The sequence below is a fragment of the Lissotriton helveticus genome, chromosome 6 (assembly GCF_964261635.1).
Source record: "Lissotriton helveticus chromosome 6, aLisHel1.1, whole genome shotgun sequence".
Classification (NCBI taxonomy): domain Eukaryota; kingdom Metazoa; phylum Chordata; class Amphibia; order Caudata; family Salamandridae; genus Lissotriton; species Lissotriton helveticus.
The window spans coordinates 786,172,021-786,460,378 of NC_136067.1; positions in this window are offsets into that span (position 1 = coordinate 786,172,021).

Sequence of the window (288,358 nt, forward strand, 5' to 3'; positions counted from 1 at the left end):
TTAGGGCTCACATTAGCAAAGCGTGACATTGCACAGGCGTGGAAAGCGACGAGGGCCCCATCAGTAGCAGTCTGGAAAAATGGTCTTGATTTCTGCATGGGCATGGAGCAGCCTATTTTTGTGGCAAGGGGGTGTCCACGCAAACACTATAAGATCAGGAACAGGTGGGCAGGATATCAGGGCCTGTGGCTGGACCCTCCTGTGGTGGATGAGCAGTTACTGCCGGGTTAGGGGGAGACTGCATGCAAATACAATGAAATGTGCCGATGGTGGGGTGGGGTGGACCGTGGATGCCTTACGGTATATGATTATGCAGCATAACTGTGGTGATGGAGTGGTGGACCTGTGTGACCTGGAGGGATGGGTTGGGGGGGGAGTTGGGAGTGGGGGGAGTTGGGAATATGGGAGGTTTTTTTTTTCTATGCTATTGTTTTTGGGGCAGAAACTCCTGAGGGGGTGAGGGACTTCGAACTGAACAGTCGAGGGCAAATGTGAATTGGTTGTAATGATTGTGCAGTTGCCTCTGGGTTACAGGGTGCTGCTTGATATGTGCTACTTGACTAATAAAACCTGTTTAAAAAAAAAATAAAAAAGGAATACATTGTCGAAATCTTGCATCTTCTGCATATAATCTTGATGCCCGATATTCAGATGCAGGAATGTGCACAGGTTGATCATCATATCGTCCTCCTTTTCCTGTTGGAAACAACTGAGGGAAGCAACAAGCCTCCAAGCGTTTTTCCCATGCACTAATGGGACTTACCTTTGCTTCTTTCATTTGAAATAACTCTATAGTATTCCCCATCACTTCTTTGGAATGAAGTGGATGAACACTGTAATGTTCATAGATTTCTTCAGTTCTGGACACATCAACACTCTCAATTTGTCCAGATGGCGAATCACTATCTTCTTCTACAGTTATTTAATCTTCTCCCACATACACATTTTTATAGTATTGATTATTTTTTACCAGATACAATGTTGCCTTTTTCACTTTCCTAACATCCACTAATTCTTGCCAGATTTTCTTACTCTTAGTAGGAACGCCATTAACAAGAATAACTAAAGGTTCATCTTCTACATTTTCTACCCTAATTGTTTCAATTTTTTTATTTAAATCTAGAGGCAAATATATAACTCTTCCCTTTATTCCTCTCTGGAAATCTGAAGGAGGCAATTATCCTGTCTTAGGCTCCATACGAACAATAGCCTGAAATGGATGCACACATTGAATAAGAATAGACTCATACGTATTTAAATCCATCAGTTCAGAAGGAATATTTACCAACTCAAGATTATTATGCACAGCTCTAGAAGGCATTCTGTTCTCGTCTAATTTGTTATAACAATATTTACAAATACGCTGATCAGAACCCAAATCAAAACAATTCTCTACCAACAAATAAGTTGCAAATTCCATCCACTCATTATTATTTTCCTTTTCACTTTTTAAATACAGATCAACAGTCCTGGTCTGATTTTTATAATGAGTTCATCGACAACAAATAAAAGAATAATTTAGCCTTTCACCTGAAATCACCTTAAACTTTATAATTTCTTGCTCAAAATGTTCTGTACTACAATGTTGTACATTCTCTTCCACATTTCCCTCTATTAATGTATCAATTTCTGCACTCCCTTCCTCAGGACCAAAGTAACTTACCTGAATTTCATCACAAATGTTCATTACATCTGATACAGATCCACGCAAAAGAGCACTGTTCAACTTTTTGAACATTAGTGCTGGACTTTTTGCGTATAACAATGTTCTGACTAATTTCCTCATTTGAGTATGATGTACTGCTAACATCATGAAATGGTGAAAAACACTTCGACATACTTTTTTAGAGAGACAATCCAGAGAATGACCTTGTAAACCAGTATTTTCTCCCACTCAGCAAGGGTCTAGTCCTTGCAAAATCTTAATCTTTTGTTTAACACTTTTCTTAGTATAGTTACATGAGAAATTGCATAAAAAAACAATAGATTCTTGCCGTAAACTACAAATACTACTGCAGTTCCAAGTGTGCACTGGAGCTTTAGGCCGTCTCCCTAAAACTTCATCAGCTAACACCTCTTCTGCATTTCTAGGAACAATTTTCTCTTTCTCAATCAGACAGCCATTTCTAATCTCATAAGCACGACCACTAGTGTCAACTGCATGCAACGAATCATTACTCTGAAGTTAAGTCTCTTCATTAAAAAAAGGCTCAGAACTTGAACTATGTTTCCATTCGCCCAAAAAACCTCAGAAAAATTACTCCTGTTAATTACTCTTCTCCACTTACTTTTGGCCTTCATTAAATGGATTGGCTTATCTAGTGATCAAATTCTATTGATTACTAAAATAAACAATTTTTTTTTTCAATTTGAAAGCTTTCTCAACTATATTTTCGATAAGTTTCTTCTTCTTATAAAATGCTGTTTTTTTTTTACATTTCTTCACTTCTTTGATCAAATTCAGCAAAACTCTATTATAAAACATTCTTTTTCTAATTTCCTGAAATTTATTCTTCCTCCGTTTACTATACACTGTTTTCTTACAAGATGAATTCCTATGGTTGTTCTCTTTTGTCTTGCTTTTCTTTTTATTGGCAGATACACAATTTATATTTTCACATTGTGCACACTACTCTTAGGGGGTCGATTCCAATTTGGTAAAAACCGCTCCGAATAGCCGTTCGGAGCGGTTTTCCCATATGAATTGTACCCTGCAACGTCCCGCATACGTACGTCGAAGTACGATTCGCACCAGGAGCCGAACTCCGTACGAATCGTACAGAGACCGTACGACCCGTATACCCAGCGTACATGGGGTATAGTGCGTACCCCCCATGATCGCAGGGGTACGCCCCGTACACCCAGCGTACATGGGGTACGGTGCATACCGCCCATGATCGCAGGGGTACGTACCGTACCCCATGTACGCTGGGTGTACGGGGCGTACCCCTGCGATCATGGGGGGTACGCACTGTACGGTGTGTATGTGATTGTGCGCTTTTCCGTACGAATCGCCCTTACCTGACGTGGACCGTGCGGATCGCGTCCTGATGCCCCGGTCCGGGTCGTACTCGTCGGGTCGTACTGTGTGTGTACGAGTCGTACGGAGAGGTCTACGGTTACGATTTGTACAGACTTTTTTTTTACCGGATCGGAATCGACCCCTTAGTGTTTGATAAGTTCCTCAAAAAAATCTTCTTTCTCTTACCAGGACTTTTTTTCTTTTTGTTCACAGATTGTTCTTCAGGTAAATCTTGTGGATGACTTCTCTTTAAATAATAAAATTTCTTTTGTTGTTTCCTCTTTTCACTTTTTGAAGGCATGATGAATTTTTTTCAGTGTTGATACATAGAATCTATTATCAAAAATATATATAACATTATAAAAATAAATATATGAAATATACTGTTCTATTACTTATAAGACGAAACAAAGGTGGGAGTATGAGAATAGAAGGAGTTACAACAAAAGAAGGAGAAGTATGAGAGAAGGGAAAAAATGAGTAGAGGGGGAGTATAAGCTGACACTGCAGTTTAAGGGGATAAAGGGAGTATGAAGAGAGTGGAAAGTATGAAGAGAGAAGTGAGAGTATGAGGAGAGAGGTGGGAGTAGGAGGAGAGAAGAGAGAGAGAGTGTGAGGAGAGAGGGGGCAGTATAAGAAGAGAGAGAAGGAGTATGAAGAGAAAAGAAGGAATATGTGGCAAGAGGCGCAAGTATGAGGACAAAAAAGGAGTATAAGGAAAGAGGGGTGTGTATAAGGAGAGTGAGGAGAGTACCTGAAGAGAGGAGGGAAAAGGGGAGCATAATGAGAAAATAGGTGTACAAGAACAGAGAGTACAGTATGAGGAGAAAGGGAGGAGTATAAACAGATAGGGAATTATGAAGAGTGAAAGGGGTATGAGGAAAGAGGGAGGAGTATGACGAGAGGAGCAAATATAAAGAGAGAGGTCAGTATGAAAAGACAGGGAGTATGAGGAAAGTGCTGCAGAGTGTATGCAGGGAGTCAGGGAGGAGTAAGAGAAGAGAGCAGGGAGTATGAAGAGAAAGGGGAAGTATAAAGAGAGATGAGAGAAAATGAGAAGAGAAGAGGAATATGAAGAGAGACAGGAGAAAATGAACACAGAGAGAGGGAGTATGAGGACAAAAGGGAATATAAGAAAAAGGGGGTAGTATGAGGAGACAGGGAGAAGTAAGAGGAGAGGGGGGAGAATATGAAGACAGGGGGAATATAAGGACAGGGGGCAGAATGAGGAGAGAAAGGTGAGAATGAGAAAAGAGGGGAAATATCAGAAGAGAGAGGGGAGTATAAGAAAATAGAGGAGAAGTGTGAGGAGAGAGGGGGGAGTATGAGAAGAGAGAGAGAAGTATGAGAAAAGATTAGGGAGTATGTGCAAAAAGAGCGAGTACAAGAAGAAAGGGAGAATATAAGGAGAGAAGAGTATGTATGAGGAGAGAGGAAGGAATATAAAGAGAGACACAAAAATGTGGAGAAAAGACAAATATAAGGGAAGACTGAGCGTATAAGGAGAAAGGGGGTACTATGAGGAGACAGTCAGAACTATGAGGACAGGGGTGAATTTGAAGACAGGCGGGAATATGAAGAGTAGAGGAAGTATGGAAAAAAAGAGGCAAGTTTGAGGAGAAAAGAGAAGTATAAGGAGGGAGGAATTTGTATGAGGAGAGAAGGGAGAGTATGAGAAGAGAGGGGAAAGAGAGGGGAAAGAATGTGGAGAAAACGGGAGTATAAGAAAAGAGAGGGTGTATTAGGAGACAAAGGGTACTATGAAGACATAGAAAAAATGATGAACAGATGGAAGAGTATGAGGAGTAAAGGAGGTATGAGGAGAGAGGTGGGAGTATGAGGAGAGAAAAAAGAGTATAAGGGAGAGAGATGGAGTGTGAGGAGAGAGGGGGAAATATGAAGACAGGGGAAGTATAAGAACAGGGGTAGTATGATAAGACAAAGGTGAGAATGAGGAAAGAGGGGGAATATCAGGAGAGAGTAGGGACTCTGAGGAAAGAGAGAGGGAGTGTGAGGAGAGAGGGGGGAATATGAGAAGAGAGAGAAGAGTATGAGAAGAGAACAGAGAGTATGTGCAAAGAGGGGGGAGTATAAGAATAAAGGGGGAGTATAAGGAGAGAAGAGTATGTATAAGGAGAGAGTAGGGAATATGAAGAGAGACAGAGAGAAGAATGTGGAGAAAAGAGAAATATAAGGGAAGACTGAGTGTATAAGGAGAGAGGGGGTACTAGGAGAAGACAGTAAGAAGTATGAAGACAGGGGTTAATATGAAGACAGGAGGGAGTATGAAGAGTAGGGGAAGTATGCAAAAATATGGGCATGTATGAGGAAAAAGAGAAGAATAAGGAGAGAGGAGTGTGTATGAGGAGAGAAGGGAAACTATGAGAACAGAGGGGGAAGAATGTGACGAAAGGGCAGTATAAGAAAAGAGCGGGTGTATTAGGAGACAAAAGGTACAATTAGGAGACTGCAAGAAGTATGAGGAGATGGAGGAGTATGAGGAGTGAAGACGGTATGAGGAGAGAGGTGCAAGTATGAGGAGAGAAGAAAGAGTATGAGGAGAGAGGGGAAGTATAAAGAGAAAGGGGTCTGTATGAGGAGAGAGGGGGAGTATGACAAGAGAGAGTGGAAAATATGGAAAAAGGAGCGAATATAATTCCTTAATGTACACAGACGCACAGTGTGATATTAGACAAAAAAATATGAGACCATGCATTTTACCAAAACACATTTACTACTGTAAAACGGTTAAGTGACTGGACACATCCCATATATATAACTACAACATTTCAGTGGACAACCCTGACTCATTTTGCAAATACATATGCAATTTACTATATTATTTTTGCCAACATTACATCAAAAAAAGTGACACAATACAACAACAAAGACGTGCAAGGTGCTTGTAAATCTGCCCCAGTGTGTATGAAGGGAGAGAGGGAGGAGTAAGAGGAGAGAACAGGGAGTATGAAGAGAAAAAGGAAGTATGAAGAGAGAGGGGGGAAAATGAGGAGACAGGTGGAATGTGAGGAGAGACAGGAAAATATGAACACAAAGAAGGGGAGTGCGAGGACAGAGGAGAATATAAGAAAAAGGGGGTAGTATGAGAAGACCGGAAGGAGCAAGAGGAGAGAGGGGGAGTAAGGCAAGAGAGGGTGAAAAATATGGAAAAAGGGGTGAATATAATTCCTTAATGTACACAGACACACAGTGTGATATTAGACAAAACAATATGAGACCCTGCATTTAACCAAAACACATTTACTACTGTAAAAGGGTTAAGTGACTGCACACATTCCATGTATATAACTACTACATTTCAGTGGACAACCCTGACTAATTTTGCAAATACATATGCAATTTACAACATGATTTTTGCCAACATTACATCAAAAAAAGTGACACAATAGAACAACAAAGACACACAAGGGGCTTGTAAATCTGCCCCAGAGTGTATGAAGGGAGAGAGGGAGGAGTAAGTGGATAGAACAGGACGTATGAAGAGAAATATGAAGTATGAAGAGAGAGGGGGGAAATAAGGAGAGAGGAGGAATATGAGGGGAGACAGGGGAATATGAACACAAAGAAGGGGAGTATGAGGACAGAGGAGAATATAAGAACTAAGGGGTAGTATGAGGAGAGAGGAAGGAGTAAGAGGACAGAGGAGGGAGTATAAAAAGAAGGGGGAGTATTAGAAGACAGAGGAGACAATGAGGACAGAGAGGAAATATGAGGACAGGGAGGACTATAAGGACAAAGAGCACTATGAGAAGAGAACAGTGAGAATAAGGAATAAGAGGGAATATCAGAAGAGAGGGGACACTATAAGTAGAGAGAGAGAGAGACTGTAAGGAGAGAGGGGGAAGATTATAGAAAAAAGGGAAAGTATTATTCCTTAATGTACACAGACGCTCAGTGTGATTCTAGGCAAAAAACATGAGACCATATATTTATCCAAAACACATTTACAACACCAAAACGTTTAAGTGACTACACACATTCTATGTATATAACTACTACATTTCAGTGGACAACCCTAACTCATTTTGCAAATACATTTCCAATCTGCTGCATTATTTTTTCCAACATTTCATCCAAAAAGTGACACAATAGAACAACAAAGAGGCATAAAAAGCTTGTAAATCTGCCCAAGAGTGTATGCAGCAGTGTATGTATACTGACTGGGAATTGTTAAGAGGGAAGTATGGTGAGAGAGGGAGGAGTAAGAGGACAGAAGAGGGAGTATAAAAAGAAGGGGGAGTATTAGGAGACAGAGGAGACAATGAGAACAGAGGGGGATTATGAGGACAGGGGGACTATGAGGACAAGAAGCACTATGAGGAGAGAGAAGTGAGAATAAGGAAAGAGGGGGAATATCAGAAGACAGGGTACAGTATAAGCAGAGAGAGGTAGAATGTGAGGAAAGAGGGGGGACATTATGGAAAAAGGAACAAGTATAATTCCTTAATGTACACAGACGTTCAGGGTGATACTAGGCATAAAATATGAGACCATACATTTTACCAAAACACATATACTACACTAAAACGTTTAAGTGACTGCACACATTCTATGTATATAAATATTACATTTCATTGGACAACCTTGACTCATTTTGCAAATACATTTCCAATCTGCTGCATTATTTTTGCCAACATTACATCCAAAAAGTGACACAAGAGAACAACAAAGAGGCGCAAGTGGCTTGCAAATCTGCCCAAGAGTGTATGCAGGGAGAGAAGGAGGAGGAAAAGGGGAGAGCATGGAGTATGAAGAGAAAGGGGAAGTATGAACAGAGAGGGGGGAAAATGAGGAGACAGGAGGAATATGAGGAGAGACAGAGGAATATGAACACAAAGAGGGGGATTATGAGGACAGATATGAATATAAGAAAAAGGGGGTAGTATGAGGAGACAGGGAGGGGTAAGAGGAGAGAGGAGAGGTTATGAAGACAGGGAGGAGTATAAAGACAGGGGGAGTATGAGGAGAGAAGGGTGAGAGTGAGAAAAGAGGGGAAATATCAAGAGAGAGTGGGGAGTATAAGGAAAGGCAACGGGAGTGTGAGGAGAGAGTGGGGAATATGGGAAGAGAGAGAGAATATAGAAAAAGGAGCAAATATAATTCCTTAATGTACACAGACGCACAGTGTAATATTAGACAACAAAATATGAGACCATGCGTTTTACCAAAAAACATTTCCTTCTGTAAAACGGTTAAGTGACTGCACACATCCCATGTATATAACTACTACATTTCAGTGAACAACACTGACTAATTTTGCAAATACATATGCAATTTACTACATTATTTTTGCCAACATTACATCAAAAAAAGTGACACAATAGAACTACAAAGACACACAAGGGGCTTGTAAATCTCCCCAGAGTGTAAGCAGAGAGAGAGGGGAGAGTAAGAGGAGAGAACAGGAAGTATAAAGAGAAAGATGTAGTATGAAGAGAGAAGGGGAAAATTAGGAGACAGGACGAACACGAGGAAAGACAGGGAAATATGAACACAAAGAAGGGGAGTATGAGGAAAGAGAAGAATATAAGAAAAAGGGGGTTCTATGAAGAGAGAGGGAGGAGTAAGAGGAGAGAGGGGGAGTATGACAAGAGAGGGTGGAAAATATGGAAAAAGGGGCAAATATAATTCCTTAATGTACACAGACGCACAGTGTGATATTAGACAAAAAAATATGAGACCATGCATTGCACCAAAACACATTTACTACTGTAAAAGGGTTAAGTGACTGCACACATTCCATGTATATAACTACTACATTTCAGTGGACAACCCTGACTAATTTTGCAAATACATATGCAATTTACTACATGATTTTTGCCAACATTACATAAAAAAAGTGACACAATAGAACAACAAAGAAGCACAATGGGCTTGTAAATCTGCCCCAGAGTGTACAAAGGGAGAGAGAGAGGAGTAGGAGGAGAGAACAGTAAGTATGAAGAGAAAGATGAAGTATGAAGAGAGAGGGGGAAAATAAGGAGAGAGAAGGAATATGAGGAGAGACAGGGGAATATGAACACAAAGAAGGGGAGTATGAGGATAGAGGAGAATATAAGAAAAAAGGGGTAGTGTGAGGAGAGAGGAAGGAGTATGAGGACAGAGGAGGGAGTATAAAAAGAAGGGGGAGTATTAGGAGACAGAGGAGAGAATGAGCACAGAGAGGAAATATGAGGAGAGGGTGGACTATAAGGACAAAGAGCACTATGAAAAGAGAAAAGTGAGAATAAGGAATAAGAGGGAATATCAGAAGATAGGGGACACTATAAGTAGAGAGAGATAGACTGTAAGGAGAGAGGGGGAGATTATAGAAAAAGGGGCAAGTATAATTCCTTAATGTACACAGACGCTCAGTGTAATATTAGACAACAAAATATGAGACCATGCGTTTTACCAAAAAACATTTCCTTCTGTAAAACGGTTAAGTGACTGCACACATCCCATGTATATAACTACTACATTTCAGTGAACAACACTGACTAATTTTGCAAATACATATGCAATTTACTACATTATTTTTGCCAACATTACATCAAAAAAAGTGACACAATAGAACTACAAAGACCCACAAGGGGCTTGTAAATCTCCCCAGAGTGTAAGCAGAGAGAGAGGGGGGAGTAAGAGGAGAGAACAGGAAGTATAAAGAGAAAGATGTAGTATGAAGAGAGAAGGGGAAAATTAGGAGACAGGAGGAACACGAGGAAAGACAGGGAAATATGAACACAAAGAAGGGGAGTATGAGGAAAGAGAAGAATATAAGAAAAAGGGGGTTCTATGAAGAGAGAGGGAGGAGTAAGAGGAGAGAGGGGGAGTATGACAAGAGAGGGTGGAAAATATGGAAAAAGGGGCAAATATATATCCTTAATGTACACAGACGCACAGTGTGATATTAGACAAAAAAATATGAGACCATGCATTGTACCAAAACACATTTACTACTGTAAAAGGGTTAAGTGACTGCACACATTCCATGTATATAACTACTACATTTCAGTGGACAACCCTGACTAATTTTGCAAATACATATGCAATTTACTACATGATTTTTGCCAACATTACATAAAAAAGTGACACAATAGAACAACAAAGAAGCACAATGGGCTTGTAAATCTGCCCCAGAGTGTACAAAGGGAGAGAGAGAGGAGTAGGAGGAGAGAACAGTAAGTATGAAGAGAAAGATGAAGTATGAAGAGAGAGGGGGAAAATAAGGAGAGAGAAGGAATATGAGGAGAGACAGGGGAATATGAACACAAAGAAGGGGAGTATGAGGATAGAGGAGAATATAAGAAAAAAGGGGTAGTGTGAGGAGAGAGGAAGGAGTATGAGGACAGAGGAGGGAGTATAAAAAGAAGGGGGAGTATTAGGAGACAGAGGAGAGAATGAGCACAGAGAGGAAATATGAGGAGAGGGTGGACTATAAGGACAAAGAGCACTATGAAAAGAGAAAAGTGAGAATAAGGAATAAGAGGGAATATCAGAAGATAGGGGACACTATAAGTAGAGAGAGATAGACTGTAAGGAGAGAGGGGGAGATTATAGAAAAAGGGGCAAGTATAATTCCTTAATGTACACAGACGCTCAGTGTAATATTAGACAACAAAATATGAGACCATGCGTTTTACCAAAAAACATTTCCTTCTGTAAAACGGTTAAGTGACTGCACACATCCCATGTATATAACTACTACATTTCAGTGAACAACACTGACTAATTTTGCAAATACATATGCAATTTACTACATTATTTTTGCCAACATTACATCAAAAAAAGTGACACAATAGAACTACAAAGACCCACAAGGGGCTTGTAAATCTCCCCAGAGTGTAAGCAGAGAGAGAGGGGGGAGTAAGAGGAGAGAACAGGAAGTATAAAGAGAAAGATGTAGTATGAAGAGAGAAGGGGAAAATTAGGAGACAGGAGGAACACGAGGAAAGACAGGGAAATATGAACACAAAGAAGGGGAGTATGAGGAAAGAGAAGAATATAAGAAAAAGGGGGTTCTATGAAGAGAGAGGGAGGAGTAAGAGGAGAGAGGGGGAGTATGACAAGAGAGGGTGGAAAATATGGAAAAAGGGGCAAATATATATCCTTAATGTACACAGACGCACAGTGTGATATTAGACAAAAAAATATGAGACCATGCATTGTACCAAAACACATTTACTACTGTAAAAGGGTTAAGTGACTGCACACATTCCATGTATATAACTACTACATTTCAGTGGACAACCCTGACTAATTTTGCAAATACATATGCAATTTACTACATGATTTTTGCCAACATTACATAAAAAAGTGACACAATAGAACAACAAAGAAGCACAATGGGCTTGTAAATCTGCCCCAGAGTGTACAAAGGGAGAGAGAGAGGAGTAGGAGGAGAGAACAGTAAGTATGAAGAGAAAGATGAAGTATGAAGAGAGAGGGGGAAAATAAGGAGAGAGAAGGAATATGAGGAGAGACAGGGGAATATGAACACAAAGAAGGGGAGTATGAGGATAGAGGAGAATATAAGAAAAAAGGGGTAGTGTGAGGAGAGAGGAAGGAGTATGAGGACAGAGGAGGGAGTATAAAAAGAAGGGGGAGTATTAGGAGACAGAGGAGAGAATGAGCACAGAGAGGAAATATGAGGAGAGGGTGGACTATAAGGACAAAGAGCACTATGAAAAGAGAAAAGTGAGAATAAGGAATAAGAGGGAATATCAGAAGATAGGGGACACTATAAGTAGAGAGAGATAGACTGTAAGGAGAGAGGGGGAGATTATAGAAAAAGGGGCAAGTATAATTCCTTAATGTACACAGACGCTCAGTGTAATATTAGACAACAAAATATGAGACCATGCGTTTTACCAAAAAACATTTCCTTCTGTAAAACGGTTAAGTGACTGCACACATCCCATGTATATAACTACTACATTTCAGTGAACAACACTGACTAATTTTGCAAATACATATGCAATTTACTACATTATTTTTGCCAACATTACATCAAAAAAAGTGACACAATAGAACTACAAAGACACACAAGGGGCTTGTAAATCTCCCCAGAGTGTAAGCAGAGAGAGAGGGGGGAGTAAGAGGAGAGAACAGGAAATATAAAGAGAAAGATGTAGTATGAAGAGAGAAGGGGAAAATTAGGAGACAGGAGGAACACGAGGAAAGACAGGGAAATATGAACACAAAGAAGTGGAGTATGAGGAAAGGGAAGAATATAAGAAAAAGGGGGTTCTATGAAGAGAGAGGGAGGAGTAAGAGGAGAGAGGGGGAGTATGACAAGAGAGGGTGGAAAATATGGAAAAAGGGGCAAATATAATTCCTTAATGTACACAGACGCACAGTGTGATATTAGACAAAAAAATATGAGACCATGCATTGTACCAAAACACATTTACTACTGTAAAAGGGTTAAGTGACTGCACACATTCCATGTATATAACTACTACATTTCAGTGGACAACCCTGACTAATTTTGCAAATACATATGCAATTTACTACATGATTTTTGCCAACATTACATAAAAAAAGTGACACAATAGAACAACAAAGAAGCACAATGGGCTTGTAAATCTGCCCCAGAGTGTACAAAGGGAGAGAGAGAGGAGTAGGAGGAGAGAACAGTAAGTATGAAGAGAAAGATGAAGTATGAAGAGAGAGGGGGAAAATAAGGAGAGAGAAGGAATATGAGGAGAGACAGGGGAATATGAACACAAAGAAGGGGAGTATGAGGATAAAGGAGAATATAAGAAAAAAGGGGTAGTGTGAGGAGAGAGGAAGGAGTATGAGGACAGAGGAGGGAGTATAAAAAGAAGGGGGAGTATTAGGAGACAGAGGAGAGAATGAGCACAGAGAGGAAATATGAGGAGAGGGTGGACTATAAGGACATAGAGCACTATAAAAAGAGAAAAGTGAGAATAAGGAATAAGAGGGAATATCAGAAGATAGGGGACACTATAAGTAGAGAGAGATAGACTGTAAGGAGAGAGGGGGAGATTATAGAAAAAGGGGCAAGTATAATTCCTTAATGTACACAGACGCTCAGTGTGATTCTAGGCAAAAAATATGAGACCATACATTTTACCAAAACACATTTACTACACTAAAACTTTTAAGTGACAGCACACATTCCATATATATAACTACTACTTTTCAGTGGGCAACCCTGACTCATTTTGCAAATACATTTCAAATATACTGCTTTGTTTTTGCCAACATTACATCCAAAAAGTGACACAATTGAACAACAAAGAGGCACAAGGGACTTGTAAATCTGCCCCAGAGTGTATGCAGCAGTGTAAGTATACTGACTGGGGAATTGTAAAGAGGCAGGTATGATGAGAGAGGGAGGAGTAAGAGGACAGAGGAGGGAGAATAAAAAGAAGGGGGAGTATTAGGAGACAGAGGAGACAATGAGGACAGAGGGGAAATATGAGGACAGGGAGGACTATGAGGACAAGGAGCACTATGAGGAGAGAGAAGTGAGAATAAGGAAAGAGGGGTAATAGCAGAAGACAGGGGACAGTATAAGCAGAGAGAGGTGGACTGTGAGGAGAGAGGGGGGAGATTCTGGAAAAAGGAGCAAGTATAATTCCCTAATGTACACAGACACTCAGTGTTTTACTAGGCATAATATATGAGACCATACATTTTACTAAAGCACATTTACTACACGAAAACGTTTAAGTGACTGCACACATTCTATGTAATAACTACTACATTGCAGTGGACAACCCTGACTCATTTTGCAAATACATTTCCAATCTGCTGCATTATTTACGCCAACATCGCATCTAAAAAGTGACAGAATAGAACAATAAAGAGGCACAAGTGGCTTGTAAATTTGACCAAGACTGTATACTGACAGGGACATTGTCAAGAGGGAGGTATGAAGACAAAGGGAGGAGTAAGAGGACAGAGGAGGGAGTATGAAAAGAAGGGAGAGTATTAGGAGACAGAGGAGACAATGAGGATGGAGGGGGAATATGAGGACAGGAGGGACTATGAGGACAAGGAGCACTATGAGGAGAGAGAAGTGACTAAGATTTAGAACGCAAGTCTAATTGTAAGCAAGCAACACTATTAACTACTCTACAACTAAAAAAGTGACTGCACACATTCTACATTTTTTAGTACTGCGCTTTATTGCACAAAGATGACTCACTAAACAAATTAACTTACCAAATTATTTTAGTTATCCAAATGCAGACAAACTCAGAATATGATTATACGAACTTTAGAAGGATAAACACATTACTCTTACTAAAAATAAAATGCACCACATACATTCCCTTACAAGTTATCAACTCACCTCTTAAACTGATTGGTAGATTAAGAAGAATGCGACTCACACAGCAGATAATCTTATACAGAATCTCTCTAATTCAGTGCTTGCAGCAGAACCAAAAAATGGCACATTTTCCCTCTCAATTTACACATACATACACATTAATAACAAATCAAATTCCTTCACACATTAATTCAAAACCAAACACACATTTCTATTGGTTCAACATTTCAAACCTTTCCAATTGACATAACTTTCCACCCTACCCTCAACAGATCATGCAAAAGTCAACTGTCAACAGAGGTCAAAAGTTCAGCACTCTATAAAACACTGGTCCTCAACAAGTTTAGAATATGCATAAGTACTTACTTATAAGTATCAATAAAGAGAAAAGTTCTCATTAGAACCAACCAACATATAAACACATAAACTTGATAGATATCTGTAAAATATACTTATTTAATTGATTTTTTTCTTGCTTAGGTACGCTTACGGGACGACTTACAGACTTCCACCGTAGGTCGCACGTACGTGCATGGTACGCGCACGGTAAATCTACTGTAAATAAAAAATAGCCTTTATCACTAATTTTTTACAATCCCCGGGGACCCCATTCCCTGGGGCTTCCCTGGGGCCGGGGGGTCGGTCACTGACCCTCCTATTTTCTATATTAGAGCCCCGGGAGCTGGCGGTCCCCGGGGCATGTGGGGGGGCTTGAGCCCCTCACACAGGTTTTTTTTAATAAAAAGAGTCCCCGTGGCGGCGGTCCCCGGGACTGCGGGGGGGATAGTTAAAGCCCCGGAAGTGGCGATCCCCGGGGCAGGGGTGCCCCTCTGGGCCCCCCATTATCAAAAAAAAATTATCCCCAGGATTTGGCCCCCCCGGGGGCTAATTAACAATGATGCGGGCTTCGTTTTTTTTTTTTTTCACCGCATAAGCGTACCATACGCGTACCCCACGATTTAAAAAAAACAAAACATTTGGGGGTCTAAGGCTCCATGTGGGACCCCCTGAGCAGGCCTAGTGGGTCAGGATGTTTCTACCCTGCCCCCTTCACGTGTTTTTTGCGGTTCTTTCACTGCTTTCTTATGCCTCGGTTCTACCGAGGCACAAGATGTCTGCCAACACTTCCTGGTTTCGAGTGTTGACAGACAGTTGACAGCCTCGTGCTCGTAATTTTACTATTACGGTACGCTTACGGTACGCGTACGGTACTTCGTCTATAGATATATCCATGATTTTACTTTTGATTTTCTCAGGAACTACTGAACGGATTTACACCATTGCAAAAAGCGTAATCTGCTAACCGAACTCTACCTTTTTGCCAAATTTGGTGTAATTCCGTTCAGCAGTTCGGGCTGTAGCCGTGTCTAAAGGTCTCTATGGAAAATTGCATGGGGAAAACACGTTTTGGGACCCCCTTTTTTCTCGGCCCCCACTTCACAAATCACCCCCAAACTTTCAGGGAAGGAGCGGAGCGGAGCAGACCATTTTCTTGAAGAATTTCGCAAAGATTCGTCAACCGGCGCCAAAGTTATTCCTAATAGAATGTTGTGGATTTCCCATGGAAACTAGGTCCTAACTATAACTAATATATATATATATATATATGCACACACAATTGGATCCCTCTCTTCTTTGTGACTATAAACAATACCATGTTTGCTTTAATTACATTTGTATATTTGTATTAGCAATTGTACTAATGCAGCTTGTTAAAGTGTATGGTGATAAGACATCTTGGTTCCAGTGAATTCCAGGAACAAAATATGATGATCATCTTGTTAAAATTGATGATAGCAGGATTTGAAACACGAGTTGGGTCTCAATTTGCCATAGAAAAGGCTAGGGTAAGAAGATGGAGTACCGTTTTATGCTACATTACGGTATGGAAAAAATGACAATATTGGCAGTGCCTCAGGAACAATAATTTTCAATAAATCTGTGTATCTAAATATTATGTAACTTAGTAAATGTTATTTAGCAGTGGTTACTTTGCTGTGTTTTGTTGAAGCCTTATTGTTATATTTCCCCATTTATCCTTGTGTTCTCTGTGCTGTTTGTTCTTTTTAATTTTAATATTTAAAAAGGAAGCTGTCTGACATCTTACTACGAAGTCAAGGAGTTCTATGGTGGAATGCTGGTTTTGTACTGGAAGTTCTCTGAGAGTCATTTGGATTCAAGTTCGCATGTGGAAGAAGAGTGTGCATTAATTCCTAAACATTACACATACCTCACATTAGGTGTTAATACCATTTTGCAGTAGCAAAATGAAAGGCCTTACACCACAGGTAGGAAGCAAGAAACGTGGGTACTGTAAACAATTCACAAAACTGAATATCAGGTGCTACAACAGGGGGCTTCACCAGAAATGTCTTTACCCCACGGCCATTACAATGCGTTGACCTTCATCAAACCAACATTACAGGTAAGAATTACAGAACTTAAAATTACCAGTCAATTTAGATAAAAAGAATTATCCATTAGTTAAAATGGTATCAAAATTAAATCCATTATATATAGGAATCAAATGTAAAAACTACAAAAATTCCTAAGAAAACATTGGGAAGTCAAAATCATGGTTAGTCTATGTGGATGACTCATAACAGTTTGCGGTAAAGTAAAAATTGATGCCTAATGCAACCCATAAGGTTTAGTTTGGACATCAAATACTTAAAGCATCACAAATCCTACAGTGGGCCAGGGCTGGAAGTAGTAGCCAGATAGGGCTCCATAAGGCTATAAACTCTTTTCCCACTGTTTCATTGTATGCTCAAACTTCGCCGTCAAACCTCTATGAAAGATACTCTAACTTTGTTACTGGTGCTCCACAATCTCCAAGATTTCAATGAGACAAGTACAAATCTTTCAGAGCTACTTAGATGGAAGTTTTAAAATCTTCATCTGTTGATAAGGAGCTCCTCTCCTCACAGTGGTTCATGCAAATGATTTACAAGACAAAAACAGTCTGTCATTGGGGATACCCCTGGGCAAATCAAAACTTTTTTAGCAAAAAGTAAGCTCAGGCAATATTTTAACAAAGTGACCAACTTCCCTTTTCCGAGCTAAGCGATACAGTAAACTATATCTATGAGTCTCTTGCAATACAAAACAAGCACTGGCAAAATCAACAGGACTTGCCTGTGAGATCTATTTTAAAAAAAGTCACAGTTGTGTTCATTTTGTAGGTGTGCAAATGCTTTGTCTGTTGTATCGCATCCGCCTATCGTGGCACCATTTGTTTATTTACTGATCCAAGATGGATCAGTAAATTTAAAAAGATGAAAATTAAGTAGCGCATAAGCGCTTTCGTGTTTAAAGTGGAAGGGCCAGCAGTAACTTGCTGCTTGTCTCACAAACAAATCTACAGTTAAAAAAATAGGTCTGGTGAAGAGATCAACGGAGGAGTGGGTTGAGATAGTGGGTAGTAGGGCGTAGGGAAAAGAAGCACAAGAGGGGCCTCATTTACAAACTTTTGATGCACAGCAGTGCTGACATGCATCAAAGAAAAGAGCAGGAATGTGCCGTATCTACAAGATACTGAACATTCCTGTCCTTATCCCCTGCGCTGGCACACAAATTGCAGCCATGCACCAGCCAGGGCACCCTTGTGTCATGTGCCAAGGGTGTCTGTGTTGCGGGGATGATTGTTTTTCACAAAAACAGTAATTGTTGGCATTTTCCTCTTTCTATGCATGCTGAAGAATGCAGCAAGCTTTGAAAGATGAAAAAATGACAAGAAATAAAAGTATTTCTCCTCGTTGCACCACTCATACTCCCCTCCTGTGGAGGCATATGAATCTGAAGCAGCCCCAGGTTTATGAATCCTTGCAACTTGTGGAATGCTTCAGAGTCCATGGGTGTTGCGTGGGAACACCCACAGCAACACCCATGGAACACCTCTTTCACACAGTGTTCTGCATGAAAGGGCACATCTTTACAAGCCCATGAAAAGCACCATAAAGTTGCTTTGCATGGTCCTGTAAATATGCTGCAGTGCATTGCGCCACCGGAGCATCAAAAAAGAGATGCTCCGATGGCGCAAAAGTACCACTAGGGCCGTGTAAATGAGGCCCAGCTAAGGGGCAGCAAGGAAGGAGGGTGAGTTGCACATGATGGAGAGACCAACATAGTGCAATGGAAGAAGCACACAGGTGAGAGCAGCACTGAGCTTGGGGGAAGAAGCACACCAGTGAGAGAGAGCAATAAGAAGCACATGGATCAAAAGAAGCAAATCGACAAGTGAGATCAACACAGACCATGGGGATGAGAAGCAAACAAGGGAGACAGCTGGAAAATGAATGCACTCTCATAGAGTGCAAAAGCAAAACAATATTAGTTGTTTCCTAAAAGTAAGCAATGAAAGGACAAAGTAAAGAGGCTGAAAGGTCCTGGCCCATACATTTTGGACCTATAATAGAGACACAACTCAATGGTTCTTTTACACAGCATGAAAGCATAAAGGGGAGAAAAGCCATTAGGAGGCCAATCAATTAGTCAATAGTTCTCTTCGACACATAGTAACCAGGGACAACTACTTAAGGTTAGTTTGATTTATTACAAAGCCAAAAATAACTGAACACAGTGATACCTCAACACAAGAGTATAAAAATACAGTGGAATCAGTATGAAGCCAAATCTGGGTATACAGTTTAGGTGATGTAGCATAAGCAATACAATTAGTTCAAGAAGTAAAATCCAAAATATCAGAAAATATGAGTTCATGTTTCCCTGCATCGAGGGTTGGTGAGTGAAAAGCATTACATCTATCACCAATATAATGCTAAGATGACATCCCTACTTAAGCATTCTCAAAGGAAAAAATAAAATGTGTCAGCATGTGGTGTCTTCCTAGGAAGTCTCTCCACAATCAATGGGTCATAGAATATTAAGCAACCAAGACAGAACTTATTCTAAGATGCTCTCTCTCTGAAGGCACGGAAGAAGTGGGCACTGTCCCTACTCCTAACAACACATTATTCGTAGATATAATTCCCAGAATCTGGTCCAGGTCATGCCATCTGCTCTGGGTACGATCCTGAAGGTGTTTTTCCACTGGACAATGTTCTTTCCTTGATACATTTTGTCCTTGGTTCCCAGGCCTTCTCCTGAGTGTAGCACAATTAACTTCTTTTATCGATTCAAGCCACACGATTGTAACTTCCTCTCCCCTTGTCTTTCTTGCAAAATAAAGAGTTTGCTGTACCTAATGAGAGCACGTCTTTCACCTGCAACACAAAACGTGAAAAGAAGAAATTCTACAGCATACATGAAATTCAAACTGTTAATTTGAAAACAAGAGTTTCCTGGAAACTGCATTGAGGCGTACAAAATTCAGCTAACATAAGAAAGCATCATATGAGTTTTCGTAATTTAATCAATGATAAGGCACTTTCAGTTAATGCATGTACCTACATGTGAAATGTTACAATTATTAAACACATTGAGTGCATAAACAGTAGTCGGTTGCACAACACGAGTTCTTCATGTTATTGTTTTCTGCTAGTTACATTCACTTCCTTCGTTAATTCTCCATTCTACTTGTCAATAGCCTGAAATACATCATGTTTTCATGATATTACACTGCACAATTCTAACTCTTTGCATTAATACAACAAAAGATGATACGTGGGTGATTATAATGCATCTGTACTGATAAAAGTTGATTTCCACTCTATCACTTCCCCCCTCTGATTACGTTGAGTCATCATAAAACACTCCAAAATCCCTGTAGGGTAGACCGACCTAAACAGATGTTGTAGCTAATCTCCTTTGTCTGAAATCCTCCAATCTTTTCAGACTTTCATAATGACTGTCCTGCAGTCTTTCCACCCTTCTCTTTCTTTCCCTTAAGGAGTTCTCTACCTGTCTTGCCTTGTGCCATTTGTAAGCCCTTATTATTCCTACCAAGATGATAACACAGATTACAACTATTTTTTTGGGCTTCAAGATGTATCCAAAGATTCCAATTCCTAAGTTTGCAAACCAACTTCCAACTGCACCAAATTCCTTCCCAATCTTTTCCCAAACACCTTCAGCTGCCAGATGATGTATCTCATGATGTATCTCAGTGATATTGCTTATAAATCCCCTCAGGTCTTTACTTTTATCAGGAATATAAGTATAATACTGTTGGAACTTCAGCATTCAACAGATTCCTCTTTTTCCAGTAACTCGTCAAATGCAAGATGGTTTTACATCAGCATCACCCTTATCGAAACCATTTTCTCATCTATGAGTAGCAAATACTGAGCTGTGTTGACTGATAACTTATCCACTCCACAACAAGGCATCATCGCTCCAAATATATCTTCTACAACTTCACCCGCACTCAGTCCGCATTTTTCCCTATGTTTTGATTTTCCTTACAGACCCTCCAAATCCTCCAGATGGTATATTTTTGGAAACACAATTGCCATACCAATTGCTCGGAAGTCAAATATATGCATTCTTCCCACACACACAAAATACACTCCTGGCACCACTCATACTGATTCTTGCAGAAACGTCTTCCACGGACCATTAACTAGAAAGATGTGGTCACACACTTTCTGCCCCACAAATTCTGTATCATAGCGACTCGGAATTTGATGTATGCAAAGCTTGCCCCAATGTTCCCATTCTAAAGCTATAGGACCATAACTCCCCTTAGTCTTGTGAACTAATTTCTCCTTAGACCACACAAGGATGTTGTCCTTGTTATTAGATTTAACAACTAACCCCCTACGTCTATCTTCTACTTGAGCTACAAATGTCTTTTCTATGTCTGTTAGTATGCAGGTTAGGTTATATCTATGCGCATAAGCATTGTCTAGTGTTACTGTGGGTGCGAAATACTTCCCCATTCTTTCTTCTTGCTTATAATAATCGTATTTTTTCAGGTGTTTATAGACTGTTATTTGTGAGAGTACCACATCATAGTTTGACAATTAGTGCTCATAGTGATCTTTTCCACAGAAAATACTAAGGAGTAAACTACAACTAATGCCATACATCAAGAGTAAGTGATGATATCTAATCCCCTCCTTAACCGAAGCAGTAATTGCATACACACATAGCAATCTCTCACTTCCATAGTATCGACATACAAAGCAGTTTAGCATAAGCATTCAGCATGTAATCACCTTTTGACTAATCTGCATGAAGAAAGCGACTAATTTGCTCTATTAAGCCTTTTTCAAATCCTATTGTACCCTCTTTTGAGCCAGCAGTGGTTGGTGTGGATGTCCCATTCACCCCCACTCCCTGTTCCTCAGACCTGTGTGCACTTAAAATGGAATCGGTAATCACTACAGCTATAACTATGATTACTCCTACAAAGAATGTCCCTATAAAACATTTGTTCCTACAATTCAAATTTCTAGACTCCATTTTCAAAGTAGCTCAGATAGCCTGTAAGAGGATCAACACACAGAGTCTCTTTCTCTGCCTCTAATTCACATATAACAGTTCTCAAGCAACTTTCCTTGAATCTAAGGAAATTCTTTCACAAATCTATTGCACAATATTTACACAGCTTGAAAGACTTCCTTAGCCCTCCTTCTTCTTCTGGGAATAAAGTCCCTATTTTCATTCTTCTTCCATTCAGGCCTAGTTCATCTTCTTTCAAGCAACTTATTTACAGTTGAAAAGGTTCAATTTACATCCCTTATGAGTTCAGAGCCAATCTCCTCAATGACCCGCTGTAAGAGTTAGCTCTCAGTGCAGCAATCTCTTGAGGAAACTATGGAACTCCAAAACTTGGGAATTCGATATCTTCCACAATTAGAGTTTGCAAGGTGCTCAACCTTGGTGGAAAAGGCACAGTCAATGATAGAAGTGCATTAGCCTCGATTCCAGGAATCTAAATGTCAAACCTTGCTCTCTGGGGCATTTGTAACCAGATAAGTCCACTCAGGAGAGGATATCTCCAACACAGCATTTGAGCCCTCCTGGACCTCCTAGCAGTACCTATGACTTGTTCTAATTCACTCAGATCAGACTCTGAATATTCACTAATTGGTCCAAGTTCTCTTTCAGAGGCAAGTCTCAAGTTTCTCTTCTCTGTCTCACAGGCCACGTTTCACCTGCTTTATCCTTCTCCCTTGGCTGCACACTACAATTGTCAACACCAATCTCTTATTCTGAGGCAGACTCTATACCACTCACAATGTTACTGTCTCCTTCAGAGTTTATACTAGGGTCTTGGGTAGCATGACCCCCTCAGCTTAATCTGGTGTGTATCCAGTACCTTCAGGAGCCTCAACAGCTTGCCCTCTCCAGTGACTACTCGGTCATGGCTGGAAATACTTCTGTGAGAGAAGCTGTTTTATCAGAAGGGCCTGTGACTCTTCAGGTACGGGAAGCGTGAACCCATTTCGGTACTCCTCCACACTTCACAGCAGTGTTTGTCACCAATGTCACTTGATTTGGTCCATGCCATGAAGAGTCAAGCCAGTTTTTCCTTATTTGCTTTCTGATGAGCACCCAGTTCCCTGGGCTCAGGTCAGTCCTTTAAATTCTATGCAGTTGCTGCTTCAACCTGATGAGATACAGAACGAACCACATCAGCCAATCCTTTATAGTAGTCAAGGATCAAGTCATCTGTGATATTTATTAATGCAGTGGCAGGCTCAACTGGCAACTGCATCCCCTTCCCATCAATATCTCATGGGGCGATAACACAGTCCTCCTGTCAGAAAGGTTGCTCAAACTCATTAGAACCAAAGGCAACACATCAGGCCACTTCAAAGATGTCGGACTACACACTGTAGCCTGTCTCGCCTTCAAGGTAACATTGATCCCCTTCACCTTCCCAGATGCCTCTGGCCTCTAACTACAATGCAGTCTTTGATCCACACTCAAGGTGGTACACAACAGTTGTATGACTTTGTTATAAAAGTGTATTCTCTATCCGATTCTAATGTATTTGGAAATCCAAATCTAGGAAAGAGTTCCCTTAACCATAACTTCACTACGATGAGATTGTCACACCTTCGAGTTGGATAAGCTTCAACCAATCAGAAAAAGATGCATACAACAACTAAGATGTATCTCACACCATTACACATAAGCATCTCAACAAAATCTATTTGGATCCAATTGAAGGGACACCCTGACCTGCCAATGTGACTCAAGGCAACAAAAGTCTTCCTTCCAGCATTTATTTGTTGGCATGTGATACATTAATGAAATACTGTTTCTGCAACCACTCGGAACCTCTAATTGAACCAAGTCTGCCGAAACAAGCTCACCATTGCAACCCTCCCTATGTGAGATGCTCCATGAATTTGCTCTGCCACTGGGTGCAACAGACAATCTGGCAACACTGCCATGCCATCAACGGACTCCCATATGTCATTTTCTCCTTTTTCACAAACTGCTCTGATCCAACCCACTTATTCCTTGTCTGTAGCTTCCATTTGCAAACGTCTGACTTAATCCCATGTGTCTGCAACAGCAATCATCATGCTGAGCTCGGTCTTCTCTGTACTCTCGCCACTGTATTCCCCATTAAAAACCAGGCATGTGTTGCACAAATACGAGCAACTTCATCTGCATATCTTTCCCCTTCCATGGGCTGCACACTTAATGACAGCAAGTTCTCCTGACAATTTTCAAAGCTTCCAACAGTAGTCTCACATACTCCTTTACTCCCTATTCCTAATTGGAGAACTTGATGACTTTAGGAACCCTCTCTGCGACCATAGCTGTCCGAAGTCATGAACCACACTGAAACCGTACTGGCTATCGGTATAAATGGTGACTCAGATCTGCTCAGAAACTCGATATGCATTGGTCGAGGCAATGATTTCAGCCACTTGTGCGGAGTGTACTCCCTGTAAGCAAGCAGCTTCCACCACCCCAGAGACAGTACAGACAACAAACTCTGCTCTCAAATTACCTTCATTGTCTCTTAAGCATGAACCATCAATAAAAAGGACTTGCACAGGATAAGGCAATGGCTCACCGACAATGTCAGGTCTTGGCTTCATGCAAAGCACAGTGGCATCCAAACAGTCATGGTCTTCATGTTCTTCCCCATCATTACTTGGAACAGGTAACAAGGTAGCTGGATTTAATACAGAACAGTACTTCAGAGTTACCCTCTCTGCAGCGAGCAACACCTGCTTGTATCTTGTCAGCCTGTTATTTGTCAAATTATGTCTTTTGGTTCTCATCATCAGGAGCTCAACTAAATGTGGCACATACACTGTAAGAGGATAACCCATCACAATGCTCTCACACCGTTCAATACTGACACCTGTTGCAGCAACAGATTTGAGCCATCCGGGCAACGCTGAAGCTACAGGACGTAATGTAGCTGAGAAATAGGACACTGGTCTACGGACAGTCCCATCAGGGAAATCTTAAGGATTCTGGGGGCCCTGGGCCAAACATATTTTGGGGGCCCCTGTTCAGAACAGCTTTAAAATTATGATCCAATTTGAGCCCCTGTTTCCCACTCAGGTTCCGCTTACTCAGTTGTGTTAGCGATCCCGTTTGCATCATAGGCATTAGCCTATATATTCCCAATGTAAATGAATGCACACAGCTGACAGCGGTAGGATTTAGTGTTTCCTGCCCTTCTACTAGGTTTTTAATTATTTTTAAATTGTATATGTGTGGCTGAATTACTCTGTGCTTTTTAATAATTTCTCCTACCTACGCGCACTTGCATATACTTGATTCTGCTTGCCTACATCTCCTTAGCTGCTCCGATTTGCATCTCGCTTTTCCTCCAGTCCTGGTCTGCCACTGCTGATACGCCGATTGTGGGGAGGGCTTGGGCTACTATCGGACTCCTCACTTCCGCCCACGCAGTTTCCGCTACCTAAGCTGCGTTAGTGATCCAGTTTGCATCATAGGCATTAGCCTATATATTCCCGATGCAAACGGACATGCACTGCTGGCGTGCCAAAGGCAAGCCTATCTGCGCCCGTCAGCGTCCCGGTGGCGTCCAGTGCCAGCCATGCTTCCCAGTTCCCCTCTGGTGAGTTTCTTCCACTATATTACAATAGGGAAAAACTGCTTACCCTTAGGCAGCTACCATTATGTCAGTGTACAGCGGCTGATACAAGCTTGGAGGTAGACTTTCAATGCAATAAGTGCAACTGGTCTCTGCTCCAGCCCAGGAAACTCGCACCCAAGATCCTCCCACCGAACAATAAGTGTAAAAACAATAGAAAACAGAGGACTTAAAGGCCATCCTTTGAAATTCTCACTAGATGTCAAAGCATGAACCACACATTTATGACCTACTTTTAGATGAACAACCTGATCTTTTATTTCTCACTGAGACCTGGCTGTCTGAAACCTCCAACCCTACTCTTACCTCGACCATCCCTATGGGTTATAAAACCCTTAGGAGGGACCGACTGAGTGGTAAGGGGCAGTGTCACCATAATTTACAATCAAAAACTAGACTACTCTCTCATCCCTATGGAAAACATCGAGGGCGCAGAGTCCTTAGGCTTCCGCTGTACATTATTCCCCCATCATAGCATAGCTGTTTTTCTGATTTACAGACCTCCTGGTGGAATTGGAAATTGTATTACTACGCTTAATACTGCCACCAACTCCCTGGCCTTAAAATACAACAACTACCTTATTCTGGGAGATTTCAATATACATATGGACAATGGAAAATATCCTCAAACAATTTCCTTGTTGAAGACGCTGCAGGCCTGCAACATGTTTCCATCTATTTCTTCGGTCACCCATGAGAAGGGATATACCCTAGACCAAATCTTTCACAACTTTGACATATCAGTAAGCCTACCTCTTTCCATTACCTGGTCTGACCACCTCCTATTAAAAGTTGTCATTCCCAACTCTGCCATAGCCCCTCAGGCTAAAGCAAGGCAGAGGGTCCCTAATTACAGGACGTTCCATAAAATATCCATCCTAATGTTAGCAGATGCCCTCAGTTATTCCTCACCGGAGATCTCTGGCTGCCGCGACTCTGACACCCTCTCAATAGATTCATGGCTCGGAACCAACTTTGGTGCAGCGGTACTGGTTGTTTCCCACTCCTCAATGTGGTCGGCCCCACCAGCTCCATGGATAAACGATTCCCTCAGATCTAGCAAAATAAATTGTAGAAAAATTGAATGAAATGTCATAAATCCTATCTACCTGAGGACAGGAAGGTGTATAAAGACTCCTTAAAAGCTCATTACATTCTCTTGAAGGCAGCCAAGAAAAACGTATTTCAAACCAAGATAGAAATGCCCGAAATAAGAGTAAGGACATCTTTAGCATAGTTAAATCCTTTACCCCCCGAAAGCCAGCACAAAGGAAGGGCCATGCACGGAACAATGGTCTAAGCAAATTGCTCAATTCTTCCACAAAAAGGTATCCGTGATCCAACAAGCTTTACTAACATCCCAGAGGAAGAACTGATCTTCTACCTTAGTTCTAACAGGAAATTTCAACTCTTGGCTCCTCCATCTTTACTAGCTTTCCCTGAGTTTCAGCTTGATCCTTCTCCAAAGCATTAAGTCTGGCTCTCCTACAGACCCATGTCCGGCGAATATCCTGACCCTATTAGCTCTCACAATAAACCCCATGGTAAACAAGCTCTTTAATGCTTCCCACTCCTCAGGCAACATGCCGAAATTATGGAAGAATGCTAAGATTCTTCCACCTATAACAAAGGCTGTTCCGGGCATGCATGTAGGTATCCCTCAGGGCTCCATTCTCAGTCCTACCCTTTTTTATATATATCTATCCCCCCTTGCATTTCTGGTAGAGGAAGAGGGTGCCAAAATTGCTTCCTATGCTGATGACACAGTGCTGATTTTTACATATGAAAAAGGAACTGACTTTGACGGGCAATGATTAGGTCTTGCCTCACAAAGGTTTTTAACTGGCGGAAGATCAATCAGCTGAAGTGCAATCCTGACAAAACTGAAGTAGTTTTCTTTGGTAATCCAGAAACGCCTGACGGGAGTTCTTGGTGGCAATAAGATCTGCCGACCCCGGCCGCGAAAAAAGAAAAAGTCAAAAACGTAAGAATTGTCATAGACAAGACACTTTCCATGCGCTTTCAAATCCAAAATCTAACTGGTGCTTGCTTTGGCATACTCCGGATGCTAAAAAATTCCTCCCACTGTTACCACTTGATATTAGAAAGATCGTGGTGCAGGCTCTGGTGACATCAAAGCTTGACTATGTCAACAGCTTGTACCTCATTCTTCCCAAATCCCTTATCCAGCGCCTACAAGTGGTACAAAACACGGTGGCCAGAGCCATCCTGAGACCTAAACTCAGATCTAGTATGACCCCTATTCTTAAGTCTCTACACTGGCTCCACATTAAAGAACGGATCGACTTCAAAGCGATGACCATATTCTTTAAAGCTTTCTACCGTTTAGGAGCCTGCTACCTAAATAACCGCGATATTCGCTCACAACATCTAGACCCCTAAGATCTTCCAATGCCAACCTGGCCATCGTGCCTAAAATATGCCGTGCCCGCACTGGAGGCAGAGCCCTTATCTTTCCAGGCGCAAAATTGTGGAATAGACTCCTTGAGTCTCTCAGAGTAACCACAGACCTACTCTCTTTCAGGAAGCATTTAACCACCTGGCCTTTTAATAACTGATGGGTCTTTTACGCATGTTTTCCTCCCGTTGTCACGCGACAGGACACTCTAGTCTGAGTAGCTTTGCACTTTAATAAATACCCTAATTCATTTCATTTGGTCCCTGACAGTGCAAAGGAACACTCGTCCAAATTCTAAGGGCCTTATTTATGAGGTCGTGCTTCACATTTATGCCGCCAGTGCGTGACTTTTTGTGACGCACAGCAGTGTAAAAAATGTGCCATGTTGTGCCCTATTTACAAAAGTGACGCATCTAGACAGATGCGTCACTTTGTAAACCCCTGCACCACATTATACTTGCTCCAGGTATAATGTTTGCAAGGTGGGTGTTCCCCCCCGCAAAAAGCCTCATATAAATGGCGCATTGAAATCTATGAGAACTCAGTGCACCACTTCTAGGACACCATTGCGTCGTCAATTTCTCATCATAATGATGACTCTTTTTTATGTTTCTCACCTGCTTCTCTTGATGACGTCATCACTCTCATCTCATCTACTAAATCTGGTTCCCCTCTGGACCCTTGCCCCCCTTCTGTGATGCAAAAACTCACTGAGGTGATCTCACGCCCCCTTATGCAAATTTGCAACACTGCATTTCAGACAGGCCAATTTCCAAGCATATGGAAGAAGGCTGTTATAAAACCCCTTCTGAAGAAACCCTCCCTAGACCCCACAGCCGCCGTCAGTTATAGACCCATTGCCTGTCTACCCTTCGCCGCCAAAGTATGCGAATCCGTTATGAACAGACAGCTTTCAGAGTTCGTTGAGACCCACCAACTTCTCGACGAAACGCAGTTTGGCTTCAGGAAAGGGCATGGGACAGAGACCGCCCTGATTAAGGCCTCTGACGAGATCAGGGCAATCATGGATCAGGGGGGGGCGGCTGTCCTCATCCTTTTGGATTTGTCAGCGGCCTTTGACACGGTCGACCATGCCACCTTAGTCGACCGTGTCAGAGCTCTGGGCATAAACGGTCCGGCCAAGGATCTCATTTCATCTTTCCTGGCAGACCGTACCCAGACTGTAAGGCTGGGAGATTTCTATTCATCCATCTCTGCACTTCCTTGTGGAGTCCCACAAGGTTCCTCGCTAAGTCCCATGTTATTTAACATCTATGTAGCGGACTTAGCGAGGGTAATAAAGGAATATGGAATACGGTTAACATCTTATGCAGATGATACCCAGCTGGTCCTGGGCATTCACAAGGACGGCTGCACAGTGGCAGCCAACTTTCAGAAAGCTATGCTTGAGGTCAGTACCTGGATGGCCTCTAATTGTCTTAGACTCAACTCGGACAAGACCGAGGTTATGACCTTTGGAAAACTCTCTCCAGAATGGTCGACTAACTGGTGGCCGGAAAAGCTCGGCCACCCACCTGTCCCAGTGGAAAAAGCCAGAAACCTGGGAGTCATTTTTGACAGCAAGATGGTCTTCGACCTGCATACAAACAAGGTTGTGTCGTCTTCATTCTTTATCCTGAAAAAGATAAAGAAGCTGCTGCCTTATCTCCCTCCCTCAGCTGGGAAGACTTTGGTTTCTACCTTAGTCTTCTCCAAAATGGATTACGGAAACGCTCTCCTTCTCCACACCCAGAAGCGAGTCATAACAAAGCTGCAATCCATTCAGAATGCGGCAGCCAGGATTCTCCTGAGCATTCCTCGCCGCAATTCTACCACTCTTGGCATTCGTCAACTCCACTGGCTGAGAGTTGAGAGCCGCATCAAATTCAAGGCCCTCTGTATTGCATATAAGGCAGTACACAACATAGGACCCAGGTTCCTGACGGAAGCCTTTCAGCCATATATTCCTAGACGGCAATTAAGATCGGCCAATACCAACCTCCTCACTGTGCCACGTACAAGAACCGCCACCTGGGGAGATAGACGTTTCTTGGTGGCCACCCCAAAACTCTGGAATCTTTTGCCACAGTCCATCAAATCTGCCCCTAACCTGATGAGCTTCCGCAGGCTCCTAAAAACGTGGTTATTTAACCAGTAAAAGGATCACTGACCCCAGTAGCTCCACAGCGCCAAGACACCCCAGGGTATTTGTTGCGCTATAAAAATTACGAAAATAAATAAAATAAATAATATCTTACACCTGCCTCACAGCAGGCGTAAAACTGATGCAGGTCCTTTTACATGGGGCTTGCCCCATGTGAAAGGACACATTGCTGGAGTTGCGTCTATTTTCAGACACACCCCATCAAAGCATCACTTTTGCGCCTACAGGTACGTCAGAAATACTGACATATCTGTAACTCCTTGCGACATGATGCTTCATACAGTAAACATCACGCATCCATCTATCCGCAAGGAGGGTGCACTAAGAAGTGACACAGACAGCGATGCATCACTTCTCAGAAATAAGGCCCTAAATGTATTTAGATATAATATTCAGGGATAGTTATGTGTGTTTTCAATATTGTAACACAGCAGCAGCTCACCAATATTACTACAAATAATCTCTGTGAAACCCTCCCATTTCTTATATGTTAGGCCTTGTTTTGATCTAAAAGAAACTTTTTTATGTATATTGCCTGAAACATAAACACACATTTCTCTGCAATATGGCTGTACTAGACTCTCACACAAAAGGTACATAAAAAATAAATGAAAGGAAAACAGTATTTAAAACAATCTGTTTAAGAAATTTTCAAGGCCATTGGGGCAAAACTCCAAAGAACGGAGCTGACTCTGTCAGGGAGCCCCATGAAAGGCTGAGGCCCTGAGCCAGAGCCTACTTTGCCCTTGCATTAAAATGTCTCTGACCCCCATGTGTCTGGGTCAGTACAGTAAGAGCACTACCTGTCCTCTTGTGATAGAACAGTGAGAATGCTTTGCTGTAATCAGGCACTCCTAAAGCTGGAGTTCGCACAGGCACTCCCTCAGCTCTGGGAAAGCAAGCAGACAGTCAATATCCCAAGTTACCAGATCTCACACAGCTTTGTGGTCAGCATCTGCAAAGACTTGTCCATCAAGGCAAAATTAGGAATCCACTGTCGGCAATAGCCAACCATTCCCAAAAACATCCTGACCTCTTTGTGGGTACTGGGTGGATTCTTTTTCATGATCGACTCCATCCTCTCTGGTGACACCTTCCTCTTGCCTTTTTCAATTGGATGACCCAAATCATGCATCTCATTTAGACAGTACTGAAGCTCACGCGGAGACACATTATGCCCATTGCCGCCCAGATGGTTCAGTAAGGCAACAGTATCGGCCTTACAAGCCTCCTGTGACACAATGAGGAGGTCATCAATATACTGGACTAGCACTGAGTTTCAGGGCATAGTCAAGCCCTCGAGTTTCTTTTTCAAGACATGATTGAATATAGACAGACTTTCGGTGTAAATGGAATGGAAAAAAGTGCCTGAGAGAGGTCAATAATTGTGAACCATTCCGCCTCACAAGGAATCTGAAATAGGATCAAAGAGGGATTTGTTACCATGGGAGAACATGGAATCACTACGTTATTAGCCTTTCTAAGGTCCTGCACAATGCAATACTTCCCACTTGGTTTCTGCAATCCACAGATAGACGAATTGCACAGACTTCCCATGATCACCTATAGGATGCCCAGTGCAACCATGGACTCAATTACACGTGTAATTCATGCCACAGTTTCTGGAGTCAGGTTGTACTGAGCCGTTCTCGGAAATTCTGCATTAGGTTTGACCTGTATGCGGACTGGCTCGACTTCTCAAATTAGTCCAATTTTCTCTCCAGGAAAATCCCATACCACTGGAGAGATGGTGTCTCTCAAATCCAGCGGCATGTTTCCACTTTCAGTAAAGGAAACATGGCTGTATAATGATTCTGATTAGCCAATTTGAAAGCAATGTCCTCATCATTTGTCTGCAACTCATTTCCCTTAGGTGTGCAATAGATGGTACAATTGAATTTGCACAAAAGGAAACGCCCTAGTAAACACACTGGACTGGAATCATATACCGCAAACTGTTGGTGATCCTGGAAGGTTCAGATTTTTACCGATACCTCTTCTGTGGAAGTATTAATCATTCTTTGGTTAGAGAGTCCTACAACTTGGATCGATTCTGAGGAAAGGGGCAGGTTTGAGGCTACTGCAGAACGGGTAGGACCTGTATCAATCAAGAATAAAAGGGGATGACCATCTACATCTGCTTCTACGTATGGTTCACTCAGGTCTACCTCCAAGACTGCCCCAAGCACACAGCCTTCTTTCCCCCTTAGGCAATATCATAAGGATGGGTCTTGATGAAATGCATTCATTGCTTGCATTAAGTGCATCTGGTGATAAGTTTGTTTGCCCAATGAGATTCTATCAGGTTGGGACACTTGCACTACGGAATTGAGCAATCTTGACGTCGTCACTGTCTCTAACTGGTTTATTCCATGTTTCACATGCACGAGTTCTCCTTCCTGCTCCTGATTTGCAGGATTTAAACAACACTCGCATTTCCAATGCCCTATCTTGTGACAAAAATGACGGGCAGCGGTCTTTTTCAGAGTGGCCACATATATCCCTGTCTCAGGATCTTCCCTGTTTCACCGATCCTGCAACAGTTGTGACTTGGACATCTCGTGGGGAATTCCCTTGGATACAAGTCACAGTTCCCACTACTGCCTGCACATGCTCTCCCTTTGGTGTGTTTCGCATCTGAACCAGCATCAATTTCTCCTTTGTTCTGCTATGCTTAGAATCCACTTCATCACTGCAGTACCTGGCACACTGTAGGATTTCGTGCACAGACTTGTTTAGCCAGCAGATTAAGTGCTGCTGGTTCATGAGGCTGATCTCCGGCCTCAGTCTAGTCTCATATTTTGAAAGAAATTATCGTATATCCTTAGGGTCGATTGTGTCTAACCTGTTGTACTGCTTAAAGGCTTAATAGCCCTTAGTAATAAGCATGCACTGCCTCTTTAGGTTCCTGGCTCATTCGATCTATCTTAACCCAACCATGTCTTGAGCGGCTATCTTGGACTGCAACCATGTGATCAGCTGATCTTACTTTTTCATAAACAAAGGTGAAGGACCGTGAGTTACTGAGTCCCGCTCTGGCTCAGCACTAGGGGCCAGATGTAGGTAGGCATTTACCGGTCGGTAACGGCCGAATTCGGCCGTTACCGACCGGTAAATGCAATTTGAGATGTAGGGCCCTGTATTTTACAGACTCGGTAAATTTACCGATAGGTAAATTTACCGATTATGTAAAATACCGAGTCGGTATTTTTACGGAATCGGGAAAATTGATATGTAGGTGGGACTCTTCTGAGTCCCACAAGCATCAAAAAATCGGTATTTTACCATCAAATACTATTTGATGGTAAAATACCGATTCTGGTGTGCTTGCACATGTGTGCATGCACACCTATACCATATGACAGGCAGACCTGCCCTTAGGGCAGGTATGCCTGCCACATGGCACCCGAGCCTCTTTTGGGGGTGCCAGAGGGTGTCAAAGTGACACCCCCTGCACCCTTGTGTCAATCGGTATTTACTGATGCGGTAAATACCGACCGGAAAATGCCCAATCATTCCTATGGGCTTCAAAGCCCATAGGAATGAATGGGCATTTACCGGTCGGTATTTACCGCATCGGTAAATACCGATTGTTTCCGAATCGGTAAATGCACATCTGTATTTACCTACATCTCGGTACTTTTATTTTACCACTTCTTAAATACCGAGTCGGTATGATGCGGTATTTAAGAGGTGGTAAAATAAAATTTACCTACATCTGGCCCTTGGCCACTGAATAGCATTCTTACTAGCCGAACACAGATCACAAAGTAAGTAAGTAAGTACATCATTACTGCTTGATTAATTAAAATCTTAGCAGTCCATACAGCTATAAAAACACATATGAACGCAATTTCATATTTCCTTAAAAACAGAGTTACTATGTTCTAAAATCAAGAATTTAGCTGGTTTAAAATACATACGAAAAAATTATGGTAAAACTGCATAGTTCAGGCGAAGACTATGTGTGAGTCCCAGGCTTAGGGCATCGCCTGTGACCATAGATCTAATGGTCAATTGTTAGATCATGACCCACTGGTCTTAGTGTCGATGCGCAATGGGGGTCATGAGCAGTCGCCAGACAGAAGGGCTTGGTCGCGGGAGATTATACTCAGGTTGCTGCGCATATTTTTGTTTGTGCTTCTTTCATAAAACGGACAAAACTGCAAATAAGTCTAACGTTGGCCCCATCAAAGCACGCCTTCACTGCCTGTCTGCAAGACCGGATCTGCATTTCATTTATGTGCGGTTTAACAACTCTATCCTCTCCCGGTATAGAAACTTGCATATACATAGAAGATTCAAAATGTCTTCTTTGGTTTCGCCACATAATCTGCAGAGGGTGGTTGGGGATGTGCGTTTCCAGGGCGGCATGTGGGATTTAACAGGTTGAATCCCCATCCTCAATGCCAGGAAGCTTTCCTTTAGAGATCCGGAAAAGCTGGTGCCGAGGTACGATTGCAGGGAGCATTTTGAGTAACTTTGAATCACGAACCAGCGGTGGGCCCTCCTATTTAAGCATGCTTGATCTTTTTCACTAGAGACAAGCTTTATCGACTTGTTGGCCAGGTCTTTGACGTTGTTAAACGGAAGTCCTGACTCCCAGGTGTTCCCCAGGGCTAACACGCTGATCCCTGGTTGAAGATATGCCTTAGCTGGGGAGTTGTTTTTCCTTGATATTTCCTTCCATAGTAAAGAGTTCAGCGATCCGGCCACGGCGCTCTTTATTTTGTACCAGCTTTTTACATACGTGCCCTTCCGGCTTATTTCCTGGTTTGGTAATCCGAATTCTTGCCTTAGTTGCGCTGGAGGAGTATATTTTGGAAGCTTTATTATTATTCTTAGCGCTTTGGCGACCGTTTTGTCCAGGGTTGTTTCGTCCATCCCTCGCATGGCCTCACTGTTGTAGGTTATCGTTGGTAGTAGCTTTGCTCGAAGCACTTCGAACAGCAGAAACAGGTTTGGTCCGGTTATTTCATTTTTAAGGTTTTTTAAAGTGATTGCTGGGAGGGTCCCTCGCCTTTGAATTGCCTCTTTTTAGTGGTCGTCCAACCCCATGTTGTCACAGATTATTCCTAGGTATTTATACTCTTTGACTACTTCGAGTTCACTCTCGCACAGCTGCCATTTCAATCGTTTTTTTGCACTGCGCTGGTTTAGCACCATTATTTTTTACTTTTCTAGGTTTATTTCTAACCCGTTGTTTGTAGCAAAGTTATTTGCTGTATGGAGTAATTGTTATAAGCCGACTGGACTTTGGCTGATTAATATCAGGTCATCAGCATACAGTAAATTTGAAAGAGGGAAGTCGCCCAGATTTGTTGCGTGATGGTTGCAGTTGTCTAGGTCGGTTGAGAGGTCAGCCACGAAGAGGTTAAAAAGGGTTGGAGCAACGACACAACCCTGCTTTAAACCTCTGGTCGTTGGAATCCGCCTGGACACGATCGTACCACTCCCCAGTTTTATTTGAACCCATGTCTCAGTGTGTAATAGGATAAGTTGATTCAGGAGAGCAGAAGGGATTTCCCATTGAGCTAGCTTTGACCATAATTTTCCTCTATCTATGCTGTCAAAAGAGGCTTTATAGTCGATGAAGCAGACAAATAGTGGTTTTCTTGTTGCTTTTGTGGAGTCAGCTAGGAGTGAGAGAGCCAGAATATTTGTGGTGGTTCCCAGGTTTTCCTGGAACCCTGTTTGATTGATTGGGATTAATGATTTTTCCCTGGCTCATTCCTGGAGATCGGCCAGTATAAGGCCATCGTAATACTTGGCCTCAATGTCAATTAGAGCAATAGGCCTATAGTTTTTTGGGTCACTCTTGCAGCCTTTTTTATAAATAGGGAAAATAATAAAGCCTTTCCACGATTCTGGGATTGTTTCTGTATCGTCGATGTTGTCAAAGAGCTGTAGTAATGCGCTGGATCAATATTTTGGATCTTGTTTGTATAACATTGGTGGTAAGCCGTTGGGCCCAGGTGCTTCCTATCGATGGCTTTGCTGAATTCTGCTCTCAATCATTTTGGAGAAAAGCTGAGTGGTAATCCATTTGCCTGGAGGTGGGTCGGGGGTTATGCGACGTGATGCTTGGCTGTTTTTTGCAGATTGCTATGACAGTCTACATTGAAGTAAGTTTGCAAATGTTTTGTCCAAACTTCCTTCGTTATGTGTGATGATTTTCTTTTTCCTAGTCCGAATCTTTGTTAGTGCGTCTACAGTTCCGTCAATCAGGATGTTTTGGCAGAGTGAGCGGATTGCTCTATTTATACCTCCCCTTAGTTGGCTTAATTCGGCATGCTGACTCGATGAGGGATGGATGCTCTGGCTTGTTTCCACCCTGATGCTTAGTTTTTGCTGATACTCTCTTTTTGCTTGTTGTGTAGCTGCTGGGGAGGCGTGTTGACCTAGAGCTTTGGCAAAGATTTCCCAGGCATGGACGGTGTTTCCTTGGGTGGGTTTAATTTCCTCCCATAGTGTTTTGGCAGCGGCTGATAGCTTTTCTGGTTCACGTATTTTGCATCGAATTCTCTTGTGTTGTTATCTCGTCGTTAGATGGGGGTCTAGATTTGCATATGTTAAGGCAGTGCCCTGGATACCAAGAGTGAGTTCTTGCGGTTGGTGATCGCTGTGGTAGAGCGAGGAAGGTGTAGCTTTGTAAGTTCGTGTATCAGCTGCTTTGAACCGTTCCTCTTGTTCTGAGGGTAAATGTAGATGTTTGCCAGAATTAAATGCTGTAGATTACTTTGGCCCTGCATTTCGATCACAAAGAACCAGAATTTCAAATAAGGTATTTAAGTCAATCCATAGCACCTTCGAGATCTTAACAAAGCGATTGACTTGCTTATACCATTCAGCAGGTTTCTCCCTCAACCTTGGAAAATCATTTGTGAACAATGCAAGGTCCGCTAGGTACCTCCAACAACAGATATGCCTCTATTCCCTGTGTTCCCCCTCATGGAGGCAGTGTCTCTCCCTTTGCCTTTCTCGTGCTCTTCTTCTTTAACCATCTCTCCTCCCACCTATCCAGCATACTCCAAGCCCTTATCCCCAAAACCAACTCTCGGTTATGTATCTTCAACCCAGTCACCCTCATGTTCTCCAGCTCCTGGTCGCTGTAAGTTAGCCTATGATTTACCTGCGAGGTTTTCGTAGGTGACAAATCTATGCCCGATCTCTGAGCTAGCTCTGACAACTTCTCATGTGCCTGTTATGGCCTTTGGGGGACATCCTTCGCTATAAACAAAAGGGCATCTGGCTCATAGGTCTCTATTCTATTCAAAGGTAAATTCCCACTGTTGATCTCATCTACATCAGCCTTCAGCCTCAGCACATCCAACAGCTTCATCTTCACTGCAGCCTTGATGATACCCTGACTCGGCGTACTGCTCTGACTCTCTTTACTGTTACTATGGTCTCTCAACCAGAACTCAAGTCTGAAATGTCTAGCACATGCTAGCTTCCAGAGGCTTCTTGATTTGTGCTTGCTTCTAAGGTCACACTACTTGGTCCTCTCACTGGAGATTCCCACATCTGTAGATCAGACCTAGTGATGGTCATGGTTATAGACTATCAGTACTGGAGCCAATGCGTACTCCAGAGGGATTGGCAGTAGCCGCAACAGGGGTACTAGATTCCATAGGCATTAATGATGGACAATTCCCATCTGTGCTCCCTGTTCTTCCCAATCCAGTCCCTTCTACCTGTATGGGCTGCCGCTGACTAAGGCTTCCCACTGAGCTCATGTCGTACACAGGGACAACGGGACTAAGAGTGACTGGTACTGTAAGAGCTACGGTATCCATGAAGCAGCGTTAGCACCATTCTGTTCCATACCTCCCCAGGTGGACACTCCTGTACCACTATTCCTTTAAAGACCTTTCCCACAACTCTTGAACCAGCACCCATTGGCCTGCTATACTTCCCATGCTCTCAGCCTCTCCTTGCCTCTCTTCCTCTGCTTGTGATCTGTAAGGTGAAGGACGCTCGGCTAACCATCTATCCAACAAGCTGTCTTCATTGTCACTACTGTCACTTCCGCTTGGCCTTCCTCTACTCTTCTGGGATCCTCCCTCTCCTACCAGCACACGATACAACCTTTCTCTCTCTATGCTACCTACTCTCCATCTCTTGAGCTGTACATCCCACTTTGCATCTTGATACGCCCTGCAGTTTTCTTTATTCTCCCTTGGTATTCCTCCCTCTGCTTTGAGTGTGCTGCACGCATCCATGCATCTAACGCTTTAAACTGTGTTAGTCTAGGCAAAGTACACAGAACAAACATTGCTCCTCTTAACTGATGCAATATATCCAAAAAAAATTAACCTAAGCATGGAAATGACATTTCACCCTCCTTTTCAGTGATCTAATGCCAATTTTGAAGCCAAAATATAGTATGGAGCCCAACTTTTGTCACCATATAATGTTCTGGAGTATCCTCGGGTGGTGCCTCCTCACCCACTCGAGTAACAACCCCCTCATCACCCCTAAAAAGATCTTGCAACACCATAAAACATCGCATGATTTCAAATTGCAATTTGTTGTTCAATAAATGTTGACACAATACTCTCCTTCAATCAAAACTTACCAATGACTGCCAACCAAATGCAGCGGAACGTTACACCAACCGACCTATGGCAGTGCAACACTCTCTTGGCCTTCCTCTACTCTTCTGGGATCCTCCCTCTCCTACCAGCACACGATACAACCTTTCTCTCTCTATGCTACCTACTCTCCATCTCTTGAGCTGTACATCCCACTTTGCATCTTGATACGCCCTGCAGTTTTCTTTATTCTCCCTTGGTATTCCTCCCTCTGCTTTGAGTGTGCTGCACGCATCCATGCATCTAACGCTTTAAACTGTGTTAGTCTAGGCAAAGTACACGGAGCAAACATTGCTCCTCTTAACTGATGCAATATATCCGAAAAAAATTAACCTAAGCATGGAAATGACATTTCACCCTCCTTTTCAGTGATCTAATGCCAATTTTGAAGCCAAAATATAGTATGGAGCCCAACTTTTGTCACCATATAATGTTCTGGAGTATCCTCGGGTGGTGCCTCCTCACCCACTCGAGTAACAACCCACTCATCACCCCTAAAAAGATCTTGCAACACCATAAAACATCGCATGATTTCAAATTGCAATTTGTTGTTCAATAAATGTTGACACAATACTCTCCTTCAATCAAAACTTACCAATGACTGCCAACTAAATGCAGCGGAACGTTACACCAACCGACCTATGGCAGTGCAACACTCTCTGATGTCACTCTCACTCGCATTTGCTCACCCTCCTTCACAATCTCTCCGTGTCCATTCACTCACACAGTCTTCTTAAATCCGTAATTGTCTGCCATCTAAAAGATCAATAGAATTCAATCACCCAAGAACATTCACACACGATGACCCTTGACCAGCTTTGATCACCCGAATCCGTATAGCTCACCGCTGTACACAAGGTTCACTAGATGATTCCCATACGTCCCATTCACACAAAGTTCCCTGTCTTAGGTTGAACTGCTGATGACGTCTCACAACAACTCCTCAATTCTTTGTTCAGACAATCACAATCTCTGTGTCGTCTGCACCCTTAAAATATTCCAGGATCCTAAACTACTTCCGGACCGGCAATGCAAATCTCAATCCTTGGACCACGTCTTGCCCAAAACCACATTTACTCGACTCTCACTCCAGCTCCGCAAGACATCACACAATCAAATCATCCCTGCAATCTAACACACACATACCCCCAATTAATAGTCACTCCTCCTTCCACCACTGATCTTGCCACATCATCAACCTCTGTCAGTTTCCGCCAAATTTCGTCGCCTTCGATCATTGGTCTCTATTTGTGCTTAAAGGTTCCACTTATTCAAGACAAACTCTGAATTCTCCCCTCTCTTCATGTGCGAACCATCCTACACTGCTATCAACTGAAAAGACCTGGGCCATAAATTCTGGACCTGTTGTAGAGACACAATTTGATGGTTCTTATTCACAGCATTAAAAGTAAAGGGCAGAAAATACATTAGGATGACAATCAATTGGTCAATTATGTTCTTGGACAAATTGTAACCACGGACAACTACTTAAGATTAGCTTGATTTATTACAATGCAAAAAATAACTGAACATAGAGACACCGCAACACGAGAGTGTAAAAATACTTCAGAATCAAGCCAAATCTCCATATCCAGTTTAGACAATGTAGCATAAGCAATACAATTAGTTCAAGAAGTCAGATGCAAAAGATCAGAAAGCATGAGTTCAAGGTTCCCTGCATCGAGGATTGGTGAGTAAAAAGCATTAAACCTATCCCTACTCTAATGGTAAGATGACATCCCTACTTAAGCATTTTCAAAGGGAAGAATAAAAGGTGTCAGCATGTGGAGTCTTTATAAGATGTCTCTCCACAATCAAAGACATAGCTTGTTCTAAGATGCTCTCTCTCTGAAGGCAAGGAAGGAGTGGGAACTGTCCCTACTACCAACCGCACATTATTTGTAGGTAACATTCACAGAATCCAGTGCTGTTCACACCATCTGCTGCGATCCTAAAGGTGTTTTTTCACGGGACAACAGTGTTCTTTCCTTGATACATTTTGTCCTTGGTTCCCAGGCCTTCTCCTGTGTAAAGCACAATAACCTTCCTTTATCAACTCTAGCCACATGATTGTAACTTCCTTTGTTCTTGCCTAATTAGTAAAACAAAGACATCATTCTATCTAATGCGAGTACTTTTTTCACCTGCAAAACACAATGTGAAAAAGAACAAATTCCACAGCACACTTAAAATTCTAACTGTTAATTCTAAAGCGAGAGTTTCCAGGGAACTGTATTAAGGCCTACAAAATGCAGCTAACATAAGAAAGCATCATATGAGTTTTACTAATTTGCTCAACGATAAGGCATCTTTCAATTAATGCATATACCTACATGTGAAATGGCATGATTAATAAACACATTGAGTGCATAAACAGTAGTCAGTTGCACAATGCAAGTTCTTCATTTTATTGTTTACTGCAATTTACTTACACTTCCTAAGTTAATTCTCCTTGCTACTTGTCAATTGCCTAAAATACATCATGTTTTCATGTTATTACACTTCACGATTCTAACACTTTGCATTAGTGCAACAAAAGATTATATGCAGATGTGGTCTCAATGTGATTATATTGCATCCCTACAAATAAAATGTGATTTCCACTTTATCAAGGCTATACAACAGGGGAGGTCCAAACAGAAAATGAACAAGGGAAGCCCTCAACTAGGAAGCAAGCAAATGAGAGTGAAAATAAAGCAATAAAGAGTACCAATTGGAGTCTCAGTGAGCTGGGTTGAAGATGACACAAGCGAGTGGTGGAGCACTGGAATTGCCTTGCTGTCAGCTGACAGGAAGACAGGAGTGCTTCCAAGAGAAGTACAGGAGACTCTCTGGGAAACGTGCTACCAGCACCACGGCTGCTTGGTGGCATTTCGGATTTTCTTCCCTGACCATTTTCACCACCCCCAGCTCTGCTCCTGCCCCATTGCTACCTCGAATGCTTCTCTGCCATGCCATTAGCTGCTTGGCTAACTGGGTGACTTACGTAGGTGCTGTGCGGGCCCTGTACACCCAGCAGGGAACACATTCATTGCATCACAAGAATTGTCATCAGGAGGCTGCGAGTGGTGTGGTGTAGTGGCCCCCCTACAGTAGAAAAAGCTGTAACTGATTGAATTTTCTTTTTCCTACCCTTCTGCCCCCCTTCTTGTATATCCTACAAAATTTGCACACAGTAATACAGCTCGCATCGGTCTACTGTGTGCTGTACATTAGGAGGCGAGTCTGCATCGTGGCAGACAAAGCTGGAGGCAGGAGGCTGGGGCATCGAGCAGTGAATGGATGCCTACTTAGAGGGGCGATAAGGGCCTAAGGGGCACATGCATCAGGCGATTCCTTAATTGCGATTAGGAAGGAATCACAATTAAAGAATTGCAAAAGCCTATGCATGTAGAAATCGCTATAAAATTAGTGATTCCCAAACATTCCTTAATTGCGAGTCGCAATTAAGGAATGCCTTCTCATTCATTCCTATAGGCCTACAGGCCCATAGGAATGAATGGGAAATTTCATGAGCAATTTGCGAGTGCTCAATAGGTACTCGCAAATTGCGCATGCAATTTCAAGGGTGCAAGGGTGTCCAAAGAACACCCTGTTCCACACCTGAAACTGATCTGTGCACACATGTTGTGCACACACATGCCCCTAGGGCATGTGTGTGTGTAACCTACAACTTTTGAAAAATGCGCTTTAGTGCATTTTTCAAAGTTTTTGCAAATTACCGTCAAGTTCAAATTGATGGTAATTTGCAGACCCTATTAGCGAAATCGCTATTTGCGATTTCATCATACATTGCATTTAAGGAATCGCAATTAGCAATTCCCTAAATGCAATCGCAATTTAAGAAATCGCAAGAAATTGCAATTTCTTAAATTGCGAGAGACTGACTGTTTGATGCATTTCAGAAGCCATTTTTGCAGGCGCAAATGGCCGATTTTTGTGCATTGCACAGTCTGTGCTCGCAAAAAAGGTTGATGCATGTGCCTGATAGATCTAGACGGCAACCTGCGGTGGGTGGAAGTGGCCATCATTAGGCTGGGGTGGCTCGACCATGCGGGGGCAAGCACCACAACTTTTTCCTCCCTTGCTGTTTATCAGCTTGCTGATTGGCTAGTAGGCTAAAAAACTCCCTCTGGCTCCAATAAGTCTAAGCAAAGGAAATCTTCAAATGTGCTCATGCCCCTTCCTTGCTGCTTGTGGGTCATCTGGGTTCGCAAAAGGGAAAATATGATGGGGCTTATATTTCGGTCCTTCCATCGCCTCATAAAACATTTTCGGAGGTTTGAGGTGAATGTGAATGCATCAAAATCATATGCAAACCTGATGTGAAATTTAAATCATACAGCGGTGAGTCAGTGAATTATTAGGATTTTTTATTGCAAAAATTGCATATAAGTATGAAAAGATTTCAAGTAGGGTGTATATTGCTAAGAGAGGAGCCCAATTACTAGGCCTTATTTATCAGTCTATTATGGGCATACAATTACATCCTGGGGCGCATGAACAAATAGTAGTGGGTGGTACCACACACCAAGAAAGAGATGTTGTACAAGTGGATGCCACTAGTCAAGGGGAAGAGATCACACAAGCATTTCCTGAGGTGTTTACTAATAAATTGGGCAAGTTAAAAGGTTTCAAACGTCAAATAGTATTATGCCAGGGTTATCTGCTCAAAGTCCACAACGTACACAATTTACCGATGTCTGTGGGGGATGATGTCAAAAGTGAACTAAAGACAGTGGTGGATGCCAAAATCATAGAGAATAAAGTGTCGTCTGATTGGTTGCCATCCATTGTGGAGGTGAGGAAACCAGATCGCTCTATTAGGTTATGTGTGGATCTTCATGATTTAAACAGCACAATTTGGGTTGATAGACACCCTTTGCCAGCTTAAATGAAATGAAAGCTACTGTGGGTAAATATAAAATCGAATGGCATGATTCATCAAAACATTTGACCTCTTTTAGCAGACCTTTTGGAGCTTACAGATTCAAACAAATGTCATTTCGCTTGGCATCTGCGTCATCCGTTTTCCAGAGGCTGATGCAGACATTATTGGGAGACATTCCTGGAGTCAGTTATTTCTAAGATGACATTTGTGGTCGGCATGTACAAGACCATGATGTGAAATGTTCTGGAATTCTGGAAAGGCTTCATTGCAATGGTTTGAAAGTTAAACAGGAGAAGTGTAAGTTGAGAGTAAACAGTGTAAGTTATTTGGGAAATGTTATTGATGCCAGTGGAGTTATACCTTGAGAAAAGTTAGTAAACCCCATTGTCAATACTATAAATCCGATGTGCAAAGATGATTTAAAATCTTTCTTGGGAGTAACTGAATTGTATGCCAAGTTTGTATAAAACTTTGCTGACAAGATGAAATGAATGAGAGGTCTGCTCAAGAAAACCTGCAAGTTTGAATGGGATGAAATATGTCAACATGAATTCGACACAATTAAATAAAAAATTGGCAATGCACCATATTTGGGTAGTTTTAATATAACATGCAAAACTATATTGTCAACTGACACTAGCACGTTCGGGCTAGGTGTGGTTCCATCACAAATACAAAATGGTGAAGAAGTAGTGATTGCATATGCTTCATGTCAATTGTCTGATGCATGAAAAAAGATATTCTGTAATTGAGAGGGAAGCTATTGCAGTTTTCTGGACTACCCAGCATTTCAGATATAGGGTGTACCATTTGTAATCAAGACCGATCACAAACCCGGCATTAATCTTTTTTCCACTAAGGGGTCTGGCATTTTGTCTCCGAGAATTGCCAGATGTGTGACAAATTTACAAGAATATAACTTCACCATGAATTTTGAATCAGGAACAGACAATACTTTTGCAGATGTGTTATCCAGATGCAAAACTATGCTGGAAAATGAGTTACATTTGGGAGATGACTTACAAGAATCATGAGACACTATCTTTTGTTTTATTGAAATTTGTTTTATTGAAATTACAACATTCTTAACAAAAACACTGTTCCATCCTTGTCTCTCCTTTTGAACTATGTCTTAATGGGTTAGTGGTCTCCCATTCACAAAGGACATCTGAACATTCTGGTTAACCCTTGGAAGATTTACTCCTCTTCCTCAACTGAATCGTTAAGACTAATGAACTGGGAAAAGTGATGGGGGTGATAAATTGGGGCACATCCCTGGTTAACGAAAACACGTTTGATACACTGAGCAGACAATTCTAATGAGTATACTGCACCATAAGAGAGTTGATGCTAAGTTCCTGGGATAAGTGCAACTATTAAATATTGAATCACTAGCTCGAAAATGAGCGAGAAAATAATCTTAATCAAATTTACGATTGGATGGTGTACCAGACAAGATTGCCCACTGTCACCCATTTTAGTTGCCCAGGCCATGGAACCACAGGCGTGTGCGCTTTGCACACACTGCCCAGAATGAGGCATATGGAGAGGCAACAAATAGCATACAGTTATGCAGCATTGGTCTATGTTCATGATGAAACTATGTAGGGTACCATACTAACTTTTATGATGACTTTGGTGAATGATTTTGCCAGAGTTTTGGGCTTTAAAGTCAACTGGGATAAGTTATGCTTGCTGCCTATGGCTGACTCAGGAGAAGGAACTTAAAAGTGACCTCCCTATCAGGCCTATGGGTCTAGCAACAGAATAGCGAGTACAAAATGTTGAGGTGCACAAATATCGAGTTTTAAATATCGTGGGTCAGAAATATCGACAGCAAGAATATCGAGGTCAAGAATATCAAATTCAGCTAATAAGTATTGATTTAAAAAATATCAAAGTGTTTAATATCGTTTGCAAAAATATAGTTGTTAAAAATATCGTTTTTTATTATTGTTATGTATTTTAGTGTATTTTTTATGCATGTGATGTATGTTTTTGTATATAAAAATTGTTTGTATTTTTAATGTATGTTTTACATTTTTAGTAGTTATAAAACAAAATTCTTTTAATTGTGTGCTTTTAGTTCCGTAGCGGGTTGTGAGTTTATAGGGAAATAGGGTGGCAAATAATTTAATTATATTAAATGTATTTAAAAAAATGTATGTGAATTTCGCACTTTTAGTTAGCGGGTTGTGAGTTTATACGGGAATAGGGTGGGAAGTAATTTAAATATTTTAAATGTAATGATTAATTTTTATTTATTAATATTTGTTTTATTGATATTTTATAGTGTTAAATGTGTAAATTAATTTATAATTAATTAATTACTATTTGGTTGTTTGGTTGTTAATTAATTAATAATTATTTATGGTAATTATGTAATTATTTTAGGTCTGTGTTGTGGTGTTTGTAGGTATAAATGGTGGGAAGTAATTTAATTTTAATTTATGAATTAATAATTGGTTGGTAATTAAATTTAATTAATTAATTGTTAATTAATTATGGTAATTGTGTAATTAATTTTAGGAGTGTGTTTTGGTGTTTATAGGTGTAAATGGTGTGAAGTAATTTGTGTTCAATTATTATATAGTTGTTAATTAATGTTGATTAATAGATACATATTTTGGGTAATTTTTAAATATTCATTTGATTCATTTATTTTTAAACAGGTGAAGGGTGAGTATTAAATACATTATAATAATGTAATTATTAGTTGTTAATAGTAATTGTAAACAACAACAATCCCCAGCACACATCTAAAGGTGTTGCAAAATTATAATAAAAGCACAGAGTAGGCAAAAGTTTCTTCAAAGCACATATAGATTCTCTTGTTTTATTCCTGTATGTCTTCAGACAGTAGTAGCCAACACGTATTTCGTCGCTCTGTGGGCAATATTCCGCGACTTTTTCAAGGCTCTGTTTTTGGAATAAAGAAGATATAATTTGTGGTTGTACTTCCGTCGCACAAGGGTTCTGTAGCACGCAACGTTCAGGAATAAAAAAAGGGAATCTATATGTGCTTTGAAGAAACTTTTGCCTACTCTGTGCTTTTTTTATAATTTTGCGACACCTTTAGACGTCTGCTGGTGATTGTTGTTTGTTTACGTGTTTTGCTGGCCCAGGCCACAAAGATTCTGAGGAGGCTGGTGGTTCTCCCGACCCTGCTAGCACTGTTACCCAGATATTTGCTTTAGTATTAAATTTGGTGATATTCTCCTTAGCGGCGCTGTTTCACCTACAGAAATATACCACTTATCAATCTATTAAGTTAATAGTAACTGATTCTAAGTTTAAGATAAGATTTAAATGTGTTTTATTATTTGATAGTTTAATTTAGTTTGTGTTGTGTAAATTATAGTGTGTAGGTGTGTGTAGTAGATTAATCTTTATAATTTGTTTTTCTAATAAGAATTTTATAATTGTTTATTAATGATGTAAAATATGTACATACATGTCATTAAGAAATGTGAAGTGTTTTGCTATTTGTGTAGTGTTCTAAGTTAGGAAATGACATAAATACATTTATTTTGTCATTAATTTATTTTTGTAAATATTTTGTATTTTAAAAGAAATATTTATTGGCAAATGTATTTAGTATTTTATTACATATAATATTTGTATGTTTTTGTTATAGGTAATTACTGTTGTTATATGTGTTCTTTTTATATGTCTTAAACATTTACTTTATAAAATATTGATTATTATTTGGTATTTTATTTTTTGTTACATATGTATTTTTTTTAAAGTGTTTCATTGTGAATAGTAATTTTTTTTACTATTGTATCCAGCACTTTTCCTGCTGTTGCACTCACCGGAGTGGGAATAGAAATGTGTACCCCTCCACTATCCAGCACTTTCTCTACTGTTGCGCTCACTGGAGTGGGAATAGTAATTTTTACCCCTCTGCTATCCAGCACTTTCTCTACTGTTGCACACACTGCAGTGGGAATAGTAATTTTTACCCCGCCGCTATCCAGAACTTTCCTTACTGTTGCACTCTCTGGAGGGAAAATAGTAAATGTTACCCCTACACTATCCAGCTCTATCTCTACTGTTGCACTCACTGGAGTGGGAATAGTAATATTTACCCCTCTGCTATCCAACACCTTCCCTACTGTTGCAGTCTCTGAAGTGGGAATAGTCATTTTTACCCCTCCGCTTTCCAGCACTTTCCCTACTGTTGCACACACTGGAGTGGGAATAGTAATTTTTACCCCGCCGCTATCTAGCACTTTCCCTACTGTTGCACACACTGGAGTGGGAATAGTAATTTTTACCCCACCGCTATCTAGCACTTTCCCTACTGTTGCACCTACTGGAGTGGGAATATTCATTTTTACCACTCGGCTATCCAGCAGTTTCCCTACTGTTGCACTCCCTGGATTGGGAATAGAAATGTTTACCCCTCCGCTATCTAGTACTTTCCCTACTGTTGCACACACTGGAGTGGGAATAGTAATTTTAACCCTTAGCAATTTGTACCCCTCCGCTATCCAGCACTTTCCCTACTGTTGCACTCACTGGAGTAGGAATAGAAATGTTTACCCCTCCGCTATCCTACACTATCTACTGTTGCATTCATTGAAGTTGAAAATTCAATTTTAAAGACTTTTAAATAATTTAGGGGGACATTTGTGTGGCGGGCGGACTTTGTCTGCCCGCCATACCCCCGGGAATCGGGACCGCCCGCAATGCTTGGGGCGGTCCCACACCCTCAATTAGGATGCGCCCTCCACACTGGTGGGCGCATGGCGCATTTATCACATTGCGGCGGGCGGTGCTTTCAGCACCGCCCGCCGCAATGCCACAAAGGCAAGTTGTGCCTTTTGATGCACAATGTGACAGGCCCTGCGCGGTGCCTGCAGCGTTGTACATGTACCCCCTTTGTGCACCCCGCAGAATACTTGGGGGCCCACAACGGGCCCTAGCAAGCAAACACCACATGCTTTCACGGAAAGGCATGTTTCTGCCCCCATTATAATATGGCTGGCAATGTCTAACAGACACTGCCACCATATTGAACCCTTTTCCGCCCGGTCGACTTGTCGACCGGGCGGAAAAGCGGCAGACGGTCTTTCCATCCGCCGTTGGCCCCCCAGCCATAGTAATGTGGCGGGGGGTCTTTGTTGCATGGATGGAGGACGGATGGCCCCAGCTGGGTTGGCGTTGACTACCGCCGGCCCGGTGGGGGCGATCCGCCCGCCATCCTAATGGGGCCCTTAATGTTTTATTTATAATATGTTTTTTATTAGATTTTATGTTATTAGTATATTTATATATATATATATATATATATAATTATTTCAACATTTTTATAAATACAATTATGAAATAAATGAAAATTAATAGTTTATTCATTGGTTTAAAGTATATATCTATATATATATTTGTTTATATACTTTTTAAATTACATTTATTTGTTATATTTAATAAAATGTATCTTAAATCGAATTTATTTTTTAAGTTAATTTCTTTTTTATATATTTAATATTATTTTTATATCTATAAAAATCGATATTTGGTACAACTATATTTTTTACATCAATATTTTTTTACGATAGTTTTGTTTTTACATTAATAAATATAGGATGTCGATATTAAAAACTAGACATTTGTGTATGGGGATATTTTGGGGGTCGATATTCTGTCAGTGAAGCCAGACCTATGGTTTGCACCCAATACTAGTAGGTACCTGGGGGTAAATATATATCACAAGGAAGTATACATAATAAATGGTAAATTGGGTAAAGCAATAACATCCATCCAACAGTTGTTACTGTCACGGTCGGACTGGGAACAGCTACCAGGCCTGGGAATGTGCTGGACCTGCCCCATGAGCAGGGGTGGGTGGTGCTCATGAGAAGCACCACTCCCACTTTGTTATAGGGGACCGATATTGCAACACTGCTGCAAAACCGTCCCCTAGTAACAAAACCGGGTCCCACAGGTCCAAAACTGCCCCCCACCCTTCCGACCCACTAGGAAAACACCTAGTGCCCGCTACAGCCAGTCTGGCCCTGGTTACCGGCTGTAATGTGTTGTCACTTTCCACAATAGGTAGAATGGCAGTATCCAAAATGCTGATTTTACCTAGGCTCCTTCAGTTTTTTATCAGCCTTTCCGGCAATACTTAAGAAAGCCTTTTTTTTTTTTAAACTTTATTTTTGCAATTTTCGTGTTTACATAAACTATCTTCGGAAAGTGCAGTAATGTTACACAGTTAAGGCACAGGCATATTACAATCAAGGCATGAAAGGAAAACAAAATAGTACATTTCTTTCAAAACATATCAAGGTAGGCATAGCAATCAAAGGAAGCAAGACAGTCAATTAAATTTCATATCATAGTGATTCCCTATTTCTACATAGCGCAGCTCCCAAGAGTCACCATCAATGCAAATGTACACGGTGGATTATAAGGGCAGTTTCTCCAGCGGGGCCAACAGACGTAGCATGTTGTGCGAAGGTGTACCAGTCGCCGATAGTGCCTCTCCCACCCCTCAACCACAAGCATATGGCAGCATCTCGCATAGACTATGCATCATTGTATCTATCTTGAGGGTTGTGTGTGATGTTGGGTGGGTGTCCCCCCTCCAGAGTTTGCATCAGTCCTGGCAAGGTATCCCCGTAATGGGGCCCAAATGTCACATGGTCGAGAAGTAATCGGCAATAATTCCGAATATGTATTCAATTGATCCTGACAATATATTAGATCATTCAGCCAATCTTTAAATTTAGGGGCCCTGCCTCTGCCCCAGCGACACGCCACCCTCCGTTTGGCCACCAGAAGAGCCAGCGCAATAAATCTGCGATGCGCCGCTTGTATGGGCTCCACGTATCCCAGTAGCGCCAGAACCGGGGAGGGATGTATGGTAGTGTGAGTCATCTCAGAAAGCGCAGTTATCACCTGAACCCAGTATTGGTAAATTGCGGCACATGCCCAGGCGAGATGTAAGAAGTCCGCCCCCGAGGCATGACATCTATCACAGTTGTCCGTTGCTCGTAGTCGAAGTCTGCACATTCGGGCTGGGGTGTAGTATAGTCGATGTATGAATTTATAGTGTATGATTCTATGTCTACTACTAGCTGAGATGCGTGCCGTGTGTTGAAGGGAAAACCCCCATTGCCTGTCCGTGAGGGGGCTACCAAGCTCTTGATCCCATCTTAGCTTAGCTGGTAGAGCCGAGTAGTCCATCTGCGTGTGTACTGCCCTGTAAATTGTCAATACTAATCTACATGGAGCATCAAGTTGGAGTAGGGTCTGCAAGGGGCCAGTACCATTGGTTCCTGTGGAAAGTCAGGTGTAAGTGCTTTCACACCTTGACGGAGCCGGATATAAAGGAATACTTCAAGCGGAGTGGGATGTATTCCTTCATATAATTGTTCCATGGTGCAGAATGTACCGTTACGGTATAGATCTCCCCAGGTCGAGACTCGTAGTTTGTGTAATAGTTTACGGAATCCCGGCTCCTGTAATAAGGGCATGTCCGGGTGGTAGCTCAGCGGCAATGACGGAGCATATAAGAACGTCATGTCCATTTTAGCCATTAATCGGGCCCATGCATTGACCGTGCTTAGCACTGTCGTAGGCGTTTTGTCCCTGCCGGAGACCACAGCATAAAGTGCACCGTCTATAGGGATAGGGTGGGCTAACCAATGTTCAGCGGCTAGTTGAGGCATGTATCTGGGCTGGTGTACCCACAAATAGGCATAGTGGGCTTGTGCCGCTTGATAATACAATTCAAAATCGGGTACCCCGAAGCCTCCGTGTGAGTAGGGGCGAGTTAAGGTGTCCCATTTGAGCCTAGGCGATTTTCCCCCCCACACTAGTTTGATGAGTTCAGAAGGAAGTTGGCTAAAAAAGGATCTGCCCGGGTAAAACGGGATGTTCAAAAATAGGTATAGTAATTTCGGAAGGATTACCATTTTTATCAGGGAGGTTCTGCCTGCCAGCGATAAAGGCAAGGTAATCCAACGCGCCACATTATCCATTATGCGATCCATGGCAGTGCCATAGTTGGCGCGCATAAGCTCCTCCCTGTCCTGCTCTACGTGGATCCCTGGGTATTTAAAATCACCTTCGCTCCAGGCAAGAGGGAAGTCCAGGTCAAACCGCACTGCAGAGGGTGTAAGCGGAAAGATGCAGGATTTACCCCAATTAATTTGGACCCCCGACAGTCTACCGAAGCGCACGAATTCTCTGAGGATGAGGTTAAAATTTACGCAAGGATCTCGGATGTATAAAGTAATATCATCAGCATACATTGAAATTAGGATTTGTCGTTGAAAGCATCGAAGCGCATTGTCTTTATGATGTTGTCGCAGTTTAGCGGCTAGGGGTTCCGTGGCGATCGCAAAAAGGAGAGGTGAAAGGGGGCATCCCTGTTTGATCCCCCTTGTGATGGGGAATGCGGCAGACAGTTTACCAATAATAAGGGCTTTGGCCATATGGCGTTCATATAGGAGTTGAATCCAGGCGATGAAAATTGTTGGAAAGCCCATTCTTTCCAAAACCCGGAACACATAGTCCCATTCTAGGGAGTCAAACGCCTTGGTGGCATCAAGAAAGACGGCCATAGGCAGGTCTTCATGCACCGAGTTGAGGACAGAAAAGAAGGTGCGCAAATTATGGGAGGTTGCCCTGCCAGGGACAAATCCAGATTGATCAGGGAGTATCAAATTGGGGAGCAGAAGACTGATGCGATTAGCAACAAGTTTGGCTAGTACCTTAACATCGCAATTTAGTAAGGACAGGAGACGGTATGAGTCACACTTATGCGGTGGCTTGCCTGGCTTAAGTAGAGAAATAATAAGAGCAGTCCTCATCGAGGGTGGTAGATGGCCCACCTCCAGGTCATCCTCATATACCTCCAGGAGCGCAGGGGCCATAAAGTCGATGTAGGTTTTGTAAAACTCTATCGGGATTCCGTCCAATCCCGTGGCTTTCCCTGACTGCATTCCCATAATTGCGTCCCTTACCTCATCCAGCTCAAAAGGCGCGCTAAGGAAGGCTCTTTGGGCATCACTGAGCCAGCCCAATGAAACGTCTGCTAGATAAACCTGTAACTGCAGTTCTCCCACTCTAGAGGAGGTGTACAGCGTGCTGTAGTGGGAAACAAAGGAGTTTAGGATTTGTGCCGTGTCTCGAACTACCATACCATCTGGGCCCTCTATTTCAATTATGATGTTGGGCGCACGCATCAATTTAATCGTGGAGGCTAGAGCTTTTCCAGGACGGTCACCCTCACCATAGCGGCGAGCAGTCCAGTACTTGCCCCGGAATTTAGATTCTCTTGCTGCTTCGGCCGTGTATTCAGAGATCTTTTCTCGGATCGTAAGTAGAGTAGAGTCTGATGGGGTAGTAGCCAATGCTGTTTCCAAATCTTTAAGCTCCCTTTCGAGAACTCGTATGCGGGAGGTAATGTCTTTCAACAACCCTGACCCTTTAGCGATGCAAATCCCCCTTAACGTTACTTTAAATGCGTCCCATATAGTTTCAACATCCTTAACGGAGTCTTTATTCCTCCTAAAAAAGTCTAGGCATTCGTCTCAAAGTTCCTCTTGAAACGTGGCGTCTAATAGCAGCGAGGGGCGCATCCGCCAAGCAGTAGAAGGGGGGCCTAGGTCCGCTGAGCGCAGTGTGATTTTCACAGGGGAATGATCCGAGTAAGTCCTCGGGAGGTGGTGTGCATGCTGAAGGGATGTGTAGAGTTGGGATGTCAAAAATATATAATCCAGTCTGGCCCATGAGCGCGCCTGTGCAGTGAAGTGGGTGCCTTCCCTCACTTCTCCAGGCAACCACCAAGCTAAAATCAGTAGCTACCGCGCGCAATTCCGCACGCGCCTTGGTATAGTGGTGCGGGGAAGGGTGTGACCTGTCCAATGTGGGGTCTAGTGTCGCATTAAAATCCCCCCCCCGCCAGATGATTTGGTGTGGTCCCGTCCCCACAATGGCTGCCCATAGCTCCGTAAAGAATCCCGGGTCATCAATGTTAGGTCCGTAGCAGCACACCAGGGTGACTGCCATGTGTCCCAGTCTGCCCCATAGCATACAGTAGCGTCCCTGAGCATCCTCTTTGGAGCCAGCCATGACAAATGGTGTGTTCCGCTTAACCAGGATCGCCGCACCCCTAGCGTACGTAGAGTAGGAGGAGAACACAGCATGCATTGCCCATCTACTGGCAAAGGTGTGAGTGGTGCACCTTCTAAAATGCAATTCCTGTAGAAAAGCTATGTGTATTGAGTGCCTATCTAAGTAGGATAGAACTTGCCGTCGCTTCCTATGATCCCCGAGCCCTCTAACATTCCAAGTTAAAATATTGAGGTCGGTGTCACCCATCAGTAATTTGTAGCTTCATCCCAAATGTCACCCTCCTCGACACGCCTCACCTACACGCACCAAAGGAGGGCCTGAAATGTACATCAGTGTTCATAAATAGCCTGTTTCCTGTGTGTGCAACCTGCATTGCAAGCTCTAAGTCTCCTATACTACAAGGTAAACTAGTCAAAGCATCAGTTAGTGACATTGCATTAGGTATCATAATCATCAGCAGAACAACCCATGTTAACCAAACAGTTCCCCCCCCCCCTCCCCCCATTATGCAGAAACCGTAGTGATATGGTGCTAACAAGTGGCCAGGCATGAAGGATATACATCGCAACATACTCCTCTAAAGTGTGTGCGGCGCGTCGCCATGTCTCCATGGAGATGCGTGAGACCTCGAAAATAACGGGCAGTAGCATTATAAAAAGTCCAGCATATAAGTACATATTGTAGCAGCCAGAAAGCACCCATCGTTGTCCGGTCATATAGCAGAAGTAATTAGGCACCGAGACATTATGTGTATAGCAATACATGGATAAAGCACAGTAGACAACATACGGCAAAGCAGAAACTGACCAGAACCTGCAGCAGGAATAGTCAAGCGTAGATATCACATTAGAGAGGTTCCTACAAAAAAGAAGAACACCACCAACAGTCCAACGCGCCCTAATAGGAGCGCTCCCACCCCCCACCCACTGGAGCAATCCCAACTTGCCAGCAACCCCATCCCTCCCTCCACCCTCAACAAGACCCAAACTCCCCAACATTTGCATCAGTTGCAGTAAATTCAATGGGGTACACCCTTCGGGGTGCAGTCTAGTAGCGCACTTAGCCTCCCCCCACTCCTTTCCCCTGTCTCCAATACCCATACCAGTCATGGGTCAGGTAGTGGGGGGGGGTGCCTGGAATACGTTACCACCATCGTCCAGTGCTCGTCTGGATATCAGCTGTAGTATGCAGCTAAACAGTAGATTGGGCCTCATTCGGCCTCGTTGCAGCCCGCAAAACAGTAGAGCAGGGATCGCGCAAGCGATGTAGAATGTCATTCATCTTCGTTAGCCGAGTGAAAGTCTTCTTGCTTGTTTTCCCTATGACGTCTAGCTTCCGCGCGTTCCTGCTTGAGTTGTTTCACAAAATCCTCGACCTGTTGTGGATTAGTAAAGAAGTGTTCTTTCGCTTGGTGTGTCACCCTCAATTTGGCAGGATATAGGAGTGCATAGTCAATTTGAAGGTTCCTAAGCTTCTTTTTGACTTCCAAGAATTTATGCCGTTGTTCCTGCACCACAGGTGTAAAATCCGGATAGATGGAGAAGTTGACTCCGTCATAGGAAAGCGTGTGATGGGTGCGGGCTGCCCTTAACGCAGCATCCCGATCCCGATAATTTAGGAGGCGGGCGATGATGGGCCGCGGGGGGGCTACAGTAGAAGGCCGCGGCGCCAGTGATCGGTGTGCTCTCTCGACAATAAATTGTTTGGAGAACGCCTCAGGGCCAATCGCAGCAGTCAGTATCCTCTCAACGTAGTCCTCCATGCGCCCCGTGTTGGCCGATTCCGGCACACCTATCACGCGTATATTGTTGCAACGACTTCTGGCTTCCAACTCCTCGTTCTTCGCGGCTATGATCCTGAGCACATTGTCCATTCTCGCAAGTTGGGTCGTGTGCGTAGCCGTGGTGTCATCATTGTCCGATATACGTTGTTCTGCGGCTGTGATACGTTCTTCATGGACATCCACTTTATGCACTATTGCGTCCATTCTGGATGACATCCTGTCTACCTTATCAACAATAGTGGCGAACCCTTGTCGCATCTCCTGCATCATCTGTTGGAAGTCTGAGGTGCCAGGGTGGGTCTCAGTGTCCGCCAGAGTAAGGGCCTGGGAACTGCCCGCCTCCTGCGTGTTCCGCAATCCTTTCTTGTTCGTGGTCGAGTCAAAAGAACAACTTGGGCTGTCTATTGTCTGGTTTACCCATATTGAATGGTGGGCAAAGGCTTGTAGCAATCGGGAAGGTGTGTTCACTGCGGCGGTCAAGAGGCGGCCGGAGTCACTGATGCCCGCCAAACACAACACTCCTCATGTACCCCTTGGGCAAGTCAGAAGCTCGACTGTGCAGCGCCTGTGATGAAGCTCCGGGTCTCAGGTTAAGGCATGAGAGTGTCCTTGAACATGAGGATGAAAGCGTATCTCTGGCCGCCACTTCAGTGTCAAGCACCCCTAAGCAGTGGACGAAACGGCAGCGCCGCAGGCAGCTAGTCAAATTAAGGCGGACCCTCCATCAGCAGGCGCCTCATCTAAAGCACGGAGGTGAAGGAGGACTTATAAGGAGAAGCCACTGGGCACTTCACAGCGTCACGCAGGGAAATACAGGATTCACAATAAAGCTGATTGCTAGCCAGTATCTGCAGCAATGGGAAGGTCATTCTGCGTGTGTAGCGGCTTCTTCAAGGGCGGTGGAGCCCCAGATGGTCATACAGTCGCATGCAAGTCGCAGCCTTCGCGCCGTATCACCTGAATGCAGGTCCGAGGCTGGGCACAGGGGAGGCAGCCTCGGCCAGCAGCCATGCGAAACTGCCCCAATCCAAGCAACTCCATAAGGTGCAATTAGTCCACAACAGATGCGGGCATGAGGAGTTCAGCCAGCTCGAGCGCTCTCCAAGTCGCGGCTGCCCGCCACCACAGCACAAAATGTCCGCCTCACTTCCCGGCCGCTTGCACACAGTCAAATCAGTGTTACCGCCGCGGTGGCCTCAGCGGAGTTCCCGGCAGCCGTCACCCAGTTATCAGCGCCGGTCCCCGCACAGGGCCCTCCCGGCGTGCGGATAGGCTGCACTCACCGCAATCGCCACTGTGGGGGTCCCGCCCGGGTTCGCAATGTGGGGCCCACCTGCCTCGTGGCGCGCAGCAGTCTCGCGTAGGTCGGCAGGCCTGCCTCTCCGTCCGGTCGCTCTGAGCTCCACGTCGGGCAGATCTCGCAGCGGTCGTTTCTCCGGTCAGACAATCACTGGAGGGCTGAAACTTTCACCGAGGTCTGGACTGGATATCTTCACTCGTTCAGCGTAGTTTCGACGAGCAGAGGCGGTGGAAAGGTAGGATAAATGTCGGATATGTATTCCAGGCTGCAGGAGCCTCACATCGGTGCGGCCATTCTGCAAGTGCGCCCTCTAGCGCCATACTTAAGAAAGCCTTTTTTCATGAATTACAATCCCTACTTATTGAGCTCATTTTTGGACATAGTAGTTGCATAATTGCAATAACGGCACTATATAACCCACCAACAGAAAGGGGACTAGGGCCCCCTACCTGCGAGTTATACTATATAGCAGCACATTTACAGTGGCCCACACAATGGATAGGTGACCTTCTTCACCCAGAAACACCAGACATCAAACGGAATTAACAGGAACCTCGATTCTGGAGTGGCTACTGGGAACAGATGGGGCCGGACCAATGAGCATAAATTATTGCAAGTGGTGCATTGGTGCTGGAAACATTACACACAAAAGAAAACTGGTAAACAACCATATGTACCCATCTGTAATGCCCTAATGGACATAATCTTCAGTTAAATTATCCCCGTTTTTTGTATATTACTTATAACAAAATAATGTGTTTGAAGAGAGGTAGTCGGGTATCTAATATAGCATTTTCCAAAGATTCCCAGAAGCATGGCCGTCTTTAGCGCTGGTAGCGCCTGGTGCGAGAATCTATTTTGGTGCCCCCACACCCCATGACTGCCTCCTCGGATTCTCTCACTACCACCAGGCATATGTGCCATTCGTAAGGTATTGCTAAACACAGCGCCTTCCCATGAGGTCGGTGACCCCTCTATAGGTCAGCGCCCAGTGCGGCCGCACCTGTTGCACTGCCCTAAAGCCACCAGAAGAAAGCAGTTATTTGCTTATTCTAATTTTTATTTCAATAATTATATTTTAGGGAATACATAGCTGTGTAATATCATGTATTTTCTTGATGCCATATACTCACATACATATACTTAGATGATGTTTCTCTCTTACATAAACAGCCATTAAGAATTCCAGCAAATGAAGAAGATATCAATTTCTCTCCACACCAAAAACTCTTCAATACAAAGTATTGCCTGTGAAGCAGTGCAACTTTTCTCTTGTCTAATAAATTAAAAGCATACAAGGGCTTATTTATAAGATCGTTGCACCGCCGGTTCATCACTTTTATAGATGCACAGGCAGTGCAATGGGCTTCCCCATATTTACGAGGCCATGTAAAGTCATCCTGCGTTACTTTTCAAAGCCTTGTAAATATCTCTCCCTTTCACGCATAACTCTAAATGAAAGAGAAGTTTTATGGGTGTTGCTGTGGTTGTTCCCATGCAACATCCATGGAACATTATGCATTCCCAGATTTACACCATTTTGTAAACCTGGGAATGCGTCAGAATTCTACATCTCCACAGGGAAGGTGGAAGGAGGCGCAAAGAGGAGAAATACTTCTATTTTTCCTTATTTTTTCCTCTTTCTATGTGTGCTGCATCTGCAGCACACATAGAAAGAGGAAGATGCCTTTAATGATTGTTTTGTGCAGGGAGGTGTCCCTTCCTGCACAAAAACGATCATCCCCTCAACGCAGGCACTCTTAGAGTATGACACAAGGGAGTCTGCACTGGAGTGTGGCTGCTGTTTGTGCTGTGGCACAGGGAAGAAGGACAGGAATCCACAGTATCTTGTAGACCCAGCGCATTCCTGCCCTTTTATTTTAACACAATGCATTGCCACAGGGAGGCTTGCTGCGCTGCTGTGCATCAAAATGTAGTAAATTAGACCCACAGTATGCCTTTAGCAAATTAGACAGGTACAATCAAGCATGAGAACATCATTCAAGATGGCGCACAATAGCCTTTAGTAATTTTACATATTACTAACAATAATGTAGGACAATGCACCTCATTACTTGTAAGCATATCAACTTCTACTTAACACATTACCCTGATCCATTAACAAAAATAAGGACTTATCAGTCAAATTCAACAAATACGTCACATTAATGAATAATAAATACATTGTATAGTACACATTTAAGATAGGCAGCCTCAATCAATTTTCAATACACTGTTCCAACATGGCACCTGTCAACCTATGGGAGTGACCATGTGAACAGCACTGAGGTAGGACAACGCACCCGCACAGCTACAAAATGGTTCCGGTGGAGAACGTCAAACACAGATGATAATACCAAAATGACTTCAGGGGCTGAATAATTAATAGGACTGCAGGGATTTGTTTCTAAGCCAAGCATCTCTGCCAGATACTGATGTCAATTTTACCAAATGTGAAACCTTTCTGCTTATAGTGGCACATCTATTTCCATTTTATGAAGGTCAATCGTTATTGTCATTTCTGATAACAACACTATTCCTGATCCTTTTTCCAATCTAAAATGTCTTTCTAAGGTGTCATACTATTTTAGTACTAGAAGGTGCAAATACCTTTACCTTAAACTCTATGATCAATTTTGATCAGAGTATTATCCCTCATCCATTATCTAATTTTTCTGAACTGAGTCAAAATCATATTTAACCTCTTCAGCGTGGCGCAAATTCCTGCGCTGTGCTGAACTTCTATTAGCCCTATGGACTCATGACGGAACGGTTCCGTCATGAGCACAGGCCAACCGACGCTCATGATGGAACAGTTCCGTCATGAGCACCGAAGGGGTTAACACATTGGCTCTAATTTTGATGTCAGGCGGACCACCATTGACAGGCCATTGGTGGCGGTCCGCCCGATATCCAGGCCATCAGTCCGACCAACAGAGTACAATACCAGCTGTCAGAGCTATTATGTCGGGGGAGACCACCACCTCAGACAGATTCAAAGAGCCTGTCAGGCGAAAGTCGGACTTTAATCCCTACAATGGAGGAAGTGCCTGTATAGGCACCACCATCGGGACTAGGATCCCTTTCGACTGCCTGTTCATGACGGTCGCACCCCCATGAATAGGCAGACTGAAAGGGACTCACATGCAGTGCACTCTCACACATTCATGCACCATGTGTTAGGTACCACCTCATCCCTGGCACACTAGTGGAACTTGTGCTGCAGCCCAGGAAAAGGGCTGCAGCACAAGCTCCACTAGAAAACACATTTGAAGACCTCCTGCACGGCAGACGTATCATAATAGAGTGGGCGGTACAGCTGACACATTGTCAGACGTTCACTTGCCCTCGGCGTCGGTGGTCGGAAGCTCTCTGACCGCCATCATAATCAGGCCCATAGTTTCAAGCATAATATGACTTATCAGCATATCCCATTTTGTAGTCAATGCCTCTCTACGTTATTTCATACAATTTTTATCACTAGAAGGTATAAATACTTCCACTATATCTACCCTATGGATGGGAATTCAATAGGAATTTTTTTCAGAAAATTGGAATAACCAATATGAGGACCTCTCTACCTTGAGGTAATGGTACACAATATTGGAGTTTTGACAACAAGCTGGTGCTCGTTAAAATCATAGAAATCTCCCAATCATTTATAGTTTTATTTAGATAGGGATGGGTTTTAACACTCAAATTATTATAGACACTTCTTACTGACACATAAGCAATGATTTTAATTACAATGATAATCTTAAGTAGCACATGCAGCAAATGATTACTGTTTGCTGTGAACTCACTTATGGTGTGCAACACTCTACGTCCAGCTTTATGATGAGTCATTATAACCATATTCTACTAATTTCAGCCTTGAAAAAGCCCCAACGCATGTCACTTAATGGATGAAATACGTTTAGCTGTCTATTTGATTTACTATCAGTTATTCTGTTCAATTGCTAAGGCAAATTATAGATGTCCTTAATTTGCTAACATAAGGTATCACCTTTCTTGTTACCAGCGAGGAGTATGATTAAATATGTCTATATAAGGCTAAACTTAAGTCTACTACTAAGGAGAACTAGGGGAGACTATTAAGAAAATTCATGATATTACACAACTATGTATTGCATTTTCCCATTGGTACTTTAAAAATGACTGAACGGAATTCCACCAAATTTGGCATAAATTTAGATTTTGTTCCAGAGATCATGCTTTTTGTGATTTGGTGTAAATCCATTTAGTAATTTTAGAGGTATTAGAGATAAACAAAATAGATCTACAGGGAAGCGGATCCCACAGTCCCGGAGCTATATTCTGATTGGCTGCCAACACTTCCCCCAGGCCGTTTTGGCAGCCATTTGGGACTTAGCTTGAGCCGAGTCCCACAAAAAAAATAAGAAAAGAAAAGTAAAGGGGGCAGGGTAGGAATTCCCTGATCCCCTAGATATGGTGGTGGGGTGCCAAAGGGACCCAGCTGGGTATCAAAAACATTTTTTTGTTTTTATTTTGCTGCAAATTTGTGGATGGATCTGCAAATTTGCAGGAAAATTAAAGAAACAAACCATGTGTGGTCTTCTGCGCTTGTTCTGAAATGAACCCCGATTGGGGCCGATTTCCAGGTGCATTGTTTTTTAAAAAGAGGTGGGTGAATGGGACCACCGCTCCTTTTTTTTTTTAAATTTTTTTATTGAAATATTTTACACTTATGTACAGGGCACGGCGATATTAATAACAGAAAGAAAAATAATGCATTACATTACATTGAGAGAAACAACCAATAGAGCATCAGCAGGCATAATAAAGGAAGCAACTTCCAGTTACAGAGAAAAAAAAGAAAAAGTAAAATAATTTGATTCTAAATATTATTCCAGATTGTATAGCCTGAGTGTAATCAAGCGAGATTACCCTTTCCTAAGATTTCCACACAGTAAAGTAACTCTCTCCGATTATAACCAGCATACAAATTTATACATCATATCTGGACCTCATTTAACCCTATTTCAAGCAGAACTCAGTTTTAAACTGTTAAATTATCTTTCCAACGCGTTATTGGATCCCATATTATCTTGCCCAACTTCCTCCCCTTTTTTCCCTTCCTTGCATAAATTTCTTTCTCCACATTATATGTTAATAATACCTTAGCCAGCCATTTATGGAAAGTAGGCGGTATAGGGTCAATCCATGCAGAGGCTATGCATAATCTCAAAACAGATACTGCAACAAATAGAAATTCCCTCCCACAATATGGTCGTGCGTCCTCAAAATTGACTCCTAATAATATAGTTCCGGGAGTTAGCACAATTTCAGTTCCTAGAATATTGTTTATAAAACATTCAATTTCTTTTTTTAGTAAATCCAGATGAGGACACATAGCAAATACATGTTGTAAATTGGCATCCAGGCTTCCACACCTATAGCACTTAATACCCACTGTACCTCCCCATTGTGCTATTTTAGCGGGTGTGTAGTATAAATGATATATCGTTTTATAATGTTGCGCCTGCAATGGTGCTGAACATAGCAGAGAATAACCCTTTTCTAGAGAGATACCAAAACTTTCACAACTGATGTTAAGCTTGTCCTTCCACTTTTCGCTCCAGTTTTGGCAATCGTCCCGCTTTAATTTTATCAGTTCAGCATAAAGCCTTTTAATTGTGCAATCTTCCCCGCCTTGGATTATCTCCATAATTGGATTACGCTTGAATCCCAAAGCTCCTCCTTTTTTGTTCAATAGGAAACTCCTAACTTGTAAGTATTTGAAGAATTGCCTGGTTTCTAAGTTAAATCTAGTTTGTAAATCTGAGAATTGAAGAATCGCCTGGTCCCCCATTACATCCCCTATAATTTTAATTCCCTTGTTTTCTCACTCCGCAAATATCGGTCCCGAAAAAATCTCTTGTGGAAGATTTTGGTTATGTGTGAGTCTAGTGTACACGTTATATTTCCCCAAACCTATTTTTTTAGAGAAGCTTTTCCAAATGTCATATGCTGCTATGAGCGTCTTACATTTTGTCCTCTTATAATAGCTAGCCTCTGTAAATTTCAATAGGACATCCTTCGCTTCCATTCCCAAGATTAATCCATAAATTGCTAGTGAGCCAAATTTGCTCCACTCTTCTGATTCTTCCCCGCCCAACATACCAATCATGTTTTGTAAAGCCGCCGCCCAGTAATAAAATTTTAAATCTGGAACTCCCCAGCCTCCCCTTTCTCTCGGCAGAGTCATGAATCTAAGGGCCCTTCTTGTTTTCCCCTTTGCCCAGGTGAATCTATTTATTATACACTCTAGTTTTTTAAATATTTTAACATCAAATAATAAAGGTATTGCTCTAAATAAATATAAAAATTTTGGGAGTATCAACATTTTTACTATATTTGTCCGCCCCACTAATGACATATGCAAATTGTCCCATCTATCCAAGTCTTTCTCTACTTTCTTAATCAGAGGTCTAATATTCCTTTCTACTAAATTATCCAAATCTGGCATTATGATAACCCCTAAATACGTACCTTCCTGCACCACCCGATTGTCTACACATGGAGTGAATGAATTTTTTATTATCTGCGTTTTAGATGTATTTAATTTATACCCTGATATCTTCCCAAATTTCATCGCCTCGAGTTCAAGGTGCTCTATAGATTCAGAGGGTTTTGGAGAGATTACAGCAATGTCGTCTGCATAAACTAAAATTTTACATTGCCCGATGAGTGTTGTTAAGGGTGCGATTGTCTCGGATGCCTCTATACTCCGTATTAATGGGTCCATATATATGGCAAACAATAGCGGTCAGCAAGGACACCCTTGTCTAGTACCTCTTTTTATTTGGAATTGGGCCGTATTTCCACCATTCACTCGTACAGTTGCCACCGGTTTTAAATAAAGAGTTTTCAGGGCTTTAATAAAACCGTGCTTAATACCTATTCTTTCTAAAGCATGCCAAAGGTAGCCCCAGGAGACCCGATCGAATGCTTTTTCTGCATCAAGTAACATCACTGCAATCGGGTCTTCTGTGGCTGAAGTAACATCGAGTAACGTTATCACTTTTCGTATATGGTGGGTAGTTCCTCTCCCTGGTATATAGCCGTGTTGGCAACTACTGACTGTTTTATCGATAACTCTTGCAAGCCTTGATGCCAGTGCCTTGGAGAAAACTTTTACGTCCGCGTTGAGTAAGGTAATAGGCCTATATGAACCTGGGTCTTCCGGGTTTTTCCCTTTTTTTAATATAACAACCACCTCAGCACCCCCCCACGTCTTAGGTACTGATTTGCCCAACTGTGCCAGTTGCATAACCTTCATTATTTCTTCTATCAGGAGGTCCCAAAATACTTTATAAAATTCTATAGGAATTTGATCGGGACCTGCTGCTTTGCCAGAGGGCAGATTCCATATTGCCTCCTTAATTTCTTCTGTCTGCAACACTCCCTCTAATCCATCTGCTTCCTCCTCCTCGATTATATCTACAGGGATCTCTTGGAGATACTCCTTCATTTCCTCATTATCTCTTTGAGAGTCTCGCCCCTCTAGTTCGTCATCATACAAGTTCTCATAAAATGTCCTAAATACTTCCCTTATTTCATTCGACTCTGAATGAACCGTGCCCGATGTATCCCTAATTTCTCTAACTATACCGACAGCTTCTTGTTGTCTTGTCCGACTAGCCAAAATTCTGCCTACTGACTCACTTAACTCATAACACTTCTCTCGTTTAATATTATAAATGTTTGCTGCCTTACTAGCAATTTCACCCTCTGCCTCACCTTTTGCTTTCACTAGTTCTATCAAAGCCTTATCCACATCCCTCCCCGTCAAAACGCTATTTTCTAGGTTCTCCTCTGCCTTAAGGACTTTCTCAGCTAACTCTAAATTCCTCAACTGAGCTTGTTTCCTTTTATAAGAGTTGTAGCTCTTTGTTTCCCCTCGTACTCCAGCTTTGAATGTATCCCAGACCACTCCCACTTCTGCTGTGTCCCTATTGAAAATAAAAAAATCCCTAATCCATTTGTTCATACATTCTATATATTGTTCATCTTTCAATAGTTCTCTTTCGAAAATCCAATTTGTGTATTGTCTGGTATTTGTTTTTGTTGTCATAGTGAGTACTAAGGGGTTATGGTCACTAAGGATCCGAGGCAGCCTTTCGATCTTTGAATTTGCAATAATAGTGCTTGAAATAAAAAAATTATCTAATCTTACACATATTCGATGTGGAGCAGAATAATATGTGAAGCCTTTATTATCCATTCTCTTTTTCCCCCAAACATCTGAAAGAGCATTATTTAAAACTAAACTATGTAATGCCTGGTTTACTTTCTTTTTTCTGCCTTTATATTTTCCAAAGGAACCCAATCCTAATCCATCTGCTCCATTAATATTGAAGTCGCCTCCCAATATAATTTTTGGTGCCCATGTTGCTAGCTCAACATCTAAAAATTGAAAGATCTCAGGATCATCCTGTGTTGAGCCATAGACAGTTACAAGCGTTATCCACTCCCCATCAATAAAGCACTCAATCATTGCCCATCTTCCCCATTTATCCTGTGCTTTCTTCCTGGTCAAAATATTGTTATTCCTAGCTAGGATAGCTACCCCTCTTTTTTTAACCCCTTGGCTTGAGTGTACTAGGAGATGAAATCCCAACTGAGTCATGAGGTGTGCTTGTGTTATCATAATATGAGTTTCCTGTATAAATACAAAATCCAGATTCATTTGTTTCAGAGCTAAGACAATTTTTGCTCTTTTTTGGGGATCATTTAGACCACATAGATTCCATGTTGCAACCCTAACGCTCATTGTACACATTGTCACATTTCTTTTCCCTCCTAAAGTCTCTTATGTGTGCCACCCATTTAATTATCCAACGTGTTATCAATACTCGATTGACGTTCTTTCTTATATTGCCTCCTTTAAGTTTTTGCCACTCCACCTTTCCCCCCTTTCTTAAAAATGCCCTTTTTAAACTCCATTTCTCTATTGTATGTCCTGCCGTGCCCTGTTCCCCCCCTAAGAGCCACCCCACACCCCCTTTTCCCTCCCCCCCCTTCCCTTACTGGCAAATAGGTCAATCCTGACCTATGTGTGACAGCCGCACCCCCCCAGGGGAGTTTCCCCCAGCCACTCCCCCTTAATACATGATTTTCAACAATTAACTCATGTTATTCAGGAAAAAAGGCTCAGTTATTTCTATGTAATAAGAGCTACTTGTTTTAAGCTTTCTATACGATCAGATTGTATATTCCGATCCCTATGTGTTCTCTCTTCTCGAAGAAAAGTCAGATACTCTTGCGCAGTGATTCCAGAAAAGAAAACTCTAAACTGGCCATTAAAACCTACTTTGAGGCGGGAAGGAAATAATAAGTAGACCTCACAGCCTATGTTCTGAAACGGTACTATGAGTTGCCGCATCCGCCATCTTCTTTCAACTGTTGTATGGCAAAAGTCTGGTCGAGCAAAAAAAGGTATGTCTTTATAAGTTCGTTTCTTCATGGGTTTAGCCTTCATTATCACTTCCTCTCTTAATAGATAGTTTCCCACGTAGACAAGGATTGCCCTTGCTCTTATGCCCGCACTACTCTTTTTCTGTGTGAGGGGAAATCTGTGCGCACGTTGCACCTCTTTGTCCCAGTCCCATGCGTCAATCTCTGGAAACGCGCCTTTCAGCAAATCTACAACAAAGGCTCTTATATCTCCTCCTTCCTTGCCTTCCTCCACTCCAAGCAGTCTTATATTATTTCTCCTCTGCCGATTTTCGAAGTCTTCCAGCTTCCAGAGTATGTCAGAGTCTGTTTTCTCCTGCATCTGCCTAAATTCCTGCATCTTTGCCATCTCGTCTTCCATTTTACCAGTCCTCTGTTCAACCTCGGTCAATCTGCCTGTGGCTTCAGCGCACATTTCCTGTACTTTTTGGATAGATCTCTGTATTTTCTTGTTTGCCCGCTTGGCTCTTTGGCTCTCTAGCCGGGCTTCCCCTTGTATCTGTTGCATTGTGGAGAGTATAAGATCAAATCTATCCTTCTGTGGGTCTGTACCTGACTTATCCTGATCGGGCATCTTCGATACTCCCCTTTGTGGCAAAGTTCCTATCTTGCTGTTTCTTACGCGGGATCTTCCCCTAGTCTTATGAATTTTAATTTTGGGTTTCGAATTTGTTTCGAATTTGTTTCTTTTCACCGCCCTACTCTGCCCCTTCTCTAGACGCATGGAGCGAGTCTCATACTCTTCGGATTCGCTCATTGAGAAGTTCTCTAACTCCGGTTCTGATTCTGCCGAAGAGGTGATCGATGATTCCGTCTCATCCTCCTCCTGTTCCTCTTCCCCCTTCTCCTTTTCCTCCCACTCTACCAATACATTATCATCACTGTCACTGTCATTGCTATATTGTAGCCTTTTAGTCGAGGTTTTATTAAGAGAAGAACGTCTTGGACTGATTAGCATATTTACGTTTTTTTCCTGCTTTTTCCTATAAGAGTCTGATGTTGTAGCAGAGCCAGGCGTCTTGAAAGGATTAGTTTCATCCTTAGCCTTACCCTTATCCTTACCCTTATCCTTATCTTTAGGAACTGCTCCTTGGTTTAATACTGGTGCTTTTTTAACTCCAGTTGCTGCAGCATTTGGTATTATAGGTTGCGGGCTATCTGCTTTGCCGGTATTCAGGCCCTCTCCTATGCCCTCCCCTATGCTAGTGGTAGTCTCAGTAGGTGCACGCTCATCACCACCTTTCATGCCTTCAGGATCAGTTATAACCTCCTTTACGATTTTACATGAGCTATCCTCCTCTACGGGTTCTTGTTGCATACTCCGATGACCACCGCTCCTAAGGTTCTTTGAGCCCCGGGCACTACCACCTCCCTGGGCTCTATCTTTATAAATTGAGAGGGGCTGCAAAGGTCCCGTCCTGGGTTTTGTTGAACAGAAAGGGGGCAAGGCATCTAAAGAGGTCTCAGCAATCCTGCTGTGGGGGACTTACTGCTGGACAAATGGGTGTTCTTGGCCCGAAGGACCCCCAACAGCCATCCCCCAATCAGTAGTCTGCCAGTAGGCCCCTTTGCAGAGTGGTTGAGAAAGGGGCTTGGCCTCCAACGAGGTCTCAGCAATCCTGCTTTGGGGAACTTAGTGGTGGTAATGAGAGATCTTGGACCCCAACAACTCCATGCAACCAAGGGGACTTAATTTCTCAACCTGGAGTGAGCCAGGAGGCGCATTTGCAGAATGGTTCAGAAAGGGGGCGGGCCTCTGACGAGGTATCAGCAATCCCACTGTCGGGGTCTTACTGGTGGCAACAATGGAGGTTTCTGGCACCCTAGGACACTCAGCAGCCAAAGGGACTTGCTCCCCAAATAGTAGTGTGCCAGGAGTCGCATTTGCACAGAGGTGGAGAAAGGGGGCAGGGCATCTGACTAGGTCTCAGCAGTCCCGCTGTGGGGCGCTTATGAGTGGAAACCATAGGAGTTCTTGGCCCCCAAGAATCCCTCAGCAGCCAAGTGGACTTCATCCCCTAACCAGTGGTGCGCCAGGAGTTGCATTTACAGAGTGGTTGGGAAAGGGGGCAGGGCCTCCAATGAGGTCTCAGCAGTCCCGCGGTGGGGGACTTTCTGGTGGCAACAATAGGAGTTCTTGGCCCCCAAGAGAACTCAGCAGTCAGGGGGAACTTCATCCCCCAAACAGTAGTGCACCAGGAGCCACATTTGCAGAGTGGTGGAGAAAGGAGTCATGGCCTCCAAAGACCTCTTAGCAATCCCCCTATGTGGGATTTGCTGGAGATAACAGGAGGGGTAGGTGGCCCCCAAGGACTGTGCATCACAAGCCCCGTCGACTGGATCCTTGATGTCGAAGCAACAGGACCTCGCACCACAACCTTGTCATATCACGGAACCAACACATCGCCTTGGCTGTACAATGCTTTTTCTTCAAAAATCCACACAACACTCCTCAACATGGATTTAAGGTGCTCTGTTCAGCAGGCCTAAATGGGTCCCTGTAGCCAGCCTGCACTCCATCGCGCTCGGCCTGAGCTTGTGACTTTGTCCCTGTCTGGTGCAACCAGATATCCCCATTAGCGCTTTGTGCTTTTCGCAGCCATTTCCGAATATAAACTTTAATCTTCAATAACTCCAGTTCTGCACATTGGAATTTTGTCTTTTTGTCTTGTTTCATTTATCAAAGTAAGTTCTGTATTTCTTACCTGATGTGAGATCCTTTTTGTGTGGTGTTTCACTGTTTTACTGTTTGAATGCTTCACAAATACTTTACACATTGGCTCTAGATTAAACCTGACTGCTCTGTGCCAAGCTACCAGAGGGTGAGAACAGGTTAATTTAGGGTTTGCCCCTACCTTACCCTGACTAGGATTGTGGTTGCTGCTTGACCAGGGCTCACACCCCAGTCAAGCAGAATCCAATTTCTCGCAATCTCCACTTTGTAAGCAAACAATTTCAAACACTAACCAGAGTCCTGCAGTTATCATTTTTTTCCTTGACAACCATAGCATTGAAACACCCTCCTACTGATTTTAAATAAATGACAAATCTACTTCACGTTTAGCAGAAATTGATAACTTGTTTTAAGCACACTTGAAGGTTCATCAATTAGATACTGTGGTAAGAGACCCCTTGTTGATTTTGGGTTCCATGAACAACAACCATTGATATACATATAAGCGTACCAACTCAAACATCGAAATATAAAAATTGTGGGAGTTATGATTGGCTCAAATCGCAAAATCCCTTAGTACACAGTTGAAAATGCACTTCCGTAGAATTATCCCAAAGTTGGGAATTGGTGTCTGAATCCCTAGAGGTGTGTTAAGATGCCCAACAGTACTTAAGCCAAACTCCCGCAATTGTAGAATGCGAAGTGTTTGGCCTGCATAGATTCCTTTTCTCTATATTTGTAATACCTATGTGATGCACTCTCCCAATTTCTGCCAGGGAAAGACACTTAATATGACTGGAGTGCACTTGTTTATGCATGGCCCTAGCAGAGGCATCACCACTCTTAATCCAGTCAACTGTCATGTGCTCGGTGCTCCTTTTACAGACCTTTCAATCCCTTCCACATGTCGACGAGTCCGCTTTAGTGGTGTCGTCGCTAGTAAAACAAAGCCCCCCCGTTGACAGCTCGGAGCCCCAGTGATGCCTACAAGGAGAGGACATGTCATAAGCCAGCTCCCTGCTGCTCTGTGCTATTTACTTCCGCCTTTTTCTTACTTTCAGAATGAAAGAGGAGTAACCTCAGATGGGGGGCTTGGGGGGGGGCAGCCGACCCCTGGGAGGTCCCCCCCCCCGGGCTGTTTGGGAGGGTCGGGTGGGGGCCATTTTGAAGCAGGCCAGGGGTTTGGGCTTCTTTTGGGCTATTTTTGGTTGTGGAGGAGCCCAGCCTATAAAGGGCTTGGGCTCCTCCCCCCGGCCACCATTTTAGGCTTAGGTGACCTGGTGGCCGGGTGTTAGAATAGCGAGTTTTTGTGTGGTTAGTTTAGTGAGTTTTTGTGTAGGGAATTTGTCATTAATTGCTTATTTCCCGTCAGACGTCGTTAATCTCAGATGGCAGCTGAGGATTATCGCGTTTTAGAGGCGATTCGCCTCCTTAGCGAAGCAGGCCGCCTTGACTTGGTGATTGGGGACCGGCAGGCCGAGCAGTCGAGGCCCCAGCGCCGTGCGTCGGCGGGAGTGTCAGCGGTGGTGGCGGCTTGTTTGTCGCCGAAGCGGAGGCGGAATGACGCGGTAAGTGAGCGGGGCCGCTCTCGTTCTCGCAGAGCGGCCCCGGCGGTGAAGGCACAGCGGGGGAGGGGTTCTGGGCCCTCGGCGGCTGTTGGTTTGGGCGGGAGCATCGTGGGTGGGCCGTTGGATGGTGCTTCAATGCGAGATGCGCCACACGAATTGAATATGTTGACTTTTAGGGAGAGGGCCGTTTCGGCCCCTTCGCAGCAAGGTCGTAGGGCTTCCATTCAGCGTGGAGGTGCACGGCGCTCTGCCTCGACCTCTGCAGTGGCGGTTGGTGACGTCGCTGTGGGGGGAGGGGCGGAGGCATTTTTGGAGCGCGAGGCGCTGCCTACTGTGCCCTGTCAGAGCGGGGGTGATGAACAGGGGCATGCTTCTGTGGACTCCCTTCAGGATGTTCCTGCTCAATATGTTTTTCATGCTCCGGGAGAAGCAATGGGAGGGTGTCTTTTCAATCCTTCCCGGCCACATGGAGTTTCCTTTTCATCTGTGCAGGGGGTTGGTTCTAGGTCAGAGGGTGTTGATGTAGCAGTGGCCCCTGAGGTGCCTGTTAGCCCCCTGTTGTTTTCCCCCCCTTTATCTGTTGGGGGAGAGGTTTTTTCTGTGTGTAGTGGTTCTGTAGGGGAGGGTGAATGGGCGCAGACTGGGGGGCATGATGTTTCTCCCAATTTGCGATCAAGGGTAGGTGGTGGGGAAGGTGTTTTTCCTCAGGTTCCTTCTTTTTCTGTGTCTACTGATAGGGGGATGGTGGGATCTTCCATGGGGGGGGCCGATTTTGGTGGGGCTCCCTCGGGGGTTAGGGTTCGGTCTTTTGGGGGTCTGGATGTTTTCCCTTCTTGGGCTGAGGGGCTGCGTGATGCAACACAGTTGGGTACTGGGGTAGCTCATGGTGAGGTGGGTTCGAGGTCTGGCGTGGTGCATTTCCCGGGACTACAGGTTGGCGGTCTGAATAGGGCGGCAGGTATTTCGGAGGGGGCGCCACGGGACGGCGTGGCATTGGGTTCTCAGGTTCCGGGTACGGCGTCAGAGTTAATTCTGGCTTTGTTTGACGGCAGCAGTGATGAGGAAGTTTGTGCCCCTTCCCCCCCTCCGCTTCGTTTGAGCGCGGCTCTTAAGAGTAAGCGGCCGGTTCCAGTTGATTTTCAGGGGGGCAGTCAGGTTTTTGGTAGGGTAACTGGGGACGTGTTCCCAGCGGCTGGTTCTTTAGGCAGTTTGGACCCTGGCACATCAGTCCGGCCTTTTTCTTTTCAGGATAGGGAGCAGTCGGGAGCAGCGGACTTGGTAGGGCGGAAGGCAGCCCATTTGCGCCAAGGTGAAAAGAGGGTGGAGCCTTGCGCGGCACGTCCCGTCACAACGAGGGATCCCGTCGTGGCCACTACAAGCAGGTTAAGCGCGACCTCAGTGGCCCCAACGAGGGATGTCGGCGCAGCTGGTTTTAGCAGGTCACGTGCGATCTCACTGGCTCCACCGAGGGATTACAGCGCAGTTTCCAAGAGCAGGTCCGGCGCGACTGCTTTTACTCCGCAAGGTCTTCAGAATTTCTTGCCGGTGACAGGTGTTGGGATTGGTAATGATGGTGGGGCATACAGGCGGGTACAGTCTGCCTCCCCGCCTCGCTCTCATGTCAGGGTTGGTAAGGCCCGTGATCGTTCACTGACCCTTGAAGAGGTCCGGAAGGAAGTGGTGTTACCTGCCCCCTCTCAGTTGGATGAATCGTTAATTCTTGACTATGATGAGGATAGCCCTGAGGAGGGCGAAGTGCGGGATACTGTGTCTAAGGGGGGGCAGTCTCATGTGTCTCTTAGTTCTTTACAGGCACCGGTGGTGCGTGGGAGAGCTGAACGGTCCAGGCCACGAGCGCTCGGCCCCTCAGTGAGGGCTCCTCGGACGGCGGATGATGTTTCCCATGTGGAGTGGAGAACGGAGCCGAGTCAGCCTCCTTTGTTACGTCCAGGTGAGAAGGTGCAGCCTCAGGTTCAAATGGTATCTGTGGGGTCTGGGGAAGATTTAGTCTCCACGGGGTCTGGGGGTAGGTTACACAAGGGTCGCTATGTTAAAGACCAGGGTGTTGGTACCGATGGGGTTGACAAGGGAGTGGCGGCTAAGGTTGACAGTGGGACTTCTACTGTCGGAACTGACACAGGTAAGGTTGTACATAGTAAGGAGTTGAAAATCAAGAAGTTGCCCTATATGGGCGTCACTAAGCCGTTGGGAGCTCATCTAATGTTGAGCACTAAGGAGAAAATTTGGAATGGTGAGTTTGTGGAACTCCTAAAGTTGTTACATAGGGAAGTACGTGCTAAAGAGGGGTCCAAAGAAGAGGAATACGAATTGGCTAAGCGGCCTAAAGTCCCCCTGACCATCGAAAATTGGACGGCGGCGTTTTTAATATACGCCAGTGTATACTGTGAGAAGTTTCCTGAGCGCTGCGTTTCGTTGTTCAAATACATGGATGTGATTCGTAAAGCTCAAATCACTAGAAATGACTTTGCTTGGGCGCAGTATGATGAGGAGTTTAGGGCCCGTATGGCTTGGGACCCTGAGGCGAAGTGGGGGGAATTAGACACAGACCTTTGGCAACACACCATGGGAGCGGCTTCTAGTGGTAAAACGATCTTTACAGCCAGTGGTTTGCCTTTACTTTACCGCCCCTTTCAAGCGCGACCCACCCGGGGAGGGGTGGGGTCAGGTACATCAGCACAGGCTAATGTTGGGACATGCTGGGACTTCAATCGAGGGACATGCACTAGAGAGTTTTGTAAGTTCCGACATGAATGTTCACAGTGTGGGAAAAAGAGCCACCCGCTTTCTAGATGTTGGGGACTCAGACCTCCGGGTGGGCAACAGTGGTCACAGCAGGGTTCAACACATCAGGCCACTTCACAGACACCTCAGGCTTCCAGGGGAGGGAGAGGTTCATCAGGTGTTGGGCCCAAAGGCTCATACGCCGGTTAATGTGCTCCATTTGTCTGAGGCGCTACACGGGTATGGGTCTGCTGAGTTGAGAGAGTTTCTGGTGTCTGGTTTCAGAGATGGTTTTCATCTGGGTTATGTGGGGCCTCGTGTGAGGAGGTGGTCAAAGAATCTTAAGTCAGCAGATGAACATAAGGATATAGTCCAGGAGAAGTTGAACAAGGAGGTGTGTGAAGGCAGAATGGCAGGTCCTTTTGATGATTGGCCTCTGGAAGAGTTAATTATTTCACCAATTGGGGTGGTTCCCAAGAAAGACCCGGGGCAATTTCGGCTTATCCAACACTTGTCGTGGCCTGAGGGTAGTTCTGTGAATGACTTTATTGATGATGAAGCAGCTTCTGTTTCATACTCTTCCGTCGATGTGGCCATGTCTTTGGTAGTGGCTGCGGGACCTTCGGCTCTAATGGCAAAATGCGATATTAAATCCGCATTTCGACTGCTTCCAGTCCATCCTGAAGATTGGCCTCTTCTGGGTATCCAATTCCTTGGGAAGTGGTACGTGGACAAAGCACTGCCAATGGGTTGTTCCATGTCATGTGCGTTGTTTGAAACGTTCAGTACGTTCTTACAATGGTTCTTCACACAGCAATCTGGTCACACTTTGGTCACTCACTATCTGGACGATTTCTTTTTTGTGGGTGCTGCTGATTCTTTAGACTGCCAGAATGCTTTGGTTCAGTTCCAGTCCCTTATGGTTCATTTGGGGGTTCCTTTGGCTCCGGAGAAGACCATGGGTCCTTGCGCGACCATGTCTTTTTTGGGCATTGAACTTGACTCTCAGTCCATGCAGGCTCGTTTACCCCTGGATAAGAAAAGGAACATGTTGGAGTTGGTTGAACAAATGTTGCCTAAAAAGAAAGTCATGGTGCGGGAAGTGCAGGTCTTACTGGGTCACCTTAATTTTGCATGTCGGGTGGTCAGGGCGGGCAGGACTTTCTGTAGGCGACTAGGCAGGGCTCTGTCTGGTCGTTACTTGCCACATCATCGGGTTCGGCTGTCGGCGGGTGTCAAAGAGGATTTGCGTATGTGGGTCACCTTTCTGCATTCTTTTAATGGAGTTCCTCTACATAGGGAAGTGGATTGGATGTGGGATGTGCAGATCTTTTCTGATGCGGCTGGTAGTGATGGTTTTGGCCTGTATTGGCAAGGGAAGTGGTGTGCTCAGCGGTGGCCCGAGGCTTGGAGGAATGGTGGCCGGAGCATTGCCTTTTTGGAACTGTTCCCGGTTGTTGTGGCAGTAACGTTGTGGGGCCAGGATTTGGCGCACAAGAAGGTTCTTTTCAGGATTGACAATTTGGCTGTGGTCCAGGTGATCAATAGACAATCTGCCAAGGACGTGCAAGTTCTGAAGCTGCTCAGGGTCTTTGTGTTAGGATGCCTTAGATTTGATATTTGCTTTAGGGCCCTACACATTCCTGGTGTGGACAATGACATTGCGGATGCTTTGTCTCGTTCACAGTGGGAGAGATTCCGTGGGCTAGCTTTGGAGGCAGACGAGACGCCGACTCCCATGCCGGAACATCTGTGGACGGTAGGCAACACAGGGTCTTTCAGCTGGTGGTAGGGTCCTTGGCGACTTCCACAAGAACAGCGTATGAGTTGGCATGGAAAGAATTTTTGGCTTCTGGAGCTGTCAAAAGGGACCTGTCGTGGCAAAGATCAGAGGATGTGGTTCAGTTTATGTTGGGTTTGATGGACAGGGGTTTATCCAGAGTTACTATTGCTGGGAAGTTGGCGGGTGTTTCCTTTATGGGTAAATTGTTCTGGGGTTACTCACCATCTGCGGGGGAATTGGGCAGGAGAATGTTAGAAGGGTGGGCTCGGGAGCGGGGTGGTGTTCCGGCGGTGAGGTCTCCTTTGTCTTGGCAGAGGTTGGCTAGTGTGGTGTCGATTTTGCCGGAAGTGTGTAGGGACAGGGCTGAAGCTTGCCTGTTTGCCACCTTGATGGTTTGGATGTTTTTTGGCGCCTTTAGGGTGTCCGAGTTGTTGGGTAATCGGTGTTCCAAGGGAGTTCTGTGGGGTGATGTTCGTTTGTCTGGTAGAGGAGTTCATATTTGGCTTTCTCATTCCAAAACGGATCAGAGACATAAAGGCAAGGGTATTTGGCTGGAAGCTGTTTCTTCCGTGGAGACTTGCCCTTTGCGCTGGGCGCGCTGCTGGTGGGAGCTTTCGGGTGGTGTTTTGGAACATAATGTTTTTCAACACTTGGATGGTTCTGTGGTCACTACATACTAATTGCGCATGGTGTTGCGAAAAGCGCTGCGTCATCTTGGCTTGGATGAGTCTCGTTATGGCACACATTCTTTTCGAATTGGAGCTGCCACTGAGGCCTTTCACAGGGGTTGGTCACGGGAGGACATTATGCATTTGGGGCGCTGGACTTCAAACTGCTTTCAGCGCTATGTCCGAGGTGCGGTTGGGGATGCGCCAGCGTCTTCTTCTGTTTTGCCTTTCTGATACTTCTTTTTCTTGCAGGTTCTGTGGCTGGTCCTCGTTCCGCTGTCCTGACGATATGGATTGTGGGGCACTCCTTCGTTAAAAGAGCTCAGCTTCAAGCTCGTTTGAGTTACTTTGGTGCTATGCTTGGCTTTAATGAACGTTTATTTAATGTTGTTTGGAAGGGACGGGGGGGTATGTTGTGGAAGGATCTTATTCCGGCTCTTAACTCGTGGTTGGTGGGAGGGGTTTGTCCGGATATTTTGGTTTTACATCTTGGAGAGAATGACCTGTGTTCAGTTAAGGGTGTTGTTCTTCTGCGGACCATGAAAAAGGATCTTTCCTTGTTACACCGGCAATGGGCTGGGTGCCACGTCCTGTGGACTGAATTGATCCCAAGGAGGTGCTGGCGCAATGCATTAAAGCCTAAAGCTAATGACAAGTCCCGCAGGAAGATTAATCTTGAGGTGTCTCGGTTTTGTCGGGACTTGGGGTTTGGACGGATTGTTCATAGTGACATCCGGTATGATGCTGTGCCTTTTTTCCACAGTGATGGGGTTCATTTATCCCGGATGGGGATGGACTTGTATCTTTTGGAGATTCGGGAGGTTTTGTCCCGCTGTTTGACGGTCAGGAATGCGTTGGTTTAGTGTACTCGTTTGCCCCTCGTTTTCACAGGTTTGGTTGGCTGTTTGGGGGGGCAGAAAGGTGGGTTTCGTTGTCCTCTCCCACTGCTTTCTGGGTGGCGGATTATTTTGATTTGCCAATTTTGGGCACGAGGGGAGTTGAGATTTTGGAATGTGGATTTTGTCAGGGGAAGTTGTGCAGGTGGAATTCGGGTTTGGAGGCATAGGCTGGGGGATCTGGTCGGGCTTTGGCTGTAAGTGGGGTTTTGAGATATGGTTTTGGGGCCTGTTGAAGTTATAAGGTTGTAATGGGGCTGTTGTATGGTTTTAATATGTGATGGGGTATGTACGGGTGGGGGCGGGTTTGACTGAGGGTGAGGGGCGGGGGTGGGTGTTTTGGGGGTTGGAAAAACAATTCAAACAATTGGGAAAGTTTTAGATTGTTAGGCGTTTGCCGAGGATTCGTTGTGTAAATGTGCACCTGTTTCATTAAAGCGGCCTTTTTCACACTCTACTTGGTTTATTGGTCTGCTCACTCCCCCCCACCCCTCCCTCCCAAGGGGGGCTTGGGGGGGGGGCAGCCGACCCCTGGGAGGTCCCCCCCCCCGGGCTGTTTGGGAGGGTCGGGTGGGGGCCATTTTGAAGCAGGCCAGGGGTTTGGGCTTCTTTTGGGCTATTTTTGGTTGTGGAGGAGCCCAGCCTATAAAGGGCTTGGGCTCCTCCCCCCGGCCACCATTTTAGGCTTAGGTGACCTGGTGGCCGGGTGTTAGAATAGCGAGTTTTTGTCCCTCCCTCCCTCCCTTATGGTTTTTCCTCCTTTGCCTTGGTTCATCTCATGGGTTTTTTGCTGATGCTTGCTATTTTGCCCCCTTTTTTCCTTTTGTTGGGCGCAGCTGTTTGGTACAGGTGGACATGGGGGTTTTTTATTATTGTTCTGTCATTGTCGCTTGGAACAGGTGCGGTGCGGATTATTTTGATTTGCCAATTTTGGGCACGAGGGGAGTTGAGATTTTGGAATGTGGATTTTGTCAGGGGAAGTTGTGCAGGTGGAATTCGGGTTTGGAGGCATAGGCTGGGGGATCTGGTCGGGCTTTGGCTGTAAGTGGGGTTTTGAGATATGGTTTTGGGGCCTGTTGAAGTTATAAGGTTGTAATGGGGCTGTTGTATGGTTTTAATATGTGATGGGGTATGTACGGGTGGGGGCGGGTTTGACTGAGGGTGAGGGGCGGGGGTGGGTGTTTTGGGGGTTGGAAAAACAATTCAAACAATTGGGAAAGTTTTAGATTGTTAGGCGTTTGCCGAGGATTCGTTGTGTAAATGTGCACCTGTTTCATTAAAGCGGCCTTTTTCACACTCTACTTGGTTTATTGGTCTGCTCACTCCCCCCCACCCCTCCCTCCCAAAAGCACGGCGTCGTACAGAGACGTCACTCAGCTCTCATTAGAAAACCGGCCAATTAGCACTTTCTCCATGATCTGGCAGGGTTGCGATGAGCAGTGAAGGCAGTGAACACTTCCACACTGTCAAACGCCATTTAATGTCACCTGCTCACAACCCGACGCGGCAGCTTAGCAACCTGGGCCACCGAAGAAAGGAAGCTTTTAAAATTCATTTTATTGGAACATTTCCAGCTTATTAACATTTTAACATGGCTGTCAAATTAATCCGCAAAGGAACTCTGTCAAGAACGAATAAAAAAAATAATATAACTTTTAAATTAGCCCTCGCACCTACAGTAAAACGGCCAGGCGTTTCTTGACTTCAAATAACCTCAGGAGAGACAGATGATGAAGACGAGGACAGAAGCCACAAAATAGCGACAGATAATTGGCCTGAAAAAAATAGTGACCCATCTACTTTTTTTCATGTTCATATTCCAAGACTTAGCATTCAAAGTTTATGCACTGCCAAATGTTGGCGTACTGCACAATTATAGCATAAACCATGGCCTTCACGTTCCTTAATTATGCCGTTTTCATGTCAACAATCACCTGTAATAACCCACTAATTACTGTTAATGCATTTTACGCTATAATTATTTCATGTTTTTTCGTACATAAATCTCTCTTTTCTTTGGTACATTTAATAGTTCGGGACAACTTTTTAATGTTTAAATTAGAACGAAGATGTGCACACAAAATATTGATGAGTCTGAGTCATAAGAATCTGTGACTTATTGAGTCATACATTTATGATTCACACCATTTGGAAACTCATAAAAATGTCTTTCCTAGAGTAAATAAATAGTACATTTCTATAGGCATGCCTAATCCTAAAACATAATTGTTTTCGTTGACCGAAATCCAAGCGATTTTTAAGGTCTATAACAACAGCTGCAAGTAAGTAAGTAAGTGTATTTGCATAGTTCATATAAAACATCACAATACAAAAACATCAAGTTAAAACAATTCTGCATACAATATTAAAAGATGTTTCCAAATGTACGTCTTTTTTTCTTGTTAAAATCAGTACTGTGACTTAATAGACATTCCACTTGCCAAGCAATTTTTTGTTTCAGATCATGCTGTTAGTGGTCGAGTTATTTAGTTAAAATCCACTACTTCTCATCACATCTTATGCCAGAGATCAATAAAGTTGCTTCTATGGGGCCTATTCCGATGTCGGACGGACCTGAGTCCGTCCGACATCGGCCAGGAGCTGTAACCGACTGACCTGCTGTCGTCGGTTACAGCCCTGCTAGTAAGATGCGACCGAACACGGTTGGGTCGCATTTGTATACTTTACAATGCAAGCATGCATTCCGAGCGGAATGAATGCCTGCATTGTAGAAAGCAGGGGTGCAGTTCATCCCTGAACCCTGTGGCCGGCACCTCAAGGTGCCTGCCACCGGGTGCAGGGATCAACGGAGGGGCACCATAGGTGCCCCCAGGCCGCCATCTGGCTGCATCACACCCATGGGGGCCCTGCTGGGGGCCCCCAGAGACAGCTTCCGACTGCCTTTTTGTGCCGGACATACCGGCAGGAAAAGGCAGTGAAAAGCTGCCATCATACTTCCTAGGTCGCAAAGAGGCGACCGGGGGAGTACTGAGGGATATCCGGACTGCGGACAGGCTCTCCGAGCCTGTTGTCCGCAATCCGGAAATCCGAGTCGGATTCCTTTCCGACCGAGCCATTCCGATGGGCTCGGTCGGAAAGTAATGCGGCCGACAGTGACCGATTCGGTCGGAAGGGCTCCGAACACGGGCCGGAGCCATTCCGGCCGAAATCAGAATCGGCCCCTAAATGTTTAGAGTACTTGAAAGTTTTTATAAAGTGCTTGGTGTTAAGCCCAGTGGGAACAAGGAAAAGGACCGTCCTCATTTATCCATAATAGAGTTGCTGTTTTATTTGGATGCTGTCTGGTAATAGATTATAATTCTGGCGTTGGCATTTTCTTTTCCACCACCCTCATGAACTTCACCAGGCTGCAGTGTAACTGTGGGTCATTAGGTGCAAAACAGGCAAAAACTGCTTGTCTTCTGAAGAGAAACCCACATTGATTGAAATGGCGTTTTAGCAATAGCTTTTGTTCTTCCAAGAGTTCTTTACAGGTACATAACAGATGCAGCAGATCTTCTGGCGCTGAACCGCATAGACGGCAGGAGGAGCCAGCGTTTTTCTTTAGCCAATGCGGACAATACTGAATACAGGGTAACAAGCCAAGTCTGTACTTCAGGAACTTCATTTTAGTAGTTTTGGTGTAACCCAAGTCAAGATAATTCTGAGGTGCTGGTGAAGAGTACGTGTTCAGGGTCATCCAGTCATGTGACCTTTTCGAAAGGGATGCCTTATCCTCGACCCACTAGAGGTATTTAACTGTCTTCCAGACCCATTTTTTTAGTGTTGCGTTGTTTATAGGAGTATCCCAGAGTTGGTTTAGGCCAGTATTGGCCTGACTGCTTTTGAGGTATTTGGCAGCTGGTGAGGTGGATTGTTGCTGTAACTCCTTCCATAGATATTCGTTTAGAGTTCTTTAGAGTTCCTTGGTTGGATTTCCGCAGGTAATTATGTATGCCCCTTGTCTTGCCAAAGACTGTTTCTGAACACCAAATTCTAGCCTGATTTGCGCTGGAGAAGTATGTTTGGACAGACCAAGAATAATCCTGTATGCAGCTATAACTGTGTTCTCAAGAGTTTTTGCATCTCTTCCTCTCTGCACTTTACTTCTGCAAGCAATTGTTGGCAGAAGTTTGGCAAGTATCACTTGTGCCAAAGGCAGGAGTGATGGACCAGTTAATTTACTGTTTAATGATTTTACAGAGATTGCTAAAGGAAGACCTTTGCCTTGTGAAATGAGGTGGCCGCCTTTGTCAATCTTCACCCCTAGATATTTATTTTTTGACGTATTTTCTGACGTATCCTCAATATGGTTTCTGCCCCAAAACTAGGCTGCCTGTTTTTTACTGTTTGTGCTAAACTTCATAGTCCTTGTTTTCTCAAGATTTATGGTTAGTTCATTTACTTTAGAATAGTCCTGCATAGGTTTCACAAGATGTTGCAAGCCTACTTGTGTGTGGCTGATTTGGACTATATCGTCCGCATAGAGGAGACACAGTAGTGTTAACCCACATAACTTGGGAGCATGTCAGTTAGAGCTGTTTAATATGGGGACGAGGTCTGCTAAGAACAAGTTGAACAGTGTGGGGGCAAAGACACATCCCTGTTTGAGCCCTTTATTAGTTAATATGCGTCTTAACAGAAGTGACCCATCGCCCAGCTTTATCTGAACCCATGTGTCAGTATGAAGGCTGATCAACAAGTTTAACAGATACTTTGGAATCCCCCAGCTGCTCAGTTTGGACCATGAGATATTACGATTTATGTGGTCAAAGGCAGCCTTGTAATCTATGAAGCAAAAGTGAAGGAGCATTTTTGTTAACTCAGTCTATTAGCATTGCCATGGTTAGAGTATTTGTGGTTGTTCTAACTGTTTTGGCAAGGACAGTCTGATTAGGTGGAAATATAGAACTCTTTTTGGCCCAGGCCTGCAGCTCCTCCAAGAGTGTTCCTGGAAAATACTTTGCCTCTTTATCCATAAGGGCTACTAACCAATAGCTCTGTGGGAGTGACCTATCCCCTGACTTAAAAATTGGAGAAATAATTGACTCTTTCCAGGAGCCAGGCAGTCTATTAAATAACGTTATTTCAATAAACAGGGGTTCCAATACCACTGCCCATTCCTTCACATCTAGTTTATAAAGGATAGGCGGAATTCCATTCGGACCGGGCGCCCCTACTCTCCTTCCTTTTCCAATTTGTCCCTTAATGATGTTGTTTATGACCATCAGACCATCATTTATTAACAATAATTGACCTTCGGGTTCTCCAGAGGTTGTATGAACAATCACTGTCAATGCTTTATTAGTAATAACGCTTTTTGAAGCATTGTCAGTTCCTAACTCCAGAGTCGTAGATTCCGTATCTTGATTAAAGTGATTCTTAAGATAACTTGCCCATACTTCTTCTCTGATTTTAGAAGAAACTCCATCATGCGAGGGGCGTATAAATTGGTTTAATCTTTTACTATTACTCTGTTTAGTGTCAGCGTGCAGTTTTGCCCAGAGTTTGTCTTCCACAGATCTGTTGGCTTCCCATTTGTGTTTCTGCAGCATTGCCTTTTGCTGCCGTAGTAATTCAAGTTGCGTTTTATCTGCTGGATTATGCCGAAGATTTTTCAATGTATGGTTGATTGTTTTTTTTATGTGCTTAATCTTCTTCTTATAATTTTGTGAGACATACTTCATACTACTGTGACTCAATTGTACCAGTAGTTTAGTTCTGGTAGCATATGCTGCCATTGTTGCTGTAAAGTACTCCCGTTTCTCAACTTCACCTAAGCCAACCCTTGACTTGAAGTGCTGTCTTGCGTTTTCCCGCATGCTAATAAAAAGTCCACATTTGTAAAGCGCACAATCACCCGTTAGGGTCTCTAGGCGCTGGGGGCCGTCGGGAAGATTAAGCGAGCTATTGCCCAGAGTCACATGGTGCTGGGCTAACCTGCCGTCGAAGCCGGGGATCGAACCGTGGTCCCCAGATTCCAGCGTCAGTCGCCCCGGCCGCGGCGCCACACCTCCCCCCTAATATTGGCTGCTGCTGCCAACTTAGGAGCCCATTAGGATTGCGGACGGACTTGAGTCCGTCCGCAACCCTTGAGGAGGAGGGAACATCCGCATGGGCTGTGGCGTTCCCTCCTCTGCCATTAGGATGTGACCGCCACCCTGGCGGTCACATCCTCTATTTTTAACATTGCGACGGTGCGGCTTCAAGCTGCGCCCGCCTCAACGGTAAAAAAGCACGCATTGCATTTACATGCAGAAAGCTGCAGGCACCGCGCGGTCCCTGCCGCTGTCTGCATGTGAATGCAGGGGGGTACCATAGGTACCCCCCATGTGCACCCCCCACCCCTCCCTTCACCCTGGGGGCCCGCAACGGGCCCCCGAAGTGCACATCCATATGCTTTTCCATGGCGGAGAACCCGCCGCGGAAAAGCATATCAGATACGCAATCCTAATGTGGCTGGCGGTGTCTGAGAGACACCGCCACCATATAGAGGCTTTTCTGGCGCGGTTTTAAGCCAACCGCAGCGGAAAAGCGGTGGACATAAACCAAGACCCACCAGCCATCCTAATTTGGCGGTGGGTCTTTGGAGGCTCCGCAGCGGTTTTCCCGCATCCTCTGGGCCGGCGGTGGCTTCCGCCGGCCCGGAGGATGCGGGAAAACCGTGATCCTAATGAGCCCCTTAATTCTTTTAAAATTGATGGTAAAAAGTGATTCCTGAAGAGCCAAAGAGCGCTCAAATTTGGGCATGCTTATTTTAAGCACAATTTCTTGTGGCCAGTGATCACTGTCAGCTTTATCGCCCATCTGAAATGAAATCATGTGTTGAAATCGAGGTAGGGAGATGAAGGTCTATAATTGTTTTTACGTTTGTCGAGTAATGTGTTGTTGTGGGGGTTATCTCCATCAGATATTCGATTTATTGCTCTGAGGTTTAAATGTTCGAATTCCTCCAGTATCTGCTTCTCAGTTTTGGTTTGTATAATTTTTCGCGGTTTCCCTTGCAATGGGATGTTCCAGATTGAATTTTGCATTAGAACTTCTTAATCTGATGAAGTACCCATAATATTGAGGTGAAAGTCCCCGGTAAGCATAAGATCTGTTGTTAAACTTTCTCCTATACACACCTCCAGAAAATCACATAATTCCTTTGCTGTCTTTATTTTCAGTTTTGGATGGACGTAAGCATTGATTATAATAAGATCAATGCCCCCTTTATTTGATGTTGAGGGCGAAGTGAGAAGGTTTACTGCCATTGTTGCTGAAGATGTTGGTCCAATTTCCCTAGCTATAAGTATACTTGCCCATATTTTGTCCTCCTAAGTGCACTGGTAAAGAAGAGTAAGACTCCCTGAAGGTGCGGAGGGTCTCTTTGCCATGTTTCCTGTAATACTACAATGTCAAATGACCTTATGTAGATAATAAAATCTAGATCTGTCATTTTGTTTGCTAGACCGTTTACGTTCCATGAACATATTCGTAAACGTCCATAATTACTGGTTCTTCATTGTGGACTGGTGTATTGTCAATTTGTTTGGTTATTTATTGTTCTTGCGATATATTTTAGATCTGTTTGCCAGCTTGGTGACAATGTAGACTCCTTGTCCCTTCTGATGTTCCCTGGAGGTGGCTCATTGCTCTTTCTGCAGTGCCCCACTGCCTCTCTCAGCACCGATGTTCCAGATCTTTTTAAAGTAGCCTGAGCCCCCACCATTGTGCACAAGGTTAAGCAAATCAGGGTCTCCTGGCTTAATGTAAGTAGTGATTGTTATCCCCCAGATTTTTTTAAAGTGTGGACCTCTAGAAGTATTTTTTGTGCAATTGATGACGTTATTCATGTTGTTTTTGTGTTTTCTCCTTCCATGGCATCCTTATATTTGTTAAATTCAATTGAAACCAAGTCCAAAGTTGTCACTTCTTTCAGAGAAGGAATGTGAGATAAGAGCCGTAGAATATTGCCTCGATTCAGGATGTCGTGTCTGCCTTTAGTGCTATGGTCTGGTCTGAAACATATAGCACTTGTTTCCCTCTCTAAGTTGATGGTCCCTTGGTTGTTTGGGGATTGGGGGGTTGGCTCGTATCTTAGAGCTTCTGATTGTGGCTGGTGTTTGGGGGACTCTGTTTTTTCTTCCTCACTTTGAGGCATTACAGGTTGTATAGGTCTAAGCGGTTGTCCTTCACTTCCCTGCCAGGAAGGATCTAACGTGATTCCGTATTGTTCTGCAGATGCCTGGATTCCCTGTCTCCATTGGCCTCCTGTGTGTGTAATGGGGGCTGCTTGAATATTGAAGGCTGTCTGGATGGTATTTGTGACTTTGTACTCGCTTATCTTTATTCCACCAAGCTCCCTATTCTGTGAGCATTGGTCATTACATTTCTTTAGACTTGTCTCAAGAGCCTTTTCACCATTGGCTGCTCGATAAGCGATGAGTGATGTTGAGGGTTTGCTATTTTGAGGTAACATCTGGTTAGGTTCAAGAGATTCAACTCTTGCTATAATCCCTAATCCATTTTCCTCTTTATTCTTTAGAGGGTTATTGCTATTTCCTTTTTGGTACGAGAGTTCTGGTTCTTCGTTCTCAGCTTCCCCAAACATTTCCATATTATCTATTTCTTGCATTCCACGAGTTTGATTTGTTCCTTTTGCAGCTTCTATGTTCTGTTTGAAAATTCCTACTAAGTTGATGTCATTTTCAAGCATTAATTCAGTTTGTGCTGATGATAACCCAAAAAGGCGCATGAATCCATCTTGATTTGAATTTGTTTTTTGATTTCTGCCTTTACGTCTTTTTGAAAGTCTTTGCCTTGCGTTCATTTTGTTATCTAAAATGTCTCCTGGTAGAGGGTCGGAAATTTGGCCAACTGTTGTTTTAGTTTGTTTACCCTCTGTTCTTACGACTGTTTTTTGGGGTTTATCTTAGTCGAAGGATTCCCTTTGTTGGAGTTTTTAGCTAAGTGTGTTTCAATGGGTTCATGAATTTCCTTTTCCGGTTTTCCGTCTGAAGGCTGGTCATTAGAACATTGAAGAGCCCTTTTCATTTGTGTACACAAGTAACTAAAGCATTAAAGGGAGGGAGGCTAATTTGTAACCTTGGGCGAAGTACTATGCTATGCTTGCGTAGTTTGCAAAGTTTGCACTACTTCGCACTATGCGAATTGCACATAGCACAGTGCAAACACTCACAGTGTAGCGTAGCAGTAATTTTTTGCTTGCTCGCGGTCCTCAACGTCAAGTTGGCGACGCGAGCGAGCAAAATGACATCCCAACAAGACTTTTTCCTTGTTCGCGATCAGCAACATCAAGTTGCCGATCACAAGTGTAGAAAGTAAACCTCCCGGCGAGATTCTCAACGCGGGGAGGTCAGGTTTCTCATTGCGAGTGGTGGCGTATGTTCACGACAGCTCGCAATGAGAAACTACCAGTCTGCGTTGAGAAAGCTGCCGCTCGAGTAGAAATCTGCTTGAGCGGCAGAAAGTGACGCTTGCACTGTGCAAGATGCGGTTTGCACTGTTTGCACAGTACGGACAAGAATCTGGGACTGTGCAATCAGTGTGAACAGCATTTTGCACAGTGCACTACGCAGTTCTCGTAGCTCGCATAGTGCGTAGCTACGCCTAGCAATACCACACGAACTACGCCCAGGTTTACTAATTTGTTGATCGAGCGGCATCCACAATTTTGATTTATACCTTGCGATTGATTGTGCATGTTTTGTTAAAACTTATTTATTGTACCTGACTTTCGGTCGATAGCAAACACAAAGACAGCCAGAGTGTTCAATAGCATTAGTTGTGCGTCCATTTTATCAGATTGACATTGGAGAGCCTCTACCAGGAGTTGCACTGTTTTTAACAGGCTCTTCTGTGATCTTTTTGCTTTGACGCCCCCAATTGGCCCCCTAAGTTTGTTGTAACATTTTGCTCCCCATTAGTCTCTTTGACAGCCCGGTGTTCTTGATTCTCCTCGATTATTGTGTTGGATGTATTTGCGGGATGCCCACTCCTACACTTATCCTGGGAATAGGTGACCAGGAGGTCATCCCACTCTTCCTTTCCCAAATATGAAAAGTATTTTGGGTCTTCTGGATCTTCCAAGGAGTGGTTTGTTAGCATATCCCGTTTTGCTTGTTTTGATGCCAGTGCTGATAGCATTTTTTAATCTGTCACTGAGTCATTCATTGTTGACCCTGGAACTGCCAAGGAAGATTCCGTTTCATTCCACTCCTTCCTTTCCTTCATGTATTTGTGCTTTGTATTACTTGACTGCGTAATTTTCTCCAGGCTTCTCCGTTCACAGATCGTTAGTACTTTAGTCTTGTAGAGTGTTCATCTGGCTGGTGGCAATTCATGTGCACCTATTTGTCCTTCTCCTGGTCACTCTACAGAGATTTTATACGCTTCGTTAGTCCCATGTACTTGGATTAACTCTATATCGGCCACAGCCATCTTGACTGGGGAATGGTGATCTGATACTCCAATGTCTTTTGGCATTGTGGGGTTGATATAACATACGAAGTGCTGGAGTTGCCGATTAACGTGCTTGGACTTTCCTTTTTATTAACACTTCCCTGCAGGCCAGTCGGTTGTAGCGACTGGAGAGGTGACTGAAGGCCCAGCAATTCTGAGGTGTTTGAAAGGAGAGTGTCACCGGCATTTTTTAAAAAGCAACATTTCGTGTAAATCTTTGGTTGGAAAAGGGATTGGCATATTTTTGGAGATTTATTTTTTTCCTTTTTTGGTAACTGCTCGCCCGCTTGAGTTATTTATATCTGCAATTATTTCAATTAAGGAGCCGTCATGCTGTACAGCTGGCCTGGATCTAGCTGGCGGTTCTTCCCTGGTGCCCTCTAACATCTCAAGCGATCCGCTTACGCTATTTGTATTTCCTTTAAGCGTTGAGCCTCCTCGCACACGGCCTGATCTCATGGTCTGCTTCACTGTGCATATCCTTTATTTATGTATATTTTTATTTTGTAAGTAAAACCTTAAATAGACTTTAAAAGGGTCATTTGAAGAATTACAAGGATTTGAAGGTTTTTAAAGGTTTGGATTTGTTCTCAGTCCTGAACGTCGGAATTTATGATGCTCCCAACAAAGCAACCGTTGGTATATCCAGGGCAGCCCTAGGATGATGCCTCAAGCTGCTTTCAAGTTCCTCAGGTTCCCAAAAGTGCAGGTGCAACCAGACCCAACCAAGCACTGTCCTGGCACCATGCAGCGCCTGCCCTGGCTCGGCCCAGGCTCAGCCAGGTACCAACCCGGCACCGGCACCAGCACCAGCGCGGCCAACTACGCCAAGTCACGCTAGGCAGGTGCTACACAGTATACAATGCACAGAACAGCCTCTGCTCGGTGATGCTTGACTTTGGGCGCAATACCCTCAGAGGATTTAGGTAGAAAACACGTGCAAGAAGCAGGTGCCCCCCCTTGCTCCAGTGGTGCTCAGTTTTCCTTTTATTTGCCACTCTTTAGAGAGCCGTGAGCTGTCAGTGAACCATCACTTGATTCTGCCTTGCTCTCGCCACTTTCTCTCACCATCGCAAGGCTACACAGCTCACCTGCCTCACCAGTGCTCCCATAGCTGTCCTGTCTTGCCGTTGTGTTGTTTCACCATCTACCATCTACTATCTGCCATGCCGTGGCAGACTGTGGCAGACTGCGGCACATGAAGGGCGTGGCTTGACGCCAACTCAGCTCCAATGCGGCACCACTCGGCTTAACCACACGGCTTCTCCAAACACCTCAAACTCTCCGGTCCTCTCTGTTCACTGCTCCACAACTCTGCAGCTCTGCCTGTATACAAGATATAATAGTGTGTATCACCAGATAACAAAGACGTTGATGTTGCATAATATTTCAAGAGTCCGAAGTGGTGGGTATCACTGATGTATATAGACTATGACCGATGTACAAACATCTCCTTTGATGAGGGTGGTCCTCAATCAAAGTCAAGTTCCACATCTGGGGCTTATATACAATTCATGGAAAGCCAAAGATGGCTGTGCCTATCATCCCTTTGTAGTAGTAATCACGTTAAATAATAAAGTGTATTTTGAACATGACCTGATATACCACTGGAAGCCCGTTCGACAGATCTAAGCACTAGAGAAAGTCCAGTCAAAACCGCCAAGTGGTTGTTGGTCAACAGCTGTAGTTATTTGACATTGCTTATGGAATCAATATCTAATAAAGAATAACAATGATGATGCACAAAATGGGGTTTTGAGTTAGCCCCCTTTGTATCAGTGCACAGGACAGCATGTATAGGGGAGGAAAATGGGTCAGCCACTTCAACAGTTGCTTTGTTAATGTTATCATTCACAATTTGGATTAGCTCACAGGACAGTCATCTTGTCAGTCATCTTGAGTGACAACATTTTCCTTCTCTATCGGTGGGCGCAGCCCTTCAGTATTTGAAGTGGCAGTTTTAGACCAATGGAATTTCTCATCTCTTCTATCCCGCTGCCATTTTACTAGTGCAAGAGACTCGAGAACCCTGCTTAATTTTTTCTAAACTTTTATTTTAAATATACGTAAAGAACACAATATTGATAAAATACAATTAGGTTGAAAATACATGCAAAACTACATTTCCATGAATATGCCAATAGACATAATTTAGAGGTAGCTGGAGGTTACAGCTGAGGCCCTTGTGACATCTGGAACTGTCTTTGCGACCCCTGACTTCAGAGGTGGCAAAATCAGGGCTAGGAAACAGGGGCAGTATGTTCGTATGGACATTGTTTGGGGTTTCACTCTCCTTTTTTTCTGCCATTGTTTGTATTACACTAATAGTGACTTTGAGTCACTATTAGTGTAATAAAACATTGAGTACAATTAGCTGGAATATAACATTCCCTTGCTGATGAGGTAAGCAGAAATATTTTAAATGTATGTTGTGCACCCGTTTGCAGGTGAGAGTGTGTTTTTGTGAGATAGATTGTTTATATGTGTGTCTATGTTTATGTGTGTGTGTAAATGTGAAAGTGAAGGTCAAAGGGCATGTGATGTCGCTTCAGCTATCCATGGCATTTTGGTGAGTTGACGTCCATGAACATGCCCCAGATGAGGCAAAAAAATGTAATTCAGTTTTCTAACAGAATAAATTACAGTCTCTAATCTGTTTCCTAGATAGTAAAATGTACTCATCCAGTCTTCTGTTCTCAGCTCCTTCCTTCAATTGCTAACACATTGTGGTATTCACCTCCTTCATGTCGAATCATTTTTAATCCTGCATTTCGGTATCACTCTAAAGTCTCTATACAATCTAGCAGTCTGACAAGCCATACAGGAAAATTGTCAGAGGTTTATATTTAGCATCCACCCCCACACATCTCAGGTCAGTGGAAATTAAAGATTGTAGTTAGAACCTTTAACTTTAACACACATTGCTCCCTTGGCATTGTCAAAGAGCTTAATAAATTGTAAAGACCTTGACCGGGCACTTGCCTCCAGAGTCGTTGCTGTAAGTCATCCCAAGGACCTTGCTCGGGCAAATACACTTGTCTCAAGAGTCCCAGCTGTAAGGCATTCCAAGGACCTTGTTCAGGCAATAGCATTTTTACGTCCTTAGGTGAAGATATTTCTTCTTAAACCTCGTGACTCCCAGCCCCCTCATCACACTGCGACTGCAACACCCGCATTCACTGATGTGGGTGCAATCAATTTCCTCCAGCGACAAAGTTGGGGACTACTTGTCCCGCTCGCCTTTTAGGCCATGCTTGTGACCACGGTACTCTTTCTTGATTGGGCTCTTTGAACACAAACTCACTTGGTCGCTTGTTGCCCTTTTCCTTGGTGCTCTCCCGTGCCCTGCTGCTGCAGTGCATTAGTCTGCCGCTCATGGAGGGGTTAGTCACTCCTCCTCTACGGTCAGCTGCGCCTCCCGGTTGGCGGGACAAACCGCCCTCCAAGCTCTGCTAGCAACTCACAGGCCCTCCCACTGTTCCTTCTTTCCCATCAATTATGTAGACCAGGACGTTTTGTGGTGTTAGAACAGCTACAGCTTATTCACATCATACGTTGGCACATAGTGGTCATTATTGCCTTGGTCATCAACATGTTAATTTGTGGCTTATCTTGGACTACAATGTAAGGCATTTTAAGAACAGGTTATACAGTGTGCATCCTGTACTTTATTGCATATTAATAACCATAACTTGTCTAATCCTGCAATGTATCATCCTTCCAGTAATAATGTTTCTTCAAGGTTGTCATAAATCACTTTCTACCCGCCGTGACAGCTCTACTTCTGTCACTTACTTGGTATAGAGGATCATGGCTTCGAGGCTTCAACTTGCTACTGAAAGTCTGGCATTTGTGGCCCCATGGCCATGCCTGGGCAGCAAGTGCCATGTCGGCCCTGGACTGACCATTTGTTACCCTTTTGTCTGCCCTCAAGTATCCCTGCCATAAGATAACCTAAGGAGCTTGCTTGTGCAATTGCACTTGTCTCAAGAGTACCAGCCATAAGGCACCCCAAGGACCTTGTTTGTGCAATTGCCCTTTTACGTCCATATGTGACGATATTTCTTGATAAGTCTAGTGACTCCCTGCCACACTGGAGGTGGTTTACCCACCACCAACAGCCTCCCTCCCCCTTGATTAGTAGAAACAGCAACTCGAGTTTCCTTGCAATGTTCAGGAGGAACACCTTGCTCACTCCACTGGACAAATGAACTCTGTCATCTGTATAATCTCTAGAGAAACAACCAGAGGGAAAGACACATGACTCTTGAGGGACAACCTCATGCCCTTTTTACCTTGTAGGGCACCCAGGGGCCCCGCTGATTGGTCAGTTCAAACCACGCTGACCAATCTGCACCCTGGTTTTCACAAGCTTAGCTGCCGCCCACTCTTGTTACCATCCCCCGGTAGGGGTTTGTTGCAGCCTCTCACCAGACGACTGCACCTCCCCACACTGCGTGCTATCTAAAGACTCCTTCTATCTAAAGCTCCACTTGACAGCTGAACCCTGTCATATGTATAACTCTCGGGAAACAACCAGAGGCAATGGCATATGCCTCTGGTGAGGGGGACCACCATGCCCTTTCAACCTTGTGGAGTGGCGCACACAGGGCCCCCACCAATTGATTGCTTCAAGCCTTGCACACCAACCGGTGCTCAGCATTTTTGCGGGCTTAGCCAGTGCCTGCTCTCATTTCCACCCCTGGTAGGATTCATTGCAGGCTCTTCCCTGGTTCGCCTGCGCCTTCCCGCCACGAGTTCTATCTAAAGGACCGGTTGTAGGAAGCTGCCTCTGTATATACTATACCAAAGCGAGGTATGGTGTGCACAGAGTCCAGTGCATCCCCGGAGGTACAGCAGAGGCTAAAGTAGATAATACTAACAGCTCTATTTGTGGTGGTGTGCTTGAGCAGTTAGGCTTATCAGAGGACGGTTTTAAGCATATATTGTACACACTCAAGCAAGAAATGGTATCACACAGTCAACGAGTGAACCCAGACCAATTGGTAAGTTAAAAAAGTTATTTCTTGCTTTTTATTTAAGAACGAAGGGTTACTTAAATAAAGGCAGGTTGTAGTACTTTCAAAGTATCAAAGCTTTTCAGATAGAAAGGTCCGTAGAATTTCAAGCAATACTTTTCAGTTGAAAGGAAAATATGTGGAATTCAGGATTTACAGTTTGTGCAGTACAGAGAGAACGCTATGCAATCCTGTGGAGAGAAAGACAGGTGTTGGGCTTACAAGCAAGTACCCAGCTTATAGTTCAAGTCTTTGGATGGTGTCAAGCCAAAACTGCAGGTAATGTCGTTGTGGGTGACTTGGGGCACCCCGAGGAGTGGGATTCAGTATCTACGCCTGTGGCAGTCGATACCGGCCAAACGCTTTACCCTCAGGGTCCACAGAAAGTAATGTGGTAGGTTGGTTTTCAGCAAACTGACAACATGGTTTCTGTCACTGCCGGTTGGCTGCTGTTGTGCGGTTGGAGGAGTTCCGCTGTCATTGGGCAGTCACGGGGATGTTGCGGTCGGGCAGTAGGGTCAGATGAGACTGACAGGGCCGCTTGCAGGAGGATACAGGCTCTCGGGCACCAGCTGGGCACAGTTGAGGTCATGGGGTGGAGAGGATCCTTTAATGTCGAGGAGGCCATCCTTCTGGGATGCTTTTCTTCAGACAGGGCTGAGTCGCGTCAACACACGTGTCGGTCCTCCACCACTGTGGTCAGGGAGTTTTTTTTGTAGCAGTGATTCGCAAGAACACAAGTGCAGGTCCTCACTGTGGCTATTTGTGTACGAGTGGATGCCTTGGGAGTTGAGCTTCTGGTCCAAAGGGAGATTCTTGGTGCTTTGAAAAGGTTGCAGGCTTCTGGCGTTTCTTGGAGGTCAGGCAGGGTGCAGGTGGCAGGTTTGTTGCCGAGTTTAGTCTGCAGCAGTTAAGTTCCTGGCCCATCAATATTCCTGGCCCATCTTCTTCTTGGTCCATCGAATCTGAAGAGATAGTATTCAAGGGTGCCCCTAAATACTAGATTTAGGGCATTACATGAGTGTGCAACTAAGCACCAATGGGTCCCTTCCTAGCACTGGCTACACCCCCTAGTATGCCCTCCTCCCAAGGGAGCGGGCATAATCCTCTTCCTAATTGGCTGTGCCCCCTTTTTTCAAGATGGAGTGGACAGAGATGTGGATTTCACCTCAGGAGTGGGGTTTTCAAAGGTGGGTACACCTCCCTTCCTGACCAGGTTTTCACACCAGTTCCTACACCCAAAGAGGGGCCAGAACCAGTGCGAGCCAGTTGCTGATAGCAGCAAAAGGCTGGAGGTAGTTGACAAAGGTAGCAGGCCTTTGAAGCTCCCTCTTCGTGGACCCTGCCTAACCTGGGGAAGGAGGCATGACACCTCTGCCCAGGATGTGCTTTGTTTCCAGAGAGTGGAAGGCTCTCTACCCAAGGGTCCAGAAACATGTCTGGTGGTGGCAGATAGCCATTCAGGAACCACACCAGGGCTAGTCATGTTTCAGGGGGCATCTCTAAGATGCCCTCTGAGTGCATTTTACATTAAATCCGACATTGGCATCAGTGTGGGTTTAATGTGCTGAGGAGTTTGATGCCATACCTCTCAGTCTTTAGTAAAGCCATCCTGGAGCAGGGGAGTTTGTGATGACAAACTCCCAGCCTATCTACTTAATATGGCTTCACTGCTCTGACAATGTCTGTGAATGGCACAGATACTCTAGGGGCAGATGGCCCATGTGTTATAGTGTACTCTTCTAAAGGGGTGACTTGTTTATGCCACTGGCAGTGTTGGTTAGGCATGGCACCCAAGGACGGGTGTCATGTCGACATTTGGTTTGGAGTCCCACTCAGACACACAGGCTGCAGTGGCAGGGTGTATGGGTCAAGTGATAAGTTTCTGCGGGAGGCATAATACATGCTGCAGCCCTCAGAGGCCCTCTCTGGTCACAAGCCCCTTTGGTACCACTGGTACCATTTACAAGGGACTTAGATGTGGGCCAGAGGATGTGCCAATTGTGGATGCAAAGGGATAGTTTTGGGAAAGAACACAGGTTCCAGGCCTGGTTAGCAGGAACCCAGCACACACTTTAGTCAGGTTGACATCAGTTCTAGGCAAAGCGCTAGGGGGTAATCATGCAAAAAGGGGCACTTTCTTACACCGGTGATCTCCAGCATTGTCGTACCCAAAAGATAGTGAAGTTTGTGTTTTTTCCTTTGAAAAAAGACACATCTCAGAATTATGCAACAAGAAATGCCAACAATACCACGTAATTTTTAAGCGTGGGTGGTGAAATCCACTCCGCTGGCGGAGTTACAAAAAACTCTGCCAGCCTCCAGCGGAGAGGAGTTTACCGGCATGCTCCTCCCTCAGTCCTCACCCCTAACCTTGGTGACGTAGGATTGGATCACTGGAAGGGGGCACTTTTGCCAAACCTGTTGCATCATAATGAATTTCTATCTACTGATTGGTTGCTGGGTCCGGACATACATTTGTACGACCCATCCTACTCACGTTTGAAAAGGGCATGGCTTGAATGTAGTGCTACAGCCTATCATCTGGTTTACCCCCATGAATCCGCTGAAGATAGCGGCAGTGGTGGCAAGTTTTTTCCAGTTGGCACTGCAGGGCAAGTTTGTTTGCTGTTTGTGCTGATTGTGAACTGCGGATCTGGAGGGCAGTGAGGGCCTGCGCAGAGTACGGCAGCTCTGGGCAGAGTGCCGGCTGGGCACTGAACCTCTTCTCCCCCACAAATGCACGCTTCATGCTGGCCCGGGCTTCACACCCACATGCGGTGCCACAGGTCTGATAGGCAACACTCAACATAGACTAGGCATGTGGGCCAATGGCAGCGTGGCCTTGGCGTCCCCCTGCCGGCTGGCAGTGTATAAAAAGGCTTGCACCAGGGGACCCGCTTTTGGGTCATTCATTTTTCTCCCCCCTCTAGCACAACAAGAAGCAGTCTCTTCAGCATGAGGGCCAGTTCCTTTGCCCACCCTGGTCACTCGGGTGCCCGTGTGACCCCTTAGCAGAGTGATGTACTCCACCCCACCCTGGCTGTCATGCCCCCGGCACCATGAACATCACCAGCTGCAACCAGGAGTATGCCCATGCAGGACCCTCCAAAGTCCAAGCCCCCTGCTCTGCCACCACCGCCAAACCCATAGTCACCCCCAGACAAACCCATGAGCCTGCCCTGCTGTCCCAAATTCCTCCCCCTAAGCCAGTGCCAGCACCACCTCGGCTTCCTGAGCTTGAAGGGCTGGAGAGCCTGGAGGACCACAAGGACTGTCTGCACCCTTCAGCCTGACCCATCCCCGCCATCCATGGACAGGGTGCAGGTGGCCAGGCAGCAGGAAAAAGGAGGAGCTGCAGGCACTCAACAACACGCTTTCTGCCTTCATCTGCAAAGTAAGAAACAGTTTTTACCTGAGGGCAGTAGGGTTCTGTGGCATGTGGTTGGCAAAGGCAAATGCGGAATAAAATGAATAGCTGCTGCTGCCCAGCAGTTCAGCTCGGCTGTGCCAAGATTTAATTAGGTGCTAGACTTCACTCGTCGTGTGGGCAGTCTGCCTGTCACTGGCATGCTGAGCTGATGTAAGCAGCAAGAACTGTCGGACTTACACTGTAGAAATCCCATCTAGACGAAGCAGACACCTGCCTGTGAAACACATGTGGCATTGATGGAATTCGGCAGCTCGCGAAACTCCACGGAATTCAGCTGAGTTTTCTGGTAACTCCACAGAATTTCACAGAGTGCAACTCTGCAAGCTCCGCCCAGGCCTGGTAATATTCTTCAGTCGTGGCCATATTACTAGTTATTTTGCAATATTGTCTTTATTGCCCTGTCTAGCCACTGGCTTCCTCCCCATCCTACCTGTACCGTATTTCAATGCCAACATTGTCAGCTGAAGGGTGCTCGGTAGAAATCTCAGCACAGACTTGTTGCTGTGCATCAACACTTTGTAATTACTGGGTAGACCGGATATGCATACTAATTGCAGGATGCCCGTGGTCCCTGCAGGGGACCCCGTAGGAGGGCAGGCCCCTTAGGAGGTCCGAGGGCAGCTGGGTGGCCCATCCCCCGGAAGGGGGGGTGGGGTTACAGGGGCGGCACGGCACTAAGGGGACGGGTCGAAGGGTGGGGCTAACGGGGGGGTTCTTAAGGGTGCCCCTCCTTTCGCGCGCTTTCTTTGCTGCTGCCCCCCCTTCCGACCTAGACGTCCTTTTGGCTGCTCCCCGCAGCAGCCCCGGAGTTAGGACCCCTTCCCCCGCCAGACGCCAGACCCCCCCTTTCTTCTCCCCTCCCTACCGCTCACCCACTGAAAGGGGGGTTGTGGGGAGGGGGGACTGTATTGATGTATTAATGTTTTATCTCTTGTTGCAGGAGGAGTTACAGGGCGATCCCTATACAAGACAGGCGCAGGAACAGGACCTGAAGCCTCCAGTGCAGGCGCACCATACAAAGTCATGCATGCTACAAGGGGTCCTTCTTGGGAACTTGGGGTACGACGGCGCCCCATTAGTCCTTAGGGTGGTTGTAAACCTGAACAACCGGGGGCTTGCCATAGCGCTCCGACCAGCTGGGGAAGGTGTGAGTTAACTCTCCCTTGCCCAGAATGCGGAGTGGGTGGACGATAGGTCCACCGGTGGGAGGAGTAGATCCTCCCAGGTACAACACCCGGGCTATGGCCGCAGGTGTTCTCTTTGGCTAAACTTCAGGTACCCTGCAACGAGGGGTTGCGGGGCGGACGGGATCGCCTGTAAGATAACCCACCTCTTATTTGTACAAACAAATAAACCTGCAGCTTCTTTTCCACATACCTGGTGTCTGCGCGTTATTTGGGATGGGGGGCTGTGGGCAGCGGCGTACCGATGGAGTTACTAAGTTATGTGGCTAGTGCAGTAAATCCATAATTCTATGACAACTTCCTTTGCCGATTAATCGCCTGGCACCAAGGGCCTTGGGTCTAGTGCCTTCAAACCATCCCTGGATGTACCTTTTTGGGGATACTCGGCTCTCCCATTTAATATGCAAATCGGATCATGAGCAGAGTTGCTGTCCGTGGCTGGCCTGCCTCCCTTGTTTATCGGCATTTGCTGCAGCTTCTATGAACACAGTGGGCCATATTATCAACGAAGCTGCGGTAGTTTATCGCCGCTTTACCGGCAGGAAACTGACGATAGAGCTGCGATAATGGCCTTGATAATATGCGATTCGAATTTCAATCGAAGCCCAGGTTAGATGTTCACACATCTAACCTGGGCATCGATTGAAATTCGAATCGCATATTATCAAGCCCATTATTGCCGCTTTATCGGCAGTTTCCTGCCGGTAAAGCGGCGATAAACTACCGCAGCTTCCTTGATAATATGGCTATGAGTTTAATCATGATAATGTTTCTATAGAGAGCGTTAGCCAGTGCATCATGCTATGATGCCATTTAAAATAAAGAAAACCTTTCTAATTCGCGGGGACTGGAACCTGATTTATCACGCCTGAAAGTGCGGCTTGTGTAATGCATTAAGCTATGCATCCATCAAGTTTGTTAGACCATTTCACAGATGGGATAAAGTTAACCGAGCCCTTGTAAATACTTATCAGGTCGTTACCATTCGCCCAAGCCATTCTTGTAGCTTTGGGGGTGTTGAATGATCTAAATCATCTCACTTGCAGCTGTGTGATGGCTAGTAGCTGTTTGGGTCCTGTAATTTACTGCGCTGGCCGTGAACATTTGTGGTGCAAGCTGCGGAGGCCTCCTGGGGATAGCCCCGCCACTATTTCTTTCATACAAGTGTAGGCTCTCGGTGCACTTTATACCACTACACATTACACAGAGACAATCAAACATACGCATTTGAATCAGAGTGTAGGTATTGTTACATAAGACAGACGACTACTTGTTCTGGAAAAGCACTAACTCACAGTTAAACGTAAAACCATGGTCGGGGTTCTCTTTCCTATAAGAATAGATTTCTACACAAATTAACCCTTTTTGCAGTATTAGGATAAGGAAGAATCTTTTTTACCTTGGTGTTTTCAAGGTTCTACAAGTGTTGCACAAATGCTTTACACATTGCCTCTAATTTAAGCCTGACTTCTCTGTGCCAAGCTACCAGAGGGTTAATCAAAGGTTAATTTCTTACAGAGAACCTGAAGGTTCATATACACATTGCAAGATCCATGGGCCTCAAAGCAAACCTATAAGTAAAGATGACCTTCTTAGCATTCTGTTTGGAGGCAGTCTATTAGACAATATAATGACTGACCTCTCAAAGGTCAAGGAGTACAGATTACAAATAAATGCAAAGCGTGTTAGCCAACAGTAGTGACTTGCTGAGCTGCAACCATTGCTACTGCTCATTGACCCGCCGCAATGACAGTGTCCCTAATGACTTGTTCATTCATTCATATATATATATATATATATATATATATATATATATATATATATATATATATATATATATATATATATATATATATAGAACACGTGCATACTCACTGAGAAAGAGGAACAATCACTGTCACTGCAAAAGGAAGTTTTGTGCTGCCAGCAGTCGCAGCTTGGATTTTTTTTTGCTAGCAATGTTAATGCTTGAATGACATTTGAATTTGTCTTTCTTAGTTGGAAATCAATTTGCTGCTGTTCCAAAGAGACTTTTTCTGATTTCACTTCATCTGAATCATCAATAAGGAACATTTTTGGTTGTAAAATTTGAAGTAAAACTGAGTTCTAGCAACCAAGTCCACTCACTAACATCATGCTTTCAAGAACACTGACAAGCCTATATAGAGATTACCTTTTCAAAATTCAATTGAGGCTTTTAAAGGCATTCCTTATGGTAACCTTGGTTACCTTTCACAATTTTCCTTTTCCTCAGAGTCCCTTCCGAGAACACCAAAAGCTGCAAGTCAGTCAATGATTAATCTGTGCCCATGGTTTCCGGTGCTCGGCACCGCCACTTAATTGTCAGCACCGGCTCTAGAGACAGTCACTCTACCACATGGGGGTGCTGGCTTTTAAATTTTGAGATGGACACAACAACAGTGTTATATTTAGAAAATATACCTTGAAAATGAATAATACCAGCCTCTCATGCCAATATTTTCGCTTTCCGTTGCCTGAAATATCAGAATTTTCACATTTGAAGGAGTGCGTTGGTTCGGTGTTTTGTTGGTACTATCATTGGCAGCGCTGGCAGGGTATTGGTGATGAAGGACAGCTACAGTGACCTTCTAAGAAGGGTCCTCGATCTTAATTTAATTAAGCACTGTCTCTGGTCAATACCTATTGTTTCTACCAAAGGCTACGCATATTTATTTTATACATGTGGCCCAAGCCGGAGAGTTTCAAGTTTCCACACTAAACTAACATTTACCTATCTCGGATGTCTCAATTGCACAAAACGTTAGGGAAAAACTTCAAAACATCTTTATTCAGACAAGCTTTTATGACAAGTCTGTTCTGGTGAGATCCCATCTCCCCACTAGCAGCGACTATGCCACGGCATTGGGACCTTTACCTTGTCCATTTGCCTTCTGTGGGGAAAGCTAAATACCGGACTATTGAAATGCACTGCAATGAGAGGCGCGCAACGCGGCGATCGGGATGGCCGCAGCCTGAGAAGCTCCGCGCTGCTGAGCAGCGCTTGATCCTGAAGGACCCATTTTTCGGCAACGTTTTGGCTCTGAAACGGATGATCACGATGTCGGAAGCCACCCGCTTTCACAGGGTATGACTTTTGTTCTCTCTGCAAGGCTCTTTCCTTAATTTGGGACCAGAACGCTCCCTTCCCGGTCCCGGGTGCCATTTTATATATTTTTTCTCTTCACCCTTTTTTCTCACAACGCAGCGTTTCCTTTTCTGTGCTGCTTTGCCCTGTTTTTTTTACTTTAAAGATGTGCTTCTCATGGATTTGCTGCTTTCATTGGCCCTCAAAATTGCCCCGCTTGTGAGACTTTGGATTTCCTCATTCAATGGATCCCTTCTCACCCGCCTCAGGCTTCAATTGATGTTGCAGTCTTCTTTACGGTGGATATGCCTCTCTGACACCATTGTTCATGTTCCAGTCTCTCTTTGGGGTGTTTTCTTACTGCTGTTTTGCTTTCCTCATTATTTTGGCTCTTTATGACTCTTTGCACTAATGTGGCTGCCTCAGTGATTTGTGCGCCTTTCGCTTGCCTACTGGTGGTTCCTTCAAGGCTCTATTTACCTCTGTTACGGCTACTTTTTATTTATTTTATTTTTTTAGCATACCTGGTGATTGGTGCCCTTTCACTGCAATGGAACCCCCGCACACCTCAAAGGCTCACGGCAATGTCTCTGCTTCACACAAAGATGCTGCAGCAAATGCTAAATGCCTTAAAAAAGACCCCCATCTTCCTCGAAGTCCCCACTTCCTGTTACGTTGGAGGATATTATGGAAGAAGTGCATCTCATACGCCCCTTCATGACGGATACTGCCACGACTCTTCAGAGGCTTGACGAGAAATGGTCCAGTCTTGACTCGAGGTTGTCTGACGTTGAACAAAAGGTTAGCGACGCTCAGGATGTCGTATCCAGAGTTGATCGTCTTACCAGGGAGGTTGACCAGCTCAAAAAGACCACCGAAGATTTGGAGGAAAACCGCAATAGGCGTAATAATTTGCGCATTTTTGGTATTCCGGAAAGTTCGGAGGGGTCAGACATTATCCAGTTCCTGACGAACCAGGTCCTTCCTATTACTGGTCACCCCAAGCACCTGGCAGTTAACATTCATAGGGCTCACCATCTTGGACTGAAAAATTCTTCTCCATCTGCAAAGCCCAGAGGCATCATAGCTTATTTTCTTCTTTACTCAGACCTCATGGCTATCCTTCATGCTGCTAAACAGCATAAACAGCTTCTTTGGTCTGATCATAAAGTTATCATCACGCAAGATGTCTCCAAACCAACGGCGGCTCGACGTAAAGAATTTTTGGATCTGCCACCATCTCTTCGATCAATGAATGCCCGATATGGCCTCATTCATCCTTGTTTTTTCAAAGTGACTTACAAGGACAGATCTTTCAGCTTCGACGACCCTGCTGACCTGCGTAAATTTATCCATACTCACAAGGAAGAATCCATGGACTTTAGTAAACCCTGGGCTTAACGTTTTCATGTCTGTTTATTAATACTTTTCAATATGTTCTCCTTTGTCTATGTGGTTGTTTTAATTCCATTTTTGTCCTCTTTTGTTATAGGTTCCTCCTATGTAATCCTCGTTGGTTGATTTCTCTTTGTGCTGCTCCAAACCTTGTACTGTGCTCTTCGTTACGCTGCCCATTCCTCCTACCCGTTTGGTAAGTTTCCTTCATTTGTCTCAAATGGTTACTTGTGACTTTTATTACCTCTTGGTTTTACTCCTTCCTTATCGTTTTACATGTAACCATTTGTTTTTTTCTCCTTCTTCTGCTCGTGCGGCTGTCTTGTTCTCGCTGCTCCCCCTCCTTATTCATTGTCATTTTTTTGCAGGTTTTTTTATGGCTAAAGTCTCTTGGCTTTTTGTCATCTTCTCTCTCTTATTCCATCTTTCGGGAGGTGTTTCCTCCATTATTTCTCTTTCCTCCCCTCCCTATCTCTCCTTCCTTCCTCCTTTATTCTCTCTTCTCTTTATTGCTTTTCTCTTTTTCTATGTCCTGGTTTGCAACTCCCCCTGCTTTCCTTTCCTTTTTCTTAATGTTTTATCTCTCTTCTTTTCCTTTTTGACTCTTTTCGTGCTACCTCTTATAGCGGTAATGCATTGTCTCTCTCCTTTTTCCCTGTTTTTAAATTCTTGGTGGTCTCTCTACTTTCTTCTTTATTTCATCGAGCTATGTTCTGTCTCCTTCCCTTCTGTTAGTCACCTTACACTTCTTCATTTCACCTTTTTTCTTCCTAACTGTTATATGCTTTTTCTCTTTTCCTGTCCTCCTCTTCTCTTATGAGAGGTTTTCAACTCATTTCTTGGAATGTTAAGGGTCTCCGAAACCCTATTAAGAAACAACGTATTTTGTTTCATCTTGCTCGTTTACAATGTCAAATTGCTTTCCTACAAGAAACGCATCTTTCTTCACAGGAATTGTCTTTGTTGCGCAAACAATGGGTTGGAGAAGCATATTGCTCTCCGGCTGTTAATCACAAAAATGGTGTTGTTATTTTATTTCAAAAATCTTTATCTGTTCAAATACACACTGAAACTGCTGATTCCAATGGAAGGTTGCTTCTAGATAGCATTGTCAATGATGTTCACCTCTCTGTTTGCAATGTATATGGCCCTAATGGTGTTGACCCGCCCTTTTGGAACGAGTTTTCTTCCCTCCTCTCCTCTAATGCGAGAGATGATCTGATTGTTGGGGGGATTGTAACCAACTGATGGACCCTTTTTTGTATCGCAAATCTCAAGCACGGTATGTCCCTAACAAAATGCAAAAGTCTTTCCGCAAATCTATTTCATGAAGAGGCCTATTCGATTCATGGAGAATATCCCATTCTGACTCCTTAGAATTTTCCTTTTTTTCACTAGTGCATGCTTCCCATTCCCGCATTGATTACATTTTTCTCTCCCATCATGCTTTCCAATTCATGACTAACTCCGAAATAGGTTCCATCCTCATCTCTGATCACACACGTATTATTTTAGACATGGACTATCCTTCCCCCATTCCCACATCTCATCGCTGGTGTTTCAACAATTTATTACGCCTTGACCCCACTTTCACTGACCACTTTTCACACTTCATGGATGAATTCTTCCACAACAACTTAGGCACATCTTCTGATTTCCACTCTATCTGGGACGCTTTCAAAGCTGCTGCCCGTGGTTGTATTATAGATTTTGTGTCCCGGAAGAAGAAAAAGGCTCTTACTAAGGCATCATCTTTCCTTAAACAAATCAAGGACCTTGAACACCGATATTTCACTACTAACTCTCCTGATTCACTAACTTCCCTGATTAAAGCTAAGATGCAATTTAATAGACACTCCTGGGACTCCGCTTCTAATCAGCTTCCAAAATTTAATGTCAAGATGTATGGTGGTCGTAATAAGGCTGGTAAAGCACTAGCGAATTACCTTAAAATCAAGAAGCAGAAATCTAAGATTGTTGTAATTAAGGATCCTCAGGGTACTTCCCACTCCTCGGATGCTAAAATTCTTGACTGCTTCATTCAATACTACTCTTCCCTTTATACGCCGGAATCCAATCCTTCTCCCGAACAAATAGATTCTTTCTTTCATTCCATTCCAAAACCCTCAGATTCCCAGGTCGATCTTTCTCCCCTTGATGCTCCAATTTCCGAAAAAGAAATTATCGCGGCGCTGTCTCTTCTCCCCAAGGATAAAACACCCAGTCCGGATGGATTTACAGTACGATTTTTCCTCCATTTTAGGACTGCTTTGGTTTCTCACTTGCTCCATTTATTTAATCACTTTCTTGACACAGGCGAGTCCAGAGGCTCCTTTACACATGCAATGCTCTGTCTTCTTCCCAAAAAAGATAAAGATCCCTCCCAATGCAAGAATTATTGACCTATTTCCCTTATAAACACTGATTGTAAAATCTATGCAAACCTTTTGGCTCTCCGCATTAACTCTGTTATCCCTGACTTGGTCAATGTCTGTCAATCTGGGTTTGTAAAAGGTAGTTCTATTACGGACAATTCTAGAACTCTTCTCAATATTATTCAACTCGCTGCCAAAATGGATTCTCCTGTCGCTGCTATTACCCTGGATGCTGAGAAAGCATTTGATCGAGTTAATTGGGACCTTATGTTTGGAGCGCTTCGCTGGCACGGTTTTAGCCCCACTATTCTTAAATATATACAACTACTTTATTCATACCCTAAACCTTCTATCTGGGTAAATGGTACCCAATCTGCCTATTTTTCCCTCCATAGAGGAACCAGGTAGGGTTGTCCATTATCCCCTCTTCTTTTTATTTTGGCGTTAGAACCCTTCCTTGAGAAAATAAGACGGTCCCTTTTTTATTCTGGTTTTATATATAAGGATGTTGCAATTAAATTCACTGCCTACGCTGATGATATTTTGCTCTACATCTCAAATCCCACAGACTCTCTCCCTGCTTTCTTTTCTTTACTAGACAATTATTCTTTAGTTTCTGGCTATAAACTAAATATAGATAAATCGGAAGTCCTTCCCCTTAATAGGCTTTGTCTTCCTTACATGTTTGAGGGACCGGGTTTTGAGTGGAATCCCAGATTCATCAAGTGTTTGGGTGTTTTGTACGCCAATACTATTTCTGGGACTATTAAAATTAACTATTCCGATATCCTTAAAAAACGTTCCTCTCTTATAGCACGCTGGACTCCCCTTTTTCTTTCATGGTGGGGGCGCTTATCAACTATTAAAATGATGCTACTTCCTATTGTTAATTTTTATCTTTCTATGCTTCCTGTCTCTCTTCCCCATTATTTTTTTAAATCTATCAATAGCCTTTTTTCGAAATTTTTGTGGAATAATCGTAAAGCCAGGGTTTCACTTCTTCGCCTTCAACAACCTAAGAACCTTGGTGGTGTCAATTTCCCCAACATCTCACGCTTCCATTCCGCCTTTACCCTTAAACAAATTTGGCCTTTTCTTGCAGATTCGGCTTCTTCGCCTGTCACGGCTTGGAGCTCATTGGAATTAGCTCAACTTACTCCTTTCTCATTTCTTACTGCTACCCGGTTATCCCAACCTCCTCAAAAATGTATCTCTCCCATTTTCAAGCACTCTAAAGCCCTAGCACTTCTGCTCTTCCGTTCTTTTTCCTCTCCTTCTGATTTACACTTTGGTACTCTGCTATGGTATAACAAATCCTTTAAGGTCCACAATCAAGCGCTCTTTTGGAAGGAATGGATTGATAAAGGAATTCTCACATACAAGCATTTAATCACTAATGATTCTTTAATAACTTTCCATGATCTTCGTGAATCCTTTGGCATTTCCCATAAATACTCTTCTTACTTCGAATTACTTTCCCCTGTACTGTCCTCCACTATTTTGCGGGATATTCCATCTTCCTCCGAGTTTTCTCTCCTTCCCTCTCCACCAGATTTCCACACCCCTTCTAGAGCCTCAAATATTTATAAACTACTATCTTATTCTCCTACTGATAGGCCCAAGTCTAAATTGGAACTTGTGTGGGAAACGGACCTAGGCCAAACCTTCCCCACACACATATAGGACTCCATTTGGTCTAAAATTCATACAGTTTCTCGCTCAGCTAGCACCACACAGACATTTTACTTCTTTTATAATAGGGCTTTATTATACTCCTACTGACTTATATAAATTTAAACTATTACATTCCAAAAAGTGCTGGTCTTGCTCCTGTGACAATAGTGATTTTTTACATATGTTTTTCTTTTGCCCTCAGGTTAAATCACTTTGGAACAATGTTTGGTCTGCACTTAATAATATTTTAGCCACGGATGTTTCATTTGATATTGTTCATATTTTCCTGGGTGGGCTGGCCTCCATTTGGAATATTCCATATCGTGTGCGTAAATTCATTGATCTTTTTATTGCAATGTCATTTCAAATTGTTACCACTAACTGGAAGGATACTACGAACATTGTTTACAATGCTTGGTGGAATCTGTTATGCCATCACCACAGACTTGCATAATGCTGCCTTGTAAATAAGGCACCTGTTCATGCTCTATTTAGCATGAAAAAGGAGGGCAATGGGTGTTGTGGTGGGCGTTCTACCGCAACACCCATTGAATTTGACGCTGCCCCCTATTAACAATGGTGGCGTAAATAGGAGGCAGCACCAAAATTAAGACCAGGGAAAACCTGGTCTTACTCTGGTGCAACAAGGAGAAATTTTATTTCTCCTCGTTTTTTCTGTTGTCATAGAAACAGCAAATTGCCAACTGTTTATGTGCAGGAAAGTGACACTTCTTGCACATAAACCATAACCACAACAAAAAATTACGTTTTGCAACTTGTATGTGTGCTGCATGAAGCAGCACACATAGAAGTTTCAAAACACCATAAATGATTGTTCATGTGCAGGAAGGGAGACCTTCCAGCACATAAACAATTATTCCCCCCAACGCAGACACACTGGTACTATGGTGCCAGGGTGCCTGGGTTGGAGCTAGACAGCTGAACTCTGCATCAGCGGTAGGGCAAACCCAGGGGTATACCACATACTTGTGAATACAGCACCTCCCTGCTTTTTCAGAATGGAGAAGCGTGGCATTACAATGATTGCATAATGCCACGCTTCTCCATTCTTTGTAAATATGCTCCAAAGTGAGCGATTCTAAGAATTACTAGCAGTGGTAAACAAAGCCGTTTTTTGGCTTCCACAAAGTTGCAGCATTAACTGGAACATGGGAATCATAGCATTCATATGAATGCGCAAGATTAACGTGAAGAAAGGTAACACAATCATGGGTATATTTACAAGCCCCTATCGCCACAACAATGTCACTTTCAGTGACGTTGTGGTGGTGCTATGGGCCTCACCTTATTTACAAGGCAGTGTTAAGCCACTTAACGTGCCTTACCGCTGCCTTGTTAATAAGGCACCCTTTCACACTGTATTTAGCGTGAAATGGGAGGGCAATGGGTGTTGCAGTGGGTGTTCAACCGCAACACCCATTGATTTTGACGCTGTCCTCTATTTACAAGGGTGGCATAAATAGGAGGCAGCACCAAAATTAAGACCAGGGAAACCCTGGGGGTATATTTACAAGACCCTATCGCCACCACACCGTCACTTTCAGTAATGTTGTGATGGCGATAGGGGCCTCACCGTATTTACAAGGCAGCGGTAGGCCACTTAACATGGCAAAGCGCTGCCTTGTAAATAACGCACCTTTTTACGCTGAAGGGGGAGGGCAATGGGTGTTGCCGTGGGCCTTCCACCACAACACCCATTGAGTTTGACTCTGCCTACTATTTACATGTGCAGCGTAAATAGGAGGCAGCACTAAAATTAAGAACAGGGAAAACCTGGTCTTAAACAGGCAAAATGAGGTGCAATGTTTTATTTCTCCTTGTTTCTGCTGTTTCCATGTGATGGAGCAAGGACTCGTAGAGAAGAGACATGCTTGGAAGCAGTCCGCTCCTTTAACTTACTTACTAGTAATTAAAATTGTCTTGTGTAAAACTAATGCCCACCACACCAACACGCAGGTTAGTGAAGCTTGCTTAGGTGTTTGCTACTAAGAATAACATGAACAAAGGACTAAACTGCTTTAAACGGGGAAATCTTTACTGTGCATGCGTCAACTGCATCTATGCAGTATGACAAGCTTTCGCTTAGAGGGAAATTCTTGCGCATGAGCAGAAGGTACTAAAATGGAGTCTTGCGTGGCATCTGCTGGCTTAAACTAAATTGAGTGTTTTTTACTAAAGCTAACATGGGGATAAGTCTAATAAATAAACTGGGATAGAGTAGAGATGGGTGGTATACAGTGAAAAGAATTATGGGTAGAGAAGCACACCTATTTGATTAGTAAACTGAAGTAATTACTCCCAAAGTTGTTTTGGGCTGCCTGCCTTCTGTTTAGACTGTGCTTGTGTTTAGAAGGGTGCAGCTGTGCTAGCACGGTTGTCCTAACGCCGTGCCTTGAGTATAAACCTACCTAGCTCCAGTCCATGGGACCCGACCACTATGCACAATAGCTCTGGGAAATCCTTCTTTTATACTTGAAATTTAAACTCAATAAACAAATTAATTATCTTAATCTTGATGTTTTTATACGACACCAAGGCATACGTTTTTCATTGATTGTTCAATGTGAATACAAAAAAGTAAACGCATACATTAATACATATATGTTTCACATTATATAATCCAATCATTTCGTTTTGTTGTGTTCATCTGTACATTTTCTTCTGCAAAAGAAAATGTACAGATGAACACAACAAAACAAAATGATTGGATTATATAATGTGAAACATATATGTATTAATGTATGCGTTTACTTTTTTGTATTCACATTGAACAATCAATGAAAAACGTATGCCTTGGTGTCGTATAAAAACATCAAGATTAAGATAATTAATTTTTTTATTGGTATACAGTGAAACCATTTATTTTTTAAAGTAACATCTGTCTTTCTGACTTCATCACTAGTGCATATTTGGGCCTCTCATGTGTAACTGAAGTAAGCTGAGTCATGTGACGAAGACGCATGGGCACTGAAAGTTAACCCGGAGGGATGACTCAGACATTTAATGAAAGCCAAGGTCGCAAAGTATCGGGAAACATCACTTACAACGCAACTTTTACCACGCAATGCTTTTACATCGCAACTTTTACAACGCAAACCATTACAACGCATTGCGCTGGGGGGCACTTTAGGATAGGGAATATATTTAATTTACTATCCAACACCTTCCCTACTATCCATGGGGACTGGAGTTGGAATAGTAAATTAAATAATTCACTATCCAGTGCCCCAAAGCACTATGCGTTGTAATGGTATGCGTTGTAAAACTCGTGTTGTAAAAGCATGCGATGTAAAAGCATGCGTTGTAATGTCTTACATCCCAAAGTATCCCAGCCTGAGAACAGATGGTGAAAAGTTCAACGAATGTGGACTTGTATACAATTTTGTTGCAAATAAGACATAAATGCGGGTGGGAAATAGCATTGTGAATAAAAAATAAGGGGATGGGTTTGTGAACAATGGGATTATTGAATTAAATGCCATGTAAGCATGGTGTGATGACCTTCCCCTTTGCCTGACCAATTAGAATTCGTATTTTTACGATATTGACATTTTAGTGGGTGGTACATGAAGAATGAACGGTATAATTGAGATAGCCTTAGTTAGTTAGTTAGCACGATTTGGGATGGTGTTGCTGCGGGAGGTGCTGTTACTGGGAGAGATGCTGTGAGATGCTGATGAAAAATCGACTGCAGAACCTTCTATCCTAATTTAATTGGGTTAGATAAGAAGATCGCAGTAGAAGCTTGAGGAGGAAGAGAGTGTCAGAGAGGGGTGCTACGCAATTATCGGTAATCTAAAGAGGTCATCTATCCTGTCATGATTCCTGTCCTGAAGTCTTTGTCGCCTGATTTATCCTGGGGGACCCTTACCAGCCATTTAGCCAGGGGGTTGGTCATCACACCATTCTTGGTAAATATATTTTCACGCTATATGCAGATGTTCTTTTCTCCCTGTCCTCTCCCTTTCTGAGCATTAATCATTGCATAAGTCTAAAGTATATGTTTAATGATTTAATTGAATTTTCTCTCCTTGAAATGATGGTAACTGCACTGTGTCTTTGAGATGGTTCACATGCGCCTCAAATTTATATAAAGATTTAAAACTTTCCTGAGTCTGCGGTTATTGTTATTTACATAAAAAAAAAATAAGAATGCTTATGTCATTTTCACCATCAACTAGTTCAACTAATGGTCCATTGACCAGAGGAAAGAAACTGTGGGAAAATTATAAACTTTGACTCCAGCGGTTCACTCAATTGTGTGTGTTTATGGGCCCAGGTGAGTATATGGTAGTGGAGTGTCTGTTGTTGGTACGCCGATGGATCAGTTTTTTGGTAGCAGAGCTATGGTTATTATTGACTAATTTGGTGATAAATATTGATTATTGATTTACGTTTAACAAAAGAGTTAGCGTCTTGTTTTATTTTGTCCATAAAATCCTGGGGATATGAATAGCGGGTGGTGATAGAAGCCACACTGCAGTGAGGTTACTCGTCTGTTGGAATAATACTGAGAAGCTACGTAGGGCTGGCAGTATTAAAGTAGGAACTATTTCATATAAAAGTAGAGTGTGAGTGATAGCAGAGGGTTCGTTGGTGAAACTTTGGTCTTCTCTACCAGTAGGGGTAACCGTGAAGGAGTAACAGGTTCTCCTGAGCTTGAATGAAGGGTAAACAGAGGTTTTTACTCACAGTAGAAGAGGAGCAATTCTGAGATTCCAGAATAAATTGAAAATCTATCCTTTGTTTAGTGGAACAGGCAGAGTAGCAAATGTTTTTATGTTGTTACGAACAGATTTTATTTTAGAGAAATGTATTGTAAAGATGCAATACGAGTGAATCAAGAAAGAAGTAGTTTATTGGCCCAACAGGGAGGCAAGTCATCAACATCCGAGACCAAGAAGCAACTGCAGAAACATGTTACATTCTATGATGACATGACTGCATTCTCAGAAAGGAATGCACATAATTAAAGGCATAGATACAACACATCTCCCTTATTATAATAACAAAATAAAACAAGAAAGAGGAAGAAAAAGAAAAAGAAAATAAACAGAAAACAAAGATCCAATGAAAGGAAAGAATCATTCAGAATAGTAATATTGGAGATACAAAGGAGGTCTCCTGATTCTAGAGTAATTTCTGTGTTGAGTACTTACCGGGTCTCAAGAATGTTGCCGAGAGCCACCCGGTGCGGCGTGAAATGCGTCCCGCCATTTTGGAAACAAATGTCATTCACATCGCAGACTTTGCTTGGTCAGTTGCTGTGGGACATTCGGAGTTTACATTAAAATTTAAAAATCGGAAGAATACATTAAAACTTTACTAATCCGCTACATCGTGGGAGAGCTTTGGCAGCAACTCTTGATAGGCAGATCGATTTCCTGAAGATGTGGCAACCAAAGCAGCTTGTTTATTTTCGTGAGGTGGATGTTACTTGGGGATGTTACAAGTGCAGAAGAGGATTTCACCTTCTTTCCTGGTGTTCTGCAACAGTTACTGACATGCTATGAAAAGTTATTTTTCTTCTGAGGAGAACTCGGGTGAGAGATCGCTCACCGGAGCACGAGACTTTCTCTAACATTGTTATGCTGGTCATTTTGATGTTTGTCTCGTGGTTTGCATGGTTGAGTGAGTGGTAAGGGATAAGTTAGTGGTGATTAGTGTGTGGGTGAAGAGTTTCTTGTGGCAGGTGGTTGCCCCGTTGCAGTATACTTTAGGGGTGGTGAGTGACAAGTGAGTGGCGAGTGACGCAATTTATGTGTTTTTTTGAAGTGGCGAGTGACGTAATTTTTGTGTTTTTGTGGTGGTGAGTGGCATTTGTTTTAACATGTGAATCCGGGGCCACAGCGCACTTCCGTAAATGTTTTGGGAAAGATAAAGCGCGTCGGGACGGCAAACACGCGGTTGCTAGGTGACAAGGTAGCAACAACAATGCGCGTCAAACAGCAGAGACGCGGTTGCTAAGCACCACGGCAACACGTAGAGCGTGTATTTGCGTGTGACGTGTGGCTGAGCGCCGGTTTGATAGATGACGATGAGACGTTCCAAAGCAGACACGCTCCAACAATGGCAGGCACGCTCCAACACAGTCTGAACACTTCGCGTGCAGGATTTGAAAGACGCCGAGCAACGAAGATAGGGACACTTTCCACAAATGATCCCTAATTATTAAATAAAGAAAGCTGTACCTGCCGCTGAGTGCCGCCAAGGAAATCGCCACAGTAGAAATCACGCAGAACACGTCAAAAATGAACACGGCAGCCCATATGAATAAAAATGAAAAAACGAAGGTCTTCTTTAAAAAAAACGAAAATCCTTTTCACGCTGGGTTCATAATCGCCTGCAGGGCTCATCGTCGCCAGTATTGTAAAGATGCAATACGAGTGAATCAAGAAAGAAGTAGTTTATTGGCCCAACAGGGAGGCAAGTCATCAACATCCGAGACCAAGAAGCAACTGCAGAAACATGTTACATTCTATGATGACATGACTGCATTCTCAGAAAGGAATGCACATAATTAAAGGCATAGATACAACAAAATGTAAAGAAATAAGTTTCATATTACCTTGTGAAGGGAGGATCAGTCGCTGGAGTTGTGCTGACATCACAGAGAGCCGCGCTGGGATTGGTCGAAACAGCAGGAGTGAGACAGCAGCAGATTGTAAAGGAGGGGTCAGTAGTGAGGAATAATACTGATGTCATAAAAGGCCGCGCTGACATTGGTCAGACCACTAGCATGAGCCTGAGTGTGATTGGTTCATAGATCAAAGCTGCGCTAGGATTGGTTGAAAAAGGAGTTGTATGCTGGATTCTTATTGGACTGCTGGTGTGAGTGGCACTGATTGAAGACTTCAAGGGTTTGCGGAGTGTTCTTTTGTATATCATGCATCTAGAATGTATGGAGAAAAGAGAAAAATTTCGTTAATAAAGAAAATTAAGAATTTCTTTAAGAAAGATAAGCCTGTGTTGACTAGAGAGGGAATTCCTATTCCGCCTCCGAAAACGCCTGCTTCCTTTATGATGATGGAAAGAGGATATCATACTTGTGTGTGGTTGGAGAATTGGATAGAATATACAAACGGTGATGGAGTTCTAGCTTTCCCAGAATATGGTAGTTTCTTCAGCATTTAAGGACAAGAATGAATGATTTGGAACCAGTATGAGGTTTTAGAAGAATGGAAGACTGAATCATTTGAATGAGAAAAATGTAGCGGCAGACAGACTTACAGAGGATTTCTTCCCAGGTATTTGCATGAGTCACGTGAAGGTCAGATGAAACAATGGAGAAGAGCTATGGAATCAGAAGGTTAATATCCAGTGTTAATGGCTGAGGAACAGTCAGGGAGCAAGTGTAAGGAGAAAGCAAAACACATGAATGTATCAGGATATGGTGAATCAGATGATGAATTGTTGGAGGGCATCTTAACTAAAAACCCTCCATCAAACCAAGAAGGACCTAGTAGAGTCACCACAAGTGCACCGGTAATGGGAACACCATTTAGTCCTCAGATTTTATATGATGCATCAGTTCATAGGGTGCCCCAAGATAAAGAAAGATAAGCCTTGAGTAAAACTAGGGAGAAAATAGTGCAGAAAATAAGTCAATTGAATTTGAATACTGAAGCTTTGACAGTACCATTGATTATAGGTCCTGTTATCCAGATACATGGAGATAAAATGAGTTGCCCAAAACCTCAAGAGGTAACGATTCCCTTGAGTAATCCTAGAAAAGAAATATTAATATCTGAGGATCAGGCTAGTGAGTACGATTTAGTCATTTCATTTAGGACCTTCCAATAAGAGAACCCGTAATTGAAACCCCAAAAAGAGCCACATCTGGAAATTCAAAAGAAAAAGGGTTCATGGTATCATTAGGAACAAGAAGTATGACAGCAGTCACTCCAGAAGATTTAGAAAGATGGGCATAGGAAATAGAAAAACTAAGCACAACACCAAAGATCTTAGACATTTACAGATTGAAAGTGGAGTTGGAAGAGATGATAGCTGGAAATGTGGGAGTAGAACGGTTAAACCTCTACAATGATGAAGAGTTGTTGTTTATATGTAGGAGTATAACCAGAAATTCGAGATTGTTCCATGAGAGATTGACAGAGCTTGCTTCAGAGAATGGAGTAGATATAGGGATATCAAAACTATTACAGAAACCATATCGAGTGGAGTTTACTGACAAGGATTTGGAGAATATGAATGTGTCTGGTAAAAGATTACAGATAAAAGAGTTAATGAACATTTTGGAAAAGTGGGGAGGCATTGACAAGTGGAGGACTAGGTGGCTAAAGAAAAAGGAGGAAGCAAATGAAAAGGGAGCATCATCGGCATTCTTGCTGAAAGAATCAGAAAAAGCAGAGAGATTGTGTCCTTTAACAGAGTTTCTGGGTGGTGGATATGTTCATGTTTCATGAAACAGACAGGATATTTTGTCATTTACAAACGATTTCCCTAGGTTGGGAGAAAAACCAGTAGAATGGTACAAACTGGTTGAAAGATTTAATGAATGTTTGAAAGGTTCTGTTGAAGGATCTGGATGGTTTGTTTGATATTGTAGTACCTGCTGACTTATGGACAGAGTGTAAGATCACAGTTGATTGTGAAAGTGAGTAATATGCTAGAGACTCAAAAACAGGAGCACCCTCCGAGGAGGTGATGAAGAAATATCACCAAGTAATTACTTTCCTGAAAGTGAAAATCCATCCTAAAGAAACAGATTGGGTAAAGATAGCTAAAACAACTCAAGAGCCAAATTAATCTGTGCAAGCATATTGTGAGCGGTTGTTGCAGGTGTTTATGCAGTATAGTGGTTTTGAGAATATTGGTGATAAGGATATGAGATATTTTGTATATCAGTTTGTGTATGGTTTGAAACCAGAGATTAGTCAGATGAATCAACAGCACATGTTGTGCTGGCAGTGTAAGACGATAGATGAGATTTTGAAATATGCCAAGTATTGCGGAGATGACATTGAGGCAAGGCGTAGAAAGCTAAAAGAGAAAATGATGTGGGCACCAGTAATATTGGCAGAACAGCAGGAAAATAAATTAAATACCCAGACTGATAATCAGGTGAAAGAGCAGCGTCAGAATGATCAAGCGGCGAATGGTAGTAGAGTAAGAGGACGAATGAATAGAGAGGAAGCGAAGAGGAAGTTTCCTTGTCATCCGTGCGGAAAGCTTGGACATTGGAAGAACTAGTGTAAGAGCATTCAGAATAATAATGGGCTAAATCAACATTTTAATCCACAGATGCAGAATGAAGTGGTTATGAATCAGCCGCAGCAGGTAGTTACTCCACAGTATCAGGTGCCACCAGCTCCTATGCCAAACTTTGTGAACCCTCAAAGACATAGTACAAATGGCAGATTTCAGGGAGAAAGTGGTAAGAAAAATTCGGTGCGTACACAATATTTTCTACAGAATAATAATGACGGAGAGGTATACACCCGTTACAACGGATCTTTTACTCCACTGACCCATTACAACGCGACCATTACTCCGCATACCATTACAACGCATTGCGCTGGGGGGCGCTCTAGGATAGGGAATAAGTATAATTTACTATCCAACACCTTCCCTAGGGTCCACGGGGACTGGAGTTAGAATAGTAAATTATACTTACCACTATCCAGCGCCCCAAGGCGCTATGCGTTGTAACGGTATGCGGAGTAAAAGTCGCGTTGTAATGGTCTGCGGAGTAAAAGTATGCGTTATAACGTCATACATCCTGACGGAGAGGATCATGTGAAATGACACTGCCTGAGGGGGAGGAAGAGGAGTGCATGCTTGGCGCAACCTTGCCGGTAGATCAGTCAGGTCCATTTAATAATGGGAAAGTGGAAGGTAGTGATATCACTTTTCTATTGGATACTGGTGCTACCTGGTCTACAGTGAGAACAGCAGACATCCCAAACCTACCCCTCTCAGAAGAGTCAATCCAAGTTGTAGGAGTTTTAATTCAACAGATTAGAACCCCAATGGAAGTACATATTGGAAATCATAAAGACGTATTGGTTTGTAATTTGCGATTCCAGTCCAGCAAATCTGTTGGGAAGAGATCTATTGTGCAAAATGACCTGCACGATCTATTGTGCACCAGATGGTGTTGCTTTCCAAACCCCTGATGAGGATGTTATATACAAAATGATGCTTGCTAAGCAAGGCACAGAAGTAAATGAGATGCATTCTTTGATGACTGAAAATGAACTACCAGAAGAGTTGAGAACAACAGTGAATCCCAAAGTGTGGGATTTTACAGGAAAAGATATTGGGCTAATGTTAAATGTAGATCCAGTAAAATTGACAGTGAAAGAAGGTGCAGTTTATCCAAACACACGTCAGTATAAAATGAGTCCAGAAGAGAAAGCAGGAGTTGCTCCAGAAATTGATCGGATGAATAAACAAGGCATTTAAAAAAAATACTGAGTAGTTCTTGTAATTTGCCAATAATAGGACTTAAAAAACCTAGCGGGAAATACAGGATAGTACAGATTTGCGAAAGATCAACAAAACTGTAGTCTTGTTGCCCAGTAGTGCCAAATCCAGCAGTGATTCTTTATCAGATACCCTGGAATGCAGGCTGGTGTACAGTAATTGATTTATGCCAAGCATTTTTCTCTATTTCTTTACACCCAGACAGCCAGTATTTCTTTGCATTTAGGTTTGAAGACCGTGTCTTGGCATGTTGCTGAACAAGGAAGGAACATTGTTTATATTAACCGGCAGGTCCCCAGATGCGGTGAGCTGTGGCTGAGTGACGGAGCGTGTTGTTACCGGCTGGGGTAAGATGGACTAACTCACAGAGACAGAATCTCTGTGCACCTGATGGTGCCGAGACCGTTCCCGGCTAATTAGAGATAAGTTTCCCATGGAGGCGGGCTGTGATGTAACCGATTCTCTGGAGCATGTACCTAGGGGGTTTTTCTCAGGTTTTTTTTACGTGGTATCACTCTGCGTGCATGTAACGAACTAGTGCAGCAGGGAGTGCCCGAGGTTGGGATCTTTCGTAATGAGACATAAAGAGAGGGTAAAATGCAGCGTTTGCAAGTAGGTTTAGAAACAACCTGCATGTTGGGAGAGAAATTGTAATGCACAGCTCAGTAGCCTACGGGAATATATCGTGATGCGGGCTATAGCTGTGACTTCCTGACTTACATGTTGATGTACATGTTTTTTCAGAAACCTCGACTTGTAGCGGGTTTCTATTAGGGACACGTGATCTTGCCGACACGGATATTCACTTGAGAAAGGTAGCAGGTATGCAGTAGACATGCAACCCGCAGGTGACTATGCTAAAACAATCCAAGTGCCACATGTTGTGACTCTTTTAACTTGTGTTAGTTGTCTGACCAGGCCGTATGGCCTCTCAAGGCCAGAACTATGGGCTCACAATTTCTTTAATTTCTTTATTTTTTGTCAATTTCAACCATCACAGGTGTAAATCAGATATAAGTGGATTTTAAAGCAGCAAACCCCTATTTGCCCTGATGAAATTGCTCAAAGCATTGCAACGAAACATGTTGGCAATTCAGACTCACATGAAATTTGGTTCAATGTGAGCTGTTTTAATTTGGAGCACTCACAGCCCGGAATAAAAGCAGGAGTGGCCAGTGAGTTCTGCAATTTTAATGCGTGAGATTCACTTTTTCTTTTTCTCACAGGCGTCAATGGTGAATATGTACACTTAAACAGCGATTGGCAATTGCTATTCGCTGGGGCACGGAACCTAGTATTGTCTGTCTGTTGAGGAGGAAAAGGATCACTACATGTTGTCTGTCCTTTCCTTCTATGTTTCTGTCTTTTTCTTTCCACTTTCATGAGGGTGAGCAACCGATGATGAGAAGTGGGTACACTGGCAAATGCTAGCCAGACAACCCCTTTGGTGGTTCTACCGTGAGGTGCTCACTCTCTTTCTCCACAATTTTTGTGGGATTGGTGATGGTTGCTTGGCAATTTTACCTTACCTTGTGTGTACTGTGACAAAGAGTGACACTTGCGCAGGAACTAAAGAGCCTTGATATAACAAGGAAAGGGGTAGTGACTAAACTATGCACACACCCATATAGATCCTGTAGCCTAGCTGAAAAATAGGAGTGTCTTGAGGGACAGGCCCTATCTGTTTTGGTACTTTTTGAGTGGGGGGCGGCCTGAACCTCTGTTCCCCATAAGACTCCAAGGAGTTGATGTTGCTGAATTCATCAAGGGTATACAGAGAGCCCTTCGATCTTTAATAAAATCCTGAAAAAGGGTCTAGAAACATTGGTCATGCCCAGAGATTCAGTCCTGGTTCAGTACATTGATGACCTACTGGTGGCATCGATATCACAAGAAGATTGTGTCACTGACACAATTGCATTTCTGAACCATTTGGCCGAAGGAGGACACAAGGTGTCTCCAGAAAAATTACAGTTCTGTCAACAAGAAGTTACATACCTAGGGCGTAAAGTAGAAAGGGGAGTTAGAAAAGTGACCCCAGAAAGAATAAAAATACTCAAGCAAATGCAACTGCCCCAGACACAAAAGGAGATAAGAATGTTTCTCACAGTAGTGGGGTACGGTAGGCAGTGGATAGTTGGGTTCTCCCTGCTGGCAAAACCATTTATTCAGTTAACCCGGAAAAGAGCAAAATATCTGATTGTTTGGAAATATGAGTGCGTGGAAGTGTTTATGAAATTGCAAAATTGTTTGTGTGAGGCCCCTGCCTTGGGCATGCCAGATTACATGAAATAGTTTGCACTGTTCAGTTGTGAGTGAGAAGGTTGTGCACTTTCAGTTTTGACTCAAAGGCATGGATTAAGCCAACGTCCAATAGCATATCTTTCTGCTACTCTGGATCCTGTGGCTTCAGCATTATCTGGCTGCTTAAAAGCAGGAGCTGCTACTTGTATGAGTCTGGAACAAAGTGAATCGACTGTGATGGGACATTCATTCAAAGTTTATGTCCCACATTCAGTAGAGATTCTTTTAACAGGAACTCAAACATAGCACCTTACCCCTAGTTGGATGACTAAGTATGAAAGAGTGATTCTGGGTGCGGAAAATGTGACAATAATAAGTTGCACAGTAATGAATCTTGCCACATTATTGCCAGACTCATGTTGTGAAGAAGTGAAAGGTGAAGTGAATAATGATTGTCTGGATGTGACTGAGTTGTGTACTAAGCCCCGCCCAGATATAAAAGAAACTCCCTTAAAGGAATCAGATCATGAACTATTTGTAGATGGTTCCTGCATGAGAACAGAGAAAGGGGAACTCAATGCAGCTGATGCTGTTTGTAAAAGTTGAGGGGTCATTGAAGCATCCTGTTTAGCAGGTGTCAAATCTGCACAAGTAGCTGAATTGGTGGCCTTCACAAACGCATGCAAAATTGGGAAAAATTAGAGGATGACCATATTTACAGATAGTCAATATGGTTTCAAGGTTGTGTACGATTTTCGCCAGCTCTGGATGCAGAGGGCATTTCTAACTTCTTCAGGCTCTCCTATATGAAACGGCAAAAATGTAAAAGAATTGTTGGAAGCAATACAATTGCCAAAGGAAATAGCAGTGGTCAAGTGTGCTGCTCAGCAGTCAGGAAATTAATCTGTGGCAGCAGGTAACAGATATGCTGACCAAATTGCTCAATATTGTGCAAGAAATAACATGGCACTGAACAGAGAAGTTGAAACAAGTGAAATCAGATGGCAACTTATGTTTTTCTCAGCTCTAGAAACATGGGATGAGGTGAGACAGTTGCAGGATGAAGTTGAGGCAAGTGAAAAATAAATATGGATAAAGACAGGTTGTGAAAGAAGAACAGAAAACAATGTATGGGTATAAACCAATAGCAGACCAGTCATGCCAGACTGCTTATTCTCTCAAATGGCAAGAATGTATCATGGGGACACACATGTTGTTAGGGACACCATGAATACACTATTCAGGCAGAATTGGTACAATCCAAAGTTGAGGGTAGTCGCAGAGCCTCTGCCAAAAATGTTTAATCTGTCAGCAGTTGAATCCAGGCAGGAAATCAGTGGTCAGTTGGGGAAAAATTGGAAAGGCAGAAGGACCATTCACGAGACTACAGCTTGACTTCATAGAGTTGCCTCCAAGCAATAGAATGAAGTACGTCCTTGTCATATTATGTTTGTTTTCACGATCGGTGGAGGCATATCCCACTAGGAGAAATGACCGTCTTACAGTTGCTAAATTATTGTTGAGGGAATTGTTTCCTCATTTTTGTTTCCCAGTCAATTTAGAATCAGATAGAGGTCCTCATTTTAATAATGAAAAACTTTGATTAATCTGTGATGCATTCAAAATTGAACAGAAGCTGCACTGTGCATACCGTCCAGAGGCTTCTGGGATAGTTGAGCAACTGAATGGCACAATCAAGTCAAGGTTTGGGACGGTGTGTGCATCCACATCACTGAAATTGCCAGATGCATTGCCCCTTGTGTTGATTGGACTCCAAAGCATTCCTGATAGAAAAACAGGATTGAGTTCACATGAAATACTCATGGGAAGGGCAATGAGACAAGCATTTATTCCTGGTCATAAATTGATCAATATAACAGATGTCTTGGTACTAGACGATTGCAAAGGATTGGCTGACCTAGTGTGTTCTGTCTCTCACTAGGTTGGAGAAGATGCAGTTGCCAGGCAGCCAACACAGGAGCATGATTTGAATCCTGGAGACTTAGTGGTACTGAAGAAACACGCCAGAAAGTCGTGCCTAGCACCCAGGTGGATAAACCACATCAAGTCATACTGGTCCCTACAACAGCAGAGAAGTGTGCGGGTTTACCTAATTGGATACATGCGAGTCATACCAAAAGAGTTCAAGGCCCTACTGAAGAAGAACAGCAACTGAATAAATCAGTTGAAACAGCTGAAGGTTGTGAAGTCGAAGAATCTAGAGTGATAGATTCTGAAGTAATAGACTAGGAACAACCAAGCACAAGTCAGGCGAGTTGGATACCAGTGGTTGACATACCTGAAGTTGTTATTCAAGAAGAACCAGATTAGAGAGACAGGAAAGTAGTGAGGATCAGATAGGTGTAGAAGAACACGCTCAGGAAGAAGTGAACAAAGCTACTCGAGACCCTGAGCAGGACCATACAGGGAAAGAAGAAGATTCTCATGTGAAGGTAAACATACCTATTCAAAGACGGGGTCAGGGACAGACAGGAAAAGAAGAATACGTTCAGGCAGCAGAAGAGCAAATTGTAGTAAGACCTGAACAGGACCAGTTAGGAGAAGAAGAACAAGTTCAGGCAGAAGAAGATCAATTAGAAATAAGACCCTAACAGGACTAGACAGAGGAAGAAGAACAAGTTCAGGCAGATGAAGTGACAATAATAAGACCTGAACAGGAGCAGGTAGAGAATGACTCAGAACAAGAACAGATTGTGCCTAGACATATCGAAAATAAAAGAACCCTATGAAGAGACGGAAGGGTGAAAGTGCTGTTCAGATTAAAAGGGTCAGAAAAGTGATAACTGGCCAGGTGGAGTCAAAAAGCTGAGATACTATCTGAGAAAAACAAACAAAAGACCAGAGCAAGTGAATGAGGTTACAAGTCAAACTCAGTTTAAACAGTCAATGTGGAGAAATCCACAAAGAAGCCAAAGACTGAGAATTCTGAACAATAAATACAAGGCCCCGGAGTGAACCTATGTAATATTAGAATTTGAAAATTTAGATTTGAGTGAGGAATCAGAAGAAGTAGATGCTACAAAGATTAATGAAAGAGAATTTAGACCACCTTAAAACAAGAGCTTGAATTTCCAAGTGAAGAAAGAAAGAGGAGAAATGACCTTCTCAGATTAAAATGGCAAAAAATAGAGTCAATGAGCGACAGAAACGAAGTTTCACACAAAGATGTTGCAGAGCTTGCATATGTAGCATTTTGTTAGTGATCACAGTATGGTTATTTCTAACAGCGGCAGTGCCTTATTTGATGATAACAAGTAAAAAGAATAATACAGTTACTAATGAGAAGACAGCTACAATGAAAGGAGATAGAGTAGAAATAGAAGCATCAGATGAGACAGATTTTCATCAAACAGTATCAAATAATGATACGTCTTTAAATGTTTTCAAAAAATAGTTATTTCAATATGTAGAAACAATGGAGATTAGTGATTGTTATGTCTGTTCTTTTTATTTTTTTATTTTATTTGTTAAACACAGTTCCAACATAGAGGATATGCAACACCATACAAAAATCAGAATGTAAAGTATAATACATAAACCTTGATTACAAAGTAATAAATTAATCAAAGTGGGCTTACATCATACATTCATATAATCTGAAAATATTTCCCATATATACAATCCTATTTTTCGTTTCCGTGCCCCATTTATACAATAAAGACTCAGTTCTAAATTAGCTAAATTATACATTTTTGCCCGCCAGGTCTCAAACACTGGGGGATCGGGGCAGAGCCATTCTGCAGCTATACATAATCGGGCCACAGTCATTGCTACAAACAGTAAGTATCGATGTTTATACAGAGGACTTCCTTTCTTGACCACCTGCCCCATCACTAAGAGCATTAGGGCAGATGGTATTTTTAGTGATTGCCCAACCATATTAGAGAAGAATTTTTCAATACCGTGAATAAAGAAATTAAGTTTAACACAAGTAAAAAATATGTGGAGACTGCGTTTTCACTCTTGCAGCGATAACATCTTCCGTCATAATGATCACCCCACTTATACATACGCGCAGGAGTATAATATAAATTGAATACTGTTTTAAAAAATTGTGCTTTCAGATTTGCAGACAGAAAAACTGTATTAGCCCTATCTATAGCCTCTGCAATAGATATATCAGTTTCCCCCAATGTTACCTCCCACTGTGCATTATCCATTGCAAATGAAGACAGTATTTTGTACAATGATCCTATCTTACCCTGAGCTCTTACTGCTTCAATAAGCAAGTTTGGACTAACTTTCACATTTCTACGAGTAAGGAAGTCCCGAATTTGGAGAAATTGTGAATGGGGGAGGTTATATTGTCTTGAGAGATCCTCATACTGAATAATTCGTCCCCCACTATCATAAAGATCTCCTATCTGACAGATGCCCTTGTCTCTTCAATCGTAGTCTACCTTATCTCGGAATATGATCGAAAGTAATTTCAATGCATTTAATGGTGTATAATATGCCAGACCTTCTAACGCGGATACTTTACGTATCTTCCTCCAAGCTTTAAACGCCGCATCCAGAACCTTAAAACAAGTTCTTTTATAGTAGTTCCCATCTATTTCTTTAAATAAACAGTGTTTTGCTTCTGATTCTAAAATTAAATGAAAAATTGAAGGGGCTTCAGCTATAGTGCCAGCCTCGTTACCAGTCAATAATACAGACATTTTTTGCAAAAAACAAGCATAATAATATAACACAAAATTAGGTAATGCCAGACCCCCCTTACAATTGGGAGCATCATATATTTAGTAGCTCTGCGAGGCTTCCCGGGGGCCCAAAGAAATTTAACACAAAGAGATTGCAAATGTTGCAATTGCAATGGCGTTATCTCGAGTGGAATAGATCTGAACAGGTAGAGTACCCGCGGGAGTATATTCATCTTTAAAATGTTCCCTCTACCTATTATAGTGAGGTTTAGCCATCTCCACCTCTCCAGAGAGTTTCTGACATTCCCTAATAATGCCCCCAGTTAGCATCCACTAATTCCCTCATTGATGTCCTGATTTTAATGCCCAAATATGTAGCTTCAACAACTACTTCGCATCTTGAAATACAGTATTTTCTGTACACACTATTTGCGTCTTATTGACGTTAAGTTTATAACCGGTCGTCTGTCCAAATTCAAGTTCTAGACGTTCTATCTCTGGAAGTGCTGTAGCCAGATCCTCCGAAATCACAGCGATGTCATCTGCATATGCGAATACAGAATAAGGGGCATCATGAACTAGAAAAGGGTTAATCCCCTGACTCTTTAAAAGCATGTCAACAAAAGGATTAATATATAGGGCAAAAAGTAAAGGGGAACAAGGACATCCCTGCCTTGTCCCTCTAGTAATTTTTACCGGCTCTGAAATCATACCCATTGTAGCTATTCTCGCAACTGGGGATGCATACAAAACCCTCAAAGCTGTCATAAAACCGTTTTGAAAACCCACCCTTTCCATCAATAGCCATAAATAACCCCACTCCACCCGATCAAGCGCTTTTTCTGCATCTAACAAAATAAGCCCCAGTTGTCGCTTCTCAGTTTGAGCAATATCAAACATAGTAATTACTTTGCTAATATGTGAGACTGTACCCCTGACGGGGATGAATCCATGTTGGCTATTTGAAACTAAAGATGCTCTAACGTTGGAGAGACGATTAGCCAATATCTTAGAATACATTTTCCCATCACAATTAAGTAATGAAATAGGGTGATATGAACTAGGTATCTCTGGGTCTTTACCTTTCTTACTAAATACAACTATTGTTGCCTCATCCCAGGATTTAGGAGCCACCCCCAATTGAGCTGCTCTAATTGTTACCAACATCGTATCTTTTAATAATTTAAAAAAAAACTTGTATATCTCCCCCGGAATGCTGTCAGGGCCTGCTGCTTTGCCCATCGCTAAAGACTTAACTGCACACTCAAGTTCTTGCATAGTAATAGGAGTATCAAGCTGCTCTGTGAAGTCTGAATCCAATTCAGGAAAATCTCGGGTCTGCAAAAAATCTAGTCCATCAACCCATACACTTTGTTGCGAGTACAGCTCAGTATAGAACTGATGAAAAATAGCCAAGATACCTGGTGGGTCAGTTCTTAATGACCCTGCACTGTCTTGTAAACCTGATAGGCGTCTGGCTGCTTCATTCATACGCAGTTTGAGGGCTAGACATCCCCCAACTGCTTCCCCATATTCATGGCATTGCTTTCGATAGGCCAAATATTTTCTTGCATTTTCTTGATCCCAGACCCCCCTTATTTTAGCACGATTCCTCGCTACATCATCCTCTAGTTGTTGAATATTCCCCTGATGTATTATGCCTTGGGTCAATTTCTCCTCTGCCACTTTCAAAGCGGAATAAAGATCTTGCATCTCCCTCTTTAATTTTTTTTTTAAAGAACATCCCAAAACTCGTTACTTCGCCCCTAAAACAGGCCTTAAACGCATCCCAATCTATATCTATTCTAGTCGACTGTCTATTACTCTCAAAAGATTCCCCCAACCACCTGGCAATTTGTGCTTTAAATTGATCATTAAGGCATAATTTCCGGTCAAAAGTGAATTTTTTAAGCCTTGCCGTCTCTGCCAAGCCAGTCAACACTAGTGAGATAGGGGCATGATCTGACGAAATTCTGGGATATATCTGCATTTCTGCCCCAGTCAACAGAACAGAGGATGTGAAGAACTAATCCAATCTCACCATTTTTTTATGAGGGTAGGAGTAAAAAGTATATCCTGGGTCTGTTCCATATAATTTACCCCATACATCTAACAACCCGTGATCCCTTAGCAAATTAGCCAGAGCCTTAAAGACCCAGGGTTTCCGTCCCTTATTTTCTTGGGACCCCACCAATGCTTGATTAGTTAAATTTATATTTATGTCTCCACAAATGATCAACGGAGTTGGCCAAGCCGTTAGCTCTATATTTAAGTCTTCCAAAATTATAGCCTCATCTAAATTAGAACGATAAATGGTAGATGAAGTAAAATTACTCGTGTCCCCACGCAATTCCGCAATGGCCCACTGACCAAGTTTATCCGCTGAGCTTCGAATACACATATATGAATTAGATTTAGCTCAAATTGCCACCCCCGAACCATCCCTGATTGTTGTGACACAATAACTACTCAGAATCCTAAGTCTTTTAACATATGCCGTTAACTCCAAGGTAAATGTATCTCTTGCAGACAAACAAAGTCTGGGTGGATATTATGAAGTTCAGCAGCCATCCTCATCCTTTTATTAATATTGTTAAGGCCAAAAACATTTACAGAGCATATTTTCATCCCACTAGTAGCCATAGAGAATCAACATTGAGTACTGCCCTAAAGGAAACAACACATTCAGGTCTGCATTTTCCCACTGTCTTATATTTCACCCTCATTGGAACTGTGAATTTTTCCCTCTTTTTATCCCTACACCTTGACCCCAACAACCCCCAACCACCCCTGCTCCCCTCAGCCCCCCCATAGACCCCCCACCCCTCCCATTAACAAGGCTTTAGGACGTATTGTCCTGCAGATGTCAGCTACCGCAATTCTCTGCCTCAACCTACAAAATATCTCTATACTCTATACTCTGCCCACCTAAAAAGTCTCTGTAAGGGAAAAAAAACATCATACTCAATAAGATTGATGAGATTCAAATTACCAAGGTAATACATATTCAAAAATAGAAATAAGGAGCGAGTCTGAGGAGTATATAAATAGATCTGAAAGTTAAAGAAAGTTAAAGAAAGTTAGTCTAAATATGAAAATCTATACCACATTTAGTAGGAATAGCATTAACCCTATTAACACTATTAAACCTTAATAGTATTCAAATATTCTTTTGCAGAGCCCTCAGAAGTGAAGAAGCGTGTACGATCCTGAAAAATAACCTTCAGCTTGGCTGGATTCAGTAAGAAGGCCTGGGCTCCTTTGGCCTGAAATTGAGAGATTAACTGCCGTAGGTGCCAGCGACTCTCGACCGTATATCTACAAAAATCAGGTCGAACAAAAAAATGAAAATCTGGACCAGCTCTCTTTTTATCTGAGCGAGCTAACTTAAATAGCTCCTCTCTGGCCAAAAAACTATTAAGGGCAATTAAGATAGCTCTAGGTTTGACTTCAGATTGGTCTGACCAAGACCGATTATTAAATGGAAAGCAATGGGCTCTCTCCATCTCCCTGTCCCAGTCCCATTTATTGAGTTCTAGAAATGCAGTTTTAAATAGGTCCACAATAACTGTGCGAGAATCCTGCCCCTCTTTTCCTTCTGGAATCTGTAGCACTCGCAAATTATTCCTACGTGATCTATTTTCTAATTCAGCCATTTTCCATTGTGTGTCCTCCTTAATAGCGTGCAGAGTCTCATTCTTGGCCTTTTGTTGTGCAGCTTCATCTTCCAAGATAGATATCCGAAATTCTGCCACGCTGAATCTAGAAGCAAAATCTGATTGGGATGTTGCAAGCCTGCGAACAGAGTTTTGAAGTTTGCGGCACAGTTCTGAAATCTCAGGCCCTCCTCCCGTGTCTCCTCCCTTAGAGACAAAAGTGATTGGTGTATCAGCAAAATTGATATTTCTTCCTCCCTATGCACTACCAGCTCAACATCAGTCTGGTGCTTCCGACCTTGCTCAGCCTTCTTGTCTATTGTTATTTCCGGCTTTTTTGGGAACAGTAAGAGGGCTAGTCTCAAAATCAGCAGAATCATCTCAGCAAACACTACTATGGGGGCTACCGCCAGTTAAACTCATTTGCTGCTTATATTGTGCCACTAAATCCTCGCACGATGAGGTCGTCGACTGTTCAGATAATGAGTAAAAATCTCCAGATTCAACCTTGTGTGTCTGACCTTGAACCTCTTCCAATGGCGTATCCAAATTATCCAGATCAATAGCAAGTACATTCCCATTAATAATACTGCTTGCTGTGCCATTCAGTGTGCTCGCCTCTCCATAGCTGAAACAGTGAGGTCTCCTTCTGCTATCGCCATCACTGGTAGCATATTCTGAGGATGTTCCACTTGTATACTGGCCAGCACGCCCCCCGCCGAAGGAGCAGCAGTCGGTGTTGTCAAATCCCGCACTGCACCCAAATGCGAGCTTACAGATGATCCACTGTCTGGCAAAGGTGAGCTCTTTTTCCCCTTAAGTTTGTCTTTGGAAGCAGAAAACATCACTAGTATTTTTTTATCAACGGACACATTTTTCTTTTTATTGTCCAAATCACCCTTAGTACCTTTAGCAACCTTAGGTGGGCTGTCGGGGGTTAAGTTGCTCACCTCTGCACCGCCGCTTGCAGTTTGCTCTTCCATGAGTCTCGGTCTTCCGCGGACACCCTTAGGCGGCATCTCTTCTCTGCATTTGTCAGAACAGCGTTTTGGTAAGACACCGCAGGTGTGCGCGATCCAGCCTCTAGCCAGAAGGACCGCCCAGCGTCTCCGTCGATACTGCTGGACTTCTACTGAAAAAAATAGAAAAAAATATCGCTACAAGTAAATTCAAGAAGAGAAGAATCGTTTGCTGTTGTGTAGAATCTCTGCCTTTAAAGGTGAGACCACGGTGTTGATTTTTTAAACAGCTAAAGTAGGCATTGCTTCCCCCACTCCTCCGACATGAAAAACGGTAACTTGTAGGCTGGAGCAGAGAGCGGGCAGCTTACACATCCACTCTTGTGGGCGCCATCTTGCCTTTTGGATGATTGTTATGTCTGTATGAAATTAACAGCGTCAGTATCAGAGGGAGTCACATATCACCATTTACCTTTGACATATGGTATATCATGTAGTGTTCTAGCAAGTCTGTTTTATGCAACAGAAAAACTTCAGTATTATTATTCAAAATTAGATGTATTCTTAGAGCTTCCTATTCAAAAGAATATGGATCCAGTACTTAGTAGTCGAGATGCACAGTTTATGGGTGAATTTTTCTTAACAATGAACTCAATAGATATAGTTAGGGCACACAAGAATAATCTAACATGTATATTACATGAAGAAGAGAAAGTGTTTTTGAATTTAGTTGAGGGAAGGAGACAGGATTTCCAAAAGAAGGCTGCTGAACACAAAACCCATATACCATCATGGACTGGGAAGGAGGGAATTTATGCAATTGGCAAGGCTCATGCTGCGATGTCCCTGGACTTTGAGAAGAAAGGGAAAACCTGCCTCCATAGGTTAAAGAGAGATTATAATAATGTATTTATTGGTTCCAGTGAATGTGAACAAAACTTCCTAAATTTGGGAGGTTGGGGACTAAAAGGGGGAACTGATCCAGTATTTCCTGGGATTTACTATTTTATTGGGAATAATGCTTATTATAAGTTGCCTGCTCGGTGGTACGAAAGCTGCTACTTTGGGATAGTATTTCCAAAAATATGCCATGTAAAAAGAATGACTGGAAGCAATGAAAACACTAATGAAGTAACACGAAGAAAGAGAGCTAGTTTTTCAGAAATAGTAGGTGATATATTTGGTGCATTGATACCTTCAGTGGGAGTTATTTGAATTTACAAAGAATTTGGAAATTGTCAACAGTAGTTGATCATCTCTTGATGGATACTGCTGGGGGTTTCTTGATGATACATACATAAATGGTTGCAATTAGGTCTATGGTTTTACAAAATCGACTTACTCTTGATATTTTACTGGCAAAAGAGGGTGGAGTCTGTAGAATGCTGAAAATTCAACATTGTTGCACATACATTCCTGACAAAAGTAAGGAAATTAGAGGGTACATTAAGAATATTACAAAACTTCAAGAAGATTTAAAACCACTGGAGGTTGACAGTGTACAGGAAAGACTAACAAAGAACATCTCTTCAATAGGGACTTGATTTTCTGATTTAGGGAAACATATTTTAGGTCAAATAATTTTTCCAATTGTTGGTGTAAAAATAATAGTTACATAATAATGAATTGTGTGCAAATGTTGCAGAAACAAAGGAAAGGGAAGATATGAAGTGAATGGAAAGGTAAAGAAAAGAAAATGTGAGGAGATACAGATGGAGGAAATGAAAGGAAATATATATAAAAAGATGAAAGATTTAGGAAACAACGATGGAATTAAGAAGGAAAAAGAAGGAAAAGAAACTGAGATGTGCTGGTTGGGATGGGTAATTTTGTGACGGCTCAAAATGCCATCAGAGAGGGGATTGATGGAGCAAGGACTCGTAGAAAAGAGACTTGTTTGGAAGCAATCTGCTCCTTTAAATTACTAACAAGTAATTAAAAGTGTCTTGTGTAAAACTAATGCGCACAACACCAACATGCGGGTTAGTGAAGCTTGCTTATGTGATTGCTACTAAAAATAACATGAACGAATGACTAAACTGCTTTACAAGGGGAAATCTTTACTGCACATGCGTCAACTGCCTCTACGCAGTATGACGAGCTTTCGCTTGGAGGGAAATTCTTGCGCATGAGCAGAAGGTACTAAAATGGAGTCTTGAAGACTAGCGTGCATGGCATATGCTGGCTTGAACTAAATTGAGTGGTTTTTACTAAAGCTAACATGGGGATAAGTCTAATATATAAACTGGGATAAGTAGAGATGGGTGGTATACAGTCAAACCATTTATTTTTTAAAGTAACATCTGTCTTTCTGACTTGATCACTAGTGCGTATTTGGGACTCTCATATATAACTGAAGTAAGCTGAGTCATGTGACGATGACGCATGGGCACTGAAAGTTAACCGGAGTGATGACTCAGATATTGAATGAAAGCCAAGGTCGCAAAGTGTTCCAACCTGAGAACGGACTGTGAAAAGTTCAACGGATGTGGATGGTATAGAATTTTGTTGCAAATAAGACATGAATGCGGGTGGGAAATAAAATTGTGAATAATAATTAAGGGGATAGGTTTGAGAACAATGGGATTACTGAATTAAATGACATATAAGCATGGTGTGATGGTCTTCCCATTTGCCTGACCAATTAGAATTCGTATTTTTACGATATTGAAACTTTAGTAGGTGGTACATGAAGAACGAAAGGTAAAATTGAGATAGCCTTGGTTAGTTAGTTAGCACGATTTGGGATGCTGTTGCTGCTGGAGGTGCTGTTGCTTGGAGAGATGCTGTGAGATGCTGATGAAGAATCGAATGCGGAACCTTCTATCCTAATTTAATTGGATTAGATAAGAAGATTGCAGAAGAATCTTGAGGAGGAAGAGAGTGTCACACAGTGGCGGCTCCTCCATTCGGCTGTGGGGGCGTCGCCACCCTGCTTTCTCGCAGTGGGAGAAGGCAGAAACATAAAATGGTAAAACTACCATTTTATGTTTCTGCTTCTCGCACAGCTAGAAAACAGAAGTGCCCGGTTGGGCGCGGGCTGGTGGGCTGTCCAGCTCGAGAGCAGGAGGAGTGGCATGCCCACTGTTGTGGGTACTGACCAAACAGTCAGTACCCACATCAGTGGGTAAGCCACTCCCCCCTGCCCTCGAGCAGGACCGCCCAGTCTCCCTTATTCTCTGTGTAGGCTAATGCATTTAGCCTACATAGAGAAACTGGCCCGGCTGGGGCGCTCTCCGCTGCACCTCACCAATCACAACGCTGCCATTGCAGCGTTGTGATTGGTTTAGGAGAGCTGGAGGAGGGAGGCTGCAAAAACATGCCAGGACTCGAAGCAGCAGGGGTTGAGGCAGTGGCACGGGATGCGGTCACGGAGGAAGGTACGTTTTTTATTTTATATAGATCCCCCTGCGCTAACACACCCACCCGTTTTGCGGGCTGCGACTGAAGGGCACCTAAGGGGACGCCACGGACAGAGCTGCATGTTTGGAAAATGGAACAAGGTTGGAGCCTCTGCTCAACACCCTATGATTCCGGGCTTGTCACAATCCCCCGTGTCTAATATAACTGGCGTTCATGTAAAGCGCTCTAATACCTTCAGTTCGAGGTGCGCTACATAAAATGGGAAAAAAAGTGCTTTATGGGACACTCGTCATTACTGCTTGGCTCCAAGACCCGTAACGCTTAGCACAGCACCTAGAAATGGCCAGAACTCTACAGCGCTATCTACGTAAGTGTTGAACACCCATCCCTCCCGCCATTAGGAAGTGCTAATTCACGTGCTTACAGCCTGTCCTTTGTTACAGGATTCTGCACACGTGAAAACTTCACACTGTGAAGAATAGGCCTGTGATGTCTGGCCGCCAGCTGAACAGGTAGCCGCTGGCCGGGTATCACCTGTCCTCTCTGGCCAGAGATGCCGCTGCCAGGGGATTTGAGAACTGTAATTTTAGCAGCAGTTCAAAGGTAGGCAGCAAGACAAAGGCCGCCCTGCAGGCCATTCCTGCTGGACCATCAGTAGTGCAAGCGAAAAATTACCAAACAAATTTCCTACACAATTCACACCACTCAAGCCCCTCTCACAGCTAAAGCTTTCTGAGCTGTTCCCCCCTGCCTACCCCAAAACTGCCCACCTCCCTGTCCTGGCACCCTCGTCCTAGAACCGAATGCATGCCTGCACCAGAAGGCCATTTATGGCATGCGCCCACTGGCACTAATGGTAAGGCAGACATACTTTATATTGGATATAGCCCCCACCACTCCCACAGGAAAGGCATCAAAGTGCTTGACAAAACATTGGAACAGTAAAGAGGGAGTCTAATGTAATCTGGGCGGTAGAGCCAAGATCCTGATATGTAATACGGGCATTAGTTGTACCCGTCAAAGATTAAATAAGTCTAGATTTGTTTTGAGACAAAGAGGGCATACTTAAAACAGGTATCAGAGAGTGAGTACCCTTGGCTTACATGAGCTAGAAGTGATAACTTTACCAAGAAGTTAGAGATACTTTTTGAAAAGATTGTGAGAAGGAGTAAGTTTCGTGTGCGGTGGGAGAGAGTTCTAAATTTAAGGGTCATTGCCAGTGAGTGAACTCTTGAATGTCACTTTTTCTGAAACACAGAGTTTCCATAATTGGAGGACATTTACTCCTCATTTCAGTCAATGCAGCTACTTGTACATTCACCACCATTTGCTGCCGAAAGAGGGTCCATCAGCATAATTTAATTGGAACACTGCAATCTACCTTGTTGCCCGGGTGTCAAATGTGTGCCCACTTTTGCTATGTTTTTACAACATTGTATAAATCACAAGCCTTGATTTATGGTATGCTGGTCTTCGTTTGTGCACTGAAGGATTTAGACTTTTATTAATGTTAGTGTTTTTGCTCTCAGGTACTGTATGTGCTCAAATTCTCATGTGTTTGTGCGGCTCATGTTGTGAAGCCAGAGAAAATACTTTTCTGTTGTCTGCAGTCTTTCACAATAACATAGAACTGTCCAAGCAGGATTGACCCCAAAGACACACATTCCATGTGTTTCCTAAAACTAATAGATTGTTTTCTGCCTGTGAATCAAATAGTAAACTCTGTGGCAGTAAACATAGAAGACAGATGTAAGAGGTGGCATGTACATGAACATAGAAGAGAAGAGAGATGTACAGGGCTGTGCTGCTGCCTGCCAGGGAAATAGCAAGGCAATGAACAGCACAGAGAGAGATATGCAGGGACTTGCTTCTGTTTAATAGTGACCTAGGAAGGGGATGAACATAGAAGAGAGACATACAAGTTGTGCTGGTGTTTGACAGGGACATAGCAAGGCAATGAACATAGAAGGGAGATGTACAGGGGTGTGATGCTGCTTTGCAGGGATGTAGCAAGGCAATTAACAATTGCTTTATTAACCTTCCTGCTTTCTCAAATTTGCTTGAAAATGCACCATTTAATCACTCTTTTGTCAAAATTTTATCAGGGGATAACCCCCCAGGAACCCCCAGAACTCCCAGGAGGATGTTCTAGCTCACTCACTACGCTCGCTCGCCACAGGGCCAGTACAACTATTATTTTACGCAGCACCACTTTCAAATGTCACCAGCCGCCACTGGTGTCCGTGAGGGGTGCTAGTAGCTACGCAATCGTCGGTAATCTGGAGAGGTCATCTATCCTGTCCTGATTCCTGCCCTGAAGTCTTTGTCGCCTGATCTATCCCTGGGGACTCTTACCAGAGCTTTGGCCAGGGGGTTGGTCTTCACACCATTCTTGGTAAATATATTTTCGTGCTATTTGCAGATGTTCTTTTCTCTGTGTCCTCTCCCTTTCGGAGCATTGATCATTGCATAAGTCCAAAGTATATGTTGGATGATTTAATAGAATTTTCTCTCCTAAGAATGATGGTGACTGCACTGTGTATTTGAGATGGTTCACATGCGCTTGAAATTTAGATTAAGATTTAAAACTTTCCAGAGTCTGTGTTTATTTACATTAAATAAAAGAATAAGTTAGCTTATGTCATTTTCACCATCAACTAGTTCAACTAATGGTACATCAACCAGAGGAAATAACTTTTTGATCAATTAGAGTTTAGTTAGGAATATTGAATAACTAATCTTGAAACTGTGGGAAAACCATAAACTTTGACTCCAGCGATTTACTCAATTGTGTGTGTTTATGGGCCCCGGTGAGTATATGGTAGGGGAGTATCTGTTGTTGGTACGCCGCTGGATCACATTTGTGCTGCCTTGTGCAGCACAGATAGAAACAGCAAATAGCCTATGACTATTTATGTGCAGGAAGTTCCCCTTTCCTGCACATAAACAATAAACAAATGTAAATGCCATTTTGAAACTTCTATGTGTACTGCAGGGCCTTCCCCTCAACACAGGCAGCCTTGCACTATGGTACAAGGGTGCCTGCATTGGCGCTAGGCAGATGAAGTTATCACTAGCGCAGGGGGAAATGCAGAACTGCCCTATAGTGTTTTGAATATGGTACAGCCCTGTGTTTCTAAAGTGGCGGAGTGTGCTGTTAGCCTTCTGTGCTTAACAACATGCTCTGCCACTTTCTTTGTAAATAGGCCTCCTGGTCTTACCCTGGGAAAACTAGGAGAAATGTTTTATTTCTCCTCTATTTTGCTGTTTCCATAGGTGCTGCCTTATGACAGCAAAATGACCTGAATGATTGTTTATGTGCAGGGAGGGACACCTTCCTGCACATAAACAATAATTTTGCCCAATGCAGAAACCCTTGCACTATGGTGCAAGGGTGCCTGTGTTGTCGCTAGACAGGTGAACTCAGGGCTAGCGCTAGGGAAAATGCAGGGGTGTACTGTATTCTTGTGAATACGGTGCATCCCTACGTTTTCTGAATGGAGAAGCATGGCGTTAGCAATGTTTGCTTAACCCCATGCTGAGTGGTTGCTCCTCCACTAAGGCGGAGGGGAGTCAGCCCACTGTCAGAAAGCAGCAAAAGAAAGGGAAAAAAAAATGAAAATAACTGGATGTTATTTTCATTTTATTTTTCCTCCTGCTGCAGCAGAGCATGAGGAGGCAGGGTAGAGCTGCAGGGGAGGAGTGAGCAATGGGTGTTTGGTCAGCCCTCTCTGGCCACCCAAAACAGTTATTCACACTTTCCCCCTTCTCCATGCAGGCTGCACAATGGCCTGCATGGAGAACATGCCCGCCCTACAGCCTTTGGCTGAGCGCCATGTCATGGTGCTCAGACCAATTACAATGATGCATTGCAGTGTTGTGATTGGCTTTGTGGTGGGAGCCTGGCTGCCTGCTTCCTGTTCTGACCTGGAATCGGACACATGTGAGCAGGAGAGAAGACGCAGGACCGAGTGGCAGAGGCAAGGTACGTTTTTTTAATTTTTATTTATTTCAATGTATCTCACAATTCACCCCCCCTGCACGCCGGCTCCCCACCTGCAAGCTGTGCTGGCCGCCCCTGTCCACGCTTCTCCATTCTTTTATAAATATGCCCCTCATTAGCAAAATGAGCATAAGCATAATTTAATATTTGTGGCATAAACTCACACTTTACATTTGTAAATTCTGTTTGTGTCTCCCCGTTGCTCTTACCTTATGCTGTGCATTCCCTCCGGGACGCAAAGATAGGTGCCGCAGACACATCGGGCCGATTCACAAAGATAATTTGAGACAAAAGTCTAACTTTACAACTTTTGGTATTCACAGAAGTCATTTATGAGTCATATCTTGACGTCCACAGTCAGGCTGGAATCTCCGCACGTGGGCCATACTCTTTGCACCCAGGCCATACTCTCCAGCTGAGGCCGTACTCTCCGGCTCAGGGCGTACTTTCTGGATTATTGTTGACTGTAGTGTTGACACCAGAGTCAGCACTGAGGAGAGCACGAATTGTGCACTTCATGTACCATGATGCTGTTGTATGTCGATTTAGATTCCAAATGAATTTCCCGATTCATGCCCTTATTTAGGTACAATTCACGTTGCCCTTATATAGGCATAGAAATCCAGTCCTTATTTAGGCATAGCCGATGCTACCCAAATATAGGCATGGCTACTTCCATCCGTTCATCTACGTCACAATGATTTCTTGGAAAACCAGACTCTTAAGCAGAAGGGACTTCCCCTAGCCTGGATATTGAATTCTCCAAGAAGCTCATTATTATGCATGTACAACTATTCCTTAGGGGTTCATCCAAGACGTTCCTATGCCCAACTTTACACCACACCTGGCATTCCAAAACACATTCAAGGTATAAATATACCTTCACTTGCTATAGCAAAGCATGGTGTGGTTCGGTGCAGTTCAACTACCTTCTTGCCTGACGCAGCTCGCTTCAGCAAGTGCCGAAGGAAGCCGACTCGCCAGCTGACGCACTGACAAAGAAGCTGACATCCTCCTGCTGAGAATCCAGCTCCAGTGTTTCTGACTCCCCTTGCGGGGTTTTGGGAAACCGAGTCCCGAGACAGAGATACCAACCTCTTTCATTCTAAAGGTATGGAGCTGATTTGAACCTAGATAAATCTTTGTCAATTCTTGGCAGAACTAAAACTTATGCTAAGCAGCACCTACTTCTTCCCTGGTACTAGACCTAGGTTAGGTACATTGGGGTAGGCATATTTTAGAAGCACCAGTTGAGTATTTTAGCCTGTGTTATTTATGTATGTATTTTTACATGTCATAGCAACAGACATGCTATTACAGTATTATTTTATATCACTGTTCTCGCTGTACACATTATACTTTGCATTCTGTCTAACGATTGTAGCAGTTCGCCTCTCTTGCATGAGAAAGAAGACTGTTCAATAAATCTCTTTTATTCAAACGCCCATCTCTCTATTTCTGTGCAACTCTGTAGAAACGAAGCATGCACGATTGACTGAGTAAAATAGTTATCTATTGTTTCCACAACTCTGAAGATATTTGTTCCAGTCCTAGGGAAACAAAGTTATCATGTTTATGCGGTTGTCTGGAACTAATCCCTTCTTGTGTATTCGAGAAAGTTTCTAGTGACCTCTGAGTTAGTCGGCACACACAAATACGTTTAATATACTCGATAGAGGCATACTGACCTCAGTCCTATGTCAAATCTATAGTGTAAATTATTCCAATGCGCAGAGCCTATTGGGAATATAGGAACTACACTACAATGCAAAGGAGCAAACCTTTTCTAGGATATAATGTGGTGTCTGGCAACACTCTTTTCCCAGCCTAAACTGATTTTCATGACTTCCTCTACTGTTTATTACACATTCCTAATGTTCGATTTTGTAAAAATTGCATTCTGGCCCTTTGATAACACTTCATCCGGCCTGAGTCGGAGAGTACGGCCCGGCTGCAGAGAGTGAGGCTTGAGTGCGGAGATTCCAGTCCGACTGCGGACGTAAAGATACAACTTTTAGGCTGTGCTTGTGACCACTCTCCCTCTTACTTGATTGGACCCTTTGAACCGTAACTCACTTGGTCAATAGCTGGCCTTTCCTTGACCCCTCTGACTCTCTACTGCTGATTTGGCCTTTGTCTGCCGTCTTCAGGGGGGAAGGTTAGCTGACCTCCCTCTAGGGTTGGCTGAGCCTCCCAGTCGGTGGTACATCTTCCAATAGCCTCAGGAGAGAGATGACGAAGACAAGGACAGAAGCCACAAAATAGCAACAGATAATTGGCTTGCAATAGCCATACTACAAGACTTAGCATTCAAATTGTATGCACTGCTAAATGTTGGCGTCCTGCACTTTATAGCATAAACCATGGCCTTAAGGTTCCTTGATTAGTGTTCATGTCAACAATCATCTGTAATAACCCACTAATTACTGCTAATGCATTTTACACTATAATTATTTCATGTGTTTTATATAAATGTGTGATTTCTTTGGTACATTTAATAGTTCGGGACAACTTTTTAATGTTTAAATTGGAACGAAGATGTGGAATGCACACAAAATAATGATGGGTCTGAGTCACACAAAATCAGTAACTTCATGAGTCATACATTTATGATTCACCCATTTGGAAACTCATAAAAATGTCTTTCCTAGAGTAAATAAATAGTACATTTCTAATGGTATGCCTAATCCTAAAACATCATTTTTGTTGTTGACAGAAAATCCAAGTGCTTTTTAAGGTCTATAACAACAGCTGTAGTTATCTGACATTGCTTATGGAATTAATATATCATAAAGAATAACAGTGAAGATGCACAAAATTGAGTTTTGAGTTAGCCCCCTTTGTATCAGTGCACAGGAAAGCATGTATAGGGATGGACATTGGGTCAGCCACTTCAACAGTTGCTTTGTTCATGTTGTCATTCACAATTTGGACCAACTCACAGGACAGCCATCTTGTCAGTCATCTTGAGTGACAACATTTTCCTTCTCCATCAGTGGGGGCAACCAGTCAGAATATGAAGTGACAATTTTAGACAAATGCTCTCAGCTCTTCTATCCCTCCTCCATGTCACTAGTGCAAGAGACCCTGGAATCCAGCTTAAATATTTCAAAATTATTACTTCAAATATACATAAAGAACACACTGTTAAAACTAAAATTAGTTTGAAAATCCCTGCAAAACTATATTTACAAGACTATTCCCATAGACATCATTTAGAGTTAGCTAGGGATTGCAGCTGAGACCGCTAGCTTGCCCCTTGATGTATGTACCAAACATTTAATCATGCAAATTTGTTTTCTGTTCTTAGTATACTCCTATCACAGGGCTTGGCATATAGACTCATAGTCATTGCCAGGAGCTGAACTCTGGGTGATAGCTCACTGCCAAAGGCACCAAGAGACTCATAAATGCCCAGCTGATCGCCTTCATCGAAGAGAACTCCATCCTAGAGTCCTCCCAGTATGGGTTCCGCAGCAACCACAGCACTGAAACAGCCCTACTCGCCGCCACTAATGACAGGGAAACACTGCGGCCCTCATTCTACTGGACCACTCCGCAGCCAAACTTCACGACCCTTGGATATGAGGAACTGCCCTCAACTGGATCCAAATCTTTCTCTCTGACAGAACCCAGAGGATCAGACTCCCTCCCTTCCTCTCCAAACCCACAGAGATCAACTGCGGAGTACCCCAAGGATCATCGCTCAGCACCACGCTCTCTTCAACTTCTACATGGCCCCCGTTGCCGCCATCGTCAGACAGCATGGACTCAGCAAAGTATCTTACGCTGACGACACCCAGCTCATCCTCTCCCTCACGAAGAACCCCGATGATACTAGACTCTGCTTCCAGGAAGGAAGGAAGGACATCCCAGCCTGGATAAAGGAGAGCTGCCTGAAGCCCAACTCTGAGAAGACTGAGGTCCTCATCATCAGACGCTCTGCCTGGCACAACACCTGGTGGCCCTCCGCCCTCGGTAGTCCACCCACCCCTAAAGACCACGCAGGGAACCTCAGCCTCATCCTTGACTCCACCCTCACCATGACCCACCAGATCAACTCTGTCACCTCCACCACTTTCAACTGCCTCCGCATCCTCCGCAAGACCTTCAAATGAATACCCCCCAATTGCAGAAGTTCCATCAGCCACGCACTCATAATCAGTAGACTGGACTACGGCAACTCCCTCTACGCCAAAATCAACAAAACTCTTCTACACAAGCTCCAAACCATCCAGAATACCACAGCCAGACTCGTCCATGGGAGCCCACAGCACGAACACATGACCCAACACCTACGAGACCTCCACTGGCTCCCCATCGAGAAGAGAGTAACCTTCAAACTTCTCACCCACGCCTACAAATCCCTCCACAACATCGGACCCAAATACCTCAACAAGAGAGTCTCCTTCCACGTACCTAAAAGGAACCTCCGCTCTGCCGACCTCACCCTGGCAGAGGCCCCCAAATCCACAGAAACAGAACTGTTAGATGAGCCTTCTCCTACATATCAGCCAAGACCTGGAACGAGCTCCCAGTTAACGTCAGACGCTCTCCGTCCCTGCACACCTTCAGGAAGAACCTCAAGACCAGGCTCTTCGACAGAACCGGAGCTGCACCCCCCCTTCGTCCCCCCCAGCACCTTGAGACCCTCACAGGTGAGAATTACTTTTTATAAACCCCTGATTGATTGATTAATTGATAGCTTGCAGCAGCATTAAGCCATGGCAAGGCTGGTGAGCTACTGTCATGCACAGCTGCCAAAAGAAGCCTGGTGACCTGTTGAACTAGTGATGACTTTACCTATCCATATCATGTTGGATTCTGGAACTTATAGTTTTATTTTTTCGAAGCGCCATAAACTAAAAAGCCAGAACGTGTTGAAGATGTCACCAGCAGGCAATTCTAAATGTTTTACATTGGTTTAAGAGCAAAAAGCAGTTGTTATTGTGAAGGGAGTTTGGGGATGCACTTCGGTCTGCACAGTTTAATATATGACTTCTCTTAAAAATAAGCAGTCTAAAAAGCTAATAACAAGCGCCTTCTCTGACCATAGAAGTGCGTGGGCATGAAATGTATTCTTTGTTGTTGGTACATGTTGGGCTGCACATCGTGGAATCACCACTGGGCCTATTTGCAGTTTTCACTAACACCAACCACGCAGGGGACACAATAATCTGGGGCATGCCTTTGCAGAATACTACAATCAATGATCTGCACTTCACTAAGGGTTAAAACACCCACACTGGCCCACAATGACAAAGCAGTTCAGTTCAAATTTGCTTTATTCGAGGTTCACTCATAAAAGCATATACAATCTTCAATATAATACAATTAAAAAACAGGTTTTTTTAAAAAAAAAGTTTTGTATACAGACGGGTAGTTTAAAAACATAGTTTAATTGCATTATAAAAAATACAATTAAAATACAGATACTCTTTTAATACATTATTTTACCAATTCAGTGATAGTTGATAAAATGACAGGATCAATGATCTAAAAGCTTTTGTCTAATAATCCTTGCCCATCCAAGATATTTAGCAGTGGCTATTACTATAGGTAGTAAAGTGCTAGTGAGTATAATTCTTACAGCTACAGCACTACTGGTAGTACCTAAGGACTTGCACAATGGAGTTAACCAAATACGTCTTGGTTCTACATAGGCCAAGCAAGCAAATAAAAAGTGGCCAATTGTTTCCTTGTGCGTTCCACAGGCAGGGCAATTGCTAGTAGATAGACCGCCCCACCTGCCTGTCAAACATCTAAGAGGAAGGGCACCTGCTCTAAGTTGAAAAAGGAGCTTCCTATCCTTCGGTATGGTTATAACATCCCAATAGAGTTCTAAACTAGGATTGGGATTAGCTTCTAAGAATCCTCCAGCCATGGTCGAGGCACTGGTGCCGCACCAGTTCCGAAGGGCCACCTTCTCCCAGTAGATTTCCTTTAGGGCTTTTTTTGATGGGAATAAAGCTGTCTCTGGGTGTTCCCATAGCATTTGGAGACCTAAAAGACCCAGCATTTTTCTGAGTGCATTCAACCATCCAACTTTAAGGAACACATCAGTTTTAATGATGTCCAGAAATCCTTCCGCGTAATGTGAGAGTTCAGGTGTAGTCCAAAGCCTACGCAAATACAAGATTGGACGAAGCCTGGCTGAGTCAACAATAGCTTTCCTGCCAAGGTCGTATTTGAGTGGCAACAAGGGAGTACTTTTGGGAAGACCAGTGATAAGACAGAAGAACTTGTTTTCCGAAACTTGAAGTGGCTGTAATTTCTCAAACCCCCACAATTCAGTGCCGTAAAGCGCTGAACTGAGGGCTTTAGCCTCATACACCTGAAGTACAGGTTTTATTGGTTTAGTCAAGGATTTTCTATGCTCTGACCTAAGAGCTCCTACAATTTGCCTATGCCTTAGTACTGCAGTATCTATGTGTTGGGACCATCTAAGATCATTTGACACATGAATCCCCAAGTACGTAAAGGTTTTAACCACCTCTAGAGGCCGACCGTTCATGGTAATTTTATTTCTAAAACTTCGATGAGGGTTAAAAACCATGAGCTTGGTTTTGGCCACATTTACTTCTAAGCCCTACTCCCCACAGAATTGATAAAAAATAAATAAAGCGTGCTGCAGGCCACTCGGGGTCTTTGATAAAATCAGAGTATCATCTGCAAACATTAAAATGGGTGTCTTAATGCCAGCCAATAGGGGAGCATCAACATTTGCAGAGAGCATGCGGGCAACAACACCATTGATGTACAACGTAAAAAGCGTGGGAGCCATCGCACATCCTTGGCGGACTCCCCGCTCCACTGGGATGTCTGAGATGACCATTCCCTGCCCTCCCCATTGTATCTTAGCAAAATTTGCTTCATGGAGCCTCATCAACATTGCCAAAAATTCGACAGGAAGGCCCAGACTCTTCAGAACAAGCCACAACTGAGACCTAGGGACTAGGTCAAAGGCAGCCCACAGGTCAACAAAAGCCGCGTACAGGCTTCCCTTGCCCAGTAACACGGTCTTACATTGCAATAGAGTAAAGCGGAAGACCTGGTCTACAGTGCTGGTAAACTTCGGAACCCTGCCTGGAAGGGTGACAGAGCATTATTGTCCTCTGCCCAATCAAGAAGCCTATTGACTACCATCCTCCCAACCACCTTTTGGATGGTGTCAATTAAGCTTATGGGCCTGTAGTTTCCTGGCTGCGATCCGTCTCCTTTTTCGAATACAGGGATTATGACTGCGCCTTGCCATGATGTTGGGACAGCTGCACCCTGTGCGACTGCATTGGCAAAGAGAACAATATACTTGCTCCAACGCTCTTTATCATTAATAAAGACGTCCGCTGGCACCCATCTAAACCCGGTGCTCTACCACTAGCCACCGTACTAAGAGCCATCTTTACTTCACTGATACTAAAAGAGTTTCCTTTATAATAGGCAGGCCTGAAGCCGACCATCATGTTGTCAAGCTGATTTTGGGCGTAGTGGGGTTTGAAGTAGTTTACCCAGTCCTCCTGTGATACGTTGTTATTAGGAGGTTCAGATACACCACCTCTACCCCACTTAACAACACTCCAGAATTGTCTTGAATCTTTTCTGTCACTGGCCTCCTTTAGATCTTGCCAATGAAGCTCGTCCCACAATTTCTTAGCATACATTTCCTGTACTCCTTTCTAGCGATACGGATGGTCTCTAATTGCCTCCCCTTGATAGCTGAGCCTAAGGCAAATCTGGCATTCCTGCATTCAGTATTATACCACTTAGCCACCTTAAGAGTTGCCCCGCTATTCTTCTTTGCAGGTTTCAAAAGTGGTCCCTAATATTTGAAATGAGGCTTTCGTGGATTTTGGTTATATCATTCGAGCCAGGTTTAACTATGTTCGTTTGCTCAATCGCCATTATGGTTTTATCAGCCTCCACACTAATACTATCCATAGCCTGTTGATTAGCCATTACATGCACCCATCTTAGCCTACGCAAATCATTTGTAGGGACAAATGTAGAAACGCTATCCACAACTAGGTTCGGATCCACAGAGTCAGATGTCCACCATTTGTGCTCTACGCACAGCGGGTTATGGTCACTTTCAATTCTCCATTTGACCTCCATATCACCAACTAGTTTCCACAATTTCAGGCTATAAAGGACATAGTCAATTCTGCTACTATAACGCCCGTTGTCAAAAGTGTTTGCCCCTATCTTATCACTCTCAGTCCTCCCGTTTAGTGCCCTTACCCCCCTTTCATAGCAAATAGCATTTAGACAAATAACGTCCTCAGACCAGCGAGTAACTGGTTTCAAATCTAATTTAGGGACACCACATTGCCTATCCTCCTAGTCCCCAGAAAAATCATCATAAAAGGCCAAAGGCTTGAAGGTTCGATTGAAATCACCAGCTATCACAATGTTATTATCTGCAGAGTGAATTTCGAGGAGGGAATCCAGAGCCGCTAAAACTTCTGACCTCCCACCCTTGTTACCCTTAGCATAGACATTGTAAATATCAAGCCATCCCAAGGGACCCAGGTCGGCTCTAACATGTTGGATATCTTTGTTTCTGGTGTCAACCTCTATGATGTGGAGTGATAGACTCTGCCGAACCCATATAACCAGACTGCCCATAGGTCGCCCCTTGGGTGCCTTTGTTGCTGGGACAATGACAAAGCGTCCCAGGTGCCATGGTCTCTGCAGAGATCACCATGCCACACAGTGTCTGCAGGCAAAGCCTCATTGAAATGGAAATCCACAGCAGCCTTCAACCCAGCGTGGGAAGAGGCTATGAACTCATCTTAGGGCATGATTTATAGTTACTAATGATAACTGTAACCGGTGAATTTCAGTGGTTTTGTACATTTAAAATGGCATGTTTAACTGGAATTTTCAGATAACTATAACACCACTTTAACCCTTGGTTTTTTTCCGTGAATTTGTGTGTGTGTGTGTATGCATGTAAGTTGTGTTTGTGTGTTACTTGTGTCATGTCTGACAACATGAGCTGTCGCCAGACTGCTAATGTGTTTTGCAGGCAAGACCTAAATTAGGAATTAATCTACTAACTGAAAGATTGACAAAACAACATACACCAGCTACTAAACCATTTCTTTTAAAACGTGTTTCCAATATCAAATACAAGTGACAAATAAAAATTCAAATATAAGAACTTGCCTCTACAATATGAGGGTTGTGGATAGCATACTGTCATCTTGAAGGACCGTTTCATAGTGCCGCCAAAACGCTTGATTTGCAGTTTTCAATGTAGCTGTTTTAGTAAGTGGAATATAAGTTGTATATTGCTTTTCACCTTCATGACCCTTCTTCTTTGGCAAGAGTTTGTCCAGATAGATTGGCTGACCCAGGAGAAATTATATATATTTGACCCACAGTATCTCAAGTGTAATTCTTCCTCCCAAAAGTTGCCAGTGTAGTTAGATCTGAGTCAGGTATGAGACCCTCCTTGCTGCAGAAACTAATCATGACTCTGAGTGGAGAATTGCCTAAATTGGGAAATTATTACTTTGAGTAGATCACCTGTGGTTGCAGTGACCCCATCAAGATGCGATTGCATCAGTACTTTAACTTCGTTAAAAATCATGTGGTAGAATTGATGGTTTTGATCTAGTGACACAAAGTTGTAAGTTAAGGTTCCTAGATGTAGTTTATGTTGCAATGGGATTTTTAAACCCTAAAGGTATGCATTGTCTAATTTTATGTTGTGTGGGTGAATACTGTTTGCCTAAAACAATTAGGAAAATATATGTCTTGCTAGGGTTTAGTTTAAAAAAGAAAGCTGATATCAAGGGTTCAAATTTGTAATGGAAGTTGCACCCTTCATCTGTCGCCCAGGGTGAAAACCTGATGGTTTGATGGGTGCGGTCTGCATACTAGTGGATTGCTGCACCACTCTCTTCCAAAATCAAGATCCCAAGTGGCTTCAGGTGGGTTGAAAATTGAGGGAAATAGAGGTGATACTTGATGTACTGTGCCCATCAGTGGCATTTTCAGGTTTCCGGAACATTCAAATCTGTATTAACTGTGATCTGTTCTGCAACAATAAAGCCACCCAGTTAAGTAAGAGCCCCACTCGCAAGATGAGGTCTTATAAAGGAGCAGTTTCATGACATACAATGTTGAACCCAGGGAGAGATCTAAGAAGACAAAGAGGCAGCAATCAGACTCCCCCAAAGTACGTAGATTATCATCTAATACCCAAAGGGTAGATGCTTGTGTGCTTCATTTAAACACAATTGTGATTGGTAATTTTATATGCAATTTTGGGTAGGGAATATGTTGTAATTGTATATTAGTCTGAAAAGATAAAATGGGAGCGACCCCACACCCAAGAGAAGGGGTACCACAGGTAGGTAAAGAGCAAATCTCTCCTGGGAAAATGATTTCACTGCACTAGGATTAGTGATATTAATTGATTTTAACCATCCATACTAATTCACTCAACCTAATTTCTCCACAACAGCTATAATGTCACTGATCGCAACAAAAGAAGGAATCAACCAGGGCCCCAACAGTCATTTATGCAGAACAATACTCAAAAACAGATGATATGCAAAAGCAAACACATTTTAATACAATATATAGAATTTATAGAAAAAAAAAAAATAAAAACACCAATGTGCTGAAAATACAAAAGAATAAAAATAAGAGAACAACAAGCAACAGTGTGTAATCATAAAAACATCAGAAATTCGTTACTCCATATAGAATTCATTGTCGTAATATCTCTTGGGTGTCCATAAATCATTTCATTTATTCACCACCCAATCAGATCCTTGGATGTAACACCATGTAACATGTCAACGCGTTTCGATGGCACTTATATTATTGTAAACCACCTTCTTCAAGACAATGTTTATAGACTGTTCTCTTTCAATTAAAAACACCAGTAAATCCTAATCAAAAAACATATAAGCAGTGTGTTATTATTTACTTAAGCATATCATACTGATGAAAAATTGCATGACCCAATATCCCAATCCAAAATGTTCTTGCCTCCCTCTCCTAAGGTCATAGGATGGAGGGCATTGTTCGTCCCTTCGATTTCCTATACAGATGAGCTTAAACAAGATTTCATTACATCCCTTCCCTTTAAAAAACACATTTTCTGAAACATAGAAACATATGGTCCTAGTATCAAGATCACTAGTTATAATATCATCAAAGCTTGATACTGTGCAACATAACTGTCCAAGGGGTCCCCAATTACCTATCATCCATTCCACATACATATACATTTATATCCATACATGTACCATCTTTCATGCAAAACATATCCTCTTTATCAGTATCTTTCCAGGCCAAGCCCGGAAGGTAAAATGATTCTACCCACCTCACAATATCTCTGGGGTGGTTCAAGAAATATTTCCACAATGTAAATATTTTAGCCGGGCTCCTTAGGGCTCCAATCGCTTCTTGATGCTGGCACTGTGGGCAGAGGGACAATGGTCCAATTATATTTTAAATATTGGCCCTCATGTGGTCTGGGGTGAAGATACATTACATAGACCTCCCAACCCTTTATGGGACCTACCGATCACTACGAAATGGTCTATCCTCCCATGTAGTGTAGCCGATATAGAAGGGAAACCAACGTCTTTTCTTTTGACGATGGTAAAGATAAGAATGGTTTTTTGTCTGTAAAGGAGAGAGAACACATATGCAGCGGTGCTCGATTAATAGCCTCTAATTCATTGAATCAACCCTATAGCTTTTTAATTCTATTGGTGAAGCATACTCACCGGGCCGGAGTGACTCTAAGCGCATGTGGAAAGCAGTTCGCCTGTGTCCATCCCCAATCTTCTTCCACTCTTTATTATATATGTGATGATCAGAGTGGTGGATCTAAAGGTAATACCATATTGATGAATAAATTGTAGGTCTTTCCTCCAAAGAGGTTAACCTCCTAGTGCTTCTTAATGTCATAAAGTTTGTTTAAGGAAATCTAATTTCCTGATTTTGAGCAGTCCTTATATCTATGATCTGGCCCAAACTACCTTAAATCAATCTTTTTTATAGATTGAAGATATCATATTTTTTCCTTTGCCCTCCTTACTTTGTTCTATGTTAAAAAATCCCTTCTCATGTACATAATCAGATGGCCCCGCCCATCGAAAAACTTTCACTCAGATTTGCCTGCACTTTGTTACAACCTGGTGCCTTCTCAATCCTTGCTAATTTATCATCCCTACATATGATGAATCAGATGGACCAACCCGTATGTACACTCACACTCGAGTTTGTGGTGACACTGACACTCGAGTGCGCCCGCAGCTGTAAAAACCCCAAAGCATTCTCCTTCTTTACTGAACTCTACCCCCAACAGATCAAGCGCTTACCATCTAGCGGTTCTCCTTACCTGTCAGCGGAGTGGCGGCGCCCTCCCGACCATCTTCTCTAAAGGCTTGTAACCTCGGTTTGCTGTGGCTGCTCTATTTAAACATAGTATGATTTACCACGCCTTTTGGGAAAGCCGCTGCTCTACTGCGTTGTGTCCGGGCATCATTGTTAGAATTAAAAGGGCAATAGCGACGCATGAAGCCGTCCCAGGTCTTCTTAGACTTAAAAGGGCAATGGGATACCATACTGATCCTAGTGGGACCCACCTAGTTAGTTATATTGCTATGGGCCCCGTGAGTGAATGTCTCTATAATTAGGCTGATGTAAGGTATACCGCATAGACTTATGGTTGTAATTATAAGAATACACGGTTTAAGATGTATATCTCGGTTTGCTGTGGCTGCTCTATTTAAACATAGTATGAATTACCACAACTGTGGGAAAGCGCGCTGCTCTACTGCGCTGTGTCCGGGCATCATTGTTAGAATTAAAAGGGCCTTGGCGACGCATGAAGCCGGCCCAGGTCTTCTTAGACTTAAAAGGGCAATGGGATACTATGCTGATCCTAGTGGGACCCACCTAGTTAGTTATATCGCTATGGGCCTTGTGAGTGAATGTCTCTATAATTAGGCTGATGTAAGGTATGCCACTTACACTTATAGTTGTAATAATAAGAATAAACGGTTCAAGATGTATATCTCTATAATTTGGCTGATGTAAAGCATTCCACATAGACTTATAGTTGTAATTATAAGAATAAACGGTTTCAGATGGTCAGTATATGATAATATGGATTTTACTGCTCAAGTATATTTTAGACGATATTGTGTCTTATTTATCCGATATCGACTATTTACAAAATGCCAGCCTACTCAATTCTGGTGAGGAGTATATTATATGTCTGTATAAAAAATACAAAAAATCTCTCTTTCCCTAAGTCACCCCGAAACCCTGATTAGTTGGGGGGACGGTGGAGGCCATGTGCATCCTGAAGTCAATGTGTGGCAGGTACACACACCTCCCCCTGGTTGTCCACATGACCCCAATCTACTCACCCCAGACTACGCGACCCCATATATGTCCTATAATACTCCCATGTTGTTACTCAAGATCAAGAGCAAAGAATCCTGGGTCATATCTATAGGGGAGAAGAGAAATGGATCATCAATTCACAATAATCATCCAGTCCTCTCTCATGTTAAGACCTTTCATGACTGTGTTGAGAATGGAAATATACCACTGTTCGCGGTTCTTTCTTTTAATCGTGCTGTCACCACCTCTCTTGTTCATATCTATGCATTTGATAATGAACCATTTAAAGTCAGAGAATGAGTAACCCTTTTCTTTGAAATGGTTACTATCCGTGAGTCAACCATATCCACCTTCTGATCTATGACTATTTGTGTTTTCCCTTCATTCATATGATAACCAGAAATTTCCCCAAATCTAGATGTGATAGCTCCTAACACCACCAAAGTATCCTGTGGTGCTGGAGTCACTATTGCTAAATCATCCGCATACCCTAGGATTTTCACCTCCCCTCCTAAAGCCGAAACAGATTGAATTACCTGGCTTGCTTGTATCAATCTGATGAGGGGATCGATATAAATTGCAAATAGCAAGGTAGAGCAGGGGCAGCCTTGCCTGGAACCCCGCTCTATCCTAATCTCTCCAGAATAGCAGCCCTTTAAGGCTATTTTTGGCTACAGGCTCTATGTACATGCCTTTGATAGCTCGAATAAACCCATCTCCAATTCCGTAATATTTCATTACTGCCCATAAAAAAGGCCAGGAGACACTATCAAAGGCTTTTTCGGCGTCCACTAAGATTAGTGCCATAGGGTCTCCTGTCACCTGAGTGTAATCAAAGGGAGTTATGACTCTGCGAATATGATCAATAGTTTCCCGGCCAGGAACAAAACCATGTTGATTGTGTGAAACAATTTTTTTGATAACAGAACCTAGTCTATTCGCAAAGATCTTGGAGTAGATTTTAACATTGTTGTTAATTAAAGTAATTGGACGATATACCCCCAAATCTGTGGGTAACTTCCCTTTCTTTAAAAAAAACACTATTTTGGCATATCTCCAAGAGTCGGGTGGCGATTCACCAGCCTGAATCAGGCTAAAAAGTTCAAACAAGATTGGAGCAAGCTGTGTTGAAATTTTTTTAAAGAACTCTCCTGCCAAGAAATCAAGACCCGCCGCTTTCCCAGAAGGGATCGACTCAAGAGCTTTGACAAACTCATCTAGAGTAATGGGAGCTTTGAGCATGGTGATATCTGAGGAGGGCAGAGATTCTATTGAGACTTGCTCTAAAAATCCCGCTATCTCCTCTTGCAAGGTTGAATTATGCCTCCTGTTTTCCGAATATAATCTCTGATAGAACTTCTCAAAGGCTAAAAGAATGGCATCAGAGTCTTTTACCAGTCCAATGTCTGGATCATTGACACCCAAATTTTGAGTCTGAGCATCCTTTTCCCTTATGCGTAAAGCGAGGGTATGTCCCGTTTTCTCGAGAGTAACGAATTTCTGATGTTTTTCTGATTACACACTGTTGCGTGTTGTTCTCTTATTTTTATTCTTTTGTATTGTCAGCACATTGGTGTTTTTATTTTTTATTTTTTATGCATTACATTAATCTTTTCATGAAAGTATTTTTAACCATTGTGTAAATTCTATATACTGTATTAAAATGTGTTTACATTTGCATATCATCTGTTTTTGAGTATTGTTCTGCATAACTGACTGTTGGGGCCCTGGTTGATTCCTTCTTTTGTTGCGATCGTTGACATTATAGCTGTAGTGGAGAAATGAGGTTGAGTGAATAAGTATGGATGGTTAAAATCAATTAATATCACTGATCGTAGTGCATTTTCCCAGGAGATATTTGCTCCTTACATAATTGTATATTAAACGGATCTGAGATCTTGCAGATTCTCTAGTATGTGTCAGTTTATTTTACCAGAGGCAATATTAGGCATTTTAGTTCATTAGGGACTTTTACTTGTGGATGTGGGGCATATAGAATTTTAAGAATTAGTTTGATTTCTACAAGCGAACATTTCTCGCTCTATTGGGCTCAATTGCATTATTGCAGTAGGTGGACTGTTAGAATGCTAGGAAGGCTTTTAGCAATGGCTTATTTGAAGAGTCAGCAGGGATTTGCATTGGTTACGTTTATTTTTCAGTGAGTTTTTTTATTTGTCATTATCACTGAAAAATGTGCCATGTTTTGAGCTAGTTCAGAGATTGGTGATGAAGCTGGTGGAAGGCTTAACTATAGGGTTGTAACAATACTTAACCATGTTGACTATCCCTCTTGGTGGATTGTGGTGTTTATGATTTAATTTCTTAAGTACCAGGTCCTAACATTTGGAATAAGATGGTTATTTTCAATGTTTTGCTATTTGAGGTCACCAAGCATCATCTCATGAGCTGCAACATTGTTTCTCAAGTTTTCTCACCTGAACTTGCTTATGTTGATAGCTAAAAAGTAGCAAGCTTCTTACCACAGAATGTGCTGTGATCTTGCCCAGTTTTAGGCATGTTGGCGGAAAGGCATTAGGCTAATTGTAGCCCATGGCAGGAGTTCTGTGAAGTATCATGTTAGATGTTAGCTTGTATGTCTGTGTGCCATGCTTCGATCAAAGACTCCATGTTAGAGAATGCCTTGTTAACCTCTATTAGTTGTTTTTGATTCTGTAGTAAGTGTTGGGGAAACATTGCAGGGAAGTGATATGTCTGCACAAAATGAGTGTGTTCATTTTGGCTGATGGGAGAACAGTTAATTTGGTTTGTAGCACTTACCTAGATTTTGAGCCTTGATGGTGTTATACTTGTTGGACACATTTTGTATTTAAACCAGTAACATATCTTCTGATTTCACAGGTTCGTGGGGAAAGATGGTGCGAAAAACGTTTAAGAAGACATCTGAGTAACTGTAATGGAAACTATAGTTGTGAATACTGTGTTATTACAAAAAAACGTTAAAAAGAAAAAAGAATGTAATGTAATGTAATGCAAACATATAAAGCGCACGATCACCCCACAGGTATCCTGGCGCTGAGGTTTACAGGTGTTTCCCTAATTGCACAAGTTTACCAATCGGATAACTGTCATACACTACATCCTAGGGAACAGCCAGGTTTTAAGCTTCCTTCTGAAGTGGGGGAACTCTTCAACTTGCCTGAGAATGGGCAGGAGATTGTTCCATAGATGAGAGGCTGCACAACTAAACGCTCTACCTTCAAGCCTGGAGGTTCTAATTCTGGAAGTGCTGACCAGATGGGCAGTGGAGAATTGAAGATTTCTTACGGGGAATGCCAGACAAAATTGTCCTGCAGTGGTATTTGTCCAAGCCCATTCAGAGCCTTGTAGACAATGCATAATAATTTTAACTGGATTCTCTGTGCTAGAGGAAGCCAGTGGAGCTCATTGAGAGCCGCAGTGGCGGAAGCACTGCGTGGCTGCTTTAAGGCTAACTTAGCGGCAATCGTCTGTATTCTTTGTAACTTCATAATCAGGAAATTGGGTGCACCGAGTAGTAGGTCAGTGCAGTAGTCCAGACTGCTCAAGACAACACTTCTCACCACGAGATCCCTGGCTGACATGGGTAGCATTGGAAGATTTTTTCGCAGTGCTTTGATAAGCGAAAAGCAGGTTCTGACTGTTTTGTTTACCTGGTTTTCTAGATTCAGCTTGTTGTCAAAAACTACCCTAAGATTGCACACTGCTACCGAAGTAGGCCAGGAATTCGCCGGAAGCGATCGAGGGACTTTCTCAGTCATGCAGTACGCACAATACGGCAAGCAGTTGAAGGAAGCCATCTAATGGAAACACTGCCTATTTAATCCCCCTGACCTACCACCGACTCCTTGTTGATGGGTGGAGAAATACAAATAAATGCCCATTTTTTATGAGTTTTCCTTTGGTGGGGAGAGAGTGGTATTTAACACTGTGGCACCTTATCAAGAGTTTTCATGGGATAGCACCTGCCTGAAATCACAGAAACGAATTCAACATATTTGAGAACACAATATGAACATTTTGCAGGGATAGACCTAGGTTCACTACCGGTCACTGCTGTTCACCATGCAGTGCCTGCCACAGAGTGTTTCAGGCCCCATAGCAGAGGGCCAGGGGTAAAGAGGGCCCTGCTAGGGACCCCCAAGTCACTTTCCACCTACCTTTTCATGCGGGTAAACCTGCCATGAAAGGTCAGGTGGAAAGGGACATCCTAATCCCTATGGCAGTGCCTGAGCAGGCACCGTTGTCTTTGCAAGGAATAGGACCCCGACCACCACCCTGACAGGACCTTAATCATGTATCATGCGCTGGTCTATCCCCCCGACAGTCGAGCTCTGATCGCCTGCATCCTAATGTGGCTGTCGGATCCAATTGGCTGGATGGTGGTGGAACCACCACAGACGGCCCAACGGTGACGGTCCCACCTCCATCATCAGTTCTGGGACACCCCCGCGCCGCACGGCCACCAGCTGCTGCGTGTGCCTTCCCGCCCTGTGCCTCCCCTGCCCCGTCTCCGCCGCGAGACCACGCCCCCTGCCACCGAGCGGCGTGGTCTGCACTCGCTTCCTGCCCTGTGTCCCTGTCTTAGTTATTGTCTCTGCTTTCTGTCCATTTAAATTGTATTTGTATTTGCTGTTGCTGTTTAAATTGTATTCTTTCTCTCCTCCTTGGTTTTCCTGGTTTGCCCCCTTCTGCCGCCCCCGTCTCATCCCTCCCCGCTTCCCGCCACCACCGCTTACCCCGCCCCTTTTCTTTCTGTACCCTCCCCGCTCCCGCCTCCCAGCTGCTCCGCCCCCCCGCGCACTTGGCCATATATGGCGACCGTGCGACGCAGGTGAGTGTGACCCAGTTCTGGGACACCCCCGCGCCGCACGGCCACCAGCTGCTGCGTGTGCCTTCCCGCCCTGTGCCTCGCCTGCCCCGTCTCCGCCGCGAGACCACGCCCCCTGCCACCGAGCGGCGTGGTCTGCACTCGCTTCCTGCCCTGTGTCCCTGTCTTAGTTATTGTCTCTGCTTTCTGTCCATTTAAATTGTATTTGTATTTGCTGTTGCTGTTTAAATTGTATTCTTTCTCTCCTCCTTGGTTTTCCTGGTTTGCCCCCTTCTGCCGCCCCCGTCTCATCCCTCCCCGCTTCCCGCCACCACCGCTTACCCCGCCCCTTTTCTTTCTGTACCCTCCCCGCTCCCGCCTCCCAGCTGCTCCGCCCCCCCGCGCACTTGGCCATATATGGCGACCGTGCGACGCAGGTGAGTGTGACCCAGTTCTGGGACACCCCCGCGCCGCACGGCCACCAGCTGCTGCGTGTGCCTTCCCGCCCTGTGCCTCGCCTGCCCCGTCTCCGCCGCGAGACCACGCCCCCTGCCACCGAGCGGCGTGGTCTGCACTCGCTTCCTGCCCTGTGTCCCTGTCTTAGTTATTGTCTCTGCTTTCTGTCCATTTAAATTGTATTTGTATTTTCTGTTGCTGTTTAAATTGTATTCTTTCTCTCCTCCTTGGTTTTCCTGGTTTGCCCCCTTCTGCCGCCCCCGTCTCATCCCTCCCCGCTTCCCGCCACAACCCCCGCGCACTTCGCCATATATGGCGACCGTGCGAACGCGCAGCGGTCACGCGCAGCGGGCGCGCCGATTGTGCGCCGAAGGCGCGCCAAAGGTAAGCCCGTCTGCGCCCGTCCGCGCCTGGACCGCGCCTAGTGCCAGGACCCCTGGCACTCGAAGACCCCGGCCGACCCGCCTGACGTACACCGCCGCCAACCTCAACGCACTCAACACCGGCCGATCCCCAGGATGCCACCAAGCCACACCTCGACGCACCCACGGACCTTTCAGCTGCCACGCCTGCAAGTTCACCTGCATCCGGACCTGCCTCGCACCAGCACCCGCCAAGTCGAACACCAGCAGCACCCACCTCAAGTGCATCCTGCTCAACACCCGCTCCGTCCACAGACACGCCATCGAACTCTGGAACCTCCTCGACACCACAGCCCCTGACGTTGCCTTCCTCACGGAGACCTGGATGAACGCCTCTTCAGCTCCCGACATCGCCATCGCCATCCCAGAGGGCTACAAGATCACCCGGAGGGATCGCACCGCCAACCAGATGGGAGGAGGCATCGCCATCATCCACAGGAACACCATCCGTATCACGACCAGCATCGACAACACCCTCACCACCGCCGAACACCTGCATTTCCAGATCCACACCGACCCGAAGACCACCCTCAGAGGCACCCTGATCTACCGTCCTCCGGGACCACGCACTCAATTCAGCGAGGACATCGCCGACTTCGTCAGCCCGCATGCCCTCCCCTCCGCGGACTACATCCTCCTGGGGGACCTCAACTTCCACCTGGAGAACAACAACGACCGCAACACCAGCACCCTGCTCGACAACCTCGCCAATCTTGGACTCAAGCAGCTGGTGTCCACCCCCACCCACCTCGCCGGACACACACTCGACGCCGTCTTCTCATCCAGCACTGACGTCGCCTTCAGCCACGCCACAGAACTTCAATGGACGGACCACAGCTGTGTCCACTTCACCTTCAAAAGAACGACGGCCCACCACCACCAGCAACAGGTTGCCCGCAGAAGCTGGAACAAGATCACAACCGACCAGCTCGCCACCTCCCTGAGCCAGCACCCTCCTGCCAGCTCAGCGAACCCCAGCCAGGCTGCCGTCAACCTCACGAAGTGGATCAGCAACTGCGCGGACGAACTCGCCCCGCTGAGGACCCCACCCAGCAGACCCGGCAGCAAGAAGGCCCCATGGTTCACCGACGAACTCAAGAGCTCCAAGAAGAACTGCCGAGCCCTCGAGAAAGTCTGAAGAAGGGAACCAACACCGGACAACATGACCACCTTCAAGCTTGCCATCCGGAAGCACCACCAGCTGATCCGCGCCGCCAAGAAAACTGCATTCAAGGACCGGCTGGACAACAACGCACACAACTGCAAGGAACTCTTCAACATCGTGAAAGAGCTATCCAACCCCAGCGCAGGAAACAACGACATCACCCCATCGCAAGACCTCTGCAACTCCCTCGCCTCATACTTCCACAACAAGATCGCGGACATACACAACAGCTTCAACAACCAACCAACGCACACCAAGACCGAACGACCAACCCCCACCACCACCCTCCGCGCCTGGACTCCGATCAGCACAGAAGACACCGCCCGCACGATGAACTCCATCCACTCCGGATCTCCGACCGACCCCTGCCCCCACCACGTCTTCAACAAGGCCGACGCTGTCATCGCACCCCACCTACGAGACATCATCAACACATCCTTCGACACCGCCACCTTCCCGGAGAGCTGGAAGCACGCCGAACTCAGCGCTCTACTCAAGAAACCCACAGCGGACCCCACCGAACTCAAGAATTACCGCCCCATCTCGCTCCTCCCGTTTCCAGCCAAAGTCATCGAGAAGACCGTCAACAAGCAGCTGGCCGCCTTCCTTGAGACGAATGGATCCCTCGACCCCTCACAGTCTGGCTTCCGAGCCAACCACAGCACCGAGACCGCCCTCATCGCTGCCACCGATGACATCCGAGCCCTGATGGACAACGGAGAAACAGCGGCCCTCATCCTCCTAGACCTCTCCGCGGCATTCGACACTGTCTGCCACCGCACCCTAGTACAGCGCCTCAGCAACGTCGGAATCCAGGAGAAGGCTCTGGAATGGATCATCTCCTTCCTCGACGGAAGAACACAGAGAGTCCGCCTACCACCGTACAAATCAGAGGCCACCGAAGTCATCTGCGGCGTCCCTCAAGGATCCTCACTGAGCCCCACCCTCTTCAACGTCTACATGAGCCCCCTCGCGGCCATCGCACGCCAACACAACCTCAGCATAATCTCCTACGCCGACGACACCCAGCTGATCCTCTCCCTGACCAACGACCCCGCCGCCGCCAGAGCCAACCTGCACGAAGGGATGAAAGAGGTAGCCGAGTGGATGACGACCCGCCGCCTGAAACTGAACTCAGACAAGACGGAGGTCCTCATCCTGGGCTCTTCACCCTCCGCCTGGGACGACTCCTGGTGGCCCCCCGCCCTGGGCACCGCACCCAAACCGACAGACCACGCACGCAACCTGGGCTTCATCCTGGACTCCTCCCTCTCCATGACCAGGCAAGTCAACAACGTCTCCTCAGCGTGCTTCAACATCCTACGCATGCTACGAAAGATCTTCTGGTGGATCCCCACCGAGACCAGGAAGACCGTCACCCAGGCCCTCGTCACCAGTCGACTGGACTACGGCAACGCCCTCTACGCCGGTACCACCGCCAAGCTCCAGAAGAGACTCCAGCGGATCCAGAACGCCTCAGCCAGACTCATCCTCGACATCCCACGAACCAGCCACATCTCCGGACATCTGAGAGACCTGCATTGGCTCCCCGTCAACAAAAGAATCACCTTCCGCCTCCTCACCCACGCACACAAAGCCCTACACGACCAAGGCCCGAGCTACCTCAACAACCGAATCAACTTCTACGCTCCCCAACGCCACCTCCGATCAGCCAACCACGCCCTCGCCGCCGTCCCCCGCATCCGAAGAGCGACTACAGGAGGAAGGTCCTTCTCCTACCTGGCCGCCAAGACCTGGAACTCCCTCCCGACCGACCTGCGCCTGACCCAAGACCACCTCTCCTTCAGGAAGAAGCTGAAGACCTGGCTGTTCGAGCAGTAGCGGCACCCCCCTCCCCCCAGCGCCTTGAGACTCTACGGGTAAGTAGTGCGCTCTATAAATGTCTTTGATTGATTGATTGATCATAATTAGGCCCTTTTGTTTTAGTATTAACCATGAATACACTGCTACTTCTAATGTCCATTTTAAAAAGCACAGCCATGGTTCTGTTGCACTCAAATTTGTACAAAAGAAACTGTTGTAAATACAACAGAGCACTGCAAATATCTTTTTAGTATCTCCTGATTCCTGTGTGTGACTCGCTAAATTTCAGTATCGTTTCAATCATCATAGTGTTTTCTTTTTTCTAAATTAGTTTGGGAAATTATCATGTCTATTTCCTGAATGTAAAGTTGTGTTTGGTACTCCTATTCTATCCTAAATGCACTTCCTCTGAAGGAAGCCTGTCTGCTTCTGCCAAGCTATCAAGCTCCAAGCCAGGATTATTACTTTTACTTTTTAAGCATTTAATACTATTTTACAACATGTTTTTTTAGTTTTATTCATATACAACGCAGCACAAGAAATTACATTAAAAAAAATAGATTCAGAATCCATGACCTTCCTTTTATGATGAACTTCCAGATAGTACAGTACTCTTGAGTGTATCATGTATTTGCTTTTGGAGTTCAAATCTGTTTTAATCATTTTTGGTAAGTAACACATACACTTACCTACAGGCAATGGCCAGTGAGGTGTAATGGGGGGGGTGGGGGGGTGGGGAGAGGAACAAAGGGGTGACTGAAGGGGGACGCTGGGTGAAGGCTAACTTGGATGGGGAGGGAAAACTTGGTGTGGTCCATACAGTAAGGGGAGGGTACTCTGGGGCATATTACCAACAAAGTAGCAATATTTATCGCTAAATAGGCTTAGTGACGATTTTTTTATCGCTGCCTATCACTGGATATGCTATTAGCAACGTTTTTCTCCATTGTGCTAAAATATCCAGCGATATCGGCGAAATGCGTGAATATCGCTGAGAATACAGCAATATTCACGCATTAGCGACGAAATGCTCTTAGCCATGTTATCCACCTCCCATTGGATAACAGGGCTAAGACCTGATCTGAGCAGGTGTTGGATTTTGGCGATAGCGGGAATATTTCCATCGCTACGCCTACCTTGCTAATAGGCGATAGCGACTTTAGCAACTGCTTTCAGTCGCTAACAGGTTGGGTACGCCCACTTTGCATGTCATTAGCGATAAATATCGCTGACATGCAAAGCGGGCCCCAAATCGCTCGCTTTCGCCTAAAAGCTGTCGCTAACACCAGTTAGCGACACCTTGCTAATAGAGCATAATTAGAGCAATAGAATTACCTTGCTAATAGAGCATAATTAGAGCAATAGAATTATCGCCGCTTAGTGGCCGAAAACGGCCGCTAAACCGGCGATAATTGCCTATCGCCACCCTTGGTAATATGCCCCTCTGTCTCTACGACTGACTGGTTGAACAGGGTTTGGCATTGTGAGGAAGAGTTCACACAGCCTCCAGGGCAACCCTGTTTCCTGCCGTTATTGGAGGTCTCTCTTGGGCTCCTTGCATGAGCTGGAGAATTTGAAGATAGTTCTGATAGGAGATCTTGTGAAAATCATGTGCCAAAAAGCGAATGCATGAACCCCACATTTTGTTAAATTGTGACACCCTGGTTTCCAGTATGGCTGTTAGTTTTTCGATTTCAACAATATCCCATAATTTGTGCAGTCAGTCAGCAAGATCAGGGGTATAATTGGTGCCCCACTTGGAGGGTATTGCTTGCTTAGCTGCTCAGATTGCCATTGTGATAGCCTTCCCTCAGCTGGAGCACAATGGATAAGTCAGGGCATTCGGTAATCCTAGTAGTATGTAACTGGGCATGGCTGGGCTGTCCATGTCAAAAATTGCATTAAAGTTCCTGAGAACATCTTCTTAGTAGTATTTGAGTTTGGGGCATCGTCACAGTAGGGGTGTCAAAGTTCCTGTTTTGCTGCAGTTGCACCAGAAGGTGACTGTACTGCCTGCTTCCATTTTACCACCCATGCAGGGGTATAATATCAATGTTGTGTAACCTTGAGGAATTCTTCCTGTCCTGTGGCACTGCAGGAAGATATTCATGCTATATGGAGGATGTTGGTCCATTTCTTGGGCGTTAATGAGCATTGCAGTTCTATATTCCCATCTCTTTAGGGTTTGGCACTTCATTTAGTTGACAACTTTATTTAGGAAGGCATAAATATCTGAGAGGAGGCCATGTCATCTTGCTTGGTGATAAACCATTTCTAGAATTTTGTCAGGCATCTGCTTGCAAAGGACTAGTCTTAGGTTGAGCGAGCCAGTGTTTGATCGGGATGTAACACTAGGGGACATATTTACAACAGAATGGCGGAGCAACAAGCTGTGCTCCGACATTCTGAAAATGTAGGTATGCCCCATATTTACAATAATACAGCATACCCCTGGGCTCCCTCTAGCGCTGATGCTAAGTTTATCTGCCTAGCGCCAACGCAGGCACCCATGCAACACAGTGCAAGGGTACCTTGTGTTGCAGGGAATGATTGTTCAGGTACAGGAAGGTGTTTCTTCCTGCACATGAATAATCACTGATTGTGATTTGCTTTTTCTATGTGTGCTGCAGAATGTAGCACACATAAAAACTGCAAATACGAGGAGAAATGAATCATTTCTCCTTGTTGCACCAGTTTAAGACCAGGTGGGGTCGTAATGCTAGGAATGCCTTGGGGGAGCAGGTACTCACAGTCTGTGGGTGGTGATCAGTGTTTGGCAAGCTGATGCCACAGTGTTGCGTTGATAGCTGCAAGTGGTAGATGGGGGCAGCACTGCTGGGGCCCCCACCCACAGGCAGAGAGCGGCGGAGATCTTAGAGGAGAAACCAGAGGGGCCTTTGGCATGTTCCACTGAGTGCGCGGCACTGCCCCTCGTTGAACCTCAGAGGGCAGCAGCAGTTGTTACAACAGTACCCCAGGCCAGGTGGCAAGCACGGTCGAGTGGGTCCACTTCAACTGTAAGGCACTCGCTTCCACCAGCTGACCAGGGACTGTAGGGGCTCTCAGGTGGCTGTAGTGTTGGTATCAGCCACTAGGGCTTCAGTTGTGGTCATTGTCAGCAGGCAGCCATTGAGGGAAACAGCAGAGATGTCAGCTGCAGTGTTTCACAGTAGCTCTGCCCCAGGTCATATTGTCAGCAGCTCTGGGGGAGTCTCCATTTTGTCTGCTCGATGTGGGCCGCGAGGTTCAGCGTCTCAGTCCAGGCCACTCTGCCCATGTCCAGAGCGTCTAAGCTGCTCACCAACGTGTTGGGGTTATACAGCGGATTTTTCAGAACACGTCCCCTTTACTTGTGCACAAATTCTATTGCCATGTGTCCACTCTACCACAGAGGGAGCTAATTCCAACCTCCAAAGACGTGCAATGTCTATTTTAGCAAAGGGCAGGACTGTAGCCAGCAAGATTCTAGTGTCCGTCTCAGCCCCATTCATCCAGTATACTCAGTGATACCATTTTTTACTCTGGTATGAGCTGTTTTTCCAGCACCTGAGTTAGAATTCCACATATACTTTTCCATTATTGCTCTTTTATGGAACTCTCCCATCTAAGGAAGTGAGGATTTAGGCCATGCCTCATTTTGCTTAATCTCTTGGGACTAATTATACTCTGTGGAGGTAACAACATTGGCGTAGCCTAATTCTCATTGAAACTACCAATTCCCTAGGAGTCATCTTTGTTTCTACACAATCTTCTTCTTACAGGAGACCCACATCCATCTCCTAAATTTTCTTCAGTATTTGCATGGGGTCTGGTGTATTGTGCACAAGTGTGTGATATGTTTGGGATACCTCTTTCCACCTCTCCCTGCCATGGCAATCTTCACCTCCAGTAGGTTATAAGCAGGTAGGGGCTTCAGATTTTCTTAATGTGCCTCAAGGGCATGGTGAAGTTTCAAAAAACAATAACATTCCATTTTATGCACATCATAGGTCTCTGTGGGGTCTGTAAATATGTGTATACAGCATCCTTTTCGGAAGGCTCTATTTTTAGACATACTTATGATGTTCCAGGTCTGGAGGCCCTCTAAAGTCACAGTATGCATTAGCCAGTTTCCACTCCTTAATAGGGTACCAGCTATCAATGTCTTGTGCCATTTATTCCATTTCAGAGCCTAATGCCAGCATGAGGCATTAGATAATTGAACTTTGTGGGAGCTCAACCACAGCTAATATCAATACTGAGACCTTGTTCCTGCCCGGTTAGCCATCCAGTTCCCTACACTGACCAACTGGAAATAAGATGGGCCGGTATTCAGCTGCTTAGGAAGTAACTGAAGACAGTTCAAAGTCTCAGGTAAATTAACTAATACCAGAGAGTTTTCAGTGAATAGCTGACTGCTACTTATGTTGCTGTTTTGCCCTAGAAGCCAGCCTAGTCAATATTCAGTATCTAAAGAAAGACAGCTATTTCTAGTCTCAGATTAGCCTTCCTTTCAATCTAGGCATATACAAGTGGGGCATAATCTAGATTAGCATAATCATCTTGATCAGACAGACTGCACCTAATGGTGTAGTAATGCTTTTAGTATTTTTGTGGTCATGCTTGATATTGATACCTCATCTAGTTTACCGTGCATAACATATTGTGTGGAGCTGGCTTGCAATCTCTATTACCTGTTTATCAAACTGCAAAATGATGTGAGTTCCAGTGCTCCATTATGCTAACACTCCTTCTCCTTATTAATTCACAAAATGGCTTATGTTTCACGGCTGTCCTTCGTTGGCCTTTCTTGTCCCTTGAGTGGTACACAGTGGTTGGAAGGAAATGACAGCAGTCCGGAGGCAGTGAATGGGCAACTAAGCTGTGTGTAGGCTTCATGAATGAGAAGTTTTTTGCTCTTTAAACTGCACTAGCTCAGGATAGTGTAGGTAATTGCATACCAGGGGAGGTATGCCATCCCAGTCACGAACTGAGGGAAGATATTGCACTCCAAGATGCCCATGGACCTGCAACAGATGTTCATTGTAAACAGATAATGAGAGAGAAACCTTTTACATTAAGAGCTGGTTCCTACCACAGCTGAAAATCCTGGGGATCCAGAACCCATCTAGCCTGAATATTTGTAACTGAAAGAATAATTCGGTCAGGATTGGCACTGAAAGTCAACAACCACCAAGAAAACTGAGTGAATATTTTGTTAGGGTATTGAGGTTTAGTTAGGATTTAAGTTTCTGTTCGACCTTCTATGAGGGAAATGAATCCCACATGTGAGCAGATCACTTGAAGTGAAGGGAGTATGAGGCAGTACATTGTGAATACACTGTTGTACTCACTACTGTCTCTTTATTTTTTAGCCTCCTAGCTTACAGTATCTCCATCTGTTTGACCCTCCTGTCACCCACTGTGGGAAACAATGTGAGTGTGAAATAGGGTTGTGTCTGGGGGAAACAATGTGAGTGTGAAATAGGGTTGTGTTTGTTTCTGGAAAGCGGTCAGTGAGAATAGGTTTTGGTCTATAGTGTGCAGGTTTAACCTGCAAGAAGAGCAGGAAAATCTCACAAGGTTTCAAAATCTCTGATTTTGGCAGCCCGCTTGAGCATGGTTTGAATAAATATGCAATGCTCCTTTCTCACCTTTCAGCTTGCAATCCAGATTCTTGGAGGAGGGGGAGCCCTCATACATTGCCCTTCTTATTTTCTGATGCCACATTTTAGTTTATTTTATAGTTATAAAATTATGTGAGAGTATACAGTATTCAATATATAAAATGGTTAAAATAATAGTAAATGTCACCACTTTAGTGTCCAACTTCTTCCCCCACTATAGATAGATTGTTGTGGGAATAGTAAATTAGATACTTTTAGTGTCAACACCTTTTCCCAATATGGATAGTTTGTAGGAGGAATAGTAAATGTAATCCCTTTAGTATCCAAAATCTTCCCCCAATATGGTTAGATTGGAGTGAGAATAGTAAATGGAATTCCAGCTGTCCAATAACTTCCATAAAGTGGATTATATTTGAGTGGGATTAGTAAGTGTCACACTTTTAGTCTCCAATGCCTTCAAATTGGTATAGATTGAAATGGGAATAGTAAATGTTATCCTTTTATTGTCATACACCTTACCTAGTGTCCAATGCCTTCTTCAAATTGGTATAGATTAGAGATGGAATATTAAATTGGACCCTTTTAGGGCACGATTTCAATGTCAGGCAGGCTCAACTCCGTCTGACATCGATTCGATTCAGGGATCAACCAACCTCCTGTCGGCGGTCCCAACCCAGCAATTTGGATGCGACCGAACACTGTTCGGTCGCACTCCTATTCTTTACAATGGGAGCATACATTGCAACTGGAATGCATGCTGGCATTGTAAAGAGAAGAGGTACAGTTCATCCCTGTACCCGTGGCAGGTACTTCAAGATGACTGCCACGGGGTGCAGGGGTCAACAGGGGGGCACCATAGGTTTCCCCTTAGCCGCCATACAGAGGCCTTGCACCCATGTGGGCCCTGTTGACTTCCAACATCCTGAACACGGTTTGCGGCCTCTGCTCCCGCTTCTGCTCCGGCGGTTTGCTGCACCAGCGGCCAGTCTCTCGGCTGGATTTCGGCTGGATTCCCCGGACTGCCATGGATTCCTGCGGATGTTGCGGGTGCTTGGATTGCCGTGGCTGATCATGGTTCGCGGCTTCCACTCCACTCCCACTCTTTCTCCCGTGAATACCGCGAATACCTGCCAACAACAACGGGATTCAAAATGCTGAAGAAAAAAAAAACTGTGAGTGCGGGCTGGAGCTGGAGTTGGGCTGAAGTTGGAGCAGGTGTTGCTGTGGCGCGGCAAACTGAAGCCCTGCAAAGTCCAAGGAACGGACAAAGAACCTGGTAAGGACCCCCCAGCGGGAAGGAGCGGGAAGGAGCCAGCGACCGGCAGCATTCAGAAGGCCCGGGGGACAAAAGGTGAGGTGCCGGTCCATGGGTGGATGCGAGAGGTTTCTGATTTTGATTTTGACCCTAACTGACTTTAATTGCTTCCCCTCCTGTAGTCTGTTTTCACAGGATAGTCAGGCTAACTCATCAATAAACACTCACCATAGTAGTAGAGATGAGCAAAATGCCTACATGTAAGGCCCTGAATGACCGCCCGGGAGGAGGAATTGTGGGGACCCTTGACTCATTTTTATCTCGAGCCAATTTGGTTTTAAATCATGAAATTGAATTGACACAGCGCCGCCTATCCCTGAAACCTGTGTTGTTAACAGGGGCCATGCAGGGGGAAGCAGCCATACATATTGCTGATATACATTTCCCGCCATTGACACAGAAGGTGGAAAGACTAGCATGGAATGGCGGGGCCCCGGAGCACCAAGACTCACCAGCTAACAGGTCATCGTCAAGGGCAGTGGCGGCGAAGAAATTGCCGAATAATGGGAACATAGGGAAGAAGAAAAGAGGTGGTGGCTCACAAAATATTAGACCTGCCAAAAATCCCAGAGCAATAAAAGCAAAGGCAAATGGTAACGTGGATCAAGTAGGGGAATGGGATGCACATGGTGGAGAAAATTCAATCAAAATTTCCCAGTGTATAATGAACCCCATAGTAAATGAGGACATGTGGCAGAGATTTGAGACTTTGGTGGCCACCCTGTTAAACCCTATATTAGCAAAATTAAATAGGATCGAAGAGAAGCTAGCAGATCTCGAAACCCAAGCAACACACGCTTAATGAAATCAATCCCCCCAATGCAGGACTCAAGACCAGAAAAAGCGTCCCAAAGCAATATACAGGCGCATGGTATTATTCCACCTATGAGTTATTCAAAGGAGGGGACTGGGCCTGTGCCCATTGGAAGGTCTAATCCGCCACATAGTTACATTAATGACCCTGCCAACATGAACACAAACTTGGTGACATACCCCAACACAGCAGTCCTGTGTCAGCCCCCGACGCAACATCCGAACGGGACAAGGGACGCAAGACCTTACAGGAGCGCTATTCCTGAAACACTACTTATGGGTCAGGGGGGGGCCACGGAGTGGGGAGGGTAGCGAGCCTGGTAATCAAAGGACAGAAAGATCGACTACTGGTCAATGGGCCCCTGGATTGCAGTTCCTTCATCTCCCCACGGCAGCCGCACCCCTAGTATTAGTGTTGGGGGATGTTCCAGAGCTAAAGGAGGGCCAAATGGAGACTACAGCGCAATTAATAACCAAAGCAGTACATTGGCTGACACAGAAATTGAGAGAGAGAGTTTTTTTTTTGCAGAAATCTTTCATACCGACTTATCATGGCAAGAAGGACAACCTGGATAGGGCCAGCTAAGAAAGAGTTGATAGGAGATTGTGTGGCCCTAAACTTTAGGGATGAAGGTGTTGTTAGATATTTATTAGAGTCTATAAGGGGAGGTTCACCAAAGAGATTGCGGATCATTGTGCTTCCCCAAGGCTATTTTTATAGGCCTCCACATTGGGTGGTGCCCAGAATTAACTGTTTTCAGAAGGAGGATCTGGCTTGGAAGGAACAAGGGGGCCTCCCTGGGACCCCCGTTATAAACTTGGAAAATAGATCTGCCCCCCTATCTGACCATGAGGCATGCGATTGTACAAATTAAGTACCAATACTCCACCAAATAGGGAAATCTGTGCCACCCCAGGCCCCACCACTAGAGAGTACCTCCATCCTTCTATCTCTCCGAGGCAGGTCAACAAAGATCTGTTTAAAATAGCATCATGGAACGTGGCTGGTATATAATATAAACTGGGAGACACCAACTGGCTTCAACTCTAAGAGGGAAATTATGTCTCCTGTTTTCAAGAGACTTGGTCCACGGAACCAATATTTTTAAATGGTTACCGCTCATTCCAAACACCAGCTGAACACTCGGATTCAGGAAGGGCAAAAGGGGGCATTTTGACACTGATTCCAAATGATTTCCGTGGTAAGATAACAAATTTTATTCCTGCCAATCCAAATTTCCACACTCTGTTATTCGAGATAAAACAGGAAGGCAAGTGGATCTTGATTAACACCTACAATAATAGATTTGGCAGGAATATCCACTCCATTGTAGGTGAGGTTGACAGGACTCTTAATCTTATCATAGGAAATTCCAGAAAGGAAGTTCCAAATATTATTTGGCTGAGGGACTTCAACATACACCCCTGCAAATATAATACAGCCCCCGTTTGTGGGTCAGAGGATCCAGGGGGAAATCGTTTGCTTCATTTCACCCACAATGAATATGGCGAACCCTTAAATAGGATATTATCCGCCAGAAATATGGAAATGACCAATGACCCCGAACCAGTAACCGGCACTCCAATAGGCATATTTCAGAGAAACAGGGTAGTTTCAATTATTGATTACATATTAGTCACTACCCCAATCAGTCTAAAGGCCACCAGATCCCAGAATTCGATCTCAAGCTTTAGTGATCACGCCATCCTCCAATTGCAATTAAATGTATTCCCAGAAAATCTCCCTTGTACGCAAAATATTGGCACCCCTTTAGTAGTTAGAAGAAACGGAATGCTGCTAAAGTGGGCCCACATTGACAAACCTAAACTGACCTTGGCTATCGTCGAAAGTACAAGGAGAAAGGTATCACTATGCCTAGAACCAGATACTGAGCCAGTTGGCATGTTAATGACCTTTTGCAGCATCCTAGAGCAAGTAAAAACATTGCTGACACGCCATAGAGGGTCAAAGCCAGAAGTAGGTAAAGGCTGGTTTAATTCATCCTGTACCCAAGCCAGAAAGGCACTGATACACGCCCAAAAAACAAACCCCAGACGTCAAGAACAAATAAAGGTATTAAGGGCCAAGTACAAGCTAGCTCGACAGAACAGAGAAAAGGATATGAAGAACGAAATCTGGGCAGATCTTGACAAGGCAGCCAGAACAGGCAACAGCATGGAGTTCTGGAGAATAGCGAATGCTCCACATTTTAAAAACACTAAGCATCCCTCCCTTGATAGTAATGTAGACGAGGAAGCATGGGTAACCCATTTTGGAGACATCTTTGCCCCTAGTACTTCTTCACGAATACCTTCTCCAACCATAGAAGAGTGCACTCCTACTGTCCTTTCCTTTTCACTAAATGAAGTGAAGGAAGAACTGCGTTCATGCATCCCAGGTAAAGCTTCAGGCCCAGACGGAGTCCCAATTGACTTCTTCCAAGAAATACCAGACTTATGGGTCCCCCTGCTTACAAATGTTTTAAACTCTATAGCTAAAATAGGCCCCCCTCCCTCATGGTCCACAGGTGTCATCATCCCAATATATAAAAAAGGGGACAGGGCGGACCCCATACATTATAAACCCATTTCCCTGCTAGATACTACCTCCAAATTGATGGAACAGCTTTTACTCTCCAAACTAGAGGGCTGGGCACTGGAGAATAATATACTAATGCAGGCCCAGTATGGGTTCCAGCAAGGAAAGGGTACTGTGGACCAGTGTTTAAATTTAGAAATGACCATAGAAAAATATGTCAGAATGAAGGGAGGAAAAATCTATATGGATTTCATGGATTTGTCAGCGGCGTTCGACTGTGTTGTCCATGAAAAGCTATGGAAGATATTGGAGGAGACAGGTGTTGCTCATGCCATAATACATTTTATCAGACAAATGTATACAAATGCTACAGCAATGGTCCGATACACCAAAAATGGCGACTGTACACGCCCTTTTCGAGTTGCTAGAGGAGTAAGGCTGTGTCCTTGCCCCTCTTTTCTTCTCTATTTACACAAATGGTGTTGAAAAAGCACTTATTAAGGCTTCTCGTGATGTCTCTATATTTGGTTCCCAAGCCCTTCCCATCTTGGCATACATGGATGGCGTGGTATTGATAGCCAGGACAGGGCGCGACCTCCAAAGCCTGATAAATATGTATATATCATTTATGGACTCCCTGCATTTAAGGGTCAACCACACCAAGTCCTTTGCCATCATAGTCGGGACCAGGAAAAGCAAAAAAAAACATACCTACATGTAGATGGAGAGAAAATGGAGGTGGTTGACACTTTTTCCTATTTAGGGGTCCTTTTTGATAAAGACTTATCCTGGCTAAAACTGGTAGAAGGTAGGAAGAGGGGAATGGAGAGAAGCCTCTCAGCATTAAAAAACCCTTGCACAGAAAATGGGTGTAAGACCATTAATTCCCCTAAAAAACATGTATCAAGCCAAGGTTAAGGCAGCAGCAACCTATGGGGCAGGAGTATGGGGCCGGGTAACATCAAATATCCTCCAAACATCTGAAAATAATTATAGTAGGCCTTCCCTCCTCTAGTTCAAACTATGCCTTACATCAGGAACTGGGCCTCCCGTATATACAAGATGCACTTCAATTGGCCCCAATCCTTTTGTGGCACTCAATTTGGCACAGGGGACAGTGCCACTCACACAACTTATATTAAGGGATTGTTTAAGCATGGAAAAAAACTGAAATTCGCTGTGGCTCGGCTATGTGGAAGCAGTTTTGAAGGAGCTTGGCCTGCATGGTCTTTTTAAGGAACCCTTAACGTGCAGAAGAGTCTCAAAGAAAAAGGCCTCCCATTTCTTTATTGCATAGGCGGACTATAAGAGAAAGGAGCAGTACAAAGGAAAAGCTGCAGTCGTCACCTACCACCTGCGCCCATCACTGTCAGAGAGAGGATTTTATTATCTAGCAGATCTCACCATTCCTCAGCACAGATTCATACTGTTGAGGTTCCGTATGAATGCGATTCCTTTAATGTTAGGATACCCTGAGAAAAATTATAACCATGCAGAGCTCAGCTTATGTCCATGTGACTCCCTCTCTTGACAAACTGAACTGCATCTGGTTTTATTTTGTAGGCTCTACAAGAAAGAGAGGTATCACTTTCTTAAGCCCCTTTTAAAGCAGAAAAATATTAGGCAGTGTTGAGTTGCACTCTTCTTTTTAAAATCATTACCCAACTTTTTAACATGTTTTTCAGTAGCCTCTATTCTTTGGGCCTGTATGAGAAAAAGGAAGAGGGGGAAGGCTTGTATCTAAGGGCCATGGAAGGGCCATGGAAAAGTTATCCACTACTGCATCTTAGAGAGTGACTCACATAAGGCTGAGGTTAAACGGGCAACTATATTATATTATCATCCTTTTATTTTATTTTATTTTTTATTCTTATACAAGGCACATGAAGTATTTTATGGACATGAAATTGTTACTTTGTATTTATTCTGTGCTTTTATGATCTTTTTTAAACTGATCGAATAACAAAATGAATGAATGAAAATGACTTTGAACAGCCTTTCTCTGCTGGAAAGGCCGGCACAGAAAGGCAGTCTGAATCTGAGATTGTTATCCCTCGGGCTGAAAAAGCCTTCCTTGGGATTATTGAAAGCATTCCGACTGAAGCCAGTTGGAATGTCCGTTTGCATTCCTTTCCAACCGACTCCATCCTAATAGGTCGGTCGGAAAGGAATCCAACCGCCTGATTAGGACGTGGTTAGGACTGCATGGACCGTCAGTCGGAGACGTTTCCGACCGCATCCTAATCAGGCCCTTAGTGTCTAACACCTTCCCTAAATTGGTATAGGTTGGAGTGGAAATAGTAAATTACACCTTTTTAGTGTCCAACGACTTCCCCAAATTAGTTTAGATTAGAGTGGGAATAGTAAATTCATCCCTTCAGTGTCCAACACCATCCCTAAATTGGTTTAGATTGGAGAAGGAATAGTATTTTTCACATCTTTAGTGTCCAACACCGTCTTCAAATTGCTATTGATTGGTGTGGGAATATAATTTATACTCCTTTAGTGTACCAAACCTTCTTCAAATGTAAGTAGATTGTAGATTCGAGTGGTAATAGTAAATTTTACCCTTTTAGTGTCAAACATATTCCCCAAATTGACGTAAGTTGGATGGGTACAGCACATGACACCCTTTTAGTGTGCTCAAGCACCACTGTCATATTAAAAGTTTAAGTTGGTGTGTGTTTATTTAGTTTTATAATTTTAACTAGAAATCCTTTGTTTTAATTGTATTTGTACGTAGTAGAAATAGTTTGTGTTATTTCATTAGGTTTGGTGTTTAGAAACATAATAATACCAAAATTAGTTAGTTGTATATTTGTAGGTAATACTATCATTAATTAAGCAATCTAATGCATTTATCTAATTTTATGTTTTAAAAGTTTATTTAATGTATATCTTTACATTTTTAAAATATATATTTCAACTTAAAAGCACTAGAGTTTGGTAAGGTTCCCGGCAGTCCCAAATACGGACTGCCACTGGGGCAACACCGCAGAAAAACATCGGCACACCGAGCAAAATTATCACGGACTCAGCGGGACTTCAATAACCATCATGTCGGGCAATCATCACCCAAGATGTCCACTAGAGGGCCGACAAGTATACAAGAACACCTTGATGTTTCCCGCTGACAACTTTGCACCTACCTGGGCCAACCTTTGAGAAATTTTACAGTGAAGGTGAACGAAACGCGTCAGGACTAAAAGAACTGCCCATCTGTACAAATAAAGTGCTTCAAGCAAGGTGTTGTATATATATTGACTGAAAAAATCATAGGTTTCAGGCCTGATATAGTTTGGAATTAGCATTTTAAAAACCTTTGAAATTCACTGAAAAAACCATAGGTTTCAGGCCTGATATAGTTAGGAATTAGCATTTAAAAAACCTTAGAAATTCACTGAAAAAACCATAGGTTTCAGGTCTGATATAGTTAGGGATTAGCATTTAAAAAACCTTAGAAATTCACTGAAAAAACTGTAGATTCTAGGGGTGTTATAGTTAGCTGGACATTTCACTCATACAAAACCATTGAAATTCCTCCGATATAGTTAGTTGTACTAAATATATCTCACGCGCCCGCAATCCACTGCTGATGATGTCACATATTACATCATTCAAGACATGGTCAGTGACATCACTGATGACATCTCAAATGACATCACTGATGACATCATCCAGTGAATGTGGTTTGCTTTGTTATTTAAATATGTATTATATATATAGCAATTTGCATTGAAGAATGAGTGGATATATAAATATAAATATCTGGATGGAGAATTTAGTAGCAGTGTGATTGACTCTTTACTTGACTAATTTAAAGAGTCTCTAAATATATTGGATAGTGAGTAAACTGTGTGAACATCTGTATCACTTTGTCAGTTGTTGTAAAAACTACTTCTCCAGTTGGTTACTAGCTATTTGAAAGTCTATATTATTTATTGATTAGTTAACTGAGTATTTGTATGGGAGAGTGAATGTGTGTGTGGTTCGGTGGGAGGTGTGTGACTGCCCAAAGATGTGTGAATAGTTGATTTAGTAGGTATATGACGTTAAGACTACATGTTGTAACAGTTGTTTGGGTGAGTGAATATCTTTATGGGTGTGGTGATGAGCAAATATCTCTCTTAATGGTACATGTCCAACAAAGTTGAAAAATAAAAGGCAATGTATGTGTCAGTTGTTGTTTATAAATAGGTATACGTAAGACTCAGTGATTGTATGTGTGACTGTATAGATAACTGTATACTTGTAATAGTGATTTTATAACACACTAAGTATAATTTACTATCTATATGAATAGATAAAGTGGTGTTTGTATAAGTGTATATCTGAGTAAATGTAAGTATGATCCATTGTTTGCATAAGTGAATAGGATCACTTTATAAGTGAATAGGATGTGTGCTGGTGTGTAATGTCGATATAGGTGTATAAGTATATTTGATGTATGAGTGAATCTGTAGGTAAGTGATTAGATGTGTGTATAGATCTAGGAATCACTGAGTGGATTTTTAGAAACTTGTATCAGTGTGTCAATGGATTTAAATATGGGACTCTGTATTTTACAGCCAGTGATGAAAGGTTATACTAGTGTATGATGAGGTGTATGGTCACATGGATGATGTCATTTGAGATGTCATCAGTGATGTCACTGACCATGTCATGAATGATTTAATATGTGACATCATCAACAGTGGATTGCGGGCGCACGAGATATATTTAGTACAACTAACTATATTGGAGGAATTTCAATAGTTTTGTATGAGTGAAATGTCCAGCTAACTATAACACCCTAAAATCTAGTTTTTTCAGTGAATTTCTAAGGTTTTTTAAATGCAAATTCCTAACTATAACAGGCCTGAAACATATGTTTTTTTGAGTGAATTCCTAAGGTTTTTTAAATGCTAATTCCTAACTATATCAGGCCTGAAACATACGTTTTTTTCAGTGAATTTCAAAGGTTTTTTAAATGCTAATTCCTAACTATATCAGGCCTGAAACCTATGGTTTTTTCAGTGAATTTGCAAGGTTTTTTAAATGCTAATTCCTAATTATGAGGTGTGTGAAACCTATGGTTTTTCTGTGAATTTCTAAGTTTTTTTCAATGCTAATTCCTAACTATAACGTGTGTGAAATCTATGTTTTTTTCAGTGATTTTACAAAGTTTTTTAAGTGCTAATTCCTAAATATAACGTGTGTGAAATCTATGGTTTTTTCAGTAAATTTCCAAGGTTTTTAAAATGCTAATTTCTGTATCAATTTTTATATTTTTTATATATTTATTTTTCAACAAACTGCCTTTGTATATTGTAATACATTGACTGTATCCTGTAATATGCAACGGCACAGCTAGTTTTTATGATTTGGATAAAGTTAAACAGTATAGTCTACATCTTCAATCAAAATATAAACAGTCAAATTTGTCAATACATTTTTTTTTCAATGTGCGCGCAACGTGCGCGCACCTCGTGATTTGTTTTTTTTAAATGTTTTTTTTGCCCTTCGGGGTCCATCAGAGACTCCCTGAGAAGGCCCAGGTGGTCAGGGAGTCTCTACCCTGCCCCCTTTTCATGTTCTCCACTATTGTTTTTGACTCAGCTCTGCCTCGAGGGTGCAAGCAACATGCGCGCACCTCGCGTTTTTTTTTTTTTTTTACAAAAATGTATTTTTGCCCTTCGGGGTCCTTCAGGGACCCCATGAGAAAGCCTAGGGGTCAGGGAGTCTCTTCCCTGCCTCCTTTTCACATTTTTAAAAGCTTTTATGAAAATTGGGTAAAACGTCATTTAATGTGACAGTCGCGTAACGTGCACGCATGCGTGCGCCCGTTGCGCGCACGTAAAGTCATGTGACAGGAAAACAACAATGTTGATTGGTTTATAGTAGTTTCTTTTCCAGAATCTTGAAAAATCCCACTCACTTCCCTCACTATCTCTTTTGGTTTCCTGAGATAAGGATCTCTGCTTTGTTCCAGCTTTTTTCATATCAAAATGGCAGAACAGCAGCCACAGGATTCTTCGGAGTTTGTGTGTGAGTAACTCTATAGATGAGTGTCCGTGTGTAATAAGATGTATAAGTGTATGAGTACATATGATGAGTGAGTATATGTATGAGTGCCCATATACAACTGTTAGTGAATGACTGGATGTGTAAGTAGATTTTGGAATTACTGAATAGGGTGTATTCAGTATTCAGATTAGCTTTATTCGATTTTACAGTATAAAAATCATAAAAGCAACAATACATATATATACACCATTACATTTAATTTCACAATAAATAACATTATATTAAAATAGAATTAAATCAATGGAACAAATCAGCTAATCATTGAAGAACGATTTCTTAATTTTTTTTTAAAATCCAGCCATTACCATGATGCATGTGACATTACCCAGTTGCTGCAAACTAAGGTACGCTGGTCTACATTGCCGCCACGCACCTTGCCTCAAGTACTGTCGAATCCACCTTTTTCGCTCTTTCGCGTACAGTTTACAAAACAATACTACGTGGAAGGTGGAATGCGACGACATATTATCACATGGGCAATAAGCAAGCGTTCTGGACCAGTCATTTTTAATCGGGAATGTGACCAGTCGATGGAATAGGTTAAACCTAAATCTGGTCAAAATGAACCGGTCAAAGGCCTGGTTACACAAAGTTAAATATGGCTGTAATTTATAAATGCTCAGCGACAATTGATGTTCAATTACCGTTTTCTTAGTAATTTCCCCTGCACATCTAAGTAAATTGAAATGGGCCATACATAAACACTTCAGTTCTTTTTTTGAGACATTCCTGATTAAGTCCGGGTTGGTAAAGAGCTCCGGCCGTTGGAGGTCATTTAGGGGTTTCTTAATGTATTCTAGCCAGACAATGCCCTTAGCCTTGTCTAGACCCATGACATCCTTTATAATATCCTGATTTAGGCCCAGAGCTTCCGAAACCCATACTCTTCGCCAAAGCAAAATGGGTTGCAGTTTAATCAGGTCTGTAATATGGTCCATCCCTAATTCCTCATGGCAATTAAAGACTGGAATACCCTTCGGGAGAGCTAGAAGGTATCTAAAAAAGGTATTTTCTTCAACTTGTATTGCTGTTGTATCCTGATAACCCCAGATCCCTGCCCCGTACAGTGCGATACTTCGGCATTTAGCTACATAGATCTTTAGCATAATTTCCGGGGGTCGTTTACCCAGCTTGGAGGAGAAGTTTTTCAGCGCTCCTATGGAGCGTTTGAAGGATAAGGTCCTATTCTTAACTTCAGGTCCCCAAGAGCCTGAACCATCAATTAAAACCCCAAAATATGGGAAAGTTTTAGTATGTTCAATTTCTTGTCCAGGAACTTTAAGGTTTTTACAGGTTTCGCGAGCTTTGCCACACTGCATCACATATGATTTCTTGGCATTGATGTTAAGGCCCCTGACTTTCATAAAATCAAGATATTTAATTAGAGCCTTCTTTGCTCCCACCTTCGTTCTTGCCATCAATACCGCGTCATCCGCGTACAAGAGTGAAACAATTTGCTTGCTGCCATAACTCGGGGAGTCGATTTTACCGGCCCCCAATTCTGCCTCAAGGTTGTTCGTATAGAGGGAAAAAAGAAAGGCGGCCAACACACAACCTTGTCTCACGCCTTTTTCTATACTAAAGGATCCAGTGCACTCCCCCCTCAGCCCTTATCTTACTTTGTCCGTAGCCCCTGTGTAGAGCTGCCTTAAAAATAAGACAATGGTAGGCTCGACTTTCATTTCCTCTAGTATTTGCCACAGTTTGGAGTGTATCACAGAATCAAAGGTGGCTGATAAATCACCAAAGATTGCATATAAACAGCCCTGTTTGGCCTGGGTATATCTTGCTTGAAGTAGTACAAAATTGAGGACCTGCTCAACAGTGGCCATCCCTTCCCGGAAGCCATACTGGACAGGACTAAAATGCTGTGTTCCTCCGCCCATAGTTGCATTTTGTTTAAGACCACTCTCCCTTCCATTTTCATGAGGGAGTCTAGTAGGGATATTGGTCTATAATTGGACGGATTCTCCCTATCCCCCTTTTAATATATCGGTATGATAACCGACTCTGCCCACGTGCCGATGAAGCCTTTTGCACAACAGGCCCGAAGGACCCGTGTGCAAAGTGGTGCCCATAGGTCTGTATTTAATTTATAGATGTCATTGGGGATCCCATCCGGCCCCGGGGCTTTATTATTTTTGCTGGCCTGCAATGCTGAATGTACTTCTTCCAGGGTGATATCTATTGTTATTGGCTGATGGCCACCCCCTCTATATAAAAGGCCCATTTCACCATCCTCAATCGCGGGTGCCCCCTGCGAGTTACTGTATACCTTTGAGAAGTAATCGACCCAAGTTTGATCATCTATGGCTATTTCTAGCTTCGCTGCTTCCTTTTTGGTGAAGAAGGGTGCATTGACTGCCTGCCAAAAAGACCTGGGGTCTCTACACTGGGATGCGCTCAACAGATTCTGCCATGCTACTTCCTTGATAAACTTTTTTCGTTGGCGCCTGGCCAGGGTATACTCTTTCCTGCACCTTTTTTTATGGCATCGTGATCCCTTGGTTTATTGCCTAAGGCAGCCTTAAGGGCGGTGTATGCCTTTGTACACCGTGAATCAAACCAGCCCATCCCGTTATTTGACTTATTACTCTGCACCCTAAATAGTTTATCTTGAATAATGCCAGTGATATTGCTATATGCCTCCAGGATTTGTTCATCAGAGGAGTTCTCGCCCAGGCATACCATAATATGTGTGAGAGCAGTAGTTATAATTTCTTTGGACTTTTTGTATGGGTCAACTATGCTCCATTTTAAAGCCAATCCATTTTGGCGTGCTATGGCTATATTTTGTGACCAGGTCAAGCACTCAGTAGTGGAAGCACTAGTAAACTCACTGGTACTTATGTTCAAACTAAGAGGAAGATGGTCACTTAGACCAATGTTGGGAATCTCGAAATCTTCAATGCAATTGGAGAATCTATTCGGTACAATAACAAAATCTATAACAGAATGAAGCCCCCTAGCTAAAAAAGTGGCACTGAATTCAACCTTCGGTGAACAAAGCAAGTTAGCAAAACCAAGGTCGAGATTGGCCATTATGCTATTTATTATATCTCCTCTTTCAGAGTGCATGAAATGGCGCCTATCCGTATTCTTCCCCCTTCCGTATTCCTCAACCCCACATGTTGCTCGTTCACAAATATTCATGTTAAAATCCCCTAACCATATCAGAATTTTATTTTCCCCTTTTAATGAGTTGTGCCCCTCTAATTCCACCTGTAGTTTATATAGGACCTCCTTGGAATCCTCCTTCTTTATATTGTTATAAAAATTAACAATTAGTAATTCCACCCGATGTTTTAGAGTAACAGAGACCATTTGCAAATAATGAGTACAATTTCTGGTCGTAATCTTGGCAACTTTTAGCACGTTGGACACATATATGCATAGCCCTCCTTTATGCCTACCAGATGGAGAGCGCACTGCCGGAACATGGTAAGTTTTAAAGCCATCAATGTGTTTCTCTTTGATGAGCCAGGTTTCCTGTATGCATAAAATGTCAATGTTCTGCACAAACTCCCCCCAGATTATATTGTGCAGTTTGCTCTCTAGCCCACAGACGTTCCAAGAAATATTCCTCACTTGGCCACCCGTTGCCTGAAAGAGTTTTGGTTTGAACATAACTACTCCTTGGCCAGGCTCACCTGCTGTAAGTTGGTCATTAAAACAGGCACATTAACAACTTGGTCATCATTCCATTCTTTGTTTCTGGCCATCTTGGACACTATGCCCTTGCCATCCCCTCTAGAGGGTGTACCCATGGTTACTTTATTCAGTAATGGATTTACGGTGATGGTGGCTATTTCCTGTGTGGTGGGATAGAGCGACGTGTGCAAATCCCCGGTTACTCCATTACACTGGGTTTCATGCTCAAAGGTGGAAAGTTGGGTAGGGGGCTTCCCTGCTTGAGCTACATTAGTGGGTCTCTGTGTTTCTATATCTTCTTTACCACCCAGTCAGTCACAGTCATTAAGACCGGAGAAAACTGCAAACCGGTTTGGGCCTTCGAGATTTGGCACATAACCCAAATTTCCCCGGTGTATGCAATGTGGGTAACGTGGGTTACTTTTTCTGGAGTATTCCCAACCCTGGCTTACTTGTGGGTGCATAGGGTGGTCTAACTAGAATTGGTATCTCCATTTATTTTTACATTTTAGTTTCTATTTTTTGAATGTGTGTATCAAGGGTTATATTACGCTGAGAGGAGGTCTGCCACTTTTTCACAAGGATGATGTAATCAGTGATGTCATCAGTGATGTCATTTGCAATGTCATCAGTGATGTCACTGACCATGTCATGAATGATGTAATATGTGAAATCATCAGCAGTGGATTGCGGGCGCGCGAGTTATAGTGAGTACAACTAACTATAACGGGGGAATTTCAAAGGTTTTGTATGAGTAAAATGACCAGCTAACTATAACTGGTGTGAAACCTATGGTTTTTTCATTGAATTTCAAAAGTTTTTAAAATGCTAATTCCTAACTATAACGGGTGTGAAACCTATGGTTTTTTCAGTGAATTTCAAAGGTTTTTAAAATGCTAATTCCTAACTATAACGTGTGTGAAACCTATGGTTTTTTCAGTGAATTTGCAAGGTTTTTTAAATGCTAATTCCTAACTATAACGTGGCTGAAACCTATGGTTTTTTCTGTGAATTTCAAAGGTTTTTTAAATGGTAATTCCTAACTATAACGTGGCTGAAACCTATGTTTTTTTCAGTGAATTTCAATGGTTTTGTAAATGATAATCTTTATATGTATTATATTTTTTATACTGATTTACTACATTATTTTAAATTATTTTTTTTTAGATATTTTATTTTTTTAATTATATTACATATGGCATTACACTGGCGCGTTTGCAGAGGGGGAACTAATTCCCCTTGCATACTGGTGCTCCATGGGGGCCACCTAGCCAGCCAGGAACCTCCAGTTTTCCCCAGGGGGCTGCATTGCAGAGAGGTGCAATGAGGCCACACCCTTTTTTACACCTCTCTGCAGCGCAGCCCCCTGGCATGTTTGCAGAGTGGGAACTAATTCCCCTCCGCATACTAGGGGTCCCTGGGGGCCAACTAGCCCACCTGGAACCTCCAGTATGCGCCAGGGGGCTGCATTGCAGAGAGGTGTAATGAGGCTATGCCCCCTTTTACACCTGTCTGCAACGCAGCCCCCTGGCGCGTTTGCAGAAAGGAAACTAATTCCCCTTGCATACTGGGGGTCCCTGGGGGCCAACTAGCCCACCTGGAACCTCCAGTATGTGCCAGGGGGCTGCATTGCAGAGAGGTGTAATGAGGCCACACCCTTTTTTACACCTCTCTGCAATGCAGCTTTCGGGCATGTTTGCAGAGGGGGAACTAATTCCCCTTGCATACTGGGGGACAACTAGCCCACCTGGAACCTCCAGTATGCGCCAGGGGGCTGCATTGCAGAGAAGTGTAATGAGGCTATGCCCCTTTTTAGACCTCTCTGCAACGCAGCCCCCTGGAGCGTTTGCAGAGGGGGAACTAATTCCCCTTGCATACTGGGGGTCCCTGGGGGCAGCGTTGCTTTGCCCCGGGGGACGGCGGTCCCCGGGGCAGTGTGGGGGGGAAAGGGGCCCCCCACACTTCTTTATCACTATGCCCCCACGATTTGGTCCCCCGGGGGTATTTTGAAAAAAAACAGACTGGGTTTTTAAAAAAACATTTTTGGGGCCTTGGGGGTCCTTGTGGGACCACCTGGGCAGGCCTAGGGGGTCAGTGTATTTCTACCTTGGCCCCTTTTTGTGTTCTACAAGTTTGTTTTTCTGATTTCTTGTGCCTCAGTCTACCGAGCACAAGATGGCTGCCAACACTTCCTGGTTTGAAGTGCTGAAAGCCAATGAGCATGCAGCTCATGCTGATTGGCTGCCACTGTCTGTCAACACTCCAAAACAGAAATTGTTGTCAGCCATCTTGTGCCTCGGTAGACTGAGGCACAAGAAAGCAGAAAAACAAACATGTAAAACTCAAAAAGGGGGCGATTTTTGAAGGAAAAAAAAGTTTTGGGGGCCTTGGGGGTACTTGTGGGACCCCCTGAGCAGGCCTAGGGGGTCAGGGTGCTTCTACCCTGCCCCCTTATTGAGTTCTACACATTTGTTTTTCTGCTTTCTTGTGCCTCAGTCTACCGAGTCACAAGATGGCTGCCAACAATTTCTGTTTTGGAGTGTTGACAGACAGTGGCAGCCAATCAGCATGCAGCTCATGCACGTGAAGGTACACGTACTGTACGTGTACGGTGCACGCATGGGTGTGCGCCTATAGATATATATATTGTTTCTCTTTTGATTTTCTCAGGAACTACTGGAGGGATTTACACCATTTAAGCATAATCATCATCTGCGAATCATACTCTACCATTTTGCCAACTTGCTTGTAATTCCGTTCAGCCGTTCAGTCTGTGGCCGTGTCTAAACGTCCTATGGAAAATTACATGGGGAAAACACGTTTTTACTGCCCCATTTTTTCTCAGCCGCCACTTGACGAATCCCCCTAAAACTTTCAGGGAAGGAGCGAAGCAGAGCGGGCCATCTTCTTTGAGAAATTCGTGAAGATTCATCAACCGGCGCCAAAGTTATTCCAAATAGAATGTTGTGGATTTCCTATGGAAACTAGGTCCTAACTATATCTACCTACTGGCGACTGCCAGTATGTAATATATATATATATTCTGCCCTGATATGCAATTTGATTATACCCAGACACGCATCGACATGTATATGTTTGTCAGGAAACTAAAACTGTATAAAGTACACCATAATAGAGCATCCAGACTAGGACCATCAAGTATGGGTGAGAGTGAACATTCTAGAGAAAGAGACTTATTAAGAACACTAGAAAGCCCAGAGGAAGAAGAGCCACCAGACACGACTCAGTCCCTCGCTCCACAAACTAGTACACAACCAGTAGTGACTCAAGGAAGGGCTCTTCCAGAGATCATATCTCAGTCTAACACCGTATCTACACATTTTAGAGTAAAATCTAAATACAGACCCCAATTACCTGAAGACAATATTGATTTATTCCATGAGTTGGTAAATCATGATATGTTACAGCTTTTAAACAAACCTCTGGCTAAACAAAATCAGACCTGCGTAATGATGATACTATTGTCATCAAACCCTCTGATAAGGGTGGTAATATAGTCCTTTGGGAGAAAAGCAAATACGTACAATAGGCCATGAGGCAGCTATTGAACACCACATGTTATGAAAAAGTAAATCACACATACCTCACGAGCCTACAGGGCAGAATACATCAATATATCAGGAATTGGGAGAATGACAAACTTTTGAATTGGGATGAGAGCAAGTTCCTCATCAACAATAATCCAACTACACCTACCATTTAACCTCCTTCCTAAGGTTCATAAGGATCCTAGACAGCCTCCAGGAAGGCCAATTGTGTCATCGATAAACAGCCTCCTTGAAAATGTGTCCCATTATGTTGATTACTTTCTAAAACCCTATGTAAAAGATCTAACTTTACATATTGATGACATAAAGACTTCCTACAGAAAATAGAAAATCTTAACTGGGAGAAACACTTTTGGCTTGTCTGCTTAGACGTCGAAAGCTTATATACAAGCATTCGACACATGGATGGCTTAAGAGCTTGTGAACACTTTCTTAAATCAAGAAGTGTCTACTTGGAAGCACATTCCAAGATGCCCCTGCAAATGGTTGAACTATGCTTGGTGGAGAATGTTTTCCTATTTGATGGGACACTTTACAAACAGATCCAGGGCACGTCGATGGGCACCTGCTTTGCCCCCAGCTACACCAATCTTTTGGTGGGCTGGTGGGAGGAGCGGGTGCTCAGAAGCGATGCCCTGGAGAACTGGACCACAAAAGTCAATGTATGGCTAAGATTTATAGATGATATCTTCTTTGTCTGGGAGGGGAATGAGAAAGACCTTTTTCTGTTTATTGAGACACTAAACAGGAATAGCCTCAATCTTAAATTCACAATGCAGCATAGTCAGGTGAGTATTGATTTCCTGGACATCAAACTCAGGATAAGGAACAACAAAATAGAAACAGAGATACATAGGAAGGAAACAGCAGGCAACTCTCTACTCCACGCCTCAAGCTGCCACCTCCCTAGCTTCAGATGGGCAATTCCTTTTGGCGAATTCTTACGCGCCAAGAGAAACTGCAGTACACACAAGGCATTTGAGAAACACAAAAAGGAGATGTAAGGAAGATTTACAGCCAGGGGATATCATCCCAATATGCTTAGAAAAGGTAAAGAGAAAGTTGAGAACATTGACAGAAATGTAGCATTGTACAAAGCACCGAAATCCACTCCTAAGAGCACCGGAGCACCCATCAACAACCTACAACACACAATCACCCCTATTCAGCCAGATAGTAAGGAAAAGGTGGGGTATTTTACAACAAGACAAAATCCTCAAAGACAAGCTAGGCTCCCACCCAGCCATCTCGTATAGAAAAGGGAAATCTATTAGAGATTTGGTTGCAAAAAAGACACTTTGAAAATAATAATAAGAAAAAATCCTGGCTGACAGAGAGGGGAGGCTTCCACAAATGTGGGAAATGCAAAGCCTGTAGTTACAGTGTGAATGTAAGGGAGGTGGTACTGAGTAGGATCAACAAGAGATGGAAAATAAACAAAAACATTCAGTGCAGTACTGACTATGTAGTGTATGTTGTGACATGCCCGTGCAACAAATGGTAAATAGGGTCTACAACTTTTCCCATAAAGAAACGGATATTGGAGCACTGGCGTGCCATTACAAATAGGGAGTTCTCCTATAGCACAGCAAAACACTTTGATTCACACCATGACGGAGATTGGACAAAGGTGAAGTACTTTACCTTGGACTCAATCCCCAAAAACCCGAGAGGAGGTGACAGGAAGATGGCACTGAGAAGGGCAGAATCTAGATTTATTCTTCAGGCCGGTACTCTGGCACCAATGGGATTGAACATCGATGAAGAGATGTACACACACTTGTAAATATAATCATGAGCTTCCCGCACCCTCCTGGAATTAGGTTCCCATTGTTTTTAACCATCACTAATCATGAATACGCGCTTTAGAATAATTCTGAAATCTGCCGGAATATAACAGCTAAGATGTAATCACGATGTCGTTTATATCAATATTTGAAGACTGCCTTGAAAATGCTATAAATAGAAAATGTTTTGATTAGGAGACCCTCTAGTTGAATTATTGACTTACTGGTAACACACTGACGTTTGTTAACTATGAAATGTAACTTGAGTGATGTTTATTAATTTTTCATCTCTCTCTCTTTCACTATAGATTACTCCGATATGGTGGAGCAATTGAATTACAATTATTGATTGAGCACGAAATGGAAGACACCATTTCTATAGATTTATGAGCACGAAGTGAAGGGGCAATTCTACTAGAGTAACGTACTGCCCCCCTTCTTCTTCTTTTTTGTATATTATTTCTTCTCTACTAATCTATCTTTCATAATGTTTGGGATAGAATCGATAACCTAATTAATAGAAATTGAATGAACAAATTGAGCATAGGCTCTTTTCCAAATCGATAAATTGAATTGATACCTTTGAGGGAGGACTATAGCATCTTCTATATCAGTCACATAATTATATTATGTTTTGCAGTTCCCTTGACTACACAAGAGTGATAAAGAAATCAAACTTTGGGGTACTATACCCAGTATTAAGTGTACATAGTTAAGAAGAACAGACAGAATAACCATGTACTACAGGGTACTATACCCACAAACCCACTTTTGATACCAGGACATTATTGCTGTAAATGTTGAATGTCGAGAATTATGCATATCACCTTGAAATTCTAAAGTGTGCTATTAATAATGCGTAATTATGTTTTGTTTAAATTAATAACACTAGACCTGTGTGATGTTGATAAAACACAGTCTTTTCTTTATTTATTTTTTCAATGGAGAAAAAAAGTATTTGAACACCTTACTCGGAACTTTGGTCATGTGACCAAGAGCCTGTGTGCTCGAAACGCGTCGTTTGTGCCCTAAAGAATAAAATACTTTAACGTACCTGATCGGAGTGGCTCGTGCTTCTAGAAAATTAAGAAGAAATCTGGTGAATATATATACATTGAATAAATGCTTTTAGAACTGACCAGCATGTGTGCGGCTCAAATTCCTTTCTATCAAAGAGGCTCCTGTTACATATATAAACAGGAGACGGACCACAGGATCTGGCCACAGATGTCTTTTACTGGCACAAGTTAACAACAACAGCAATGACGCGTTTTGGGCTCGTGGGCCCTTGATCACATGCAGAGTAGTTAAATTTTTGGGGGTTTTTATGCAGGGAACCTAATACACGCCCCCTTGGTACAAACTTCCTGCTCAGTCACATGACCATAGACATAGTGAAGTTACTGTCCGATGTAGTCGACAAATGTGCAAAATGGAGCTGGTTTTCAGTCTAAAGTGCATAAATGCGTTTATGATGGGCCCCTTATTGATGGGAATTACACATGTGTTTATAACAATATTGCGGCATCAATGCCTATGTGATCCCACTTCAGATGTAAAAGCAATATAACAAAGCTTAATGGGGTTAAAATAATATATGCTAGGATAAATCCTACTACCTAAACACCATTCTATACAAACTATACATCGTTGATAACTCCATCTTCTAGCACAGACAGTATTACAGGGAGGATATTAAAAACGATAAAGTGCATAAATTATTATAGCAAAAATATTTTTTGTGAATTTTTCAGTAACACCTCTACCTGATGTGCAAAAAAGCTGAGCAACAATTCAGTGCAAACTATATAGCATAAAGTGCATAGTGTATGATAAATAGATTTGCATCTAAATATGTATAAATATGAATAACAATAAAAAATCGGTCATTGCCTAAATTCATTGTTTAAAAATTCATAAATATCACATTTCTTAAAAATCATAATTCATCATATTTAAAAATAGTGCACACCCTACATGAAAGATAAAAGAGAGGACAAGATTTCATAATATTTACAGGAGGCTGAGGACACAATGAAGCATATAGCAGGAAACCAGACTACCCAAGGAGATACTGATGCTACAAGGTGGAAATGTACACCATGTCAAGGCAAACCCATTCTATATTTACTGGGTAACAGGGAACCTGGCTACCTTTAAAAACAAAACTTAATACAGTTAGTATACGGGGCTAAGGATGCAAAGAGAAACTAACCAACAACCACACCCTATATTGAGGCAACCACCGGGACAGTATTAAAGGAAGTTGTACATATCCTCCGTATTGTTAAGACCCTTTGGCCATTTGCTATCAAATTCTAGAATCATGGTTGTCTCAAGTTGCCTTAATTTTTGTTCTCTATTGCCACCTCTGAGTAATTTCAGAATAGACCCTACCAAATAATAGGAAAGGCAGGCAACGTCATTATTGTGTTTATTCTTAAAATGACGTGCTACCGGATAGGCAGGGTCACTATGCAGGATGGCTCTGAGATGCTGTAAAATCCTGACGTGCACCTGTAGTTTTGTGCTGCCTATATAATGCAGGCCACTGGTGCACGTCAGGACGTACACAGCAAATTCTGTTTTACAATTAAAGCTGCCTGCAATTGGAATGTCACTAGAACCAAAGGGAGTCTGGTAGTGGGTTTTATTGATTCCGAATTTGCAAGCCCTACAGGTTGAACATTTACGGAACCCTGATTGTGGTTGCAGCCACATGCTTTTTTGTCTAATTTCTGGGCTGCATTTATCTAATACAGACCCCATATTCTTGGCCCTTCGAAAAGTGACCAACGGCAGGTCTAGTAATTGGGAACCTAATATTGAATCTGTTAACAATATAGGCCAGCTCTTTTTAACAATGGTCCTGATTTTATTTTCCTCATTGCTAAATGCCGTGATTAATCTGAGGCAGTCGTTAGTCTCAACAGTGGGCATCACATTGGTGTCTAAATCATTGATGCTAGAAGGGTTCGACTGAAAAAGACTTTCTCTAGGGCGTGTGTTAGCTTTAATTAACACTTGATGCAACATTGCATCTGAATAGCCCCGTGCCTTGAGCCTGGCATTCATTTCCTGTGAACACTTATCAAGCTCACAAGTGGAACTGCATATTCGTTTGAGTCGTAAGATCTCACCATATGGAATGCTACTTATAATTTGTTTGGGATGCAGACTGGTGGCGTGTAATGTTGTATTTCCAGCCGTGGGTTTCCTGAAGAGAGTTGTTTCTAATCTAGCATTCTTGACATATATTTTCACATCTAAAAACTCGATATCATGTTTGCTCATATGAGAAGTGAAATTGGGGTTGAGGTAATTCTTGTATATCTCTTGTAGAAATGTTGCTGCTTCCTCCTCATCCCCTTGCCAAAGAATGAAAACGTCATCAATGTAACGTAAATATTTACCAAATTTTTCATTGACCCATGCTGAGTGTTGGATGTTAAGGACCTGTTCCTCCCACCAGCCTACGTGTAAACACGCGTAGCTGGGGGAGAAACAGGATCCCATCGCTACGCGCCTTAATTGTCTCCACACATCTTAACCAAACAAAAAGAAGGTATTATATAAACACCATTCAATAAGGCTGATAATCACCTTATTGTGTTCATAATATTCGACCGCTCGTTTGCCTAGGAAATGTTCAATCTCTTTGAGACCACATGTATGTGCTATGCTTGTATAGAGAGACTCTACATCCAGAGTTATCAATAACATGTCACTATTCCATTCCAAATCCCCAATTTTTTGCAGGAAATCACTGGTGTCTTTAACAAAACTCGGCAGACTTTTTACCGAGTCCTGCAAAAAGAAATCAATATATTGTCCGACTTGTTTACTAACGCTTCTAATCGCCGAGATAATTGGTCTTCCTGGCGTTGGACTAATACATTTATGGACCTTGGGGATTATGTAAAACACAGGGAGGACAGGGAATTCATTGTTCATAAATTTGAATTCTTCTGTGGAAATCAGGCCCTCTCTGCGCCATTTGTGTAACCACTTGAGGAGAGTCTCTTTAGCTTTAACATACTCCTTGTGAGTGTTTTTTTCCGAGCAATCGACATCCTGTAGTTGTCTATATGCTTCTTTAGTGTAGTCATTTTTAGGCTAAATGACAACATTACCACCCTTATCCGACGCTTTAATCACTATTTCTGTGTTGTTGCTTAATTTTTTCATAAGGGTGGTATAATCTGCTTGTTGTCGGAGGTGCTTTTTTTGGGAGTTGCCTCTGGTGGACCTATACAATTGTTTTCTCTCATTAGTCACACAGTCATGGAACGTGTCTATCGCATCCTTTGTCATTAGGGGGACAAAACTCGATTTGCTCTTAAACTGGGTTATCCCTGCTTCTTTTTGTAATTTGTTTATTTTGGTCAATCTGGCTTGTGTACTTAGACTCACATCTGGACCAGAAGGTTGTGAATCTGACGCATCGTGTAGGTCGTGGAGAGTTAGGAGAGTGGAAACATCACCCGACGTGACTTCTATTCCTCCCACCCCAATGGCTGCAGAGGGGCGAGTATCGGACACATTGCATTCTTTCAGTTTTTGTATGGAAAAGAATTTCTTAAGTTTTAACTTTCTTATGAAACAAAAGACGTCTATGCGAGTGGCCGCATAGTTGAAGGGTTGTTTAGGGCAGAAATTGAGACCTAGAGATAGCAGTTGTTACTCAGCCTTGGTCAATGTTATCTCAGATAGGTTAATAACGGATGTATCCATTATTGCCGTTTCCTCTGCCACGTCGCTTTCGGCTACTTTTTTTGCTGTTGCTTTTTTGGTACACTTTCTTCTTCTTTCTCGTCTTTTTTTGTTTCTACGATTTTTGTTAGATTTTTTTGTCTCGGTCTCAGTGTTTTGAGTCTTTCCTCCACTATATATATATATATATATATATATCCTTGTACTCGTCTCACACCACAGGAATTCGTTTCCAAAATAGACGAGGCGAACCCAGTTGCGTGCTGAATATTTTATTATTTTCTCTCGCCCAGCACCGCCGCCATGACGCGTTTCGGTCCCACTCGGACCTTGATCACATGACACGTTACATGGGGCAGGCCACAAATTTAAAGTGATAGTGCAACTATGTGAAATAGACATGGACAAAAGACTTTCAACCTGCCATGTTTCAAAGTAGCTGTAAAATACATTATATATTTGTGCAAAGCAATGCAAATCCTCTGTGCAAATCATCAATAAATATTTATATTAAATATCCATGATAAAAGCAATTTGATCCATTAGCCAATTAAAAGAAATTATATTTATCAAACACAATTAAATAAAATCTGTGTAAAAATTTCCAATAGGCAAAATTAGATCATGTCTCAAAATACTAACAATGAGATAAAACCATACTATACACAGTGGATAATAGCAGCTTCAATTATAATTTTGGCAGTATACAAGCTATAATAAAGCCCAAGTGGGCATTCACAGTTATTTGTCCTTTTTTTTTTTTAATTTTTTTTTATTGAGATGATTCAAGTATTTAAATTAGTTACATTACATACATTGTTGCTTATATCAATTCATTAGACAGTCATTATACAATAAGAATAAATATTCAGAAGGATATTAAAATCAGGGTACTTAAACAAGGGGGGATAATAAGGCAGAATTAAAAGAAAACACGAATATACATATGAACCAGACCATCTTATAAATTATTTTCATCTTATCTATTCAATGTCTAAATTCCCTCCATTTTCTAACTGGAGCCCAGATATTCTTGCCAAATTCACATTTTTTCTTTCCCTTGAACTCATAAAGGCATTCTTCAATGTTATGCATTCCTAAAAACCTTGATAGCCATTGTTGGAAGGTGGGTGGATAAGGATCTTTCCATCCCTCTGAAATGAGACGTAATATAGCTACAGAGATGAAGACAAGAGCTTCCGCACTACCATCTGTCTTCATTTTCCCATCGATGCCCACTAAAACCACCGTTGGGGATAGAACAATGTTTTGTTCTAGCAACCCCTCTAAAAATAGCTGTATCTCTTAAATGATTGGTGTCAAGCTCGGGCAGTTATAAAACATATGGAGTAAATCTGCTGGTCCCGTATTACACCTAGGGCATCTATCATTATCTCTCACTCCCCAGGCAAACAGCTTTGATGGAGTAAAATACAGGTTAAAGAGGGTCTTATAATGTTGAGCCCTTAGGTTTGAGGAGCGAAATATCTTTTTATTTAATACTATGGCAAGATCAAGGTCGACATCTGGGATCCCCTAATTTGTGAGCTAGAGTGGTTTCGATCTTATGCATGTCATCATCTAAGTCCTGCAGAAAGTTACTATAGCAAATTTTAATTTTACTTCCTCCAGATATTCGACTAATGAATGGCTCGCCAGAGGAGATAGCCTGGGCCTGAGTGATCTGATTGTTTGGGCCAATTGTGCATAAAGTAACCATTGACTAGATGGAAGCCCAAATTTATGTTGTAGTATGTTAAAGTCAATAATCTCGTCACCTAATACAACATCGCCAAGACACTTAATTCCCTTCTCCCTCCAAAATCGGCTATTGCTATTTTGGCCTAGGTGAGCAAAGGTATTAGATTTCCATATATCTCTATTTGCATGAATTTTTGGGATCTTTAAATATTTCCCCACAAACTTCCAAATTCCCCATACAGCCATCAAAATCTTGTATCTGGATCTCTTATAAAATCTCCTTTCAACCTCACACATCAACAATCCTACTGCCTTCCTGCCAACTAAGAGCTCATAGATAGTGGGGATTGTTTGAATATCAGGTGGAGGTTGTACTATTCCATCATCATGTTTAAACAGTATATTCATTTGAACTAACAAACATGTCCAATGATATAACCTGATATTGGGCATTGCCAGGCCACCCCTCTCGAGTGATAGAGACAAACGTGCCATCGACCTTCTAACTCTCCCATACTGCCAAATGAATCGGATAAATGTTCCTTCAACCTTCCTAATTGTCCCCTCCTCCAGCAGCAATGGTATAGAGCGGAAGAGGTAGAGCAGCTTAGGAAACATGGTCATTTTAATAACATTTACCCTGCCGATCAATGACAAATGTAACACATCAATCCTCCTAAGCTCCCTCTCAATTGACTCCAACAGTGGATAGTAATTGTCCAGAATGATCTTATTGACATTAGCATTTACTCTTATCCCTAGGTATACTGCTGAGTCCACATATCTATGATCTAGTTTAATGATGTTGTTTGTGCAGATGATCTGTGTTTTTTCCTCATTTAAACGGTATCCTGACTGTACACCAAAATCCTTAGCCAGTTGACTAATCTCCGCCAATGCTCGTTGAGGGGCAGTTGTAATGATTGCCAGATCATCAGCATATGCCAAGATTTTGGTAGTATAACTATTGAGTTTCAACGGAATGATCTGTTCAAACATCAGAATTTTTTGGATCAGGGGGTCTATATACAGTGAGAATAGTATCGGGGAGCATGGACAACCTTGTCGGGTACCTCTTTTGATTATTATTTTGATTATTATTTTGTCAGAGCTTTGCCCCATGACCATAACCCTTGCAATCGGATCACTGTACATAGCCTTAATTGCCTTCAAGCTCTTCTTACCAAACCCCCTTCCGACCAAGATCCCCCATAAACACTCCCATGTCACACGATCGAATGCTATCTCAGCATCTAGAAGGATCATGGCCATATCCTCACCCCTGGCAGCATAGGCATTGAACAAAACTATAGCTCATCTTATATGATCTGTAGTGTCACGACCTGGCACGAACCCATGCTGCCAAGGGGAGACCAACCGGCCTATAATCCTTCCCAACCTTATCGCCCATATCTTAGAGTATAGTTTTGTATCGGAATTGATAAGGGAGATCGGACGATAGGAGCCAGGATTTTTTTAGGTTTTCCTTTTTTGTGAAATATGACAATGTTTGTCTCTTTCCACGTTTCAGGGATTAACCCTGAACACACTATCCCATTAAATAAATCCAACAAAATTGGGGCAATTTCCTCCTCAAGACACTTATATAACTCCAGTGGGATGCCGTCAGGTCCTGCTGCTTTACCAGCAGCTAGTTCCTGAAGCGCTGTCTTTACCTCCGTTAGAGTCAAGTCAGATTCCAATATCTCCCTACTCTCTTCATCTAATTTTGGGCCATCATCTTTTAGGTTTTGATTCTGTGCCATCCCGCCACCCTCTTCGTCATATAGTTTTTGGTAGAAGGTCTGAAAAACTTCCAGGATCTCCTCAGGTTCAGTCAATCCCATTTTCCTGTATACATTGAATTATATTTTTGGACCTCTCCTGCCTGATCCGTAATGCTAACACTCTTCCTGCTTGTTCCCCTGTCTCGTACCGGTTCGCTCTTGAGGACTGGTACTCTCTGGATTCCTTCTGTGTAACAAGCCCCTGGAGGTCCGCTTTAATAGTATTAATCCTATTTAAGCTTGCCTGCCCATCGATCCGCTGCCCTATATCTTTAATATGCTGTGTTTCTGCTAGGCCCAGGTTTCTAATCAGGGTTTCGACTCTCTCCCTATCCTCCTTCCTCAATCTGGCCGAGCAATTTATTGTCTCCCCCCTCATAGCCGCCTTAAATGTATCCCAAACTGTGTTACGGGAGGCAGTATACCTGTTCATCTCATAAAATTCCTTTGCCCATTGCCTTATGTGGCTCACAAACCTATCATCAGCGAGAAGCTTTCTTTCGAATGACCAACTCGTTTGTCGCCTTCCTGCATTATCTGCCAAACATGTTAGAACCAGCGGGTTGTGGTCAGAGATATATTTGGGCATTTTTATTATATTCACTTTACTCAGCTTATCTGATGAGAGAAAGAAATAGTCCAGTTTGGAGTATTTTTGATGCGGAAAAGAAAAATAAGTAAAGCCCAGATCCATAGGGTGTTTCATATTCCATACATCCTCAAGTCCGTGTGATCTCAAAAGTGAGGTAAGTGCTCTATATACTTTTGGCTTAGATCCTATACAGCTGGCTGCCCTATTCCAGTCCACCGAGATATTCATATCCCCACAGAATATGATAGGAGTTGGCCAGTCTACCAATTCTTCTTCTAAAATATCGAAGACTTCCGGGTCGTCAAAGTTTGAGCCATAGACTGTACACAAAGTATAACCCAGGGTCAGTTGTACTATTGCCCATCTACCTGAACTATCTGCCTTCACTCTCTTCGCCCCACCTACATTTTGTTTGGCTAAAATGGTCACACCTCTAACCATTGAGGTTTGTGAGGAACAAACCAGTGTCTCATAGCCCCTAATATATAATAGATTTCTACTGACCCAGGGCAAATGTGTCTCCTGCAAGCAGAGGATGTCCAAGTTGTTGTGTCTTGCAAAGTGACTAACTCTCTGACGCTTCCTCCAATCATTTAACCCAGTAACATTGATGGAGCAAATTTTAATGTGTGCCATGATCTAGTATAGGCCTTTTCTGAAAGTATGGCTGACAAAATCTTGATACATTAGCAACAATTACTGATACTCTCCTGCTGAAACAAACACTTTTCAAATACCGATACATCTCATTTTTCAATTTTCTCTCCCTCCCCACCACCCCCTCCCTTCCCACCATTCTCCCACCTGTCCCCTCCCCCGAACCACCCCACCCTCCCCCCACCACCACCCACCACCCACACACCCACTCAGTTAAGGCGCTCAGACCTAGTCTGTGCACGTGATGAAGAGTCGATTGAAGCGGTGGAGAACAATTTTAAACAATCCATTCAAAAGACCTGCCCTGGATAATAAGCAACTGTTACTTAATGTCTGTAAGCCTTAGGATAGCCATCCCGGATGACCACACCACACTTCATGTAGCTATGATGCCGGATAGAGGTGGCAGGGGAAATAGTGTATTAACCCTGTTGCCCTGTTATCAAACTATCTATTCGGGTGTTATCACTATCCCAGATAGCATTATGTTATAGAACTCATGCTGCTGCCCCTTGAGAGTCCAGGTATTCTTTGGCTTTCACCTCTGAAATGAAATACAATGTTCTGCCAGCATTAATTACTTTTAATTGCGCTGGATTGATCAAGTAGGCCTGCATATTTTTGGCCTGAAAAGGAAGAATCAGTTATTTGTCCTAAATAAAGTGCAAAGTGTTTCTTAAAATGTGTGCCAACCCTAAAACCAGTTATGTGCAAAACAGTGATTAAAATACTGTACTTTCTATTCTGCGAGCAGCAAGGATTGTTCATTGATGGACACATAGCGAAGATAAATGTCTTAAAAACAGACTCCTAATAGTGTTCATAAGTAGGTAAAAAAAATCTTCGGTGGAATTCAATCCATTAGTGCTTTTTGTGTCCATTTCAAGTATATATTTGGTTTCCAACTTTCTCAATTTCATATTGCGATCGCCACCACGTTCTTAACGGGGGAATGCAGTCCACCACATAGTACCTTAGCTCATCAGGGTTCTTGGCATGCATTGCATCAAAGTGACGGTGTGTCGCTAGTGACTACAAGAATCTGGTTTGTAAATAATCGTGAAAAATCAGTAGGACCTAGAGTTTGCATTACCTTGGTAAAAATTAACTTTGAGTTATTTTTTAATTCTATACTGTTGTAAATACATACGAATTGTTGTATATGTTGTAAATAGACAAACTCAAAGATAGCCCCCAGCGGCGATTAATGTTCTGTCCGCTTTTCTAGGTTCATGAACTGTGGGCCTCGTAGTAAACAAACTGAGATTTGAATGTATAAAATGGCCCCATTTTGCGTTGACACAGTGGATTAAGGCACTTATGCCGAAACGCGTCCTGTTTGTGTGCTAAATAAACTTTGAAGATTGCTGAAAACTTACCACGAGAGTGCGGCTGCTTCCTTTGTGTCTCGGGGAAATTGTGAGCTGATAGATAGATATATATATATATATATATATATATATGTATATATATATATATATCTATATATATATACTTAATTGATATTTCCAAAAGTCACTGCTTTTACCGACTGCATAGGACCCGAGGGAAGTGGCACACACACCAGTGGAGCGCGCTGGTAAATCAATCCATGTAAAGTTCCAATATAGTGCGCTCTGAGCAAGTACAGATTCAACGACAATTTAAGTTCCAAGGGTGTTTATTCACAATGTGTTTCAGCTTACTGCAAAGTTGTTATAATCACGATTACGTTTACTCTCTTTGCGTGCTTTAATATCTTCCTCGTATTTTCTAAGCCGGTCTTTCATTGTGTTCAATGCCTTTACTATTGTTTCCACCTCTGTGAATTTTCTTAAGTTCGTCCAAAAGTTCTTGTATTTGTTTCAAGGTGAGATCTCTGTCAATCCAGGCGATCTTCGCCAAAATCTCTAACATCTTTCTAGGGCCCAGGGCGGAATTCTCTGACCAGTCTGCGAGCATCACCGGAATAGGTGTTTCAAATGTAGTTGTGGTAAAGATACGTAAACCTCTGTGTACCATATCTTGATCTATATAATTCTGTAAAGAAATGGCCTCCCACCACTTAGATATTTCCATTTTTTTGAGGTTCTTTAATTTAGAAAGTTTGTCCTCTATTGATGATAAATGCGCAATCGCTGTCTCTGCAGGCGCCCTGGGCTTCTGTCTCCTTGTAAATAGGAGTTGGGCAGCCGCTCTCCTCTCATCCTCCTCCTCCGTTATGCACTACACCCACACGGCTACTTTAATACCGACTTAAATCCATACTGCCCCTATTAAGTATAGGTTCTTCCTACCAAACGTCCACTTGTCTTTAAGCAAACTGCGGAAGATTCGTGTTCAACTACGGGATGCATCCAGACTGGTCAATACTATTCATTAAAACTATTCAACCGTACTGCATCGCCGAATCCCCTCTATGATGTTTACAAAGCACTTGATGCAAAGTTCAAAGGGTTTTTCTTTTATAAGGGAGTTCATACAGGAAAGGAAGGAGCATAAGGGATATGATAGTACATAGTGACATCACCACATACCCCACTAGACATGCCCATGGCCTATGGGTATTTTTCCCCTGCGTCCATTGTACATCATGTAGAAGTAGTGTGTTTTGCAGTAAGATTTCATACAATGCCATTGACAGGGAAAAAAATCAATTCCTCACCTGTAGTTTACCTTCGTCATTTATGTGATAGAATGCCCGTGCAAACTCTGGTACATCGGCAGCACCACACAAATGGCCAAAAAGCGGGTTCTAGAGCATTGCAGGGCAATCACACATAATGATGAGAAATATCCAGTGGCCCGCCATTTTAGGAACAAACATTCCTCCAATCCTGCCTTACTGAATTTTGTTGTATTAGAACAGGTGTGGCAGAATCCCAGGAGTGGCAACAGAGTTTTGAAATTGAGGCAGAAAGAGTCAAGAAGTATTGTGGACTTTCAGACTAAACATCCTGGAGGCCTCAACCAGGACGAAGAACTCGCAATGCATCTCAGGGAATAACAGAGATTTTCGGTGACATTATATTCTCCTGCCCTCTCTGAGACTCCATTGGGGACTTTTATTTCCTCATAGTCTCAATTTGTCTACTTTTGTGCATTAGAGAAAGAAATACTGCATTGTTTTTAGTCCTTATTGGCTTTTAATTTCTGTTTTCTTTTCTTTTCTTATCTACAGGAGGAAAGGAAGGGGCCCAGACACCTACACTCACTTCTCAAGGCAACCTACCCTTTTCCCCTATCATCACTTACCACGATTGACTGGTGGGCAGAGTATGTACGAGATCTACGACGTGCACTTGGATTTTAGCCAAGCCATATTTCATTGATTAAAATGTTTATATAATGGGACTTGCATCTCAGGATTGAACATGAGGGTATCAGCCTTTATTATACGTGTAAGCAAGGTGGACACCTGTATGACATGAGGTCTAATACAAGCGGATTGGACTACATGAGTTGATCTTAACTTGTCATGTTTTTAGGCACCCTCCATCAACAGCTCTATCATTTTGTATCACCAGTCGAACCCCAGAAACCTTGTGATCACGTGGTTTCATGGCCGGCAATCGTATGCATTTGAGGCTAGCACGGGGCGCATGCATGTTTGTACTTACGCTGTTTTTTATACGCTCGCAACATTTTGTTACAACCTTGCTGCAGGGAACCTGTATTCTACTGATATATACACTCATGTCACGGCATGTTAAAAACCAAGTAAATAAGGTTACATATGCTCAAGTAACCAGTCCGGCGGTCACGTGGGTCACACTAGTAAATGCTGTGCATTTTAGACACATAGATTGTATTCGGCAGTGGGTTTTTCTACACTCATGACATTATTGTAATAAACTGTAATTCCGTCCATGTGTCATTTGTATACATTGATACCACATGAATTGTGTCATACTAATTTATTAATCCATTTCAAGATGTCGGCCAAAACAATAGAATGTCCCACAATGATGCAAGGAACACGTCAATCCTGTGTCTATGTCTACTTTTTTATACCAAAATGCTTTAACAGTCATTTTTGTATGCACACACGTTCACGTGATCAAAGCTTTGCAGTAAGCCGAAATGTGTTGTAAATAAAGGCCCTTGGAAATAAAATTGTCGTTGAATCTGTAGTTGCTGAGAGCGCACTATATTGGAACTTTACATCGATATACTTAATTGAATAAAACATTTTTTAGTATTGTTTTGTCATTAAATAAAAATGTTAATACTATTCTATGTTGCATATTGTCCACTTTATTTTCCATTGTTTTTTGTAATTAAATACAAATGTTAATGCTACTCTATGTTCTCATAAGATGGACTTGGGTGGGGGGAGGGATGGTTGTGTGGGTGGTGGGGTTCGTGGGGTAGGGTTTTGGGGGTTCTGGTGGTGGTGGGGAGTGTTTAATTCAGCAACAGTCAGAATTGTATTAGATCCAGATATGGTCAATGTAAATCAATTCATGCCTCTAAGTTGGAATTTGAACAACTTTATGAAGGCCAATGTTTATTATAAAGATGGTAAATGTATCTTGATATTCTTGGATAGGACTAGAAAAATATGTTCTGTCATTATATTTGTCTGGAGGCCTTTAATTGATCTTTTATTTTTTTCTCAAATCGGTAACAAAATAAAGGTGTGTACATTGAATATCAATGGCCTTAATGATGCTAAGAAAAAGAGGATTCTGGCTAAAATGATATATTTGCTGCAAATCGATATACTTTGCTTCCAAGAAACCCATGTTGCGTGGGGGACTTCTAAAAAATTTAGGATTAGATCTGCTAATATGCACCAAACAGACTGGGATTAAGAGAGAGGTCGCTATTTTTATGCGACGAAATCTAGGCTCTTGTCTTAAAACAACTGCGGACAAATGGGGAGGTGGGCTTCCGGAGAACTATTATTGTCTCAACAGAAAATTATGATTTATACTGTGTATAGCCCTAATGTGGATGATTCCGAATTGTTAATTTTTTTTAATTTAGAGCTCGCATTGTGTAGCCTCCCCATCATTATATGCGGGGATTTCAACATTAATCTTGAAGCTAATTTTGACATGAGACAAAACAATAAATACATGGGATCTAAACCACGGACTTTTAGAGCTTTGAAGAATTTAGTGGTTGATAATGGGCTTCTGGATGTTTGGCATAATCTTCATGCCAAAGACCCTGGGTTTAGCTTCTTTTCTGCCCCACACCGGAAATATGTACGTCTAGATTATTTTTTTGTATCTCAATTTTTTATTAAAACAATAGCGATGGAGTTCCTTCCAAAACTATTATCAGATCATAATCCACTAATAGCAAGTTTTAGTTTACCATCGGTCTGGGAAGCCCCTAAAACAACTTGGTCATATCAGAGGAATCTATTATTCGAAGAGGACTATATACAATTTATGACTAAAGTCATTCAGGATTTTTTCCCTATTAATAATGATACCGCCTCGATCCCAATTGTATGGGACACATTCAAATCTATAATAAGAGGGGAAACTTTAAAATATTCACATTTTTTACACAAGAGTAAACGTGAGAAATTCCAAAATGACTGTGATATGGTCCTAAATGCTGAAAAAAAGCTAGCTGAAAGCATCAAAGTTAACATGCATATCGAAGAATCCCAAATTGATTTATCGATTTAGCGTAGCATAGTATATTCCCATATTGCTGATCGAGTGGCATCTGAGTTTAGACAACATAGAACAGAAAGCTACGAATTAAACGAACAAACAGGGAAAATATTAGCGCAGAGACTGCGCCAAAAAACAATTTCTAACGAAATTTTGAAAATTCGAGATGTTAGGGGAGATGTCAGGACTTCTAGAGGTGGACATATTAGCAGCCTTCAATGAATTGTATCAAAACTTATACTATCAGTCAAACAAAGGGGCCGATCTGGGAGAAAAGACAGCACAATATTTGGCAAGCATTAATAAAACGGAACTATCTGAAGAGCAGAAGGAGATACTTAGTGCCCCAATTGTTTGGGAAGAAATTGAAGCAGCCATTATGGGGTTGGCCTTCGGAAAGGCAATGGGACCTAATAATATTCCTCTAGAATTCTATTGGGTGTTTAGGAGAATGCTAAAACCAGAATTGATTAAGCTATTTCAGCTAGCTTTCTCAGGCAATCCTCCTGAGTCATGGGCATTAGCCACTATCGTTATATTTAAAAAGAAAGGAAAGGATAGTGAAGAGCTTGGATCTTACAGACCTATTTCTCTTATTTCAGCCGATAGCAGGATTTTCTCTAAAATTCTCGCTAACAGATTAAACAACTTGATGCCCTCCCTGGTCTCCATTAGGCAACATGGGTTTATCTCTAAAAGGGACACCATGGACCACATCAAAAAAATTATAGCTTTATTGGACTGGGTGCAGGCCTCAAAATCTCTGGTTGCGGTGGCCCTGTTGGACGCTGAAAAAGCATTCGACAGGGTCACCTGGGGGTTCCTATGGGCTGCTATGGCCTGGATGGGATTCCCTAACGTATGTATAGATGCAATCAATGCGCTATACCACTACCCAAAAGCTGCTATAAGGATTTCAAATACACTATCAGAGTTTTTTAGGATAGCAAGGGGAACTAGTCAAGGCTGCCCCTGTTCCCCTTTGCTATTTGCTATATATTTGGAGCCCTTTCTCCGCAAATTATTAAAAGAAGAAGGTATCATTCCGGTCACGATTGGACAATATAAATTTAAAATATTTGCGTATACAGATGATGTCGCCATTACCACCTCAGACATCAGTCTTGCATTACCGAAAATTATTTCTTCAGCAGAAGAATTCGGAGCCTTGTTTGGCTACAAATTAAATATAGCAAAAACTCAGCTGATTCATTCTGAAAGTGGCCGCCCTAATGATGTGGTCTTTGCTTCAGAAGCCCAATATCTTGGGATTACTATCTCCCCTAAGATTGAGGAAATTGTGCATCTTAACATTGAGCCAGTGTTGAAATCTTCTAACACCACGTTGGAAAGATTAAATAACCTACACTTTTCTCTTTACGGACGCGCAAATATCTTGAAGATGTTGATTTTTCCTAAATTCTTAAATTTATTTCGCACAATTCCCCTCTTGTTCTCAGCATCTTATTTTACAAAAATAGACAGAATGGTGTCCAGGTTTTTATGGGGTTACCGACGATCTAGGCATGCTTTAAAATGGTGCTTTTTTCCGAGAATGAAGGGTGGATGGCGGATTCCTAATTTCCGTTTATACTATTGGCTTATTTCTTTAAGATATATGGGCATATTAATATTTCCCGACATTATTTTGGATGAACCAATTAATCCCTCAATCTATGAGATACTGTTAGGCGAGGAAGTTTCCCAATGTCTAGTTAAAATTCTAGAACCTAGCTATTATAAGAAGACCAAATTCAAAATTATGTCAGCAGTTGTATCTATATGGCGCCAGATCAAAAAGAAAGTTATCCGATAAAATGATCTGAATTATTATTCTCCAATTTTGAATAATCACATGCTTCCTGAAATTTTCGAAGATCAAATCATGAAGAGATGGTAAACTGCAGGCATTCGTCAATTGGGAGATCTCTATCAAGATACTTTATTTGTTTCTTTCTCTAGTCTACAAACAAAATATAATTTACCTAGAAAAGATTTTTTTAAATACCCTCAGATACGCAGTTTTTTTGACTCAATGGGCCTTAATAATCATATTTGCATGAGTAAAAATAATATTTTAGACGCAAGTAGAAGGACAAAAAAAATTGGGCCTATTTATCAGATGGTTATAAATCAAAGGGATGATGATTTGACTGTTATTGAGAATAAATGGCAAAGGAAATTTGAAACGGAGAATATTGCTATAACTAGATCTATTCAATTATCGACTCCGTTGTTATTTAACGGTTCGCTGCAAAGCCAGCATTTTATGGCAATTTTTGATCTTTATTATTCTCCGATAAAGTTGGCTAAATGTAAAAGTAGCAACGATCATAAGTGTAAACGTTGTGATGAAACAGCTGCCGATTCTATTCATATGTTTTTTAAGTGCCCCAAACTTCTCCAATATATTTTCGATGTTGAATTTTTTTTGAATAATAGTTTGGGGATTACCCTAAAATTGACTGCTGAATTGGTTATTATGGGTTTAGAAACGGATCAGACAGAAACAAGGTCAGCAGTTGAAGAAGCTTATCTATTTATCTGTATGGCTGCGTACCATTTTTGTATCACCTCACGCTGGCTAGATATTGAACCTCCAGCTTTTTATAACTGGCAAGTCAAACTCTTATCTATATATCAATTTCAAATGGCCATTTACAAACATATTCTAACGAAATTTTGAAAATTCGAGATGTTAGGGGAGATGTCAGGACTTCTAGAGGTGGACATATTAGCAGCCTTCAATGAATTGTATCAAAACTTATACTATCAGTCAAACAAAGGGGCCGATCTGGGAGAAAAGACAGCACAATATTTGGCAAGCATTAATAAAACGGAACTATCTGAAGAGCAGAAGGAGATACTTAGTGCCCCAATTGTTTGGGAAGAAATTGAAGCAGCCATTATGGGGTTGGCCTTCGGAAAGGCAATGGGACCTAATAATATTCCTCTAGAATTCTATTGGGTGTTTAGGAGAATGCTAAAACCAGAATTGATTAAGCTATTTCAGCTAGCTTTCTCAGGCAATCCTCCTGAGTCATGGGCATTAGCCACTATCGTTATATTTAAAAAGAAAGGAAAGGATAGTGAAGAGCTTGGATCTTACAGACCTATTTCTCTTATTTCAGCCGATAGCAGGATTTTCTCTAAAATTCTCGCTAACAGATTAAACAACTTGATGCCCTCCCTGGTCTCCATTAGGCAACATGGGTTTATCTCTAAAAGGGACACCATGGACCACATCAAAAAAATTATAGCTTTATTGGACTGGGTGCAGGCCTCAAAATCTCTGGTTGCGGTGGCCCTGTTGGACGCTGAAAAAGCATTCGACAGGGTCACCTGGGGGTTCCTATGGGCTGCTATGGCCTGGATGGGATTCCCTAACGTATGTATAGATGCAATCAATGCGCTATACCACTACCCAAAAGCTGCTATAAGGATTTCAAATACACTATCAGAGTTTTTTAGGATAGCAAGGGGAACTAGTCAAGGCTGCCCCTGTTCCCCTTTGCTATTTGCTATATATTTGGAGCCCTTTCTCCGCAAATTATTAAAAGAAGAAGGTATCATTCCGGTCACGATTGGACAATATAAATTTAAAATATTTGCGTATACAGATGATGTCGCCATTACCACCTCAGACATCAGTCTTGCATTACCGAAAATTATTTCTTCAGCAGAAGAATTCGGAGCCTTGTTTGGCTACAAATTAAATATAGCAAAAACTCAGCTGATTCATTCTGAAAGTGGCCGCCCTAATGATGTGGTCTTTGCTTCAGAAGCCCAATATCTTGGGATTACTATCTCCCCTAAGATTGAGGAAATTGTGCATCTTAACATTGAGCCAGTGTTGAAATCTTCTAACACCACGTTGGAAAGATTAAATAACCTACACTTTTCTCTTTACGGACGCGCAAATATCTTGAAGATGTTGATTTTTCCTAAATTCTTAAATTTATTTCGCACAATTCCCCTCTTGTTCTCAGCATCTTATTTTACAAAAATAGACAGAATGGTGTCCAGGTTTTTATGGGGTTACCGACGATCTAGGCATGCTTTAAAATGGTGCTTTTTTCCGAGAATGAAGGGTGGATGGCGGATTCCTAATTTCCGTTTATACTATTGGCTTATTTCTTTAAGATATATGGGCATATTAATATTTCCCGACATTATTTTGGATGAACCAATTAATCCCTCAATCTATGAGATACTGTTAGGCGAGGAAGTTTCCCAATGTCTAGTTAAAATTCTAGAACCTAGCTATTATAAGAAGACCAAATTCAAAATTATGTCAGCAGTTGTATCTATATGGCGCCAGATCAAAAAGAAAGTTATCCGATAAAATGATCTGAATTATTATTCTCCAATTTTGAATAATCACATGCTTCCTGAAATTTTCGAAGATCAAATCATGAAGAGATGGTAAACTGCAGGCATTCGTCAATTGGGAGATCTCTATCAAGATACTTTATTTGTTTCTTTCTCTAGTCTACAAACAAAATATAATTTACCTAGAAAAGATTTTTTTAAATACCCTCAGATACGCAGTTTTTTTGACTCAATGGGCCTTAATAATCATATTTGCATGAGTAAAAATAATATTTTAGACGCAAGTAGAAGGACAAAAAAAATTGGGCCTATTTATCAGATGGTTATAAATCAAACGGATGATGATTTGACTGTTATTGAGAATAAATGGCAAAGGAAATTTGAAACGGAGAATATTGCTATAACTAGATCTATTCAATTATCGACTCCGTTGTTATTTAACGGTTCGCTGCAAAGCCAGCATTTTATGGCAATTTTTGATCTTTATTATTCTCCGATAAAGTTGGCTAAATGTAAAAGTAGCAACGATCATAAGTGTAAACGTTGTGATGAAACAGCTGCCGATTCTATTCATATGTTTTTTAAGTGCCCCAAACTTCTCCAATATATTTTCGATGTTGAATTTTTTTTGAATAATAGTTTGGGGATTACCCTAAAATTGACTGCTGAATTGGTTATTATGGGTTTAGAAACGGATCAGACAGAAACAAGGTCAGCAGTTGAAGAAGCTTATCTATTTATCTGTATGGCTGCGTACCATTTTTGTATCACCTCACGCTGGCTAGATATTGAACCTCCAGCTTTTTATAACTGGCAAGTCAAACTCTTATCTATATATCAATTTCAAATGGCCATTTACAAACATAAGGGTGACAAAAGAAATAAGTTGGGACAAAAAATCTGGGCCCCTATCTCAAGATGGATTTAATTTTGTATGTTTTTTTTTTCTTCTTCTACAATGTTAAACGCTTCATTAATGAATTGTGAGTAACTAGCAGTCTATTGTTTATATGATAACAACGCTGTGAGGTTTGATTATTGTATGACTGTTTGCTGAAATAAAACTAATAAAAAAAACAAATAAAAAAAATGCTACTCTATGTTGTACATTTTCCTCTTTATTTTCCATTGTTTAGCACTTTTATAACACTTCATAAATTATTTTATATACACATTTTCAACATCATTTTAGCATAATTGTTTTTGGTATATATTAAATATTCGTAAATATTTTATACTATTATTTCATTTATACTTTGTAATTTAAAAAAAAATTACAATATGTTTGAAATGTTTTGAATGTTTAATATTTGTGTACTTTTTATACATTTATTCAACATTTGTACATTATTTCACATTTATTTCTATGGAGAAATTGTCATTTTTTTAGTTTAATTTTGCGGCCATCTTTTTTTTATCTGCTGCATTCTAGTTTGAAATCTATTTGTGCCATCTTTAGTTTACTTTCCCAGAAAAAAGGATCAGTGCTGTTTGCCGGAACAGGTATATTTTTTTAAGTATTTTATAAGGGGTTTGAGGGTAGGGGGTGTTTATGGGGGAGGTCTAGAAGTTAGTTATAGTGTTATTTGTGGGTTATTGTATATATAAATGTATTACTAGTAGTGTTTTTCACTGGGTTGCAGTTTTTAGTTTTCATATACTATTTTAGTAATGTATCATTATGTTAAATTGTGTCATGTACATTTATTTTGATGATTACGTGTGATGTATATATATTTTTGGGAATGGTATGTGTTCTACAGGTGGGTTTTCCTATTTGCTCCTCAGGTTTTTGTCTATTACTACCATGTCCTAAGGGCATTGGGCATTTCTGTTTCTTTTTTTTTTAAAGGAAATCAATTTTGTTTTATAATAAACCAATGATTTTTGCTTTGATTTCTTTATTTTTTTCGGGGTTCCTAGAGCGTTTCTTTTTTTTAAACACGTTTTGGGGCTTTATTATGGTTCTTAGATACCTTGGATTGCTTTGAGGGATCTCTATTGAATTTGTATTATTTTAACGTTTATTGGGGTGGCTTTTTGGCCAATATTTTGTACATTTTTGGTAGATTACTATTTTTGCCTACATGGATACAGAGGAAGATCTTAACCTACGGAACAGTATGTTTTATTTGTTTTGTTTCTTTCAGGTGGGAAATGTGATATTGTGTTGTTTGTGTAAATATTTTTATGAGGTTGTTAGTTGGAATTGTGTGGTTTATGTGTTGTAATTAATGTATGTGATGGATTGAGTTTGTTTTTTGTTTCGGTTACATTTTTGTTTAAATAATTTAAATATTATGTTCTTATCTCAGTCTTCATTTAAATTGGCATATTATAAAAATGTTTCTTTGATGTAATAAAAATATTAGGATTATTTTTTATAAATATATGATTTGTCATGTAGGTGTAGATTTTCTGATAGCTTCTTGGGATTTTGGTAAGTTTCTATTTATTTTATAATGTGCTTTTGGCTATCATTTCTAAGTAATCTACTCCTTTGTTATTAACGTAAAATTGCAGACACAGACCAAACGACCTCCAGTCTGCGGTCCCGACCAACTAAGTACAATGCGACATTTCTCTATGGGAGCTTGTTTCTACCACTGTAAACTGGATGTGACACAAGCTCACATAGAGAAATAGGGATTTGAGTAAATCCCTGCACCCTGTGGCAGGTACCTCAAGGTGCCTGCCACAGGGTGCAAGGATTTACAGGGGGCACCAAGGTCCACAAGTGTCGGCCGTGGATGCAAGGAGACCCTGCTAGGGACCCCCAAAGTTGCTTCTGACAGCTGTTCCGTGTCAGAAAGGCCGGCACTGAAAGGCTGTCAGAAACCAACATCGTAATCCCGGTGGCGAAAACGCTGTGCTATTGGGATTATGTGCCAGTTTCCGACTGAGCCCATCAGAAGTCAGCTGGAATGAGCGGCCGGTTTCAATTCTAACCAACTAGATTGTAATTAGGTGGTCGGAATTGAAACCGACGATGTTGGTCAGAAAGCCTTTGACCGGCATCATAATCAGCTTCTTAGTTGTTGGTAGCTTTACTCTTTTTGTAATGCTTCTTATATATGTATAGAGTGTGGGTTGGGTTATGCCTAGTGTCGATTGGAAGGCATTGTGCCATCCAACCACTGCATTGTTTGTTTTGGCTTCCTGTGCTAAGGTGCTATCATAGACATTCCACCATGGTACTGGAATTTGGGTTGGCATCTGTGTCCAGAGAGATGCAGTCTGCCAACACAAGTGTCTTCAATATAATCCATTAGGGGACAAATTGTCTTCATTTTGTTGGTGGAAAGGGCTTTCTATTACTAAATTGTAGTGGTTAGCTACCTCTGTGACAGGGACATAGGCTAGTGCTATCATATTTTTTATTTCAAAGGCATTTTGACTGTTTGTAGAATATTCTACACTTAGGGCCTGACTACAACATTGGCAGTCTGTCCGCCGGACCTCCGATACCGTGGTCGGGAGACACCGGGAGAAAGCCTGCGGTGTTCAGAGCACTGTATTCCAAGTGGGTCACAGTGCTGGTGGTCCATAGTCATGGGGTCCCAATGTGGTGGCATGGCTCATCCATTGAGACGGACTGCAGCAATGCCTTCTGCATGTCTGTGCAGTGTGTGCCATGTACCATGTTGTGCATCACACACTGCATGTACAAATGTGCATGGAGAGGGGGGTACAACATGCACCACTATGCATTACCCCCCTGGGAGAAATCACAAGAGCCCTGTTTGGGGCCCCTTCCTTCCCTTTCTGCCACCCTTTTCATGCCAGGGTACCTGCCATGAAAAGGCTGACGAAAAGTCGCAATCCCTACGGCGATGCCTGCTTCAGCACCACCGCCATTCAGCACAGCCTTTGCTTCCGCAGCACTGTCAGGATCCTAGTTCCTGGTGGTATTGGTGGTGTTGTGTCGAGCTGGTGGTGGTCCGACTGCCAAACTTGTAGTCAGGTGGTTGCCTAGGTTGCAGTGGTCAGACTGCCACCATGGGTACGGCAGTCTCAAGACTGCTGTACTCGTAATCAGTCCCTTTGTGTAGATTGTTGGGGGTATCCCCATTTAATTTGATTGCAAAGATAGAAACATCCTTGAAAGGCTGTTGATTTGGGGTAAATGTTTGAAATGTGTTGAATTATGGCTTGCTCAAAGTATTGGACTATATTTTTGGGGAAGTAGGTATTTATTTTATGTTTGTTAATGTGATTTAAGAGGTCGTAGTAAGTGCCACTTTGTTTTATTTGGCAGCTGTGCATAGATAAACAGGATATTTGTATGATATTCACCATGTATGGTGTACATTTGAGTGACTGTTTTGGGACACATTTTGAAGGTCCCACACTTCATCACGGTTTGACAATGGCTTAGTTTTATAAAAGTATTTTCTGTAGAGAATATTAGGATTTGTTTCACAATGTGTAGGTTGTTGTACAAAAGGAAATGTTCCTCATTATGTGTCATTGCTAAATGTTCAGGCATGTCTATGTCTTGGTATCTTCTAGGGGCAGGAGAATATTGCGGGTAACTGTTTTAGTTTGGGTGATTAAACATTTTAAAGTGTGTGTAGGTGGTAGTTGGCCTGTGATGTGTTCGGGGATTTTAGTGTATTTTATAGGATTGTTGTTATGGATTCCTGGGAGCTAGTGCATGCTTCTCTTATATCCTGAAATATCTATCTTACTACTACTTCTGTCGCCTTTGGGAGGTGCAAGTTTAGCCCTATCACACCAACATCTATAATTACATCCAGTTAGGCTCATATCATGTCATACAGTAGGCACAGTAGTTACAACAAGAATATTTTTAATTATAATATCTTTCTCCAGGTCCAGCCCTGGAGAAAGATATTATAATTAAAAATATGTAACGTAATTATAGATGTTGGTGTGATAGGGCTAAACTTGTATTATAGTGATCTACGGATCCTTCCAGAGGTTTTGGATGATTGCCTCTCTCTAAGCACCCAACTAACAATACTTATTAAGCAACCACATACGTGCCGTGATATTTGTCAGTGCCATCCACACCCGGGGCTAATCATTCCCTCTCCTTTGCACCTTTGGGAGGTGGTTGAACTCTCTTAGATGAATTACATCATCTTTTGCAGTTGCTCTCCCATGGCATGCATTAGAATAACATGTAGTACATTTCCAATTGATATTTTCTATTGATGCACTTTTTTGGCTCTAGGTGTAACCCATATGATTCAAGGCCTTATTCTGAGTTCGGCGGTCTTCATCTGGGACTGATGCCGCGGCGGTCCCAGGAAGATGGCCAAGCCTGGTATGCACCCATCTGCTGGATTCCGAGTCGAATCTAGGGTGGGCAGTGAGGCGGCAGTGTCAGGGTGGGGGTCTGAGCCTAACAAGCAGACAGCTGCCATGACAATGCCTACTTCCTGGACGCTGTGGCATGTACCATGTCGTGCATGCCACACCGTGCACGAATGAAGGTGCAATTACAGGGGGGCACATGTGCCCCTGCACGCACCCTCATGGCCCACCTCCCGAGGCCAATTTCGACCAGGGGACTCCATCCCCTGGGGCATGGCCACATTTTAAAAAAAATATTTTTTAAGAAGGGGGCTGCGTGGCCCCCTTCCTGAGGGCTCTATTGGCCCCGGGGATCCCATCCCCCAGGGGGTGTGCCTCATATTTTCTTTTTCTTTTTATTGATGTAGGAGGGCCGCGTGGCCTCCCTCCTGGGCCACTTCAAACCCCAGGGACCCCTTCCCCCAGGGCCGGCCCTTTGTGTTGAGGACCGTGGGGGGAGCCCCAATGCCCCCACGGTCCTGCTGGCTCCCCGCCTCCTGCTGGAGTCATTTGAGATGTCATCAGTGATGTCATCAGTGATGTCACTGACCATGTCATGAATGATGTAATATGTGACATCATCAGCAGTGGATTGCGGGTGCACGATATATAGTTAGTGCAACTAACTATATATGGAATTTCATTGGTTTTATGTCAATAAAATGTCCAGCTAACTATATATGGTCTCTAACCTATGGTTTTTTCAGTGAATTTTCAAGGTTTTGTAAATGCAAATTCCTAACTATATATGGTCTATAACCTATGGTTTTTTCAGTGAATTTCATTGGTTTTTTAACAGCTAATATCTGTAGCTGTAAAATGTATTCTTCTTTAAATCCAAAAATATATTTTATATGTTTATTAATAACTTTTTTTTTAAATATTTTTTTTTCTTCGTTCCCGCTTCGCGAATCGGGAAGCTTCCCGTTAGCTGACCTTGATGCCGCGAAATAGACCATGAGCCGGTAAACGTTTCTTTACCGCAACTGCCGCGTTAGAAAACAACATCGTGACGCCTCCCGTCCGCATGACGTTTCGCGTTGTCGCGTGATACGTCATATGACGTGCTACGTTAGCGAACTCGTACGCTTACCGAGTCGCAAAGCACAGGTTTCTGGAAGCAAACCGGGAGGCCCTGCAAAGCGCGTAACATACACACAGCAGGTCATGTGACTTGGTAATAACACTTTTCATTGGTTCATTTCACTTTCGGTTTCCTAATGATGTAAGACTAGGTCATATGATCTAAAATGAACACTTTTCATTGGTTGAGAACTATTTTTTTTCCCAAATGGTGAAAATCCCTCCTTCTTTCCTCACTCTGACTTTCATCATTGTGAGAGAAAGACCCTTTGTTACCAGTGAGCAATGGCTTCTTTACTAGCTTCAGCTGGTGCTTCCCCACCACCTCCACCACATCCAAGGAAGAGTGGACCACCTGCTAAAGTTATAATTCAGCAAGAAGACGAAGAAGAGGAACAGGACGACCTAGATAATCTCCCTATTATGGCCAGAAGATCTGTTGTACCGGAAGTAACGGGACCAGAGGGCAGGGAGATGGTGCCAAATATACAAACGAGATTTCGTGAAGTAAAACAAGTCTGCCTACATTGCAGTGGATTCATTTGCTACGCAGAAAGTAGCATCACTCTGATCAACAGAGCTATTGACAATCATGCTCATGTTTGTCCGAAACTCCCCAAACAATAAATTCTTTTTTTTTGTTTTCTTGCTCCTGTTGAGCCCTTTACAATGAATCGTTTTCGTTGCCCCCTCCGAAAAAAAAACAAAAAAATTATAAAACTGTTCAGAAAAATTCAAAAAAAGTAAAAAAATGTTCAGAAAAATAATAAAAAAAATATAAAACAACAAAAACAATTTAAAAAAAAGTTCTTTTCAGAACTACCTCCCCGTTATTAAAAAATTGGTACAATATTTGCAACTGTGCCAACCTCTATTTCTCTTAGTTCGCTTCCCAGTTCGCTCCCCGGTACGCGAACCGGAAGCGAACCCAAAATTTTTTTTTTAAAAAAAGAACAGTAAGTATAAGGGAAGGAAACAGACACTTATGTTAAAAGAAAGACAGCTATAAGGGAGTAAACTAGAGATACTATTACCCGTAATCCACTGCTGATGATGTCACATATTACATCATTCATGACATGCTCAGTGACATCATCAGCAGAGGATTGCGGGTAACAGTATCCCTAGTTTATTCCCTATAGCTGTGTTTCTTTTAACATAACTGTCTGTTTCCTTCCCTTATACTTACTGTTCTTTTTAAAAAAAAAATTTTAGATCAGTCAGAAACAGTGAAAGTAATGAAATATAAAAGACTACGTAGAATATGAGGACTGTATGCAACAACTTTGACACTTACAGAAGCCTCACCTTCTCCATGCCTCCTACACAGTTCTACATGTACATCATAAATGCAAACAGAACAGAATTAATTATACATGTTAAATGGTTTATTTTTGCTGTTCTCAGAATGTATCAAATTTCACTAAAACAGTGACTTGAAGGTATTCATCATATAACAGCGGGGAAAAAAAAACACAATCAAAATGATTGTGTTTAAAAAACCCATACGACATTAGAAATCAGAATTCAGAACTCCTTAAAGTTAACTTACTTTCCATGACGGCCAAGGATGTCCTATGAACAGCTTACACTCTGTTGTGCTGTTATTACTTTCAACCCGCCACTTTCTGAAAGAAAACCTCCATCGTTTTCAAAAACATGTTACATACAATAAATGACTTCTTGCTCTCTACCACAAGATTCCACAAGGCCAAATCTTGTCAGAGCCATGTATAACTCTTGGATTTCTTGTTAGCCAATCCCGTCTTTTCGCATTTCCACAACTTTCAGAATTAAAATGTTGAAGATCATTTACACAATCCTGGACTAGTAATATCTTCCCCTTCTTCCTCAATCATGTTCTACATTTCCTATCACACTGATACTGCTTACTATGAAGCAGACTTACACTACCTTTATGACTAGTACAATTATTTAATTCTCTACATCACTTTTAATCACAAAGCAATGTAAAACAGTAGACAGCATTGCAGACTTACATTCCCTCTACTCCATGTTTTGATTGGCTGCTTCAATTAGCTTATAAAAAGAAACAGTTTTTCTGAACTCATTCAAAGTGCACGTATTTCTCCATAAAGTCCAGTGTTATGGTAAGAAGTTATGTCTCTGTACTACACTTATCCTCAAGGCCAAATCGTGTAGGAGCCATGAGAACTTCTTGAAATTCCTCAGAGCACATCCCGAGATTCTTTCCCTAAAATTTTGGTTTTAAAAACACCAGGTAAGAGTTTTTAAGGTCAAACGGCAATTGTTTTTTGAAAATTAAAACAGAATCATTGCAGAATGACCAGCCATTTCTACACTTTAAATAAGCTGTATAATGTCCTGATGTTATTGAAGGACCATCATGATATATAATTGCTACAGTTACAAAAGTCCTTCCTGATATTGACAACTGTGAAGCCACAAAAATTTTTATTAAAGTTGTCAATTTTGTTCCATCAGGCCTACATCGTTGGAACATTAAAATGACATACTGGCCATATGTTCGTATAAATAATGTGGACATCATTTCAGATTTACATTGGCTACACTCCATGTTGTGATCAGCTGCTTTTACTAGCTTATTAAAAGAGACTGATTTACTGTCTGGCAAAGTTAAATATATAAATCTTTCTGAGTCTACACTAGTAGTACTTGATACCCTACAGTTCTCGCAGTCATGCTGCCATTGATAAGAAAGCCCAAACAGGTGATCTACATCTACACCTTCATCATGCAATACATCAAGCATGTACATTAAAAACTCCTGACAATCTTGCTGACTATTTTGAGAGAATTGTGTTTGGCCTGAACATCTGTCTAACAGATTTCGAATTTCAGACACACTTTCTATGTTTGTTCTATCAGTGCTACATTTCTCTAACACAGAATTTAACAAACTGCAAAATCTTTGATCAGAATTGACCACAATCTCTTCTTTTACATTTTCTAGAGAAAACAAAACATTAACTACTACATTAGCATAGCAGTTGACACCAGAACTGTTTTCAAATTGAAAACCAACAACATCTTCAACAGAATCCTTTTTGTTTCTGCTTGTAATTTCAGGTTCATCGACTTTTCGTCTTTTTGCTACAACCTCCCCAGTATTGGTCACATTTCTTCGTTTCCGGCCTACCACACGTTTCTCAAACAAAGGATACTGAGGCAAATGTGGCGCATACTCTCTTCTCAACCTATTGTATTCCTTAACACAATCTAGATCCGCACAAATGTTTGTGACATCACACTCAATCAAGTACAATCCCGATAAAGTCCTAACTCGTGACAATGCCACATATGCCATACCCTCCTTGAACACAGAACTGCCAATATTCACCAATGCACAGTCTACACTTAAACCTTGCGATTTATGAATTGTCACCGCATATGCCAAGCAAACAGGAAACTGCTTACGACGAACATATAAGTCTTTTACAAGCAAAAATCTAGCAGAACAACGAGCAATTAGCTGTACTTCCTCAATGCCATCAAATTTAATTTTTAAAAATTCAATTCCATCTCTATTTCTGTATTTCACAAAATCAACAACATTACCCATTGATCCATTTACCAGACCTCTTTCAACATGTAAATTCCTTCTTAAAATTATACGGCAGTTCAAGCACACATTCAGAGTCTTTTCAAAACCCGCAGTTTTAGATATACTCTTCTCTAATGAATCCAATTTTGTTTTCAGATTCTCAGACAAAATAATTGTTGATCCCATATGCTCTACTCTGTCAATAGCTTCCAATTTCACAATCTCTTGCTTTTCTAAATGCAACATTTTGTTGTTGAATTTGGCACATTCTGCAAGAGTTGGCATCAAACATATTCCAGATTTTTTCTCAGTAACTTTCTGAAAAATATTCTCAGGCACAACATCTTCGTCTGGATATACATTTGTCAGTAATCGTGCATGTAAAGCTTCTTTCCCATGCTCGGTCACTTTTCCAATTCTAACATCTTGTAGAATAGTCTTGTAAACTTCATCCTTTGCCTGACGCATATTTTCATGGAGTTCAGCATAATTGAAGTTTAACCATATATTGACGTTGCCAATACTCCCTAAGCACTTCCTGGTATCTTCATGCGTGAGCATTTTGAACACAGGTTGCCCTTTCACTGGTGTCAGCTGCAGAAGATCTCCGAAAACAATGATGTGTTTGCCACCAAATAACACATCATACTCTGTTTTGAGAACTTCTTGCATTCTCAAATGCACAAAGGCAAGCATGACATTGGAAACCATGCTTACTTCGTCAATGATAAGAAGTTTCATTTTCCTCAAGACTCTTGAAACTTCAAAACAAGCATCTCCAGATAGCTTGTGATATTCTAATTTGTTGTCATGCTCCACTGGCAGCATCAGTAAACGATGTAAAGTAATCCCTTTAATGTTATGTGCTGCCAGTCCAGTTGGAGCGGTGACAACACAAGACAGCGATGACTCTGTCCTTTCCTGCAAATAACATGAAATTGCTTTAATAAGGAAACTTTTTCCAGTTCCCGCTTCTCCACTCACGTACAGTCGGACAGGCTTCAACGACGTACATGAGCACTCTTTCTTGTCATGACTTAATCCATGATCAATTTGCATGGTAAGTTCGTCATATATTTTCCTCTGCTCAACGTTGAGTTGTCTTTCCAACTCTTCTAAGTTAACCGCATCCTCCTGAGCATGTGCCATGGCTCTTTCCACTTCATTCATAGCAGTGGCAGCTTCATTTTCGATAAGAGGTCCTCCTAGTGGATCCTGACTCAATGAAGTAGAACTCTGACTGTCCTGAGAACTGTCTCTGGCAATCTCGGCTGCAATCGTTGCTTCCTGCTCAATTTCCACATTCAACATTTCTACATATTTGGGAAAAGCAGGACATTCTATGGTCTCCTTGGCAGCATTGAATGAGTCTTCGTAACAAAGGAAATCTCCAAGCAGTTCCTCTTCTGCACGCCAAGGCTTAAAAAGTTGCAAAAGTGCTAAATAGAAAAACTCCTTTTTTTCAGGAGATTCGCCACTCAATTTTCGATGGCTTATCAAGTGGCATTTTCTTTGCTTGACCAGACATCCCTCACTTCCTATTACAGCATACACTCCTTTCTCAGTATCTTCTTTGATGTTCCTCTTGAATATGTAATTTTGCAGAACCTCATACAGACAAACATTCTCGAGGTGACTGCTTCGATTTGGATAATATGTATCCAACATGTTGCTCTTCAAAATGTCGGTACTGTTTGGCTCCTTTTCCGCCAAATACTCAATTTCCCGCACAGGTTTCAGAACTCGATTACGCGTTGCAGCAAGACCAACACTCGCCCAAACGATACTCCTGGACTTGGCATAGAGACTTGCTGAAGACAACCGGTCAGAACATTCGTAAGCTCCGATTTCTCGATGCGACAACATCTTCAGACTGAAACTGTACAACTTCTTGCTGAGGCTCTTTTCATGGGAAATGTCCTCCCACATATCCTTCAATTCTGTCTTCTCTTTTTTGGTGATGTAAGATGTCACATACCGAGCCACAGCCATACAGTTATCAGCCACAAACTGTATATCCATGTTAGCATTCCACATGGACAAAATCACCGGGTTGTAGTCGTTAATGTACTTAGACTCTTCGTTCCTCTTCAAATTGTATGTGTTTTTAGGTGATTTCTTCATCACATTATGTCGCAGCGAAGACATCAAACTGTTCACTCTTCCTTTAGAAATCACCGGTCGTGGAAAGCCGAAACGACATTTGGTGTAGAACTTGTCTTTGTTCCGGAATTTACGACGACAGTACTTTCCACATCGATGGCTTTGGAAACGTAGAACTTTTTCTCGTAGGCTTTTTTTCTTCTTTGCGTTTGGAACAGCACACGTAGAATACTGTTCTATGAAACTCATCACTGAGTCTTCTGCATCCGTTCCAAATTTAGGTGCATCCTTGATCCACAGCAACATATGTATATGAGGAGCACCTCTTGCTTGGTACTCCTTCCTCCAGAAGAAATCCAACACCTCTCCAAGAGGTGGATTCTTCTTATTCATGATGAAAGACATCATACCTTCAAATCTATGATTGAAGTACCTACATACATTGACTGGATCCAAAGAGCACAGTTCTCCGGGTGTCTTGAATTCGATGTTTTCTACGTTAGCATTTGCCTCTCGTAGAAATTCAAGTAAGTCTTCCCAGCCATACTCAGCACAGCTCAAAGTGAGGAACCATGTGGGAGTTCCTAAGTTCCTTAGCATACATTTTAAATCACCATGACGACGGTACCAGTACTCATTAGTACCACGCTGACACGCCATGAGATTAATCAGGTGAGAATCCAAAATACTGTCTTGGACATTGACTTTATCCATAAAGTCACTTGCCGAGATGTTTTGCATGTGTATACCACTTTTCAAGATGTGGTTCACTGCATATGACAGTCCAGACAGATCGCTTTCAAACAGGAGATGAAACAAATAAGGAATGCATTGTCGAAACCTAGGATCTCCTGCATACAATCGCAAAGTCCGGTATTCAGAAGCAGGAATTTGATGAGGTCGCTCATCATATCTTCCTCCCTGACCTGTTGGAAAAAGCTGTGGGAAACACCGAGCTTCCAAACTTTCCTCCCAAACACTAATGGGACTCCCTTTCGCTTGTTTCATTTGAAACAACTCAATAGCATTCCCCATGACTTCCTTGGAATGCAAAGGATGAACACTATAATGTTCATATATTTCTTCACTAGTACAGGGTTCTACTTTCTCAATTTGACCAGCACACAAATCGCTATCCTCTTCCTCACTTACTTCCTCTTCTGCAACATATACATTTTTATAGTACTTATTATATTTTTTCAAATACAATGTTGCCCTTTTGACTTTCCTAACATCTACTAAATCTTGCCATATTTTCTTATTCTTTGTCGGAACCCCATTAACTAAGATAACAAGAGGTTCCTCTTCCCCTTTTTCTACTCCAATTGTGTTAATGTTTTTCTTCAAATCTAGAGGCAAATAAACAACTCTTCCCTTTAATCCTCTCTGTAAATCTGATGGAGGCAATTTCCCTGTCTTTGGCTCCATTCTTACAATAGCCTGAAAGGGATGGATACTTTGAATCAAAATAGATTCATAAGTATTTAAATCCTTCAATTCAGAAGGAATCTCAACCAATTCCAGATTATTATGAACTGCTCTAGCAGGCATCTGGTTTTGATTTAATTTGTTACAACAATAAGTACACACACGTTGATCCAATCCCAAATCAAAACAATTTTCTACCATCAAGTATGTTGTAAAATCCTTCCATTCACTATTATTTTCCCTTTCACTTTTTCCATATAAATCCACTAACTTAGTCTGATTCTTATAATAAGTGCGTCGACAACACACACAAGTGAAATTTGGCCTCTCACTTGATTTCACCTCAAACGTCGCAATTTCCCTCTGGAAATTATCTGTACTGGAAACCTGTACACTATCTTCCACATTACTCTCTTCTTCTTGGTCAATTTCAACATTCTCCTCTTTACTTCCAAAGTAACAAAACTCAATTTCTTCACATATATTCTTCACATCTATTTCAGAACCATGCAAAAGAGCAGCGCATAATTGTTTAAGCATAATTGCTGGACTCTTAGCATAATACAACATTCTAACTAATTTCCTCACTTTATTATGATGCACTGCTAGCATCCTGAAATGATGAAAAACACTCTGGCATACTCTCCTGGAAAGACAAGCCAGTGAATGACCATGCAAACCTATCACTTCTCTCACTCTGCAAGGATCTAATTCTTGCAACAACTTCATTTTCTGCTTCAAACTGTTCTTACTAAATGACCGTATAAAATCACAAAGCAAATTGATGGAATCCTGTCGTACACTGCAAATACTACTACACTTCCAGGTGTACACAGGACCCTTAGGACGTCTCCCTAAAACCTCATTACCTAACACCTCTTCTATCTCTGTTGTCACAAGTTTTTCTTTTTCAACTGGACAACCATCTTTCACTTCATAAGCTCGACCACTGGTGTCAACTGCATGCACCAAATCATTATCCTGGAAATAACTCTCCTCATTAAAAAATGCCTCAGAGCTGGAACTATGCATCCATTCTCCAGAAAAAACTTCACAAAAATTACTACGATTAACTATTCTCTTCCATCTACTATTTCTTTTGAAATCATAAATTACCTTGTTTAGCTTCCGAATTCTATTGATTGTCAAAATAAATAACTTACGTTTAATTTCAAATGCCTGATCAATAACTTTCTCAACAATTTTTTTTCTCTTATAAAAAACCACTTTCTGCTGACCTTTCTTAATATTTTTTAACAAATTCCCAATTATCCTGTTGCGGAACATTCGTTTACGAATATCCCTAAACTCTTGTTTCCTTCTACTTTCATGCATAGAGTTATCTCTTACTCTAGCAGTAACATTTCTCATTGGCCTTTCCTTACCATTTGAATTCTGTCTCCTTTTCTGGAGTGAAACATTTTCTGTAGTAATATTTTTTTTACTACACATATTTCTTATGACTGTTTTTCGACTCTTACCCGGTGCTTTCTTGGTGACTTGACAAATCTTTTTGTTAGAGGACTGCTGCATTCTTCCATGGTCCTGCTGTCTTTGACGTTTTGCAGCCTTTCTTACTCTTTCTTTGCTAGGCATCCTAAAATCTTGAAATAATCTGCAGTTGAATCTGTGGTAAAATATAATAAAAAATGTTATTAACCACTATTACCCAACAGTAAATTAATAACAGTCATCAAAAACTTAACACACTACTTAAGTATATAATATACTGAAGCATATCTCCAATTTTTCACTGAACAGGACTCATCTCTTCTTAACCTTGGATAAACCTCACCTACTCTGTGTCCCCTGCACATAATTAAATGTAAAGGGGCAGATTTATATTAACTAGCACATCCCCAGGGATGCACCAGTTAACGTGCACCGCTGCTCTGCCACCCACGGTGTGCCGCATTTACAATCAGATAGGACAAAGCTACATCAAAACCCTGCGCCTGCTTGAAGCAGGCATAGATCTTGACGCAGGTAGGCTGAAAGCTAAAGCAACAACTAAGTATCGTGTGCAGAAGTTACAAAAAAGGAAAAATGGCGTTTAAACCAGTAATGAGCCCATGCTAACGTAACACAGTGTAAAAATATCCAGGATCTACATCAGTTTGGGGTTCACGAACCTGGCAGGTACAAGGCACTGAGGCTTTCCACCGTGCATGTCTCATCCCAAATCATATGTTGTTTGTGAATGAAACAATTTCCCAGACCAAATGCTTTGGATTGTCTACTTCTAAAAAATTAAACACCCCTACTATCCCGGAGTTAGAGGAATATGATGGTTGGAGTAATTTTACTCGTTGTCCATTAAAGATTTACAGGCCCTACTCCGTAATTCTTCCTTTAACATTTCCAGTATAAATCCAAAAGGTTCACTGCTTTGGCAACGTGCCTTATCCACGGTTTAATAACGCTGCCTTTTGCTTTATATAAGTTTTCAAATTGTATGAAATATATACCAATAGGTCGTTATTAACCTTTAGGTAGTGGTTTTCTTCATGAGGTCTGGTCGCTTCCATACACATACAGATTTTCAAAGATGATCAAGACCTTTATCTGAATGGAGAGGAATGCACTGAGACGCCAGATCATTCACTAATGTGTAGGCACATACAGTTACACGGTTCATGCAACAAACACCGACCAAATATGGCTTGCGTGTTGCAAGGCACGCCAGTTCCTGCTATCATCCCCACGTTCAAGTTCTTGGAAAATGGTAGTTATTTGATGCTCAATAATGAAGATTGTTCTGGGTTAATTAAAAGTATTCATTTTATCGTAACAGTAAATGAACGGGTTATTTGCTGCAGAAATGTTCTATTTCCTCCCACACATGAACATAGGGAGTTTTCAATCTGGCCACAAATACCAACCTTGGGAGCACATTTCAACAGCATGGCAAGAATAAGAGCTCTTTTGTCTCAGAGAGAGGTGGCCTTGAGTTCGGCCCGTGAAACTTTCGTGCTTCACATAGCGAACACCCGTACAGAGGTGCAGACCCTTTTAAATACAGATTCGACTTTGCATTTCAGCAAGATTACCCATTCATTTCCATGCAGCAGGAGGCCCATAGGAATGAAGGTGCAATTTGCGATTAGCAATTACCTCATCGCAAATTACGAATTTTTCCGACGGTGCAGGGGTGTCTCAAGAACACCCTGCTGCACCCCTGAAAAAAAAATTTGGGGTCATATGGCGCACATAAATTTTGAAAACATTCCTTTACCTCAAAAACGATTTTCAACTCATAATTTGAAAACACTGCACATGGGGAAATGACTTAAAATGTCCTTAAGACACATAAAAGCATTTTTTGATTGCCTTTGCAGCATGTTTCAGTCACCTTTAACATGCCTATGTAACGGAAACATTCAAAATCTAAATTTGCCATGCACAGGTGGGAGCATATTTACAAGCAATTTGCTCCACACACAAACTTCTTACATTGAAATGGGAAAAATAACATCAGAGACTCTCAATTACCTTATAAAGAAGCAGACACCATTATGTCCTTCTCATCAATATTAAAACCATTGCTTTTTCTCAAAAACGATTTACAAGTCATAATTTGAAAACACTCCACAGCTCCTATGCACATAAAAGCCCTGTCAGTACTAATACTTCACATTTTCTCCAATTACAATTTCTCAAAGAAACAAAATCTATTTGTGAAACACTTGAGACAAAGCAACATTTGAAAAACACAACTTTCTTCATAATTTTCTCCTTAAAGCACACTATTTTCTATCTAAACTAAAGAAATTTTTTCTCACCTTAGCAAATACTTTGAGTTTCAAAACAGTCTCAGAAACACACCAATTTGTCTTCAGCAGAGCAAAAGGTATGCACTCCAGAGTCTGCAGCTATCAAAAGCACAGAAATGCTGTAATTCCTCACACAGATCTCTCATGTCACCCAGTCAAAACTCTTCCCTCACTTTTTTTTCAAAGCAAAACCCTTCCCCCCTCTGCCCCCTCTCTGCTTTTTCTGCATAGCAACCACCTCTTGCAAGACCTCTCACACAACAATGTTGCAATTGAACTCTGAACTCTCAGTGCACCTGCATATCCAAAGCATTCTTTCATTTAATGATTTTTTCTTCGCCACTCAAAATACATCTTTCAACGAACTCATCCATGCACACTAACTTTCTGTTTTCAGCAATCAAAATCCACCAATCACTCTTACTGCTTCATTAACACAGAAACTCCTCAGTTTTTTTCATTTTACACTCTCATTTTTTCAACTGCCATTTCATTGCCACACTTCATCTGACTGCAGGAGAACCTTCTCTCGCCATGTTTTCTGTCTGGATTGTTGGACATAGCTACATCTATTGGGCTCAAAGGTACGCTGAAAACAGGAATTTACCTAACCTCAATTTACAAGATGTGGAAATTAAGTGGTTTGGCCACAGAGGATTAAAATGTCACCAATTGATACCATTGGTGAAAACCTTTATGCATTTGCCAAAACCTGACCTGTTAATTGTGCACTGTGGAGGTAATGATTTGGGCACTTTGACTGGGGTAGGTCTGGAAATGCTTTTAAAGGACACCTTTGAGCAATTGATGGCACTTTTTCCTCAGACTGCCTTGGTATATTCAAATATATGCCAAAGACAGAAATGGAGGTGGTCGAACCAATTTTGTCCACAAATTGAGAAATCGAGGAAGCATGTAAACAAATCTGTTTCAGCTTACATGAGAGACCATGGAATGGGCTCCCTGTACAACAATAACTTGCGTTACTACATGCAAGATATCTACAGAGCAGATGGAGTTCACTTCTCAGATGAGGGCAACAGAGTTTTCACTCTGAATTTAAGACTGTGCATTGGTACCTACTTATAAGTACCTAAATGTACCATAAACCCAAAAGCTCTTCTCAGAGCTACCCTACATCTGATCACTCACAATTATTATTTTACTCTAACTTTTTTCACTAATTTTCAAGAAAGTACGCTCCCCAGACCGCTTCCCGGTTCGCGAACCGGGCGCACTCCACGCAAAAAAACTAAAAAAACTGTATATTTTTTTTTTGCCCTGCGAGACCCTTTCAAAGCCTCCACATCAAACCTAGGGGGTCAGGGAGGATCTACTATGCCCCCTTATGGTCATTTGCCCCTTCGCTTTGGCCTCCTCTTGTCTCTCGATCCTACCGAGAGACAAGATGGCGGCCGCTACGGACTGTTTGGAATGTTTACAGACGCCGAAAAACCAATCAGCTTCGCAAACCTCCGTAACGCGAAAAGTACGAGAAGCGGAGCGCTGTTACAGATATATATCTTTTTTTGAACGTTAATTTCTCAAAATCCACTAGAGCACATATATTGAGACCTAGCAAAGGCACATCGGGCTACCAGTCCCTACAATTTTGCCAAGTTTCGTGCAAATCCATTCAGCCGTTCGATTATTATTATTATTATTTTTTTTGCCCCGCGGTGCCCTTTTAAAACCTCCACATCAAACGTAGGGGGTCACCGACGATCTACTATTCCCCCTTATGGTCATTTGCCCCTTCGCTTTGGCCTCCTCTTGTCTCTTGATCCTACCGAGAGACAAGATGGCGGCCGCTACGGACTGTTTGGAATGTTTACAGACGCCGGAGAGCCAATCAGCTTCGCTTCGCAAAGCTCCGTAACGCGAAAAGTACGCGAAGCGGTGCGCTGTTACAGATATATATCTTTTTTTGAACGTTAATTTCTCAAAATCCACTGGAGCACATATATTGAGATCTAGCAAAGGCACATCGGGCTACCAGTCCCTACAATTTTGCCAACTTTCGTGCAAATCCATTCAGCTGTTCGATTATTATTATTTTTATTTTTTTTTGCCCCGCGGGGCCCTTTTAAAACCTCCACATCAAACCTAGGGGGTGAGCGACAATGTACTATGCCCCCTTATGGTCATTTGCCCCTTCGCTTCGGCCTCCTCTTGTCTCTCGATCCTACCGAGAGACAAGATGGCGGCCGCTACGGACTGTTTGGAATGTTGACAGACGCCGGAGAACCAATCAGCTTCGCTTCACAAAGCTCCGTTGCGCGAAAAGTCCGCGAACCAGAGCGCTGCCCGGTCCGCTGTTACAGATATATATATTTTTTTAAACGTTAATTTCTCAAAATCCACTGAAGCACATATATTGAGACCTACAAAAGGCACATCGGGCTACCAGTCCCTACAATTTTGCCAAGTTTCGTGCAAATCCATTCAGCCGTTCGGGCTAAAAGTGAGGCCAACCGCCCTATGGAAAACTCAATGTTAAAAACACATTTTGGGACCCCCCTTTTTTCTCGGCCCCCCCTTGACGAACCCCCCCAAAATTTTCAGGGGCTGCTCAGAAACAATATGTGCCATTTTCCTGAAAATTTCAGCCAATTCCGTCCACAAACGCCAAAGTTATTAGACATAGAATTTTCAAAAAACCCATAGAGAAAAAATCCTAACTATATATACCTACTGGCGACCGCCAGTAGGTAATATATATATATATATATATATATATATATATATATATATATATATATATATATATATATATATATATATATATACACACAGAACTTCGTTGCTTCCTCTGCTGTCTCCAGGAAAAAACGAAACCGGACTCATTCAGGTAGTTTGTGAAGTTTTATTCGTGCAACACAACCGCCGCCATGACGCGTTTCGGGCCCTCGAGCCCTTGATCACATGATATATATATATATATATATATATATATATATATATATATATTCACTGAAAAAACCATAGGTTATAGACCATATATAGTTAGGAATTAGCATTTACAAAACCTTGTTTTACTCACACAAAACCATTGAAATTCCATATATAGTTAGTTGCACTAACTATATATCGCGCACCCGCAATCCACTGCTGATGATGTCACATATTACATCATTCATGACATGGTCAGTGACATCACTGATGACATCACTGATGACATCATCTAGTGTCTGTGTGTTTTTGTAAAGTTTAAATACGTTTTACATATTGAAGAATGACTGGATGGATGGAAGACTGAGTGTGTGTGTGGCTGGCTGGGAGGTGTGTGACTCTGTGCATATCAATGTGTACTTGTATCAGTGATTGTATAAGAGAGTAAGTATGTGTTAGTATATGTGTGAAAAAGTATGGTGTTCTGTGTTTAACTGTATAGATGAGGAAATCGAAGTGTGATTGATTCTTCACAGGACTGACTAGGTGTATGAGTGCATATGATAGTGTTGTAATAATGAGTGACTGTATGTATGAGTGATTGTATGGGTGAATGAGTGAATGTGTGTGTAGACGTAGGAATCAGTGAGTGCGTATGTAGTAACTGGTATTGGTGTGTCATGATGTCATCAGTGATGTCATTTGAGATGTCATCAGTGATGTCATTTGAGGTGTCATCAGTGATGTCATCAGTGATGTCACTGAAGTATGGTGTTCTGTGTTTAACTGTATAGATGAGGAAATGGAAGTGTGATTGATTCTTTACAGGACTGACTAGGTGTGTGAGTAACTCCATGGATGAGTGGCAGTGTGTGAGTGTCTGCATAGGTGTATGAGTGCATATGATAGTGTTGTAATAATGAGTGACTGTATGTATGAGTGATTGTATGGGTGAATGAGTGAATGTGTGTGTAGACATAGGAATCAGTGAGTGCGTATGTAGTAACTGGTATTGGTGTGTCATGATGTCATCAGTGATGTCATTTGAGATGTCATCAGTGATGTCATCAGTGATGTCATTTGAGATGTCATCAGTGATGTCATCAGTGATGTCACTGACCATGTCATGAATGATGTAATATGTGACATCATCAGCAGTGGATTGCGGGTGCGCGATATATAGTTAGTGCAACTAACTATATATGGAATTTCAATGGTTTTGTGTGAGTAAAATAAGGTTTTGTAAATGCTAATTCCTAACTATATATGGTCTATAACCTATGGTTTTTTCAGTGAATTTTCAAGGTTTTGTAAATGCTAATTCCTAACTATATATGGTCTATAACCTATGGTTTTTTCAGTGAATTTCATTGGTTTTTTAACAGCTAATATCTTTAGCTGTAAAATGTATTTTTCTTTAAATCCAAAAATATATTTTATATGTTTATGAATAATTTTTTTTTAAAATATTTTTTTTTCTTCGTTCCCGCTTCGCGAATCGGGAAGCTTCCCGTTAGCTGACCTTGATGCCGCGAAATAGACCGCGAGCCGGTAAACGTTTCTTTACCGCAACTGCCGCGTTAGAAAACAACATCGTGACGCCTCCCGTCCGCATGACGTTTCGCGTTGTCGCGTGATACGTCATATGACGTGCTACGTTAGCGAACTGGTACGCGAAGCGAGTCGCAAAGCGCAGGTTTCTGGAAGCAAACCGGGAGGCCCTGCAAAGCGCTTAACGTAAACACAGCAGGTCATGTGACTTGGTAATAACACTTTTCATTGGTTCATTTCACTTTTGGTTTCCTAATGATGTAAGACTAGGTCATATAATCTAAAATGAACACTTTTCATTGGTTGAGAACTCTTGTTTTTCCCAAATGATGAAAATCCCTCCTTCTTTCCTCACTCTGACTTTCATCATTGTGAGAGAAAGACCCTTTGTGATCACTGAGCAATGGCTTCTTTAGTAGCTTCAGCTGGTGCTTCCCCACCACCTCCACCACATCCAAGGAAGAGTGGACCACCTGCTCAAGTTATAATTCAACAAGAAGAGGAAGAAGAGGAACAGGACGACGAGCACGAAGAGAGGCAGTTTTTGCCTGAGCAGCCCAGGACGTCTCACCGGAAAGAAAACTTCATTTGGCAATTTTTTAAAATTCCCAAAGGTCAGAAAAAAGTAAATGCAAGATACGTAACTTGCCTTATATGTCAAGATAGACTGTCCAGAGGAACCGAGAAAAAATACAGTTTCGGAAACTACACAATGCATCGCCATATGACTAGGTGGCATCCTAACAACTACAGTGCTGCACAGTTTCGGAACGACCTAGATAATCTCCCTATTATGGCCAGAAGATCTGTTGTACCGGAAGTAACGGGACCAGAGGGCAGGGAGATGGTGCCAAATATACAAATGAAATTTGGTGAAGTAAAACACATCTGCGTATTTTGCGATGGATTCATTTGCTACGGAGAAAGAAGCATCACTCTGATCAACAGAGCTATTGACTATCATATGCAAGTTTGTACGAAACGCCCAAAATAATAAATACTTTTTTTTTGTTTTGTTGCTCCTGTTGAGCCCTTTACAATGAATCGTTTTCATTGCCCCCTCCAAGAAAAACCCAAAAAAATATAAAACTGTTCAGAAAAATTCAAAAAAAGTAAAAAAATGTTCCGAAAAATAATAAAAAAATATAAAACAACAAAAACAATAAAAAAAAAGTTCTTTTCAGAACTACCTCCCCGTTATTAAAAAATTGGTACAATATTTGGAACTGTGCCAACCTCTATTTCTCTTAGTTCGCTTCCCAGTTCGCTCGCCGGTACGCGAACCGGAAGCGAACCAAAAACAGTAAGTATAAGGGAAGGAAACAGACACTTATGTTAAAAGAAAGACAGCTATAGGGGAGTAAACTAGAGATACTATTACCCGTAATCCACTGCTGATGATGTCACATATTACATCATTCATGACATGCTCAGTGACATCATCAGCAGAGGATTGCGGGTTTTTTGGCAACGTGCCTTATCCACGGTTTAATAACGCTGCCTTTTGCTTTATATAAGTTTTCAAATTGTATGAAATATATACCAATAGGTCGTTATGAACCTTTAGGTAGTGCTTTTCTTCATGAGGTCTGGTCGCTTCCATACACATACAGATGTTTCAAAGATGATCAAGAAGTTTATCTGAATGGAGAGGAATGCACTGAGACGCCAGATCATTCACTAATGTGTAGGCACATACAGTTACACGGTTCATGCAACAAACACCGACCAAATATGGCTTGCGTGTTGCAAGGCACGCCAGTTCCTGCTATCATCCCCACGTTCAAGTTGTTGGAAAATGGTAGTTATTTGATGCTCAATAATGAAGATTGTTCTGGGTTAATTAAAAGTATTCATTTTATCGTAACAGTAAGTGAACGGGTTATTTGCTGCAGAAATGTTCTATTTCCTCCCACACATGAACATAGGGAGTTTTCAATCTCGCCACAAATACCAACCTTGGGAGCAGATTTCAACGGCATGGCAAGAATAAGAGCTCTTTTGTCTCAGAGAGAGGTGGCCTTGAGTTCGGCCCGTGAAACTTTCGTGCTTCACATAGCGAACACCCGTACAGAGGTGCAGACCCTTTTCAATTCAGATTTGCCTTTCCATTTCAGCAAGATGGTTCGGACTATCTCTAACGCATCCTCCACAAAGGCCCTGGCGCACTTTTTTAAAGTTGTTACTAGTGGTCTCGTGACTTCATTTGAGAAAATCTTTGGAGTCATCCCTGCTTTCTTTCATTGTATTTTTTCCACTCTGCTTCGTGGATTGCCATTTTTACTTGCATTACCAGCGGACGCTCTTGTGCTTTTTAAAATTTTTAAATATGGATGTCCCTCCTATGCAACCTCCCGCCCTGCAGCTGCTGACACTGTTCCGCAATCGCATGCTAGAATATTATGGCACAATGCCGTTGGCGATATTAAGCACGGCATATGGATTATCTTTTCGATTCTCCTACTTCACCTGTGTCCAGCCTGTATTTCACTGCCTGACCTGTGATTTCGATTGGGCCATTGATTTGTGTCTCTGCGGACCGGTTTCTCCTGACGTCGACTTTAATCAGCTGATGACTCCTATCATTACTCACGAGTTGGTTTGTCCTGGCGAAAGGATTATGGCTGTGGCATTGATACATGGACTAATTGGTCCCTGGAATTTACTGGCGGCAACACAGTCTTTCTTGGAACAGAGCTTTCTTGAAAACCCACCGAGCTGTCCTCTGATGGTGATAGAGGATCCGGTGCTGGGAGAGCACGTATGTTCTTTTCCGCTTTTAAATTGGATGGCTGAACTGTTTTCGGATGAAGACGGTGACTTCCTATTGGAGGCTGTTGCAGCTTATTTTGCATACACAGTTATGTCATAGACCTTTTTCATGTTTGATATGCTGAGTACTAGCATTTCATTGACAATTCATTGACTTATTTGTCAAGTTTTTATTATTTACCTTGCCTATTGGCTTAAGACTCGATAAAGTACTTGGCTGTTTTATTTTTCTTTAGCATTAAATTTTCCTAGTTTTTAATGCTTTACCTTGCGGACCGTCCACATATAAACTTGCAATCTGCTCTCATGAGATGGCACTTCTATTATCTTATTCAGTTCGTTTCCGGATCATGGGGAGGTGTCATCTAGGTCCTGGATATCTTTACACCGTGTTAAGTTAGCATGGGCTCATTACCGGTTTAAACGCCATTTTTCCTTTTTTGCAACTTCTGCACACGACACTTAGTTGTTGCTTTAGCTTTCAACCTAGTAGTTCATCGTGGTTTACATGAGAATAATATGTTATTGCTCTACTATCTGCTTTGCTTGTTAAACTATATCTGTACAGCGAGTGCTAAAGTTTCAAGAACAACACGATACAGAATTGTTATGAGGTCTGATCTCCACGACTTCATACTCATAACATAAGTGCAACTTCTGCCAATTCTGGGCATGAGGCGGGTTTTATATTGCTTTGCCGAACACACATACACAACACTTGATGCGGTTCACATGAAGAGAGAGCTGGTGTATGCTGATGTGATTCCTTCAAATCTAAGACACTAAAGTATGGGCACGCCCTAAACCAACACAAAGAGACCTTCTTAGCAAATAATATAATATGTGTATTAGGGAGGGTGAGATATAAGCAGCCGCGGGCCGTGGAGGGAGTTACGGTGAGGCAGGGAGGCGGGGAGGGGGAGAAGCAGGGTGGAGCCCTCTCCACCCTGCCCCTCCCCCTCCCCGCCTCCCTGCCCCACCGTAACTCCCTCCACGGCCCGCGGCTGCTTATAAGTGTTGCTAACTCTTATTCATTTACAGCATGTTAACATACTGTCACCATTCGCTTTTTATGTACTAGTAACTATGCTGGTAATTTTTCTACTGATAATATGTGTACTTGTATTATCTAAGATACTACGCCTGAGAAGACGGCATTAGTAAATAAACATTTCAAATACACATGTGTTCTTCTTAACTCCATGTTCTGGTTTCTAAGAAATATATAACGACCAACTGTTCATGAGTTCCACGTATCCTGAGGTACTATAAGTTCATATTCTGGATTGTCTAAACATTGAGAGTTTGTTATATCCAATGTGACACTGTACCTAGCTTGCTAAGGGGTTTTTGATTACTAAGGTGAGTTTTGGGACACCCTAATTCGCCGAGGTTCCAATCCTCTGTCCACAGTTCTGTGTGAGAACAGAAACCCTGCGACAGGGGCCCCCCCGACCCTTGCTGGAGCTTCATCACACTTGCGATACAACTCCAGCAATGCGCCACCTTTACGGCACAGATACATCACGCATCTGTGCTGTTTTTGCCCCATGATGCGCCGCATTGTAAATGCAGCAAACCATAGGTGACGGAACAGCGGCACAGAATGACTAACACATCCCTGGTGATGCGCCAGTCATCATAAATCTATCCCTATGCTTCTTATCTTGTTAGAGATGAACCGCCATATGTATCATCAAAGTTTTTTGCATTTCCTAAATAGCGAACTTTAAGGAATAAATAGCGATTCTTTACCATTCCTAGTTTGCGATGAGCTATTTGCTAATTACAAATTACCCATTCATTTCCTTCATTTCCATAGGGCGGTTGGACTCACTTTTAGCTCGAACGGCTGAATGGATTTCCACGAAACTTGGCAAAATTGTAGGGACTGGTAGCCCGATGTGCCTTTGCTATGTCTCAAGATATATGCTCCAGTGGTTTTTACGAAAATTAACTTTGAAAAATATATATTGGGCTACATTGGCCTATATATATGTTGGAGCCCAAATGTAGCCCAATGTAGCCCAATGAAGCCCAATGAAGCCCAATGTAGCCCAATGTAGCCCAAAGATGGCCGCCAGAGACGAAAAAAAACAAATGTAGCCCAAATATCAGCCAGATGTAGCCCAACTATAGCCCATTGACAGAATGACCAATCAGCGTCGCAAACCTCCGTTACGCGAAGCGGAGCGCTGTTACAGATATATATCTTTTTTTGAACGTTAATTTCTCAAAATCCACTGGAGCACATATATTGAGACCTAGCAAAGGCACATCGGGCTACCAGTCCCTAATATTTTACCAAGTTTCGTGCAAATCCATTCAGCCGTTCGATTATTATTATTATTATTTTTTTTTGCCCCGCGGGGCCCTTTTAAAACCTCCACATCAAACCTAGGGGGTCAGCGAGGATCTACTATTCCCCCTTATGGTCATTTGCCCCTTCGCTTTCGCCTCCTCTTGTCTCTCGATCCTACCGAGAGACAAGATGGCGGCTGCTACGGACTGTTTGTAATGTTGACAGACGCCGGAGAACCAATCAGCTTCGCTTCACAAAGCTCCGTTGCGCGAAAAGTACGCGTCCTGGAGCGCTGCCCGGTCCGCTGTTACAGATATATATCTTTTTTTAAACGTTAATTTCTCAAAATCCACTGTAGCACATATATTGAGACCTACAAAAGGCACATCGGGCTACCAGTCCCTACAATTTTGCCAAGTTTCGTGCAAATCCATTCAGCCGTTCGGGCTAAAAGTGAGGCCAACCGCCCTATGGAAAACTCAATGTTAAAAACACGTTTTGGGACCCCCCTTTTTTCTCGGCCCCCCCTTGACGAACCCACCCCCCAAATTTTCAAGGGCTGCTCAGAAACAAAATGTGCCATTTTCCTGAAAATTTCAGCCAATTCCGTCCACAAACGCCAAAGTTATTAGACATAGAATTTTCAAAAATCCCATAGAGAAAAAATCCTAACTATATATACCTACTGGCGACCGCCAGTAGGTAATATATATATATATATATATATATATATATATATACTGCTCCATGCAAGCAGATTTTGATGAGGCGGCCAAAGAGAGCCTCAACAGGTTCCTGATACGGGGCTATGATGAGAAATTACTCACCAGTACTCTTCGGAAAGTATCTAACATCCCGAGAGTTGATCTTTTTAAGAAAAAGGATAAAAAGATCGATGATGGTAGATTTCGCATTATAACCACCTTCTCACAGGATGCGAATTGGTTCAGGGGTATGGTGAAGAAACATTGGAACATCTTAAAAGCAGATCATATCATTGGCAAAGATGTTCCACCCAATCCTCTGATTACCTTCAGGAGGGCACGGTCGTTGAGGGACAATCTAATCCACAGTCACTTAGATCCAGTGATAAAAAAGAAACAAGGGACACTCCGTGATGCCAAGGGGTTTTTTCCATGTGGAAGGTGTAAAGCCTGCTCTGCAAGCAAACGCACTCTGTCCTACGAAGTTAAGGGTCTCGAACATGGCAAGAAGATTAAGAAGTTCATGTCTTGCCAAACCACCTTCGCAGTCTATTGCTTAAAATGTCCCTGTGGGATGAGATATGTGGGTAGCACCATTAATTGTGTAAAACTGAGGGTTTTGGAGCACATGCGTGCTATCGCAAACAGGGATTTCACCTATCCAGTGGCTCGCCACTTTTACATGAAGCACAAGAGTGACAGGAATCTGTTGCAATATTTCTGTCTTGACTGTGTACCAGAAAATGCGAGAGGAGGGGATAGACTGCTTAAACTCCGCAGGCTTGAGTCTAGATATATAGTAGACCTTCAGACCAAGAGCCCGGAAGGCCTTAATGGGGGAGAGGAGCTGTCAGTACATCTGGGGATATGATCAGATGAGGATGCAATGATATGATATGTGGAAAAATTTAATTTGGTAGAATCTGTATGGCCTACCAGTTATGGTTTTGATCTTCCAGCAGTGTTTAGCTGCACCGTAGCTGCATTGAAAAATTCAGGGTTATAATGTAATGTTATATCAGCATTTGATTGTTTGTTGGTTGTTGTTTGAGTAATTTGTTTAATTATGTAATTCGCACACCAGATAGGAAACTATTGTAACAGGAATATAGGGCAACCGGATGGTTGCCACTGCCGATCCACGGCAAGATTAGACATACCGATATGGATTTTCTGAAAATGTTTTGAACACTAAGATTGTGTTAAATCAATATTGTGTAAATACTGTTGGACAAACAAAACAATGTTCCAAGATGGCGCCCGTAATTTTGAGGGTCGCATTAGTCCTGTTTTTGTTTCCATGAATAAGAATTACAAATGACGCCCCGTTGCAATGCACGGGTTGACACAGAGGAAGGGAATCACCGAAACGCGTCTGTTTTTGTTGTTTAATTAAAGCATACTGCTTACTGGAAGCATCCCGTGAGTGCTGTCGTTTGTGTCCCTGTAACGGGGAAAAACTGGAGCAAAAGATATTGCGCGTCTGCACTAACGCGTGACAGCACCCGTCGTGAGAGTGACTCGGTATCTGGTGCGTGTGGAGCAGGAATATATATATATATATATATATATATATATATATATATATATATATATATATATATATATATATATATATATATATATATATATAAATATATATATATATATATATATATAAATATATATATATTTATATATTTATATCAAAATTAATGTGTTCAATAGAAGGAAAACATTGATTTGAAAAATTGAAACTAAAACTAAATCAACCAATAAAGTAAAAGCAGAACCAGCTTTAACCAATGAAATCAGGCAAACAAGTAAATCAACAATATAAAAGACACACTATTTGAAACAACTAAGGTATAGATTTTCAAACATTTGCAATTGGTTAGCATCACAATAGTGATGAAGACCAGCAAAACATTTTTTTAAATAATTATTTTCCAGTGCAAAAATTGTATTGCATTGGTAAGTACCCTACAAGTAATGCAAGGCAGAGCAAAGAATTGCTTTGCGTTACTTAACGCCAAGGGGGCTTTACTTGGGTGGTACATTGGCGTTTCCATGCAACCACCCATGCCTTTTGATGCAAAACCCTATCTGCAAACAATTGTAGACCGGGTATAATGCCCAAAGTTAAGAAGGTAAGCAAGATGTCATTTGAGATGTCATCAGTGATATCATCAGTGATGTCACGGACCATGTCATGGATGATGTAATATGTGATGTCATCAGCAGTGCATTGCGGGGGCGCAGAATTTCTATGGTTTTGTACGAGTAACATGTCCAACTAACTATAACGTCCCTGAAACCTATGGTTTTTTCAGTGAATTTCTAAGGTTTTTTAAATGCTAATTTCTAACTATAACGTGCCTGAAACCTATGGGTTTTTCAGTGAATATATATATGTATACACACACATACATATATATATTATTTTTCTAAATTGTTGTCTGAATGTTTGTGGCTACTGTTAATATATTTCTTTGGGTGGTAGAGTTTAGCTATATAATCTATTGGGGCGAATGGTAAATATATTGGTAATGTAATATATTTATATTTAATTTGAACATGTGTAAAAAGTGTTTATGATTTATTTCAAATAATTATTTTATGTAAAAAGAGTTTTTTTAATATATTTATGGATGATAATTTATTTATTTTGGGGATATAATTGTAGTTGATATTGTATGAATAAATATGTTTGACTTTTATATTTGTATTTCAAGGTGACAATATTTTTGTTTCCGATATTTGTGTTTTAGATGTAAGTAAAAAAAATCAATATTTCTGTTTTTACTAGTTAAGTATTAGGAAGTCAAATGTGTGTCAAAATTATTTAATTTTCAATATTTTCTACGTTTCAATCTTGTATGCATCAAAATTATGTCAGTAATCCATAAAAGTCTCTGATGACATCAGTTTTAGAACAGGTGTTCAGAAGATCACTAACATTCTATACTAAAAATCCTTTCATTCCATGGTGCACCTATCAGAAAACTATATGGAAGTATAAGATATTATTTTAGCTAACTTGTTGATCATCTACGACGGACATGTTTTATCAGTTAGCCTCATTTTAATAGTGGAGGGGCACTTTAATAGACGTCCTGAACCAATACCTGGCTAAGATGACAGCATTTGGCAAAAGGCGAGCAGAAACAGGAATATCTCCTGGTGAATGGCAGCTGCTCATGCTGACAAATAGGGAGATATTGCTGCAATAATGTAGCAGTGTTGCATATTTGTTGGATATTGTGGGAATATTTAAGTGAGGGAAGCAACCTGAACAGCCTGGAATTTCCCTTGAAGTTTGTAGTCTGCCTGTTTGACTCTCGGCAAAAAAGAACATTTGATGGACGGAATGCTGAACAATGTCAAACACTAACCCCCAGTACAGAGATCTGGGAATAAATTCACAGTTTTTTTGCTTATCACGCCACCTCAGTTTGAACCTAGCCATATGCAAATTAGTCTTGACCCTGCTCCATATAGGAATGGTCCAGTCCAAACTGCCAAGCCAGATCGTTCCTTGATGGGAAACAAGCATCCTAGGGCCGGTTTCAGAGTATCACCCATATCAGCCAGGACAGCTGGACTCCAGAGGCAAGGCAAGCACGAGACCCATGTCTGGGCATCCACGTCCCACTAGGGGTGACAAATGCAAAAAGAACAATTGATGGATGGAATGCTGAACAATGTCACTCTGCAGTACGGAGATCTTATCCTAAATCCATCTTTTTTTGCTCACCACGCCACCCCAGTTTGGACTTAGCCATATGCAACTGAGTCTTGACCCTGCTGCCCATGGGAACAGTCCAGCCCGAACTGCCTAACTAGATCCCCCTTGGACTGGAAACAAGCATCCGAAGACCAGTACCAATGTATAATCCCTCATCAGACTGGATAGCATGAATCCCGATGCATAGCAAACAGGGGACCTATGTCTGAGCATCCTAGTTCCACTTAGGGTGACAAATGATAAAATAACAATTGATGGATGGAATGCTGAACAATGTCAAAGACTCACTCCTAGTAAAGAGATCTGGGCCTAAATCCATAGTTATTTTTATCACCACGCCACGCTCCGGAGTTCAGCTGTGGTACTGTGTACTCTTCCATCTTTGCTATTCCTCCTTAACTTCTTCCCTTCCTGTCTGTCCATAGCAGGACTTGGTGGTTTGCAGCTCTGCCCTCTTCGGGAGATATCAGAACAGAAAGGATGGCATGTGCTGGGCCAATCTTCTGATCCACGTCCTCAGAGACGTGTCGTCTGAGTTTGCACAGCTGCTCAGTCAGGCACAGGAGATCCCAGCAGATCAAACTGGCACCTGGTGATAACGGTTACAGCAGAGATCTATGCGTGGAACGAGGAAACTGCTATTTTGCTGCCAGAGAGGTAGCCAACCTTGTATAATGAGTCTAATACTGATGCACCAAAGAAGGTACTTACCCTCCTGCTTCTCTCTCTAAGACAGTTAGGTTTTTAGATACTAATGATCATAAAGTGCCTAAACAGACTGTTACCGATTCAATTTCTTTTTCTAATACTTCGCATAGAACTATTGAATCATTTCTTCCTCCAAAGCAATTGTCCCAACAAACAGACAGCATTAATTGGTAGTATATCTCCTCTTATGTTATGTTATGTTAATAACACTTATATAGCGCATAAATACCACCGGTCAATATGGACGCTGATAAATGGGCCCATCTCTAAAAGATCTGCTCAGTTGTCAGCCTCAATCGCTAATATTAGTGGACTTGTCTGTCCTACGGAACAAGAAGAGGGTACAATTACAGTTGTCTCTGTATCCCATGGACTCAAATGCGCCTTCAGTGAGATGCTTGCTATATATGGTGTATATATAGAAGAAGTTGGAAAGAGACCCCCCACTGGATTGAGAGGAGATATTGATCTAGACCTCCACCTTCCTTTGCATTGTGATTTATTGTTTTAATTTCAATTTGTCATGATTGTTTGAAGTGATAGGATTTTCAGCATAGATGTATTTCTTTAGTTACTGTAGGCAGAGCTGAAATTAAGGTGTGACAGGGACAGTCTTTGAGAGAATAAGAGATATCAGTATTAATTATAGGTAATGTCATTGAAACCATCAAACAAATTTGCTGAGTTGGCTGGCATGTATTGTCAAGGTATCTGCAGATTGGTGTTTTCCTCAAAAGGATTAGTAAGAGATGCACAGCAGGAAGGTTAAAGGAAGGTTGTGGAATCTTGAGAGCTAGTAATAGGCTGAACTGTGTTTCATTCTCACTAATTGACTTTTTATAATGGATTGTGATTGTTATTGGAGGCAGCTGTTCATATTGACATATATCTCCATGTACATAACTTGAATCAAGTAAATGTCCAGTGCTTATTGTGAGCCAGTGGTTGCCGCTGGGGGGCATTGGCACTTATTTTGCCACATCAATTATTTTACCTAGCGCAAGAGAGGGAAATTACACAGAACGAAAAGGTGGAGGAAGAAGCAAAAACATCAGAAAAGGAGAAAGCAGGAACCTGCAGGAGTGAGATAAATGGAGTGGCAGTGTTTGATAGTGGATTAAATAGGTATAAGGTGGTATTAGAACTACCAGCCTTAGTATTCTGAACACTGTTTAAATTGCATAGGTGCGGCCTTCTGAGATAAGTTTCGGCAGCGGTTTTTTCTTTCACACATTAAGCAGTGCGTGTGACCAACCTTGTCTGGTAGAATGTTTCACAAGTGTATATATGATTAATATTTATGTAAGGAAAATAAAATGGCTGTTAGGAGTGCATATGATAAAGAAAGGGGAACCAACCAAAATACATCAGTCTAGATCATGCACCTTTTTTACTTTTGCACTATTGGTTTAGGCTAATTAGGCAAACAAAAAAATCCAATATGTATTTTCCATCCTGGAAATAATGTGGGTTCCTGTTATAAAGTAATTGCTATCGTTACCTTCATGTAGAGGCTCTTATTGTAGGTGTTGTCATTGAATCTGGTGCTGAACGTCACCAGAACTCCAAGATTTTACAGGGTTTTGGCATCACTTCTGTTCAAGTGGATAAGATCTGACATGCCAAATTTAATGCAGATCCTTCTGGACAGAAAAAGTTAAATGTGGCCGGGTCAAAAACATTGCGCTTCCATTCAACTAGCCAGACGAAGGGGTAGTGAGAGGTCGAAAGCAGATATAGTGTCAGTGGGATCTCCTTCCAAGATTCAGTATAAATGAAAGAGACACCATGACACTAAACAAGATTACACTGAGTCCTCTTGCAATGAGAGATTTTATTATGCAGGTTATTCCCAAAATCAGGATATTCAATAAAAAGCCTGACGACCCCCATCCCCGAAGTGTCGCGCTTCATCATCAAGTCGTTCCTTATTGTAGTTCCAAAAGGAATCCTTGGTGAGCTCTCTAAGGAGTTCTTTAACAGGATAAAAGATTATTTTACCAAAGAGTCATATGAATCGCAACTGGTGAGGTAACTGAGACATCTTCAGCTTATACGTTAGAGAAATAATGTATATGGGGCAAATGCAAAATCACAAATACCTCAGAGAGGAGTGGAGAATGCCTAATAACAGGAGAGACTTCAGGTGAAGGTCAAGTCCAATAAAATACTCAAGAAAAAAGAATGGCAGAGAACATAATGCAGGGGGCAAGGATGAAGATGGCAAGACTTGGAAGCACTCATGGAGCATGGATTGGAGAACACATAGCTGAGGAGAATGAGTAAGAAGGGGGAGACCAGGTAAACTTCAGGGACAAGAGATGGAAGTAAGCATGATGAAAATAGAATGCATAAATGGAGAAGCAGGCAACAAAATACTAAAAAAAATGCATAAATCGTGGTGGTGAGGTGAAGGGGAGAGACCAAGAAGCTCTCGGAACACACCACTGGAAAATACATTACTGATGTTGGAGTGGCTGAACAGGAGTGATCTGGGGTCAATCAGGCACAGCGCACAAGAAGGTGTGAGGCTTGGATGAAAAGAGAGACTTGGGGCTAGATTTATCAATATTTCACACAACGCAGCAACACAACTTGCTGGCCTGAGCTGCAAGAAAGGGAGAGGGCAGGGATGCACCATTTTAACAAATTTGTGGCACGTTCCTGCTCTCTGCCTGTGCTGGCTCACTATCGTCTGCCTAGCGCCAATGTAGACACCCTTGTGTCATGGTGGAAGGGTACCTGTTCTACAGGCAGAATTGTTTTTGGCCAAGAAGGGACACCTTTCTGCACAAAAACAATCCTTAGAGGTTTTTCCTCATTTGGAAGGGAAACTCTCTAGGAAGAGATATTATTTAGAAACATTCTGAGGTATAGCAGTCTTGGTAAATCTGGGAATGCACCAAAATGCATTGGTGGATCCGTGGGAACATCCATACTCCACACATGGAACATCTTCCCAGGGTAGAGTAATGCAAGGCAGTGACTTACTCTGCCCTTGGTTACTTCAAATTTACAAAGCAATGCAAGGCCACGCAAGGTGTCCTTGCGTTTCTTGGTAAATCTGACTTTAGTATTGTGTTGCCCTTGCAACACCATACCTGACGCAAGGGCAATGCAATACATTGATAAATCTGGCAGGAGTCTAGGGTAGAAGTCGAAGGGACAAAGACCAATGAAATGTGCATTGAATCTAAAGGTAAGGTTTTCTGAGGGATAATACATATGGTTAAGCAGTTAATTTTTTTTTAAAACGTTCAATATATTTTCATTGGTACAGCATCATTTTGCCCTCATCCACCAAAGGGGATCTACACTGGCAAACACAGTGACTCCCCTTTGGGTCCTAGATTTCTCCTAACTCTTTTTGTCATCAATGCCCACCTTTTGAACGTAAGCAACCACATAGTTAGTAACAGTGGAGGCGAAAGTATTATTTACATGTTCTTATAAAAACTTGAAAATACACTTTAAAGTGTTTCTAAGTGATGTCAAGTTCCTGTAAATGTAAATTGATACTTGTATAGCGCACTACTCACCCGCAAGGGTCTCAAGGCGCTTGTACAAATACCGCTGTGAAACCCATCCTGGCTTTCCCTATGAGGTGTCCACTCCTGGGCACCCACAAGGTGTAGGCCAGGCATCCTTAGCGTTGTGGGGGCCGTTGTGGAGATTAAGCAAGCTATTGCCCAGAGTTGCAGAGTGGGACTCCATGATTGGAATAGGCCCCGAGGCGAGAATTATCAGGTCCGTGGAATTTTGAGCCCAAGACCCGCCAAGGCGGGGAATTGAGCCCTGGTCCCAGGCTAGACCTCTGCGTCAGGGTCTGCCGCTCTAACCATCGAGCCACACTTCTCCACTTCTCCTGTCTGTAAGTCCTCGGCCTGAGGAAGATCCTTCTCCTACTTCGCTGCCAAGACCTGGATCTCTCTAGCGCTACATCTCAAGCAATCACATTCACTGCCTCGATTCAGGAAGGACCTCAAGACCTAGATCTTAGACTGAACTGCAGACCCCCTCCCCCCAGTGCCTTTAGACCCTAACGAATGATTAGCCACCCTCTATAAGAACCCTGATTGATTGATTGATTAAGTGCAAATAACTTTAAGTGTTGCAACAAGTCCAGGCAAGCAGTTTAACCAAAATAGAACAGTATGCTCTATGATATATTATTCACTCTGTGTAGAAACAAGGCCAGCAGGGGTGGCGAACAAATAAATTGAGGGAGAGCTGTAGCCCATAGCCTGTTACTGACCTGCAAGGAAAACAATATCCTGCCGTCTGCGAACGCCTCCCGTAACCAGACTGACACAACATCAACAATAAACACAGAGCACGTCAGCTTGAGCCTCTGGTGGGTAAAGATTGCGCAGGCAGGGTGCAGCAAGGTTAATAGATAATGATACAGAACACATCCGAGGGGCCTGGTCTGGAATCATAAAGACCATGTGAAAATGTGACAGCTGTATTGATGCGCATTCACGCTGTTTTTTTAGCAACTGAAAAGGAGGATCTATTTTTCTTTCTGTGCATTGAAAATTGAAGCACTTTTCATTTGTATCGATTTCTTTGGAAACATTGCATTGTGTAGTCTTATTTATTATCATACTGTGTGGTCTCCCGGACAATCGTGCTCCGCCAAAGTTGGAAATATAAGAGCATCTTTCAAATATAATAATTCACTTTAGGAATTCATCCTTTATTTCACCATACCGTTTTTCACAGTCATCTTAGGTTCAAATGATTTGGCACAGAGGAATAAGGTAACATTTAAAAAAATACCTATAAAGTTAATGTAAGCATCCTTTTTCTCAAGCTAAACTAAAGATGATTAGGATGCAGAAAAGTCAGAAAGCTAGAAACGACAGCATCAGCCGAGTTAAAAAAAAAAGCGTGCGAGAGGATTTTTGGATACTGCCATATCACTGGTTATTAGCAAGAGATAAGACACTTTTGAAGCATCACAGTAAGCCATCATTGGATAAAAAAAAAACCACATTTCTTGAAGTTATTTGTACCCATTAGGGTCGAATTATGAATGGGAAGTAGTACAATAGGAGCAGTATTTTACGCACTTGTACATGCTTTTGTCGTTTTCTCTGCCCACACCTACTCTTCTGCATTTGTGCTGCTGAGAGGCCCTCGCTGGTGTGGGACTTCGTCCCCCAGCATTCCCCCCAGACAAGGAGGGGCACTCCTGGACTCTCGCAGTGCGGGGTGCGCCCTGGGGCCAAGACCTAACCAAGAACTAGCTGGTCGAGGCTGTAGCTGGGCCTATTCTCTAGGTTCTCAGACACAAGCTACCAAGCCAATCCTAATTCAAGGTAAGCGCACCTCAGTACCTATTTTGTTTCTTTCTTCTAATTATGGGAAAAAGACTGCCGTCGCTAGGAGGAAAATCGTTTTCAAGGGAACTCAAGTGCGGACAAGATCATCATCTTCAAGAGAGTGGGTTGGCTGGGTTATTCTCCCTAGTTTTCAAGGGATGACTGTGTTGTAATAAACTTTAGAAATCCCCTCCTTGTAAGTCAACTATTACATAGATTGGACCACCATGCAAAGGTCATGGGCATGATTCGAGCATTGCCATTAGGCTTTTCCTATCGACCTGCATCCATCGCACCAATGTTTTGCTATCCCCCCAAGAAAAGGTTAAGATTCGAGTTGCAAACCCATTTCTTCTTTTGCCCATGAGAACTTCTTTAAGATCCTGGCCACCATGTCAGACGTTGAGTGACTTTCCGACCTTTCGGCCATTCTTCCCAACCACTTGAGAATGGGAACCCATAAGGAGGTCATTCTATGCACCCCTCCCCCCCAGGCAATCCCAAGAAAACCTTGAACTCATGCTACATTGGTCCAGAACATTTAAAATCTTTGTCTTGGAACATTGCGGACATCAGCAACAAGTTGGATAACAGAGACTGGCTAGAGTTGATCAAAGAGTACAATGTTGTATGCTGTCAGGAGACTTGGGCTCTTGAACACTTCTGTTGATGAGTTCCAATCATTTTATGCGGCTGCTACACCCTCAAACTCAGGTAGATCCAAGGGGGGTTTAAGAGTTCTCATTTCCCTAAGGAAAAGTACATTTAAAATCAAAAAGCTTATGTCCACTGCATGTTCCCAAAGCTCGCCTTTAGCAGTTCGGGTTTCCTGAATGTCCCCTTAATTCATTTTTATTTTAACTATTTTACCAATCACCCTATAGATCTGGTAAACGAAACAGACCAAATCATCTTGGAATATTGCCTGAGATATTCAGACAGGGGGTGGGGCTACCTTGTGGGCAGGCACTTTTAATATTTCTACTTGCCCACAAAGTGGCAACAGTGCCTTTGGGATAACTGATTGGCATGAGGAAAACCTCACACGTTTGTCACATACAGCATATGAGGCTGCACTAAAACAGAGAATCATGAAACGTAACTTATTTTTTAACGTTGATTTTTTTTTTAAGTGAGTGGATTTTACCCATCCAACGTTTACCTGTAGAGTCAAAGGTTCTTCTATTGATTTTATTTTGTTTTCATCCCACTTTGCTCCATATTTAGTAGATTTATTTATTTTAGCATCCATTCTTAGTTACCACAATCAGTACTAAGCTTTACATGCCCCTTGATAGTACTCCTCTTGACCTGCAGATCAAAACAACTGTGGTATCTGTTTAAAATGGGGAAAAAGCAGGCCATGGGAAATTTCTCGCAAATGTAATTTCTTCAAAGTGTTATGAAGTCGTGAACTGCTTATCATAGGAGTGGAGAAGTGTGGCTCAATGGTTAGAGCGGCAGACCCTCATGCAGAGGTCTAGCCCGGGACCAGGGTTCAAATCCCCGCCTCGGCGGGTCTTGGGCTCTAAAATTCCACGGACCTGATAATTCTCGCCTCGGTGCCTATTCCAATCATGGAGTCCCATTCTGCAACTCTGGGCAATAGCTTGCTTAATCTCCACAATGGCCCCCACAACGCTAAGGATGCCTGGCCTCCACCTTGGGGGTGCCCAGGAGTGGACACCTCACAGGGAAAGCCAGGATGGGTTCCACAGTGGTATTCGTACAAGCGCCTTGAGACCCTTGCGGGTGAGTAGTGCGCTATACAAGTATCAATTTACATTTTACATTTACATAGGAGGCTGAAGATGGGGATGTGCTTGTCAGCTTCGAGGTTCTTTGCAATTTCGCTTCAAGGGCGCTGGTTATTAAGTGTAAATATAAGGACTCCTGCCTGCACACATGGTTTAACCCTGCATGCATTGCTGCACATGAACAGCTAAAGGTGTCCCTTAAAGCATCTCCCGGCAACAGTGAGGTTGTAAGCCACTGTAGATCTTCATATAAAACCCTTTACGTAAAAGGAAACACGACATAAGTGAGCAGGCCTGTGATGACCTCCAGGTTGCCACCTTATCTAGAGACTCAAGGGCCTTCTGGGAAGTAATAAATAGACCACACTTCACAGATGGTAAGCAATCTAGAATGCCGCATTTCCTCTGAGGAGTGGGTCAGTCATTTTTCAAAAATTTTCTTCCATGATTCACCTCTTAAAACTGAAATAGTTACCAACCCCTACATGTATGGAAATACTAGCCTTAAGTTATTCCATTGAAGTCAAAGCTCTATCTAGGGCCATTTTACAAACATCTGCTGGAAAGGCAGAAGGCCCTGATTTGTTTTGTTTTAACATTTGTTGGAGTTTACAAAAGGTTCCAGTAATCAACAATGCATCGTAGTTACCATTGTTCGGAGAGTAAGTAGCTGGACCATGATACACACATCTCAATAGCAATACAATATAAAAGGACACTGGTCCTCGCTGTTAACATTAGCCCTCCCTCCTCCTCCAGCAAACCAAACAACAAGAGTTATTTGTGACATCTCTTGGACTGCTACAGATACCTTTAATCTGTGAATCAAACTCCCTCCCCTCAACTAATCCCCCTCTCTGCCCTCCCCCAGGCGTGTCACTTATGTAAAGCTACTCTTTTGTAATACTCTTCTGCTTCAATCTCTGTTCACCATTGTCTAAGAGAGCACTTGAGGGGCCCTAAGTTGATGAGATGGAAATGTGTTGGGGTTGCAATCAAAATCCCTAAGTCTATAAGTTATGTGGGGTATATAGTGACTAGCCCATCTCTACTGGTGGTTCTTTCCTCATTTCCTCATCTTCAGCATCTTCTGGGATTTGGAGTAGTACTAACAAGTTTTTCCATGCTCTTGCTGCTTCCAGCACCTTCTTGTTTCCTGTTCGTTTAACTATTTGCATCCTGATTACTCCTTCACATTCTGCAAACTATGGGGCCGATTAGGATGGAGGATTTTCCGCCTCCTCCGGGCCGGCGGAAGCCACCTCCGGCCCGGAGGAGGCGGAAAATCCACTGCGGAGTCACCAAAGACCCACCGCCGCATTACGATGGCTGGTGGGTCTTGGTTTCTGTCCGCTGCTTTTCCGCCACGGTCGGATTACAACCGCGGCGGAAAAGCTCTCATTTGGCTGGCAGTGTCTATCAGACACCGCCAGCCAAATTAGGAAACATTTGTAAACATGCTTTTCCGCGGCGGTTTTTCCGCCGTGGAAAAGCATGTGTACTTTTGATTTTGGGGGCCCGTTGCGGGCCCCCAGGGTGTGGACGGGTGGGGGGTGCACATGGGGGGTACCTATGGTACCCCCCAGCATTTACATGCACAAAGCGGCAGGCACCGCGCGGTACCTGCCGCTTTGTGCATGTAAATGTAAAACATGCACTTTTAACATTGCGGCGGGTGCTGCTTGAAGCAGCACCCGCCGCAATGTTAAATATCCAGGATGTGACCGCCAGGGTGGCGGTCACATCCTAATTTGTACGGAGGGACCGCCGCAGCCCATGCGGACGGTCCCTCCACCTCTGGGATGGCGGACGGACGCAAGTCCGTCAGCCATCCTAATCGGCCCCTTAATGAGTTCTTTCTTCCACCTGGCTATATTTGGCCCATGTTTACAGTACATAGTTATATCTCTCTTTGCCAGTACTAAGCCCATAGCTATACATTTACTTGTGATTTTATTTTTAGATGTGTGTGGAAACCAATGTAATAGGTACCCCTGAGACGCCTCGGCTTCCTGACAGTAAAATCTGCGTACAGCGTTGTTACCTCTTCCCAGAAACTACCCAGGTGTGGGCAGGCCCAGAAAATATGTTTGAAATCTGCTCCTTCCCTATTGCATCACGGGCAAGCTGCTGTTTGGGACCCAAAATATTTATTAATCTTCTCTGGGGTAAGGTATGCCCTGTGCAGGATATAGAAATGCACCAATTGAAATATGGAATTCCTGGTGCTCTTCCAAACCCTCTCCACTAGATCCCTCCTGGTTTTCTCTGGAATGACCGCATTGAGGTCCGCCTCCCACTTCAATCTCAACTCCGTTAAGGACTGCAATGTTTCTTGCGATGTTCGCCTGTATAAACAGGTGACCGCCTTAAGAGTACCTGCCGCACTACCATATATTGGCATCCTAGTGATGTCCGTGTCTCCAATGCTTTCAATTGGCCGTGGTGAAGGCGGACTACAACAGGAAGTCCCCTCTGGGTAAATCATATCGGTCTTGTGGATCGTTAAATGTGATCATGGCGCCTTCCTCATATAGGTACCCTATAGTAGCCAGTCTTTGATCAACCCAAGACATCAGTCTCTGCCAGCAGCCCCCATGCGGCAGGGCTTCCCACATGAGTAACACAATTTCCGGTGCATAAGGACATCTAATTTGGGCTCGCCTCAAGCACTTATTCCAACATATCCAGGCTGTGCATAATTCCAAAAGGAGGGCAAGGATCTAACAGGAAGCTTCAATACAATTTGGGATATCACTCTTAATGTCACAAAGTCCTCCCACAGCTATTCCATCCCTCTGATGTGACTCAACACCCACTTTGTGAGCCATTGTAGCTGTGCTGAGATGTAGTAGGTCACAAAGTCAGGCACCGCCAACCCTCCCTCTGCTCTTGGGTGCATGAGAACGCCAAGTGCCACTCTTCGCTTGCCATTCCCCACAGAAACCCTGACACCATCAACTTTAGTTGGGTAAAGTACCTTGGTCGTATCCAGATTGGCAGGGACCCAAAGTAATACAGTAATCTTGGCAGAGTCACCATCTTAAGCAGAGCCACCCGGCTGGCCACCGACAATGGTAAAGAGGCCCAGAATTCAAAATTACCTTTTGTACCTCTAATGGCTCTCCCTATATCACCCTCCAGGATGTCTCTATTTGGGTGTATAGGTACGTCAAGCTCCTATCCTCCCATCTTACTCCCTCCGTGTCTTGTGGGCCTATCGTACCCTCATTGTGGGGAATAAACAAGACTTTGCCCAGTTCACTTTCAGCCCGCTGCTACTCCAGATTGGTCTCTATGATAAGGGTTGTCATGTGAGGAAGCAGACGAGTGGCCAGTACATGACTCAGGATTTTGTAGTCTAGGTTGAGCATAGAGAACGGGTATGCTGCCCTATCCCAGGCTGGTTTCCCCGGTTTAAGCAACGGTACTATGATTGACTCTCTGGTCGAGACAGGGAGGTGCTCCTCCTGTTTCGCATCATTGTACAGCTTTACCATCTGGGGGCTAGTAAGTCAATGAATGTTAGGTAGAATTCAATGGGTAGGCCATCTGTCCCTGGCGTTTTGTTCTGTGCCATATTTTTAATAGCTCCTCTGACTTCCCCAATTTCTATGTCCCATCCCAGGGTCTCTGCAAGATCCTCATCTAAGACTGGTAGTTCCACACCTCCTATGAAGTCGTCTATGCCCTCACCCACTTTGTTCGATCTACTTTTGTATAGATCAGTATAGTATTCTAAAAGCAGGTATTGAAGCCTTGCTTGTCATACCATGCTCTTCATTCGGTTCTCTATTCTCCAATATGACCGAAGCCCTCCAGGCTGGGTTGGCCAACCAAGCTAATAATGCTTCCAACTTATCTATCTCCATATGGGCTTGGGTTATATATTTTTTGTAGTCAAAACAGCGAAGGAATTCCACCTGCACTGCCACATTTTCTCTAGCCTCTAAAAGTTCCCCCTGCTTATCAGTGTTCTCAGGTCTTTCCTGTTTGAGTTCCCTGAGGTGCCCCGGTCCGTACTCTGTATGTCCTCTAGTAAGGTCTTCCGCATAATCACCATCCCTGATATACAGCGCCCTCCTGAGGACTGTCTTAAATGCATACCACTCTATCAGGGAACTCGATGCTGAGTTACCATTGTCCTGGGAATAGTATTCAGTGGCTGTGCCTATTTCTCCTTGGAACACCTGATCCTCTAGGGCATCGAGTCGCAGACGCCATGTGGGTATTTTGGGATTCGTTCGAGACCACTGCAAAATGATCAGCTCTGGGTCGGGGTCAGAGATTGTCCTTGTGAGTAATTCACTACTACGCACTCCTTCATGTATGTCAAAGGAGCACAATATGGCATCCAGTCAGACATGAAGGTCATGGAGTGCCGCAAAGAAGGAGTAATCCCGGGATCCTGGGTTTTGGGCTCTCCAGGAATCCACCAATCCCTACCTCTGTTATGTTATGTTATGTTATTAAATCATTTATTGAGCGCACTAACACTGATTAGTTTCTTGGCGCTAAGTTTGACAGTAACACAACGAAGGTAAAGAGAAGGTAGATTAAAAAGCTTGTCTGAAAAGCCAGGTCTTCAGTGCTTTCCGAAAAGGTAGAAGATCTTGGCAGAACCGGATTTCCAGAGGAAAGGTGTTCCATAAGCAGGGGGCAAGTGTTGCAAACCTACGTCCACCAGAGCGTTTAAGTTTGAAAGGGGGGGTCTGAAGAAGGCCTAGGTGGAGTGAGCGAAGGTTGCGGGAGGGAACGTATCTGGTGATTAATTGATTAATGAATTTAGGGCTTCTGCCATGCAGTGATTTAAAAATCATACAGCCTGCTTTGAAGGTACAGCGTTGTATGATCGGAAGCCAGTGCAGTTTAATGAGAAGGGGGGTCGCTGCCTGCCACCTTGGTTGCTTCAAGATCATCCTAGCAGCATAGTTCTGTACCATCTGGAGACGCTTGAGTAGATAGCTTGGGAGACCCAAGTAGATGGCATTCGCGTAGTCCAGATGGGACAGAACAGTGGCGATCACAACCTGGGTAATAGCTTCTAGCGTTAGTAGTCGCCGGACCTTCCTGATTTTTTTTAGCTGGTAAAAACATTTGGAGACCACCTGGCCCAGTTGTGCCTTTAATGAAAGGTCACTGTCCACAATGACTCCAAGCGTTTTAGCCGATGGTGATGGTTGCGGAGCTTGACCCAGATCTGAGGGCCAATATTGAGGACCCCAGTACTTAGCACTATCCCCAGTCAGTACCAGTTCGGTTTTACCTGGATTTAATTTCAGTTGATTTTGATCGATCCAGGATTTAATAAACCTCATGGTTGACTGGAAGTGACTGACGGATTTTTCAGAGTTGTCAACGGTGAAGAGTAACTGCAGATCATCTGCATGATTAAATACTCTCACCTGTTTGTCCCTCAAGGTTTGTATAAGGGGGAGTATGTATATATTAAAGAGATGAGGTGACAAGGAAGAACCCTGTGGCACTCCGCATGGGATAGGCTGTTTAACACCGGTTAGGTCCCCCAGGCGCACCGCTTGAGAGCGGTCCTCCAAGAAAGACCTCAACCAGCAGGCCGCCGTGCCCTGTATGCCGGCCTGCTCGACACGGTCGACCAAGATGTTGTGGTCGACCGTGTCGAACGCGGCCGACAGATCGAGGAGCACCAGGGCCTGGGGAGAGCGTCTGTCTGCGCAGTCTCGGAGTGTGTCCAACACTGCAGTGACCACTGCCTCCGTTGAATGTGCAGGCCGAAATCCAGCCTGATGGGGGTCAAAGCAGGAGGACTCCTCCAAAAAGTTAGAGAGGATTTTCGCCACGTGTGCCTCTAGAATTGTTGCCAAGTAAGGCAACAAGGAGATGGGCCTGTAGTTTGCCTTACATTTAGGGTCAGCCCCGTTTTTTTTTTTGTAGAGGTATGACCGTGGCTTCTTTGAAAGCAGACGGGACTATGCCCGACAAGAGGGAGTCATTAAGGAGGGCAAGAACAGGGGTAGGGTAGGCGGAGAAGCATTCTTTCAAGATGCGGGGTGGGGGCAAATATCCAGTGGGGAGCCGGATTTAACTCTCATCAATAGTTCCGACAGCTGACCATGAGTTATAGGTTGAAAGTTGGTAAGGGTGGCAGAACCGGTCTTGATTGCCATGCCGGTCGTGATTGGGGTCTTTGATTGGGGAATGCTAGATTTTATATCTGTGATTTTGTCACTAAAGTAAGTGTTAAGTGAATCACACAGGCACTGAGTAGGGATTACTTTAGGACGGACGTTCTCCAAGTTGGTCAGTTCATTAAAGACAGAAAAGATATCTTTAGATTTGTTTGTTGAGTCTAGGATACGAGAAGAGAAATACTCTGTCTTTGCTGCAGAGATGGCATTCATGTATTCCTTCCTCGCCCTGGTATATTTAATTTTTCCCTCAGTATCATAATCACGGCGCCACAGGCGTTCAAGATGCCGGAGGGCCAGTTTCCTACTTTTCAAGTCGGCTGAGAACCATCTGCTGGCATCCGTGCGCCGTGCTAGTCTAATTCTAGCCGTGTTTCTGCTACTTTATATGTGGGTTTTAATGAAAACAAGGGGGGACCCAGTAGGTAGCTGTGGACCATGGGTAATTGCTATTATGAAGAACAAGAGGTCCAAAGCTTAAACAGATCAGCTATTCTTATAGTATAGACCACAATAAGCTACTATACGTTTTTCCTCGCCCAGCCGGGCAGGACATTTTATTTATAGATTAGGAGCCCTGTTGGCTATGCTTCGCTACTTCCTTCAACACTCTCTAATGCTCTGGGCTGAGCTCCCTAGGAGATGGAGCCCCAGATAATTTTTGTTGCTGCAAGGGCTCTGTTGAGGTGCGCCCAATGGAAAATGAGGGTGTTCCAGAGGTCTCTGCCTGTCCAGCCCTTCCCAGGCTTTTTGAGACATGGCGAAGAAACGAGGGCACCGCAGCGTCTTCCACCCAGAGCCTTGCAGGAAACAGCATTGCATACAGCAACTCTAGCTGGCGAAGCTTCTTTTTAACATCTAGGAAGGACGCTCTGTTCTATTGAACTTCCCTTGTGAAGTCCGGAAAAATCATGTCTTCACTGTTATCAATCTGCAATCTTTTTTTTGGGTGAGCTTGTTCTAATATTTTGCTAAAAATCATCGTGATCGGAAGCACGCGGTTGTAACCTCCTGGGAAAATTTGCTGGCAAATTAAATAAGCCACAATCGTGGAATACCCGGGCTAATGAAGACAAGCACATGATTGAAAAGCTGTTTTTAAATGAGTAAAGAGGGTGACAGCTGCAAGTTTAAAAGAAACACTCGAAAACAGAGTGGGATAGATAAACCAGCCGTGAGGTAATTATCTCTAGATAACTTGAGGGTAGTTCAGGTTTGAACAGTTGACGGGAAGTATAGATAATAAAATGTTTCCGTTTACCGCCAGGTGTTTATGAGCAACCTTGAAACTGATCTTTCATAAGAATATCGTATTCTAGGCCAATTCAAGCCTTTTCAACACAGGTAATATCTGTATCTTGGTTCATTTTATTTTATGTTCTCTTGTTTTTAGGCCCATGCATTAGCTCCTTATACCTGCACTGTAATGGTCGAATCACCGCTGCTCTAGCGGGTCCGGTTCTTGGGTTTACGATACCAGGGGGAATCGGCCGCCATCTTAGGAGTAGTTGTGACGCTTCTGGGCGCCATTCGCAGTGGTCTAGTGGTGCTGCAGTCACGCGCTCTCCCTTCTTAAACCAGTTCCCTAGCGCGCAGCAGTTTCGCGCAGCGGGGGCGCCCTCATCGCGCCTGAGTCAAGCCAGAGTCCTGCCCGTCTGAGCCCATCAGCGCTAAGGAGGCGTTAGGCGTGGCGGTACGCTGCTCGTCGGTGTCCTTCTCTTCACCTGGTAATGACATCGGTGCACGCATATTCCCGGGATGAGTTGCTTGGCGTCAGGCAGTCTGTCCCGTGCTGTATACACGGGCCTGTCAGCCCCCTCTGTGGCCCCTATATTTGTCCTTGTGGGGTCTGGTCTCTTGTTGCCCCCTCTTCGATCTTGGCTCTGACGGAGTTTCTCTCGGTTAAGCCCTCTCGTAGTAGACCTTCGGTCTCTCGAGACATTACTGTTTGGAACCCTACCTTAGATCACTTTCGAAGCATCACGCAGATCTTCATGATCTCATAATTGATGAGCTACCAGACGTCTTTTTCATGACGGAAACATGGCTCCAAGAAGCTGACATGGCAGTCGTGAATCTTGCACTCCCCCCTGAATATTCCATCTTTACACACAATCGGGCTTCTAGGGGTGGTGGCATTGCCGTAGCCGTAAAGTCTTGTTACCCATGTGAATGGAGGGTGGTGGATCTAGTAGGGTGTGAAAGCGCTTTTTTTAGGATTTCTATCAGTCATCACTTTACTTTGTCCGGTCTTCTAATTTATCGCCCTCCTGGCTGCAACACGGCTTTTAGAAAGGCTCTTCCGGAATGTGCCAGCTCTTTGGCTTTGGGCTGCGCTAATTTTTGCATTCTTGGTGACCTCAATCTTCCTTTTGATTGCGGCCATCTGTCTACTATTAGTAGTACTCTGGCTGACTTGGAGGCTCTCCAGCTCAATCCATTGGTCATCTTCCCCACTCATGTGGGGGCCACATTCTTGATCCTTTTTTTACGAACCTAACTGAGGTCAAGGTAGCCAGGCCCAGTCCAGTTGCTTGGACTGACAATTTTTTAGTGAACATTTCTCTTGTGACTAAAGAGCACCCATTTAAACCCTTGGATAGAGTAGTGTTTAAACGCCACTGGAAGAAACTCAAATTGGAGGACTTTCATCATTTCCTGGAGGTCAACCCACTAGGTTCATACCTTAGTGTAGAATCGGGGTATGACGCATTTTGTGATTGGGTTTCTCGCGCTTTAGATGCTCTGATCCCCGCTGCCTGGACTAAATGCCGTTCCAGAGAACCCAGCCCATGGTACGACAGTTCCCTGGTGCCGTTAAAAAACCTTGTAAACAGGCAGAAAGGGATTGGCAGAAATCCTATGAGGCTGGGAAAAAAACTGTTTATTTCTCTAAAATTAAATTATATCACAGAGCGGTGTGTAGAGCTTGCGCTGCTTACTACTCCCAGGAATTTAGAAATAGTCTCAATCCGTCCAAGCTAATTTTAAAAGTCCTTAAGGACCTGACGGCCAAAAAAGCTACCGCGGCAGAAATATGCTCTGTGGATCACTGTGAAAATCTGGCTGCCTTTTTTATTGAAAAGGTTCAAGCTATTTACCGTGTTTTTCCCATCATCGAGCAGGTTGCTGAGCTTCCTAGTCCTTTATCGGGCATTGATGGAGCTTTAGTCTCACTGCCCAGTCTGTCGACGGCCCGCTAGAATTAAATCGGGCTCGCCAGATGATCCCTTGAGGCCTGCCCAGTTTAGAGAATCTGCTGCTGTCTGTCTCCCTCCTGTGCGCCATCTCATCAATCTCTCTCTCGCCTCGGGTGCTGTCCCTAGTAAGTGGAAACAGGCTGTTGTGACACCTATACACAAAAAGCCGACATTGGACCCCTTTAAATTTGAGAGCTACCGCCCAATTTCTCTCCTTCCCTGGGCCGCCAAAATTGTGGAGGCACACGTAAATGAGGTGTTGTCTGAACATCTTGCGAAGGCTTGCATTCTGGATCCTTCCCAGAATGGGTTCCGTGATGGTCATAGCACTGAAACAGCCTTGCTCTCAATGACGGAACATCTTCGTTCTGTGCTCGACTCTGGTCAGACTGCGGCACTTGTACTACTCGACCTTAGTGCCGCGTTTGACACGGTCTCGCACAGGATCTTACTCCAACGTCTTCGAGAGGCTGGTGTTGAGGGCACTGCTCTCGATTGGTTCCGTTCCTTCCTTGCTGACAGGACCTTCAAGGTTGCCACTCCGCCGTTTGCTTCCAATCCCTATCCCCTGGAGCTGGGTGTGCCTCAGGGTTCATTGTTGAGCCCCACATTATTCAATCTATATGTGAGGCCGCTGGCTGCTGTCGTCAAGCAGTGGGGCATGACTATGGTCTCCTATGCTGACGACACGCAGCTGGCGGTCGCCTTGAGTGGGGACTCCGACCTTGACGCCCCCAGATTTCGGGACGGACTCTCGGCAGTAGCTAGCTGGATGAATTCCAACTGTCTCCAGCTCAATGCTAAAAAAACGGAGGTCATGATAGTGGGTAAGCGAACGGATCTTTGGGGTGATATGTGGTGGCCTCCTGAGCTGGGTGTAACCCCGACTCCAGTCTCAGAGGTCAAAAACTTGGGGGTTTGGTTAGATCCTGCCCTCATTTTTTGTGGCCACACAAAAAGAGTAGCGGCCACCTGTTTTGGTATCTAACGAGGGCTTAGACCCATTTTGAGGTTCTTTGATGCTTCGACTAGGCAGTTGATTATACAAGCATCTATATTATCTCGGCTTGATTTTGCCAGCTCACTGTTGTTGGGAGCCAACCAGGCTGAAATCGCCCGAATGCAACGTATCCAGAACGCTGCAGCCAGAGCCCTGGTGGGGTTACCGAGGTTCTGTTCTGCAGAGAGTACCATCCGCTCTCTACACTGGCTGCCTATGGCACAAAGGATTCACTTTAAGACTCTGTGCCTTTCCTTCAAGATCCTCAAGATGGCTTCCCCCCAGATTCTTGATAATCTTCTGAGGCCTTATGTGCCCTCGCGCCCCTTGAGATCCCTTGGCCAAAATTTGGTCGTGGTCCCTCGTTTTAGACTATGTAGAACGGGAGGTCGCTCTTTCCGGGTCTTGGCTGCAAAACTGTGGAATTCTCTTCCCTCCCAAATAGATGAGCTGCTGAAATTCAGGAGGGCTATCAATACACATTTATTCCCTCATAGTTCTTAAGTTTCAGATCTGTGCGCTTCCGCTCTCGTATTGCTGTGTTGTGTCTGGGTACCCTTCTTGAAGCCCCTTGGCTGGGACATCTGTGCGCTATAGAAGTGTTATTAACATAACATAACATAACATATATGGTCTCTGTCTCTAAAATGCAGCAGGTGCGCTACTATCGGGCGTGGAGGGGCCCAAGGTTTGGGTGGTCTTGCCGGGACTCTATGGGCTCTTTCTAGTGCATAGAAGGATGACAGTCCCTCTAGGGCAATCTCTGCTCGGAGTCAATCTTCCAAGAAGTGCACTATGTTTGCGCCCTTTGCCTTTTCCGGCACTCCACTGACACAGATATTATTCCTGCGGGATCTCCCCTCGCTATCTTCGGCCCGTACTTCCAGCACTTTAACTTTAGTTTCAAGTTCTGTTAATGACTTCTGCATTGCAGTTACCTTCTCTGGTAAGCCTCCTAGCTCCTTCTCTGAGTTCATCACCAAGTCCCTGAGCTTCCAATGGTCATCCTTTAACAGGCTTAAGTCTGTGCCTATTATATCTATTTTCTCCTATAGGACATCTCTGGAGGCTCTGATTGTCTGCATAATTAGTGTAGGTTTCCTGGGCGCCGAGTTGCTTCCTGACTCCAGCACCTCTTCATCCTCGTCCGTCTGAGCGCCAGTGGTCTCCACATTGAGGACTGTATATCCTCTCTTCTTTTGGGTTCTCCCATTGTAGGATCTACCCGCTTTTCTTTAGCTCCTAGGTAGTCATTTGGAAATATCGGATAGACCAGTTAGATTGCCACAGGATTCTGACTCTACGTAGTCTCCAGCGTCTCAGTTGCTGCCATCCCCGTTGAAATCACCGTACTCACTCCGGGGAGTCACTGCTTTGTTGCTGCTGACTGTGGCCTGCGTTAGAAGCACTTGCCACTTAGGTCAGGCTCCGCTGTGCGCACATACGGTTGCTACTGGCTGGGTGATTCCAGTGCAGATGGGCCTAGGGCCGTACATTTCTTTGGGATGTCAAAAGGACACTCTTCATTGCCAGCCTTCATGCTCTGTCTGTGCCCTTATCTCTCAGTATGGTGGCCACCTCCCAGGTACTCCTGGGTTCCATTGTGCTGCTGTCACTTCCTGCCTCCACTTAGCGCCACTACACGCCACTCACCAGGCCTATCAATCTCGATTCTAGGCACTTATTTCTTTGTGGAGTGAAACCTAGGGCCTGTTCCGGCAGCTGCAGGTCCATGCACAGCCGGTGGTTCCTGTGATAAATAACCGGGCTCGTTGTTGCTGGTCACTACTGCCCAGGCATGGTTGGTAGGATGACCAAATTCTGTACGGGCCTGCCACGCATGCAGGACCTCCACACTACCCCCCTGGGAATAGTGCTACCACTGACCGCCAGGATAGTCTTCAGGTGGCAAGTCTCTCCGATCCAGGAAAGTGCTGAGCCTACCTGGACCACTATGCACATACCACTTCTAAGCCCCGTTCCACTGCCTCCAGACTACCGGGACTGGCTGTGCAGTTTTATGGGGTGGGCGCCCTCACCCCACCACCTCTGTCACCACTTCCCAGATCCAATTGCAAAGTGCTGAGGGTGACCAGGCTCGGGATCTCCCGCTTACTCATTGTTCCTTTTTTCCTCACCAATTAGGGCTCAGCCACGGGGCAAGACGCCCTTCTGCACCAGGAGACTGCTGTGCTCCTGACTGCCTCTGTCAGGCTCACTAGGCAGCCTAAGCCGTGGGCACCATCTTGCTGGTGGTTCTGTAGCACTGAGATAGGCCAGATTTAGGACTCTGGAATTTCTTCTTGCAGAACTCCGGTCCACCCCGCCGTCCTGTGTGCTCCCAGTCCACCTCCACTCACCAAAGTTGTGTAGGCTTCCTCCACAGGGTGAAGTGCTCTTTTCCACCAGGGCCAAAGGCAGAGGGCGCACTTATACTCAGGTGCCATCTTGCAGCCGGTTTTGCAACCCCAGCTCACTCCGATCTCCGTGAGTTTTGACCCCTCCGGAGGCAGGACCAGGCTCACCACCTAGCACTTCAAGTGCTCGAGGGCCTCCAGTCTGCAGATCTGTCGCCGTATCTGCGACCAGAGTTCAGGATCCATGATTTGGGGAAAGAGGCGGACGGAGCTCCTCGGTCCGTGTCCACTCACATCGGCTTCAAGCCACGCCCCCCACAGAAGGCCTTGATGGGGTCTCCATTTATGTTTACAGACAAGACCCTATCTTTTGGGACCTCTTTTAACTAATGTATTTCGTGTCGCAGTAAGAGGTGACATCCCAAATTCATGGAAGGAGTCCACCATTATTCCTATATTAAAAAAAAGAAATTGAAGCCAACCTTCATGTTAGCAACCCATATCCCTCCTGGACTGTTCAGCAAAGATTCTGGGGTGGGTCCTTTAACAGACAATGAAAGATTGGACACTTTACCATAGATTTTTCTTGGAGACAGAATCTGGTTTCCGCCCGGGGGAAGGCATTGTTAAGTGAACATTAAACCTTTTATTGGTATCAGGGAAATACGTTCAAGCTAGAGAAGGGACTCTCCATATGCCCTTCATGGACCTCCCTACTGCGTTTGACTTGGCGGACAGGGGAAAGCTAAGGTTCATGTTGTGCAAAGCATTGATTAACTCAGCTATGACAGACTTTTAGGTCGAGCGTAGCGGCAGCGCGTATGTGCTTCTTGCACTGCGAGACTGCTGTAATAGAGTATGGGAGAGAAGCTGCGCCCACTCCCATATTTTTCATTGGCTTGTGTCATTATCTTTTGTAAATGCTGCCTTTAGATTCGTTAATAGGCTTGTTAGTCACTCCTTAGTACCGCCTTGTCTTCTGGCCCCTTAACTTTGGTTGTTACACAGGACCTTTATTTAGTCTGTAAACACTATTTGCTTCCTTGAGTTTCTCTTACTACAGGCCGGACATGTGCTACTTCAGCAAAAAATGCTTGTTTTTTAAGCACGGGTGACCCCGTAACACGGGAGTTTGCTTTTAATCACATTAATCTGACATTATTCTCGTGTCTGTTTCACCCCCTCGACCCTAAGTAAAATGGATTTAGAAATGATTAGCGAATTAAGTCATTAACACATAATCATGTGCTAATGGGCTGACAACAGCACATCTGTGTTACACGTCATCTGTACTAAAGCCACCTGAAGCGTTGTTTTCAAAAGCCTGTTTTATTAACAACAACACCACTAATACAATCAATACCACCCACTACCAATACCACCACCGCCACCAATACCACCACCTCCACCAATACCACCACCTCCAATACCACCACCACCACCAATACCACCACCATTACTAATACCACCACCAATACCACCACCACCAACACCACCAATACTACCACCAATACCACTACCACCACCACCACCAACACCATCACCACTAATACCACCACCAATACGACCACCACCAATACCACCACCACCAATACCACCAATACCACCAACACCACCAATACCACCACCACCACCAATACCAATACCACCGCCAATTCCAATACCAATGCCACCACCCATACCACCACCACTAATACCACCACCACCACTAATACCACCACCACCAATGCCATCACCACCAATACCACCACCAACATCACCACCAATGCCACCACTAATGCCACCATCACCAATACCACCATCACCAATACCACCACCACCAATATCACCACTACCAATACCAGCACTACCAATACCACCACCACTTCTATCACCAATACCACCAATAACACCACCACCACCACCAATACCCCCACTACCACCAATACCCCCACTACCACCAATACCCCCACCACCAATACCACTACCACCAACACCACCACTACCAATTCCACCACCACCAATACCACCACCACCAATACCACCACCACCATAATACCACCACCACCACCATCAATAAAACCACCTCCAACACTACCAATACCACCACGAACACCACCACCAATACCACTACAACCAATACCACCACCAACACCACCACCAATACCACCACCACCAATTCCACCACCACCAATACCACCACCAACATCACCACCAATGCCACCACTAATACCACCATCACCAATACCACCACCACCAATACCATCACCACCAATATCACAGCATGTGTGCAGGACTGCACGGGTGGATGAATGTGTGTATGGGTGTGCTAGTGAGTGAATGACTGCCTCAATAGTGTCTTTATAAGTAAGTACATATGTTTTAAACCTGTGTGAGTATCGATGTATATAAGTAAGGATATATGACAGTGACAGATTCAAAAAGTTTCTGTATAAATAAGTATGTGTTTCTATCACTGATTGTTTAAGAGAGTAAGTATGTGTACGTTTCTGTAAAAGTAAGTGTAGTGGTGTGTGTATATCTGTATATGCAAACAAATGGATGTTTGATAGTTTATTTGCATGCATGTGTGAGTATGTGTGTGAGTAACTGTATGGATGAGTGTCAGTGTGTAACAGTATTTATAAGTATATGAGTACATATGATGAGTGAGTACATGTATAAGTGACTATAAAGAACTGTTGGTGAATGAATGCATGGGTATGAAGATGGCGGAATTACTGAATAGGTTGTTGGTAAGTGGTATTGGTATCTCCATTTTTAAAACATTTTTTACTATCTATTTCTGAAGGTGTGTATCAAAGGTTATATTACGCCAAAAAGAGGTCTTTCATTCTTTCACAAGGATGATATCATCAGTGATGTCATTTGAGATGTCATCAGTGATGTCATGAGTGATGTCACTGACCATGCCATGAGTGATGTCACTGACCATGTCATGAGTGATGTTATATGTGACGTCATCAGCAGTGCATTGCGGGTGTGCAAGTTATAGTTAGCTGAGCTAACTATAACGAAGGGATTTCAAAGGTTTTGTATGAGAGAAATGTTCAGCTAACTATAACGTGTGAAAACTAGGGTTTTTTCAATGAATTTGCATGGTTTTTTAAATGCTAATTCCTAACTATAACGTGTGTGAAACCTATGGTTTTTGCAATGAATTTGCAAGGTTTTTTAAATGCTAATTCCTAACTATAACGTGTGTGAAACCTATGGTTTTTCAATGAATTTGCAATGTTTTTTAAATGCTAATTCCTAACTATAACGTTTGTGAAACCTATGTTTTTGTCAGTGAATTTCAAAGGTTTTGTAAATGATAAGTTATAAATGTATTAATTATTATGTCTTTCTTTTTACACTAATTTCTTATATTTTTAATATAAATTATAAAATATAACACAACTAAATTGCAAAGTAACTTTTTGATTAATTATTGCTTGATTTCGGTTGCAAGTATAACACAACTCCAGCAATGCTCTGGGGCCCTATGCTCACAAAGCTGTATCAATCCTTACACCTGCTTCAAGCATGTGCAAGGTTTTGACGCAGCATAAGCTCAAAAGTGACTGAATGAAATGTTTTACATTTCACTCAGTCACTTTTAGGAGGCGTTGATGCACCCCCTTCTGCACAGGAAAGCCTCTTTTGGCACAGGGCTTTACAATGTAATGCACCCTCGAGATGCGTCACATTGTTAATAGCACACACCATGGCACATCTTTTGCACCACCGCTGTGTCACAAAAGTGACGCAACAGCTGTATAAAAGAGGCACAAGGGGATTGTAAATCCGCCCCTAACACATACAAATTCACCCAGGCAGTTTCACCAGCAGCACAAATTGAAGCATAGACTTCTAACATATTTATGTACATATGTTACATTCAGGTGCTTCGCACATACTACAGTATACTATAGGTAAACACCTTATAGATTTATGCTGTAGCACTTCCTTATAGCTCTGCACTTTCATATTCTCCATACACTAGTAATATATTCATTCATTCATTTATGAACTACACATTCATTCTGACAAACCTTTACACACTAACATAGAAATATAGTTCTTTCTTTGACCAGTGAAGGTAGTTCTAAAAAGAACTGTTTTTTTTTGTTTTGTGTTTTTTTGTGTTTTCTCAACAAATTCCAAGCGGAACAAAAGAATGAAAAAAAGAACAACTAATGTCAAGGACACCAATGATCCTGTATCCTGCGTTTCATCAGGTCTATAGACTGTTCCCCATAACACAAAAGTTTATCGCAATAAATGCAAATAAATGTAACTTTAGCAAAGTCAGAATCAATATGTGGGTGTGGACTGTTTGCTGAAATTGCTGCCGCAGTTGATGTGCTTGGTGTAGCAGTAGGTGGGTTCTCGTGCAACCTCCGTCTTTCAGCTCGAGCAGAGTTCTTGGGGGGCAAGTTCTTCACGTGTCGCACCATATTTCCTGTGCCAAAGGAGTATTTTTTACATAGATCACCCCTTGAAAGAGTTGTTTGGCAAATTTTACAGGTTACTTTTGCAGCATTAACCTTTTTTTGACCTTCAGGAAAAGTGAAAAACTTCCAAATTAGAGCTTCATTCCTCTTCTTTGGAGCTTCTTCAGGAATTAAATATTCCTCTGAAGAACTGCTGGAAGATGACTCCATTGCTCTTATTATGGTGATCTTCCTTCTATTTGAGAAGATTCTCACAACAAATGCTTCTTCTTAAAAAGTCAAAGTCGAATAATTATAATGGGACGGAACTTTCAACACTCGCAATAGGAAAAGTTTCGAACCAATCAAATCTCTACTTTTTAAGTCACATGGCGTTGCGTACGCATATGATGCGCTTGCGCAGCTCTTTCAATACGAGTACGCATGATGTTCTACCGCAATTTGTGTAAATATTTTTAAAAGTAAAATAGGATTATTAAAAGTATTTTAAAAAAAATCATAGTTACCCCAAATGTCTGCCCTTAGTATCTACATTAAATACATACATATTTTAAACCAAGTAGAAACATTGCCCCATTTCGCGTACAGAACGCCGTCCATGACCTCACACCGAAGTTTTAATGCGACGCGTAACGTCAAAGCATATTTGTACCGTATGCGCGGGTACACGCTGAGTATGATACGCAGTACAAACTATGGTGCGATCACCCTCTCAGTGACAAATCAGACCTCAGGGAGCGCTAAGGACAATGATTAGAAGTGCTGACTCATTGCAGATCCGATTCTGGGCCTGCCTCTGCGTACATTATAACACCACCCCCATCTCTCTCTGTTGTTAATTGTTGGTGCACGCACTCATACTTGCACATGCGCAGTGTAAGCCCGCCCACACTACCTACATGCCACCACCAAGCATGCTTGCTACCATTTAGCCTGGAAACCAATACATCAGCCAATGTGATGTCCCCCGGGGCCATCATTCTTATAGACCGCAAAAAAGCCACCAATGACGGCCCTGTGCTTGCGTTGCGGTTCCCATATAATTCGGGCACTGACGTGAGCACGCTCTCTTTTGCCTGCCTCTGCTGCGATAACAGACAGACTGTCGAAAACACCCCAGACTCAGCGAAACCGCAGCCTTACAAGACACGACAAAAGACGACAGAAACAAAGGTAAGAGAAGACGTCACAGCATCAGCCTCCACTGTAAATTGTATATGCATAATACTATTTTTTTATCCTTCATATGGCTATCCTACCCCTCAATGGTTTTAAATTGTACTTACATAATTGAAATATTTCTTTATAAGTCACGAGGTCCTATACACCTCTAATCTTAAAAATTGTGCGTGCATACATTTATGTGTCGTATTTCTGTACTACGCCACGTGCTTAGGCCTCTATTATTATTATTTGTGCGTCCATGATAGCATTTGTTTTTCTGCGTCACGAGGCCGTCCCAGGCCTTTATTAACTTATTGATCTTCCTTTGTTTGCTGGAGCTGCAACAATCTTAACTACGGAATATTAAGAACCCACATTAAAATTCACTTTTGATAGTAGTTACGCAACTCAGTTTCAATGACTAATCAAAATATCCTTTTTTTTCCTTCACCAAACATCGTTCAGAAGCACCCACGGCCTATCGAGCAACAGCAATGGAATTCTCTGCAACTTATTGAACATATTTTCACGCATAGAAGCAGAGTTCGAGTCAAGTAGTGAACTCCGGTGGCCACACTCTTTATACAAGGTAAGCACAGCAGCCTAGATCTACAAAGCCATCATTGCAATGCATTAGAAATAAGTCGCCATAACGGGCGTCAGAAACGCAGTAGGCACTTCCATATAGACACCACTTGAACACGGCACTATAACAAGTAAAATGTACCAGGTACACTGCACTCGTAAAACTGTGGTGTAACTTTTATTTATGAAAGGAGAGAGGGCCATATTATCAAACCTTGGCAACAGAATTATCACCACTTTATCGGCAGGAAAGTGGCTATAATGGGTTTGATAATATACTCTATGGAATTCCAATCGAAGCTCATGTTAGATGTGAAGGACATCTAACATGAGCTCCGATTGGAATTCCATAGAGCATATTATCAAACCCATTATCTCCACTTTAGCGACACTTTCCTGCCGATAAAGTGGCGATAATTTTGTCGCCCAGGCTTGATATTATGGCCCAGAGTTTTAGTGTAGTCTCTCTCTCTCACTCTCTGTGACATCATTTCTCTTTCTCTCTTAAACTTAGACACTGCTGTCTGCTTGGACGTGTAGAAGAATTGTTGAAATTAAGTTGTGAAGTCTACTTCCTTCTGTGTTTGGCCACAAGGTTTATACAACGGTAAGCAAGGAGGCCTAGATCTACAAATCCTTCATTTTTTTAAATTATTTTTTTTGAAGCTTATAAAGCGCACGGCTACCTCCGGCGGAGGTGTCCCGGCGCTAAGAATGCCACCCAAAGAAGGTACCAGGAGTAAATCCTACAGAAGGAAATAAAAGGTGCAGGCACTATTATGACCGATTAGTAAACAACCAGGTTTTGAGTTTACGTCGGAAGGCCGCCTCAGATTCAATGAACCTAAGATCCAAAGGTAGACTATTCCAGAGTTTGGCAGCCGTGACGGTGAAAGTTCTGCCGCCACACCTGGAAAGTCTGAATCTTGGGACGATCAGTAAACGAAGGCTGTTAGATCTGAGGTGTCTAACTGAAGATGAAATTTTAAGGCGTTTACTCACGTAAGACGGGCCTATTCCATGAATGGCACGAAATGCCAAGGTCAAGATCTTAAAATCAATACGCCGAGCTATAGGGAGCCAGTGAAGCTCATCTCTATACGCTCTAACTGAGGTGCGAGCAGGGATATTGCCAATAAGCCGAGCCGCGGCGTTTTGGACAATCTGCAGGCGATCAATCAAATACTGGGGGGCACCCGCATACAGACTGTTAGCATAGTCCAAATGTGTAGTGATAAGTGCCTGGACCACCGTTTTACGGGAAGATTGAGGAAGATACGGAAATATCTTCCTGATCATGCGCAATTTCGCAAAGCAAGCCCCCGCAACCTTGTTGACTTGGGACTTACCAGACAAGGTGTTATCAAATGTAAAGCCTAGGTTGCGGGCAGCCTGAACTGGCTTAGGGGGGGGATCCAAAACTGTGGGCCACCAAAGGCCGGCCAGGGGAGGAGATTTCTGACCGAAGAAAAGAACCTCAGTTTTTTCGGCATTGAGCGCCAGGTGGTTAGCAGACATCCACGTGCAGATATTGCCAAGGCAGTTTCTAAAGTTGGAGAAATGGGAGTCAGAGTGGCCTCTGAATGAAAAAATAAGCTGAGTATCATCAGCATAGGAGACCACCCTGACACCCCAAGATTCTACTACCCTGGCAAGAGGAGCTACGTAGATGTTGAACAAAAGAGGGCTGAGGGCAGAGCCCTGAGGCACACCGCACAGAAGGGGTTTATCCTCTGATTCAAATGGGTGTAACATGACCCTCTGGAACCTATTCGACAGAAAGGAATTGATCCAAGCCAGTACTGTGCCACTGATCCCGAGCTGAAGTAAACGAGTTGCTAGTATGTCATGGGATACAGTGTCAAATGCAGCGGATAGGTCGAGGAGGACCAACATGCCTCCTCGCCCTTATCCACTGATTCCCTAATAATTTCTGAGACCTCTAGCAACGCAGTCTCGGTGCTGTAGCCCGCTCTGAAGCCGGACTGGGACTCGTGTAACAGCTGATTAGATGCCAGATACTGGGCCAACTGAGTTTGTACCACTTTCTCCAAGACTTTAGCAGGTTTAGGCAGAAGTGAGATGGGCCGGTAGTTGGTGAATTGTGAAGGGTCAGCACCGGGTTTTTTTAGAATAGCGATTAACCTGGCCTGTTTCCAATCTGAGGGAAATTGACCACGAGACAGAGATGAGTTCCAAATCGTGAGGAGAGGTTTAACCAGAACAGGGGCAAGATTGGCCATGATTTTGGCGGGGACTGGGTCCAACGGAGAACCGGACTTCACTTTAAATAGCAAGGACAAGGCTTGTTCGGAGGTGAGCTCCTCAAAATGGTTAAATGAGCTATGACTGGGACATGTTATATCAAGGGGGTGGCAAAGTGCAACAGTATCAAAAGAAGAGGCGAGTTTGATAATTTTGTCCTATCAATGCATTAAGAATAATTCGGCATAACGGGCGTTAGTAACGCAGTAGGCACTTCCATATAGACACCACTTGAACGTGGCACTATAACAAGTAAAATGTACCAGGTACACTGCACTCGTAAAACTGTAGTGTTAGCATTATTTGTGAAACGAGAGAGGGCCCTATTATCAACCCGTGGCGACAAAATTATCGCCACTTTATCGGCAGCAGACTGCCGCTAAAGTGGCATAATAGGTTTGATTATATGCTCTATGGAATTCCAATCGAAGCTCATGTTAGATGTGAAGGACATCTGACATGATGTTCGATTGGAATTCCATAGAGCATTTTATCAAACCCATTATCGCCACTTTAGCGGCACTTTCCTGCTGATAAAGTGGCAATAATTTTTGTCGCCCAGGCTTGATATTATGGCCCAGAGTGCGTAGTGTACAGCAGCTTCCTGTAAAATGTAAAATTACCTCCGAGCAGTGACAACAGATAGGTTACAACAGTCTGACAAACAGATCATCAACCTTATTACACCACTTTTGAGTCACTTTTAACATGGGTAAAGTGATGCAAGGAGCTAGTAAATCTACGTCTGGTTCAACAAAAAATCTCAACTCCAGACTCTGCGACACAGTTTCAATGTTTTCTCTCTCTCTCACTCTCTGTGACATAATTTCTCTTTCTCTCTTAAACTTAGACACTGCTGTCTGCTTGGACGTGTAGAAGATTTGCTCAACTGAAGTTGTCAACTCCACTTCTTAATGTGTTTGGCGCAAAGTTTACACAACGGTAAGCACAGAGGCCTAGATCTACAAATCCTTCATAGGAATGCATTAGAAATATTTCGGCATAACGGGTGTCAGTAATGCAGTAGGCACTTCCATATAGACACCACTTGAACGCGGCACTTTAACAAGTAAAATGTACCCGGTACACTGCAATCGTAAAACTGTATTGTTAGCTTTATTTGTGAAACGAGAGAGGGCCATATTATCAACCCTTGGCGACAAAATTATCGCCACTTTATCGGCAGCAAACTGCCGCTAAAGTGGCCATAATATTTATGATAATATGCTCTATGGAATTCCAATCGAAGCTCATGTTAGATGTGAAGGACATCTGACATGAGCTTCGATTGGAATTCCATAGAGCATATTATCAAACCCATTATCGCCACTTTAGCGACACTTTCCTGCCGATAAAGTGGCAATAATTTTTGTCGCCCAGGCTTGATATTATGGCCCAGACTGCGTAGTGAACAGCAGCTTCTCTGTAAAATGTATAATTACCTCCAAGCAGTGACAACAGATAGGTTACAACAGTCTGACAAACAGATCATCAACCTTATTACGCCACTTTTGAGTCACTTTTAACATGGGTAAAGTGATGCAAGGAGCTAGTAAATCTACATCTGGTTCAACAAAAAATCTCAACTCCAGATTCTGCGACACAGTTTTAATCCTTTCTCTCTCTCTCACTCTCTGTGACATCATTTCTCTATCTCTCTTAAACTTAGACACGTGGACGTGTAGAAGATCAGCCCACCTGAAGTTGTCCATCGCAGTGGCTGCAGTGTTTGGCCGCAAGGTTTATACAACGGTAAGCACAGAGGCCTAGATCTACAAATCCTTCATAGGAATGCATTAGAAATAAGTCGCAATAACGGGCGTCAGTAACGCATTAGGCACTTCCATATAGACACCACTTGAATGCGGCACTATAACAGAACAGGAATATACGAGTCACACTGCACATGTAAAACTGTAGAGTTACCACAACTTGTAATGCTTCAGCTCATTTACTCACATCTACATAATTCTAAACTCTAATTTTCTTTTTTCTTTTGCAGATTACCAATCGGACACCTTTTAGAATCCCTTTCACAATTTCTTTATAACATTGTTTAACTTATTTTGCCAGTTCCAATATAGTTATAAATGAGTTTCGTTTATATTTATTGTTTAATAAAAGTTAATTTTAAAAAACTACATACTTCTTTTATTTTGTGGGGGAGGGGTATGACGGTCCACAATAAAAATAATGTTGAAATTCGTTCGTTTGTTCGTTATTTCTTTATTTCGACAATTTGTTTGTCATAAATGAGAGTACAAACATTTGTTACGTCTAAAATAGTTAAAACAGGGATAAAAAGGTTAAAACATTTCAACCAAACCATGTAGGTTATACAATAGAGAAATGCAATATACAACGTCCCTCACACCCCAGCAGAGATAAGAGGGTCCAATCCCCTATGGTCCAATCAATTAGCACAATTAAAGTGTCAGAGGGTGTTTAGCAGTGACCTCCACATATTCCACATTGCTGCTTAGAACTTAGTTACAGCAAAGACCACAACCGGCGAGAGATCGGACTTAAGAATCCTGTATGCTTGGGCACAGTGAGTGGACCCCAAGTTTTTACATAATGGGGCAACCCACCTCCTCCTTGGACTAACATAGGCAGGGAAGAAAAAGACAGCATGGGCCTCACTTTCTAGATTGGCACTGCAATCTGGGCAATTCCCAGGGGATGAAGTGCTCCACCTTGAAGTCAGCGCTCTGATCGGAAGAGAGCCGTGTCGCCATTGTAGGAAAAGCTTCCTCGCCGTGGCTGGGCCCATATCATCCAAAACTTTCTCATAAGAATAGCTGTCCTTTATTACTAAAAACGTAGCTGTAAGTGTTCCCGTTTGGATGTTGGACAATAAACTTGCCCTTTTAGTTTCCCGGTACAGCTGAACCAGCTTCAGTCTCGAGATCCCTGCACATGGGACCACATTGCCTCCAGGCCTAGATTCCCAAGTTCCCCTCTAACATGCTTAAACCAGGGTAATTTAACAACATTTGTTAGTCGCAAAATCTCAGTTAACTCTCCCCTGTATACACTCAACTCCGGAGAGACCCAAAGCCGCCTCCAAAAAGTTAATGGTCTTAGGGCCAACTCTTCTTCAATCGGCCGTAAGCCCAGGTCAAGTCTCAGTGGGACCAAAGGCGTGCTTGGAGGTAAAGCTACCAACTGCCTAAGGAATCTATTTTCGGCAATTGCAATTCCAGGGGCAACCTTAAATCCCCACAACTCCGCCCCGTAGGTCACTGCCCCACATGCTCTCAGTTTGTATATTTCAAGAGGGGGGCCGAATGGCTTACTTGATGATTTATTCAACAATTTCAGGATGCCCCCGGCTATCTGGGTCAGCTTAAGTTATGATCTTACTTGGTGATGCACCCAATTAAATGATTCATTGAGGGTCAGGCCGAGATAATCAAAGGTGTAAACCCTTTCAAGCCGTACTCCCTCTATGACAGGGTTTGGTCGGGTTTTAGCAGGCGGGTTAAAAATCATACATTTGTTTTTTGTGGTGTTGATTTCAAGACCCCGATCCTGACAAAAGGAAACAAACCCATCCAGGACTCGCTGAATACCCATCGGCGTTTTTGATAATAGCAGGGTATCATCCGCAAACATAACTGCGGGAATCCTGGACCCTGCAAGCCTTGGGGCATCAGTGTCAGCTACGGACTCCAGGTGTGCGATTAGCCCGTTGACGTAGAGGCAGAACAGGGTCGGCGCCAAGACACAGCCCTGTCTTACCCCCCTGCCAACGGGAAATCGAGATGTTAAAGACCCAGCACTACCACATCTAACTTGGGCATAGTTCCCTGCATGGAGGCGGATCAGTATATTCAAAAGTAAGGGTGGAATCCCTAGATCACCCAACACAGTCCACAACTTCCGGCGTGGGACTGGGTCGAAAGCTGCGCGAAGGTCTACAAAGACTGTATAGAGTGAGCCTCCACTGACCTTCACGACCTTCCAGTAAAGCATATTCAAACGGAAGATTTGATCTGTTGTGGATACATTCTTTCTGAACCCAGCTTGATAGGGGCTCAGAATAGAATGTTCCTCAGTCCACTCTAATATGCGATTAAGAACTAATCTAGCAAAAAGTTTTTGGGGCACATCAATGAGACTAATTGGCCTATAGTTGGCCGGTAGCAGAGGCGACCCCTTTTTGAAAATAGGGACAATCTCTGCCCCCAGCCAAGTATCGGGCACCGACATACCATCCCATATTGCATTAAAAACAGATGCTAGATAAGGTGCCCATACCCCGGGTTCATGTTTTAGAAGGTCACCAGGGACTCTGTCCAGGCCCGGGGCTTTCCCTGAAGGTAGACTTAAAACCGCCATCTCCACTTCCCCGACGGAAAATTCACCGCCTTTAATACTACTTTGGTGAGGGGGGACAAATACCTGCCACTCAGGGTTATCACCGTCATTACCTCCCTGATAAAGGTTTCCAAAATGCTCTTCCCAAACCTCCGCGGCGATATTGGGTGAGACGGCCGCCACAGGATCGGCCGATCCTGTGTTTACAATTTGCCAGAAGCAACGGGCATCTTTCGCTGCCAACGATGCAACCACTTTTGCCCAATGGTCCACCTCCCATTCTTTTTTTGCGTGATAAATAAGATGGCGATATATTGCCCTTTTTTAAAAATTTGGTCTCTGTTTTGGTTATGCTTCAGTGCATAAATAAGTTCAGTGTTCGCCTTCCTGCACGCTTGATTATACCAGGAGGATTTTCTACCTGGCCTACTCCCTCCTCCTATGGGGTTAAAAATTTCTGCAAGGTTAGATGTCAAAGCCCGATACAGTGCCCCCAATTCGGCATATAAAGAAGGGGAACTGTCCCTGATAAGCAAGGCACCAGCAGCTTCCAACGTCGTAACTACATGGCCATAGATCTCAGCCAACAGCTCTGGACAGGTTACTGCTTTATCCCATCTTATCCTTCTTCTATTACTAGAACGAATCGTTCGGTTGTCCGATCCGTTCTCACACTGAGGGCTAGAAATAGCAGTAATAGGGAACTGAAAAGGTAGTATTAGAGCGTTGTGGTCACTATCACCTCGCCCTTCCACCTTAAACTCCTTGACCCTGTCCCATGCCTTGGTCTCTACAAAAATGTAGTCCAGGCGCGCCTTCTGTCCCGGCTTGTTGTAAGTGCACCTGTCTGGGATATCCGGAGATACCCTACCATTGCACGCCCTAATTGAATGGGCTAAAGTCAGGGAAAGTAATTGTACTTTCAGGGGCGCCCAAGATTTTGACGGAGGGTCCACCACCCGCGGGGTTTCCCAGTAATCGTCCTCTTCCAAGATCAGCCCATCTAGCTGGTCTACCAATGGCTCAAAATGTGAATTAAAATCACCACATACTAAAAGGATTAAATCCTGAGGAACCTTATCTAAAAACCTAGAGAGTTTGTCAATGGTTTTTGACTCAGCCGTGATACTCACCGGCCTAGAATAGACATTAACCAATATGAGTTTGGACGAGTTGGGCAACTCCAAAAGGATACATTGTATATCCTCGGAGGCGGTATCCACGTTCTTAATACTACAACCTAAATGGACTTTTACCCAGATTGTTAACCCTCCTGACGGCCTTCCTCTCCCTCCCCAATTCGCTGGAACAAAAAAAGAGACAAAACCAGAGCGGAATTCCTCCTGTCTTGCCCAAGTCTCCTGGAAGAGGCAGATGTCATTATTATCGATAAATGACCCCCAATCAGGGCATGCCACTTTATTGGCTAGGCCAGCAATGTTCCATGATAAAAATTTTAAGGGTGGTCTATCTATGCTGGCCGTTGCAGTCGGCCTTGGGGGGTTCTCAGGAAAAGAAGTTCTTAACCTCGGAAGAGAGTTGGCAATAAGAGACCCACAGGAAGGCTCCTGCACCTCCATCTGATGTTCAACTATGGGGGTGGCATCTGGGAAGGTGTTAAACAGATTGTTACTAACCGCCTCATGAAGCACCCCCCTTGCACGCCTCTGAGGTTGATGTCAGTCTACCTGATCCAAGGTGGAATACCTATTCTCATGTAGATAGGTGATTGGCGATGAAGGGGCGACATGATGAGTTGACCCCGTCCTCCCCTGACGCCTTAGCCGAGCCACCCTCGTCCAGCCATCTTCCCTCATACTGCCAAAGGCATTGGTCGGGGGAGGATAGAAATATGCCAGTGGTCGGGTCTGGATTGAAGTATTCCCTGCAGCCCCACCCAATTGCAAATATAGGGAACAATACCTTCATTCCTAAAATTGACCAGAACACAGTCCCCTTTAATATTTTTGGTGGTACGACCCACCCATGGTACCCTTCTAACCATGATTATTTCAGTCGCTTTATGTGCAGGGAGGGGCCTGTGTATATCTAGCCAGCTAATAACTTTATTCTTTAGGGAAAGAAAGGATTCTGCAGCAGTACCGGTAAGCTCGGGTACACCAGTGAGTACCACTACCAAAGGGGCAGCCGCAGGGGGTAAGTTAACAACCTTGTTCCACCCTACGTTGCCTCCCTCAGCTATGGGACACACCTCCTTGTGGGTGGCCATGTCTGTACTGCCACCAGAGTTAGCCCTATCGCCACCAGCCGGCCCCAGGAACACAGTGGAGGTATCCGTGGTACCACCGGAGTTGGTCCTATCGCCACCGGCCGTTGCTATAACCACGGTGGAGATAGGTGGTAAAACCCTGTTTGCAACTTGAGCAGAGGATCCTGGTACAATCAGCCCCTCACCTGTAAGACCTTTAGGAGTTTGGATAGTAGGTGCTGAATTAAGATAATTCAGCATCTCACTGGATACCTTTTCCAAATTTTTGAGGGTACATTCAATGTGGGTGAGTCTATCCGCCACGGGTTTGAAGAGGGCTTTAAGCGTGTTACCCATGGCAAGGAGTAAGTCATCTCCCCCCTCCCGGGCTGGATCCCCGAATCTAAAGGTAGTTGGCTGAGTTGTAAGGTGTGCCTCTGGTGCCGGACTGGGAAGATCCTCAATTACAATGGGGTTTACCCTGTCTTTTTGTATATCTGAGGGGAGATCTAATTCACCTCTTGTATCTATCTTTGCTTCTTTTTTCCCCCCCTCACCTGTGGGGCCCGTTTCCTCTTCTGGACCGCACCTCCCTTACACCCCGGGACTGGGGTTTTATAGAATCCAACCTATCACTGGGAACCCTTATAGGTACACTGGGAGTTGTAGGTGATGGTAATACCTCAGGAATAGGTGGTAGCGAAGCTCTAGGACCCCTAGGACTGCTGCCAAGATCTTGTAGAACATCAGTGATAGCTTGGTCAATGCTATCCAAGAGAGCATCAGCAGACCCCCCTCCTTAACAGGCGTCCTAGCACTTGCTAGGAGACCAAGTGAGGATCTCCTTGCACTGTCTATACCCTTGGACAAACGTTTCTCTATCACAGTAAGTTCATTGTCCAGTATCGAACTAGCCCTTATTAAGAAACTGTCCAGAGTACCTGCAACCACAATGGTGGAGGCCGTAGCTTTACTTCTCGTCTCACGGGTAGCCATATATTCGCCTCCAGGTGATATCCACACTCAGGTGGTCCTTAAAGTCCTCGGAGTATTCAAAACCAAGAGGAATGGCCCGGTCCGGTCCTGCCCGGTCTGTAACGGGCTAGAACGGGCCCGCCCTTGGCCCGGGCTTCGCCCGGGCACATCCCGAGCGCGTCCCGCCAGGCGCGTAGGTTGGACGTGCTTTATACGCCTTGAGGGGTGGCGGGAAGAGTCCCAGGTGCGCCTGGTGTCCTGCGCGCACTGCCGCCTGGGACTCGCAGTTCCGCGCCCTCGTGAAGCAGGGTTCTATCAATGCAGGTCAAGGGTCCAAAGTCCCAATGCAGAGGACAGGCTGAGCCGTTCTGTTATCACCACGCTGGTCGCAAAGAATCCCACCAAACGGCTTGCGAGCGGCACCCCTATAGTAAGATATTCAAGACTAGGATTGAAAACTCCTGAGTTCTAACTAACTGATATAATAAATACAACCTTGAGAAAGTACTAAAATGGCGGTGGACGGAATACGTAATCAACGTTTGGCCCATTGCTCTTTTTTTTGACCAGTAAACTTAGGTGCATATTATCAAGGACCAGTGTTAAAATTATCGCAGTTTCATTGCCAAGAAAATGCCGATAAAACGGCGATAATGAGCTTGATAATGCGGCCTTGTTATTTCCCATAGAACCCCATGTTAGCACCAGAATATAGGCTTCTATGGGAATTAACAAGGACGTATTCTCAAGCCCACCCACCCAACATTAATAAAAAACTCCAGACAATGCAGATACCCGGAGCTGGAAGGTCATTTTGCATATCACTGCCCCAGAAAGGTAGCGTTCCCCACGACGAGGACAGAGAGAGAGAGCTCAAATCATTTTTTTTTTTTTAAAGACCCAAGGGGTGCCGCTCGCCGAGTCGGTGGGGAGTAGGACCGTAACCCCCCCCGCATACTTCAAAATAAAACCAGAGGAGTGCCGTTCCCCAGTGCTCAGGGCACCTTACAAGCCCCCATTATGCAGAAAAATTGCCCCCGTAATTTACCCCCCAGGGACCTAATGAATAAAAATTGCCCCCATAATTTACCCCCCCCCGGGACCTACAGAATAAAACAGACTTCTACTTTTTTTTCACCTTTTCCACTGCGTACAAGTACTGCACGAGTACCCCGCCATTTTATATATTTTTTTTAAATAAAAATTGACCCTAAAGATCCATGTACCACCCCCTGACCAAGACTATAGGCTCAGAATGTTTCTACCCTGCCCCCTTTCCTTATTTCTCAACTTTGTTTTACTGTTTTCTTGTGACTGCTCTCCCGACAAACAACATGGCTGCCAACACTACCTGGTTTTGAGTATTGACAGCCAATCAGCATGCAGCTCCTGCTCGTAATTGTAGGTATTTACATACGCGTACGTCGCGATTTTCCTTTAAAAAAAATAAAATAAAAAATAGAGCCTAAACATCCATGTATGGCCCCCCGAGCAAGCCTAGAGGGTCAGAATATCTCTACCCTACCCCCTTCCCTTATTTCTCAACTTTGTTTTACTGTTTTCTTGTGACTCAGTTCTAGCGAGGCACAAGATGGCCGCCAACACTTCCTGGTTCACAGCCAATTAGCATGCAGCTCGCGCTCGTAATTGAACAGATTTCAGTACGCGTACTGAAATCCGGCTGTAGATATCGCTATGATTTTACTTGCAATTTTCTCAGAAACTACTGAACAGATTTACACCATTTAACAAAAAGCACAATCTGCGAACAGAACTCTACCTCTCTGCCAAATTTCGTGTAATTCCGTTCAGCCGCTCGGGGTGTAGCCCTGGCTAAAGGTCCCTATGGAAAATTGCATGGGGAAAACTCATTTTGGGACCCATTTTTTCTCGGCCCCCACTTAACGAATCACCCCCAGACTTTCGGGGAAGGAGCAGAACCGAGCAGGCCATTTTCTTGGAGAAATCCACGAAGATGTGTCCACCGGTACCAAAGTTATTCCAAATAGAATGTTGTGGATTTCCTATGGAAACAAGGTCCTAACTATAACTACCTATATATATATATATATATATATATATATATATATATATATATATATATATATATCACCGCTCAATTTCCCTTACAAGTAAAGGGACGGACTGCACTTAATGGATAAGGTTCCTTATTTATTCTTTCAAAATTGTGCAACAGGACGCGTTTCGACTTCATGCCTTCCTCTAGCTGTTACGTCACAGCACACAAATTCATTTTTTAAATAAAGTTTTAACATTGATGTCATCATGTCCTGTAATGAACAACAATGATGGACTCAGTTTTTTGCTTCAAATGCATCCATCTTGGAGTGGCTGTTAAACACACTAAAAAATTAAGCTCTGGATGGGCAATCGTCAAACATAATCAGTCATTTTACTAAACATTCAATAAATTCATGTTTTTCAAAAATTATATCGTTTTGTAGTTATGAAAAAGAAGACATTACGCCCTGGATGGGCATATTTGCAAAACTATTAGCAAATACATGAAGAGATACTCAGTAATCACTTATAAAAGAAATCATTCATAGTATATGATCAACTCAATAGTTCATTAAAGAGAATATTTTTACAAAACAATGTATGAAGAATGCTATATATGTATATGTGTAGTTTGTTTGTGAGTTCAGCTTTGCAAGTACTAAGACTAATCAAAAGGGATGTGGAGACTGGGACTTACTGGCCTAAGTGTATGGCTAATTCTTCTTCTGTGTTTAACCCAAAGGGAGTTCTTGTATTAAGGTAGATGATGTATCTCGACTCGAGAGGGCGTAACTGGATTTCCATTTCTCCACCTCTTTCCTTAATGGGAACTTGGTCAAGGCAGAAAAAACGCAGAAGATTCTGATCACTTCTGTGTTTTTTCGAAAAATGCCTTGCCACTGGGTAGGTTGGGTCGTTATGCTGTATTGCCCTGGCATATTCCAAAATTCTCCTTTTTACTGGGTGAATTGTGCTGCCTATGTATTGCAATTTACATGGACATACAAGGCAGTAAACACAGAATGGGGTGGTACATGTTAAGAATTTGTTGATTTTTCTGATTAAAGGTTTCCCTGGGACTGGATAATGTGTTTGTTTGGTACTTGCCTTGCACGCTTTGCAGTTTTGGCAAGGAAAAAATCCCGTCAAGATTCCTAATCTTGGTGTGCGTGGAACTGAGTCGAAATGACTATTCACCAAAAGATCCCTCAGGGAACGATTCCTTCTGTACGTAATTTTTGGATGGCATGCTAGCTCTTTTCCTATTATCCCATCTGATTTTAGAATCTGCCAATTTTGCTTCATGATATTGTGTATTTCTTTAGACTCTCTCGAAAAGGTGGTGATAAATCGAGGTGTATTGTCTTCCTTAGCAGATTTCTTTTGTTTATCTTTTAGGAGATTGGTTCTCGGAATTGTTAGGACTTTGTCATACGCCTTGTCTAAGATCTGATCCAAGTACCCTCTTATTCGGAACCTTGACAAAGATTCATGAGCTGCTGTCTCAAAATCAGTGAATCTTGTGCAATTTCTTTCGATACGAAGCAATTCCCTGTATGGGATGCTATTCTTAAGGGATTTGGGGTGGCAGCTGCTTGCTTCGAGAATTGAATTTCCTGCAGTGGCTTTACGATAAAGTGAGGTGCATATGTTGCCATTTTTAATGAAGACTTTTAAGTCTAAAAAATCAACCTCAGTGTCATTTATGTTGCCACTAAAATGCAGGTTCACTGTGTTGTCATTCAGATGTTTGATAAAAGACTCAGCTTCTATTCGAGGACCTTTCCACACTATAAAAAGTTCATCGATATAACGGTACCAACCTTCAATTAATGAGACCCAGTGCTGATTTTCATCAGCCCTTGCAACCTGCTTCTCCCACCAGCCGACGAACAAGTTTGCGTAGCTGGGGGCGAAGCAGGTTCCCATCGCCGTACCCCTACATTGCCTGAAGTACTGTTTTTGGAACAGGAAGATGTTATTGTTGAGACAAAAAGAAAAAAATTATAGTAACATCGCATTGTGTTTTGAAAACCTCAATGATCGTGTCTTAAGAAAGTATTCCACTGCTTGTGTGCCATGTTGGTGGGAAATACATGTGCATAACCCAGTAACGTCAAGGACAATCATTAACATGTCTGATTCCCATACGATATCACATATAGTTCTCATAAAATCAGTGGTGTCACGAATATATGATGGTAAGGTTTTCACGTGATCAATCAAAAAGGAGTCCAGATACTGTGACATTTTTTCGGTCAGACTCCCCCTAGATTAAATAATTGGTCTGCCCGGTGGTAGATTTGCGTTTTTGTGTATTTTGGGCAGATGATAGAAGGTCGGTGTGACCGGTTGTTGCCAGGTCAAGAATTTAAGCTCGTTTGTGTCAAGCATGCCCTCAGCTGCCCACTTCTCAATTAGATCATGGTACTGGATAATGCTGTTATTGTATACTTCTTTGGTCATTTTTGTATAGCAGGTAGTATCCCTTAGTTGTCGCAATGCCTCAGTACAATAAAATTCCCGCTTCATCAGGACAATGTTCCCACCCTTGTCTGATGGTTTGCCCACTAGGTTGGGATTCAATTTCAGTTTCTCCAATGCTTGTTGATGTGCCTGAGAAAGATTCCATTGTTTATTGCTGTTGTAGCTCTGTTTCCTCAAGTTCTCCAAGCTTGTTTTGACCGATTCTTCAAACACGTCTATTGCATCTTGCGGCATGTTAGGTATAAATTTCGATGGTGGTTTGAAATTGGTTGTCGCTCTGGTTTGTGTTATGCCAAACTGTTCAGCGATTTCTGCGCGTTGTTCTCCGTCAGTGACAACTGGTTGACAATCCATTATTTGTAGGAGGTCGGAATCACCTCCCTCCAGATTCTCCGTTGTAGTCACCTCTCTGATATTCACTTGCGTTGCCTCGCCAGATCTTTTGAGCTTATGAAACTTTAAAAGCTTCAATTTCTGTGTGATTAAGAATAGGTCAATCCTTGTCTGGTTATATCCAAAGTCATGTGATGGGCAAAATGTCAGTCCCTTTTTACGGACTTCTGTTTCAGATGATGAAAGCTTGTATGGTGTCAGGTTCACAATTGTGAGGTCCTCGATAGGAGTTACCTCCGGCTGCCTCTCTTGCTCCTTGTGTAGAATGATACTCCTTCGGATGTTGAAGCCACCTCGTCGCGTCTGTCTTGTCTTTGCCTTTGATCTGGGGGGTTGCCTTTGGCCCCTCTCTGATGTGTTTGCCGCATTAGTTGAAACTCCTCGCGAAAATGGGATTGCGAGGACACAGTACCACTGGATACTGATGTCTCATCTCCGGACTGTTCTGTATCAGTGACTTCTGATTCAGAGGTGACGACCACTTGTGGAGCGGGTTTTTTTGCGCCGCTTCTCATGGCCTTCCTTGGTGCATCATACTTTCGTGCAAATGTTAGGATGCGACCTTGCTCGTAATCACGAGCATCCCTCTGAAATTATGTTTGTTTGCGTTTTCTGATCTTATCCTCATAGGCAATGAGACGTTTTTTCATTGCTTCACGCAACAAGTCTCGTTGTACTAAGTCAGGGTCCTGTTCAATTAGTGCTTTCAACTCATCAATTTCTTTTCGCCATTTGGCTCGGTCGCTCCACGTGAATTTAATTAGTATTTCTAACATGCCTCCTGACATTTCAGCTGTATATATTGCCCACTCATCCAACAATTGCGGGTCAGGATTCTCATATGAGGGAACAGTATACACCGAGGCCCCCGTGGAATCTGCTTCACCTCCAAGTACTTTTGCAAGGAGGTGGCTTCCCACCATTTGCGGACTTCAAACAGTCTCTCAAGATTGATAAATAAAATTTTAAGGGGGGTCTGTTGGCTCCGAGTACTTGCAGTGCCACTACTTGCTGATGCCGTTGGACTGTCTTTAGATTGAAAAACGTCCGCTGCCGCCTCGCAGCGCTCCTGATCAGAGTACATCGTTGTTGATTGTAATGAAGAATAATTCTCGTGTGCTGATATTTATACTATTCCTTATCCACTCGCCCCAGTCGTAGAATCTAAGCAGTGTGTCATTCGCCTGCTTATGCACTGCGCTGCATGCGCTCGTGGCTCGCGGCTTTCAGCAAACAGGACAGCGGGCTGACTCACCCGTATCCGCCATCGAGCCTGCTGTTCGCCTTCCACTTTTCGAGTCCTGGGAAATGTCTCTCCTTCAAGAATCCCGACGGTGCAAAGGCAATGTCCAATTCTCTCCAAGTTCCCAACAGAAAGAAAAAATGCACTCCAGGACGGGTGCGTGTCCAAACCGCGGTGTTGGGAAACCGCGGAACAAATCACCGCTCAATTTCCCTTACAAGTAAAGGAACGAACCACACTCGGTGGATAAGGTTACTTATTTATTCTTTCAAAATTGTAGCAACAGGACGCGTTTCGGCTTCACGCCTTCCTCTAGCTGTTACTTCACAGCAAACAAATTTATTTTTTAAAATAAAGTTTTAACATTGATGACATCATGTCCTGTATTGAACAACAATGATGGACTCAAATGCAGCCATCTTGGAGTGGCTGTTAAACACACTAAAAAATTAAGCCCTGGATGGGCAATCATCAAACATAATCAGTCATTTTACTAAAACATTCAATAAATTCATGTTTTTCAAAAATTATATTGTGTTGTAGTTATGAAAAAGAAGATATATATATATGTATATATATATATATATATATATTTATTAATCACACAAGAGTTGCCTCAAAGGAAAGAAGCCGCTGGCAGGTACGCAACCGTCTCTTTATTGAATCACTTGCAAGCAGGAAACATCGTGGAAGGTGCAGCCTCCAAAATAAACCATTTGTCAGTCGTTGGTATCAGCTGTGCAACACAACGGAAATCTCCGCACACTTTTATTTCCAGAGAGTATGCCAGTGGGCGGGGCCATGACATGGCCTTGTGGACTCTGTAGTGCTGGAGAGAGTGAAACGCCTGTGCGCCCATCGTGCTGACAGATAATGTTAAGAAGTGTTCTCACCCAGTGGGTTGGTGCACATTTTGCTTTGTTTCCTGCCCCGCTTTACAGTGAATCCAACACGGTAACTGCCTCTCGAAATAGTGATGACGTGCTTTTGCCACCACTGAGCCCGCTCACCGGCGGTGAGCTTCTTTCGGCGGCTAGGCAAGCCGCTCTTTATTAATCACACAAGAGTTGCCTCAAAGGAAAGAAGCCGCTGGCAGGTACGTAACCGTCTCTTTATTGAATCACTTGCAAGCAGGAAACATCGTGGAAGGTGCAGCCTCCAAAATAAACCAGACGCATTTCAGGAATCACAGTTCCCTTCGTCAGTGGTTGGTATCAGCTGTGCAACATAACTGAAATCTCCGCACACTTTTATTTCCAGAGAGTATGCCAGTGGGCGGGGCCATGACATGGCCTTGTGGACTCTGTAGTGCTGGAGAGAGTGAAACGCCTGTGCGCCCATCGTGCTGACAGATAATGTTAAGAAGTTTTCTCACCCTAGTGGGTTGGTGCACATTTCGCTTTGTTGCCTGCCCCTCTTTACAGTGAATTCAACACGGGAACTGCCTCTCGAAATAGTGATGACGTGCTTTCGCCACCACTGAGCCCGCTCTCCGGCGGTGAGCTTCTTTCCGCGGCTAGGCAAGCCGCTCTTTATTAATCACACAAGAATTGCCTCAAAGGAAAGAAGCCGCTGGCAGGTACGTAACCGTCTCTTTATTGAATCACTTGCAAGCAGAAAACATCGTGGAAGGTGCAGCCTCCAAAATAAATCATTCGTCAGTGGTTGGTATCAGCTGTGCAACACAACGGAAATCTCCGCACACTCTTATTTCCAGAGAGTTTCCCAGTGGGCGGGGCCAAGACATGGCCTTGTGGACTCTGTAGTGCCGGAGAGAGTGAAACGCCTGTGCGCCCATCGTGCTGACAGATAATGTTAAGAAGTGTTCTCACCCCAGTGGGTTGGTGCACATTTCGCTTTGTTGCCTGCCCCGCTTTACAGTGAATCCAACGCGGGAACTGCCTCTCGAAATAGTGATGACGTGCTTTTGCCACCACTGAGCCCGCTCTCCATCGCTGAGCTTCTTTCCGCGGCTAGGCAAGCCGCTCTTTATTAATCACACAAGAGTTGCCTCAAAGGAAAGAAGCCGCTGGCAGGTACGTAACAGTCTCTTTATTGAATCACTTGCAAGCAGGAAACATCGTGGAAGGTGCAGCCTCCAAAATAAACCAAACACATTTCAGGAATCACAGTTCCCTTCGTCAGTGGTTGGTATCAGCTGTGCAACACAACTGAAATCTCCGCACACTTTTATTTCTAGAGAGTGTCCCAGTGGGCTGGCCAAGACATGGCCTTGTGGACTCTGTAGTGCCGGAGAGAGTGAAACGCCTGTGCGCCCATCGTGCTGACAGATAATGTTAAGAAGTGTTCTCACCCTAGTGGGTTGGTGCACATTTCGCTTTGTTGCCTGCCCCTCTTTACAGTGAATCCAACACGAGAACTGCCTCTCGAAATAGTGATGACGTGCTTTCGCCACCACTGAGCCCGCTCTCCGGCGGTTAGCTTCTTTCCGCGGCTAGGCAAGCCGCTCTTTATTAATCACACAAGAATTGCCTCAAAGGAAAGAAGCCGCTGGCAGGTACGTAACCGTCTCTTTATTGAATCACTTGCAAGCAGAAAACATCGTGGAAGGTGCAGCCTCCAAAATAAACCATTCGTCAGTGGTTGGTATCAGCTGTGCAACACAACGGAAATCTCCGCACACTCCTATTTCCAGAGAGTTTCCCAGTGGGCGGGGCCAAGACATGGCCTTGTGGACTCTGTAGTGCCGGAGAGAGTGAAACGCCTGTGCGCCCATCGTGCTGACAGATAATGTTAAGAAGTGTTCTCACCCCAGTGGGTTGGTGCACATTTCGCTTTGTTGCCTGCCCCGCTTTACAGTGAATCCAACGCGGGAACTGCCTCTCGAAATAGTGATGACGTGCTTTTGCCACCACTGAGCCCGCTCTCCATCGCTGAGCTTCTTTCCGCGGCTAGGCAAGCCGCTCTTTATTAATCACACAAGAGTTGCCTCAAAGGAAAGAAGCCGCTGGCAGGTACGTAACCGTCTCTTTATTGAATCACTTGCAAGCAGGAAACATCGTGGAAGGTGCAGCCTCCAAAATAAACCAAACGCATTTCAGGAATCACAGTTCCCTTCGTCAGTGGTTGGTATCAGCTGTGCAACACAACTGAAATCTCCGCACACTTTTATTTCTAGAGAGTGTCCCAGTGGGCTGGCCAAGACATGGCCTTGTGGACTCTGTAGTGCCGGAGAGAGTGAAACGCCTGTGCGCCCATCGTGCTGACAGATAATGTTAAGAAGTGTTCTCACCCTAGTGGGTTGGTGCACATTTCGCTTTGTTGCCTGCCCCTCTTTACAGTGAATCCAACACGAGAACTGCCTCTCGAAATAGTGATGACGTGCTTTCGCCACCACTGAGCCCGCTCTCCGGCGGTTAGCTTCTTTCCGCGGCTAGGCAAGCCGCTCTTTATTAATCACACAAGAATTGCCTCAAAGGAAAGAAGCCGCTGGCAGGTACGTAACCGTCTCTTTATTGAATCACTTGCAAGCAGAAAACATCGTGGAAGGTGCAGCCTCCAAAATAAACCATTCGTCAGTGGTTGGTATCAGCTGTGCAACACAACGGAAATCTCCGCACACTCCTATTTCCAGAGAGTGTCCCAGTGGGCGGGGCCAAGACATGGCCTTGTGGACTCTGTAGTGCCGGAGAGAGTGAAACGCCTGTGCGCCCATCGTGCTGACAGATAATGTTAAGAAGTGTTCTCACCCCAGTGGGTTGGTGCACATTTCGCTTTGTTGCCTGCCCCGCTTTACAGTGAATCCAACACGGGAACTGCCTCTCGAAATAGTGATGACGTGCTTTCGCCACCACTGAGCCCGATCTCCGGCGGTGAGCTTCTTTCCGCGGCTAGGCAAGCCGCTCTTTATTAATCACACAAGAGTTGCCTCAAAGGAAAGTAGCGGGGCATTCTATTTGGAATATCTTTGGCACTGGTGGACGAATCTTCGCAAATTTCTCCAAGAAAATGGTCTGCTCCGCTCCCTCCCTGAAAGTTTGGGGGTGATTCATCAAGTGGGGGCCGTGAAAAAAGGGGGTCCAAAAACGTGTTTTCCCCATGCAATTTTCCATGGAGCCCGAACGGCTGAACGGAAGTACACCAAATCAGTTCGCAGATTGTCCTTTTTGTTAAATGGTGTAAAACCGTTCAGTTGTTCCTGAGAAAATCAATAGTAAAATCATAGTGATATCTAGAGACGAAGTACTACACGCGTACGGAAATCCGTACAATTACGAGCACGAGCTGCATGCTGATTGGCTGTCAACTGTCCATCAACACTCCAAACCAGGAAGTGTTGGCAGCCATCTTGTGCCTCGGTAGAACCGAGTCACAAGAAAAGACGGAAACAAAGGTGAAAACGAAGAAAAGGGGGCAGGGTAGAAACACCCTGGCCCCCTAGGCCTGCTCACGGGGTCCCACAAGGACCCCCAAGGCCCCCCCATTATTTTTTTAAATCGCTCATGTTACGCGTACCCTGCCGATCCCCAAAAAACATTAAGTCACCACTCTGCAAACGCGCCCCCTGGTGTGTTTGCAGAGGGGGAAATAATTCCCCTTGCATACTGGGGGTCCCTGAGGGCCAAGTAGCCCACCAGTAACATCCATTATGCGCTAGGGGGCTGCCTTGCAGAGACGTGTAAAGAGGCCACGGCCCTTTTTACACCTCTCTGCAGTGCAGCCCCCTTGCGCATACTGGAGGTTCCTGGTGGGTTAGTTGGCCCCCAGGGACCCCCAATATTCAAGGAGAATTAGTTCCCCCTCTGCAAACGCGCCCAAGGGCTGCCTTGCAGAGACGTCTAAAGATGCCACGGCCCTTTTTACACCTCTCTGCAAGGCAGCCCCCTGGCGCATATTGGAGGTTTCCGACCCCCTAGGTCTGCTCAGGGGGGTCCCACAAGGACCTCCAAGGCCCCAAAACAATTTTTTTTTTTTTTATAAATCTCAGGATACGCGTTGGGAACGCATACCCTGCCGATCCCAAAAAAACCCATTAAGGCACCACTCTGCAAACGCTTCCCCTGGCGCGTTTGGGGAGGGGGAACTAATTCCCCTTGAATACTGGGGGTCCCTGGGGGCCAAGTAGCCCACCAGAAACCTCCAGTATGCACTAGGGGGCTGCCTTGCAGAGACGTGTAAAGAGGCCACGCTCCTTTTTACACCTCTCTGCAACGCAGACCCCTGGCACAAACTGGAGGTTCCTGGTGGGCTAGTTGGCCTCCAGGGACCCCCAGTATTCAAGGGGAGTTAGTTCCCCATCTGCAAACGCGCCAGGGGGCTGCCTTACAGAGAGGCCACGCCCCTTTTTACACCTCTCTGCAAAGCAGCCCCCTGGTGCATACTGGAGGTTCCTGGTGGGCTAGTTGGCCCCCAGGGACCCCCAGTATTCAAGAGGAATTAGTACCCCCTCTGCAAATGTGCCAGGGGGCTGCCTTGCAGAGATGTGTAAAGAGGCCACTTTGGCGGTGGGTGAGCGGCCAGGGCCGGCGGTGGGTGACCGGGCAGCACCCGGCGGTGGGTGACCGGCCAGGGCCAGCGGTGGGTGACCGGCCAGGGCCGGCGGTGGGTGACCGGGCAGCACCCGGCAGTGGGTGACCGGCCAGGGCCGGCGGTGGGTGACCAGCCAGGGCCAGCGGTGGGTGACCGGCCAGGGCCAGCGGTGGGTGGCCGGCAAGGGCCTGCGGTGGGTGACCGGGCAGCACCCAGCAGTGGGTGACCAGCCAGGGCCGGTGGTGGCTGACTGGACAGCACCCGGCGGTGGGTGACCGGCCAGGGCCGGCGGTCTGTGGTGGGTGCTGCAATGTGACTGTAAGCGGGGGTACAAACTGCTATTTCAACTTGCATATTCAAATGTATGTGTGATTCTGCACCGCCCCCGCGGAATGCGTGCTCCGCCATTGCAAAGCCAGTGAGTGATGATTTTCAAAAGATGCACCGTCGTGGTAGTGCGCACATGCATTTGGCGGGGTGTGACCGTGATGGTCCTTGACCATGCAGCATATGTCATGCACAATTGCAGTATCAAGGATCATCTTCTGTGTTGGGGGAAGGCGTACCCGGATGGCGTGTGTACACACACTGCATGTCTCCGCACACATGTAATGTTCATAGTTGAATGGAATGCAGCAAGAATCATAATGTCAAGTCAATGGCCCGTGTCCACGTGTGTCATTCATGTCCATTTGTTGCATGTGTGGTCATACTATTGACCTTGCCAGTGGTTAACAGAGGCTAGTGATGTGCACCCAAGTTTCGTCAGATGTGCATGGCGATGTGTTGACGTCTTGGTTTGGCGGACACACGTTTCCATTTGTACACATCTACACAGTACATCAAGGGTGTGTACCCACATTCAGAAGCTGTTGTGAGTGTGTGGTTTGTGTGTGCAAGTACCAATGATGGGGGTATAAATGCATTCTGTGTATGCGTTTGTGTGTCGCCTGTTGTGTGCCCATGCATGTCGTGTGAGGATGCCCAGCATTGTAGGTGGGCTCATGGGTGCAAGAAGACAAGGAGGGTGTGTTCCATGTTCGTGTTGTGTGTGCACGTCCATGTGTGTCTGTGGGGACGCTTTTCCACACTTGGGCCCTCAGTCTTGTGTTGTTGGCAGTTCTTTCAACATGTGTGCACGTTACATTGGACATGTTTGCACACAGGATGTTGTTTGTGGGTGAACATTGTGTGTGTAGTTAGCTGTAGTGCCTTATATATCGGTCACGTCACACATATAATCAGTGTCTGTAACATGTATTATTTGTATTGTGTTAGTCAAGATGTGATAGTGTGGCACAGCTATGCGGTGTTGGTCAATTGACATCTGCTACCATCTACTCCCACACAGGAGGGCTTCAAATGTGCATCGACCATACATTGTGCTGGAGGACATGGTTAACGAGGAGGTGATCCGCAAATTCCGGCTTAACCGACGTAGATTGCAGGAGCTTATAGCCCAATTGGCACCTCATCTGCAGCCACGCAGGACATATCCAGGAGCTATTACACCCACAGCAAAGGTGATGGCGGCACTTCACTTCTTCGCAACAGGCACTTTCCAGTACACAGTTGGTCATGCCGGGGGGATGTCACAATCCATGTTCAGCATGGTACTGCTGGATGTTCTGAATGCCATGATGCATTACAAGGATGATTACATCCATTTCCCACGTGCGGCCGAGCTGGCTGCAGTGAAAGGTGACTTTAATGCCCTGGCCAAGATACCACATGTAGTGGGTTCCATTGATGGCACACATATTGGTCTCATTCCACCCCAGGCACGTGAACCTGTATATCGCAATCGGAAGCACTACCATTCGATCAACGTGCAAGTGGTGTGCCTGGCTGACAACATCATCTCCCATGTGTGTGCCAGATTTCCCGGGTCCGCAAATGACTCCCACATCCTGCGGAGCAGCATTGTCCCCCAACTGATGGCTAATCTGCGTCCAGAACGTGCGTGGCTTGTAGGTGAGTGTGCTGTGAGGACTATTGTGTAGTATGTGTGCCATGGTGTTCCCACCAATCCTGGTAATGATATATGTGTCTGTCATCCCCCCACCTAGGCAACTCTGCGTACCCAAACCGGCCGTGGCTGCTGAGCCCCATACGGAATCCTACTACCCCTGGTGAAATGCGTTATAATGATGCCCATGGGAGGACACGTCGAGTAGTGGAACGTACTTTTGGACTGCTGAAGTCTAGGTTTCGCTGCCTGGATAAAACCGGAGGGGCCCTGCCATACTCACCAGGCAAAGTATGCCAAATCGTGATTGCCTGCTGCATGCTCCACAACCTGGCCTTGCGCAATAACATTGAACTGATCATGGACACTGAAGACCAACAGGTTGCTCCGCCTCCCATCCCACCCATGTCCACTGATGAGGATAGTGGGGAGGAAGAAGGTGTGGACCAGAGGTGCCAGCTCATTGATCGCTACTTTCCTTGAATGTGAGTAACTACCTCTTGTGCTGCTGGTCAATGCGTGATGTATGTTTGCTGCTGATGTGTGGATGTGGTGTGTGAATGCTGCCTGTTCTGGTATGTTCTGTTCGCAAATGGGTGTGGGAGATGGTGTACATGCAAAGCTCCCTGATGTGTGTCCTGTGATCCACTTAATTGGGGATGAAAGTTGTTTGTGGGATGTTGCAGTACAGTGTGTTGTGATGGGTGTGAATCACTTTCCTGACCAGTGCTTGTTGTTCTCTCATTATCCCTAGGTCACGCCCACAGAGGCATGATTCTCAAGAACATTGATCCCTGCACCTGGTAATGACAACTTACAAGACAAACATTTGATTAAAACATGGAGGTCACACAGCATTGAGTGTTTACGTGGTGTTTATTAACAGGTTGTGGATTGATGTTAGTGCATATTTACAAGTAGGTGTTGGGGGAAGTGAGAGTTGAAGGTCATGGCAGATGAAAACACCGTGGGGACACCACATTGTGTGATGTACACCTAGTCCAAAAGACGTGTGCCAATGCTTGGCATTGTGGGACAAGATAGTTCGCAGGGTGAATGGCAGGCTCAAGGAAGGGTGAAGTCAGTGGCGGCCCCTCTTAGAGCGGGTGGATGGTGCATTGCCACTGCTCTCAGCTGGATCCAGCCTCGGACAGCCCCTCCGTCTTGGAGCCGGAGCGGAGACAGCTGTGGGGGCAGGTTGCTCAGGGGCCACCTCCCTGTCAGTGGCCTCAGGTGATGGTGGCAGTGGTGTTGGTGACCTGTCCCGCTGGGCACTTGGGCGAGGGGGAGGTGGTATGGCGCGGGATAACCACTCCCTCCAAAGAGAAGATTGCTGGCCCATGAGGTCAACAATTTGGCCAATGCGAGTGTCCATGGACCGCAACAGCTGGCAGCTCTGTAGCGAGTCTTGGTGGGCCCAATCGGCCTGTGCCTGCGACCGCTCATAGGAGGGTCTCGGTCCCGGGATGGGGTGGGTCTCGTTCCCGACCTCGCCTAGCACCTGCAATCCTGTTTGTGAGCTGTGGCCTCACCTGTGTCCTCTTCCGTCCACTCTCCCTGCTAGCCTGAGATGTCGATGGCCCATCATCAGACGATGGGTCAGGCAGGGTGGCACAGGCAGGAGTGGTGGTGGTGGTGGTGGTAGCTGCACAGCTCACAATGGCAGGTGTTGGTGTTGTGACACAGGGCAAGGTGGTGGAGGCAGGGATGTCCTGGGAGCCTGATGGCCCTGGGAGTGTGCTTGGGCCAGCATCGTCCAGGCTGTGAGGGGGCGACTGGTGCTGGCGGTTGCTGCTTTCGCCGGTCAAGTTGCGATCACCTGAGGGACAAGAATTTAAGAATCAATGCTGTGGACATGACATGTTTTTGTTAGCAACATTACAAATCACTATGGAATCAGGACATGGTTGTTGTTGTCATCATGTTGTTGTGGTTCACAGTACAGGGCAATATGGTGGCGTGGAGGTGGGGAGACAATACTTGGATATGTGTGGTCCGGTCCTGCTATTGGATGGTGCCCCTGTGAAGATGTCTATCTACCTGTAAGTTTGAAGGAGGATATGCACTGGTCAGCAAATGGTGGGCAGACTCCATCTTGCTCTGGGATGAGACATGGGGGCCTGTTGGGAGTTGTAGTGCTGGTCTCTCACACACCCCACCCACCTCTCTCACACCCCCCACCACCCACCACCCTCCCTGTCGACATGGGGGCCTGTTGGGAGTTGTAGTGCTGGTCACTCACACACCCCACCGCTAACCACCATCTATGTTGACATGGGGGCCTGTTGGGAGTTGTAGTGCTGGTCTCTCACACACCCCACCCACCTCTCTCACACCCCCTCCCTGTCGACATGGGGGCCTGTTGGGAGTTGTAGTGCTGGTCTCTCACACACCCCACCCACCTCTCTCACACCCCCCACCACCCACCACCCTCCCTGCCGACATGGGGGCCTGTTGGGAGTTGTAATGCTGGTCTCTCACACACCCCACCCCCCACCACCCTCCCTGTCGACATGGGGGCCTGTTGGGAGTTGTAGTGCTGGTCTCTCACACACCCCGGCCCCCACCACCCTCCCTGTCGACATGGGGGCCTGTTGGGAGTTGTAGTGCTGGTCTCTCACACAACCCACCCACCTCTCTCACCCACATGACCCCCCACCCCCCACCACCCTCCCTGTCGACATGGAGGCCTGTTGGGAGTTGTAGTGCTGGTCTCTCACACACCCCACCCCCCACCACCGTCCCTGTCGACATGGGGGCCTGTTGGGAGTTGTAGTGCTGGTCTCTCACACACCCCACTCACATCTCTCACACCCCCCACCCCCCACCACCCTCCCTGTCGACATGGAGGCTTGTTGGGAGTTGTAGTGCTGGTCTCTCACACACCCCACCCCCCACCACCGTCCCTGTCGACATGGGGGCCTGTTGGGAGTTGTAGTGCTGGTCTCTCACACACCCCACCCACATCTCTCACACACCCCACCACCCACCACCCTCTCTGTCGACATGGGGGCCTGTTGGGAGTTGTAGTGCTGGTCTCTCACCCCCCCCACACCCCACCACCCTCCCTGTCAACATGGGGGCCTGTTGGGAGTTGTAGTGCTGGTCTCTCACACACCCCACCCACCTCTCTCACACCCCCCACCACCCACCACCCTCCCTGTCGACATGGGGGCCTGTTGGGAGTTGTAGTGCTGATCTCTCACACCCCCAACCCCCACCACCCTACCTGTCGACATGGGGGCCTGTTGGGAGTTGTAGTGCTGGTCTCTCACACACCCCACCCCCACCACCCTCCCTGTCGACATGGGGGACTGTTGGGAGTTGTAGTGCTGGTCTCTCACACACCTCACCCACCTCTCTCACACCCCCCACCACCCACCACCCTCCCTGTAGACATGGGTGCCTGTTGGGAGTTGTAGTGCTGGTCTCTCACACACCCCACCTCTCTCACACCCCCACCACCCACCACCCTCCCTGTCGAAATGGGGGCCTGTTGGGAGTTGTGGTGCTGGCTGCTTTGACAACATGCAAGCCTGGGAACGTATGAGGCAACATTTGTGTTTGGTCATGGTGGGTGCATTTGAGACCAGGACTTCACATTTAAGTGACTATGTGGCCCACATGCATGGATTGGAGCCTGGGAGATGTGTCTTGGCAGTTGTGCAAGGCAGACCATGGCAGTGTGATAGTGGTCATTGGTTTGTACTTACCAGCCTCTAGTCCCTCTTCGATTCCTTCCAGGCTCTCAGGGTGCAGTATGCCCAGCACCTTCTCCTCCCATTCTGCAAATGGTATGGGCTCCGGGGGAGTGCCGCCGCCAGTGTGGTGTGCCCGCAGGTGGTTCTTGGCCCTGATGCCTTTCACCCTTGCCTTGAGGTCGTGCCACCGCCTCTGGATCTCGTGTTTGGTGCGTGGCACGGTCCCTGGCGCATTCACTCGGGTCACTATCCTGTCCCACATGTTGGTTTTGGTTGCCAAGGTGGTCTGCTGGACTAGGGTACTGAACAGATGTGGTTCGACACGGATGATTTCAAACACCATGACCTTCAACTCACTGTCTGTGAACTTGGGGTTTTTCTTGGGTGCCATGGTGTGTGATGTGCAAGGTGTTGGTGTGGTTGGATGGGGTGTGCAGATGTGTGGTGTGTAGGGATGGTGTTGTGGGGGTTTGTGTGGTGGGTGTGTTTGTTTGCAGGTTGTATGTGTGTTTGTGTGTGTCTGCTGTTTGTGGTATTCTGTCTCTTGCTTGCAGTTATGCTGTGATGCAAAGGATTGTGGTAATGGGAGGGATTCATTTTATACTCTGTGTGGTGGGTGTGTCCCAATGGTTGTTGCCAGTTAGGTGTTCGGTGGGTGTGGTGACTTGGGTGCATTTTTCGGTGCCTGGGGCGGTGTCATTGGGGCATGTAGTTGTTGGGGGTGGGTGTTTCAGGTGGGTGGGTGTCCTGTTTAGTGTGTTTTCTATTTACTTCCGTCAGCCATTTTGTAATCGGTTTGACGGCAGGGATGTTGTTCGTTTGCTCCTTCCGCAGTCATGCTCCGTTTGTCGATGCATTGTTTCCGCTGCGGTCGAGGGAGGTGGTGAGTTCCGTTGGAATGGCGGCGTTATCCTAATCGTGCGGCCGGACCCTCCGCAGGTATAGCGGCGGTTGGGCCTGTTTCCGCGGTCATGTTCGTCCGTGGCGGAGGGTGTTTCTTTGGTACCGTCCGCTTACGGCGGTCTTTGGTGTGATCCGTCCGCTGCGGACGGTGTTTGATGTGATCCGTCCGCCGCGGTTGGTGTTTCTTGACATAAATATCATAATCGCAACTGCGGATTATCCGCGGTGCGGTCGGGAGTGTTTTTGCCGGGACCATGGCTGACGGGACACATTTCCGTCCGCCATCCTAATAGGCCTCATAGTCTGCAATTGGAACCTTCAACATCATCTGGCAAATTGAAAATACGCATGTTATATTGCCTAATACGATTTTCCAAAGACATAGGAGACATTTTTGCAACAAGTGGTGTGAAAGTAACAATTTTAACTTTGTTGTCTTGAATTTTAATTGAATTGTCTGAATTTTTCATTGACATACTAGCCATATCTTTGCACAGGTTTTTAATTTCAGATGCTATAGTGTCAGTGTTAGTATGAAGTGCTTGAAGTTCTTCAAGAATTACATTTAAAGAAGGCTCACTGGATTCCACCACTTTAGATTTTATCGGAGGAGGAGAAATTTGCTGCTTCCTTTTATTATGAGGAGCTTGCACAATTTTATTGTCCATTTTTTCTTAATGTGAAGGATAATGGTAGAGAAATTAGTAGACTGAATAAAAAGTAGCCAATTGTAGACAAAAAAACTTCAGAGAAAATCTGGTGCAGCAGCTAGAACAAGATGGGTGAGTGGCTAGGCCAAAGCCAGGCCCTTTCCTGAGAAATCACTCCGCCCCCCCGACAGGAAAACTGGGCTATACCTTGAAGCCGGGCATGAAGAGACAACAGGAAGGAGAAAAACACCTCTCTGACACCCAGAAGATCGTAAAAACCAGCCACAGCAGCAGGTATGCTCTTAGAATGTAGAAATAATCATTTCCAGTAAATTTCTGACTGGAAATCGGCACTTAATCGTCGAAAATGGGCGATTTCAGCACGGAGCTCACCGGGCAGCGGCCATGTTGGATCGCGCGCTCACACGTCTCCCCCAAGGGTAAGTGCTGCCTACTTGCTAAGGCTTCTCCCTGAGAATCAAGCCAAAAGTGGAGTTTTGAGAAAGTGCATACTTGCTGAGGTCTCAGAGGAAATAGACAATACTTATTCCAATCATTTTTTCAGTTAACCCTTAGCTCCCCAGCCCATTGAAAACTGATTTGATGTGCTGTAG